At 45.4% G+C, this 288,358-nt stretch overlaps 1 protein-coding gene and 1 pseudogene across 1 annotated transcript; both read right to left on the bottom strand.

Annotated features, from left to right (window-relative positions):
• Positions 1 to 88,782: 88,782 nt before the first annotated feature.
• Positions 88,783 to 219,628, bottom strand: NR5A2 (nuclear receptor subfamily 5 group A member 2). Its single transcript, XM_004610012.2, has 6 exons — positions 219,510 to 219,628; positions 217,850 to 217,991; positions 214,677 to 215,323; positions 150,472 to 150,591; positions 137,994 to 138,141; positions 88,783 to 89,030 (listed from the first exon to the last, which is right to left on the bottom strand). Exons 1-6 carry the CDS (start codon positions 219,612 to 219,614, stop codon positions 88,783 to 88,785), a joined length of 1,410 nt encoding a protein of 469 aa, XP_004610069.2. The 5' UTR covers positions 219,615 to 219,628.
• Positions 219,629 to 270,518: 50,890 nt separating this feature from the next.
• LOC101541259 (serpin B6-like) lies at positions 270,519 to 271,555 on the bottom strand (annotated as a pseudogene).
• Positions 271,556 to 288,358: the final 16,803 nt, after the last annotated feature.

Raw genomic sequence — 288,358 nt, 5'->3', positions numbered from 1 at the left:
CAGAGAGACAGAGGCAGAGACAGACAGAGGCAGAGACAGAGAGACAGAGACAGAGAGACAGAGGCAGAGACAGACAGAGGCAGAGACAGAGAGACAGAGACAGAGAGACAGAAACAGAGAGACAGAGAGAGACAGAGAGAGACAGAGGCAGAGACAGAGAGAGACAGAGGCAGAGGCAGAGACAGAGAGAGACAGAGGCAGAGACAAAGGCAGAGATAGAGACAGAGAGACTGATCGTGGACTCCTCTTCCCTCTGTGCCCATCTCCACCCCTGCCAGGCAGGCTGTGCCCCGCCTGCATCTTCCTGCCCCCCACCCCTTTCTTTTCCCTCCTCTACCGCCCCCTAGTGGCCGCGGCTGGAAGCCCAGGAACCTTTTTGCTTTTTAAAAGCCATTTTCTGGGAGCCGGTCTCCCTTCATCACAGCGCCTTGTCTCCTGTATTATCTCACCTGCCCAGTTCTATTAGTTTTAAAAATTTGGGCCACACTCAGCGGTGCTGAGAGGAGGTTGTTGCTGGGAAGGTCAGTCCTGGTGATGCACCACAAGCCTGCAGTGCCAGAGACTAAACAGGGGTCATAGCACAATGGGAAGGGCACTTGCCTTGCACAAGGCCCACCTGGGTTCAGTCCTCAGCCCCCGGTGTGGCCCCCCGAGCCCCGCCATCAGTGATCCCTGAGTGCGGAGTCAGGAGTCAGCCCTGAGCACCATTAGGTGTTGCTCCCGAACCAGTTCCCACACAGTGGGACTGCAGGGAGCAGAGGGAGTGATGGGCAGGGAGGGGGTGTGAGGTCAGAGGTGATGTGGGCGGGAGTACCCCCTGACCTCCTAGACCCCATCACCATGGCACCTGAGCTGACCTGGCACTCGACGGGCTCTTGCTGGACCAAGTTGAAATTGGTGGAGGGGGAGGGGTGGAAGGGAGTGACTTACTCTTAACAGAGGCTGGTGGTGTGGATCAGGCTTGGCCTAGGTGGTCTGAGAAGGGAAGGGGCCCAGGCCCAAGTCCTAACTGGGAAACACTCTTTCTTTCTCTGCAGTGATGCAGCGGTTCTGTCAGTGCCCTAAGAAGAAAAGGCATTTTGAAATCGTTGATTGATTCATCAGTGGCTCGTGGTCAGATTCCAGGCGAGCTAAAACCTTGGTGTCAAGGGCCCCCTTGCTCTGGATTTGCAGGCGCTCCGTGGCACCCCCTCTCATGTCCTTTCCAATGGGGCCTCTGGAGAGTGGAGTTACTTGTGGATGCAGCTGGGGCACCAGCGAGAGGAGCAGAGATGGGGGAGTCTGGGCGTGCTGACCATAACTCATTGGCTTTCTAATTAAACTTTCCTGCGATTAAAGCAGAAATTTTACAGACTCCAGCCTGTGTGGGGCTGGGAGTTATTTATCGCAGAAATCCCACCTGCGGCCCTGTTGCTGTGCTGTGAACTCAGGGGACTGATTTGAAAACATTGGACATCACCTACTTTCTCACTCATGTTCAGCTTGTTGTGACTCATGTGTGCCGAAATCTGATAATCTGGACTTTCCATTCTGGAGGCACCAAGGAGAAACCATAGCCTCACAATCACTTGTATCATGTGCTATCCCGTTGATCTTTGGTTTGCTTGAGCGGGCGCCAGTAACGTCTCCACCTGTCCCTGTCGCGTGCTAGTATAGCCCAATGATATCTGTTCTCTCCAAGGAACAGGAAGAGCCTCAAATCGTTTATAGACTCACAAAAGCAATTCATATCGGGGAACAAGGGGATCCCAGTTCAGCACGCCTCTTTGCTGCAGCTGATGCACTTGTTTCTCTGCACCCCAGGAAGGAACAGAGAAAACTTAAATGCTAAAAGTGAGGAGGTGGGTAGCAGCCTCACCTCAGCCTGGTACCCTCCACCAAGGGACTATGCAGATGAAGCCAGATTCTAGAACTAAAAGCCAATTGAAAGGGAAAACCCAGTGACTTTTCGTTTTCATGTGGAGCCAATGTCCACATTACACATATGAATCTGAGACAAATGAACGGTGACATAAATTAACAACAATCTCTTTGTATTTTGTTTTGTTTTGGGTCACACCCAGTGAAGCTCAGGGTTGATTTCTGGCTCTGCACTTAGGAATCACTCCTGGTGGTGCTCAGGGGACCATATGGGATGCTGGGGATTGAACCCAGGTTGACTGATGCAAGGCAAGTGTAGTATCTCTGCAGTTCCTCAAAGATCTTTTTGGAATGAAAGATACAGCAGACACAGGTATTGTTATTTAAAGCTGTCTTGCACATTTTCCACCTTCAGCAAGAAAATTTAATACGGTTGGATTCCACTTTATCATTTTCATTTTATATATACCCAACTACTTTTTCTTCCATTTACCTACCTCCTTTCCTGCCTTATTTTAGCAAACTTAGTTTTTGTTTCTTTAAGTTTCATTTGATTTCTTCTATTGACTTCCAGCTACATCTCACAGTCTGTGTGTGTGTTGGGGGCAGGGGTGCGTTGCTCCAGAGATTATAACATACATCTTTAACTTTTCACAACCAACCTCCAAATAATATTACCTTACTTCTTTACCATCACTTTAGTTAATTTTTCATGTGATCACAAGGGGGGAAAAATCAATTCCGTACCTATTATATTTATGTGAAGATTAGCTGGGCTCAGATTTGCATTTTAAAATCAATGTGGACGCAGGGCTCTCCTGCCTAATCACAGAATTGATTATGCAGTTCACAGACATTTGTAAAGTTGTGCTTCTGTGAGTTGTTTATTTCTTTGGAGAAAAATCACTCTGCTGTTTTTCTCTTTTTGAAATAATTAGTGGAAATTAAGAAAACAAAGGGAAATGTGGGTTGCTGGGGTCCCAAATAATCCATTTTTCACAATCATGATCAGAGTGTCAATTTCCAGACCTGGGTACCATTTACTGAGGTACGAACAGACTCTGTCTGAGTCCAAGAACTGGAATGAATTTGATTCGATTTCATTTGTTTGTTTGCTTGGGGCCACACCTGGTGGTGCTCAGGGCTCACTCCTGGCTCTGCTCTCTGGGATCACTTTTTTTTTTCCTTTTGGGTCACACCTGGTGATGCTCAGGGGTTACACCTGACTCTGCACTCAGGAATTACTCCTGGCAGTGCTCAGGGGACCCTATGGGATGCTGGGAATCAAACCCAGGCCGGCCGCGTGCAAGGCAAATGTCCTACCTGCTGTGCTATTGCTCCAGCCCCTCTGGGATCACTTTTGGCGGGCCTTAGAGAACCATATGGGGAACCAGCACTTGAACCCGGGTGCAAGGCAAGCACCCTGCCTCTTGTAGTATTTCTCCAGCCCCTTTGTTTTGTTTGGGATAGGCAGTGGTGTTGAGAGACTTGATTTAGGAGGATGGGCCCCAGCTGAGGACAAAGTCCACCAGCATTGGTCTCCGCATCATTTTTGCAAAAAGACCTCCCCTGGCCTTCTTGTAGGACAAAAGGAACATTTCCTTTAGCACCTCTGCACTTAGTATCTTTTGGACCTACAGCAAGAGGGCAGCTTCTGACTCAGGACATTTATGTGCCCACCATGTAGTACATAATAGGACCAAACATTGATTTTTTTTTTTTTTTTTGCTTTTTAGGTCACACCCAGCGATGCTCAGGGTTACTCCTGGCTCTGCACTCAGGAATTACTCCTGGCGGTGCTCGGGGGACCATATGGGACGCTGGGAATCAAACCTGGGTCGGCTGCGTGCAAGGCAAATGCCCTACCCGCTGTGCTATTGCTCCAGCCCCTCAAACATTGATCTTAATGCATCCATGAAACAACTCAGAGTGGTGAAATACTACGCAGACTATCCCTGGAAACTAATTTTCTTTTTTTTTAATTTAATTTTTTTGTTTTGTTTTGTTTTTTTGTTTTTTTGCTTTTTGGGTCACACCCGGCGATGCACAGGGGTCACTCCTGGCTCTGCACTCAGGAACCACTCCTGGCGGTGCTCAGGGGACCATATGGGATGCTGGGAATCGAACCCGGGTCGGCCACATGCAAGGCAAACGCCCTACCCACTGTGCTATCACTCCAGCCCCTGGAAACTAATTTTCTTTATTCTTTCCTTCTTTCTCTTACTCCTTAAAAAAATTTTTTTTACATTTGTTTTGGGGATACAACAGGCAGTGCTCAGGGGCTACTCCAGCTCATTGCTGGGGCGGGGGGTGCAAAGGGGGGGTGGGGGTTGCTCCAGCTGGAGCTCTGGGGACCATGTGGTGTCACATTGCAGCTGCCCCCCACATGCAGAGTATGTGCTCAGCTGTTGTGTTACCTCTCTGCTCCCTTGCATTCATTTTAAAAGTTTATTTATTAAGTATTTTGGGTCACACCCAGCATTGCACAGGGGTTACTCCTGGCTCATGCACTGGGGAATTACTCCTGGCAGTGCTCGGGGGACCATATGGGATGCTGGGAATCAAACCCGGGTAGGCCACGTGCAAGGCAAGCACCCTACCCGCTGTGCTATTGCTCCAACTCCATTATTTATTAATTTTTTAAAAACTTATTTGGCAGGGCGACCTTCAGTGGTGCTCAGGCTTATTGCTGGCTTTGTGCACAGGGCGCTTGGAAGATCATATGTGGTGCCCGGCGTTAAGCCCAGGTCTGCCCCATGCAAGGCAAGGGCCCTCCCTTTTGTATATTGTCTAACACTCCACTTAAAGTTGTTCTTCCCTTTCCCTTTGTTGTTGTGCTGGCCAGGATCACACGCTTGGTTGCAGGGCATTAGAGTCTGCACATTTAGCTGTGACCTGGGGGCCCAGGGCTGGGTAACGGTGTGTGGGGCTGGGCTGAGGGTTGAGCTCACAGCCTCACACTAGCGAGGGAGATGCTGTATCATCGAGCCACATCCCAGGGAGAAAGAGCTTTCTCGATTACCGAAGGTCCAGTGTGAAGAAGCACTGTGTGCACACACAGGTAGTATGCTGGCACACTGTCCCGGCCTGTCAAATGATGGCTCTGAACCTCACCTGCTGAAAAACCTCACCACCACTTGCTATTTGACAATGTTGTGAGCTCACATTACTATCGCGGTGGGAACTTCGACCTTTCAGAGTGGAGTTTCAGTGGCTGGTCGCAGCTTTTATTTATCTAGTTTTTAATTGAGGGGGCTGGGTGGGTCAAACTTGGCAGTGCTCAAGGCTTATTACTCCTGGTTCCGTGCTCAGGGGTCACGCCTGGCAGTGTCCAGAGGACCATATGCAGCATCATGGATCAAACTGGGGTCAGCCATGCGCAGAGTATGTGCCCAAGCTCTCTTCCTGTCTCTCGTTCCCTACAGCAGGTTACAATTGGGTGATTATTTTAGCTGGTAGAAAATTCACAGAAAGAGGGGTCACGGTGGTGCTTTGGAAGGGAAGGAGGGTCTGCTTTACTGCTCAGATAATTCCCCAAATACTCTCACCTTAGGAGCTGGAGCGATAGCACGGTGGTAGGGCGTTTGCCTTGCACGTAGCCGACCCGGTTCGATTCCTCCACCCCTCTCGGAGAGCCCGGCAAGCTACCAAGCGCCTGGCAAGCTCCCTGTGGTGTATCTGATATGCCAAACACAGTAATTCAAAATAATAATAATTAAAAAAAACAAATACTCTCACCCGTTCAGCACACAGCTCCACCTTCAGAAAAAACCCTCTTCTGAAAACAATTTGCTTCTCGTTGGCGACCTGGAACCGTGACTCTCTCTGGGTTCTTATCAGGAGTAACGTGGCCGACTCGCCGCCGTGAACACCTTCTGCCCGCTCCGCAGAGAGCAGCGATATGTGTGATATTTATGGGGGATTGTCTGAAGCGTTTGCTGTCCATCCATTTCCTAGATAAGTCATCACCAACCTGTTGTCTTACAGGGCCGGGGGCGGGGGCGGGGGCGGGGGAGGGCGTGCTGCCTGCAAATCATCGGAGGAAGGTATCGTTATTTTTGTCATTGTTGTCCGTAAGGACACCACAGTGACATTGAGGAGTTTGTTGAAGGAAGCAGAACCTTCCCCTGCATCCAGCTCTTTAGAGGAAGGACACCTCATGCCAGATGAGCCGGCCACGGGGAAGCCCTGGGCTGGGGTCTCCAGACTTTAAGGGCATTGGTTTCTCTCTAGCAGCAGCTGTCGTGCTGGAAACACAGGAGGGTCAGGCCATCGCCCCCAGGAGCACTGAGAACAGGGACTCAGTGAACTGAGGGCGGGGTGGCCTCTCGCAGGGGGCTGTGTTGGGGGAGCGTTGTCCTAGGTATGCCAAGTCTTTCCTGCGAGCTGACAGCCTGTGGTAACTCTCCCTGCCAGTACACCTCTTTTTGGTTTTGGTGCTCAATGCTTTCTCCTAGCTCTGCTTACTCCTGGCAGGGCTGGGGGGGGGGGGGGCACCATATTAGGTGTCATGGATCGAACCCAAGTCAGAAGGGTGTTGTAACCTGATATGACTGAAATCCAATCATAAACAACTTTGTAACTGTGTTTAACTCACTGTGATTCAATTAAAAAATAATTAAAGACAACAAGATATTAAAACAAGCAGGGGCTGAAGCGATAGCACAGTGGGTAGGGCATTTGCCTTGCATGCGGCCAACCCAGGTTCGATTCCCAGCATCCCATATGGTCCCCCAAGCACTGCCAGGAGTAGTTTCTGAGTACATGAGCCAGGAGTAACCCCTGTGCATGGCCGGGTGTGACCCAAAAAGAAAAAAAAAACATTAAACAAACCAAACCTCCTGGGTCAGCCCGGTGCCCTACCCACTGTGCTATTCCTCTGGATGTATGAACTCTTTTAAAAATATTGGTAAACACAATTATTTTTCTATAAGAACAAGGGTGAGCATCGCAGTTTCAACTTCCTTACTCTGTGAGGGGCTGCAGATGAGCGGCTGCTAACTCGTGCTCCCCTATGGAGCCACTATGCTGGGCTACACAAGTGGCCCCTGTGGCAGGGGGACCTGGGGGACACACACTACCCAACGCATGCCACGTGGAGTGGCCAGTGAGAGGAGGAGCGGGAGGAGCACTGAGTTTGAGAAACAGAAGCTAGCCAGGGGCAGAGAAGTGTGAGTGCAATTCTACCTGATTCACCCCAGATCCTCCCCCTCGCACACGTCAGTGTGTGGGGCCGAGCCTGGATCTTGCCACACACAGAGGCTTCTGGCTCTCAAAAGTCAGTGGTGGAAGAGGGGACAGACGCGGATGGTCTCCAGTTGTTTTGTTTTGGGGCCACACCCGGCAGTGCGCAGGGAACACTCCTGGTGGGGCTTGGGGGACCATGTAAGGTGCTGGCGATTGAAAGCAGGTCCCTCGCATGCAAAGCAAGTGCCAGTCTGCGGTGTGTTGCTCTAGCACCCCCCCCCCATGACCCCCAGCTTACCTCTTCTCTGACGGGGAATTAAAACCACTCAGCCAGGCATCGTGGAAATCTTTGCAAATAGTAATATGGATCTTTCTCGCTTCTCCTTCCTTTAGGAAGAGGATTGATGAGAATGGTAATTGAGTGGAAAAACACAGGGATTTTGGGCCAATGAGATTGTGAAGAGACTCAGCATTTGCCTAGCACGTGGTTCAAATCCAGACACTGCATATGGTTCCCCAGCACAGAGCCAGAGGTGGTCCCTGAACGCCACTGGAACATAGTCCCCAAACCAGAATTCCAAGCCTTTGGAATGGTGGACAGGGTTTTTTTTTTTTTTTTTAAATCAGATGGAATTAAATTGGTTATCTGTATCAAATGTACATTTTGTCCTAAATATAAATTTATAAACTAAATTTATAATGGTAGCTTTAAGCTTCAAACAGTCCATCCAGATGTTCATTTCTAACAATGTATACGTGGAGCAGCGCACTCGATAGTGCAATGTGGCTTCAATGAAAGATCTTTAATGATACAAGAAAAGAGGGGTCCCAGCAATAGCACAGCAGGCAGGGCACTTGCCTTGCATGCGGCGGACCTAGGTTTGATATCTGGCATCCCATCTGGTCCCCTGAGCCCTGCCAGGAGGGATGCCTGAGTGCAGAGCTAGGAGAAAGCCCCGAGCATCACTGGGTGTAGCCCCCAAACAAAATCAAACAAATAATAAAATAAAGAAATATTAGAGTAGTAACAGACAACAAAATAAAAGTTGTTGGGGCTGGAGCGATAGCACAGCGGGTAGGGCATTTGCCTTGCACACGGCCAACCCGGGTTTGATTCCCAGCATCCCATATGGTCCCCCGAGCACTGCCAGGAGTAATTCCTGAGTGCATGGGCCAGGAGTAACCCCTGTGCATCGCCAGGTGTGACCCAAAAAGAAAAAAATGTTGTCATGTGCCAGGAGGAGAACAAAAAGGGCTCAGCGTGTAGGAGGCGTGGGGCTGACCCCTGGCACTGCATGGTCTCCTGAGCACTGCATGGGGACAGCATGAGTACCCCACTGCAAATAGCCCCCTGAGGCCTCAGGGTGTGACCCCAAAACAAAAGTATAAAACAAGTCTCAAAACAAATTTCTCATCAACTTTTTTTTTTCTTTTTGGGTCACACTCGGCGATGCTCAGGGGTTACTCCTGGCTTTACACTCAGGAATTACTTCCAGCGGTGCTTGGGGGACCATATGGGATGCTGGGAATCGAACCCGGGTTGGCCGCATGCAAGGCAAACACCCTACCCGCTGTGCTATCTCTCCAGCCCCATAATCAACTTTTTTTGATATGAATACTTTAAAGTTAATTAAACATGTTACTGAATGGGAAAATGCCATGTGCCAAAGTTATGGGATATGTCACTTTACATATCATCTTTAAATACTTGAATTTTCAACTAAAATAAAAAAATATTTTTTTTCTGACCTCTCAACCATTCCTTAACGATATGCTTCATGGAGTGACCCTGTTAGAAAATTCCAGATGGGTTGGGTCACCAGCGAATGGGCTTGAAAGTCAAGAAAGGTTGGGAAATACTAATATAGATCGTACTTAAGGAAAACAAGAAAAGTGGTTACCCGAGGTGGTGTGTGTGGTGGGTGAGTGAAATCAATGAAGGGGGTCAAAGGTACAAACTTCCAGTTAAAATAAATAAATAAGTCCCGGGGAGTGAGTTCGGCCTGGGCACGATAGCTAATGGCACTCGAATGTGTATTTGAAAGTGGCTCAGAGAGTAGATTTGAAAAGGTTTTAAAATGTTTTAATTGAATTACCTAAATTACAAAGTTATTTATGACTGAGTCTCAGGTATGCAAGGTTCCAACATCGTAGGTTTTAAAAGTTTAATTTATTTTATTGATTTTTTTTTATTTGGGGGCCGAGACTGGCGATGCTCAGGGGTTACTTCTGACTCTGCATTCAGGAATCACTCCTGATGGGCTTGGCGGACCTTATGGGATACCTGGGATTGAGCCCTGGTTGGCCACGTGCAAGGCATACACCCTGCCCACTGCACGATGGCTCCCGCCCAGATCTAAAGGTTTTATCACCAGAAAAAAAGTCGTGGCTCTACGTGGCGTTAGACTTACACAAGTATAGGTTTTGGTTTAGGGGCCAATCCTGGGTGCATGCTGGAGGGGGCACGAGCGGGAACTACGTCCAGCAGTGCTTTGGGGGCACTGAGAATTGAATCTTGTAAGGGAAATGCTATATGCGATGATGGATATTGACCAGACTTATTGTGACTGTCATTTTGCAAGATACACAAGTATTGACTCTTTACATTGCATGTGTGAAACAAATGTATTTTTGTTTGTTTGGGGGCTTCTGGTATTCGGGGCTGCTACTGGCTTGGCATTTGGGGGTTGCTCCTAGGAACACCGTGCTGGAGGAGCCCTAAAGCGGCTGTTGAGGACCCTGAGAGAGCACCAACATGGAGCACTCACGCAGTAGGGATTTCATTGATAGCATGTTATTTAGGTCCCTGGCATGGGTTTATTGACAGTCAATTAATGAAAATTTTCAGAGGCATCTAATATCCAGTTTGTGATACAAACCAAATTCTCAAAGGTCTGGGGGTGGCTCAGAGCCTGCCTTGCAAGCTTAAGGCTGCAGGTTTGACCCTCAGGGCCGTTCACGTTGTCTAGCACAGTTAGGGTGGACTTGCTGTTTGGGGCCTCAAATATGCAATCTTGGATGCACCACAGCTAGGGGCGTGCGAGCATCACAACTAAAGCAAGCGAGCACTGCAATGAGGAGCAGGGCATTTCCTGAGAGTGCAGAGCCAAGCACATAAGGACGGGGACCAACGCCTGTAAGCATGCAGCAGCAACGGAGGCAAAGGAAGGGGAGCACATCAAGGAACAAAATCTCAACCCTAAAAGTGCACGTCAGCAGCCTGAAAAGGGAGTGGTCACAAAGAATGACACACGGGGTGATTTCGTAAAGAGTAAGATATGAAGGAGCTCGAAAACCTTAAGAAGATGGAGTGCTTGAATTTGAATACTTGCTTAGAATTCGGGATTGAGTAGCAAGAGAAAAGAAACCTGGTTGTTTCTCTCCAGAGTACACCACATTCTGCATGTAGAAAAGCTAATGTTCCGTGTCCACATGGATGGCGGGCAGAGAAACAAAAGCCCCTTGCTCTCAGTAAGAGGCTCTGAAGGGGACTTTGGGGGAGAGGGGAGCAGGGAAAGGATGTCAAATATATTTACACCTGTTTAAAGTCAAATTTAACCAAACTAATGCTGTGTGGTCTACAGATAACAGCATCGATAGTCTTTATTGTCGATTTTATGTCACAGTTGATTGTCACTGTGTCCCATTCATTTTTGCCAAATGCTCGTGTCTCTTGCCAGCCTATTGCTGGAAAGAGTGAAATCCATTCCCTCTTTCCCCGACAAATTTCTTTGTCATTTAATTTGATTTGTGAGCCACTGCAAAATGACATCTCACCTTACAAAAGTCATCCTCCGTAGACAGAAACTCCTTTCAGAGGCATCATGATCCTTTTCCTTTTTCTTTCTTTCTTTTTTTTTTTTTGGTGGTTGGGGGGGTGGAGGTGGGGGGATGGGGGTGGAGGTCATACCCTAGCATGCTCAGGGTCTACTCCCCCATAGTATATGTTAGGGTGTGGGGGTGATGGAAGCTTGTTCTGGTTACTCTGTAAATCCACACAGTTTCATTTTGAATACTAGCTGCCTTGAACCTCAAGCTTGCAAAAGTTTTAACTATATGTCATAATTCTCATAAGCTGGACGAGGTCCCCCCCCACCCCGCATGTTACCGAGGCAGGGAGATAGAGGAGGCGGTTTCTTTTGTTTGCTTTTGGTCCACACCTATTGGTGCTCTGGACTTACTCCTGGCTCTGCACTCACGGATAACTCAGGGCTGGCTTGGGGGACTCCATGTGGTGCCAGGAAGCCAGTCTGCGGTGCGCAATGCAAGGCAGCTACCTTACCTGCTCCACCATCTCTCCAGCCCTTTTGCAGTTCCTTCCTTCCTTCCTTCCTTCCTTCCTTCCTTCCTTCCTTCCTTCCTTCCTTCCTTCCTTCCTTCCTTCCTTCCTTCCTTCCTTCCTTCCTTCCTTCCTTCCTTCCTTCCTTCCTTCCTTCCTTCCTTCCTTCCTTCCCCTTTCTCTCTCTATCTCTTTCTCTCTCTCTCCCTTCCTTCCTTCCTTCCTTCCTTCCTTCCTTCCTTCCTTCCTTCCTTCCTTCCTTCCTTCCTTCCTTCCTTCCTTCCTTCCTTCTTTCCTCTCTTTTCTCTCTTTCTTTCTTTCGTTCTTTGCTTCTTTCTTTCTTTCTTTCTTTCTTTCTTTCTTTCTTTCTTTCTTTCTTTCTTTCTTTCTTTCTTTCTTTCTTTCTTTCTTTCTTCTTCTTTCTTTCTTTCTTTCTTTCTTTCTTTCTTTCTTTCTTTTTCTTTCCTTCCTTCCTTCCTCTTTCTCTCTTTCTCTCTCTTTCTCTCTTCCTTCCTTCCTTCCTTCCTTCCTTCCTTCCTTCCTTCCTTCCTTCCTTCCTTCCTTCCTTCCTTCCTTCCTTCCTTCCTCTTTTCTCTCTTTCTCTCTTCTTTCTTTCTTTCTCTCTCTTCTTCTCTCTTTCTTTCTTCTTTCTTTCTCTTTCTTTCTTTCTTTCTTTCTTTCTTTCTTTCTTTCTTTCTTTCTTTCTTCTCTCTCTCTCTCTCTCTCTCTCTTTCTTTCTTTCTTTCTTTCTTTCTTTCTTTCTTTCTTTCTTTCTTTCTTTCTTTCTTTCTTTCTTTCTTTCTTTCTTTCTTTCTTCTCTCTCTCTTTCTCTCTTTCTTTCTCTCTCTCTCTTTCTCTCTCTCTCTTCTTTCTTTCTTTCTTTCTTTCTTTCTTTCTTTCTTTCTTTCTCTCTCTTTCTTTCTTTCTCTCTCTTTCTTTCTTTCTTTCTTTCTTTCTTTCTTTCTTTCTTTCTTTCTTTCTTTCTTTCTTTCTTTCTTTCTTTCTTTCTTTCTTTCTTTCTTTCTTTCTTTCTTTCTTTCTTTCTTTCTTTCTGTCTTTCTTTCTCTTTCTTTTTGCAATGAGCCCAAGTTCCAGGATTTTATTTTGTCAACCGTGGGTATCTGGAGGACAAGTGGGGTCAAAGTAGAGCGGCAGATACCAGAATTCAGGAGGCAGCGTTTCAGGGTCTCTTCCTCTGCTCACTGTTGCTCAGTTTGGTTCTTAATCATTGTTGCTCCCAGCCCAGATCTGAAGTAAGACTTTAGCTCCTTGTTTTTTGTTTGTTTGTTTGTTTTTTGGTTTGTTTTATTTTGTTTTGGGACACCCTTAGTGATGCTCAGTGATTACTCCTGGGTCTGTACTCAGAAATCACTCCTGGCGTGCTCAGAGGTATATATGGGGTGCCGGGGATCGAAACCCGCTCAGCTGTATGCAAGGTGAATGCCCTCCCGGCTGTCTTCTATAGGTTGGGCCCTGAGTTTAGCTCCTCTGCGTGCATTTGCAAGCTTTCCTGTCTCTGCCAGCTTTCCCATCACTGCTGCCTTCTGTAAGAATCCTAAAGGATCAATTTTCATCTAAAAAAAAAACCAGTGTTGCAATATTTCAAAAAAAATCTCCCATGTGGTTTTATTCCCTCTTACCCCTGGGTATCCCGCACTCCACCCACACGCACCCTAGTTTTGAAGATCAGCCTGTTAATCTCTTGGTTGATGAAGAAGCCAGTTACATGCACGCTTCTGAGCCTTAGTGCCCCCCATTGCCTGTGTAAATCTTTTACTCCACAGAACTATGCATTTGCAATGCACTTTTCCTACCTGAATCACAGTAAACCTTAAATACAGCCGTCCCTCCTCACCCATGGGAAATATGTTCCAAAACTTCCAGTAGATGCCAGGACTCGTGGAAAGGACCAAACCCTGTGTGTACGTTTTTGTTCATGCGTATTTTGGTTTTAAGGGGCCTCCCTACCAAGCGGTACTCATGGGGCCTGGGGTCCCTCCCGACAGCACTCTGCCAACCAGGGTGGTTTAATGTGAGGGTCTGAAGAAATGGCGTTGCTGGGCCCCTATGGGCCATCCTAGTGGGGTCTCCCGGGCCGTATCCTGCAATGCGCCAGGCACCCATGCGCTGCAGGGTTTGAAGCCGGTCAGGCACATATAAGGCAACAGTCATGGCCAACCACACCATCCCATATGCCCCCCTGAGCCCGCCAGGAGGGAGCCCTGAGTGCAGGGCCAGGAGTGAGCTCTGAGGCCCACTCATGGCCACCACCCCCTGCCCCCAAGGAGTTGTTTTCAGATCCTGGTGACTAAGGGGGCTCCGGCCAGACTGCTGGGGGCCAGCCCAACAGCCCTGTGGTGGCACATGGCCTGCTGCCTGACCCCGTCTGCTTCAGTTCTCACTGTGCCGCTTGGGAGTGAGTCACGGGAGCGGGCCATGGTGCAGGGGCAGGGCTGGGAAGCAATGCAGATAAAACACGCCACACGCTGTTTGTTTGCCTTGGAGACCTAGAAAGGCCTCAACATGGCATCTTCCAGTTCCTACCAGGTTGTAGTAAGGGGCCTGATCCCATTGTTCCTTGCAGCGGTGTAGTGTTCCATGGTGTCTATAGGCCCCGTGTTCAGATCTGTCGTTGGACACCCTGGCTGACCCACACCTTCGCCATTGTTCTGAGTGCAGCGATGAGTACTGGTGTGCGTGTGTTTTTTGGAGAGAGTCTCCTTCTGTCCTGGGCGCAGGTGCCCAGGAGAGGGATTGCTGGGTCACATGGCAGTTCAATTCTAAGTTGACTGAGCTTATATGAGTACATGGGTGTGTCGAGAGCACTCAGGCAGGCAGGTCACGGCAGGGCATGTGACCGCGTGCCCTCTTATTCCCATCTGGGCGGCCATGTTGCTTCCAAAACTCAGTAGAAGGCCAGGGTCTGGCAGGGTCACACATGTTCACTTACCTTGTAGGTTCAGCTCCTGAGTTTATTGAGAACCAGACAAGCGAGCTCACAGGGAATGTGTGCAGTTAACACTGAGAGCACAAATAAGGGTTCAGAGGCTGACAGGAAGGGTTTGAGGGCAACATGGAAGACTTCCTGGAAGTGGTGATCTCTGAGCTGGCTTTTGAAGACTGAATGAAAGTTGGAGAAAAAGTCCCTGTTGTCAATAGTGTGCTGCGTTACGCTGTTTTCAAAAACAACAACGGGTTGGCAGCATTTCCTTAGCTGTGAAAATTCCGTCACACGAATGAGCAGCTGTTGAGAAGAAGAAGGCTGAGGACTCTCACCAAGTGAGTGGAAACTGCGAGTTTGAGAGTTGGGTGGGAAATGGGTCACAACTGGGGTCCTTCCTTCAGAAGTTTTTGGGGCTAGAGAGGGAGTACAAGTGTTAAGGTGCTTGCCTTGCCTGGGGACAGACCTGTTTTGTCCCCCGCACTGCACACGGTCCGCTGATCACCACCAGGGGTCACTCCTGAGCACAGCCTGGAATAGCTCCTGAGCACTGACACCTGCAAACTAAACAAATGCAGAAGCATCAAGCTTGGGGGGAGCAGGGGGAGGGTCACCAGCAAACAGGGGGTGATAGCCAGATGAAGGGGCCGTGTCAGGGGGCACACAGCAGGAGCAAGTGTGGACGTCCCTGATGATGCATTAACCTTCCCCATAGAAGGGGGTGGGGGAGGGGTTCTAAGGAACAGGGAACAGCAGACAGAACAGCCTCAGGACTAGACTGTGTCATTTCATTGTATTGAAATTAAAAAGCCTGTGGTGGCTACAGTGGAGCTAAGAAGGCGATTGGAAGATGGAGAAGTAATCCTGGAATAAATTTCTGGAAACCTTTCAAAAAAGAAAGATTTTTATCCTGTGGGCTATTGGGAGCCTTTGAACATAGAATGGGCATAGGACCAGATTTATAGGCTCCAAAGGTCATGTGACTGCCAGTGGGTGACTTGATTGTATAGTTGTGTAGTTTAGGAAAACTTCAAAATGAATAGCAATCAACCTTTTCCATTCGGCTTGAGAGACTGTAACACCATTGTAAAGGTTGTCAAAACATGATGAAAATAAGTACCCTCAGTTGTACGGCCTTAACGATAACATTTCTTCTCTGCTTTTTGCCTTCCTTCTCTTGTCACTTACCTCTCGGTGGTCCCCTTGGTGGCAGTAGACTTTTTGGATATTCTGGAACGTGGGGGACATGACATGACTCCTAGCTGTCACTCACCCCACATCAGGCAAAGGCTGGCTGGAGTAAGAATAGATCCTCCTTTGTGAGTCCCTGATCAGTGAGGACGGACTTGTGCTTTGACACAGGGAGGCTGAGTTTGAGACATTCTCTCCTCACAGAAGCTTCTTAGAAGCAGCATTTCCTCAAGGCGGATCCTTCAAGCATTTGGAAACCAGGACCATCTGAGATTAACGATTGTTCAATAATTATTCCCCTTCTCTACTTCTCCTCTCTGTCTTATTTTGATCTGGGCCACATGAGTGGGAGCTAAAATTTGCCCGTGAGTTCTATGTTCATTACAGCACTATTCACAATAGTCAGAATCTGGAAACAACCCAAGTGCCCAAGAGCAAATAACTGGATAAAGAAACTGTGGTGTACACAAACCATAAGGTACATTGAAGACAAGGTCGGCGAAAACCTCCACGATATTGAAGATAAAGGTATCTTCAAAGGTGACACGGAACTAAGCAATCTAGTAAAAACAGAGATCAACAAATGGGACTACATTAAACTAAAAAGCTTCTGCACCGCAAGAGATACAGTGACCAGAATACAAAGACTATCCACAGAATGGGAAAGGATATTTACACAATACCCATCAGATAAGGGGTTGATATCAATGTTATATAAAGCACTGGTTGAACTCTACAAGAAGAAAACATCCAACCCCATCAAAAAATGGGGCGAAGAAATGAACAGAAACTTTACCAAGGAAGAAATACGAATGGCCAAAAGGCACATGAAAAAGTGCTCTGCATCACTAATCATCAGAGAGATGCAGATCAAAACAACTTTGAGATACCACCTCACACCACAGAGACTAGCACACATCCAAAAGAACAAAAGCAACCGCTGTTGGAGAGGATGTGGGGAGAAAGGGACCCTTCTTCACTGCTGGTGGGAATGCCGACTGGTTCAGCCCTTCTGGAAAACAATTTGGACGACTCTCAAAAAATTAGATATTGAATTCCCATTTGACCCAGCAATACCACTGCTGGGAATATATCCCAGAGAGGCAAAAAAGTACAATCGAAACAACATCTGCACATGTATGTTCATCGCAGCACTGTTTACAATAGCCAGAATCTGGAAAAAACCCGAATGCCCCAGAACGGATGACTGGTTGAGGAAACTTTGGTACATCTATACAATGGAATACTATGCAGCTGTTAGAAAAAAGGAGGTCAAGAATTTTGTAGTCAAGTGGATGGGCATGAAAAGTTTCATGCTGAGTGAAATGAGTCAGAAAGAGAGAGACAGACATAGAAAGATTGCACTCATCTATGGTATATAGAATAACAGAGTGGGAGACTAACACCCAAGAACTGTAGAAATAAGTACCAGGAGGTTGACTCCATGGCTTCGAGGCTGGCCTCACGTTCCGGGGAAAGGCCAACTCAGAGAAGGGATCACCAACTACATTGTAGTCGAAGGCCATGTGGGGGAAGGGAGTTGCGGGCTGAATGAGGGCTAGAGACTGAGCACAGCGGCCACTCAACACCTTTATTGCAAACCACAACAGCTAATTAGAGAGAGAAAACAGAAGGGAATGCCTTGCCACAGTGGCAGGGTGGGGTGGGGGGGAGATGGGATTGGGGAGGGTGGGAGGGACACTGGGTTTACGGGTGGTGGAGAATGGGCACTGGTGAAGGGATGGGTTCCAAACTTTGTATGAGGGAAGTATAAGCACAAAAGTGTATAAATCTGTAACTGTACCCTCACGGTGATTCTCTAATTAAAAATAAATAAATTAAAAAAAAAATAAATAAAAAAAAAAAGAAAGAAACTGTGGTGTAGCTACACAGTGAAATACTACACAGCCAGCAGGGAAAATGGAGAGAATCGTACTGAGTGCAGTGACTCTGGAGAGGGGCAGGCATAGAATGGCTGCACTCCTTTGTGGTATATAAAAAGACATAGTATGAGACTAATACCTAAGGACAGTAGAAATAAGGGCCAGGAGGATTGGTTCACAGTTGGAAGCCTGCCACAAGAGATGAGTGAGGGTGGTTAGAATAGAGAAGGGACCACTATAACAATAATAGCTGGAAATGATCACTCTGGACAAGAACTGAGTGCTGAAAGGAGGTGAAGGGACAAATATGATAAACTTTCAGTACCTGTACTGCAAACCAGAATGCCCAAAAGGAGAGAAAGGGGGGGATAAAGAGAGTGAAAGAAAGAAAGAAAGAAAGAAAGAAAAAAAAGAAAGAAAGAAAGAAAGAGAGAGAAAGAGAGAGAGAAAGAAAGAAAGAGAGAGAAAGGAAGAAAGAAAGAAAGAAAGAAAAAAGAGAGGAAAGAAAGAAAGGAAGAAAGAAAGAAAGAAAGAAAGAGAGAGAGAGAAAGAAAGAAGAGAAAGAATAAAAAGTACCTGTTTAGAGGCAGGCTAGGGGAATAGAAGAAATATACACCGGTGAAGGGATGGGTGTTGGAACACTGTATGACAAAACCCTAACATGAGCAACTTTCTAACTATGACAGTGATCAATAAAAATAAAATAGCACTGTAGCACTGTCATCCCGTTGTTCATCGATTTGCTTAAGCAGGCACCAGTAATGTCTCCATTGTGAGACTTCTTGTTACTGTTTTTGGCATATTGAACACGCCACGGGTAGCTTGCCAGGCTCTGCTGTGCTGGCGAGATACTCTTGGTAGCTGGCCGGCCTCTCTGAGAGGGGCGGAGGAATCGAACATGGGTCGGTCATGTGCAAGGCAAATGCCCTACCCGCTGTGCTATTGCTCCATATATATATATATGTATATATATGTAAAATAAAATTAAAAGATATATATATCTATCTTTTAATTTGCTACAGGAATTCTAAAATTTTAAATAGGGTGATAGAAAAAAATAAAATAAAACAAAACATGTCTGTATCCTAAGCTTGGGTGTTGTGGTGGGGGGGGCTGCGAGTGGAGGATGATTTTCACAGTAATCAGTGAAGGGACCCTGCAGTGGGGCGGAGGGAAGCAACTAAACCAGACAGAGCCGATGGAGGTGGACAGGCACAGAGGAAGCAAATTTGAGTGGAGCTGCAATTTGCAGCTTAATTGTTTAATAGCGGCCCTTGGTATTATAGATTAGCTTTTCCACTGGATACCACTTCACGTGTCAGTGTACGTCCCTGTTCACAGCTGGTCTGTGGCTGCTCCAAGCCCCAAAGAGTGGGGTTGCACACAAGGCTGGCACTTTACTCCTGTGCTCTGTCTCCGGACCCCCACACTAAATTGGTAGTCTTTTGCGGGGGCACACCCAGCAGTGCGCAGGCCTTGCTCTCTCAGAAAAAAAATTAATTTTAGATATCATGGCTTACAATACTGTGAATGATAAGGTTTCACGCATTACACAATCCAGCGCCACACCCTTCCCCTGGGTGTCCACTTCCACCCATCATTGTCCCAGTGGCCTCCCCATCCTGACCCCCAGAAACCCCCATGATAAAGTCCTACTGATGACCAGCTTTCAATCTGTTTCCCTTGGCAATTCGCTGTACCCCTACTTTCTCTCTTTATAGCCCACATATGAGGGAGATGATTCTGCTTTAAGCATCAAGCATCTGCATCAAGTCCCTCCCTCTGCTTCTTTGTCATTTCCCCCCAAATTATTTATTATCTATTTTTGATTTGTGGCCACAACCAACTATGCTCATTGCTTACTCTTGGCTCTGGGTTCAGGAATCACACCTGGCAGTACTTAGGGGAAGATTATGGGATGCCAAGAAGGGACCCAGGTCAGCTGTGTGCAAGGCAAACACCCTCCTCGTCATACCCTCACTCTGCCCCTCTCCATGTCTCTCTGACTCCACTCAACGGGCTACTCTCTCTGGGGCAAGCAAATTGTGTAATTTCATTGTTTCCTATAAGGGCGTACTCTTTTTTTCTTTTTTGGGTCACACCCAGTGATGCACAGGGGTTACTCCTAGCTCTGCACTCAGGAATTACTCCTGGCGGTGCTCAGGGGACCATATGGGATGCTGGGAATGGAACCTGGGTCGGCCGCGTGCAAGGCAAACGCCCTACCTGCTGTGCTCCAGCCCCAAGGCTTACTCTTATCCCTGGAAAACATCGAAGGATCTTTTGGAACTACTTGACTAGCTGAATCTACACTTCCAGCCTTTAAGTTTGGTCAAACGAAGCAACAGCGGCACCCAGGGCTGCCGTGGTGCAGGGCTGCGAGCTGAGCAGATGCCTCCCTGGAGGACGGTTGGAGAAGAGTCACAAACGCTTCATCACGCTTCCTGCACCATCCAGGCGGACACCAGGATATTCTGGCTTCAATAGAAATGTGGGAGCGAGCTTCTTCCATTTAGTTTGACCCTTTAAAAATTGGCCAGAAGAAAATCCCACATTACAAATCTGGCTGCTGCGTTTCTATGGGACGGCGCGCTCTGGAAGAGAGAGGAGAGGGGCCGTTTGGTGTTGGTGCAAGTTTGTCTCCGCAGCATCGGGATTGCCTCAGGGAAGGGTGACTGGAGTTGGTCTGATGCGGTGAAGAAGACGATCTCCTGGACAGTCCAGTTCCTGTAAGAATTTACACCAGGAGGACTATATGGGGCGTGGGGGATGTGCTCCTCACTCGGGAGTGCTCAGGGATCACTCCTGATGGTGCTCAGGGGACCATATATGGTGCCTGGGACCAAACCAGGTTCTGTTGCATTCAAGGCAGGGGCCTTACCCCTTGTCCTATTTTCCAGTCCCAGGAAGATCTTTTTTTTTTTTTTTTTAAGTGAGTAGGGCATTTGCCTTGCACGCAGCCAACCTGGATTCCTTCATCCCTCTTGGAGAGCCCAGCAAGCTACCGAGAGTATCCCACCCGCACAGCAGAGCCTGGCAAGCTCCCCCTGGCATATTCAATATGCCAAAAACAGTAACAACAAGTCTCACAATGGAGATGTTACTGGTGCCCGATCGAGCAAATCGATGAACAATGGGACGACAGTGCTACAGACAGTGCCAAATCTATGACATGAGCAGGAGCTAAAAATAAAATCACTGGGGCTAAAGGGATAGTACAGTGGGTAGGGTGGTTGCTTTGCACACAGCAGACCAGGCTTTGATCCCTGGCACCCCATATGATCCCCTGAGCACCACCAGGGGTAATTTCTGAGTGCAGAGCCAGGATTTGGTCCCCAAATGAAACAACAACAACAACAGCAACAACAACAGAATCATCTAGGATATACTTCCACATTGGAGGCCAAAACACAACCCCCAAGGGCTTTGCTTTCCACATTTTCTTTGCTAGGGAAAAAGTTTTGGGAAAATTTAAATCTCTCTTGTCACGGCTGTTGAGGCCAGAGTTTATATTTAGGGCAGTTTTTTTGGACATGGACCCGAGAGTGATCCAGCCTCTTTGGGGAAATCTCAAAATTCTGGGTGTAAAAAGTCTCCTTGTTGCCAAGAAAATGAGGCCCAGGACATTTTTATAAACGCTGACATTAAACAAGCACAATTACATGCAAATGGAATTCCTCAGGGCATGTACTATTGACTCTAGAGTTAAAACAACTCTAGTAATGTGGCTTCTTTAATTGGTACTTGGGAGGCCAAACAGATACTTGTGACTAAGAGCACCGCTTGTGTGAACTTCTACAACTTTCGGCCAACTTTCTGCCACCGTCAACAAAGATTCTTATTGTTCCATCGGGCCCAGGGCCCTGCCTGGGTGTGGGCCGGGCAGCATCTATTTGGCCTCTTTCTTACTGGTGCATAGCCCTAGTGGTTTAAGCTGAAGCAGAATAAATACACGCTGGAGGAAAATTGAGAGGAAGGGGAATTAAAAAAAAAAAAGTGGGGCGGGGCAACTGCAGAGGGGCTCAGGGGTCACTCCTAGCTCGATGCTCAGGGATTACCCCTGACAGGCTAGGGGGACAATATGGGATACGCGTCAGCCACGAACCAACCAAGCATCTTATCCTCTGTGTAATTTCCCCAGCCTCAAAGCTCTTTTATTTTTTTGTGTGTGTGGTTTTGTTTTGGGGGCCATGCACAGTGGTGCTCAGGGCTTACTCCTGGCTCTGTGCTCAGGGCTCAGTCCTGGCTATGCTCAGTGAACATAGGAGTCTCAGAGGGCGAAGCTGGGTTAGCTGTGTACAAGGCAAACGCTTTACGCACTGTACTATCGCTCCGGCCAAAGAGAGGAAAACTTTCATCCAAGAGTCTCTGAGCTGTGGGGCTCAGGGATGTGGCTCAGGGATCCATCACCTGCCTTGCGTCTGCGAGGCTGTGAGTTGAATCCCTGCACCACCCCACATGAGCAGGTGTGGTCCCCATGGCTCTTCGAGCAAGTGTGTGAGAAGCCCGTGGCCAAGTCTGCCTCCGCCCCCCAGAGCACGTCCCACCACGTATGTGACCCCCAGAGACACGAAAGGCACAATAGACGCAGAGGAAGAGGGAAAAGAATTGTTGAAAAAAGAGAGTGGCGGAGGCACTTCCCGACCTCACTAATCATTCACCCGTCTCCTCTGGTCTCATTAGAGGAAGAGGCGAAGAGCGGATGGGACTCGGCCCTCTGGCCCGTGGGGGAACCATCCATGATGAATGGGCACTGTTTGTGGAAAGTGCTTGGTTTTACAGATTTTAAACTTCACGGAGGCTTTCAAGCAAAAATCCGCACACTTTGCCCTCGTGCTCCAGCCCATTTTTGCTTCTCCACTCACCTGGCCGTTCAGAGGGCAACAGAGGTCATGCTGGGAAATAGATTATTGACTCGGTCTAAAATATTTCTACCAGAAACGGCTAGGCAGGGTCTATTTGAGAGACATAGAGGTGAATGTTCATTGTCATCCCCTAGAAGCATTTTCGGGAGCAAATTTCAACAAAGTGTGTGTTCTTCTGGCCATTACAAATGCTTCTTGGGGCCTGGGAGATAGCATGGGGATTAAAGGGTTCGCCTGGCATCTGACAGGCCCTGGGTAAATCTGGGGCACTACAGGGACCCTGAGCACTGATGGGGGTGACCCCTGAGCAGAGAGTCAGGAAAAGCTCCTGAGCATCAAAGTGTGGACCAACTCCCACCCCAAAAAGTTTTCATGGGATGGGAGAGGGGCTCTAAGATGCTGCCCAGACCATGCACATGAGGAGACTCTGAGGGTGGACCCTCACGGGAGGGCCAGGGGGGCGATTAGTTACAGGCAATTTGAAGTCTCTCATCTTCAGCGAGGGAGTAAGGGAGGGAGAACTGCAGAAATGGGTCTTTGATCCTGTGTCCCATATATCCACTCATTCAGTCTGGGATGGATTTCAATGGCCCTTGCACCTCTGTGGTCTTACACTAGGCGGGGGTGGGGTGGGGGTTTCTAGCGTTGGTGGTACCCAGTGTATGGGCACATGGACAAACACAAGGAACAATCTGGATTTTTCCTTTTGTGTTTGATCTTATCTCTTTTGATCTTTTTATAAAAAATATTTTTTTAGGCTATACATCGTAGAGCAATATGGTTTCCAATCCGTTATCCTCAATCCTGGTGCCCAGAAAGTTCTGAAAGCCAAAAGTTACTTTGAAGTTGACTGGGTCATTCAGCCTCAAGTGACCTGACTCAGTGTGAGGTGACTTGTAGCTTTTACTTGGCTTGATTAGAGTGAGGCATCAGAACGTCTAGTCGTGCCTGAGGCTGGAGAGAGAGTGAGTAGGGCATTTGCCTTGCATGCAGCAAACCTTGATCTGACCCCTGTCACCCCACATGGTTCCCAGAGTTTCCCCTGGAGTGTGAGCTTTGAAAGCAGAGCTGGGAGTAGACCCCGAGCACCACTGGATGTGGCCTCAAAACCAAAAATAAATAAGTATTCGTTCTTCTGCTGATGTCTTTCTGGTGTGGCTCAGTAAAGGGGGTGACGCTGTACCCCTCCCTTGAGCACGCCAGGTAAGTGTTTATAGTAGGCACCTTGATGCCCTGCTAAAATCAGAAAAATTCTGAGGCACATTTGGTTCTGGGGATTTGGTTGATTTTGTTTTTTCCCTCTGTTTGTTTTTGTTCTTTTGTTTTTGGGTCACAGCTAGCAATGCTCCGGGGTTACTCCTGGCTCTACACTCAGGAATTACTCCTGGCAGTGCTTGGGGGACCATACGGGATGCCAGGGATTGAACCTGGTTGGCCATGTGCAAGGCAAACACCCTACCCGCTGTACTATTGCTCCAGCCTGGTTCTGAGGATCTGGCATAAAGACTTCCAGACCTAGAGTTGTTATATTATTTACAAATGAATAACTAGACTCAGGTCAATGGTGCAGCCTGAAAAGTTTTGTGATGAGGGAACCTTGGAAGAATCTTGTACAATACCCAGAACCAGGTCATAATCACCCTGACATTAATCTTGTCTGGACACGGGTCTCGTGTTAGGAGTCGGGACAGGAGCACTCTCCTCCTTTCACAGAAGCCATGAATGGCCTACTTTGAATTGGAAGGTAGGAGAAGAAGGACAGAAGTCAGGTGCAGAACAATGACAAAAAGGGTATAAAGGTTCAGGCTGGAGAGATAGTCCAGTGGATAGTGGCTGCCTTGTATGCTGCTGACTCAGGTTTGATCCTTGGTGCCTCGTATGGTCTCACTGAGTCCCACCAGGAACAATCCCAGAGCACAAAGCCTGGATAAGTCCTGAACATTACCAGATGTGGCCCAACCCCTCCCGGTCCCCCCTCACCCCCACCAAGAAAATTAATATAGGTTCACATATCATTCTAAGAAAACTTCTCGCCCAGAGCTTACCCAGACACTTATTTTTAGGATAGCAAATTCAGGATTGAATTCCAGAAATTACTTTTTCTTTTCTAGCCAAGTAAAATATTAGTTTCTGATAATATTTTTAATCATTTAATAAAATATGATAATTAAGGGAAGTCATTCATATTATTGAATATGAGGGAGAAAGAGGGGGGAGAGAGAGAGGTGAGAGAGAGAGAATGAGACCTGAAAATTATGAATCAAGGACAAATTTTCAGCCTCTTACTATATTGGTATAATGATGAAATCAGTCACAAGAAGAATCACATGAGCTAAAACATTGGGAACCAGGGGCAGAGAATCCTCAAACATTTAAAACTAGCTTTCTGTGCCTTTTCCTCAGGTGTTCCAATGTTTAATATGCAGGACCTTGAAAATATAACTGGGGCTGGAGCGGTAGCACAGTGGGTAAGGCGTTTGTCTTGCAGGTGGCTGACCCGGGTTTGATTCCCAGCATCCCACATGGTCCCCAGAGCACCATCAGGAGTAATTCCTGAGTGCAGAGCTCAGGAGTAACCCCTGTGCATCACTGGGTGTGACCCAAAAATGCCAAAAAATAAAAAAAGAAAGAAAATATAACTGAGGGGCTAGGCAGACAGCCCACGGGATGGAATGCTCAGTTGGCATGAGGGAATCCTAGGTTTGCTCTCCAGCACCGCATGGCCCTGACCCCCATCAAGAGCCCCAAGTTCCACTAGATGTGCCTCCAAACCAACCAACCCCAAACAAACCATTGCCACCACCATGAGCAAAGATAAAATTCTTTGCTCAAAATGTTTACACTTGCCATGAGATCAAAGGTGCAACGTTCACACAGCATCCTTCCTGGCTAACAGACTTCTTGAGGCATTTACCCTCTGGGGGCACAATCCCCCGAGCCATGTTGGCTCCTGGAGTTTTCTGGGGGACTCTGGGGTGCCAGTGTCCCTCTGGTTTCAGTAAGTAATGCCAGGGGCGCAGGTAGATGGATCTGCCAGCGCCGAGGACTAACAGCACTGCAGCTGCCTCTCTCCAATGAAAGCTATCCATCAGTGCTCAGGATCTGCTGAAACCAGAGAGGGTGACAAGGGAATAACATCCCTTTCTCTTCCATCGACAGGGGTAATAACTCCTCACTCCCTAGGGACAGATTGTAAAAGCCAATAGCCAGGAGCTGTGAAGCAGGGAGGGTAGAAGAATGGAAAATTAAAGAGGGAGTGGAAATTCTGCGCAAGGCTTTATTTTAGTGAGATGGAAGAAACCGTCCAACATGAGCCGTTTAATTGCCTCCTTGTTGACATGGGGGTTTGCCAGTGTTGGTTTTGATGGCTTAATTATTTCAAGCAGATTATTAAAATCCTGTCAATGACATAAATGTGGGTGTGTGTTTTATGTGTGTTTGACTAGTGAATGTCATCGTGTGCTGATACTTAATATCTGGGCAGTTTTGCTGTCGTTGTTGAAAAGTCCTTCTTGAGTGTCGATTATGGAGAAGGACGTGTCCGGTGCGTTAGAGTATTTAAAATATATGATGTCCTTGTTTCTGCTGGCACACTTAGCATTTTTACCGATGGGACACAACTGTGTCATTTCAGACATACCATGCGCAGCACTTTTCAAGTGAGTATAAATTTCTATTTTCCAGTAACCTTCAGCATAACTTAATTGACATGGGAAAAAATGACAGACAGTTCTTGGGGTCCTTTTTAACACAAGTGTCTCCCTTCATTGCCTCTCCCCTCCAATAAAGGCGTTTTGGAGGCTTTCAGTCCCATGTCGCACCCAGAAAGATCTGTTTTTAGAGAATCAGCATCAGTTGGAACCATGTCCCCGATGCCGTGTGTGGTTTCGCTTCGGCCACGCGCTCATTCTGGTTTTTAAACCCGGACTGGTGTTTAGTTAAATCTCCTGCCAGACTCAGTTCACTGAAGGTGGCAGAAGTACTCACCGGAGCTCAATGAGAAGTAGACATGACAGTAAATTTTCCAGGCGGCGACAGGAGATCTTGTTATAGGAGTCAGAACGGGGGTCAGGGCAGAGCCTGTTGATGATTGAGGAAAAGAGAAGTAAATTCATTCAGCTCCAGGCACTTTGTCAAGTGCAGTAGCTTACCATTGAGAACTAGTCACCCGTTCGAGTCTTACGGCCCTAGAGGTCACTCGCTGGAGATAAATCACAGCAGCGCAGAGGCGCAGCAACCTACTGCCACTCGGGATGAAATAAAAAAGAGAAATGCTGCTTGCGGAATGGAAATGACTCCGGCCGGCCCACCACATGTTGCTGTTTCATGCAATATGGGTTAGATATTGATCTCGCGAATCAAGTCATTAAAATGTGCAGTTTTTGTTTATTGGAATGAAGCAATTAAATGGTCCAGTTATGCCAGGCCTTACCTTTTCTGATGAAAACTATTGATTTCTTGCCACAGCTTTATAAGCGACAATGTTTTTGATTACTCTTGACAAACCTCCTTGGAGTGTTAATTAAAATCGTACCAGATGAGCAGGTGTGGGAGATCATTAGATCGCGGGATCACACGTCTACGCTTCATATTCTGCAGCCTTGCATAATGAATAGGGCACGAGAGGGAGAAACAATATCTTCATCAGCAGAATTAGCATCTTCGCTGCTTGGAAAAAAAACTAGGTGACATTACATTTTATGGCCCAGATGCTTTTGAATCCTGGGCTTCCCTCCTATCACTCCGTTTGATCCAAATCTGCTTTTATGTTTTGTCACTTTCCTTTTTTCAGTATCTAATGAGTGGCTCTTTTTTTTTTTTTTTTGCTTTCGAGGTAGCAAATATTGAAACGCATATTTACTTGCACAGAAAATCCTGGAGTCCAATAAGGTTCTTCGGTGCTCATGCAGATGAAATCATGAATATTCAGACAATTCCATTTAACACTTTAAAACCCCCCTCAGTGCAGGCAAAAGAAACATTTTACTACTTGTTTTCAGACCCTGTAGGAAGTGTTCTCACTTAGGAATCCACTCTCTTATGGATGACCTGGGATTAGATTGAAATCATTCCTTCTCTTGCAGCTATTATTAAAGTGCTATAGTTTTAAAAAGTTTAAATGCTATATGTCTAAAACAGGCCAGTAGTATTTTTTTTTGGGGGGGGGGGAGCAGGGAATCAGGGATTATTCCTAGTTCTGCACTCAGAAATTACTCCTGGTGATGCTCAGGGGGACCATATGGGATGCTGGGGACCAAACTTGGTTAGCTAAGTGCAAGGCAAGCTCCTTACCCACTGGACTATTGCTTCAGCCCAATAATATTCATGCTTTTGAGAAATGAATCATCTGTACATTAATGTTGTTATGAAAATTGATTCATGAAATAAACAGTGAGACAAACTTTTAAAATTTTTTGTCAAAAGCATAGACTTTAAGTAAGTGGATTCCATGTCAGGTCCTCTGTGCCTGGGCCCTTATAGACTGCAAAGCAGCCTGAATTTCTCAGACTCGGAGGCCCTGGAAAGAACTTTAAGAGGTCATCTGGTGCTGTCCCCTGCTGCCAAAGAAACTGCTTAAAAATGCATTTTTTCATTTGCCTGGAATTTTAAACAGGATTAATGAATTTACAAATGTATATTTACAATGTTCTGATCTTGTATATCTAGCTGCAGCTATGAGACTTTGAAATGATAAGTTTTTTCCCCTTAAATCTCAACTTACTATAATGTGCAATGGTTTTCTCTCTCTTCCTTCCTTCCTTCCTTCCTTCCTTCCTTCCTTCCTTCCTTCCTTCCTTCCTTCCTTCCTTCCTTCCTTCCTTCTTCTTTCTTTCTTTTCTCTTTCTTTCCTTCTTTCTTTCTTTCTTTCTTTCTTTCTTTCTTTCTTTCTTTCTTTCTTTCTTTCTTTCTTCCTTCCTTCCTTCCTTCCTTCCTTCCTTCCTTTCTTTCTTTCTTTCTTTCTTTCTTCCTTCCTTCCTTCCTTCCTTCCTTCCTTCCTTCCTTTTCTTTCTTTCTTTCTTTCTTTCTTTCTTTCTTTCTTTCTTTCTTTCTTTCTTCCTTTCTTTCTTTCTTTCTTTCTTTCTTTCTTCCTTTCTTTCTTTCTTTCTTTCTTTCTTTCTTTCTTTCTTTCTTTCTTTCTTTCTTTCTTTCTTTCTTTCTTTCTTTCTTTGTTTCTTCCTTCCTTCCTTCCTTTCTTTCTTTCTTTCTTTCTTTCTTTCTTTCTTTCTTTCTTTCTTTCTTTCTTTCTTTCTTTCTTTCTTTCTTTCTTTCCTTTCTTCCTACAGTAGCTGGAGTGTACCCCCAAATATTGCATGAAAACACTATGTTACTTTAAATTTTCTGAAATATGACTTTATATATTTATTTAGGTTTTATGGTGCTCAGGGGTTGCTCCTAGTTCTGCACTCAGGAATCTCTCCTGGTGGTGCTTGGGGGACCATATGGGTTGCTGGAGATTGAACCCAGGTCAGCTGCATGCAAGGCAAATGCCCTACTGGCTGCACTATCGCTCCTGCCCCAATGTGCAATGGTTTTCAAAGTTGTTTTCTATTTGTATTATGTCACTTTTCCAACAGTCAACTTTTAGATCTCAATGTTTTATAATTTTTAAAAGCAAATTTCTGCCTTATTGTACCCAGTGACTTCATAGTATGTGAGTGGTCTCATTATTTGTTGTATTTGATGTTCTGTAGAATCACAGCCACTGTTCTGGGTAACTTCTAAAAAGTATAAGTAAACCCTAAGCTACTATATTGGGAAGTGAATAAAATTACAACATTCCATTAGAACTTCTATACAGTTTATAACCGAGTAAAATTTAGCTATTTCTAACAAGTCCTACAAATGGTAATTGTTTGTACCACCCTCTGAAGCAAAATACAAATGCTAAGTATAGACTACTAGCTTTTCAGGATCTTAAAGATCCAATTACAGGGGCCGGAGCGATAGCACAGCGGTTAGGGCGTTTGCCTTGCACGCAGCCGACCTGGGTTCAATCCCCGGCATCCCATATGGTCCCCCAAGCACCGTCAGGAGTAATTCCTGAGTGCAAAGCCAGGAGTAACCCCTGAGCATCGCTGGGTGTGACCCAAAAAGCAAAAAAAAAAAAAGATCCAATTACAGAAACATAATCTGCATTTTTCAGTATATCAAACCACCCCAACAAGTAGCTGCATCAAACAAAAAAAAAAATCACCTGTGCTGTTCTTTAGTTTGTTTGGGTTCATGGCTGGGGACGGAAGCATCTGATTTCAGGACAACTCACCTGTCTGTTGGCCAGGTACAAAGGAGCTGTCAGCTGAGTTCAGCTAACAGCTCTGGACCAGGACTCTCCATGGGGCCCCTTAGACATACTGGAGATACCTTCCAGCACCGTGACTGTGTTCCAAGAGCAAGTGTTTCCGGAGCAGAGGGCAGAAAGAAATACTGTTTTACAATTCAACTGGAGGAATCAGAGGGAGTCACTTCTGCTGTGCTCAGGGAAGGCTGTCCGCAGGTGAGGCTGTCAACAGGCTTAAGGAGGCATAGATCCTAATCCACGAAGGGAGGGGCACTGAGGTCTGAAGGTCAGAAGAGCTTGTACAATGGGAGATTCTGTGACTATCTTGGTCAATATAGTTTTCCAGAGAAGCCTTAAATTCAGTTCCTTTAGCATTTTAGGGTAGGAGATGAACAGAATTCCGGAGCATTTTAGGGTGAAAGACAAAATCAAAAGGGGAGTCTAATAATTCAACCCTAGTTATTCTTCCAAACCATGTATTTAAAATTTGTTTTTTACTTCAAAGACGTTTTAAAAATAGTCATATTTTATATGATCATGATTGTGAAACTACTTTGAAATTCATTATCTATAATATTGAATACAGTGTGAAATTAAAACCACAGATAAAATAAAACCCTAAAAACTGTTCAACTAACATTACCTCAGCCTTCTTTGAAAATCAATTAAATTTTATCATAAAGGAGTCACACAGCTTCTCTCTGGTCAATTTTTGTTGTTGTTGTTATGTACTGTGGCACTAGAAATTCTTAGTCATATGTTGAGACAATTATGTTTGATGGTTCTGTATAATTAGAATTGGTGTATTGGCAGAATTATATAGCTGGGATCTTTAAGAGTTCTTTTATTTGTTCAATAAATATTATACTTTTATAATATGACTGCCACTGTTCTAGACCCTTTAAAAATTATTCTTTGGGACAAGAGAGATAGTGCAGGAGTTAAGGCACTTACCTTGCATCCCTCGAAACTGAGTTCAATCCTTAGCATTGCATATTGGCACTAAGCATTGCCAGGGATCACTCCCAGGCACAGAGCCAGGAGTAAACCCTGAGCACTGCAGGATATGGTGTTAAAGGGAATAGTCTGAATTATTCAAGGGGCCGAGAGTGCAAAGGGCTGGAGCACGTGCTTTGCAGGCTCATGCCTTGAGTTCAACCTTGGGCACCCCAAGACGCCCTGAGCAGACTACATCTCTAGGGCATAGTATCGAACCAGCTTGTCCTTGGCAGAGCCCAGTGCTAGGGACCATCCCCACCATCAACACACAAAAATCATGATTTGAAAAGTGATGCTTTCTGTGTAAATTAAAGTGTGCATGTAAATTTTATTTGACAGATACAATACAGTTCTCTGTACATGGCCTACAATGCATGGCTCTTTTAGAATACATTGTGCTTTTATTGTCAACAAATAGACTTTTGTGGTTAAATTTTATAATAATGGCAAAAATCAGGAGAGTAGGGAGATTTTAAAAGGCTTTTGGGAAGTCAGTTCCTTTTTTTTTTTTTTTTGGCATTTACCCAGCGATGCTCATGGGTTACTCTTGATTTTGCACTCAGGAATTACTCCTGGCTGTTCTTGGGGGACTATATGGGATGCTGGGGATTGAAGCCAGGTTGATTGTGTGCAAAGCAAATGCCCTACCTGCTGTACTATCACTCTGGCCCTGATACTGGAAGATTTATGTGGTTTGGGGTACATAATTCATCCGTATATGTCAGGGAAAATTTGTTCAATAGGACTTGGATCCCTCTTTGAAGAGACTTATTTAGTCTCTTTGGAGGATGGTGGGTAGGTTACACCTGACTGAGCTCAGGGTGTACTCCTAGCTCAGTGCTCAAGGATCACTCCTAGTGGTGCTCAGGGAAACATATGCAGTGCCTGGGACTGAACCATAGTGTGCAAGACAACTCCTTAACCCTTGCACTATCTCTCAGGCCTTATTAATGTATATTTTTAAGTTGGGGTCCTTCTATTTGCCATATAATGCCTTCATCATCATCATTATCATCATCATCATCATCCCGTTGATCGTCGAATTTCTCGAGTGGTCTCAGTAACGTCTCCATTTGTTCTAGCCCTGAGATTTTAGAAGGCTCTCTTTACTCGTCCTTCCCAACAATGCCACATTGGAGGTTCTTTCAGGGGCAGGGGGATGAGATCCAGCATTGTTACATCGTAATGCCTTCACATAATCAAATTTTCAGTATCTATTTTCTAGTGATACTTTCCCCACTGATGTCTGTTGAAATACAGTAAGCTGTGTGTGGGGATCTGTTTGATCGACAACAGGTATTATACCCCCATTTCACAGATTAGGCATCTTCTCCTTTCTCCTTCTGCACACTGCTCCTTACCTCTTTCACACTCTCCCTTCCCCCACCCGATAAAGAAGGGAAGCACAGTTGTGCTACTTATTAGAACCACATGTTATCTAAATCAGGTAGCCAGGGGGACATAAATCATAGATTTCATTTAGGCATAAACTTTCTGCTTCTAGTTTCTGCAGCTCCTGGATATTTGGCAGTTCTCCAAACAAAAATCCTTCTGCCTCTGGTCGAAGATCAAGTCATTCACGAGACCTATTCTAGTTCCTATGTCTTCTGTAGTAGATGAAATCCCACTTACAAAATCATTTTAAAGTGGACATAGTGAAAAATAACCCAAACCAAGGCAGAGCTATATATTTTTGTTTGTTTGTTTGTTGGGGACTCACATCCAGCAATGCTCAGGGGTTACTCCTGGCTCTGCACTCAGGAATTACTCCTGGCGATACTAAGTGAGGACCATGTGGGATGCCAGGGATTGAATCTGCATCAGCCTTGTGCAAGGCAAACGCCCTACCTGCTGTTCTTCTAGCCAGCAGGACAGAATTTTCATCTCGTGTCTATATTCAGGTTTTTGTTACTGTCGATTTCTCTGGTCCTGACAGACCTGAAAACAAATAAATAAGCAAATGATAAAACAGACTATGCATTCATCGGCCCTGAAATGGAATGAAGACGCCCCTCCCCCCATTTCCTGCAGCCATGGTGCATGCAGGAACCCTCTGTAAAGGGAGGGCTTCCTTGGCGCTTGTCTGTGAGCTAGCCTGCAAGGCGGGCCCTCGCTTTGAGCCCTGCCTTTCGCTGTCAGCTGTGCTTGTGGACAGGTCCTACCTAGTCATGTGATCTCTCCTTCCCTCTGTCCCTATCCCTGTCCCTTCCGCGCCCGCTCTTCCTCCCTCTCACTTTTCAGCAATCGTGCTTCTAGAACGCTACTTGCATTTGGCCTGGGCTCTGCTTTGCACGGGAGGGTAAACAGAGGCACGCACCTGTGTACAGGGCTCTGTGGTTTGTGTGCGTGGAGGAGAAAAATGTACTCGCAGGGAAGGACAGTCTCTCCTTTCAAGTCCGAGCCACTTTGACCAGAGAGGAGTTCTTTGGGCGTGTTTGGCAGGTCACGCGTCAGGCAGGCTGCAGAAGCAACAAGCAAAGGGGCGTTCTCTTAGTCTGTGCGTGCCCTGCCTTCATTGCTCTGTGTGGAGAAGCAGCCCTGCCGGACCGTCCTCTCCGAATGGCCTGGAAGAACTTTGACATAGTTTTCCTAACCTTTCCGACAGTAAAAGCAAACCTCTGCTTTGATTTGATAAAAAAGCCCGAGGCCTTTGGCACGTCGCCATTGAGGATGCAGGCGACTTGGCTGCGAGCTGACAGAGCAGCCCCCAGGCCCGGGGAAGTTCTCTCGCAGGTCCCCAGCGTGGGCCGAGGCACTTTGCTTGCACTTCACATATATCAACTGTCACCCGGCGGCAGCTCGTGTTGAGCCGAACACAATGGAACATCCAGATGGTCTAAACAAAGCGGACACATGTTCACTGCTATTAAAAGCTGTTTACATCAACTTCCAGGATTTCATGTCGTGGAGTTTACATTGTGTCACTGCCGAGGTGCCCGGCGCAGTCGGCCGCGAGGACCCGCCTTTCCCAAGTGCCTGTTGCTCTGCTCTTGGGGCCCCCCGTGTGGAAAGTGAGGTTGCCTGGGCAGTTAGGAGACGAACGTGTCAAGCGATGTGCAGTCGCCAGCCTTTTCAGGGACTTGTCCCCAGCTTCTACATTATTGATTGTCCCAGGCAGCCTCGGCCGGGACCCGGCGAGAGCACAAAGCAGAACCTCTCTTCCTGGGACAAGTGTCAGGGGTGGATAGATGGGTCCCTGCTATCTGCTGCTGCAGGCAGGCCTCGGCCCCCCACTGTGGATGTTTACGCAGCAAATTGTCTTGTTTTCTTCCTCGGAGACTCTGTGATATCAGGTCCTGTCTCACTGGGGATTAATATGCATGAGTGATAAACCTGTGCATTTGGGCCTCTTCCGCTGCCCTCTTTACCGCGGCTCTGCGAATTCCAGCCCACTGTTTCTCAAGTTGCCCTGGCAGATAACAATGCTAATAGGAAGGGTGGCCCGCTTGTTAAAGTTGAATTTAGAAAAAAATCTTTGTACTTGCATTGGTTCACTGTTGGCAGTTTCTCCTGCCTTTACACACCTGAAAACAAATGCTTAAACATACTATTTTTTCATTGTTACTAAAGTGCAAAGTATAACAAGAACAGAAAATACCCTCAAATGTATGTATAGTGGGATTATTATTTTCTTAGATAGAGATTATTTTCACCATTGCATAGTGTCTCTCGGTTCAATTTTATCCATTTTTAGCTACCATACATTCAGTTTTCTAAGTGATCTTGAAGTTGGAAGCTCATAAATGATTAAATTCAAATATTTAAGAAATTGTGGGGGCTGGAGTGATAGCACAGCGGGTAGGACATTTACCTTGCACGCCGCCGACCCGGGTTCTACTCCCAGCATCTCATATGGTCCCCCGAGAACTGCCAGAAGTAATTCCTGAGTGCAGAGCCAGGAGTAACCCCTGTGCATGGTCGGGTGTGATCCAATAAAAGCAAAAAAAAAGAAAGAAAGAAAGAAAGAAAGAAATTGTGATTTGCTGGCCTTATTTCCACCAACAATAATTTTTGATGTAAGAGCAAGATGGGTTTGATCTCTATCATAAAGGCATAGAACTGAATTTTACTGATGGTTCATAACGTCATCATATGGGGGTCTGGTATAGACAGAGTAAAACTGGGTTCCCTCTCTGGCAGGGGGACACTTTCATCTTTGCAATTGTCATTTTAACATGTTTGATAAGGGACATGCTTACAAAAACTTGTATTTTTTTCCCCCTGATTTTGGTGCCACACCCGACTATGCTCAGAGCTTACTCCTGGCCCAGTGCTCAGATCACTTGGTGGAACTCAGGGAACCGTATGAGGTGCCGGGGATGGAACTCTGGTCAGCTGTGTGTGCAAGGCAAGTATCCTACCCAGTGTATATTTATCTCTGCAGGCCCCTCAAAACCTCTATTTTTTTTTTTCTTTTTGGGTCACACCCAGCAATGCACAGGGGTTACTCCTGGCTTTTCACTCAGGAATCACTCCTGGCGGTGCTTAGGGGACCATATGGGATGCCGGGGATCGAACCCGGGTCGGCCGCGTGCAAGGCAAACGCCCTACCCGCTGTGCTATCGCTCCGGCCCCCAAAAAAACCTCTATTTTTAAGAAAGTTCTGGGTGTTTTCTTCCTTGGGTCGTGGGGGAGGGCGTGGGGGCGGGTAGTGGGGAGGGGTGGTGGTGTTGGGCCACAGCTAGTTGTGGCTTACTCCCAACTTTGTGCTCAGGAATCACTTCTGGTTGGGCTCCAAGGGACTGTATGAGGTGCCAGGAATGGGATCTGGGTCAGCCAGGTACATGGATAACCCCTAATCCAGTGTTCTATCTCTGCAGCCTCTATACAACTCCTTTTAAAAATAAGATTGTAGGCCTTCATTTTATCACAGAGAACTTCAAGTTTTAGCTCTCAGGTTTAGGTTGGAAGGAGAATCGTTTGTCATACAAGCTCATCTGGGACGGTATAGTTCGTGTAGTGTGGATATTAATACGCTAGGAACACCCAGGCCCTGCCTTCCAGGGCTTCGAAGAAGGTAAAACTTTTCACTGATAATAGTGTGTTCAATGCTCTGGCAAGAGGGCTGCATGAAAGCAGGGGAAATGTGATAGGCACCTCTATAATTTGGATTAAGAAGATAATTCGATTGGTTTTTGGTATGTGCGGTATTTTTTTATAGACGGCCTTGGGGGAGTAGAGAGGATTCTGAAAAATAAGGCCAGTATAAATGTACCAGTGAAATGGGGCAAAACAAGCGCCTTGGCTTTTGCCAAAGGTCAAGCTCTGTGCCCACGTTCGGGGAGCCGGTCCACGTCCTCCGGCCAGGCCGAAGGCAAGCGCCGCGTTTCCTGTTTATGCCTGAGCAGAGCGCTCCATCCGGGGGCTCGCCTCAGCCAGCAGGCCCTTCCGCACAGCCCAGGCGCGCGCCTCCTTAGGATGGCTCGTTATTTATCATTTAAGTAAGCCATTGGAATTTCGTTAATTCCTGTTTGACTTAGCACATGCAAAATGCTATCATTATCTAGGAGAAGATAATGGTAACTTATAACCGTTACCCAGAGTACTCATTAAGTGACCTTTACAAAACAAACCTGGCCAGGGAGGTTCTGAAGCAGATAAGAGGGAGGCCAAGGCGCTAGGTCTTGAACCGGTGAGGTCAAGAACCCGAGGGGCAGAGCCTCACACCTGCCCTGTCATTTGAAGACTTCCTCCGGCCTTGATTTTCACCAGCTGGACCAAAATTCAGAAATCTCTAATTGCTGGCAAATACCCAGCTAGCTTGACCTTAGCTTCTGCCATGAGAAACTCCTTCTCCTTGCTTCCTTCTTCCTCCAGAATTCTGTCCCTCTTCACTTCCATTCCTCCCTGGCCCTACCCAGCTCTTCAAGAGAATCCATGTATGAAGGTCGTGCTCTGGTAGCAATGGCAGTTTACTTAATAGTCACCCTTCCCTGGGACTTTTTTTTTTTAAATTTCACAATACGGTAGAATTCCATAAAAGATAAACTTTCTTAAAAGATAAGGAAATGAATTCTGGAACTTTAGGTCTCAGGGAACTTAGAAGAGATGTTTCTGGACATATGTAGAAAATCCTCTGCATCCCCATGTATATTTTCCTTCAATCCAGATCTATGTTGTATTTTCCTGTATTTATTAGATGGTATAGCCTGGACTCCCTGCCAGGCTGTTTTCACTTGGGGCCCCCAAGAGTGGGGCGGGTGAGAACCCTCCCTGCCCCAAGGGACCCAGCCCCAGCAACGGACCTCCACTACCCAACCGCCCCCACTCCTCAGGCCGCTTTCCGGACACATTATAAGACACTTCCTACCCATTTTCCATAATTACCACAGCATATTTGATGGAGTTTAGACAGTAAGCAACAAATCATAGAGATTTGTATATATATATGTACATGCCTCTTGGAGAGCCCGGCAATCTACCAAGAGTATCCTGCCCACCGCCCACATGGGCAGAGCCTGGCAAGCTACCCGTGGCGTATTCGATATGCCAAAAACAGTAACAATAGGTCTAATTCCTCTGAGCCTGAAAGAGCGTCTAATCATTGGGAAAGACGTGTAAGGAGAGGCTGCTAAAATCTCAGGGCTGGGAGGAATAGAGATGTTACTGGTGCCCGCTTGAGTAAATCGACGAACAATGGGATGACAGTGATATAAGTGATTAGATGGTAAGGTAAATTTTTTAAAAAACTTTTTTTTCTACAGATTTACAAACCTTTGAGATCACATTTCTGTTACACAATGATCAAGTACCCATCCCTCCACCAGTGCCCATTCTCCACCACCAATGTTCCCAGTATCCCTCCTGCCCCCTCATCCCCACCTGCCTCTGTGACAGGCACATTCCCTTTTATTTTCTCTCTCCTTTTGGGTGTTATGGTTTGCAATACTAAGTGGACATCATGTTAAGTCCATAGTCTACTTTCAGCACACATCTCCCATCCTGAGCGAGCCCTCCAATCATCATTTACTTGATGGTCCCTTCTCTATCTCAGCTGCCTTTTCCCCCAGCATGTGAGGCCGGCTTCCAAGCCATAGAGCGATCCTTCTGGCCCTCATTGCTACTATCCTTAAGTTTTAGTCTCCCATTATGTTACTTTATATTCCACAAATGAGTGCAGTTATTTTATGTCTGTCCCCCTTTCTCTGACTCATTTCACTTAGCATGTTACTCTCCTTGTTGATCCACTTATATGCAAATTTCATGACTTCATCTTTTCGAACAGTTGCATAGTATTCCATTGTGTAGATGAACCAGAGTTTCTTTAACCAGTCATCTATTCTTGGGCACTTGGTTTTTTTTTTTCCAGATTCTGGATATTGTAAATAGTGCTATAATAAATGTACAAGTGCAGATATCATTTCTTTTCTTTTTTTTCTTTTATTTGGGGAGTCACACCCGGTGATGCTCAGGGGTTACTTCTGGCTCCGCACTCAGGAATTACTCCTGGCGATGCTAGGGGGACCATATGGGATGCTGGGAATCGAACCCCGGTTGGCCACGTGCAAGGCAAACGCCCTACTCACTGTGCTATTACTCCAGCCCCACAGCAGATATCATTTCTACTATGATTTTTTGCATCTACAGGATATATTCCCAGAAGTGGTATTGCTGGGTCAAATGGGAGCTCAATTTCTAATTTTTAAAGAAACGTCCATATTTTTTTCCAAAAGGGCTGAACATGTCGGCACTCCCACCAGCAGTGGAGAGTCCCTTTCTCCCTTTTAAAATACTTAAAGATAGATGCAGACTAAATTTTGATTTATATGATGAAAAGTTGAACCCGAGATGCCTATGTTCCCCCCAAATCTCCTGATGACTTTTTTTGGTTTTTCTTTTTGAGTCACACCCAGCAATGATCAGGGGTTACTCCTGTCTCTGCATTCAGGAATTACTTCTGGCAGTGCTTGGGGGACCATATGGCATGCTAGGGACCAAGCACAGATTGGCAGCATGCAAGGAAAATGCCCTACCCACTGTACTATCACTCCAACCCCTTCCTGATGACAATAATTCTATTTTATTTTCACTTTTCTCTTTCTCATCCTAAAACATGTCATTATTTCAAACATTTAAAAAATTGATTTAACAGAATTTATATTCTCTTTTATTGCCTTCAAAAATTCTTATCTTAAAAATGAGTACTTATTTATTACTCAAAGGTAACCCCAGTTTATGATTTTTACCCTTGTTTTATTCTTAAAAACAGGCCTTGGATTTCAAAATATTTGGGGAAAGAAGGTAAAAATGTGTAAAGTCAATGCTGACCGGCCATTATTAAAGAGCTGAATGCTCTGGCTGACGATTATTCTTTATTGATGTCTTGATTGTATCATGTTTGCAACATTTACTTGTAGCTTCTGTTGTAATTATTATACTGAGGGAATATTTTTGCCTTGTTTTAATTGATAGAGAACTCTCTCAACATTGCATTCTGATTTATAAAAGAGCACAAGACTAAGGCTTGGAAGATTGCATTCATCTGGCATAAGAATCCCCTTTAACATCCCTGACATATGGATGAAAAACAGCAAATCCATGATAAAAAGTCCAAGATTGTATTTCAATATAATATAAAATAAGGAAAAGAACAAACACATGAAAGACTTAGCAACTTTGCACAGAATTAAAACTAGAACTTATTTATGTGATTAGGTTTGAAACACATCCAGCCAAAGTATGTTTCTACGGGATTACAAGGCTCGTGGCTGGAAGATGATTGCACGTTGCTGTTGATTTTACTGGGCATTGGGAACATAAGGAATCAAAATCTTGTGATCTGTAGGGGGCCTTCCAGTTCTCATATCGTATAATATGGCTCCTTCCTCAAGTTGTTTCCCCCTCTGTTTTAAATATATACATAAACTTGCCGACTGTCCGATTGTACCCCATTATCAACAGCTTGGATCAATTTATATTTAACACTGGATGGTATTTTATTGCCTACTCTTGCCCACTCCTCTTTTCTTTTTTTTTCCTCTTTTTTTTTTTAAAAAAAAAATTTCCTTCAAGAAAAAATTCATGAATTAGGGTAGTTCTATGTCAGATGACTAATGGATTAAAAGGCAATAAAGATTTGGTCTCTAAGCCAGGGCACCCCAATCAGCCGTGTTTGTAAACACATCTTCACAAGAGCAGGCCCTGAGGGTCTGCAGGCCATAGGCTGGCTAAACACTGAATTCCCTGGAGAATCGTGCTCATGTTTTATCTCTCACCCGCAGAGCATCCCACATAAGGCTTTTCCCTATGGTAATCAAGGTTCAAGTCACAACAATTATATTCCCTTCCGAGGGTTGCTCAGGATGAGCTGACAGGCTTTCGAAGGCTGGTCTACCAGCTCGACTCCTTTCGAGGAGAAGATCATTTTAACTAAATTTGACTTTCCTGATTCACTGCCAGGAATGCTGTTGACTTTTTTTCTTGGGAAAAAATCTTGACTTCTCATAATGTCTTCATGGAGAAAGGAGTATGTGATTTTTTTCAGTGTTACACCTGATCTTCTTTTTTTTTTTCTCTTTCACTTGCTCATTATAAAGATTTGAAGCAGAGTTCTTGTGTTCTTTGCTCAGCATTTCAACAGACTTAGTTATTTAATTGTGTTAGAAGCTGTGAAGAATTATTAGGATTCATGGGTCAATTCTTTTTTGTTGGTGAAAGTGGGGGTCCCAAGTGATGCCAGGAAATTCAGGGACCCCTCCTGCTATTTGAGAATATCCAACGAGGATAGAGATTCGAGGCTTACAGAGCCGTGGATTACCAGGCAACCCCAATGGCACAGAGAACCACACCTAGTGGTCCTTGGAGCTCAGGAATCTACAGAACAATGCTTGGGTTATCTCACGAGGTCAGATATAGGCAAGACATGCACCCTTTCCTCTTAACTATCTCTCTAGCCCTCAGAGATTAATTTTTGTTTATTTTGGTTTTGGGTCCCATATCCAGCTTCACAGAATCTGGGCTTGCTCCTGATTCTGTGCTCAGGGATCACTCCTGGTGGGGCCTAGGGGGCCATCTATGGCGCCAGAGGATTGGAATCAGGTCGGTCGTATGCAAGGCAAGCACCCTAGCTGTTAACTATTGCTCCATTTCCTCAGGTCAACTTCTTTTTTTTTTAAATTTTTATTTTATTTTATTTTTATTTTATTTTTTTATTTTTATTATATCACCATGTGGAAAGTTACAAAGTTTTCAGGTTTATGTCTCAGTTACACAATATTCAAACACCATCCCTTCACCAGTGCCCATATTCCACCACCAAAATCCCCAGTATACCCCCCGCCACAGCCCCCCCAACTGTATAACTGATGAATTTCACTTCATTTTCTCTCTACCTTGCTTACATTCCATATTGCAAAACAAAACTCACTATTGTTGTTGGAGTTTCCCCCCAATGAAGACAGCCCTACTAAGGAAGCATTTGATAATTGGTTTGTCATTAAAAGATTGTATGTTTTCAGTTTTTAGAAAAGGTCGCGCGGCCGCGTTAGCGGCCGCACGGCTCGGATGTGTTCCAGTCCCGCAACCCGGAGCCGTGTTAGTTGCTTCTCAGTGTCGCCAGGGCTCCATCTGGAGAAGGTGTGCCCTGTACCTCCTCCGTCTGGATCCCTGGTGTTGTTGGCCCGGATTCGGGTCCGGAGCATTTCTCCGGCCGCATTGCTCACCAGACTGCCTGGCCTCTTCTCTGTTGAAGGTGGGAAGATGGCCTCAGGTCAACTTCTTAAGGGCAGTCAACTTTCGTAATCTTGCTTCTAACATAGACTCTTCCTGTCCATTGAATAGCCACGAGCATTCTCCATGTGTTCAGTATGTCCATGCATATACATACCTACTAAGTGCCCGTCACCAGGGGCACAGTGGTGGGCCTAGTGCTTAGTCGGGGAGGCAACACTCACCTTGTAGTGTGAGGCATCAACAGAGCAGGTAAGGACTATTACTACCTGAAAGAGTTCAGGGAGAAAATAAAACTTTGTGGAGTCTGATGAATCAGTCACCTGAATGAGCACAATAAGAAATAAAATTTCCTGGCTGTGGGAACATTTGGTAGAAAACCCATGAAGGGGGTGATACAAGGAGTGAACTGGGGAGGAGAGAGATGGGTATGGATGATGAGACTGTTGAGGCAGAGTGGGGCGGAAGCCGGTGAAGGGTCTCGGGCAGCCAGTGATGTGATGAGAAAAAGGTAGGCTCAAACTCCCTTCTTTGCCCTTGAGGACTGTGCTTGTCTGTCACTCTGTGTCTGTTTTTTGGGGGTTGAGCAATGGCTCAAAGGGCTAGTGTGCATGTGTTGCATGCAGGAGGCCTGGATTCAATATCTGACTCTACCTGAGCACCCAGTACTGCTGGGAGCAAGTCTGAGCAATGCACTGGGAGTAGCCCCGAGTACTGCTGCTTGTGGTTCCCACACATTAACACAGAAGAAAACACCAAAAAGGTGGCTGCTTTCTACTTAGGAGCAACCTGATTCAAAAGGTAGTTGTGAAGATTAAATGAGCTGATACGCTGGACCATTACTCCTGTGCACACAGGGTCTACCTCATAGGTAATATCAATGCTCATTATTTATGTTTATATAATTTTTTGAGAGGTTACACCTGGAAATACTCAGGGCTTACTCCTAGCTCTGTTCTAAGGAACCACTCCTGGTTAATTTGGGGGACTATATGAAGGGGATCAAACCCAGTTGGCCGTGTGCAAGACAAGAGCCCTACCTGCTAGGCTATTGCTTCAACCCTGTGCTTTTATAATTACAAACTGAATGGTGAGAACCCAGTGCCAAGAAGCAAACTATCCTTGCATATTAGTCCAGGGGATGAAGGATAAAAGGATGAATTAAGGCAGTGGCCACAAGGAAGGAAGAGGTATAAAGTATGTGCAATAGAACCAGGTGTCCTGGCACCCATATGGGATATGGCAAGCATCTTCTAGAAGGGAAGGGAGCTTCAGGAGGGGCTCAGGCACATATGTTTGTGTGGGTAGTGGTATTAAGTAAGAAAGAGAATGGTAAAGGGGGAACAGGTGTTTTACGGAGGGTATTAAGTTCCATCACTATATCACCGTATCACTGTGATCCCATTGTTCATCGATTTGCTGGAGCGGGCACCAGTAACGTCTCCATTTGTCCTAGCCCTGAGATTTTAGCAGCCTCTCTTTACTCATCCTTCCCAACGGTGTCGCATTGGAGGCTCATTCAGGGTCAGGGGAATGAGACCCATCATTGTTACTGGTTTTGGCATAACGAATATGCCGAGGGGAGCTTGACAGGCTCTGCCATGCAGGCAGGATACTCTCGGTAGCTAGTAACTTCCATATTTTTTTTGAAATACTGGTCATAGACCACTTAGTATTCAGATACAAGGCTTTGGAGTTTGGGACTAAGGTTCATGCTGGACATGTGAATATGAGCTTGTCAGGTAATAGGTAGAAACTTGAGTCACATGCACCAGATGGAATACCTTGGGCTACAAGTAATTGCCAAAATGAAACTCAAAAGTACTCAAAAATCAAGAGATTTATTCTCTATGAGAAAGCTGAGAAGTAGAATGAGCTGGAATTTCAACCTTATTTCTCCGATGTTATTGTGATTGCCTACTTCCTCCTCGTCTTCTCTGGTACAGGGCCAATGGCTCCAACAGTCCCTGGCCTTGTCCATGGGCCAACCAAATCCCAAAGAAGAGCGATTGTATGTGAAATGCCTTTCTGAGAAAAACAAGACACAGAACTTTCCAAAATTCTTTCTTCCACAGACCTGAGGAGTCTGGACTACTGCTGAGGCACTGGGAAAAGTCACTTGCTGCTGAAGCACGTGAGGGAAAGATGGTCACTTGAATGGGAATTGACTTTCTTCCAGGAGAAGGAAGATGGCAGATCATGAGCAAGACTCACTGTTCTGTAGAAGTGGACGAGCGCCCCAGAGAAACTGTGAAGAAAGCTGAGACATCCAGACTTCAGGAGAGTTTGGAGGAAGAAAGATCTCAGATTCTTTAAAATGTCTCTTGCCTTTTGTTAGACTCGATGGTTGGATGGCACAGGGTTATCCTGCAGTCAGCGGAGTGGGTGGAGAAAATTAATTAAGGAAATAAGGTCTTTGCCTTGTCCAACTCTCAAGTTGATAATGATTTGTTGGTCGGCTTTCTCAGCTTTCTTTCCACGACAACTGTTTCTCCTTCAGAAAGATCATGGCGGCCCCCACAGTTAAAGGTGAGAGAGAAACTATTGGTGAAAGAAAGGAGTGTGGTTTCCAAATCTTGCTATTCATTACCACAGTTTCCTCTCATAGAAACTAAGATTGAGTCGCTGAATCCCAGGGGTCAAGAGGAAGGCTACCCCCACCCCCGCCCCCATAAGAAGTCATATATTTGCTAAGCATCTTTGTATGGGGAAAAATAAAAAGCAAAACACATGGTTTATATACTGAGCACTCTGGAAGAAGCTCTCATCCTAGGACTGAAGAGGAAGTTTGAGTTCTGTCTTAGAGTAGCTGATTTTCATGTTGAAAGTGATTGATAGGATCAGAAGAGATTGATGGGACCCAAGAGGATTTTAGTTCGTGCAAAAAAATGGTAGTCATATTTTTTGAAGGGCTCTGTCATTATGATGTTAGAGTTTAACATGAATTCATATGACCCAGACTCTAACAATCTAACAACTAACCAATGCAGAAGAGAGATTTTGCTTGTTTGGTGTGAATGGGGGTTGAACTTACACCTTTTGTTGCTCCAGAGTTAACCCATATTAGCCACATGCCTTAACCCCTGAACTCTCTCCAGACTCAGAACAGGGGCTCGGAAAGTGGTGGTGACAGCTATGAAGATGGAGTTGGAGTTTGAGCAGTTAGGTGAGGGCGAGGGTGTAGACAGAGACATTGGAGGGAAGACAAGTCTAGGCTGGTTTCTGGTCCAAGTGATTGGAGATGGTGACACATGTTACCAAAATATCTTAGGGGCAATAGCATGTTGTTTTAATCAAATTGATCTGGATTAACCCAAGGGCAAAAGTCTAGGTCCAGGGTGAGGATGGGGCAAAGTCCTGTGTCCGGAGCTGTGGGTTGGAGTCACAAGAAGCCTTGAGCTGGGCTTGCCTTGAATTTTCTTTTCTTGCTCTTTTTGGAGGAGTGTGTGTGTGTGGGGTCTCTGCTTGGTCATGCTCAGGAGGGCTCCTGCCACGATTCTCAGCCAGCCAGGGCACTGTTCAATGCATGGGCCTGGAGATGTGGCACTGTTCAGACCCTGAGGCTCAGGACATTATTGGGGTCATCGGGGTGACACTCAATGGTGCTTAGGGACTTTTAGGGCTATAAGTGGCAACATTGGGAGGGAGGACTCCGCATTACAGGACTTCAAACCATGGTCAAGTGCATATAAGGAAAGTAACCTCTATACTATCTTTCTGGCCCTGGGCTTGAGTTCTTCATGAAAACATTTCTAAAATCTCATCGAGTGTCACCTGAGGAGAAAACAGAAAGACAAGGGGTTGCAAGACTGGAGGCAGAGTGATGAGAGGCAAACCAGGTCTTTGAAAGCCTTGACTCAGTACAAAAGACCCATGTGGGGAGGGAAGAATGAGAAGGTCAAGAATGTCAGGAGGATTGGTCCACGGTTGGAAGCCTGCCTCAGTTGCTGGGGAGAAGGCGGTTTGGATAGAGGAGGGACCACTATGACAGTGGTAGTTGGAAATGATCATTCTGAATAAGAACTGTGACTATAAAACCAAGCTCCTGGAAGCGACATCTTATAGCCTAGTTCTCCCTTTGGGAGAACCTGACAAGCTACCGAGAGTTTCCTGCCCATACAGGAGAGCCTCGCAAGCTCCCTGTGGCGTATTCGATATGCCAAAACCAGTAACAATAATGGGTCTAATTCCCCTGATCCTGAGAGAGCTTCTAATGCGGCACAGCTGGGAAGAATGAGTAAAGAGAGGCTACTAAAATCTCAGGGCTAGGAAGAATGGAGATGTTACTGAGACCTCTCGAGAAATTCGATGATCAACGGGATGATGATGATGATGATGATGATGATGATGATGATGATGATGATGATGAATAAGAACTACATGCTGAAAGGAGGTAAAGGAACAAATATGATAAGCTCCCAGTACCTGTACTGCAAATTATAATGCCAAAAAGAAAAGGAAAGAGAGAGAGAGAGAGAGAGAGAGAGAGAGAGAGAGAGAGAGAGAGAGAGAGAGAGAGGAGAGAGAGAGATGGGGGGGAAGTGCCTGCTATAGAGATAGTCTGGGGGTCTGGGGGAGGAGAGGGGTGGCCAGAGGGAAACTGGGAACATCGTGGTGGGAAGTAGACCCTGGTGGTGGAAGATGGTGTTGGAACATTGTATGACTGAAACTGATTGTGAACAGTTTTATAACTGTGTATGTCATGGTGATTCAATTTTTTTAAAAAATAGGAGAAAGAATGTGTGGTAGGAGATCCTGGTCTGTGCTTCTAGTTCCCCAGACCTCAGGACTGTTCTTGTCTAAGAACTGATGCTTCAACTTTCTCCTGACAGCTCAGCTGCCGTGGCCTGTCAGCCACCTGGGTTCCGGAAGGTCCAGCACCCTGAGCATTGTCTGGGAAAGAGCCGTCAAGACCACTACTAACGCCTCCAAAAGACAGATGATCACAGACGTCCCCTTTTGTTTTCCCTTCAAGGCTCATTTTTCACAAGGGAGTGATTCTTGCAGGGACCCATTTTTCCCCAATATAAGAATTTCCTATTGATTTCCCTGGCTTGTAAAATGAAAACTTGATGCGGTTCTGCCATCGCTCATGCCGTTTGCACAACTCGCCACCCTGGACACCTGAAGCGCAGCCCCGGGATAGGCTGAAATCCCATTGATTTGTCATAAAAGTTTAATAAGACGCTACAGCTCAAAAGCTTCGCAAAGTTTGCTATAAATTGTCGTGAGGAACTGAGCAAGGTGTAATTGGATCCAAAAATGGAAATGAAATTTGTGTCAGTGCTGCGGAGTTGGGAGAATAATGAGCGTGAGGCCTTTCTTTGCTGGCAAGGCTCTTGTCCTAATTAAACAGCAACCCCTTACCTGCATGGAACCTTTGCTCCAGCCAGTCACTTAGCCCTGCTGAGTGAGAACACCCCATTATCCATCTGTTGGGGGACAAGTCATTTACATTAACCATACATTGTGTGAGTGTGTGGGTGTGGGTGTTACCAGGGATCAAACTCCAGGGCCTCACATATGCAAGGCAAATGTTCTACAGATGAGCCATAGATTAATCTATAAGGAGAGTAGATGTGATAAGGCAATCAGCCCGCTTCACATTCGACTCCATTTCCAGGCTGGGCTTTTGGTGATCTTGTTTAATATCGTAACAAAGAATAGTATAGGGTCAGAGAGACAGTGGGTCAGATGCTTGCCTTGCATGCAGCTGACTCCAGTTTGATCCCTGGCATCCCGTATGGTCCCCTGACCTTTTCCAGGAGTGATCTCTGAGGAGTCATCCCCAAGCACCACCAGATGTGCCCCTTTTCCACAAAGAGAATAGTGTTCATTGCTTGTTTTTCAAAGCAAGTCACTTAATTTCCAGTACCTGTAATTTTTGCTGTATTGATTTCCTTTAAAATTTTCAAATGAAAGTAGATTCATTTTATTTTTATAAAAAGGGTCATTTCTTTCTTATATAATGACTTTAGATTTTTTTAAACATCTCTTTCCTAAAAGATCTTAAGGCTTTTAAATTTTTATATTCTTAGAGTGAATTAAAAATGATACTAACTTTTTCACTGTAATATTTTTATTATTAACTTTTTAATGATACAACCTGGTATAACAGTCTTTAAAGACTGTTGGATGGGCTGGAGAGATGACTGAGTGTCACAATCCACTGGTGCTCAGGGTTTACTCCTGGCTCTGCACTCAGGAATCACTCCTGGTGGGCTGTGGGGGGGGGGCATGTGGGATGCTGGGGATCGAACGAGGGTGGCTGAGTGCAAGACGAGCACCATATTCACAGTACTATCACTCCAGCCCCATCACTAGGTAGTTTCTGCCATTGATCTAACTGTTCTTGAGCGACAGTGCTACTCTGCCAACTCAATGCAACATCATTCCATAGGACACATATACTGATGATATCTTTTACAACTGTGTTTCGGGAACAAGACAAAAAAGACAGGATTTGTCAGAGTTCATTCTATGTGACTTTAGTCTTAGTACTTTCTCAACTGCATTGTCGTCCTATTGCTCATCAATTTGCTCGATCGGACACCAGTAACGTCTCCACTGCGAGACTTGTTACTGTTTTGGCATATCAAATACGCCACGGGTAGCTTGCCAGGCTCTGCCCTGTGGGCAGGATACTTTCAGTAGCTTGCTGGGCTCTCAAAGAGGGATGGAAGAATTGAACCCGGGTCGGCCGCGTGCAAGGCAAACGCCCTACCTACTGTGCTATTGCTCCAGCCCAACTGCCTGGTAAACTTTCTTATTAGTGCAACTTGGATTGTAGTTCCACGAATGGTTTTTAAATTTGTCCTCTTATAGGCAAAAAAAAAAAAAAAAAAAAAAAGGAACAAGTTTCATTCTGCTACGAGAGACCCAGACCCTAAATGAGATTGAGAGGGGAAAAATGACGCAGGCAAAAACATTTTCCAAAAGCAGCCTTATAATTTAAGATACCAGTAAATTACTAGGAAGTTGTGCAACCTCTATTTAATGGCCATGAACTAATTATAACCTGAGAGTGGTGGGAGTCATCCTGCGGATATACAGTGTAATTCCTTTTCAGGAGCAATAACATGTTGTTAGCACCATGCCATATTAGCTGAGATACCCCAAACTTTCAAAGGGATTTCTTTAAGAGGAGCATGGCATGGCAACCAGCCAGCAGGCAGGAAGCTTGGACTTTGAACTGTTCTTTGGTAACTTTTATAAAAATAGCCACCGAACTAAAACATCTGAGCTATGGCTCTTTCCTCTGCAACGTTTTTACTTTTATAACAACCACTTTTATTTATTGATGCAATGATTCCAACGGCCACCAACTGTGAAAACTTTTAAGTGCATTCCTGACGTAAGGTGTGCTCATTTATCTCTGCCAGTCACCCTGAGAGTGTATGAACTTGAGATTTGCGAGTAGATGGGAAGGTGGTAGTTTGGAGAGAATCGTGCCCAAGGACACACAATGAAGAAGAGGAGGGTCCTGTCCTGAATTCTGTGCAGATTGGCTTGTGATGGAGAAGGGGGCCCTTTAGTCTGGAACTGTGACTTGTACGAGTCTCATTCTGCAGACAACTGTGACACCACCCCCACCTCCACCGGCTGCCAGGGTTTCCAGCTCTCAGTGGCATTAGATGCCCTTGGAAGGAGTGAAGTAGGTTGTCTCTTAGACTCTCCCAAACTCTGTCTTTTTCAAAGATTGTCCTTGGCACAGAGGTTTCATCCCAATGAATCTGTAGGATCCTGGCGTCAGCAGTTGTTTCTAAGGGGCCTGTGCGGGTTGCATATTTATCCAGAGGTTAAATTTTTACCTCAGAAGATCGAGAATAGTCAAAGGTATAAATATCTGAGCCTTCGATTTGAGACATCCTGTTGAAAGTCAAACCTCATTGGGTCTGTTAAGACAAGCTTAAACTTTTTCCCTCATCGCTCTTTTCCTTTAATTTATCATTTATTTACCTTGCTCTTGGGGACCATGCCCAGTGCTGCTCAGGGGTTACTCCTGGCTCTGCATTCATGGATCACTCCTGGCTGTGCTCAGGGACCATATGGAACTCTGGGCATCAAACTGGGATTGACCACATACAAGGCAAGAGCATTAACCACTGTAATTGATCTCTTTGGCCCTCATCAGCCGTTTTCACCCAAGAAATTCAGCCTGGGTTTGGAATCAGGATGCACCTGCGGTTGAATGACACTTTGGTACATTCTGAAATTTTTTTTCTCTTGCCCAAATCTATGAGACCCTCATATTCTGTTCCATGATCTCAAGTGGGGTCACAACCCACCCTTAAAAAGCTAGACTCTCCAAACTTTAAGCCAGGTCAACTTCACTATTTTCCCTCCACCTTCCCCCTACCCCCACCCCCAAGAACCCTGGGGGCCGCTAGCTCCCAGAACCCAGAGAGAACTGCAGGTATGCGGCTTCAGTGATGGCAAACTCCAGGCCTCAAGGGATAGGGGATGAACTGGTCCTTTTCCTTCCTCCCCCCCCATGAGGTCATGCCCACAATCTGCCTCTGGCTGCTATTTAAGCTCCTTAACAGCCATGATCCAGAGACACACAAAAGAATCTCTGAACCGAGCAGCTCACTGCAGAGATTTTCCCAGACCCTAATTGTCTAAAATTTTATGATTTCAGGAGCATGTGGCCTCAAGAGCAAGAGACATCTTATGCTATTCATAACAAACAACACAAAAGAGTCTGGGGTAGACTGTCTGCCATAGAGGCAGGGGGAAGGGTGGGATCGGGGGATACCAGGACATTGGTGGTGGAAGATGTGCACTGGTGGAGGGTTGGGTGGTCGATCCTCGTATGACTGAAACTCAAACATGAAAGCTTTGTAACTGTATCTCACAGTGATTCAATAAAAAAAATAATAAAAAACTAGACTCAAAGAACTTTGTTTTTCTGATGCTTTCCAAGAAACTTGTCCACATTAGACGTTGATTTTCTTCAGCATTGACATTTCTTCTGGTGAAGCTTGGGCGACTCTCAGATGTTTATATGCTTGGGGACCGGCCAGGGGCCTTGCCCCAGGCTAGCCCCTCCACTCTCCCAGACACAGGTGTCACTTGAGTTTATTCCCTCCTGTCACTGTGTCAAGTTCTTCTAGAATCCTGGGTGGCCTGGCTGTACACAGAATACAAAGTGGAGAATGTGATAACCATTAAGTCATATACAAGCCCAGTGGACTTGCCAGCTCCTTTGGAAACATTCCATAAATATTTTTATGATAATGTTTGAGTTGGAGCGATAGCACAGCGGGTAGGGCATTTGCTTTGCACATGGCCACTCTGGGTTCGATTCCTCCGCCCCTCTCGGAGAGCCTGGCAAGCTACCGAGAGTACTTTGCCTGCACGGCAGAGCCTGGCAAGCTGCTGTGGTGTATTAGATATGCTAAAAACAGGAACAATAAGTCTCACAATGGAGATGTTACTGGTGTCCGCTCGAGCAAATCGATGAGCATCGGGATGACAGTGATGACAGTGATACAGTGAATGTTTGAGTTAGATTGGAGAGCATTTAGATCTTCCCACCATTCCTTCGTTCACTTGCTTTTGCTATATGCCAGTGGAGACACAGCAATGACCAAGCCAGACAAGAGCTTTTAGTCCACTGTGGGGGTAGAGACAGAATAAACTGACAGAGACATTGAATTCCAGGTCTCTCATGCGAGCCGTGGAGGGAACCAGTTCTGGTGAAGGGGTTTGCATTCAGGGCAGTGCATTGAGATTCAAGGGCCAGGAAGAAAATCCTGTGAGGAAGTGGCTTCCGGGCTCAGCTGTGCATGAGAAACACCCTCCAGGCAATGGTAGACCTGGAGGGTAGAACTTTTGGTTGCAAAGAGGCACATCTGCTTAAGCAATAGAGAGAGGGCAGAGGGCTGAAGTGTGGTGGTTAGCAGGGAACAGGGCTTAATGGAAGCATCTTTGGGTAAAGGGTAGAGAGAGTCCTAGGCATTCTGCTTACTGAACATGCTTCCTCTCTCTCTCTCTCTCTCTCTCTCTATTTTGGTGCTCAGGGATCAAAGTGATCTCAGCTGCATGCCATGCATGCATATTAACCACCATATCCCTTGGGCCCACTGAGTATGTTTGGATGTTCAAAGGTCACAGCCACTTACTCATCCCATGAAGATGGGGTGGGCATATTCACTGGCACTGGCCATTGCTCAGGATCAGAAGCATGTTGGTGGGGATGATGGGTGCCCTAGGAATGCTTCTTGGGGGTCTTGAGCTTGAGAAGGAAGTGGGCACCTCCGAGACAGCAGGACGACTCTTCTGGAAAGGGGCAGTTGCAGTGAGCCTCGGGAACACTGCGAAAGGACTTGTCACCTCCCAAAAGGTGAGACTGTCAGTATTCCTGACTATGAAGTCTAATCGAGACCTGAATTTCAAGTATGCATCGATCGGATCAAGGACTGTTCCCGGCAGAAGAAGTAGCCTGAGCAGGACGGAGGCAAATAGACCTTCACTGGGTCCTTGTGTAGAAGCATGGATGGAGCAGCTAGTCGGGAGAGGAGATATACCCATTGCTCTGAATAAAGCAAGGCCCAAATCCCTCTTTTCATTTTAGGAAGAATACAATAGGAACAATGAAAGGACTTGTAGAAGAATGCCATTTGAAGGATCTGTGGTTTTCAGAAAGAACCTTAGACTTCAGGTCGTGGAGGCAAGGGCAATTTTATTATTATTATTATTATTATTATTATTATTATTATTATTATTATTATTATTATTTTGCGTTTTGGGTCACACCCGGTGATGCACAGTGGTTACTTCTGGCTCTGCATTCAGGAATTACTCCTAGCGGTGCTCGGGGGACCATATAAAATGCTGGGAATAGAACCTGGGTCGGCTGCGTGCAAAGCAAACGCCCTACCCCACTGTGCTGTCGCTCCTGCCCCCAAGGGCAGTTTCATAAGATGAGATTTTTTGCATAATAGAATACAAGAAAGGCTGTCTTTTCTGGCCAGATCCAGTGTTGTTGGCTTTTTCAACAGCCCCAGGTAGTGTGTGTGGCTTGTTTTCAGTAACTGATACAAGCGCTTTTATAAACAAGTTATCTTGGTAACAAAGGATACAGCACAGCAGGAAGGAAGGTCAAGAAGAGACTTGCGTTGAGGGGGAAGCATATGATGCCTGACCACATTTTTTTTTTTTCCTGGGGAGAAGTGTTTTGCCACCAAAGCATGTCATGTGGCTGGGCGGTCCCTTTGTCCCATTCAATGGATGCAGAGATTTCGGAAGTAAAGTTCTATTGTTTGCATCTGCCCACCACACACCATCATTGGAAAGTGAAAAAGGAATCTGCTCATTGTATGTGAAGCAAAAAATGTTATATCCTGTCTCTGACGGGAAACTGGGTTTTGTGTTGTTCTGGGGAGGCATTTGAGAGCATCTGTGGACCCCCAAGGAAGCAGACACATGTCCCGTGTGGTGATAGGAAATTTGGTGGGACCAAGTCCTTTCTTGGTCTTGCTAGGCTGATAAACCTCGGAGCTTTGTTTCCTATTACTATGGGAAACATTTTAATTATGCAGCTGGCAGATCCTTTCCAAAAGGTTACTTCATAATGGACAAGTCTCATAAATTTGGAATGTTTTGTCACAATTGTACCTTTTAAAAACCTCTTGAGGGGGCTGGAGCGATAGCACAGTGGGTAGGGCGTTTGCCTTGCACGCGGCTGACTCGAGCTCAATTCCCAGCATCTCATGCGGTCCCCTGAGCACCGCCAGGAGTAATTCCTGAGTGCAGAGCCAGGAGTAACCCCTGGGCATCACCGGGTGTGACCCAAAAAGAAAAAAGAAAATAAAAACCTCTTGAACGTTCAAATGATTCCTGAGAACTTTAGCGGTTTTGAGTGGAAGAATTATTATTGTCTGAGGGGGGCTGTTGGGCCACACCTGGCATTGGTCAGGGCATACTCCTAGTTCTGTGCCAGGGGACTATGTGGGGAGCCAGTAATCAAATGGGCCAATCACATGAAAGGCTAGTGCCTTAATCTCTGAACTACCTCTCTGGCTCCTATAGTAGAAAAAGTTAGGAAGAATTTTCTATGATTGGGGCTGGAGCGATAGCACAGCGGGTAGGGGGTTTGCCTTGCACGTGGCCTACCCAGGTTCGATTCCCAGCATCCCATATGGTCCCCTAGCACTGCCAGGAGTAATTCCTGAGTACAGAGCCAGGAGTAACCACTGTGCACTGCTGGGTGTGACCCAAAAAGCAAAAAATAAATAAGTAAGTAAATAAATAAATAAAGACTTATGCTAAAAAATTTTCTTTTTCTTTGAATAAGTGTGGATATCCTTTACATCCAACCGCCACCATGCGCCAGGCCACTTTCCGAACGCTCCAGCTGAGCCTCAGGCCTGAATGAAGTCCCACGGAACCCAGGTAATGCAGAACTTTGTGACCTTGGACTCTGGACTCAAGGGGACCTGGAAGCAGAGATCCTCTGCCTGCTATCCCCCAATCTCCCGTGACCCAGGGATCACACCCGTAAACCACACCCTGCCACACCCTGCAGGCACCAGATAATCTCCTCATCGGCCACCCTCCAGACCTCAACGCTGCTCCTCCCAGAAGGGAGTATAAAATGAGGCCCCATAGCCATGCCACTGGACTCCAAGCCAAGCTGTTTTCACTCGGGGCACCCCGAGGGGGGCAGGTGAGAATCCTTGCCCCAAGGGACCCAGCCCTGTATCTATCTATCTATCTATCTATCTATCTATCTATCTATCTATCTATCTATCTATCTATCTATCTATCTATCTATCTATATACACACATATCTCGGAGAGCCTGGCAAGGCAAGCTACCGAGAGTATCCTGTCCGCACAGACAGAGCCTAGCAAGCTACACGTGGTGTATTCGATATGCCAAAAACAGAAACAATAGGTCTCATTCCCCTGACCCTGAAAGAGCTTCAATCATTGGGAAATACGATTAAGGAGAGGCTGCTAAAAACTCAGGGCTGGGAGGTATAGAGACGTTACTGGTGCCCGTTTGAGTAAATCGATGAATAACGGGATGACAGTGATACAGTGATACCATGATCCTTTATTTACTGGAAATGATGATAATTTATTTAAGTATGAAAAGACAGAATTTTTAATAGCCTATTTTAATAGCCTATTTTTTAATAACCCTATCTGTTTGATAAAGTCATCCATTTCTAATTTTCCTTGAAAAATCCAGACAGGATGATTCAATTCTTACATCTTATGTTGTCAAACTATTCTTTATGGTAGTGAAGCTACAGATAATTTCTATATAACTGTAGACAGATGTTAATAACTATTTTTATATAGCCATCTATTTATAGAAATGATTTGTACCAACTCAAGACTTTAAAAATGATTATTGAATAGGGGCTGGAGCGATAGCACAGCGGGTAAAGCGTTTGCCTTGCACATGGCCGACCCGAGTTCGATTCCCAGCATCCCACATGGTCCCCCAAGCACCACCAGGAGTGATTCCTGAGTGCGGAGCCAGGAGTAATCCCTGAGCATCTCTGGGTGTGACCCAAAAAAAGAAAATAAATGAATAAATAAATTTAAAAAAATGATTATTGAATAATAAGAAAAAGAGTACATGAACATTTTATTTCCCACCTTACTTTGCCTAGCTTCTTAAACTCTAGGTATAAGCCCCTATGATGTCATGTAACCTAAAATACTTTAAAAAGAATTTGTGATTTATTTTCAGTAAGTGTTTGATTTGCGCATCTCTTTCAGATGCCTACACACTCAGCATCACATAAAAAATTCTTGGTGAGTCGGGAAAGTTTCAGAAGTCGTGATTGAAGGGACTTATGGCAGAACTTCCTTCCTCTGAAAACAACCAATAGAGTCAGGCATCTGTAAGGTGAGGGAGGAACAAATACTCAAAATGACAGTATGGGTAGCTCTATGCTTCATAAAGGACCACATAACACTGTGACTGCCTTGATGAGTTCCCTGTACCAAAAAATGCTTTGAAAAAGGCGCTTTCGCAAGAAAAGCACAGACCATGTGACAGACCCTTTTCTGCTTCTCTGTCACTTCCCCCCACCCATCCCCATCATTCTCTATTCTGACAAGAACAGATCCCCACCGGACATATTTTTCGAATTTCCTGAAGTTGAAGTAAGTGATTGGGCATATCTTAGAAAGCACAAGAGATTCTGAATAGCAAGTGATAAAAGCTAAGGGATAGTCACAGGGAGATTACCGCCAGCTGGGGGACATCAGGAAGACGTTCTGAAGAAGGTGAGACTTAGGTCTGATTTTCAAAGGAGCAGAAGTTTGGTACCAAGTGCAGAAAATAAGACAGAAGGGGGCCATTCTGGGCAGATAAAAGCATACAATTTTTTTATTTCTGGCCACACTCGGCTGTGCTCAGGGCTAACTCCTGGCTCTGCATTCAAGGTTCACTCCTGGGTGGGCTCAGGGGACCACATGGGGTGCCAGGGTTTAAACTTGATGCACGCAAAGCAAGCACCCTGCTTGCTCCAGTCCCGTGCACAGTATTCTTACTGAGGTTCATGGCATGGAGTAATGAACCCCTCCCAAAGTGCTCTGGGTGCCCCACCAGTGCTTCCTGGCCTTGCTTTGTGAAACCAAGGATGGAGTTGCCTTCCCGAGGTCCCGGTAGCCCCCTGGTTAATTGTGGTTTGTGCACAACCCAACTCCCTTTTCTCTCCTTATCCTCGAGAACAAGAGACAGATGCATTTGGCCTCTTTTCTATTTTTTTTTCTATCCCTTTTCCCCCCTGAAGCCCAACCTTATCACAAATCTCACATTTCTAATTTGAGGGTCCCTGTCATCCTCCCCTTTTCCGGTGTGAATCTTCTTGTCTCTCCTGCAGGCTTTTTCTTTCTCTGCTGATTGAGACTAAACTGATCCTTCAGCACATGGCAGGAAGCAGGGAGGGGTGGGGGGGTGCTGACTCATCATTTCTCGACTAATCTATTCCCCCACAGCTGGCTCCTTCGCAGTCCTTCAGCCTAGATGAAGAGAGAAAGAGGGCGAGAGAATTCAATTCCCAAGTCAGGCACTCAAAATGAGAAAAGGCTTTCCTGTCCCTGAGAGGTGTTTTGGGGGTGTTTGAGCATGATAGATCAGAGCTGGAGCTGTAAGGAGAGAGACATCCATCCCTCAAAATCGAAACGTTGCTGTGCAATTGACTAGATGCTTCTGAACTTCACAACATTGGGGGCCAGCAATATAATACAGCAGTCGGGGTGGTTGTCTTGCACACAGCCGACCCAGACTCCATCCCAGTGTCCCATACAATCCTTCAAATCTTGCCAGGAGTGCTGCTATCAAGAGTACTAGATCCCCAGACAGCAATAAAGGGAAAGGGTGGGGGCGGGGGGGAGGGAGGTAAAATCAAATGAGAGAAAGCTGACGTTGGGGTCAATTCCTTGACAACGATGTCGTGTTCTCTTGCTCTTTATATGTGGGAATATGTGTGTATGTGCACATGTTTTAAGTACACGCTAGTTTTTCACACATTTCCTAGTGAGAGTGAAACTCTTATTGGTTGAGGTTTGCCATGAAGATTCGGACTCACAGATTTTTCTATAATTATTGGTAGTTATTTATCACTGCAATTCATGCAAACATGTTACTTCTTTGCTTACTGTTATGATGTTTAAAATAGGGCTAGCGACTTAGATTTAAATCCTTCTGACATATTGGAAACCTCTTAGGGAGAAGTTACCCTTCACACACACACACACACACACACACACACACACACACACACACCATATTATAGTAAACAAGTTTGCTCATAAGTTTATTGAATTTGCCAGTCTTTGGAAATCCTTTGGAAAAATCCTTTGTTAAGTTTGGTAGGAAATGCCTGAACTACTCAAGAAAAGCAACTGCTCTAAAAAAAATATATGATCGTAACATTTCCTGAAGACCCCAAGACAACGTCCAGAGTCATACATTCAGCAGTAATATTATGCTGTGAGATTAGAAAAAGCAGGCTTTTTTTTTTAATGAAATTCAGAGCGGGGAATATAGTAAACAGAGGAAGAGGGACGACCAAGGAACCATCTTGATGCTTATCAAGAGAACTTGTGTCTTTGTATTTTCTTTGAAGACATAATTTATTATGGAAACTTTAAAAATTACGTTTACTGAGAATAAGTTTTAAAAACTACAAAACTTATCTTGATCTTTCTAGCTGTTGCCATGGTTTTGAGCAATAGATCATTAAAGGCATGGCACTCCAATGATGTATTAAAGTCATATATCATAACAATGCCATGGCTTTGATGATATATTAATGTAATACATCGTTAAGGCGCCATTGGCCCCATGATGTATTACTCAAAACACTACCAATTGGTTAGATCAACACACAAGGACCTGTGTGTTAGGGGCAGGGAAATGGCAAATGGTTTTGGTCCAAAACACAATTGAACTTCTCAGAGATGTCTCACCCACAAAAGCAGTTCTGTATGATTGGATGGGCTTCAAAGGCTGACTCCAGACTGGTGGGGTTGAACAGCCAGTGAAGGGCAGGAAAAAAATCTGCTCGGATGACATGGAAGCGTGTCGGGCCAGGTCTGCACACAGCGAGAGGAGCACGGCCATATGTCGGCCGTACCTATTCCACGTAAACTCCAAAGAATTACTTTAAAAATGTTATTAATGACAGGTGAGACATGATCATTACCATAACGAGATCTAAGTACAAAATAAAATTTAATGTAATATACTTTAGATTCCAGAGTTGAAAAATGTATATATGTAAATGGGAATAGATTCAAATGGTTTTAACTTTCTTATTTACATAGCTCAAAAATCACACAGCAATCACTAATTGGCCCTTACTGCTTCATTTTCTGATCATTCTATTAGCCAATTCTTATCGGGGGATATTGGAGGAGGGAAGGTCATACAGGTGGTGTTGGAACACTAAACACTTGAAACAACCGTGTAATGGACAACTTCGTAAATCACGGCAGCTTTAAATAAAATAATTGAATAAAATAAATTCCCCTTAATTAATCCACAGCAGCAGCAGCAAGTCCAGACAGCACCCCCCTCCCCACCCCCACCCCTGTTGCTCTGTCCTCTCTCCTCTTTCTAGACAATGTTTCTTGTTTTAAGGATGTTTGAAAAAGAAAAAAAAGATGACAAATGTAAATGCTTACAATGTAAATGTAAATTATTTTACCATTTACATTTGTAAAATGAAAAAAATACATTTCAACTATGAGTAATAGGAAATGGAAAGAAAGTTCCCCTCTCATCCCCTCACTGCCGATCCCTGGTTCCCCAGAGTTCTAGAAAAACTGCCGAGCTCTGGAATACACACACACACACACACACACACACACACACACACACACACACACACACTCCCCCTCCACATCTCTCTCATCTTTTCCTTTTAATCTATTTTTAACAAGTTGGATCTCTTTATGCACATTGCCTTCCACCTGCTCCCCTCTGCCTGCCCCGTCCCAGTGATATTCTTAGCAATTTACCCTCTTGGCGCACAAATATTTTCCTAACCTTTGCACAATCCCTATAAACTGACTGCACTGTGATGAACTATTTTGCAGTTTATGAGTTTTTTTGATGGTCTCTCTGACAGATTTGTCACAAATATCACTGTGCACAGGGTTTCGTGTGCTTTCTCAGCGTACTATGAGGGAATTTGCTGAAAAACCCAGGTATGTAAGACTTGTGACCAAAATCCCCAGACTTGCACTGCGTTGGAAATGCGTGGCCTCCCCCATCTCCCTGGGCTTCTGGTAACCTGGCAGTCACACCCACGAACTGCCTCTGCCACCATATAAGCTCAGTAACAGCCTCGATTCAGAGACTCACAAATAAACATCAGAAGGGGAAGAGAGCAACAAACTACAGAGATGCTTCCAGAACCCACAGTCACTATCCAGTTAGAAATTTAATTCTAGTTGTATCATCCTATTTAAAAGCTTAAAATTCCTGGAGCTTAAACTCTACACAAGGGCTGAATGGTTCCAGGGTGATACAGTAATCTTCACTCACTGTCTTCTAAGGAAAATTTTGGATCATCTTTAGTGGATTATTCATAACAAGCAATACAAAAGAAATTATTTAGGTCCTGTTTAGGGGCAGGCACTGGAATTGGGGTGGAACAATTTGAAATATGGTGGTGGGAAGGTGTAATGGTGGTGAGATTGGTGTTGGAATATTGAATAATCAATTATTGTGGACAACTTTATAAAAAATTTTTTAAAAAGTGACACAAAATGGCTCAATTTTACTCATTTTAACTCTGGATAGGTATTGACAAATTGGCCTCACAAGAAAGCCCTGCCTGTTCCCATTCACACCAACAGTAACAAGAATGAGACTGTGTATCTCCAGCTTGCTAACCTGTTAGGTGAAAGTCATATCTCCTTTTTTCCCTTGTGGGGCGTGCTCTGGAGATACTACTGACCCATGCTTCAGAGTGGGTGGGGGTACTATGTGATGCCAGGGATTGAACTGGGGTAAACTGCACACAAGGCCAGCTCTGTGATCTGTGTACTATCCCAGTCCTGTTAAATCATTGCTTTTATTTGCATTTCAAAATTAGAAGTGAACTGGTGCATCTTTTTAAAGGCATTTCACAATTTTAATTTAATATTAAATTTAAAAACAAATAGAAGTTTTTTTGTTTTTTATTAAAGCACAGTGATTTACAGAATTATCCATGGTTGAGTTTTAGAGCATACAATATTGTAGCACCAATTCCACCACGAGTGTCAACTTCCCGACACCAATGTTCCCAGGATTCCCCCCAAATCCCACACCCCTCAACCTGCCCTCTTGAGAGGCACCTCTCTAAGTTCAGTTGTTACTGTTTGGGTCTCTTGATTTCAGTTGTGTTGACTCTGTGGTTTGGACATTTAGCTCTCTCATTTTTAACAACACCTTTGTACCTGAATCCCCTGAGCTGGTCCAGACTGCTTGTCATCTGTTCCTTCTTTCCCTCCCCTCTATTCTTTCCTTTCTTCTCCCTATACCCTAGGGCCAAGTTTGGTCTGGGAATTCCCCCCCTTTAAAACACTGCATTCTCTTATCTAGATTCAATTTAATTTCTATGAGATTAAGATCTTTTCTTCATGTCTGCAATAAAATGTTTGTGGTTGATGCCTTCATGCTGTACTTTCTTCCCTTCTGAAGTTCATGTAACTCTGATCACGTTGTATAATAATAGGTGTAGATTTACCACTTTCTGGCTTCTGCGATGTTAGAGCGGGAGAAATCCTGATCTCATGCCATCTTTTGTCATTTATAGATGAAGAAATGGAAATCAGAATAACAAGTTTTTTTTTTTTTCTTTTTGGGTCACACCCTGCGATACACAGGGGCTACTCCTGGCTCTGTGCTCAGGAATTACTCCTGACAGTGCTGGGGGACCATATGAGATGCAGGGAATTGAACCCAGGTTGGCCGCACGCAAGGCTAACACCCCACCCACTGTGCTGTCACTCCAGCCCCAACACCTGGCTCAAATTCAGAACATATGCTGCCTGGAGTATTACTCAGGTTTTTCACTACTTATTGGGAAATGTGAGGTCTAAGAAAAGTGAACTCCTTTTTTTTTTTTTTTTTTGCTTTTTGGGTCACACCCAACGATGCTCAGGGGTTACTCCTGGCTTTGCACTCAGGAATTACTCCTGGCAGTGCTTGGGGGACCATATGGGATGCCCGGGATCGAACCCGGGTCGGCGGCGTGCAAGGCAAACGCCCTACCTGCTGTGCTATCGCTCCGGTCCCGAAAAGTGAACTTAATGAAAACTATTAGCACCCTCAGAAGTTTCCTAGGATTGGAACCACTCACCCAGGGAGCCAACTTCTACCTCCACTGCATCACTTCATGGGTGTTTTCTCTTGACCCAGTGATCCTGGAGCCCAGCTGGCTTCTCAGTGTAGGGAAACTCTCATGGTTGCAGCAAACTCTCTGCGTGTTGGTGGGTGCTGAGAATGAGGGAACACGACATGCAGTCAGCGCCAACTCCAAGTCAAAAGCTGGGCCAGAGTACAGCGGGTAGGGAGTTTGTCTGCCCAGATGGGCTGGTGAGTTCCATCTCTACCAGCACTCTGGTCCCCTGCACCTCACCAGAAGTGACTCCTGAGAGCAGAGCTGGGAGTAAGCCCTGAGCACTGCCAGGTGGGACCCAAAACAAACAACAGACAAGTCAAGGAAGAAAGATCTGTAGCCTGACCTCTGCCATGACTCACCATTTTCATGATAATTCAATGTAACGAAATAGGGAATGATTAGAAAAATCTCCTTTGTAGTCTCATGTTTGTGAGTTATCCTTTATTCCTCATGAAATAACACCCATTTAATTTCTAAACCTTGAGTTTATCATCAGGTTAAGTTAGAGATGAGAATTTTATAGACCCTCCGTATATGTTTTGTCTGCTGCCTACCATCTTGATTCTCCCCCTTTCAGTCAAAGAAGTTGACTTTTTATCATTTTTAATAAATTGAAATGTTAGATATATGTAACTTCTTTCTAAGCTTAGGAATTGTCTTTAAGGAACTTATTGCCTATCAAATATGGAATTATCAACAAAATTTTCAGTCGGTGGAAAAAAACGTAAGACCTTAAAGAAAATAACTGAATGAAACAAACAAGAAAGACTGTCATTATAGGGGAGGAATAGCAGTACTTTGGGGGGTGGTGTGTGTGACCTCGTAACACATGTTTTTTTTTTAATTGAATCACCATTAGCTATAGTTACAAAGCTTTCCTGTTCGAGTTTCAGTTATACAATGACCAAACACCCATCCCTCCATCAATGTACATTTTCACCAATGTCCCCAGTATCTCTCTCTCCCCAAACACATATCCTTAAGAAGTTTGAAATTATGGACCTAAGACCTATGTAGTCTTATAAGTCAATGTTATCTCAATTAAAGAAAGAATAGCTCAGGGCTGGGAAAGAGCATGCCTTGCATGCATGAGACTTTGGTTTGATCCCTAGCACAGCAAAGCATCAATTTGCTCTAGCGGGCACCAGTAACGGCTCCATTGTGAGACTTGTTGTTACTGTTTTTGGCATATCAAATATGCCATGGATAGCTTGCCAAGCAGGGCAGAATGCTCCAGTAGCTTGCCAGATTCTCCAAGAGGGATGGAGGAATGGAACCCAGGTTGGCTGCTTGCAACCCTACCTGCTGTGCTATCGATCCAGTCCTGCTATCACTCCAGTCAAAGCAAACAAACAAAACGTGATCAGCCAATGGGCAATTTAATATTAAGCTCCATGTTTTAAAATCATCCACATTAGGAACTGACCACTCAAGCAACGACAACAAAAAGAGTGAGGCTCAAATATAGAAAAAAGGAATCAGGTATATGTCTACTTCAAGATGGTAATTAATAGAAAATGTTTTGGTGTGTGGTCTCCAATTTTTTTTTCCTGACAAGCTAATTGTGCACAGCTTTATGGAAGATCAGCTAAAAATCTGTACTGAGGAACCTAATGCACTATTTCTGTTTTCTGAGAGTTGTTTTATTTTTTTCCTCCTTTCTTTATGTACAGATTATGTTTAGTTAATTATTGTCATACTGAACATTCTGTCCTAATACTTGAAAGTTCTTTGCTTCAGTGTAGGCAAGGGAAGCATAATGGTTCCAAGGGAAATTCTCCTGGCTCTGTCTGATTGGCTTTCTTTCCCAAGTACATTTGTAAGAAATTGTGCTTAAATAAATTGAATTGTACCTATGGTTGCAGCTAAATGCCTTTTGAAGCTAGCTTATTAAATGCTAATAAAAATGCTTTTGCTTTCAGAAGTTAACTTTTTATGAAAAGAGTGGCAAATAGGGGCTATTTTAAATACATGTTCCTAAGAACTGAAGTCTAATGAAAATGCTGGGGCTAAGAGTAGGTGCAGCACGGCCTAGTACGTTACTACTCTGGGTTCTGAAGAGAGAGCAACAAGCACCACGATTCGAACTGGGCAGGGTGGGAGTGAAGGCTCCTACCTAAGGAAATGCCTACGAAATGCAGAACTGCTCCTCTTAGTGGATTCCCCTGCAAACCATTCAAGAGCAGCAGCAGCCAATCCAGCTCAGCGGCTATATTTATGGACACAGAGAACTACCATGGAATGGAGACCATGGCAGCTGCAGACAACAGTAGCTCTGAACACCAAGCAGTGAGAGAATTTTTTTTTTAAAGGGTATATTTTATTTATTTATTTATTTATTTATTTATTTATTTATTTTTTCTTTTTGGGTCACACCCAGCGATGCTCAGGGGTTACTCCTGGCTTTGCACTCAAGAATTACTCCTAGCGGTGCTTGGGGGACCATATGGGATGCCGGGGATCGAACCCAGGTCGAACCCAGGTCGGCCGCGTGCAAGGCAAACGCCCTACCCGCTGTGCTATCGCTCCAGCCCAGTGAGAGAATTTTAATGTCGGGTCTCAAGAACCTGTGGGTAGGACGCTCAGACAATCTCACTTAAGAGAAACTGCAAGCCCTTCTCGTTTTTTTTTTTTTTTCAAGCTTTGTTCTTTTCCTTTTTAACATTAATGGTACTGAGGCCAGAGAGAAAGAGCAGTGGGTGACGTGATGTCCTTGTACACACTGACTCTGGTTGGATTCCTGGCATGAGAGCACTGCCCCGAGTGATCCCTGAGCACAGAGCCTGGAGTAGCCTCAGAGCACCACCAAATAAGAGATAAAAATAGGTGTAAATGAAGTTAAAGGTATAGTTGGATTGTTGTGATTTCTCTGGAAGCACTCATAAGCATTTGTTGTAAAGTGCTTTGGGCTCGGGAATCCTGCATTAAATAGGACATGGTAGTAAAGCGAAAGTACAGGGCCAGAGTGACAGTGCAATAAGGAGGACATTTGCTTTGCACCTGACTGACCTGGGTTCGATCCCTGGCATCCCATATGGTCCTTTGAGTCTGCTAGGAGTGATCCCTGAGTGCAGAGCCAGAAGGAAGCCCTGAGCCATACTGAGTGTGGGCCCACAACAAAATAAAAAAGAAAGGGTGGGTGGGCACTCTGTTGCCTAAGGTGAGGGTGTTTCACCTAGGCCAAGACTGACCAATGCTTGGCGTTCTGGTGGTCCCAGTTTGCATGATGGGCTGGTAAGGACATTGAGGAACAAATTAAAAAAAAAAACAATAGTTAAAGGAAGTGGCTTAACAAAAACTTGCCTGGCACACATGAGACCTGGATTCTATCCTCAGAACCACATCACACACCAATATTTAAAGGACAGTCAAAGGTGCCAGAGAGATAGTACAGCAGGGAGAGTTGAACCTAGATTCAATCCCCAGTACCTCATATGGTCCTCTGAGTCCCACCAGGAGTGATTCCTGAATGTAGAATTAGAAATATGCCCAGACAACTCAGAGAAGGGAACACCAAGTAAAATGTGGTTGGAGGTCATGTGAGGGAGGGGTGACGCGTGCCGAATGTAGACTAGAGACTGAACGCAATGGCCGCTCAACACCTTTATTGCAAACCACAACACCTAATCAGAGAGAGAGAATGAAAGGGAATACCCTGCCATAGTGGCAGTGTGGGGTGGGGGGAGACGGGACTGGGGAGGGTGGGAGGGACGCTGGGTTTACTGGTGGTGGAAAATGGGCACTGGTGAAGGGTTGGGTTCTCGAACTTTGTATGGGAGAAACATGAGCACAAAAATGTATAAATCTGTAACTGTACCCTCACGGTGATTCACTAATTAAAAAATAATAAATAAATTAAAAAAAAAAGAAATATTCCCAGAAAGCCATCAGGATTGCCCTCTCAACCAAAAATAAATAAGTAAATAAAATAAAATAAAAAGGAAAAGAAAAGAACAGGAAAAAAGCAAATTTCCTTTTTCTAATTAGAATATCAGTATTACCCATCCATGCAATCTGCTGGTCTAGCCCAGAAACCTATGGTCATGGGCTTTGGGCTGATATTCCTAGGTAAGAATTTTATTATAAGATCTGTTTCTTGCAATAAATTGATTGATTTTGTTCTTCTTCAGATATAATAGTGCTTATGTCCAAGCTGTATATCTAAATGAGAAGGAGATGACTTTTTTTTTTCCTAACAAAGAGGCAAATGAAGAGCAACTTTGGCTTAAGAGTCAGGTGGTTGACATTCTCAACGATCCCATCCATTCCTTGCTCCTCCTGTTATAATGTGCCCATGCTAACTTTCTGTTTATGAAAAATGAATCAGTCTTATTCCAAGTCATTAAAAAGATTTCAGACAATGAGCTCAAAGAACAATGAATCATCGTGAGATTTGAGAATGCACTGGTTTCCACCCGGGAGATCACAGAAACTCTTTCGAAGCACTGGGACGGAACTGGCAGGTGAGTGAAGGTCTGAGGGTGGGGGCAGCCAGCAGGAGGGTGGCGATCCCGACAACACAGACACAAAATAAGTGTGGGAAATGCCAAACCACATGGAAACACTCACACAGCCACACACACGTCCATGTGCATATAGACTCACATTACACACACACACACACAATCATACTCCCCTCCCCGCCCCCCATACCATGCACAAAGAAATATATTTGGTTTAGGAAATTGCCTGTAAAGTTGTGGTGCCTAGCAAGCCAGACATTGGTATGGCAGGCTGGCAGGCTGGCTGGTCACTCAGCACTGGTCTGAGCACGTTTTCTTCTTTTTCTGGGAAAACTTGTGTTTTCCTCTGAAGGTTTTTCCACAGAATGAAGTCCCTCAGGTAAGTTAAGATCATCTTTTGTCCTGAAGCCCATCCAGATGCTGTCCACAGCTGTCAGAGTCCTGTATGGCAACACGGGGACAGTATTTGATTAGGTGAGAGGGTTCTCAGGCTGAGCAGAGCTGGCATATGAAAACGACCAGCCCAGACACCGGAAATCATGGCAGGAGAGGAGGCCTGGGAAGAATGGGAGGCCTCGGGGGCAGGGGGAGATACACAGGCTTATTTGCAGACGTGGTATGAGTTGAGCAGAAAACACAAAGAGGCTGCTGCAGAGACTCCCCCGGGCCTGTGGAGACACGCATAAGCCATGCTCTGCACATCATCTCTTCATACCTGAGGATGAGCCCTAGTCCTTCCCGGCTTCTCTGCAATCCCAGATCCTTCTTGCTTTGGGGACCCTCTGGTAGATGTCAGATAGTAGAGATGTTCAGAGATGGGGTGACACACTGCGCTGTGCCCTCCCAGCTCCCACCATCCTTGTCACTTCCAATGATGATACTCTTCTATAAAACAGTTCAGTGACACTTGTTTTCCAAGAGCACATATGGATGGTTTGTTTTCCCCTTGGGGGCCACTCATGGCAGTGCTAGGGGGGACCCTCAGATGCTGGGGGCCCTGGTGGTACAGGCCTGAGAGTTTGATGCTTGGACCAGTATCATGGTGCTCAGCAGGGCCCACTGGGCATACCCAGTGGTGCTGGGGGAGAGGTGGCATGTTGTACTTGGGATCAAATGTGGGTTTAGTCTCTGTGTCACCCAACCTCACCTCCTGAGCCATACTTCTGGCCCCAGATGGGTGTTTTACATTTTCTGCTTTTTAAAATTTTTTAAATTTTGGGCCACATCCAGAAGTGATTAGGCCTCACACCTGGCCCTGGGCTCGGGGGACATTCCTGGTAGTGTTGCAGGAACAACATGTGGTACTGGGTATTGAACCAGAATTGGCCGCATTCAAGGCATGTGACTTAAGCCTTGTGCTATCTCTCTGGCCCCAGGTGGCTATTTTACCTGTATCTTTAAAAAACTATTTCTTGGGACTGAAGAGATAATACAATGGGTAAGGTATTTGCCTTGCATGTGGCTGACCCGGGTTTAATCCCTGGCACTCCATATGTCCAACAGGAGTGATCTCTGAGTGAGGGAATAGTCACAGGCTTATTTGAGAATGTGGTATGACAAAGACAATCTACAGAATGGGAAATGGTATTCACCCAGTACCCTTTTGATAAGGGGTTGATATCTAGGGTATATAAGGCACTGGTTGAACTCTACAAGAAGAAAACATCCAACCCCATCAGAAAATGGGGCAAAGAAATGAACCCAAACTTTCTCAAGGAAGAAATATGAATGGCCAAAAGGCACATGAACAAATGCTCTTCATCACTAATCATCAGAGAGATGCAGATGAAAACAACCACGAGATACCACCTCACACCATAGAGACTGGCTCACATCCAAAAGAACAAAAGCAACCGCTGTTGGTGTGGATGTGGGGAGAAAGGGACCCTCTTACACTGCTGGTGGGAATGCCAACTGGTCCAACCCTTTTGGAAAACAGTGTGGACGCTTCTCAAAAAATTAGAAATTGAGCTCCCATTTGACCCAGCAATACCACTTCTGGGAATATATTCTGGAGAGGCAAAAAAGTATAGTCAAAATGACATCTGCACTTGTATGGTCATCACAGCACTGTTTACAATAGCCAGAATTTGGAAAAAACCCGAGTGCCAGAGAACAGATGACTGGTTAAAGAAACTTTGGTACATCTACACAATGGAATACTATGCAGCTGTTAGAAAAGATGAAGTCATGAACTTTGCATATAAATGGATCAACATGGAAAGTATCATGCTAAGTGAAATAAGTCAAAAAGAGAGAGACAGACATAGAAAGATTGCACTCATCTGTGCAATATAAAACAACAAAATGGGAGACTAACACCCAAGAATCATAGAAATATGTACGAGGAGGTTTGCTTCACAGCTTGGAAGCCGGCCTCACATGCTGGGGGAAAAGGCAGCTCAGAAAGAGAAGGGAACACCAAGTAAAGTGTGGTTGGAGGACTCCCTCGGGGTGGGAGATGTGTGCTGAAAGTAGACTATTGATTGAACACGATGGCCACCCAATACCTCTATTGCAAACCACAACAACCAAAAGGAGAGAGACAACAAAAGGGAATGCCCTGCCACAGAGGCGGGGTGGGGTGGGGGGGATGGGATGGGGGGGTGGGAGCGATACTGGAATCATCTGTGGTAGAGAATGGGCACTGGTGGAGGGATGGGTACTCGAGCATTGTAAGACTGAAACACAAGCATGAAAATATGTAAATCTGTAACTGTACCCTCAATGGTGATTCACTAATAAAAAAATAAATTAAAAAATACCAACATGTGGTATGAATTGGGCAGAAAACAAAAAGAGGCTGCTACCGAGACTCTGGGTCTGGGGAGATACGGATAAGCCATACTATGAGCAAGCCCCGAGCTCTGCTGGGTATGTCGTACCCCATGCAGATCGCCATTCTCTGGCTGTGTGATGTTTGCCCTTTGAAGGTACACACCTGCTTCCAAGGAGTGGATACTTACCCTGGGATTCCTCCGAACCAAATCACACCTGGAGGCACAGGTAGGGAATCGGAGAACTCTTCCACTCTGATTTGGTAAATGTTGTGTTCCTGGGCCTCCGTTTTCTTTTTTTTTTTTTTTGACTTTTTTTTTTTTAATTTATTTATTTTTAATTAGAGAATCACCGTGAGGGTACAGTTACAGATTTATACACTTTTGTGCTTATACTTCCCTCATACAAAGTTTGGAACCCATCCCTTCACCAGTGCCCGTTCTCCACCACCCGTAAACCCAGTGTCCCTCCCACCCTCCCCAATCCCATCTCCCCCCCACCCCACCCTGCCACTGTGGCAAGGCATTCCCTTCTGTTTTCTCTCTCTAATTAGCTGTTGTGGTTTGCAATAAAGGTGTTGAGTGGCCGCTGTGCTCAGTCTCTAGCCCTCATTCAGCCCGCAACTCCCTTCCCCCACATGGCCTTCGACTACAATGTAGTTGGTGATCGCTTCTCTGAGTTGACCTTTCCCCGGAACGTGAGGCCAGCCTCGAAGCCATGGAGTGAACCTCCTGGTACTTATTTCTACAGTTCTTGGGTGTTAGTCTCCCACTCTGTTATTCTATATACCATAGATGAGTGCAATCTTTCTATGTCTGTCTCTCTCCTTCTGACTCATTTCACTCAGCATGAAACTTTTCATGCCCATCCACTTGACTACAAAATTCTTGACCTCCTTTTTTCTAACAGCTGCATAGTATTCCATTGTATAGATGTACCAAAGTTTCCTCAACCAGTCATCCGTTCTGGGGCATTCGGGTTTTTTCCAGATTCTGGCTATTGTAAACAGTGCTGCGATGAACATACATGTGCAGATGCCATTTCGATTGTACTTTTTTGCCTCTCTGGGATATATTCCCAGCAGTGGTATTGCTGGGTCAAATGGGAATTCAATATCTAATTTTTTGAGAGTCGTCCATATTGTTTTCCAGAAGGGCTGAACCAGTCGGCATTCCCACCAGCAGTGAAGAAGGGTCCCTTTCTCCCCACATCCTCTCCAACAGCGGTTGCTTTTGTTCTTTTGGATGTGTGCTAGTCTCTGTGGTGTGAGGTGGTATCTCAAAGTTGTTTTGATCTGCATCTCTCTGATGATTAGTGATGCAGAGCACTTTTTCATGTGCCTTTTGGCCATTCGTATTTCTTCCTTGGTAAAGTTTCTGTTCATTTCTTCGCCCCATTTTTTGATGGGGTTGGATGTTTTCTTCTTGTAGAGTTCAACCAGTGCTTTATATACCATTGATATCAACCCCTTATCTGATGGGTATTGTGTAAATATCCTTTCCCATTCTGTGGATAGTCTTTGTATTCTGGTCACTGTATCTCTTGCGGTGCAGAAGCTTTTAAGTTTAATGTAGTCCCATTTGTTGATCTCTGTTTTTACTAGATTGCTTAGTTCCGTGTCACGTTTGAAGATACCTTTATCTTCAATATCGTGGAGGGTTTCGCCGACCTTGTCTTCAATGTACCTTATGGTTTGTGGTCTAATGTTGAGGTCTTTAATCCATTTTGATCTGACTTTTGTGCATGGTGTCAGGTCAAGGTCTAAACCCATTTTTTTGCATGTGGTTGTCCAGTTGTGCCAGCACCATTTGTTAAAGAGGCTTTCCTTGCTCCACTTCACATCTCTTGCTCCCTTATCAAAGATTAGATGGTCATACATTTGGGGTTGTGTGTAGGGATATTCCACCCTGTTCCATTGGTCTACGGCTCTGCCTTTGTTCCAGTACCATGCTGTTTTAATTGTTACTGCTTTGTAGTAAAGTTTGAGGTTGGGGATGGTGATGCCTCCCATCATCTTTTTCCCAAGAATTGTTTTAGCTATCCTTGGACGTTTGTTATTCCATATGAATTTTAGGATTGCTTGATCCATTTCTTTGAAGAATGTCATGGGTATACTTATAGGGATCGCATTGAATCTGTATAATGCTTTAGGGAGTATTGCCATTTTGACAACATTGATTCTCCCTATCCACGAGCAGGGTATATGTTTCCATTTCCTCATGTCCTCTTTGATTTCATGGAGTAGCGTTATGTAGTTTTCTTTGTAAAGGTCTTTTACTTCCTTGGTTAAGCTGATTCCGAGGTACCTGATTTTCTGGGGCACGATTGTGAATGGGATTGCTTTTTTCATGTCCCTTTCCTCTGCCTCATTGTTTGCATATATGAAGGCCATGGATTTTTGGGTATTGATTTTGTAGCCTGCAACTTTACTGTATAAGTCTATTGTTTCTAAGAGTTTCTTAGTAGAGGTTTTAGGCTTCTCTAGATATAGTATCATGTCGTCTGCAAATAGTGAGAGTTTGATTTCTTCCCTTCCTATCTGGATGCCCTTAATCTCTTTTTCTTGTCTAATAGCTATCGCAAGTACTTCCAGTACTATATTGAAGAGCAGTGGTGAGAGTGGGCATCCTTGTCTTGTGCCTGATCTCAGAGGAAAGGCCCTTAGTTTTTCCCCGTTGAGGATAATGCTTGCCGTAGGCTTGTGATAGATGTGGGCCTCCGTTTTCTTCTCTGTGAAGCAGTGAGATAATCACACATGGTTGTTATGAGAAACATGTCAAGTTAAGAGATAAAACCACTTTGTTGGGAAAATTGGGCAGCTACATGCAAAAGAAAAAAAAAGAGAACTCTGATGCTGGTTACAAACGTCAGATTAAAATTGATTAAAGACCTCGATATCAGACCTGAGTTTATAAGGTACATGGGGAAAAATGTAGGCAGAACCTTCCATGACACTGGAGCCAAAGACGTCTTTAAAGATGAAACACCACTGACCAAGCAAGTGCAAGCAAAGATAAACAACTGTGACTCCGTTAAGTTAAGAAGCTTCTTCATTGAAGAGGCAATAGTGACCAAGATACAGAGATGGTCCATGGAATGGGGAAAATTTATTTACCTAATACCCATCAGATAAGGAGTTAATATCTAAGATCTATAAAGCACTGGTAGAACTTTACAAGAAAAAAACACCCAACCCTTCAAAAAATAGGGTGAAGAAATGGATAGAAACTTCCTCAAAGAAGAAATACAAATGATCAGAGGTTCATGGAAAAACACACAGCAGAAATGCCGTCTGCACTTCTATGTTTATTGCAGCACTATTTGCAGTAGCCAGAATCTGGGAACAATCAGAGTACCTGAGAACAGATGACTAGGTAAAGAAACTAGGGTACATCTACATAATGAAGGACTATGTGCATTTAGGAAAAATGAAGTCATGAAATTCACTTATAAATGGATGAACACGGAGAGTATCATGCTGAGTGAAATGAGTCAGGGAGACGGACAGACATAGAATGATTGGACTCATTTGGGGAATATGAAAAAAACGTAGCATGGAATAAATTCCAAAGACAGTAGAAACAAGGGCCAGGAGGACTGGTCCATGGTTAGAAGCCTGCCTCAGAGCTGGGTGAGAGGGCAGCTGAGATAGAGAAGCAACCACTATGACAATGATAGTTGGTGATAGTTGGGAATGATAGCTTTGGATAAGAACTGCATGCTGAAAGTTGGTAAAAGACCAAACATGAAAAGCTCTCGGTACCTATATTGAAAAACAGAATGCCCAAAAGAAAAGTAGAAAGAGAGAGAGAGGGAGAGAGAGAGAGAGAGAGAGAGAGAGAGAGAGAGAGAGAGAGGGAGAGAGAGAGAGAGAGAGGAGAGAAAAGTGCCACAGAGGCAGGCTAGAGGAGGGGGATGTCAGGAGGGATACTGGAGGCATTGGTGGTAGGAAATATACACTGGTATAAGGTTGGGTGTTGGAACATTATATCATTGAAACCTGATCATGAACAGCTTTGTAACTGTGTTTCTCATGGTAATTCCATAAACAGTAAAAAGGGAAAGAAGAAAATGAGAAGAAAAATTAAGAAGGAAAATGTTAGCAATGTGATAACCTGTATAACATTATAATAATGAATTTGTGATTTTAAAAAAGAGGAAAAACCACTCACTCAGAGAGGCTAGGGTACCAGGCAAAGGCAAATGCAAACTGCGTCTGCTGCTGTTACCATATGTTGCTAATTCATCATTTTCCTTTTTTCCATCAAAACACAATGAGAGATTCTCATGACCTCAAATCACGAGGAAGACAGGACATGTGGGCTGCCCTTGCGTCTTCCCATAGTAAGAGTAGCTCACGGTTGAGTTGCTGAGGTCTGATCCCCTTATCTCTGTACTGTCTGCAGACTTTCCCTCCGCAGTTTGATCTCACCCCGTTGGATGGAAGCACAGGGGCTGGCCAGGTAGCTTTGACTGAGGACCACACAGCAGGTCCTGATTGAACCTCTGGGCCCACCTTCCCAGAGCTGCTCCCTCCTGGCTGTTGCTACAGACAAATTTCAGTGTCTCAGGTGACTGACCTGCCTGCTTTTACTACCTCTGCCTTAAAACTTTTATTTTTTTTAAATTATTTTTTAAATGAATCACTGTGGGGTACAGTTACAGACATACAAACTTCTGTGCTTACGTTTCAGCCATACAATGATCGAGTACCCATCGCTTCACCAGTGCCCATTCTCCACCACCAATGGTCCCAGTATCCCTCCCACCACTCCCACCCCACCCCCTCCCCCCACCCCGCCTCTGTGGCAGGGCATTCCCTTCTTATGTGTGCTGTGGTTTGCAATAGAAGTATTGAATTGCCCTCATTCGGTCTGTAGTGTACTTTCAGCACGCATCTCCCATCCCAAGCGGGCCCTCCAAGCACCCCATACTTGGTGTTCCCTTCTCTATCTGAGCTGCCTTTCCCCCAGCATGTGAGGCCGGCTTCCAAGCAATGGAGCAATCCTCCTGGCATTTATCTCTACTATTCTTGGGTGTAAGTCTCCCATTCTGTTTCTTTATATTCCACAAATGAGTGCAATCTTTCTATTTCTGTCCCTCTCTTTCTGACTCACTTCACTTAACATGATGCTCTCCATGTAGATCCATTTATATGAAAATCCCATGACTTCATCCTTTCTAACAGCTGCATAATATTCCATTGTGTAAATGTACCAAAGTTTCTTTAACCAGTCATCTGTTCTTAGGCACTCGTTCCCCACCCCCCCACAAATTCTGGCTATTGTAAACAGTGCTGCAATGAACATACATACACAGATGTCATTTCTACAATTATTTTTTATATCTACAGGATATATTCCCAGAAGTGGTATTGCTGGATCAAATGGGAGCTCAATTTCTACTTTTTTGAGGATCATCCATACTGTTTTCCAAAAGGGTTGGACCAGTCGGCATTCCCACCAGCAGTGAAGGAGAGTCTCTTTATCACCACATCCTCGTCAACACCAGTTGCTTTTGTTCTTTTGGATGTGGGCCAGTCTCTGTGGTGTGAGATGATATGCTCTTCATCATTAATCATCAGGGAGATGCAGATTACCTCTGCTTTTTATGAGGCTGACTTGCCCTCTCTTTCATTTCCAAATTGGGAGGAAGACTTTATAGTCTTGGAAATGGGAAGCTATTCCCACTCATCAAATCACCCACTAAAAATTCATAGGAATTTAAATTGTAGACAATTTGATTCCTTTGGAGCATAGCTGAGTTGCTGGATTTGTGGGAGATCTTTGTCAGGCACAGCACCCCGTACCACATTATCATACTTGTGAACACAGTAGCTACACATCCCAGGAAAGAGGCAAAAGCCACTGAGCTACCTCACCCCACAGTTTCTTTGCTGCTGTGTGGTTTCATGTTTTAGAACCACACCTGGCAGTGCTCAGGTCTGGCTCCTGGTTCTGTGCTCAGGGATCACACCTGATGGGACTCGGGGGACCACATGGGGTGCCTGGATTGTCTTACACCTGGCTCTGCACTCAAAGATCATTCCTGAATGAACTCGGGGGACCATATGGGGTGCCTGAGATGGAACCCGGGTCAGCCGTGTACCAAGCGAGTACCCTACCCACTGTACTATCACTCCAGCTCACCAACAGCCTTTCCAAAGGGGCAACCTCTGGAAACTGTGACCTTTCAGGCAGGTATTATTTTGGATATCTTAAAGTTTTGCAAGTGAATTGTTAAGATAGGGAGATTTGAAACCCTTTCAAGTGTTAGGTAGATACTGTTTTGTGAACACTGGTGAGCCTACACTGTGTTTATTCTTCATGCTGTCAGCTTTGTGTCATGGGTTTGTTTGGCAGTGTGCCCACTTCCTTCTTTCTTTTGCTCAAATCCATGCTTTTATTTAGGCACCATGATTGACAATTGTGTGTGTATGTGTGTATATATTAGAGTTTAATAGTTTAATATTATATACCCTAATATTTTATATATATATATTAGAGTTTCAGGCTCCCAATGTCCCAACATTATTGCCATCACCAGTGTCAATTTCCCTTCACTAATGTCCCCAAGTCCCTTCCCACCTCCAGTTTGCCTCTTAACCAGCACATTCTTAAGATTAATGGTTACAGTTTGGTCTCCTGCTGATGGTAATAATGACTCTGGTTTAGGTACATATATAAAATCACTTCTACCCCACTGATATGTCCAAGGCCCTGTTCCTGCCCCTGCGTCCTCCTCTCTGCCTCTTTTTCTCCAGCCCTCTGATGTTTCTCTCCTTCTCTCGCCACTCCACGTCCATAAGCTAGTGCAAAGGGTTTACCCATCACTGGTACCTTCCATTCCCCTATACTGTTATTCACAGATTAGTGGGACCACCTGGTATTTGATCTTCTTCCTCATCTCCTGCACCTGTCACTGGTGTCAGGAGCAACTCTCCTGGTCCCTCCACCTGCATCCTGGGCTTTAGGCTAGGTAGTCTCTCCAATATACAAACCCGATCCTCCTCTAGAAAACCCTTCTTCCCCTCTGAGCTCCTCTGGCTTCCTTGTCACCAACTCTCTTCCAAGGCTCTTGCAACACAAGGAGCAGTGTGGGGTTACCGAGGTATATACCAGCTACTGCCCATGCCTACTCTCTTGGGCAGGAGTGCCTTCTCTGTCCTTTCCTTTCTGTGTGTCTGAAGTCACAACTCACAGGTCTTGTTACCTGGGATTCTTCTGGGCCCCCAGAGAGGCTATTGGCCCTACAGCCACTCAGATATGTTCATTAATTCATCCCTCCCTTCTAACTCTGGAAGATCCCACACCTCTGGGCTGGCTTCCATCTCATACCCCAGCACTGAATATGCTTAGGGCTTCTTTGAGGACACTTGAAAACATCTTACTTGAATAAGTGCTTCTCTATTTCTTTAAAAGGTGATGGTCAGAGTCTCAAGAGCCATGCAGTGCCAGGGATCAACTCAAAAAGCCTCACATAGGCAAGTCATGTGCTCTACCATGCAGTCACACCCACAGCTCTGAATCTGCATTTTAATAAGCTCGGATGGTGATGGTGTGTACTTCCTGGTTTGAAAAGAAGTGCTAGAGAGAGCTGAAGTAATGCAATTTAAAAAAATCTGCAGTTCAGGGGTTGGAATGCTAGTACAGTGGGTAGGGTGTCTGCCTTGTTCGAGGCTGAGTGGGGTTCGATATAGGCATCCCATTTAGTTCCTGAGCTGAGTACATAGCAAGGATTGCTAGGTGTAGTCCCAAAACAATCAATTTTGGAATTCATATTTTAAGTTTTGTTCTGAAATAACATTTTATCCTAAATAATTTTAAGAAAGATTTTAGAGGGTGGGGAGTTTGGGTCACAACTGGCTATGCCCAGGGCTTACCCCTGGCTCTGTGCTCAGGGATCACTCTAGGGGGTGAAGAAGGAGGGAGAAATAAATAAGGGGAAAAAGAAGGAAGGAAAGAAGGAGGTAGAGAAGGGAGGAAGAAAGAAAGAAAGAAAGAAAGAAAGAAAGAAAGAAAGAAAGAAAGAAAGAAAGAAAGAAAGAAAGAAAGAAAGAAAGAAAGAAAGAAAGAAAGAAAGGAGGGAGGGAGGGAAGGAATGAAGGAGGGCTCAGTAGTTGGTGATTGATCAGGTGATCTGAGTTAAATTAATGATATCACAAAAGGTCAGCACTGAGGGAATGTTACCGACTCATATTGTGAGGCAAAGACTGAATCATTGCCATTACATCTTATGTTATGATCCGCATTTGGGTCTTCGTAAACTTACCTGCCACCATTGTTAATAAGCTGCAGTATGGTCAGCTGCTGGGTCTTCCTTTGCTCATAGGTGCGGGTGTAATGCCACAAAACCATGTCAGAGATGAGGAGAGGAAGTAGCCTCTCAAATATCACTGCTGTGTTTTCTCCAAGATAAGGGTATCCTCTCTGCTTACCTTCTTTCCTCCCAGCTCTTCATCTCAGACACTTTGTGCTACTGTGACCTGGTGGTGTTAGCTTCAAACTGGAACTCTTTATTATTCATTTATTTATTTATTCATTTATTTTGGTTTTGGTTGTTGTGTTCAGGCTGACTTCTGACTCTGTGCCAGGAATCAAATAGGGGTTGTTGGTATGCAAGACAAGCACCCTGCCTGCTGTGCTATCTCTTTGGCTCTTCAAATAGAAGATTTTCAAAGTAATTTAGCTCCAGTCGCCTATTCCAAGGATCGGTAAGACATTTTTCTATAAAAGACCAAATAGTCAAGACTGTGTAGGTTTTGCCAACAACAGGAGGTACTAATTGCATCTACTCTGCCATGGAGGTGTGAAGCAGACAGAGATGACACTGAAATTTTGTGTTTCTGTTCAACCTTTTGAGCCATCTTTCTGGACCTTTAGGTTTTACATTGCTAGAGGGCTGGAGCGATAACACTGCTTTTAGGCATTCGCTTTTCATGCGACTGACCTGTGTTCGATTCCTCCGCCCCTCTTGGAGAGCCCGGCAAGCTACCGAGAGTATGGAGCCCACACGGCAGAGCCTGGCAAGCTACCTGTGCATATTGGATATGCCAAAAATAGTAACAATAAGTCTCACAATGAGAGACGTTACTGGTGCCCGCTTGAACAAATTGATGAGCAATGGGATGACAGTGACAGTGACAGAGTTTGATAGCAGATATATAATCTAGACAAGGTACCTAATACATGTACTAAGTATAAGGAATGTCCCTTGAATAAAGAAATAATTATATGGCTCTAAGACAAATCCATTGGCAGTTTTATGTTGGACTCTACAACTGGAATGGCTGGTGCTTGATCCTCCCGACCCAAGGATTTGGGGTTCTGAGTTTGACAATGAGGAAGCTGTAACCAGGGAAATAACACTCCATATCATCACTTCTAAGACATATTTCCTCACAATCAAATGTCTTTCAAGTGAGGATATGTCTGACAGTGATATCAGAAGCAAGTTTCCTTTTCAGTGGTACATAAAATATTGTGCCTGACAATTGTGCTGAAAATATTTGATCTTTGACTTGAAGAAGCAAGGAATTTCTTACTTATATTTTTATACTTTCAGATCAAAGAATGACCAAATGAAGCAAGAATTTGAGTATTGCTTTTGAGGTTAGGGTTGTTGTAGCTAATAATGTCTATATCTTTAGTACAAAGGTTATTGCTTATTACAACTTTCAAATAATATGTGCATTGACAATGAATTAGTAGGCAATGAAAAAATCAATAAAAGACAAACTTTCATGTTTCAGATCAAAAGTCTTTTAAAATTTGTTTTTTAAGGGACTGGAGAGATAACACAGTGAGTAGGACATTTACCTTGTACACGGCTGACCCGGGTTTGATTCTCAGCATCCCATATGGTCCCCCAAGCACTGCCAAAAGTAATCCCTCTGTGCATCACCGGGTGTGACACCCCTCCAAAAAAAAAAGCAAAAAAAATTGTTTTTTAAGTCATATTTTGTTGTCTCTCATAACCATGAATTTATTAACCTATAAATTATCAAAGTAAATGTTTAGGAGTATTTGGTAGAATTTAATTCCTTTTCCATTACTTGAATGCGTGTTTATTTTGGAAAAACTTGGAACTGATACTTTGTCAGCTTTGTTCTATCTCTGAAAACTCAGGAATTCACTAAAAAAGAAAGCAGGAGGGAAGAAGGGAAGAAAAGGTCGATGGGCATTGGGGCCAGAGTCACTACTGTGTGCAGCTCCTGGCCAAAATGGACAAATGCTCTGTTGAGTCTCTTCTGACCATGCACATGTCTGCAACTGTCCAGTCAATGGTGCAGAACATGACTCAGCAACATGGCAGCCAAGATGAGACTGGTGGTTTTTTTGGGGGGGCAAGTAACCCCGGGTAAACTAGCTGAGCACTGAAGACACAGTGCAGGGGTTAAGACAGTTGTCTCGGGGCTGGAGTGATAGCACAGCTGGTAGGGCGTTTGCCTTGCACGCGGCCGACCCGGGTTCAATTCCCAGCATCCCATATGGTCCCCTGAGCCCAGCCAGGAGTGATTCCTGAGTGTAGAGCCAGGAGTAACCCCTGTGCATCGCCAGGTGTGACCCAAAAAAGCAAACAAACAAACAAAAAGACACTTGTCTTGAGCATGCTCCTGACCCTGGCTTGATCCCTGGCATCGCATAGGGTTCCCTTAGCACTTCTGAGCACTTAGCCAGGAGCGACTCCTGAACTACACTGGGTGTGGCTGTCTCCTGCCCCCCTTCCCTCAAGACACACAGTTGACAACAGAGTGGGAACATGAGGGTACATAGGGGAAGAGGTACGAACTTCCTGTGACCCTTCCTCCCTTTCTTCCCAGGGAACCCCTGGTTTCTCTGGGTTTTCTCTGGGATGGTTCAAATATACAGCAGGAGGTGGATGTGTTGTCACTGCCACATTTGCAAAGTCACTGTGACTCCAAAGGGTCCCCATCCAAGAAGGCAAACCCACACGCTTCTCTGTGTCATCTTCAACCCCAGGGAAGTGGTGGGGAGACAAGTTTCCTGCAGCCAAAGTTTCTTACGAGATGATCTCATTTAAAAGCATGATGCTTCTTTGCCATCCGCTCAACATTCAAACTTGAGCGTGATGCTCTCTGATCATTCTGTCAAGGATGCTTGCTTGCCTGCATCCCCTTCCCAAAGAAACTCTTGCATCATATTTTCACCTTGCTCTCATGGCAGACAGTCCCTCTTGGATCCATACTATCACACACTGGTGCTTCTCCAATCTTCAGAGATGATGACTCCTTCTAGTGCTTTCTTTTTAGCTTCCTGCAGGACTAGGTGAACTAGCAAGTCCCTCCATCATCCGAGCCAAGGGCTGACAGAAGACTTGCTGGGCTTGTGGCCCTGCTCTCCTGGGCACTCCAGCCCTTGTGCTCCCATGTCAGTTCTGATGAGATGGATGTGGACTATTTTCCACTCCCGACTTCATGAGACAGGCCTTCTGGAAAGGCAGCAAGGAAGTCACACTCCTTGGTTTTGTTTGGAGAGAGCAGAAGCAGACATGGATGATAGACATGGAGGTAGCATTTGGTTCATGGATGACAAAACCTGCAGGTTGCAAGTCACCCTATTCCTGAACCAACTAGATGTAGAGGAATGAAAGTTGGTGGTCCCGGGTTCCTTATGCTCCCACTTTAGACAGAAACCGAGCAGAGTGCCCCCAAACAGGCTGGAAGCTGGTATTGTCTCTTTACATCTGTTTAGGCTGCTTTGTTGCTCATCAGATTCTATTTGGGAAATTATTCTGCAGGGCCTGAAAAACAGGAAATTTTCATCTTTGTGGATCGTCAATCAAAGCTGGGTGGAACAGAGGTGGGGGTCTCCCCAACCCCCCTCCCCACCTTTTTGACTCGCCTTAGCAGAGGAGCTTCTGCAGTTGCACCTGGTGAAAATGACTGCAGGGCGTCCTGAGGAGGCTTCTGTGGAGTTCTGAGAAATTAGGCATAAAGAAACTCACTGCATTTTATTTCTAAGTCAACACACCAGTGTTGGCTCTCTTGTCCACACCATTTTCCAACAGAATAAATGAGAAATGACAGTTTTGAGATTGGGGGGGGGGGGAGTGCATTTAGTTTGACCTTGGCTGGTCCAAAATCATGTGATTTTTCTTTCAAGGTGACAGCCTCATGGCACCTCCTTCTGCTTGTTTAAATTCCCCCTGTCTTTAAGCTCACCCTTATCCCTTTGGACCATGCCTCCTATTCCCCCCCCCACAGGAATCCCCCTTCCCCCTCCCCCTGCCACCCACCCCTAGGGTCCTTCCCACCCTTCACTGCTCAGTTCACTTCTGGGACAGCCTCTTAAGTGACTTCTGCATTCAATACTGCAGAAAAGGCTCTTTTAGTCACTTGGGCACCAATAAAGTGCCCGTATTTCAGTGTTGACAATCAATCAGACCCTTGTCTGAGTTTACTTTACATTCAAATGAAGCAAGTCAAGGGCTGAGAGATGATTCCCCAAGGGTAAGGAACGAAGGCACGCGTGCTGTATGCAGTGCACTCCAGTTCCAGCCCCAGCACCCCGGGCACAGAGCCCTGGAGATCCCCAGTACTGGAGGCTCCAAGCATCTATGACACATCCCTGGAGGTCTCACATTGAAACACTGGTAAATTGGCCAAAAATTTCCAGGAGGGGCCCCTCAGGCCTCCTGAGCACAGTCTGGGAGCATCTCCCCTTCCCCCACGCCAATTTTCTTTTTTATTTATTTTTTGGCTTTTGGGGTCACACCCAACGATGCTCAGGGGTTAGTTACTCCTGGCTCCGCACTTAATAATCAGTCCTGGTGGTGCTTGGGGGACCATATGGGATGCTGGGGGATCGAACCTGGGTCGGCTGCATGCAAGGCAAATGCCCTACCCCGCTGTGAGATCACACCAGCAACCTCCATCCCCATTTGAGTAGTTCCCCCCAGTAGAGGGAAAACAGCATTAAAAAAAGCAGAAAACAGAGCTTGGCTCTTTTTACGCCTGTGTTTGGGTCTGCCAGTCCCATTACAGATGTGAGCTGATCTCATCATCAGGCTGCGTTTTGTTGTGTTTTATTTGTGTCTGTTTATCTATCTCTGTATATTCAACTGATGATGAGAAAAGGGAGATTTGTCCCCTGCAGTGGTGAATAAAATAAATACTTGTGGGTTTCACAGCACACTCATTGTTTCCCAGGTTCCATAGGAATCCAAAGGTGGCAGGTGGCCCAGCGGCTAAAGCCTGAGGCCAGGTGGCCCTGGGGAGTCATCCTGGTCTGGCTACCACCCCACTGTGTGTCTTCAGGAAACAGACACTCAGGGGCTCGGCCCTCATGAGTTGCCCTCATCCCTTTTTGTCACAAGAGACCCTGGGTGTGGGATCTGTGATGGTGGTCCATGCGGGGCTGGGGGCATGTGTCTGGCAGCCTGTGATAGAAGGGAGCTATGGAGTAATCCTCCTGGTACTTATCTCTACTATTCTGCTCGGGATGGGAGATACGGGCTGAAAGCAGACTATAGACCAAACATGATGGCCACTCAATACCTCTATTGCAAACCACAACACCCAAAAGGAGAGAGAGCAAAAGGGAATGCCCTGCCACAGAGGCGGGATGGGGTGGAGGGGACAGGGTGGGGGTGGCAGGAGGGATGCTGGGACCATTGGTGGTGGAGAATGGGCACTGGTGGAGGGATGGGTACTCGATTGTTGTATGACTGAAACGCAAGCACGAAAGTTTGTAAGTCTGTAACTGTACCCTACGGTGATTCACTAATAGCACAGCGGTCATGCGTTCATCTTTCATGCGGCAGATCCGAGTTCGATTCCTTCGCCCCTCTCGGAGAGTCTGGCAAGCTACGGAGAGTATCGAGCCCGCGAGGCAGAGCCTGGCAAGGTACCTGTGCGTATTGGATATGCCAAAAACAGTAACAATAAGTTTCTCAATGAGAGACCATTACTGGTGCCCGCTCGAACAAATCAAAAGAATTAATAAAAATTAATAAAAAATAAAAAAAGAAGGGAGCCCTCCTTATCCCTCTTTTGGCCCCGTCAGTGGGACAGCAAGGCAAGGCTGAGTGTGCCCTGGTCAGGCAGTACCCAGGGACCTTGGCAGGCATCCAGGTCACAGAATGGTCACAGGAACAGTTGACACACAAAGCAAAAAGGTCACCAGGCAGGAGCAGAGGGGAAATAAAGCTTCTCAGAGCAGTGGCTGGGCAGTGAAACGTGTCTCCACCCTTATTTATAGAAGCTTATTCCACTTGGAGAGCAGAGAGTTTTCCACATTCCTCATTGATTTCTGGGGGAAACCATGAAAGCAAGAGTTTGTTGTTGCTGTGAATCGTGAGCATGTCAGCCAGGGCCCCTCTGTCGTGGACTGTGAGCAGAGGTGGCTGCCCACCACGCTTTCTCCTCGCTGATGTGACAGCCTTGGAATTGCATCATCCTCACTGGGGACTGCGCCTGGGACTTCTCTGCACGATTTTGTGGAAAAATATATAGGGAAACCAAGAGTGAAACGAGTTCAAGAGCATCAAGAGCGAGCGATGCTCAGTGTGGGTGCTTGTGGGTGAGGCTGGGAAGAAGGCAGGGACGGAGGTGGGCAGGGAAAAGTCTGGGAGGCCATCATAGGCAAGGGGACATTTCCCCCTAAAGAATTCTGAGCATCAGAGGACCAGGAGCAAAGAAGAGTTCTGGTAACTCTGGGGTGAAGAGCACACTTGGGGGGAGGCCTGGAGTGGGCGGGAATGGATGGTGATTGTCATTCCAGGTGAGAAACGCCAAGAGGCAGACCCCAGCTTGCAGGGGGAGAGAGGGGAGCAGACCAATATGGGGGGGGGATTAGGGGTTCAGAGACAGGGTGTGCAAGAGGAGGGAGAGGTGCCTGAAGGAAAGCTGGGGAGGACCCTGCACAGTGCATGGGATCCAGGGGCTGGAGCCCTTATAAAGTGGAAAGGCCTGTCTGCAGGGTCCCCCTGAGAGTGTGCACGTGTCAAGGAGGCTGCTACTGGGTCAGGTGAGACCAAGGGTTTGGGACTCTAGATCTGGGAGTCCCCAGGAGGGACATGTCAGCACTCCTGGGAGATATGCACGTTTATGATAAATGTCAGCACAGTTCTTGCAAGTTCTGCTTCCACCCCTTCTCCCAGGCTTGTTCTGGCTGACTTAGTCTCACATCCAGTTTCCTCGGGACCCGGCGTGTCTCTTGAGGCATCCTGGGGTCTCTGCCACACTAGGACCAACTCAGGAGTGGGGCGGGAGTGCCCAGTCTGTTGGGGTTTACTGTGTTCTTGATCATGCAGCGTCAAACTCACTTCGGGAATACTCAGCAGTGTGTCCAGTTCTTCTCTTTCCTAGCAACAAACACTCAGACACTTTCTTCATAGATGGATTCTGAGCTTTCCTCGGACCGAACCACAATCACAAGCTGATATTAGTCGCTGAATTATTAATTCCGAACTTAACATAAAACAAATGCCCATGTGAAACAGTGAGAGTAGCGCAGGACTATTTATTTTGAGTGACTAAACTATACACTTCCTGTGCAGTGTTAAGGAAAATTGGTCTTCATTATTCCAGGGAAATGTCAAGATCACTAAAGCATCGCAGCATTTTGACCTGTGTTATGTTGAACAAACTCCCCACATGTTTCTCATAAAAATATACATCAGAGATGGCTTCAAAATGAACGTCAAACTTAGTTAAAGATACAGACCTCTTCAAAGTTATTGTGAATATCAAACCTAACAATCAAATGCACATCAGCGTGAGTTATTTTTCCTTATTGGGCTGCCTCATGCTGATGGATTTAGCAAGTCTGTGAGTGTTATTCTAAGTGATGGAAGTTAGGTCTCTGCTCTTGTCAAAATGACCTCAGCTGGCTGCTTGCTGGGGCTCTGGAGAAACTCCATCTCCACCAATTTGGTGAAAATGTGCATAATCACTTCTAAAAACATTTAAAAAATGTGCTATATCTTGCTTGACCTATTTTGTACCAGGTTGTAGACATACGCAAAAGTTTATCAAATGAAATGCTTCTCTGTTATGTATCAATTAAATGTGAATATATAAATATATATATTTATGATCAATCCCTTTTTGTTTGTTGCTGCTGCTGCTAGTGATCTTAACACAGTAACACAATGGCACCAAGAATAGTTTTTTCTGTAGCCCACACCCAGCAGTGAAGCAGTGATCTGGGTATATTTCTGGCTCTGCTCAGTGATGACTCGTGGGGCTCGGGGGATCATATATGACACCGAGGGATCAAATCCAGGCCCATCCTCTTGCAAGGCAAGTGCTCTACCAAGAATAGCCTTTTTAAAGAATTTCTTTTTTTTTTTCCTTTTTGGGTCACACCCAGTGATGCACAGGGGTTACTCGTGGCTCATGCACTCAGGAATTACTCCTGACAGTGCTCGGGAGACCTTATGAGATGCTGGGAATCGAACCTGGGTCAGCCACGTGCAAGGCAAATGCCCTACTCGCTGTGCTATTGTTCCAGCCCCAAAGTGTCATTTTAGGGTAATGAAAGGTGGGGCAGTCAGGGGAGGGAGAGGGTTGCACTGGTGGTACTGGAATTACGTACATGTGAAATCATCATTAACAGTATTGTAAATCACAGGATGCAAATGAAGGGGAAAAATGTAAGTTCTTTCATTAAGAGACTGACAAAATTTATATCATTTTTAGTGGTTTAAAAATCTTATTCTCAAGGGTAGAGATGGTACAATGGGCAAGGTCTTATTTTTATGAATATTAAAGTCTTTAAATTTATATTGTTATTTGTATACTTAGTGGCAACCAGATGTCTGATTTGTCTATTAACTTTTTCCTTTGAACAATTCCTAAAGGGCAACTGGCTGAAGACAGTGGGGCAAAGGTGAGGGGGAGGTTATTTAAAACCTAAACTGGAACTAAATTGGAACTAAACAACTGGGGTTCAAGTCTTTGTCCACTCTGCAGGGTAGGGCTGTGAACAAGCACCGATAATAATAATAATACTTGAAGCTGTTCTAAAGATCAATTAACTTTAAAAAGCATTTGAGAAAGTTACAGAGTAAACTCTCTCTACAAAAACGTTAGGCATTTTCAAATTTTTTTGGTGCGGGGGCATCAAAGAGTGATAGCAATAAACAATATAGAACTCTTAATTTCATATGATGCAGGTTGAGTTTCATGCTACAATTAAGGAGAGGGTGTTACTCCAGAAAATATGAAGAGGATAAGGTATTCTTATGGATTTCATGTGCAACGGACTCCATCCCTAGCCAAGTAGCTTCATTAGTTGAAAGCTTTAGTATCCAACAGAATGACAGCATAAAAACCTTTAAAAATCATCAGGCTGGGCATATCAATATTTATTGAAATACTGAAAAAAAATCCATTTTGTTGAGAAATTCCTGGCAAGAACTGACATAACAATATGTAATTCACTGATACAGTAAGAAAACGCCAACGCCAACTGGACTGCACACTCTACACATTGCCTGGACTCAGACCCCAGGTAACGGCAAGAGATTTGGAACACAAACATTCAGACGTGACTGGCTGTGAGCTGACAAACGCAGCCCAAACCCATCCCTTATCTATTCTGGTTTGCCTCGACTAACGAATCCTGTCATTGATAAGGCTGTTTCTGAGCACGGTCACACACAGGTTAACAATGAACACTCAGGCCACCTGCCTTGCAGACTAGCTGTGGCATTCTTGCCTGCTGGCTTGTCCTTGATGTCCCCTGCAGTGTCCATTTTTTTTTTTTTTTTGCTTTTTGGGTCACACCCAGCGATGCTGAGGTGGTTATTCCTGGCTTTGCACTCAGGAATTACTCCTGGCAGTGCTTGGGGGACCATATGGGATGCCGGGGATCGAACCCGGGTCAGCCGCGTGCAAGGCAAACGCCCTACCCGCTGTGCTATCGCTCCGGCCCCAGCAGTGCCCATCTCTCTACCTGTCCTCATGGTGCAACTTTTTCAGGGGAGCTCGGTCTATTTCAAACATGGACTTCCACCATCCACGTTCTTGGAGTTCTTTGCCGAATGTGAAAAACCCTCCAAATAACTCTCCTCCCACCTCCTCATCGCCTCTACCTGTGTTCTCACCTCCTCTCACGATGGACCGATTTCACTGACTGTTGTCAACACCATCCTTTTCACCTGTTGCTAAGCTCTCAGCCTTCAGCTAGAGACGGCAAGGCTACTGCCAATCTAGTTCATGCTTTAGATGATGTGAACTCGAATGGGTGATTTCCTCCCCCCCCACCCCCCGCCCCGTCCTTTGAGCCATGAGGATAACTGAGTGGCTGAGTCTAGGTCAGGTATTGTCAACGACCAGCTGAGCTAATGGGTCCCCTTCATGTGGACAAGTATTCGAAGTGATTAAGAAAAATATTAAAATTATCCTCTTTGTACACACAGCAGTAATAACTAAGATCTTTGGTATACAATTTACAATGTTTGGAAAGGAAAACCAGGTAAGATTCCATCCTTGAAAATTTTACTTGAAAACAGGAAGCTACACGTCACATAATTTACAATAGATATTAAATAAACTACAGTCAGAATTATGAAGATTTACAGACATTGAATCAAGTGGATGTTTTTCCATTTATTAAGACCCTTCTATGATATCCCTGAACTATGTTTGCTAACTTGAAGACATGCTACAGTAAACACATATATTTGGTTTCTTCAGTCTTGGTTATATCTTATACAAAGGTGAAACCGAGGAACAATAAATTAGCATCATAATTGTCTACAGTTGAAACTATGATATACAATATAAATAAACTATTCAAAAGCCAGAAACATTTCTGAAAAAAAAATTTAAGGGACTAGGAGATACTTTATTTTTTACAGTTTCTACAAGTGATTGTGCCGCCGGATCATCTCCAAACAATTAAAGTCTAGATGAGATTCCCGTTTTTGATTTTAGTGTCTCACGACATACGATACTTAAGTACTGTTAAAAATAATTACCAATCCGAAAAATAACATTAGGGAAATTACTGCTTCCACTATTTGTGAAATCACAGCTTCCCCCCTCCCCTCCTTAGGATCGAAACAATGTAAACACTATATTGCATTTGACTTTTAAAGGTTTTAATACTTTAAACAAACGTTGATCCACATCTATCTTTTAGAATTGTGAAATAAGGCAAGATTTCCGTCCTCGTGGCTTGCATGCTCATAATACTGATAGTGCCGTTTGGAGAGTTGGTTTTGCAATGATTTGTCCTCTAATATTTGTTCTATAGCAGACTTTGGTCTTTGACTTAGAAAGGTCAGTATAACTCTCTTTCTGTTCCCTTTGGGAGAAGATTTGAGCTACTTTGGTGTCTTTCCAGGCCATCTATATAAAAAAAAAATCACAATTTCTCTTCAAGTGATTTTTTTTTTTTCAAAATCATGATCTTTAAGGGATGTTCAATTGCCACAAGGACCAAACTGTGGGTCAATTTATCAGCTCATCCTTTCTTTTCTTTTTGCATGGCTTAACATGCTTTGGTTGCCTTTCAAACTACTGTGACTATTTGATATCCCTGCAGCCTAAGAAGTCAGGTTTTAATTTTAAATGAACAACACGCGTGGATGGCTGAAAAGACTGGTGTATCCCACCAAGCCTTGGGGCTAGAAATTGTTAGGAAGGCCAGCAACACCGAAGCCCCATTCAGTAACAAGAGCTGAAAGAACTTGCATTAGCTATGGAACATTTGCTTTAAGTTTGCAGTCATTTCACTAAACAGGAATGGATGCTTCTAGAGGATCAGAAAAGGGATTTACTGCCTGTTTTTTTTTTTCTTTTCAACGTTATGAACACACGACAGAACAAACCAGAACATATTTAAAATGGCAAGCTAACATGAATAGACTGTTTTTCTGAGCTGTTTGTAGGTCTAAGACACAGACGTTCCAAAGGAGTCTGCTTATGATTCGTTTGGTGGAGCAGCTCTGGGCTCCGGCCGAGCATGATCCTTGGTACAGATTCTGTGATCCTAGGACAGAAGGTGCTGGGTCCTGGAAAAGGACAGGGCAGGGCTATTTTAGGCTTAGCTGATGGATTCTTGAGAAACGTTGTTTCAGTTCCGCTTAACCGGGGAGGAATTCAGGGAGCACAAATCCCCTCTGGGTAAGCCTAATTAACAACACAGATCAGTCCTGAAATTTCTTCACAACAGAGATCAGTTAAATATACAAGGACTCATTTATCCGTTTTTTGTTCTGACAGGTGTTGCTATCCATCAGTGAGTTTATTCGGCTCCATCACTGCGTCCTACGGAATCCTTTGGAGGTGGCGGGTGTGTGTGGGGGGGTATGGTGTGAAGCCTTTGATTCACAGTTTGCCATACAAATACCCTGATCCATCATTTATTTGCTATTAAGTATTTGATTATTATGCCTTTTAAAATGCAATCTCTTTAAACCAAGTTTGTAATTAGCATTGCTCGGAGCAGTTCAGAGTATTTTTTTTCCCCTTTTACGACTTCTTCTTTCCCTCCCCTTCCAAGCTTCTTGTTTTGAAAGCAGAGCTCCAGGTCCTGGACTTAGGCTCTTTTGGCATGCAACATCTCAATGAGGAGGTTATTATAGGGCACATCCCCATTCAGGTGCTTGTAGTAGAGGTACTCCTCAGCCTGCATGCTGATGGCCCGGATTTCTGGTAGCCGGAGAAGCAGCTGCCCAAATTTCTCTGTCTGCTGTGGGTAGTTGCACATTGTATAGTCCAGCAGGGCGGCGTTGACTTGTTCCTGGACACCTTCAACCAGCTGGAAGTTTTCAAGGTTTTTGACATCTGCATTAAAACAAAACAAACAAGCGCTACATTTCAATGTCATGTTAATTCCAGTGTGCCACGGTGGTGTGGTCCACTACAATATGTCTTTCCACTCTCGCCCCCCAGTATAAAATGTGCTGCTGAATATTCAGTAATCCCCACTCTGCAAGCTTCCGGGGAAAATGACCACAAAAGCACTTTGGAAGAGTGTCTTGTTGAAATTCTGCATATACCTCCAATCAATTAGACACCAATGGATTCTGAGCAAGGTCAACTTTTTTCATATCTTATAAAAGGAAAGGTTTGAGGATTCCTAAAGTGCAGGGATCGTAATATATTGCCAGCAAATGAGTCCCTGGAGAAAGACTGATCTTAACCCAGTATATTACACAATTCATATAATTCTGTATTAATTTTTCTGACCCAAGGTGAAATCTGTGTCCAGGGTATGATGTAGTTAATTCTAATAAAAAGTGACAGGGTTCTTGTTTCTGTTTGACATTTTCTAAATGATTCTGAAAGCCACTGACTTGTCTAGTCTATGCTAATGAACCATCTGGTACACCCCAGTGACTGCCAACGGAATATTCGCTACTGGGAACTCGCTAAAATATATATCTCAGTGACTAATGATCTTTATCAAATGAAAGTCTCGTCCTTTAGGCAGAATACAAGCCTGGATGGTCGGTGCCCTTTAACCTGATGTGGTTTCTGAAAGCCTGATTCTTCACTGTTTTTTCTCTGTTGTTGGTCCTGATTCACTCACATGGAGAAGATGGACAGGGCAATGTGTCCAGTCCTACTCCTGGTGACCATCCAGTTGTTTTAAAGCCTCTGCCTTAGGGCTCTTGTAAATATTGAATGAGACCAACACAGAGTCCAAATAAGACCGACTGACATACAAATACACACAGAAACAATGAGCAAGGGAAAAATGGTGATAACTGAATTTCTCTTCTGGAGTTTATTTATTAATTGTATAACTTCTAACAATGAAGTCTCTGGGAAAAATATGCTGGTATGTGTGTGCATTCACATGCACCCATGCTAAGAAAGTGAACAGATGCAGCTCTTCTCCTTCATTTTATAGTTAAACAAAAATTAAAATTCTGAAGTAAGGCACATACTAGTACAGGCCTAGTATAAAACTAATAAACTAGGATAAAACTAGTAAACAATCAATAGTTATCACAGTGACGCATGTCCAATATTTGGGGCACTTTCTGCTGTGAAACCACAGCTGTACGCATGCGTATATTCATGCTAACATCTCTAAATGCTTCGATGACGGAGTTGCCTCCCACTGCTATTGAAATGTGTCCAGGGTGGTTTCGGTGTTGACATTTTCAACCCTAACTTTGCATTAGACATGCTTTCCCCCTTCCCATTCCCCAGTCTCTTCTACAAATTAAAAACAGTGAGAAATTAGGACCGAGAGTGTGCATATCAGATTGCGCATCTATTTCAAAGTCAGATGGGAGAATAAAGAGTTGTTGATTATTTATTAATGAGATGAACACTCAGACCAGCACTGTGCTATGAGGAGTTCTGCTTCTGTGTGTGGCATTCGAACCTACACCCCTATTGTTCTATGCATGCCATCTTCACACTTTATAGTTAATAAAGTACCTTAAAAGCAAGCTCCCGGAAGAGCGCCATGCAGAGAGTCTCTTGCCCGCGCACCTGGCTGTCTTTCCCGGGGCCCTTCAGAGGGGATGGGCTCCAGCTTCCCTCCCCGCCCCGGACAGAGCTCCCAGCAGCTGAAGACCTCCGGAACTTAGCTACAGCCGTGCTCGGGTCCCCTCTCCATGTGTTTGGACAAGCCTCACGCATGAAGGTACCAGCAGAGGAACCCAGGTGTGTGTGGTCCCATCAACGGCCAGCATCCGGAGACTTAAAAGCAAGCTCCCAGAAGCACGGGTATCTTATAACCTACTTATAAGCTCTGGATATCTTATAACCTACTTCTCCCTCTGGGAGAAACTGGCAGGCTACTGAGAGTTTCCTGCCCACATGGGACAGCCTCGCAAGCTTCCCGTGGTGTATTCGTATGCCAAAGCCAGTAACAAGCTGGGTCTCATTCTCCTGACCCTGAAAGAGCCTCCAATGCGGCATTGTTGGGAGGGCCGAGTAGAGAGAGGCGTCTAAGATCTCAGGGATAGGATGAATGGAGAGATTACTGGGACAGCTCGAGAAATTCGATGATCAATGGGATGATGAAAGTACCTTCAGTTTATTTTTCTTATTTTTTGGCTGCTTAGGGATTAACACTTGGCAGTTGGGGGACCGTATGGGGCGCCAGGGATAAAACTGGGGTCAGCTACATGCAAGGCAAGTAAATGCCTTACCCCCTATCCTAGTTCTCTGCTCCTCACCTAAATTATTTTAAAAATGGCAGAGGAGATGGCTCCGAGGGGTAAAGTGCATGCTCAGTCACTGAGAGAGCTGGATTTGATAACTGACACCCCCAGAGTCCCCTGAACACCACTGGTATGGCCCCCCAAAATATTTTATTTTAATATTTAGAAGTATAATCAATATGGCTATGGATCAAACTTTTTTGTGGTTCAAAATGACAAAATGCACACTGGATATACCTTTAACATACACCTGGATAAGGGGAGGAAAACGTACGTTCAGGCCAACTTTGCTCTTCCACGCATGGTCCTCTCGTAAGTGCACAAAAAGCAACTATGATGCACCACAAGCTTTTTTTCTTTCTTGGCAGCACCAAAAATTGACCCCAGAGACACACACACACACACATAAGCAAGTGTTTTACTGCTGAATTACATGCCGGATCAGAAAGCAAATGTGATCTTCTAGCAGTTTCCCTGCATTCTGGCACATCTTGAGCAGCTTTACTTTATTCTCTCCAATTTAGAGAACGCTTAGCTCTCCCTTTTAGATGTGATTAGGAGGTGAAAAAGAAAGAAAGTTCCTTCCAGTTTTACTGTGATTTAAACCCAATTACAGAAAAAAAAAAAAGGAAGCATTACTTGACACTACAGTGAAAGATATTCTCACTTGGTGGTTTACTTGTTTAAAGGTACTGTGAGCTACTTGTTTACGTTGGTCAAAAAGATCAATGGGGAGGAGATAGAAACTTGCTCAGAATAAAATATAAGACAAATGAACAATATCCTTTATGTAAAATTGTCCAATGAGGGGCCAGAGTGATAGTATGGCGGATAGGACACTTGCCTTGCACACAACGACCTGGGTTTGATCCCCAGCATCCCATAAGGTCCCCTGAGCATTGCCAGGAGTAATTTCTAAGTGTAGAGCTAGGAGTAACCCCTGGGCATCACCGAGTATGACCCCCAAAACAAAAAAATAATTAAAAAAATAAGTTGGGGGCTGGAGCAATAGCACAGCAGATAGGGCGTTTGCCTTGCATGTGGCTGATCCGGGTTCGATTCCAAGCATCACCAGGAGTACTTCCTGAGTGCAGAGCCAGGAGTAGCCCCTGTGAGTCGCTGGGTGTGACTCAAAAAGCAAAAAAAAAAAAAGTTGTCTCTGAAACTAACTCTCTCTCTCTCTCTCTCTCTCTCTCTCTCTCTCTCTCTCTCTCTCTCTCAATTTTTGAGAGCATCATCAAACCCAGTGATGCTCAGGGCTTACTCCTGGCTCTGAGTTTAGGCATCAATCCTGGTGAAGCTCAGGGGACCATCTTCCTTCCTTCCTTCCTTCCTTCCTTCCTTCCTTCCTTCCTTCCTTCCTTCCTTCCTTCCTTCCTTCCTTCCTTCCTTCCTTCCTTCCTTCCTTCCTTCCTTCCTTCCTTCCTTCCTTCCTTCCTTCCTTCCTTCTTTCCTTCCTTCCTTCCTTCCTTCCTTTTTTCCTTCTTTCCTTCCTTCCCTCCCTCTCGTCCTCCCTCCCTCTTTCTCTCTTTCTTTTCTTTCCTTCTTTCCTATTTTTTTTTTCTTTCTCCCTTTCTTCTTCCTTCCTTCCTTCCTTCCTTTCTTTCTTCCTTTCTTTCTTTCTTTCTTTCTTTCTTTCTTTCTTTCTTTCTTTCTTTCTTTCTTTCTTTCTTTCTTTCTTTCTTTCTCTGATAAACATTTGAGAACTAGGATTTACATTCTGTAATAAATTATGTTACTGTGTTAAGAACATCATCAGCAGCAGCAACAAACAAAAAAGAACTGACCATAAATTCTGACTTATTTGGTTCCTACTATTACAGACGGACTATGTGAAGACTGAAGTAGCATTTGCCAGGCCATTTCTCTGAATACAGGTCTAAATTGACACCTTTCTTCTAAAAGTTTAAAGGCATGTTCAGTTTTCTGTAGTTTAGGAAAACAGTTGGTGTTCCCATGCTTTGCCATCTAGATCATGTTCCTCTAAAGTTCCTCAGAACTGAATTCACATGACTGAATTTATTATCCCATTAAGAGATTTCTATGAATCAGTCATTAAACACAACAAAACCCATGCTGCACATTTGCCCTAAAAAATGCTTACTGGCTCAATGTCTATTTTGATTCTAACACTACACAGGCAATTTGTAATTTTGTGGCCATGATGCTGACAGCCAAGCTCTAAGGTTAAAACAGAAAGGACAGACAAAGATTCCGATTGAATTACTCTCCTTTGCTGAGCAGGTCATTCCTGCATCCTTGTTCCGACGCCTCTGTGTGTGTGCAGCCAACAGGCCCTCTCTGCATTCTGCCCTGGCTGGCTTTCCCTTACCCACAGACGATAAACCCCCATGGTGATGAGGACGAGGTCTAGTCAAGGAAGCTTGCAACAATATGCCAAGTAATGATTGTTTTCTATTATTGCTGCACTGCCCAAGATTGGTTCAACTGTACAACGATTCATTACAGAAGCCATTAAGAATCTTAGAAGCCAATCTTCTTTCTTTTTCTAGTTAGAAATTGGCTTAAAATTTTATTTATTTATTTATTTATTTGTCTATACTTCTCAGTTCTCAGGACTTATTCCTTGCTCAACATTCCAGGATCACTCCTCAGACTCAGGGGACCATCTGGATTGCTAGGGATCGAATCTGGGTCCTCCATATACAAGGCAAGCACTCTACCCCCTGTACAACTGGTCTGGTCCCTGTTTGCAAATTTTTAATGGAATAATTTCACAATGGGCTGGAGCGATAGCACAGCGGTTGGGCGTTCGCCTTTTATGAGGCCGACCGGAGTTCGATTACTCCGCCCCTCTCGGAGAGTCCGGCAAGCTACCCAGAGTAACAAGCCCTCGAGGCAGAGCCTGGCAAGCTACCCGTGCGTATTGGATATGCCAAAAACAGTAACAAGTCTCTCAATGAGAGACGTTACTGGTGCCACTCGAACAAACTGATGAGCAACGGGATGACAGTGACAGTGAATTTCACAATATATGTACATAGAGCCAGCATGCTGAATTCCTTAAGCTTATATAACAACACATGTCAATTACATTTTTAATACCTCTGGAGGAGGAAAGAAGACAGAGTTATACAAAGACTTTCTTCAGAAATAAAAATTTTCTGTGTAATCATGTTTTCTATTCCAGAATCCTGTGGTGAGTCCTTTTTTGAACTGAAGGATTAAGCTTGAATGGATGTGTTTTGTGCCTGAGGATTCTCACTGGTCAGTTTTGCTCTAAGGGAAACATCCATATTCTTATTTGGATTTGGAATCAGATTCGCGGTTCTTGAGTCTTTTACATATCTGACCCAACAGGAAGAACTCTTTTTATTCCACTAGGCTTTCCACAAAGCGCTATCTTGTAGCCTACTTCTCCCTCTGGGAGAAACTGGCAAGCTTCTGAGAGTTTCCTGCCCACATGGGACAGCCTTGCAAGCTTCCCATGGTGTATTTATATGCTAAATCCAGTAACAAGCTGGATCTCATTCCCCTGACCCTGAAAGAGCCTCCAGTGCGACATTGTTGGAAGGGCTGAGTCAAGAGAGACTTCTAAGGTCTCAGGGAAAGGACGAATGGAGAGGTTACTGAGCTAGCTTGAGAAATCGACGATTAACAGAATTTCGTGATCATGATCGTGATCGTGAGGATTTCCATAATGAAATGAACTGAAGAGATAGCACAGGGGTGAAATTGTTTTCTTTGCATGCCACCGACCCCAGTTCAATCCCCAGCACCCCATATGGTCGCCTGAGCACCACCAAGGGTGATATCTGAGTACAGAGCAAGGAGTAAGCCCTGAGCACTGCTGGGTGTGGCCCTCAACCCCCCACCCTCACTTCCCGTTGCTCATCGATTTGTTCGAGTGGGCACCAGTAACGTCTCTCATTGAGAGACTTACTGTTACTGTTTTTGGCATATCCAATATGCACGGGTAGCTTGCCAGGCTCTTCCGCTCGGGCTTGATACTCTCGGTAGCTTGCTGGGCTCTCCAAGAGGGGCGGAGGAATCGAACTTGGGTTGGCCGAGTGAAAGGCGAAAGCCCAACCGCTGTGCTATTGCTCCAGCCCCACCCTCACTTATATACATAAATATGACAAAGAAGTACCAAAACGGGAATCCCGCCTCTCCAGAGACTTAAGAATTTTTCTTTCATATAATTTACTTGTGTTACTTTTCCTGAGTCCAGCAATTTGAATCATGTTCTTAAAATCTCCGGGGAATTAGAGTGTGTGCCATCTCATGAAAATATAACCATAAAATTCATTCAAAATCATAAATCAATTTCTTTGCTAGACCCCACCCTGTCCCCTAGTCTGTAATGAGAGGAGGTGGATATCTCGCACATCTTCATTTGAAATAGGGGGCTGTGCAATGTGAGGGAGTGAGCCCAGGGTCTTGCACAGGTGGTCCTGGCCTCACACTTGAGTTAACCCACCCATTTCGCCCCATCCTTTGGGAGTCTTAACTCTTCTGTAAGAGGAGATGGTAAGAAACACCAGAAATTCACCAACAAACTGAGCCCCTAAGAGACCACAAAATCTGGAGAGACCGTGTCCTTCTAACTCAACTCCACCGTACTGCAGCTGGATTTGGGAAGAAACCCAGCTGGCGGAGCGGAGATTCACGGGATATCCAACTCCTTCTCAGTTCCTCTGAGGCCTTTCAGGCAGCACCTCCTGCATTTTGCGCAGGGTGTGTTCTTGGAAATGACATCTTAAAATGGTTTAAAGACACAAGTCAGTAAACCCTCCCTGACACACTCCGGGTCGGGATAGGTTTAAAAACCAGAGACATCCCACCCCTTTCTCTGTGGCCTTTAATTCCAACGACTGGCAGAAGCCTTGCATGTTTCTCCTTTAAGAATTTCCCTCTTAGCCTCCACTCGGTCACTCAGGGACTAATTACCAAGTTTGGGTAGAAAGCAGTTATCCACTCAGCTCACAGCGGGGTGCTCAGACTCTGTCTGGGCTGGACAGCAAACCCCGAGGTCTTCTCGACTCCATGACAGAGCTCTGTGCCTCTCCCACACAGCACCCGCTGCTCTGCTGGTGCAGATGCCGAGAAGGCCTCCCTGGGTCCTGCCTCAAGCCCTGCAGGAGACCTGGGTACTGAACCCACTCTATTCAGAGAGGGGTCCTTTGCTGAGCAAGCGGTGGGAGCCTGGGAGATCCAAAAGGGGGACACTGTCTTCTGCTGAGACTGTAGCCTTCTTGGTTAATTTTTCACATAGGAGGGGGAAAAATAATGTCCCCTGTCTGGAGAGCTAATAGAGGGGGTAAGGTGCTTTATTTTTATTTTTAGTTTTTTGCTTTTTGGTTCACACCCAGCAATGCACAGGGGTTACTCCTGGCTCATGCACTCAGGGATTACTCCTGTCAGTGCTCAGGGGACCATATGGGATGCTGGGAATTGAACCCGGGTCAGCCACATACAAAGCAAATGCCCTACCTGCTGTGCTATTGCTCCAGCCCCCGTTAAGGTGTTTTCCTATGTGACACAAACCCTGATTCAATCCCTAACACCACACAGGGTCCCCTGAGCACTGTCGAGTGGTTCCTGAGCACAGAGCCAGCATCATCCCTGAGTGTGACCCTAAACGAAAAAAAGAGAGAAAGTGGGAAAAGGGATGGCGGGGGTGGGGAGGGGCTGTTAGTGGCTATTTTATACTTGGAGAATACTTTTCCTTGAGGAAAATGTTCCTCAAGGATGACACTTTGAAAGGGTGACACTTTGTGATCGGGGCACAAGTAGCCCCCCGACGGTGTTTTTTGAAGGTAAGCCAGGAAAGGAGATAGGAAGTTTCCTATACAAAATCAAGATTGCTTATCAAACTAATTTATGTGAATAATTTGGTAGGGTCTTCTGAACAGCAATCTGCTAGCTCTTTCTATCTGCACCAAGTTTAGTTCATTGAGAGGGAGAGTGGTTAGGGTTAGAATGGGCATACAGGGTTTCCTTAATGCTGGGTCTAAGGCTTAGATGCTGTGTCATTTCTGGCAAAAGGTCAAAGCCAAGATTCAATATTCCTCACTGATTAACTTCCTTACACAAAGGTGCATGCTGGGCCAGAGAGATCGTACAATGGGTTGAGCAGTTGCCTTGGAAGGGGCCAACCCAGATTTGATCCCTGACATCTCATATGGTCCCCGGAGCCCATCAGGAGTAATTCCTGGAGTAAATCAGGAGTAAGTCCTGAGCACTGCCAGGTATGCCCCTCCCCCGCCCCCTAAAAAGCAAAAGACAAGCAAACAAAAGTGTGCGCATGCCTTGGACCTGTAGAGACTGGCACCTACAATCCAGTGCTTTCGTATGAGAAATCACTAATAAGAGACTCCAGCTCACTGGCAGGAGTGGTACGTAAACACAGGCACACAGCATTTGTATGATTTATGTCTAGTCCTTACACTTTACTGCCACCTTGGAATTGAGGAAGCACTCGAACATTCACTATTTCTTTTTTCATACCTTCAAGCTTATGACATACATGCTTCATTCATTCAGCCGCACACTCGGGCTACCAGGAGTCAAAGACACTGGCTTCAGATTTAAGCCCTGGCACTGCATAGGGTCTCCTGAGCACTATCAGGAGTGATTCTGAGCCCAGAGCCAGGAATAAATCCTGAGATCGGTGGATACAGCCCCCTCACTGGGCTTGGGATGCTGGGGATGACCTGGGCCACCCTGGAGGTGCCTTGGGGGTGTCCAGGGTCACATTCAGCTGTGCTTAGAGAACGATGTGCAGTGTTGGGAACTAAACTTGGGTCAGGGGTGTGCAAAGCCGACTCCTTAGCCCTGTACTCACTCTCCAGTCCCTATTTGCTTTACAATTGACCACTGCCTCATAAGAATGAAGACAATTGGGGCTGGAGCAATAGCACAGCGGGTAGGGCGTTTGCCTTGCACGCGGCCGACCCGGGTTCTATTCCCAGCATCCCATATGGTCCCCTGAGCACCGCCAGGGGTAATTCCTGAGTGCAGAGCCAGGAGCAACCCCTGTGCATCGCCGGGTGTGACCCAAAAAGCAAAAAACAAAACAAAACAAAACAAAACAAAATGAAGACAATCTACGAGAATGGGACTTTGGTCTAATTTGTGAGCTGGACCAATGCCCAGCACGGACAAGATTCTAAGTGAGGAATGAAGCAATGGATTGTTGACTGAATATTGCTCTGTTTGAACCCCAGATCTTCATTTTACTTTTGTTTTTCACCTTGAACATACTGAGCTCCTTTCCTGTCAAGTCTATAGTTGTCTTTATTTTTGTTTCACCGAGAATGGTTTTGTAACAGCAAGTCAAAAGTGCAAGTCCCTTTATGCATTGTGCTTTCTCTGGAAACAGGTTCAAGGGTGTTCTAACTATTGTGCCAAGCCTGGCTGTCGCCCTTGACTCCTCCAGACTTCTGTCTCCATAGAATGTCTGGCTTTACTGTGTCTTACCTCCTCACCAGCTCATTCAGCTTCACACCAAAGATGCCAAGTAAGACCTGGTTTGGTTCTGGAGAGAAAAACCACTTACTGGACAGTGCTAGCCAATGGCAATGGGGCCCAGTAGATGAAACTGAGTTCAGCCCATTAGTTCTTTTTTTTTTTTTTTTAACTTTTTGGGTGGGCTGGAGTGATAGCACAGTGGGTAGGGCATTTGCCTTGTACACAGCCGACCTGGGTTCGATTCCTCTGCCCCTCTCTGAGAGCCAGGCAAGCTACTGAGAGTATCCTGCCTGCATGGCAGAGCCTGACAAGCTACCCATGGCGTATTCAATATGCCAAAAAACAGTAACAACTAGTCTCATAATGGAGACGTTACTGGTGGCCACTTGAGCAAATTGATGAACAACGAGATGACAGTGATGACAGTGATACAGTGAACTTTTTGGGTCACACCCGGCGATGCACAGGGGTTACTCCTGGCTCTGCACTCAGGAATTACCCCTGGCCGTGCTCAGATGACCATACGGGATGCTGGGAATCAAATCCGGGTAGGCCACATTCAAGGTAAATGCCTTACCTGCTGTACTATTGCTCCAGTCCCCACTAGTTCTTTAACCTGTTTCTTCTCCTGCTTTTCTTATACCAATAACTAGACTGACATACCCCAAGATTCCACAGGCCTCTAAGAAGCCTTTCCTAAGGCCCTGTGCACACTCCATGTGCCCATAACATTGGGAGCTGGACATTAGCTGCTTGGCTGTCACTGACAAGGTCAGGGGTCATCTGCTGAGGAGTAGCATCTCCAGGACTGACACTGGGCACAGACACAGGAGTAGAGACCCTGAGTACCATCAGATATGGTCCCCAAAATAAAAACAGAGCGGGAGAAGAATTATAAGCTGGTAATGTGCTTTCTTGCACACAACTACCCTATCCTGAGCTTAGAGCCAGGAGTGAGCCCTGGGTACCACTGGGTGTGGTCCCCAACAAATAAACAAAACCAAACCAGAAAGGCATGCTCATTTTAATCCAATTCCTATGCATAAATCATATGCAAATGACTCCTTAAGACTCCATTGGCTCCTTGTATATTTGCAGTTCCAGCTATGAGACTCAAGCAGTCTTTAAGCCCTCGCTTTGCTGTGCTCATAATCATTTTCAAAGATGACAGCAAAAGCACATTTCTTATAATTTATCCTCAAGAAAGGTATAATTTGATTCACAATTGGAAACCGTGAGGTTAATGACTAGGAAAGGGAAAAACATTTTGGTTCATTTGGTGCTATAAATCAGCCACCTGACTGATGGTGGAGAAAAACCTATTTGGAATTGGTGCTATCTCTGTTCAGAACCACATCAGCTGACTCAGAACGTTCCGTGTTTTCCTTGTATACACTCACAGTGTGTTTCCCAGGACTCATGGGGATCGGATGAGGAAGGAAGATGCTACAGAAGTGATTTTAAGATTATCAATGTTACAGAAACCTCTGTAACATTTATATGGTCGTGAAAACTACCCTCAAATGCATGGAGAATGAAGGGCCAAAAAATGAGGTATCTGGTTGGAAATCCACTGAGTATTTTGAGCCAGAAGCCAGAAGGTAAAGGACTATAGTCTACGTACCTTCTTGCTTTTCTTTTCACCCTCAAATAGCACATGGAGCTGGGGGAGATAACCCCAAGGACTCACTAAATGTACATGCTTTAAAGCAGGATTTGATAGTGGGTACCACAAAGTTCCCAAATCACTGCTGGCAGCAACCCCTAACAGAGCTGAAAGTAGTCCCTGAGCATTACTGGATATAGCCACCAAATAAAAATCAAGCAAGCAAACAAAATAGAATTCCGTGTTAAGCAGGTGAGCAGCTAAGAGTAAATGCAGTGTTTGCTAAGACTCTCTTTCAAGTGAGATCCATCACTGACACTGCCTCTGTCAGTTGAAGCATCGCATCATGGTTTATAACCCATTAGGAAAACCAGCCATCCCCCTGCCCCTCACCACCACCGCCAAATGTAAAACAGAAAAAGTCTTTCACCCATTCTTAGCGTCATGCTCTGAGACAACTTTCTGTCTTGTTTTTGTTTGGGACTCATTCCTGGCAGTGCTCAGGGGTTACTCCTGGTTCTGCACTCAGAAATTACTCCTAGCAGACTTGGGGGACCCTTTGGGGAGCTCAGGATCAAACTCCGATCAACTTGCAAGGCAAGCGCCCTATCAGCTGTACTCTCTCTCAGGCCCTGAAACAGTCTTTTTAATTCTAAGTTTGTGTTTGCTTCTCATTCAGAAACGAACAACTTTTGCTGTTCTTGGAAAGTTTTCTCCTTGCAGAATAAGATATGAGATTCAGTGTGTGCAGGTGGCAGCCAAGACTGTGAATAAACCGATGCCATCCCATGAAAGAGAATTAAACAGGCAGATCCAAGTGGGGATATATTAAACCAAATTTAAGCTCCAGTTGTTGAGTTTAGTACTAGAAGTCTGCTTTGCCTCGGGATACGTTCAGCTTTCCAGCTAATCGAATGAGGAAAAGTGCCTCAGGTGTGATAAAATTTACAAGAGTGTTCTGTCCAATCGTTCTTGTTAAAAATATTAGCTTAAAGGCATTCTTACCCATCTTTGGGATGAAGACTGTATTTGCATTTAATTATTTGATTTCAAAACTTTTATGAACTTGGATCAAATATTAGCTTAGCCAATTAAAATATTACTTTGTGGGAGTGTGGCAAAGAGCCCGACTTGGCTCTACTGACTCAGCTTTGGAAGAGCTCAACAAGCTTCTGATGGATTCCGTCGAGATGGTTTCTGAGGGAAAACAAGGTGCCCTTTGAGAATTAAAATGTACATTTAGTCTACTAGTGTGATACACAAGGTGTGATATTCAAAATAAAACATTGACTTCAAGCATTTCACCATAGTATAACAGTCTGGAAGATGAAAGACAAAGTCTTCTAGATAGTTCTATGCAGATGATCAATTTTCCTTCCTGAGGTAGTGTTTGAAAGAAATCCGTTTCTTTGAAACTCCCACCGGTCCATGGGCACAGCACAGTTGTATGCCAGTAGCAGCTTCCTGTTCGCTTGGGCCACCCACAGAATGCAGGTTCCAGCCCAGCTTCTCACTCCGGGGCTTTCTATTGGCTAGCCAGGAACACAATTTAGGAAGGAATGAGACACAAGAAGGGAGAAGGTGCCGGGGCTCAGGGACACTGACAAGAAACTAAGGAGCAGAAAAACACTGTGGTTAAAAATTGGTTCCTGGGACTGGAGTGATAGCACAGTGGGGAGGGCATTTGCCTTGCATGCGGCCGACCCGGGTTCGATCCCACATAGTCCCCTGAGCACCACCAGGAGTAATTCCTGAGTGCAGAGCCAGGAGTAACCCCCTGTGTATCACCGATGTGACTCAAAAAGAAAAAAAAAAAATTGTTCCAGACGGAAGTGCTAAATAAAGGCATTCAAGGAGCTCCACCAAGTAATTCTCTGGACTCACAGTATGTGTGTTTGCTCATACCTCAGTGCTCAGAGTTAACCAGACAGGAAACATCACAAAACATCTGGAGGTATCTTTCTTCTAGCACCACAATCACAAAATGAGAGGCATCTCTGAAACCGAAAGAGTGGTCTTCACCATTCTGCTATGTTACACTTTCCCCCAACACTTTGGGGAGGTGGCCAGAGGGGACAGCTTGGCAAAAAAGTTCCCTTCATAGGGACTGGAGTGGGTGGGCATGGAACCATGTTCATGCAATTCACCAGCTGCAGGAACACCAATTCCCCACTCCCTGGGACTCCTTTCCTGAAGCAGAAGGTGAGGCCAAGGCAGGGGCCAGGAGGCAGTACAGCTGCACTGAACAGCGCTTCCATTCCTGGCACCACATGGTCCCCTGAGCACTGCTGGAGACAGCCCTAGAGACCCCCAGCCCCAGTAGGGTGATCTGAGTCTTCCCAGAACCACAGGGCCTGAGCAGCATCGCATCCCTGGGCCCTCTGCATGGAACCAACTCTACCTGGTTGGCCAAGAATTACTGGTGGGGCCCTGGGTCTTGAGAGGGCTCCCCTCCCCCAAGAGACTTAAACATAATTATCATTTGGAAAAATAAATATTGGGGGGCCTTAGAGATCGTACAGCAGGCAGGGCATTGTCTTGCACATGGCTGACCTGGGCTTGATTCCTGATACTTCATACGGGCCCCAGAAATGAGTTCTGAGTGTAGAGTCAGGAGTAAACCCTCAGCACAGGTGGTTGTGGCTCCAAAACAAAAACCAGAAAATAAACATAAACCAATGCAGACACAGTGCCCAGATTTTATCTCAGATAGGGAGTTTAAAAAACAAGCTTCATGGGGCTGGAGCGATAGCACAGAGGGTAGGGCATTTGCCTTGCACACGGCCGACCTTGGTTCGATTTCCAGCATCCCATATGGTCCCCTGAGCACCACCAGGGGTAATTCTTGAGTGCAGAGCCAGGAGTAACCCCTGTGCTTCGCCAGGTGTGACCCAAAAGCAAAAAAAAAAAAAAAAAAAAAAAAAAAGAGCTTCATCCTATGAGTGTTTAACTCATGAGAAAGAAATTTGATCTAAAACAGAACAGTGAAAGCAGCAATTTGGTGAATTAGGAGCAAATCTCATGTGTTATACATTGTTAAACGCAATTTTTTCATAAAAGACACTGTGGGGTATCTTATGAAAGGGAGGCTTTAATGGTATTACACTTTCTTTGTTGTTTTAACTTTTGGACTGGAGCGATAGCACAGCGGGTAGGGCATTTGTCTTGCACATGGCCGACCCAGGTTCGATTTTTCCGCCCCTCTCGAAGAGCCTGGCAAGCTATTGAGAGTATCCCGCCCACACAGCAGAGCCTGGCAAGCAAGCTACGTGTGGCATATTCAATATGCCAAAAACAGTAACAACAAATCTCACAATGGAGACATTACTGGTGCCTGCTCGAGCAAATCGATGGACAACCAGACAACAGTGCTACGACAGGGCTAGTGTGCTTTTTTTTGGTTTTGTTTTGTTTTGTTAGGGCTGGAGCGATAGCACAGCAGTTGGGCGTTCGCCTTTCATGCGGCTGACCCGTGTTCGATTTCTCCGCCCCTCTTGGGGAGCCTGGCAAGCTACCGAGAGTATCGAGACCGAGTGGCAGAGCCTGGCAAGCTCCCCGTGCATATTGGATATGCCAAAAACAGTAACAGTAAGTCTCTCAATGAGAGATGTTACTGGTGCCCTCTCGAAAAAATCGATGAGCAACGGGATGACAGTTTTGTTCTGAATTTTACTGAATCACCGTGAGATACTTACAAGCTTTCATTTTTGGGTTACACAATGATCAAACACCCATCCCTACACAAGTGCACATTCCCCACCACCAATATCCCCGGTATGCCCCCCTTTCCCACCCTCCCCCTGCCTCTATGGCAGACAATATTCCCTATACTCTCTCTCTAGTTTTGGGCATCATGGCTTGCAACACAGACACTGAGATGTCATCATGTTTGGTCCATTATCTACTTTCGGCACACATCTCCCATTCGACTGATTCTTCCAGCCATCATTTTCTTAGTGATCCCTTTTCTATTCCATCTGCCTTTTCTGCTCTGCTCATGAAGCAGGCTCCCAGCTGTGGGGCAATCCTCCTGGTCCTTGTCTCTACTGTCCCTGGGTGTCAGCCTCATGTTAAATCATTCTATACTCCACAAATGAGTGCAGTCCATAACACTGAAACTAAAAGCATCTTTTTTTTCTTTTTTTCTTTTTGGGTCACACCTGTTGATGCACAGGGGTTACTCCTGGCTCTGCACTCAGGAATTACTCCTGGTGGTGCTCAGGGGACCATATGGGATGCTGGGATTTGAACCTGCGTCGGCCGTGTGCAAGGCAAATGCCCTACCTGCTGTGCTATCGCTCCAGCGTATTTAAGGATGAAACAGCACTGACCATGCAAGTGGAAGCAAACATAAACAAATGGAACTACACCAAACTAAGAAGCTTCTGCACTTCAAAAGAAACAGTGACGAAAATACAGAAAGAGCCCACAGAATGAGAAAGAATATCTACCCAATACCCATCTGATAAGGGACTAATATCTAGGATATACAAGACACTAGTAGAATTGTACAAGAAAAAAACCTCCAACTCCATCAAAAAATGGAGCGAGGAAATGAACAGAAGCTTCCTCAAAAAAGAAAATACAAATGGCCAAGAGGCACATGAAAAAATGTTTCACATCGCTAGTCATCAAGGAGATGCAAATAAAAACAACAATGAGATATCATCTCACACCACAGAGACTGGCACACATTCAAAAGAACAAAAGCAACAACCAGTGCTGGCGTGGATGTGGGGAAAAAAGGGACGCTCTTTCACTGTTGGTGGGAATGCCAACTGGTCCAGCCTTTCTGGAAAACAATATGGACAGTCCTTCAAAAACTAGAAATTGAGCTTCCATATGACCCCGCAATACCACTTCTGGGAATACATCCTGAGGATGCAAAAAAGCACAGTAGAAATGACATCTGTACCTATATGTTCATCGCAGCACTGTCCACAATAATGCTACAGTGTTTTAACTTTTATCAAAGCCCCTTTCATCGATTTTTTTCTCACTTCATCAACCCTGCTGAAAGGTCTGACCATATCCTTTCTTACTCCTGGCTCTGTGCTCAGAGGTCACTCCTGGTGGGACTCAGGGGCCCATATGCAGTGCTAGGGATAGAACCAGGGTCAGCTACATGCAAGGCAAGTGCCCTTCCTGCTGTGCTATGTCGCAGCTTCTGACCACATCCTTCTTGAGTCACAGAGAAACTCTTTGAGTTCACAAGAGAACTGGGAAGAAAACCAGGTAACAATGTTGTGACTGTTACCCCTCACCTCCTCTTAATGTACCCCACTTTTTAACTACAATGCTTTGGAAAAAGCAGAAGGTTGAGGCCACGAAAATCGCAAGTGTTTTAAACAAATGCAAATGCAAATTCAGCCTTTTCTTGGCAAGTGGAATGGTTCTGAATTAGTGAGGTTTATTTTGTTCTGTTTCCACTCCTACTAAAAAGTAATACTGTAATCACTAAAACTCTTGCAGCTTTATGCTCCTCTGAGAATTGTTATTCATATAGTATAAATTTATCCTAAATATCCATGGTTGATTGAGTTGATAGAGTTAAAATAAAACCCCTCTCTGGAAGAGTTAGATATACCTGTTACATCATTTCCCTTAGCTTGTTAAAATTCTGCTCAGTGAGATCAGAGGCTGAATTGAAGGGCAGGGGAAGAGGGTGGACACCATTCAGATGACCAACATTTATTCTGAACCATTTGGAGTATAAAAAGAAGATAGAGGTATTTGGGGGAGAGGAACTAAGGGGGAAGAGAAACTGATTACCTAACAAGATCATTAAAGCCAAACACTTATCAATTTTTTTGGACATAACCGAAATTAATAATTCATCCTATTGCTCAGGGATATGTATGCTTATGTGAAAGACAGAAAATCCATACTATCAATTTGTTTTGTACTTGTTTAACCATGTGGCAGAGAAAATAACAGGAGATGTTAGTCTAAGAACTTTTAAGTGCTTGGAATAACATGTAAGGGAAGTCATCCCTCCTTTTTTTTTTTATAAGCATGGCAAGGATTTTGCTAAAAGAGTAACAGTTGTAATACTAAAATATCTTATAACTAATGACATTTGTCTCAATAAATGTTTCTTTCAATTCTATACCCTACATGAGAGGAGAACTGACTCCTTATTCTTTTTACACCCCAAATTATAAATTTAAACATTTAGACATGATTATGTCCTGACAATTTTATTATAGCCAATGTTTATTTCTGAGAATTCTTGTTCTCTGGAAGAAACATAAAATATACATATATGTACATACATATGTGTGTGTATACATATATATTTTGTTTGTTTGTTTGTTTGTTCTGGACCATGCCGGGTAATGCTCAGGACTTACTTCTGACTCTCACTTAGGGATCACCACTGACTGGCAAGGCTCAGGAAATCATATAGGGTGCTGGGAATTGAACCCCAGCTTGGCTGCATGCAAGACAAACATCCTACTCATTGTACTATCGCCCCATATCCTTGATATCTGAGTGTAGGAGCTGAGGACAATGAAAGGGGGTGCTTTTCAATTCTTTTGTTTTATTATTTTGTTGTGGGGAGGCACATAGCCCCATGAAGCTCAGCCGCCACTCCTAGCTCTGTGCTCGGGGACCAGTTGAGGTCCTGGTGGTGCCAGGAGTTACTCCTGAGTAGAGATCCAGGAGTAGAGCCTGAGCATTGCCATATATGGGTTTCTCCCAATCAATCAATCAATCAGTCAATCAATGAACCCTGTAAGTGACCTTAGAATGGAGAAATGAAGGGATGGGTATTCGAGCATTGTATAACTGAGATTTAAACCTGAAAACTTTGTAACTTTGTAACTTTCCACAATAAAAAATTAAAAAAAAAAAAGAATGGACCTCATTTCTGAATTGTGGTTCATGCCCTTGTGTGGGGACAATAATCTCGATTGCAGCCCCGGAGTGATTTCACCCTCGTTCAGGTGACTCTGATTGCAGATTCTCCCCACCCTCTGGTTCCCCATCACTCATCTGACAGTGGGGCTCAGATCTTGGGAAACTTGTCAGACTTGAAAGACAGTTGCTTTCACCTTGTCACCAACTCCCCTGGGAGACTGCAGCTCAGAGTGCCCTCCGGACCCCAGGAGAAACTCTGCAGAGTTTGCCCTGTTTCACTGGTACATTCAAAATTAGGTAGCTAGGATGTACAACAAAACACTCCATACTCGTCCCTGGAGCCTCAGGGTGGCGTGGAAATGGACCCGCCAAGTTGAAGAACAGCCCTGGACCACACCCACACCCAGTTCTCCGCCGCAGTTCGAGCTTTTTAACCCCTCCTACTGTGCAGCCGCGGGTTTAATCAACTCTTGAAGTTGTAGTTTTGGACAATTTGTGGGGCCCGATGCTGCTCATAAACCTTTATGAAGGCTGGAGCGATAGCACAGCAGATTGGGTGTTTGCCATGCACGCGGCTGAATCGGGTTCAATTCCCAGCATCCCACACGGTTCCCCGAGCACCACTCAGTACTTCCTGAGTGCAAACCCAGGAGTAACCCCTGAGCATCGCCGGGTGTGACCCCAAAAATAAAAAACAAAACAAACAAACAAATGCTTTATGAACAGAGAAAAATCAAGCGTAACCTTCAAAGTTCCCATATACAGAACCGGGAGGTAATCTGAAAGCGACCAGTCAGAAATGACTTCAGAATGGTTCCCTAGAGGTTCTAGAATTTTCTCCCTAGCAAACTATGCACTGCTCACTTTTTTTTTCTGCTTTTTGGGTCACACCCAGCGATGCACAGGGGTCACTCCTGGCTCTGCACTCAGGAATTACCCCTGGCAGTGCTCAGGAGATCATATAGGATGCTGGGAATCGAACCCAGGTTGGCCGAGTGCAAGGCAAACGCCCTAGTTGCTGTGCTATCACTCCAGCCCCTGCATCGCTCACTCTTGCTGGATAGAAACCCAGCCCCCCCACCCTCCCCACCTCCGAGATTTTAAGAGAAATGCTTCAAAGCATTAAACACATCTTTGAAAAATGATTCTGGAGATGCTTGACTGACGTGGACCGAGAAACTGCTTCTCTTTCCCAACAGTGTTTCAGAGCCAGCATGCTCCTCATCCAAGCACTAGGAAATCAAGAACATTACTTACTTCTCGGATGACAGCCAAAGTCTTAGCAGAGGAAGTCTCCCTTGATGCACACAAGTACGTTACTTGGCAACAGCAATCTAAGCATTTTCAGTTTGTAAACTACGGCACTCTTAACAATTTTGCATTATTAATGGCTTATTAACTAATAATGTCAGCAGTGAGTATTTGAAAGTCTACTTGTATTGGTGCTGCCTTCTTTAATGCAGGTCGATACTATATTCTTATTGTTTCTACTGCTACTGCTGCTGCTACTACTAATGCTACTGATACTATTACTAGTACTACTGATGCTGTTGCTACCACTGTTGCTGCTACTACGACTATGACTGCTTACTATTGCTACTATTACTAGTACTACTGCTGCTGTTGCATGCTACTGTTACAGCTGCTGTTAGTATTACTCCTGCTGCTGCTGCTTCTGTAACTATGACTGCTTGCTCCTGCTCCAACTGCTATTACTACTGCTGCTGCTCAGTGCTATTAGTACAACTACTGCTACTACTTTGTGCTGGTTGGTGGTAGGGCTGGGACATGGATAAGATACCTGGTCCATTGGCTTCTAGTATTTTGTTTCCTCCTCCTCCTCCTCCTCATCTTCCTTGTCCTCTCCCTCCTTCTCTTCCTCTCCCCTTCCTCCTCCTCCTCCACCTTTTTTATTCGTTTTGGGGCCTTACCTGGTGATGCTCAGGGCTTGCTTGCTCCACTGTACTCAGGGATCACTACTGGTGAGTAATTATCACTACTACTGGTGAGTAGTGATCCCTGAGTACAGTAGGGGACCATCAGGATGCCAGGGCTCCAACCTAGGTGAGCCTATGTATAAGGCCTATGTATAAGGCAGGCACCCTCCTCTCTATACTAATTCTCCCAGCCTATTTTGCCTTCTACCACTGGAACTGCATCGTGCATTGTGCATCGTGCTGAGGAAGACTGTGTTTTGGTGGGAATGCAAGTGAGGGAGAAAGTTCACGAGAGCGTTTTCTCCCACCTGGCAGAAGCTTTGCTGAGTCCTGGTCTGAGTGGTGTAAACACGGATCCCACAGCTCTAGCTGCAGGTGGAGCCTCAGGAGGCTGGGCTGTGCTAATTTTCCGAAAAACTCGACACTTTTCACATGTCGAGTTTCAGACAGAGGTCACAGGTTGTCCCTGTGCTGTGGTTAAACCCGACGTGAGCAGCCTCCACATGCAGGCGCCTGCACTCCTTTGCAGCTCCTGACTGCCCATCTGTCCCATCTATGAGCCTGTTCCTAAGTGCCTCTGTGGCACCCCATGATGCCTTCAGTAGTGGACTCATCTCGTTCCAGGGAGGGCAGTTACAGGCCATGTCGGAGAGGGACCCTATTACTTTGCTGGTGCTATAGGGGGGTACAAGACTCCCAGTGGCTGGGCACAGTGGCGGGTCGGCTCCTCTCACACTGCAAGCGTTCCTTCCCCTGATGCTGCAGCAGAGGCAGTAGGGAGAGGGTGCGGGCCAGGGCCTCACCACTCAGAGACCCCGGCCACTCTGAGTCCCCTTACAAGTGTCACATGGAAGTGGAGCCACAGCACATGGAGGTCCAGCACAGAGAGGCCACTCTTACCTCCAGCAGTGCACGCAAACACACACACACACACACACACACACACACACAGCAGGCCTGCTGGCACAATGTTGGGACAAACTGATGGGGTCATGGATGGAGAAACAGGAAAAAAACAAGCTGAGATGTGGAACCGCTATGGCTGGGCAGACACATCTAGAAACACTGGGTGTAAGTTAAAGGCAGGCTTGTAAAAGAGCCCACATTTTTTTCCCATTCGCTTTATTTTTTTCGGTGGGGGGGAGGTTAGGGGTTCTCAGATTCCCAGGGATCCCTCCCAATTGTGTAGCTGGTTCAATGCAGGTGTCCGAGGTGCTAGGATTCCCAGGCTGCCCAGACAGTTCCAGGGGCCTGCAGAGCCACACCCAGTGATGGTGGGCAATGATACGGTGCCAGCATTGGCCACATGGGACGATGCACCTATCTGTCTATTGCCCCCCGCAAATAACTTTTTCTTCACTAATGTCTGTATATGCTCCAGTTTCATAAATAAACTGGATCACAGAATCAAACTGATGCAAGCACAATTCCAGGACCGTCAGACATACAACCTTCTTTTCTTTTTCCTTAAATAGAAGTCAAATCTATCATTTATAGCTATACAGCTGCCTTTGCTTCAATAATACTTTTCACTCCTAATCTTCCTTCCTTCCTTCCTCCCTCCCTCCCTCCCTCCCTCCCTCCCTCCCTCCCTTCCTTCCTTCCTTCCTTCCTTCCTTCCTTCCTTCCTTCCTTCCTTCCTCCCTCCCTTCCTCCCTCCCTCCCTCCCTCCCTCCCTCCCTCCCTCCCTCCCTCCCTCCCTCCCTCCCTTCCTTCCTTCCTTCCTTCCTTCCTTCCTTCCTTCCTCTCTTCCCCTTGTATTCCTGCAGTATTTTATTCCTGCAGTATTTTATTAATTCTTCTACTAGACTCTCCATTCTTTTATTTTGGTTTCTGGGCCACACCCAGCAGTGCTCAGGAGTTACTCCTGGCTCTGTATTCAGGAATCACTACTGGTAGGCTCTGGAAGGCATATGGGATGCTGCGATCAAACCTGGGTCAGCCTCATACGAGTCAAACACTTTATCTCTCCAGCTCCTGGACTCTCCGTTCTTGTTTAAAATGTGTGTTTTCACCCCACACATTTTGAACCTACTGAATACCTGCCACTTGTATGGGTGCAGATGTCTTTCTGGCAGGAAGCCACAGGAGCTGATGGCAAATCTACTGTCATTCTGGATTTCCCCCATTAATTTGACCCCACCGGGCTCAGGACGGCGGGGTTGGAAAGCCCCCTGCCTTGCACAATATCCTGCTCCGGTTTTCCTGCCAGAGTTCCGCCCTGTCCCCCTCTGTCCACCCCGCGCCAGGGCAGTGCGCACACACTGCACACATCCCACAGCCCAGCGTCCCTCCCCTTGGCAGCAGAGGGGAAGCACCAGCGTGTTTGTGCTCGGGACTCAGCACGTCACGGAAGGACTTCCTTCTTCACTCAGCAAGAAAAAGTATGTGGAAAGAATGCGCTTTTGCTGCCAGATGACAGAATTATGCAGAAGAGCAGGAGTGCTGCAGATGAAGAGTGAGCAAAGTCCCTGAGACTCTGGACAACATGTAAATCACATGGACCACCAGGAAAGCAGCAGAGAGATGGTGGGTTGCAAGAACAGAACTAGGATTGGCATGATAGGAATTCGGGTTTCCGTTTGTCAGGGTTATTGGCAAATAAAAAGTCCGACCCTGTAAAAGACCCAGCTATCTGGAAGTGGGGATGGGGGGTGGGGGTGGGGGGAGTGTCCTTTCTCCCAGGCAGCATGCAGGAAAGTGCCCCTGTCAGGAGTTCCTCAGTGTCCTCTCATGTCACCCGCATGGACTGATAACCCTTAACCTTTCCATTTCCTGGTAGGATGAACCTTCTGGAACATAAACAATTGGGTAGTGCCCATAGCTGAATGACGGCTGATCCTGGGCCAGGGTGTCCAAGGGAGATTTTTAATTCTCATAGAGCTATGGATTGCATAAGAATGTGAAAGGGAAGAGAAGAAAACAGACATTGGGAAAAAATAGTTAAAAAAACTGGACACTTGAAAAGTTGCTACAACAGGGTCAGAGAAATAGAACAGCAGGTAGGACATTTGCCTTGCGCGTGGCCAACCCAGGTTTGATTCCCAGCATCCCATATGGTCCCCCGAGCACCACCAGCAGTAATTTCTGAGTGCAGAGCCTGAGAAACTAATGGAAATCGCTGGGTGTGACCCAAAAAGAAAGAAAGAAAGAAAGAAAGAAAGAAAGAAAGAAAGAAAGAAAGAAAGAAAGAAAGAAAGAAAGAAAGAAAGAAAGAAAGAAAGAAAGAAAGAAAGGAAGAAAAGCTCGCCACTGAAATCTTCCTTTCACTTCTTTCCCTCAATACTCTCCCCTCCATATTTCACCCAAAGAAATCAAACCACTGGTCCAGATTTGCTATTTTCAAAAGTATCTTTGGAGTTTCTTTCTCCTTTTGGAGGGATAAGGGGGTTGTTGGGCTATACCTGGTGGGGTTTAGGGGGTCACTCTCTGTGACACTTAAGAGCTCTTGTGGTACAGGGGGTTGAACCAGCTTCTTAGTGTAAAGAACATGCTTCAGCCCTTTGAGCCATCTCTCTGGTTCTCTGTAGTTTCTTAAGACTCTTACATGAATGCCAAAGATGATTTCTGTATCTCCTCCTAACTATTATTTCTGTTTCCAAAGACAGTTTTATCACTGGGTTTGAAACACAGTAGTGAAATTTGAAAAAACTTTAGATCATTACTATCAGAAAAGTCAGTATACGCACGTGTTTTTGTATATAGATGTAACCATATATTGATATATTCATGGCCCAATTTTGAAACTGAGAATTCAAAGGGATTTGTGATTTGTTTGGTTCAGATTCAGGACTTGATTTTTAAAAAGTGCCCTGGAAATCTCTGTTTTCAAACTGATGTGTCAATGCTAAAGATGTTTTGAGGCCTTGACCTATATTACGTTCTTCAGTGATCATCATCTCAATTTCCATGTGCTAAATTATGACTCACATGCTCCAAAAGCAAATCAAAGTACTTGATGCTCCACGATCCTAAGTCTTGGAGACAGAGAGATAGCACAAGGGTTAAGGCATTTGCCATGCATGCAGTCAGCCCTGGTTTTATACCTGGTGTCCCAATTACAACCGGGAGTGATCCCTGAACATAGAATGAGGAGTAAGCCTGAGCATTACTGGGTGTGCCCTCCAAATTTATAAATAAATACATATCACTGTGTCACTGTCATCCTGTTGCTCATCGATATCCCCGAGCAGGCACCAGTAACGTCTCCATTGTAACACTTGTTACTGTTTTTGGCATATCCAGTAAGCCACGGGTAGCTTGTCAGGCTCTGTTGTGCGGGCAAGGTACTCTTGGTAGCTTGCCAGGCTCTCCGAGAGGGGCAGAAGAATTGAACCCAGGGCAACCGTGTGCAAGACAAACGTCCTTACCCACTGTGCTATCACTCCAGCCCAATAAATACATATGATAAGGCAAAATAAAATCAAACTCTGTCCCCTCTTTTTCAACATGGGCTTGGAAAGACAACTAAACTGTGCATACATCTGCTGAAGATGCCTGCCTTTATTGAAGATGTTAGCAATATTACATATGTGAACATGGATTCAAGGTCCCCAGCATCACCTGGGCATGGACAGAACGGCTTTCCCTCACTTCAGCCAGTGGTCACTCGGCTAACAGAATCACCCTAGCAAATGTTAGCTACTCTCACTGTCCAGATGACCTTAGGAAGAAAACTGCAAAAGAAAACACAGGAGAATTGTGTCTTCACGTCCATGCTGGCAATGTTGCTTTTATTTGGAAAACAATTCCAGTGTGCTAACCCATACCCTCTGACTTCCTCCTGTGCACCAGTCTCCCTGACAGACAGAAGTTCTCCACGCTCCATCCCTGATATCCGGAGTCCCACAATTTCTTGGTTTAGCCTGGAAAAAAACAGCTGTGAGTTCTGTACTCCCCACCGGGGAGCATCTAACAAGGCAGGTCTGCAGCCAGGCTTCTGCACTTGATGTACACAGTAATGAAAGCTCGCTATTGATTTTTCTGTAGCTGCTTGTAACTATTATAGTTGATACATCAATAGAAAAGGAAAGCACAATGTTTCACGGGAGGCAGAAAATCAGAGAATACATGATGCTCTGACAGTAAATCATGGCATAATCTCAGCAATTGATAGATGGTCCCTGCTAACGTGAAACCCACGGCTTTCCTTAAAGAGATTCGCCTATAATCTCCCCATATGTCCGACCACACTGACTGCCCAGGACGATGCTAAGGGACACAAGACAATGTTTCATCTTCTGAAGAGCTTCTTTCCCCCTCCCCTGTGTGTGTGTGTGTGTGTGTGTGTGTGTGTGTGTGTGTGAGAAGGGGGAGCGGGGACACATTTCAGCAAGGTGGCTTGTGATTATGAGACCATTCCTCCTTTTTACCTCCTTTTTCAGGAGTTGAAATGACACAGATTCAGTCTATGAAAGCTTAAGCCATAGATCACTTCTGAGAACAGAAAACAAGGGGCTAAGGGGAGGGGGGGAAGGGGAGCAGGAAGAATGCGCTCCCATTAATTCTCAGCTCCCGGGGGTCTGGAATTGAATGCGGAGAACCGGGGTGTTGTTTGTAAGAGCATTTCAGACATCTGTTCAGAGAAGGGAACAATGTTCAAAGTTTCAGCTTCTAAAAAGTCAGGCAGAGTCTGGTACTCAAGGGTGATGTTCTTTCGGTTGGAAAAGATGTTGGGGTACCATATGCATCTGCATATATTTTTTGAAAGAATTAATCATTAAGTAAGGCCTCTGAATGGCTGTGGTACCTTGTGACACAAACTTCTGCCATCTTCACTGGACAAGTGGCACCTCTCTTTTAGAGTTGACTCTAAAACAATTGTGCCTCTGCCATTCTTTTACTGTTTAAGCCATTTTACAAGCATCTTGTAATTAGCCCATTAATTACTGGAGCTCTGAGTGTTGTCTGAAGCTCACCCCCATCAAATGTATTAATTATTTAGCAAGGAGCCATATTTTTAAGTGGTGCTGATAATCAGCCAGAGTTTTACTGCTACAACCATGGAGGCATTAAATATAAATGATATTTACGAATGTCCAATACTGTTTTTATCTTTGCAACTGACTGATGCTAGAAAAACAAACTTGTGGTGAGTAAACTGGTTTGTCTATTAACTCTTTATATGACAGCAAAATCTCACACTTCTTGTACCAAGTATCTATCAAGGATGGCAAAATATGGACTCAGAGGTTCATTTTTTTTTCTTTTTGGGTCACACCCGGTGGCGCACAGGGGTTACTCCTAGCTCTGTACTCAGGAATTACTCCTGGTGACGCACAGGGGTTACTCCTAGCTCTGCACTCAGGAATTACTCCTGGTGGTACCCATATGGGATGCTGGGAATTGAACCCGGGTTGGCCACATGCAAAGCAAACATCCTACCCGCTGTGCTATCGCCCCAACCCCTCATTTTAGCTCCTTTATATGTATCATACTGGGTCTCCAATAAATTGGGATCTCAACAGAGAATCAGGAGAGAGAATGTTGCTTCCAATGATTTAATATGGCTTTGATTCTGTGATTTATTCACCCATGGCCTCAATTTTGGGGTTAAAGAACACAGCGCTGAAATCCTGGTGCAGGCTGATGACGACCATTGTACTTTTGGGAGGTAAGTGTGAAAATGTCAGCAGGCACAGGGGAAAGGAAACACTTTGAGAGGCCATGAAAAATCACCAGGGGTCAGGGACTGTTGTCACTAGAGGCGGAGGTGACCACAGTATGGTCCGTGCGTGTTGAGCTAGGCACAGCTGGCATGTATTGGAAAGCAGGCAGGCTGGGCTCCCTGTTGATGAGGCTCTAAGGACTGGGCGCATATCTGAAGCCAACTCACACGTTGGCACAGCTGCCTTTCCCGCTCTGTACCAGGCCCCTCTGCCTGGCCTGACAGTCTGCACCAGGACCCTCTGCCCGGGAGCTTCTCCCTAGAAAAAAGTTCCCTCTACTCTGATCTTACTGCCTTGACAGTACTTGTTCTTAAGTGAAGAACACAGCACTGGGGTGCTCAGACTGAACTAAACAACGACCATCAAGAAGGAGGAGGCTCCTGGATGAGTCAGGGTCATAGAATCCCGAGAGCAGGGGTGGGGGCCCTGACTGACTATTCCAGCACCGAGACCACAGTTCAGACGGAGCCCTCGGATTCAGGTGGGGGGCAGCATCTTGGAGCCCCAGACCGTCCTTACAGAGTCCTCTCTGGGATCAGGTCCCTCCTAGCTACGGGATGCAGGCACAGGAGCCAAGAGCAGGGAATAAAGGCTTTGTCTGTGAGCACATGGTGTTCAAGGATGGGGCCAGGAGCTCGATATGGATGAAGAAGGAATCAGGGCGCCGGATAGGCTGGAGGGCAGGAGTCTGGGTGTGAACCCCACTTCTACATGGTCCCCAGGCAAAGCACCGAGAACAGACCAAATCAAGCAAACAATGATAATAAGAGGTCAAATAGAGTTTTTGCTCAGATTTATAGCTAATGTGCCTTTTCTTTTGAAGAGTCAGATCTTTCCATATATATAAACAACTTATAGGGCAATTTATGATCTTCTCTCCTCCTTTTTGAAAAATTTTAATTATATGTGAAATTAATGAATCATTAACCCAGCTTGAGTTTCTAGTAAATTAATAGCCAGTCAAAACCCATAGATGTCTGCCAATCAGACATCATTTACTCAGCCTGGACTTAGTACTGGCAAACTAATACTAACTCATAGCTGTAGAGATCAAGCTAAAGACCTTTTTTGTTATGAACTTTTGCCTCACTCGAGCGAGACAGATGTGTTCTCTCCAGACAAAGTGTTCCAAGTACTTTAACCAATCTCAACTAACAGAAAATTGACCCAGTAGGCTTAATGTGCAATAACAGCTTATTAAACTCTCAGACAGGAACTTACTGTTCCCATGGTGAGATACAACGATCTTCACAAATTTTCTTCTATGGAAATATTTTTTATATAATTCTGTTGGCCATTTATTGGTAACAAGTAATATAAATTACTGTGGGCCCGCTACAGGGACATGCTTGAAGGATGGTGGGAAAGTGAAGACAGCTGTGAAGGGAAGGAGACGGTGATGGTGGGACTGGACTGGAATATTGAATGCCTGGTAACAAATCGTCATGAACAACTTTGTAAACCAGTGTTTAAATAAAGTGGGAAAATTTTTATTTAAAAACTGTTCCAAGGGGCTGGAGCTATAGCACAGCGGGTAGGGCATTTGCCTTGCACGCGGCCGACCCGGGTTCAATTCCCAGCATTCCATATGGTCCCCCGAGCACGGCCAGGGATAATTCCTGAGTGCAGAGCCAGGAGTGACCCCTGAGCATCGCTGGGTGTGACCCAAAAAGAAAAATAAATAAATAAAAACTGTTCCAAGTGCTGAATATCTGGGGTATCATTCCCTGCTTTGGGGCTGCACCCCAACTTGTGAACATGGGCTAAGAGCTCTGCTTCTTAGACATGTTCAGGTTGAGCAACACCCTAGACATGAGAGCTTCCTAATAAATACCTGGTTCAAATTGGTTTAAAATTTGGAAACCAGAGAGATCTTTTTTAATCAGTAGAAAACTGCATGTACCAGAAGATGCCTTAATAAAGTTCTAGTTCACTGAAACAAAAACAATAGTGACTAAGGAGTTTGCCTTGTGTATGGCTGACCCGGATTTTCTCTCCCTGGCACCCCTACAGTCTCCCAAGCACCACCAGCAGTGATCCCTAAGCACAATGAAAAGAATAAGCACTGCTGGGTATTGTCCAAAAATAAAACACAAAAAAATAGGGGCTGAAGCGATAGTACAAGGACAGGATATTTGCCTTGCACGCAACCGACCCGGGTTCAATCCCTGGCACCCCATATGGTCCCCCAAGCACTGCCAGGAGTAATTCCTGAGTGCGGAGCCAGAAGTAACCCCTGAGCATCTCTGGGTGTGACCCAAAAAGCAAAAAACAAACAAGCAAACAAACAAAAAATTAAAGTCTAGTGCTAAGGAAGAAGGAGAGAATGATTGAGGGGAGGGGTGGTTTGGGAGTTTACACACACAGTGGCAACTATAATGCTAGTATAGGCCATAGAGATCATAGCTGGATTCTGTTTAAAGAAGAACAGACCTGTCTGGGCCTCATTCCACACGACAGTTTCTACAGCAATCCCAGATAAGCAACCCAGTACCACAGGATCTGTTGATGGGTACAAAAAGTATAATCATTGCTTCTTTCTTTCTTTTTTTTGGAGGGATGGGGGGGTCGTAGGGTGGGTTATCATTCATGTTTGGCGGGCGGAGGTCCGAGTTGGCTGTGCTCAGGCTTACTCCTGGCTCTGCACTCAGGGATCACTATGAGGGGGCCATTATGGGGTGCTGCGAATCAAACTTGGGCAAACACACAAGGCCAATGCCCTACCTGCTATACTATCCCTCCAGCCTCTGATTGCTTTTACTTATTTGTGTTTGGAACACTACAGCCAGCTCACATTGACCTGAAGAAGTCTCCAAATACCACTGAAAAGTCTGCAAGTAAATTGGGTACTCGAGAAACACTTTTCTTTAGCATCCTTGTTTTATTTATTTGGAGGAGGGTCTTTTGGGTCACATCCTGTGGTACATAAAGCTTACCCCCAGCTCTGTGCTCAAGGGTCACTCTTGGTGGTGTTTGGGGGGACCCTGTGCAGAGCCAGGAACTGAATCCATGTCTGCTACGTGCAAAGCACACACCTAAATTAAATCTCTGCACTATCTCGCTGACCCTAGTTTGACTTAGGTTAGTTTGGGGGCTGTACCTGGTGGTGCTCAGGGTTTATCCCCAACTCTGTGATTGGGAGTTGCTCCTGGCAGTGTGCTCTGGGGACCATAAGATGACAGGAAATAAAACCAATTTCTGCTGCCAGGAAAGCAAGCACCTAACTCCTTGTTTACCCATCCCTCTGACCCCAGCAACCTCATTGTCACAGTCACTGCCATCCCATTGTTCATCGATTTGCTCGAGCAGGCACCAGTAACATCTCCATTGTGAGACTTGTTGTTACTGTTTTTGGCATATGGATTACGCCATGGGGAGCTTGCCAGGCTCTGCCGTGTGCGCGAGATACTCTTGGCAGCTTGCCGGGCTCTCAGAGAGGGGTGGAGGAATCAAACCCAGGCTGGCCACATGCAAGGCAAATGCCCTCCCCGCTGTGCTATCGCTTCAGCCTAGCAACCTCATTAATAATCCATAATCTTATAGCTTACAAATTTAGTAGTCTTCACATCTGTGGAATATAAAGTAACAGAGTGGGAGACTAACACCCAAGAGTTGTAGAGATAAGGACCAGAAGGTCTACCCCACAGCTTGGAAACTGGCCTCACATGTTAGGGGAAAAGGCAGCTGAGATAGAGAAGGGAACACCAAGTAGAGGATGTTGGGAGGAGCCATTTGGGTTGAAAGATGTGAGCTGAAAGTTGACTATAGACCGAACATGAAGGCCACTCAATACCTCTATCGCAAACTATAACACCCCAAAAGAGAGAGAACAAAAGGGAATGCCCTGCCACAGAAGCAGGGTGGGGTGGTGGGGGAGTGGGTGGGGACGGTGAGAGGGATACTGGGATCATTGGTGGGGGAGAATGGGCACTGGTGGAGGGATGAGTAGACGATCACTGTGTGACTGAAATGCAAACACGAAAGTTCATAAGTTTGTAAGTGTACCTCACAGTGATTCACTAATAAAAATTTTAAAAAAAACTTAGTAATCTTTAGTGGTTCATCATGTTATAGTTCTTTTTCATTTATAAGTTTTGATTTTGCTGTCTATTAAAACCTTTTTCTATGTGTTTATCATCATATTCATATGCATAGCCAACACAACTTTAAAGGGTGAAATTCTGTTGGGAATGAATCTTTGGCAAAACTTGTAATCATTTGCATCTAGTATATTTATTTCCTGGTTTTATTTCTTTTGACAGTTGGAAGCCAGGGCCCACACCGGCATCTGTGTGGTAAGCTGCATTCTCTGGAGCACCAATTGCTCTTTCATGCTCAGTTCCTTCTTGTATTCATTTCCATCATCTGGGCATAGATAAAAGTACCCTGAGAAGTGCCATATAAGTGTTGCGAGTGGTCAGACCTTGTCATTTGTCACAAGGAACCAGAAGTTCACATTTTATGTTAGTGCTCTGAGAGAAGTCCCCGAATTTCCCCCACAGACCTCCAACTTTACACATTTCCCTACATCCATCCTTTTCCAACAGATGTGACTGGGCTGACGCTGGCTTTGGGCTCCTCAGAGAAGTGGTTGCCAGCTGGCACTACTCTGAAAACTGATCCTGGGCATCCCTGACGGACTCTCGTGCCTAGCTAGGGCTCTTGTGCCTAGCAGGCTCTAAGACCTATGGTTCAGGACTGGAGTGTGAAAGGGCCCGAGTCCGGCGCCTTCTGAAGGGCAAAGGCGGGTCAAGAGGCGACTGGAGCTGTGCCTGGCTTGCAGTCAGGGCCCCGTGCCAGGCTGCAGCAGGCCTCCATGTCTCCATCCCCACCGGTAGAAGGAGGCTTAGAAGAAGAAGGGAAACAAAACTAGCCCAAAATTACTCTTGCTGGGGAAGCTGTGGGACGAAGGTGGGCACAGAGTGAACCCCTGCCTGGGCCAGGGCCAACGAGCCCGTCACTGTCTCTTCCACCAGACTTGAACCTTCACTCGTGCCACAGCATCTCGGGGCCTTGACAAATGGTGCCTCTGATCTCCAACCCCATCACAACAATGGGGAGAAGAAATAGACAGAAGCCTCCTCAAAGAAGAAATACAAGTGGCCAAAGGGCACATGAAAAAACAAAAAAGCTCGACAGAGTCTGGAAGCCACCCAGAATGTCACAGAACAGCATCCCACACCAAACTGCAGCTCCCGGTCCAGTGACGGGAGGGGGCGGGGCACTCAGCAGACGACAATCTCATTCGCAGTGTGTTCCCATGAGCAAATTACCTAGTGGTGAAGGCTGGAGATGGATCTTTAAAATGTTCCACTGAAGAAGCTAGAACGAGAGCAACTAAATAATTGTAAAGAGCAAGGCTCACTGAAAAAGAATTAAAATGAAAGGATAACCAAACCCAACAGATTTTTAACATATGTATTTTAAACTTTCCATAGTATGTTGTAAAACATTAGGAACATTCTACTAGACTGAAATAAGGCAAGCATGCTTGTTGCCATAGCTTCAAGTCAACACTATCTAGTCAATAAAATAAGATAAAAAAATCAGGAACCAGAGAGGGAGGAGGAGGGGAGGGAGGAGGGGGGAGAGAGAGAGAGAGAGAGAGAGAGAGAGAGAGAGAGAGAGAGAGAGAGAGAGAGAGAGAGAGAGAGAGAGAACAGTGAGCAGGCTGCTTGCTTTGCACATAGCAAACCCAGGTACAATCTCTGAAACCACGTATGGTCCCCCAAGCTCTGCCCAGAGTGACTCCTAAGCACTAAGATCCAGGAGTAAGTCCTGAGCCCACCTGGTGTGACCCCCCACTGGAAAGAAAGAAAGAAAGAAAGAAAGAAAGAAAGAAAGAAAGAAAGAAAGAAAGAAAGAAAGAAAGGAAGGAAGGAAGGAAGGAAGGAAGGAAGGAAGGAAGGAAGGAAGGAAGGAAGGAAGGAAGGAAGGAAGGAAGACAGACTAGTAGAAAGCTGTTCATGCTGTTGATACAGAAAAACCAAGACAAACAGAAAAGTCATTTCAAATAAGAAAATTCAGTGTGTTTGTTAATACAAGTTCAACATAAAAATGGTTACCTGCATACTGATCAATTAGAAAAAATATACTTTACAGTTTACTTTATAATTTTATAGTTTATAGGCGGGAGCGATAGCACAGAGGGTAGGGTGTTTGCCTTACTCATCGCTAACCCGGGTTTGATTCCTCCATCCCTCTCAGAGAGCCCAGCAAGCTACTGAGAGTATCCCGCCCGCACGGCAGAGCCTGGCAAGCTACCTGTGGTGTATTCAATATGCCAAAAACAGTAAAAACAAGTCTCACAAGGGAGACACTACCGGTGCCTGCTCGAGCAAATCGATGAACAACAGGACGACAGTGCTACAGTGCTACAGTTTATGTTCACAATAACAACAAACTCTATAAAGTACTTAAATTATTAACAAACAGTACCCTTGGGGAGAAAATGATAAAGCATTCCTGAATTACACTGAAGGGAAAAAACAGGTAAACTATGTTCATGAATTTCATGGATAAATAGGGCTCAATTTTGTAAAGGAAATAATCATCTCCTATTAATGAGTACACACAAATTGTAATCAGAACCTTAGCCAGGTTCTTTGTGGTATGATAGAAAGCCAATCCCTAATTTTGCACTAAAAAGTACAAGAAGAATTCAGTTTATTTTGTTAAGTCCAGAAAGGCGCCGATATATACACAGATCTTTCTTTATCTAGTGGAGGGTTTGGCGACACTCAGCCTGTGGGGCACGAGCCGCCCCCCGCCCCCCGCAGTCCTTGGGGAAGCAGGCAGTGTCAGAGACCAAGCTCCCGCTCTCCAAACGCAAAGCAGGCAGCTGGGCTGTCTCTGGGGGCCTGCACACCTTAAGTAAATGAAGAAGGCATTGCTGGCAGTCTGGAGATACAGCAAAGCGGGCAAGGCGCTGGCCTTGCCACCCCAGTTCCGACTCCCGCAATGCACACAGTCCCCTGAGCACTGCTCGTTACGCGCCACCCCAGTAGACAGAAAGGTTAAAGAAAATGAAAAGGGAGGCAAGAAGGCAGGCTTGTAAGGGTGCGTACCTGACGTGCATCCAACCAAGGGCGCAATCCCTGGCGCCACAAGGGCACCTGAGTCCTGAACCCCTCCTCCCCCGTTCCCTCCAACCAAGCACCGCCAGAATGGCCCGAGTGATCCCCACACCGCCTCCAGCTGCACCACATCCTCAGGCCTGAGCGTTCAAGTGCCACCACCACCAGTTGGCTGAATATTGCCCAGAGTAGTCCCCAAGCTTCCTGGGTATTACTTGGGGTTAGAAAAAGAAAATCAAGAAAGAGAAGCTGTTCAGTTAGTACTGTTTTTTTTTTGGGGGGGGGGGTAGGGTGGGGTAGGGATATGCCAACCCTGTGGTGCTCGGGGGTTATTCCTGGCTTTAGGCTCAGGAGTGACCCCTGGCAGTGCCATAATTCGAACCAGGGTTATGATGTGCAAGGCAAGTGCCCCCACCCTTGCACTATCTCCCTGACTGCTGAATGCTAGTTCCCAGTACTCCGAGCAGGAATGTAACATGGGACAGCCATTTCTGGAGAGCAATTTGACAATTTCAATAATCAAAAAGTAACACAGGGACCAATAACACAGGACAAATGCTCCCCTGGCATTGCTTGTAACAAATATCCATCAGCTGTAGAGTGGACCATTGATGTGGGCTACATTAAATAATGAAATACTATGGATCAATGAAAATAATGATATGGCTCTGAACTTCAGGATTCCAGAGCTACATGAATCAAAATAGAAATCTGGATAACATGGAGCCAAAAGGGTAAGTTAAGATGTTTTGAATCTTAGCAGTCTTGTTCTTTTGTAAGATGTTTCTGCAGTTACCCCTTTGAGAAAGGAAGTTCCTTGAAGTTATAATTAGTAATGATACTGTTACAGTATTCATGAACCCCAATCCCTTTTGATATGGGTTAGCTTGGAAAAACGCCAGCACATGTGGTTTTCCAATTTGTCCTGTAATTTTGTGTGGCAAGCAATAACAATACCTTTTTTTTTTTTTCATTTTTTGGAACCACACCCAGTGGTGCTGGGAGCCACTCCCAGCAGTGCTCAGGGGGCTATGGAGGTGCCAGGTTAGAACCTGGGGCGTCAACACACAAAGCAAACACTCCCGGCACCTTTGCTTACTTTTTAAAAGAAATTACTAATTACTGAAATGCGATCAAAAGCATGCTCAGTGTTATGAGAGCGAGTGCAGAGGTTAGACGCTTGCCTTGTATGTGGTGACTCTGGTTGATTCTTAGCACCACATACAGTTCCCCGAGCACTGCCAGGAGTATCGGGACAGCAGAGCCAGAAGTCAGCCCGCAGTATTACCAGCTGTGCCCAAGTCCCACCCAAGACTATGATAAACTTTGGTTTGGGTACTCTTAAAATAATTTAGAAACTGCACAAATTCATCTTTCAATTTCTATTTCCTATTCTGCCAAAATAAGTCCAATCCCTTGAGCTGGAAGTTTGCAATCTTAGGAAGGGGAGTATTTCTAAATAATTCAAGCTAAGAATGTCCAGTAAAAATGATCAGATTCTCTTCACTGTAAAGATCTGTGAGCCAGAGAGATGGTACAGGAATGAGGGCACTTACCTTGCCCACAACAAAACCCGGTTTTATCTCTGGTGCCCTAGATGACCTCCTGAGCCCTGCCAAGAGTGATTCCTGAGCACAGAGCCTGCAGTCAGCCCTGAGCAGCGCCAGGTGTGGCCCAATCCTATGTCGTCCCCCTCTCACCATCACAAGAAAAAATAAGCCGAAGCTCCTGATGGACTCACAGCATCATCACTGAGAAAACCCTGGCCGACATCCCCGAGCCTTCCCCACACCCCTGCCACTCTGCTTCTGACTGGTAGAGTCCAGAAGTTGGGGCTTACAACATGCCTCATTTTGTGGGCTATGAAAATATTTTTATTGGTTTCTTTGCTTGGGGTTGGGGGCGGATAAGAACTGGGTCCCACACCCTGCAGTGTTCAGGGACTACTCCTGGCTCTGTGCTCAGGAGCGATTCTTGGTAGTGTTCAGAGGAGTCTCTGCAGTGCTGGGGACTGAACCAGCATTAGATGCTTGCAAGAGGAATGACTTAACTATACTATCTCTCCAGTTCTGGAAATATGTTTAAACATGCACAAATTCATGATTTTATCTCCATTCATTCTTTCACTTCTCTTAGTCCTTCGAATTTGAAAGCTATTAGCAATCTAAGGAGGGAAACTGCTAATATAAGGACATAATTTCCATAATAATAGGGGCCAGATAAGTCGTACAGCAGGCCTTACATGCAGCCAACCTGGGTTTGATCCCCAGCATTCCATATGGTTCCCCAAGTCTGCCAGGAGTGATCCCTAAGTGCAGAGATAGGAGTAAGCCCTGAGCACCATAAGGTGTGGCCTCACCCCCCACCCTGCTCCCAGTTTGCTCATAATAATTGTCACTGACAGAGCAACATGACACTTTGCTCAGAATTCATTACTAACCATTTCCTCTAATGGTTTCAGTTCTCAAACTCCAATTCCCTTGAAAGGAGTAAACTGTCCGGATTTAGTTTCAAACGAAAACTGTTTTCCTAAGCTAATGTTTCCATGTTGTTTGTCTGAAGCCTTCACTTCCGTCTAATTGATTTGCTAGAATCTCATTTGATTGAGGCTAAGTCAATAAGTTTGAAAGAAGGATTTACAACCTTTTAAGCAGAGCATATTTGGGATTCCAGAGAACTGGAGAAAAGTTGGTTTTCCCGGCATAGGCAGCTGCCAGGAAGCGGGCAGGACCCTGGCACCCCACCTGATCATCTGGAAAGACCAAACATTTATTATTTGACTTTGGTCTGATTTGGTAATTTGTGGTAGAGGCAAAAAAGAAGTGGCTTGGGGCAGTATTTCTATAAAGGCTGAATTAATGAATCCATATCTGTACTCTCTTCCTGGGGGTGGAGTCCAAATCCTGACTCTTCCCCAGCTGTGTAACAAGGGACCTCGCCTCTGTTCACCTCAAGTTTCTTCTCTGGGAAGGAAAAAAATGTTGGACAGGGCCATGTGAAAAAGTCTGAGATTGGGTATCCAGATCAAAATGCAGGTAACCTAGGAGGTCCCAGGATAACACTTTGTCTGCATCTGAGATCCTGCAGAGCCAGCTCTGGCCACGCTCTGACCCTGCCTCCGACTCTGGCAGACTGAGGTTCCGCGAGGGCTGAAAAGGTCTTTTTATGGTGCAAAGAAGACTGAGGAGCATGCGTGTGCCTGGGGCTCCATGCCTGAGCATGCGCTTCCCGTGCATAAGAGCGGTGAGTTTGATCCGAGGTGCTGCTTCACATATGAACTGTGACCTGGGCAGTACTGCCCTCTGTGAACTGTACTCTCTCCTCCAGGGCCTGGAGCCCACAACCATGATCTCCGGGTACCACAACCAAGTGGGAGTTTGTCATCCAAGTGCTCGAGCCCGGGTCTGGGCCAAACAACAACAAAACAAAGAGAAGGAATGGGATGTGGTGGGGGATGGGGAGGCGTGGGCAGGAGAACAGGAAGAGAGAGGGCAAGCATGTCGGAGAAACTGAGAAGGGCCCTTGCTGAGAGAGTGGGTCGAGTTCTTCACTCTTTCTGGCTGTCCTGTGGCTTCCTGGGGCAAGTGCAGCTCTGTAGCCTATGATGGGATCTTCTTCCCTTTGGCTAGAGTCCGTGGTGCCAGTACATACAAGGGTTTCACAGCAGTTGGTACTCAGGACATTTGTGAAACTGAACGGTTCAAAATTACAAGGGAGAGGTATTAGAGAGATAATTCAGTGGGTAGGGGCACTTGCCTTGCAAACAACTCACCCAGGTTTGATCCCTAGCACCACTGATGGTGGTCCCCCAAGTCCTGCCAGGAATGATCACTGGGCATAGAGCCAGGAGAAAGCCCGGATCACAGCTGAGTGTGACCCAAACATAAAACACAAAACAAAGAAATAAAGTGATCAAAGGTCTTTAACTTTTAAACTTATTTTTTATTTCTGGTTTGATATTAGTCTGCTTAAAAGTTAACCTTCGTTTAAAACTTGTCTTGGGGCTGGGGTGATAGTTCAGCGGGTAGGGCATTCGCCTTGCATGCAGCCAACCCTAGTTTGATTCCCAGCATCCCATATGGTCCCCTGAGCACCGCCAGGAGTGATTCCTGAATGCTGAGCCAGGAATAACCTGTGAGCATCGCCAGGTGTGACCCAAAAAGAAAAAAAAAACTTTTCTTTTGCTTTGGGGTTTTGGGCTCACACCTGGGGACTACACTATAGCTCAGGGGATGATAAGTGATGGGAGCTCAAACCCAAAACTCCTAAATGCAGAGCTCATGCTCTAGCCTTGAGCTACCTATCCAGTGCTGGAATTGACCCTCTTAGCCAAATACAGCCAGAACCCAAGAGTCCAGAGCTCAAGACAGGATTTCATCCATAAACTAGAAAGCAGGTTTGATGCTTGATCAGGATGGAGAGATAGTGCAAAAGGCTAGGTCACAGAAGTCTGGGTTCTAAGTCTGCATGGTCCCCTGCCGAATCCCTGAGCCCTGCTGGCTGTGGTGCAGCCTACCCCCACCCCAAAGCAAAAAACAATGATCAGTGGAGTTAGGTGCAGGTTCCATTCTTGAAGGGGCACAAGCCCTGGAGGTCCCAGAGTTCAGCCACCAGCATGTCTGGGGCAACCCCACCCCCGATGATACTTCTCTGCACCAGGATGGAGGCAGCCTGGATTCAGGACCATGGGCACAACATGTAGCTTCACTTCCTGTTTCTTGGGGGTGGTCCCATTTGCCAGACCAATATGCCGCTGAAAAATGGTCTCACTAAATAGCACTAGTTAGCAAAAATGACAATATAAGTATTAACAACTTAAAAAAGAAATGATGAATATTTCTACCCATAGGCTCTGCAGAAATATGCCGAAATAAATACTATTTAGGCAATTATATTCTTGTGCCCACAGATAACAAATGATAATCACTTCTTTCCAGGCTGTAAATACATATTGATTAAGTTCAAACTGAGAACTCCAAAATGAATTATATCTGGCCATTGCAAAACTGCTTTGCTCACTAAAAGAAAAAAAAATCTACCCAACACCCATTATACTGCATTTAATTAAGACAAGCATCAACTTTATGTGCCATTATTTGCTTCTGCCAAATCTCTATGGTGTAAATATTGAACTGTGGCATCTCTTGAATGCTAATCAATCCTTTCTGAATTTCAAATGATTCCATAAATTTGAGAAGATGCTTCCTTGCCAGCAGTCCCCTCAGCTGCTCTGGTACCAGCGAGGGGTTAGTATGAAGATATGCAGTTATTTGACAGTCTTTTTCTAAATTAGAATGTCATATAAGAAAAGGCAGAAGCTGAGACAGAATGCTAATGGGGAGAAGAGTGCCGGGACAGAGCTCTGGCTTCTCTGACTTCCTGAAGAAGATTTAGCAAAGGCACTGGGGTTACATGGGAGGGGAAAACATCAGACAGAACTTGGGAAGCAGGTCAGCAATAGGATGAGCGTGAGGGTGTGTGTGTACACATGTGTGCACACTAAGATTTTGAGGAAGACAACCATAAAGCAAATACTGCCACCAGCCTAAGAAAGGACAAGCAATCTTCTACTGGGAGGACTGGGTTTCCCCGTTTTAAACACCCCCCTCCCTTTTTTGATGCAGGCACTATGCAAGCCAACTCTGATGATGCCACGCTGACCTGTGCACGCACGGATTCTCTGTTTGGAATTCTTACAGCAGTCCACTTCGCTCTCTAGGTTGGCTGGAGATTTGCTATAGAGCAAGGGACACACTCGCTGTCATTCGCTGATTTATAAAGTAAAGATTTTGCTTTAGGCACTGCAAACACAATTGAATCGCACTGATCAAATTTCCCTGAGGGATTTGGAAACCTCTTTTGTTAACTGGATTATATGTTGACAAAAAAAAAAAAAAAAAAAAAGCAAAAGGGGAAACCATTTTCCTTTCTGTTTCTGTTGCTTTGCTTTCTATTCTTCCCCACTCCCCACATACACAGAAGCTGTAGCCTGGTAGAAAAATAACCCCCTTCAAACCCAGTAAGTGGCTGATTTCTGTGGGCCATCTGGGCAGAGACCTCCCTCCTTTTCCCTTAGAACCCCTTCCCTCTCTATGTATCACCAGGTGGCTCCAGGAGAGGGGAGAGGAGTGGAGGGAACAATGGGATGCCACCGTGCCACTAAGCACATCCCTCCTGGGGGTGCCAAGCTTGAGCAGGGCAGGGTGCAAGCATGCTAAGCAGCTTGGCCCTGAAGCAGGCAAACCTACAGTCCTTATTCTGCCTCTTCATGCCTCGCTCTGCAACACCCACTGATAATTCAAGCCACAGAGAGATGGAGCTGCAGTGTGGACAGCCCACAGATGGACAGCCTGGCCTCTGGCATACAGGCAGGAGTGCACGGGGACCAGGAGCTGCTTCCCAACAAGTCTGTCCTATTGAGTAGAAGAGCAAAGAGACCATTGGCTGCCGTACATGGTGTCCCAGCTTGGGTCACACTTAAAGAGTGTTTTCATTTGTGGAATATAAAATAACATAATATGAGACTGACATCCAAGGATAGTAGACATAAGGGCCAGGAATATTGCTTCATAGTTGGAAGCCTGTTTCGTGAGCCTGGGGAGAAGGCAGCTGGATAGAGAAGGGATCACTAATGATGGTTGGGGGGATCGCTCAGGATGGGAGATGTGTGCTGAAAGTAGATAAAGGACCAAACATAATAGCTTCTCAATATCTATATTGCAAACCATAATGCCCCAAAGTAGAGAGAGTATGGGGAAACTGTCTGCCATGGAGGCAGGGGGAGGGTTGGGAAGGGGGGCATTGGAGAATATGCACTGGTCGAGGGATGGGTGTTCGATCACTGTATGACTGAACTCAAACATGAAAGCTCTGCAACTATCTCATGGTGATTTAATTCACTGTATCACTGTCATTCCGTTGCTCATCAATTTGTTCAAGCGGGCACCAGTAACGTCTCCATTGTGAGACTTGTTGTTACTGTTTTTGGCATATTGAATATGCCACGGGTAGCTTGCCAGGCTTTTCGAGAGGGGCAGAGGAATCAAACCCAGGTTGGCCGTGTGCAAGGCAAACGCCCTACCGCTGTGCTATCTCTCCAGTCCGGTGACTCAATTAAAAAAATAAAAAAGAAAGAGTGTTTGTTGCTTCTGCCCGTCCTGGTGGGCTCTTGTGCAGGAGGGAGAGAAGGTCACCAGTAACACTGCACATCTCAGGCCATCTAGAAAGATTTCATTTTTAACATGCGTGCACGTATGTATGTGTGTGTGTTTCCACACCATGAGAGCCAGGTCCCTGTAGTATAAGAACTCCAGTCCTGCAAAGCCCATCTTCCTTCCTGCTTTTCTGTTTTGCCAACTGCTGGGGGGAGGGGAGGGCGCATGGAGGGTGCACCCAGATCAATTCTCCAGGTGGAAGCAGGAGAAATGACATGCTCAGGGGAAGACAAGATCACAGCCACTCCCCTTTCACAAAAGCCAGAGACAAGCACGTGTAGACATGGTAGGATGAGCTGAGGCTAGAGGCTCCGAAGGGCACTGCCTGCTCAGCGTTGGGGACTCCGCTGCTTCCCCCTATGCTCCCGGCCACTGCCCAGCATCAAGAAGCAGCCTTCATCCCTTCCAGGAAAGATCAGAATTCAAAGGAAGACTTCCAGGCCAAGAGTGATAGTACAGCAGGTTAGATTTAGATGTCAGCCTTGCATGTGGCCAACCCAGGTTTGATCCCCTGCACTCATATAGTCCCCTGAGCACCACCAGGAGTGATTCCTGAGCACAGAGTCAGGAATAAGCCCTGACCACAGTCAGGTGGAAATGCCCCCCCATCTCCACGCCCCCCCCCAAAAAAAAACCTTAAAAAATAGCATAGCGGATAGGGCATTTGCCTTGCACTCAGCTGACCCAGGTTTGATTCCTCTGCCCCTCTCGGGAGAGCCCAGCAAGCTGCTGAGAGTATCTTTCCCATATGGCAGAGCCTGGCAAGCTACCCTACTGATGGAGAGATGCCTCCTTGAGTATTTCCACCCGTGGAAAGGAAGGGGAGGATCTCTCAGAACCCTTCTCTCTGCAGGGCAAAACAAGCCATTTCCTCCTTGAAGATCTCCGAGGTTTCACCGCCAAAAGGAAAACATTCCTGCCACTTCTTTCTGTGGCTCATGGGATTATATGACACAGGCAGGGCAAAGTTTCAAATACAGGCACTCCTCACCTTATCGCACTTCACCTTCACGTGCCTTGCAAATACAGTATTTTGTAAAAATTTTTAACAAGTGGAAGGTTGGTAGCAAAATGTAAGTCACTGAAACCTCAGCTGTTTACTAGCATTTTAGCAAAAAATGATTTTTTTTTCTTCTTGGGTCACACCCGGCAATGCACAGGGGTTTCTCCTGGCTCATGCACTCAGGAATTACTCCCGGTGGTGCTCGGGGAACCACATGGGATGCTGGGAATCAAACCTGGGTCAGCTTCGTGCAAGGCAAACGCCCTACCCGCTGTGCTATCTCTCCAGCTCTCCAAAATGATTTTTTTTAAAGACATAGCCTATTGTTGACAGTGATGGTACCTCTGAAAAACTACATATAACACAAACATCATGGGGAAACCAAAATAGCATGAGTCCCGTGATGGCGGTGCTCTAGAACCAAACCCACATTGATGCCGACATGTGTCCGTGGGACTGGAATACGGACCATCACCCATCCATTCCACATGATTTTATTCGTATTTTGTTTGAGGATTTACTCCTAGCTCTGTGCTGAGGATTCATTCACAGAGGGGCCAGGGATCAAACCCGGATCAGCTGTATGCAACGCAAATGCCATTGCTCTGGCCCTGATTTTATTTGTAAAGGACAGTTTTTAGGTTCTATCTATCTCCCTTATGAGAATTCTCTTCATAATGGGAAAACTTATTATATAAAGTGGGAACGATGCCAACTTTCCTAAACACATCCCATTTTCAAGCCCCTCTTCAAATTTTGCATTTGTAAGTTTTGTGTTTTAGGAGGCAGTCACTTCTGGAGATGCCGGCAGTGGAGGAGGGAGGGACGTGTTGCTTGGAATCAAACCCAGTACCTTGCGTGTGCAAGGCCTGCTATCTACTACTTGAACCACATCCTCAGTCCCTGCATTGTTTTCTTAAACTAATTTTCCCAGTTTACGTGACTTCTGTCAAATCTGAAGTTGGAAGGAAGAGCCTTCTTTTGTTCATGAATACAATAAACCTTTATTAAAGACCTTAATGTCTGTAATATCAGAAAGCAAGCCGGACCTGCCTGCTGGCGTGTTCATGGACATCATGGGTTATTAGTCTGACAGACAAATGAATACATTCTACAACAACTTCAGTGCCCCTCTTTGTTTGGTGTTATTCTTGGATAGTTTCAAGTAACCACACAAATAAGAGGAAAACAATACTTTACTTGGCCCCCCAAATAGCTAATTTTTCTCCTTCCAAATGAGGAATGAGAGGTCTCTGGAGACCTCACAGTGTTCTCATGCATTTTCAGAACTCTTTCCAAATCGTGGTTCAAGTCCTATCGGTGATGTTTCATTCTGGGACATTTTTGCAGTGGTCTGGATAATCACATGTCAAAGACGCTATGTGGAATTCCTGGAAGGCAAAGGATTTGGCGGCTCAAACTACACCAAGTCTGACCCTAACCCAGGATAGAGCAAACCATCTTCAGCATGAATCACATCCTTTGCACTCTGGGTACCACGCCACAGAGGGTAAGGGTTTGCGTGGCACCTGAGGGCAGCTTATGCAGTTAATGGCTTTGCTAGTTCAGGTACCTATTCCCTGGAGCATTTCATGCTGTCTTCCCAAGGATGCTGGTTTCCACGCTGATGCATCATACCCAGGATGCACCATGGTGTGAACAGAAGCCGTTCTGAATCGGAAACCTGGGCTTGAGAGACAGGAGGGGAGGGTGGAAGGCACTGCACTTGTGTGTGGCTGCCCAGCAGGTCATGACCACCCCCCCCCCCCCACCCTTTGAATCCCCAGCACCATCTATGGTCCCCTGAGCACCACCAGGGGTCACTCGTGAGCACACACCCAGGTAAGGCCCCTGAGCACCTGGTTATGGCCCCTAAACCCAAACCAAACAAACAAAATTTGGAAATTTGGCGTGAAGCACAAAGCACTCCAGTGATGAATAAAGATCTGTTTTCTCTATTCTTGACACCGTTTGCAGAATTCAAGCAATGTCAGTGTCACTCCTCAGCTACTCTTGGTCAGCGTGAGCTGTAGACAGCTTTCCCCATAATCTGGGGCAACACAAACGAGAAAGAGAAATATCTGAATGCTGAGGCAGCCCCTATCTGTTGAGAGTTCTTAAGGAAAACTAGTCTCAGGAAATAAACGGCACTAGGTGAGCAGCATTCTATTTCATTTACCATATGCTACTCTGTGGTCAAGGTTCTGCTTTAATTTTAAAAGCAAGTAGGTTTATTTATGCGTTTTTTTTATTAATAGCATTTCCTAAGTCCATATCATGTACCAAGCGCTGCTAGAAAAAAATCTGGGAGACAGAGAAAAGAAAAAGTTCACCCCTCCCCAATTTCTAACACCAATTGTGACTTGGCATGAACTACAGAAATCTACTGCCAAAAGCACTTGAAGAACAGTAACAATTACCTATGCATTTCAGGGAATTTAACCTAAACTTAGACTTAAGGTAAATATTAAGTTACTTTTTAATACCATTGAAGAAAATAACCAAGGCCAGAGAGATAATCCAGGGGTTAAGGCACTTGTCTTGCCTGCATCCGGACCCAGGGACCACGCTTCCTGGTACCATGCCCCAAGCACCACCAGAATTAATCCCAGAACCAAAAGCCAGGAGTAAGACCTGAGCAGGATGTGGCCCAAAATGGAGAGAGGGGAGGGGAGGGGAGAGGATTTTCAATACAACTGAGAAGTACCTTCAAAAATTCAAGCTTGCCAAAGAAGAAAATAATTTGCCACCCACCAGGGCACTCATTACACGAAATGTGATGCTTTACTTGTGCTGGGATTAAGTTAGAGCCAGTCCTGGAGTCTCCATGAGAAGAAAATCCCAAGGCTACAGCAACATCTTAGTTGGCATCTCCTGGTTACTTGTTGCTTTGAGCACTTAAGCCACACTGATATTTCTGATGGGCTTGAACACGCGACAGCTCTATTCAGAGGCTGCATTTAAAGATCAGGACCGGCTGCCAATTCTGTATTTGTTTCCAGGAGACAGTGCGTGGGAGCGCTACCTATCCTTGGCTCAGATGCCACAGTGAGACAGTGTGAGGAGGACGACCTGTAGCTTCCCCTGTGGAGTTTGTTCCTGCATCGGTTGGTGGCAGACAACAAAGCTACTCTCACCGGTCACCAGTTCCTTTAGGGGAGGTGGCAATGCAAACTAATAAAGAAGCATTCAAATTTCATTCTGGCTGTGCATGGGCCATTAATTTTAACTGGTCACGTTAGGATATCTGTCTCCTCTTGGTTATCAATGGGCTCCGATTATGCTATTTCATAGAAAACAAGGCCATTTAATTTACAGGCATCTCAAAACACTCTACAACTACAAGATTCTGGTTCTATGGAAATATTTTGGGAAAGGAGGATTTTTTTTGTTTTATGTTTTATTTGGGGGCTATACCCAGTAGTACTCATGGATTACTCCTGTGCTCTGTGCTCAGAGTAGAAGAGATAGCACCAGGGATTGAACTGGGGTCAGCTACAGACAAGGCAACTACCTTAACCCCTAAACTATCTATCCAGCTTCAAAGGGGGAGTTTTTCCTCCCTCTTTTCATCCTTCCTTCCTCCCTTTCTTCCTTCTTTCTTTCCCAGCTCACTCCAACCAGTTTAACCAAGTCAAGGTGACATTTTTTTTCTTTTTGGGTCACACCCAGCGATGTTCAGGGGTTACTCCTGGCTCTGCACTCAGGAATTACTCCTGGAAGTGCTTGGGGGACCATATGGGTTGTCAGGAATTGAACTCGGGTCGGCCACGTGCAAGGCAAATGCCCTACCCGCTGTGCTATCGCTCTGGCCCCTCAAGGTGACAATTTGAGGCAAAAAAGAGAAGCAGACAGCAGGTTGGGAAATTTTCAGTCAAGTGCACATTTCACTTAAATGCCATCATTAGTTTTCCAAGGAATCGGGTCTCTGCCTGACAGTGACTTTTGGGACAGTCTGGTTGCTACCAGAAGTTCTTTGATTCAACCACTAGCCACAGCTTCTGCAGATTTGTCTCCTTCTGCAGATGCCTCCAGAAACCTGCAATTCACAGAAAATTTCTTCCTTTCAATGGCATCACACATGGTTTGCAGCCCATGCAAACACTTTTCTAGCCCCTTATCCCTTTTTTCAGTCCTGGACAGGTGGGGGGGGAGAGTAAGGGATACAATCATGGGGCGCAGTGGTAAGACATGTGCTTTGTGCTTTGCGGGACCTGGACTGGCAACCAGCATTGTATTTTAAAAAGAATCTTCCTCTGAGCAGACTTCCCAGCCTCTTCCCTTCGTCCCTTTCATATCTCTACCCCAAAGGCAAATAAATTCAATGCACTATTTTTTTTTTTAAAGACCTGGCTCCTCATTCTAATTCTTTCAGAATGAAGACATGTGACCCACCCGGGCTGACCATTTTTTTTGCCCACTGCCTACCTCACTACCTGGCACAGCCCAATTCTCTTGGTGTAAGGTCTTCCACAACGAACTGACTCCTTCTCCCGCCTCCTTGACCATTTCCCAGGATCATTCTGACCCACTCACTGCCAGGGCCCGACCTCTTTGCACGAGCTCATGCTTTCACACTCCAGTACCTTCTTTCCAGCTGAGAATGCCACCTTTGCCTGAGCTCATACTTGCTTTCTCTCCCCAAATCTATCTGGAAAACAACATGATCTCAGGATTCCCGTGGCAGGGAGAAAGGCTGTGGGTGAAGGAAGGATTCCAAAGGGTTAATCACCCAAGGACCCAATAAATTTTGCCTCTCCCTCCCAAGGATTACTTATCATTTCTATATGTGAAAAAGTTCCCCTTCCTAAGTTAAAGGTGACCCAAGCTTTACTTCTTATATTTGTTTCTTTCTTTCCTTAAAATCAACTCTTGGCTAAAAAAGAAATTAAAGCTGGGCTTTCTGTCAGTCTTTGTTTAACAAATGCATAATTTTTAAGAGACTTTCAAGGCAGGTTATTCGCTGGTGCTGAGACTCCTGAAATAGCCAAGAGAAAAAGAGGGCGAGGTTCTCATACATATATGGCTCATAATTCAGGATGGCAATCAATGAAGTTCAAAGGGCAAAAGCATATTAGAAAATTCTCCTCCCCTTCCTAGAGCACAGAATACAGCACTTCTGAAAAATGATTGAGGAAAGTGATGAAAAGTAAAAAAGCCGCTGAACAGACACTAACGCCCTCCAATGTAAGAGCTATTCAGCTCATTTAAAGGTCCACTTAAGTGAGATGATGCTCTTTAAATCTTTTATCACTAAGATGCCACAAATTTCTTACACATTTATTTCCACACTTTTCAGATAATTGCTGATCAAATTTACTAGCCAAGAAGTCTATGATCTTACTAGAAACCAGAATTATGCGCGAGATGACAGAAGCTGCTCAATGCTATCTTGCTCTTGGTTTTCTAAAAGCCATTCTTGGGTCAAAGACTTACAGGAATAAAACGTTCCTATTTCTTGTGGCTAATACACAAACCACACAAGATTCAATCCTGGCATTGTAAACCTTTGAACATTACATCTATGAAATTCTGTTGTCTTTTTACATTTTCAGTAACATTTCTTCTTGCTTTATTTATCACATTTTCCAAATTAGGAAAAGGTTCTTTCTATTTTCAATGTTGACTACATGTGAAAAATTAACTCTGGTTCTATTATTTCAAACTATTCTTTTATTAGCAACAGTTGTACAGCCCTGTCAAGAGGAATTTTAAAAGGAAAGCACCAAATTAGGAAAGCAGACACATCTGGTTCACTTTGCAGTTTGTTTTATTGTTTTATTTCTTAGGCTATGAATTCACAACTATCTTGTAACGCAAGTCTAAAGAAAAAACATATGTTGGTAAATCTGATTTCTGTCCTTTTTTCATTCAAGGAAAGTTGCCTTCCTCAGCTGTCTGCGAGTAAGTAATAAATGGACTTGGCAAAAAGTTTATTGAAGTTGGCTTTATTAAGCCAGCAAAATACAGAAATCAAGTATGGGGACAGGCAGAAAAATCTGTTCCTTTGAAGTCAATAAAAATCCATCTCCCTAATCCTTTTCTTATTCCAAGCAGTGGTGATTTTTCTCGACTGACTCACTGAGAACCTTGATTTAGCTAATCTGTCTTGCTTAGTTATCTTTCTTCTCCCAAGCTTTGTGAAGGATGCATCCCTTCCCTGTGACAACCATCATTTTTTATACTTGCATAGCAGTGCACGTGGTTTTAAGGATTTTCTTAGTTATTCTTCACGGAAAGTTGATAAGGAGGGTTTTAATTGTTAGTCATATTTTACAACCATAAAAGCGGTAGGAAAGCAGGCTCAAGCAAAAGGCACATAGAGACAACCCACAGCAGAGGATGGCATAAATTTGGTCCTGTATATCTTCCCAAAGCCATCTCCTTTAAACCCTCTGTCTCAGCTTTTTTGGAGTGTCTTCTTCCCCGCATTATGTTCAGTGTGGAAGGCAATTTAGGACTGCAAGCAAATACTCCCTTTTGCACATCCCACCCTCTTCACTGAGGGACTATGAATCATGCAGAAACACATTCAGGAACATGTATTCATGGTGGAAGACTTCTCTTCCTTTCCCTTTTCTTTGGGAGGTGGGTTAGGTATGATGGGACTCAAACCCAAGACATCCTTTATATGTGAGTATGCTTGTTACCATTTATCCACATGCTTAGCCTAGAAGGTCTCATGAATGGATAAAAGGACAATATCATGATCAAATAAATTAAAATTAAAAAAAATGCCTAGCTTCAAGACACTAGTAAGTAGTTCCACATTATTTAGCACCTTGCAGTTGGGTGTAGTAAGAAAAAAGGATTCCTTACCTAAACTAAAGAGCACCAAGAATTTCAGACACACAAACTCTCGCTGATCAAACTGCAGGGAACGAAGCTTCGCCACTAACTCCTGTGCGTGACTCACAAGGTTGTTGAGGGTGGCCCCAGCTTGAGATGCGATGATGGCGTAGTCCACCTGCAAGACAGAATTGCCATTTCAAGGATGCGCAGAGTCGGAAGAATCAGAGCTGCGGGTCCTACTTGAGAGGCTTGAGGTTTCATGATTAAAATGGGGCAGCGATGGAAGAGATTGAGATTTCCTTGGGGGGAGGGTTTGAGGCACAGTCTGTGCTAAACTGCACCACAATTATTCAGATAAATGAATACATTGTATACATTTATGGGGAAATATTTTTTATTACTTTTTAAAAAATTGAATCACCATGAGATAGAGCATTACAAAGCTGATCATGATTGGGTTTCAGTCATACAATGTTCCAACACCCATCCCTCCACAAGTGTACATTTCCCAGCACCAATATCCCCAGTTCCTCTCTCACCATCCCCCAACTGCCCGCTCAGCTAAGCTGCTTCTTCTCTTCTCTCTTCTCTCTCTCTCTCTCTCTCTCTCTCTTTCTCTCTCTCTCTCTCTCATTTTGGGCATTATGGTTTGCAATACAGATATTGAAAGTTTGTCATGTATATCCCTTACCTACTTTCAACATTCAATTCTTGTCCAGAGTAATCATTTCCAACTATTGTTGTCATACTGGACCCTCCCATATATTAATTACACTCTATATAGGGAAATAATTTTGACTATCTAAAGTTTGTAGAAATTTTGATGGGAATATCCGGATGGAGGTGACAATTTTTTTTATCAGGAAATTAGATCATTTCCTGATAAAATCATAGGTTTAAATTTTTTCCTTTTTTTTTTAGGTTTAAAATTTTTAACGCTGGGGTCCGAGCGATAGTACAGTGGGTAGGGCACATGGCTGATTTGAGTCTGATCCTCAGCATCCCATATGGTCCTCTGAGGATCACTAGGAGTGAATTATGATTGCAGAGCCAGGAGTAACCCCTGAGCATCACAGAGTATGATCCCAAAACAAAACAAAACAAATTTAACTCTCACAAATACTTTTTAAGAGAAAACATTATCTATCATCTACAAGAAGGGCAATCCAGAGAGAATGTTCTACGTGGATGCCCTATTAACTAGGATGTGATGAAAATAAGGGTGTGTTTCTATTTTGGGGCTGGAGAGATAGTACAGAAGGTACACAACCAACCTGGGTTCCATCCCTGACACCCCATATGTTCTCCCAAACCCCACCAGGAGAGATTGCTGAGCACAGCCAGGAGTAAGCCCTGAACACCCCTGGGTGACCCTCCAAACAAAACAATGTAAGATATATTTTTATTTTTAGTAAGAAACTACATTGTTTGATTTTGTCTGTTTGCTTTTGAGGGGTGGACTTTGAGATCTGGTGGTACTGGCGGCTATGGCTAGCTCAGTGCTCTCTCCCCGTGGTGGTGGAGGCAGGACACAATGCAGGGCTGGGGATCGAACCCACGCCTCCAGCATGCCAAGCACATGTTCCCACCCTTGCCCTCTGAACCATCTCTCAGGCCCCAAGGGATTCTACTTTATTTTTATTTGTTTGTTTGGTGGGACACAGGAGTGGTGCTCAGGGCTTACTCCTGGATCTGCACTCAGGGATGGCTCCTGGTGCTCTTCAGGGGATTGAACCCAGGTCGGCTGCATGCAAAGCCAGTCTTCCCACTAGACTCTCACTCCAGCCCAGAGGCTTCTCTTTTTAAAAATTTTTTAAAATTTCATTTTATTTTTAATTTTATTGAATCACCGTGAGATAGTTATAAGCTTTCATGTTTGGGTTACAATCTCACAGTGATCAAACGCCCATCCCTCCACCAGTGCACATTCCCCACCACCAATATCCTGGGTATATCCCCCTCTTTTCCACCCTCCCGCTGCCTCCATGGCAGACTATTTTCCCCATATGCTCTCTTTACTTTTGGGCATTATGGCTTGCAACACAGACACTGAGAGGTCATCATGTTTGTTCCATTATCTATTTTTGGCATGCATCTCCCATCCTATCTGATTCCTCCAGCCATCATTTTCTTAGTGACCCCTTCTCTATTCCATCTGCCATCTCCCCTTCACTTATGAAGCAGTCTTTCAGCTATGGGGCAATCCCCCTGGCCCTTGTATCTACTGCAGAGACTTCTCTTTCAAAGTCATCCCTGTTGAAGATAGTATGCTTATGGATGATGAGAAGAATCACATTTACGTTCATCTTCAACTTGCTACTTTCCCCCAAAGGCTGTGACATACAAACTCCTTATTCTCAATTCCTAATTTTCCCAGGACCATGGATTGATTTCTCTCTAAAGAATACAATAACCTGGCTTTGAAGAATAATTCAGAAAATGAAATTTTCCAAAGAGCATTATCATCTTCACTCGGAAAAAGAAAAACGTCACAACACACTGGGTTTAGATTATTCATGGGCACCGAAGCTCGATGTATAACAAGTTAAGATGTTGGGCAGCTGTCAACCACAGTCCTGGCTTTCCTGCAGCGATTACAACGTAATGGGAAAGCCCAGTTGGTACCTGGCGCTCCCATCCTCTCCTTACTGGCACGTGCTCAGGCAACCTGATCCTCTTTTAGGTGCATTTAATATTTGCAGCAGCAGCAAATCTGTCTGGGAGGCAAGTTCTCATCTGCCACTCACCCGAAGCAGACTGTATTAAATTTTTATATTTATTGACATTTCATTACCATAATTGACTGCACTTGCTACTCTAGGACAAGGCACGGGGCTGCCTCCTAAGCAGGAGAACTAGTCCCTGGAGTGGAATTTGCAATTAAAAACAAGGCAGAATGGATTTTTTTTTATTGTGTAAATATGATGAGTTGAATTTTCAGCTTTAACTAGAGAATACTGGGGTATACAGAAACCTTTTTCAAGAGTGAGAAAAATTATGAGTCAGTGGAAAGATGACCCCAAAGGTGTCAATCAGTTTCTACAGAGTCAACTATGCATGAAAAAGCCCCCGCTAATGTGTACCAGGGAAGCTCGGGCAACAGGCAAGCCAGGTAGGTACAAGCTGTTCTGCCCAGCAGTTGGTACCTGCTATCTATGTAAACAGTGAACATCCTAAAAAATACCTGTAGTTTTGGAACGTGCAAGATAAAAGGCCAGTCTCAGGCCTCCTGACTCTGACATGGGAAGCAGAGTGTAAGAGCGAGAGCACTCGGGGCTGATCTAGCCAGAAAAGGAAGACACCGCACCCGCCCTTACCCAACTTTCTACCCAAGAAACTTCTTACTTACAAGTAATTCTAGAGTCATTAAGCTCTTTTTTTAAAAAAAAAAATTTCATTTTGTGGGGCTGGAGTGATAGCACAGCGGGTAGGGCGTTTGCCTTGCACGCGGCCGACCCGCGTTCAAATCCCAGCATCCCATATGGTCCCCTGAGCACTGCCAGGAGTAATTCCTGAGCGCAGAGCCAGGAGTAACCCCTGAGCATCGCTGGGTGTGACCCAAAAAGAAAAAAAAAATTTCATTTTGAGATAATAAGAGGGAGAGAGAGAACAAGAAACTTTTTCTATTTTTTGTTTTTTTGGGGGGAGGGGTAGGTGGGGTCACACCCAGCGATGCTCAGGGGTTACTCCCGGCTCTGCACTCAGGAACTGCCCCTAGCAATGTCAGGGAACCTGATAGGGTGCCGGCAATCAAACCCGGGTTGGGCAAACACTCTATGTGCTGTATGAGCGCTCTGACCCAAGAGTCATTATGTTCTTGAAAAACAACTGCATCCAACTCTTACTCCATCTCTGCTGCCAAATGTGGTCCCCTGAATGCCACCAGGAGTGCACCCTGAGCACAAACTCAGGCTTTAGTCTCTGAGCACTCAGGTATGCCTCTCCTCCTCCCCCTACCAAATTAAACTATCAAAAACAGCCTCCTGAAATCTTGTGCCTACCCTTACTCCAAGGGTAATCAGAGGCAAATGGAACAGATGAGAGAATGACAGTGGGAAGGGCTGTGGTGGAGACCACATGGGATAAGGCCTCTAAAGTCCCCACCCCAGGGCTGGAGAGAGAGGACAGCAGGCAGGCACTTACATGCGGCTGATCCAAGTTCCATCCCCAGCACCGCATATGGTCCCATGAGCCCTGCCAGGAGCGATCCCTGAGCACTGAGCCAGGAATGAATTCTGAGCACTGCTAGATTCGGCTCAAAAACAAACAAATTTAAAAAAAAACAGAATAAAAGAGCTGGAGGGATAGTTCAGTGAGTAAGGCGCTTGCCTTGAACAAGGTCAACTTGGATTTGATTCCCTGACGTCCCACACGGTTCCCTGAGCAAGGGCAGGAGTGATTCCTGAGTGCAGTCAGAAGTAACCACTGAGCACCACTGAGTGTGGCCCAAAACGTCAAAACAAAGAAAAAATTAAGTCTCTATCACTTACAGCCCATATCTTAGAGCCCAAACTTGAAAAACCAAGCACCGGAGGCTCTGCAGCTAGTTTGGGAAGTTCACAGCAGCACTCTGACTTAAACATACATGAACATTCTGGGTGTTGGGCATGGAGTTCAATGGTACGACACACGGATTCTGTCTATGAGAGAAATCTGCATTCAACCCACAGCATTGGGAAAATTTTTCTTACATGTGTGTAGTTCTAAGAGGTGCATAATAAGTACTGCTCAAGAGTGGGGAACCTGGGCTCACTGGTGGAAGGACGAGATCACGAGGGGATGGGATTGGAGGTAGGAGTCTTGTGTGCCTGTCGCCCTATTGTAAATGACTATAAATTATGGTGCCTAAATGGAAACAGATTGGGGCTGGAGCCATAGCACAGTGGGTAGGGTGTTTGCCTTGCACGCAGCCGACCCGGGTTCCATTCCCAGTATCCCATATGGTTCCCTGAGCACAGCCAGGGGTAATTCCTGAGTGCAGAGCCAGGAGTAATTCCTGTGCATCGCCGGGTGTGGCCCAAAAAGCCAAAAAAAAAAAAAAAAGGAAACAGATTAAAACAAAAAGGAACGAAGAAGCGCTGGAGGTGGCCTCCATGCCCAAGTTAGTAAGATGGACTTTGGGAAACCTGAAAGCTGTACATTTACTTACACGCTAATTTGAATGCTCAAACATGCTTATTAAATGGAGGCTTCATACCGTTTCTCTCAAGCATAATTTGTCAAATTGCATAGCTCTGAAGGAAGAAAGGTGATTTATTCCTAAAACAACAGCACCCAGATCTGCAACTTCCTTACATTTTATGGCAAACATAATTATATTTTCATTGTTCGAGGCAGGGTTGTGCTCATTTCAGAGCAGCTGGCCTTGTCTTTTATGTACTTAGTAAAATTAATTTATTGCTCTTTTACATGTAATCTTGGTGCCATTAAATTCAAGGGAGATATTGAAGAAATACTATATAAGCTGAGTCCCCTTTGGATAAATTTCACTCATCATGAAGGTGGAAAACAGTTTTAGCTAAATTGCTTTTAGTTCTGATCGCGGAAATTTTTGATGACTTGTATATTGTGAGATGCCTGTCATTTTAATATGATACACAATAATAGAAGATAATGAATAAGTTGCCAGTAGACCTTTCCCTCAGGATGATGTTACAGTGGTTGTTAATTAGCTACAATATGCAAATACTAAAAGCTATCCTACTTCAAAGTACCCCATTGTTATGTCACATATGCACAGAAAGACAGATTTTGTGTGTAAGTCTTTTTAAAATACTGAAACAACAACTTTACCATTATAAGATGCTAAGAATATACACTTGATATAATAGTGCTTATATCACTGATAACCATAGTTTCTTTTCACCAGGCAAGATCACTTATGGTAGACTTTTATGGATGCCTGATTAAAAGATGCCATTAAAATCCAATAGCTAAAATGTACAGGTTTGGCAGAAATTTGGTGGGAAGGACCGATCCTCACAACAGCGGTGAGTGCTGGGGTCCGGGCTGCTCCTGGTCAGGGACTAATTCACTGCCTGTGATGCTGAAAGTACTCGGAGGGAACTCTGTTCTGCAACCTTTTCCTGAGCCGACCATATGCTGTGCTCCAAGCTAGCAGCTGTGCTTGACAGTATTTCATTAACGGATCTCTCCCTTCAAGCTCCAACTTGCAGTTTCCTGGGAACCCCCAGTTTGTTTACTTATTTTTATTATCTTTCAAAAATTAAGTCTAATCTCTTCTTCATCCGCCCCTGTAATAAATCGACTAGTTATTTACCCTGAGGATCCATCCAAGAGGGAGAAGCCAGAACCGCAAGCCCAGGTTACTCGGGTCTTGCATTCCTCAGCTGGTTCTGCAGAATTGGTAGAAAAAGCTGTTAATGGGCTCCACAAATATGCTTCCAGGGGATATTGCTTCTGGGGTCCCCTTTGTGTCATTTGGGACTCCAGAGCCGACATTGTTCTCTCTGGGTTTGATTATTTGTGGAGGGGTTGGGGATGGAACCCTGGTCTCATGCAGGCATAGGCATGCATTTTATCACCAAGTCACATGCCTGGCCCCAGGCCTCAGAGTATGGACTGAGGACCATTTGATACTGCTCTGGAGTTCATTTTAATAATTTCGGAATGAGCATTTTGTTTGTTTTAGAAGGAAGCGTCAGGGGCAGCGGCGAAAATTCCCTAACCCTGTGAGAATTTTATAAACCAGTGATTTAGGAAGGTGGCGTTTCCTCGCACTAGGCCATTCATTTCCAGTTCTACCCTGCAAGGCCCATCCTGGCACTTCAAACCCTGGGCGGGCAGAGGCAGCCCTGCTCTGACTCAGCCTGCAGAGTTTGGCCAAACACACTGGCTTCTTCGGGGAGAAGGTGCTTCCCTCTGAGGCTGCGTCACCTGGCCAGCTTCCAAAGCTCACCTGGTTTCCCTTCCACTCCCTCTGCAGAACCTTCCTCACCTCTTATCTGCACTGTGTGGTCCAGGGTGCACCAGTGAGCATGCGCAACGCAAAGACAGTGTGAAGGTTGTAATCAGTCAGGTGAGTGACACCTGGGAGCCCGGTGTGAGCAGGGCTGCGGCTCATTTTTCCCTCTTCCGTCTCTGATTTCCCTTCATTTGTCATACCTTCGAAAATATTTTTACACTAAAGGCATCAAGTATCTCTCTCTCCGAGAGGTGAATCATCCCTCAGGGTATTTGGCACGCTTTAAAAAAAAATGCTACTCATCATTTTTTCACCCCCAAGAATATCAGCATCATGACTTGATACAACATATCATGAAAACAGGCTTTTATCACTGTTTCAAAGGTCACACTAAGCACAAATCTATGGCAGTAGGTCAGTACATCTCCTAGACAAGGGGTTATTTTATTTAGGAAAAAAAAATTCACTATCTTAGGATATATCCTCTTCAAGGACTAGAAGAAAATGCAACAAAAATAGCTGATATAAGGGAATTAAAAAAAATTCCCACTAACTTTTACTTAACACTGAAATTTAAACTGAGGATTTGATTGCTGGCTTTGCAAATATAAAACCTGGTTTCCATCCCCAACTCCACCAAAAACAAACAAACAAAAAATCATATGCACTGAAAGGACTTTTACTGTAGTAAAAATTGCATTAAAATTATGTTTGGATAATTTAAATTTATTTGTGCAATGCCATACCCGAATCTCATCAAATCACTTACTTATGCAGACACTATTTAAAAAAATAGACAAAGAGAATAAAATCTGTTCTTCTTATGAGTTTCCTAGGGCCATGGTGCAGTCACATTCGATGCAAAGAGCAAATGAAGAAGCACCATGGAGGTGAGCTCACAAGACTCCTGGATTACTGGAAAGAAGGCTGGAAGGTTGAGGGACCCTCAAACCTTCATGTCTTGCTGGCCCCGGGCCTCCATCTCTTTAGTGTCACTGTCACTGTCACTGTCATCCCGTTCCTCATTGATTTGTTCAAGCAGGCACCAGTAACAACTCTCATTGAGAGACTTACTGTTACTGTTTTTGGCATATCCAATACTCTTGGTAGCTTGCCGGGCTCTCCGAGAGGGGGCGGAGGAACTGAACACAGGTCGGCCACGTGAAAGGCGAACGCCCAACCGCTGTGCTATTGCTCCAGTCCCTGTTTAGTGTATGATGTGATGTGACTTGGAACCAACTACAACTCTCCTCGTCTCTTCATCTCAAAATGAGGATAACGGTCAGGATTCTGCTGCTGAAAGTGATTCCTTCACTGGGCTGTGGATGCTACCAAATGTCAGTTTAGATACGTCATAGCTCTTCCTGCAGAATGATTTCCTGTAATTACTGCAATTCTCTGGGGACGATGCCATGGAAGTCCCCACAGACACATAAGGGGACTTAAAGGACTTGCCCAGAGGCTGGAGTGATAGTACAGCAGCTAGTGCACTCGCCTTGCAATGGCTGGCCTGGGTTTGACCCCTGGCCTTCCGTATGGGGCCCTAAGCCCGACCAAGAATGATCCCTGAGCACAGAGCCAAGAGTAAGCCTGACACAGCTGGGGTATTGCCCCAAAACCAAAGGGCTTGCTCAGAATGACAGACCTAGTAAGTTTCAGAATGGGGCTTTGAACATAGGGGACCCTGGCTCTAACCTAGAGCGAGTCTCACATACAGACACACCCCACTTCATAGCAGAGAACAAATAGCTGCGGTAGTAATGAAAACATACTTTACTCGTAGTTCGACATTCATAATCAAGAGAGTTCTGTTCTTTGCTTTCATCTACTTTTATCTCTCCTTTTTTAAATAATATTTTTTACCTCCAGAATATTGCTTTCCTCTTCAACTTAATATAGCACATTCCTTCCTTTCACCACTCTTTTAACTATCTTCTTTATTTATTTATTTATTCATTTAATAAGTTTTATTGCATCACCCTTTTAACTATCTTCTTTATTTATTTATTTATTTATTCATTTAATAAGTTTTATTGCATCACCCTGTTAACTATCTTCTTAAAATCTGAAATATGCCAATTTATTATTGTGGTTGTTAATGCATTAATAAAGACCTGAGTTGCCCATGCTCATCACAAAGAAAGTACTGACCATTCTTTTAGTTTGTTTTTTGTTTGTATCACAACTGATGATGCTCAGGAATTACTTCTAGTGGTGCTCCGGAGACCATACAGGATGCTGGGGATTCAACTCTGATGGCCCAAGTGCAAGGCTAATGCCCTACCCATTGTGCTAACACTCTGGCCCCCAGCACTGACCATACTCAGGGAAGTGAACTTCACATTCCCACTGTCTCTATGAGCCACAGGGCAGTGAGCAGTGCACGCATCCTGTAGTCAAGAGACAAAGTATTATATAGAACATGGTATCCCAGGCCCGTATTAGTTAGCTGGAAGTTATGAGTCAACAAAGACGAGACATAGGAACATGTTAAAGAAAGATTATTCTGAGTCTTGAGTTCAAATGTTTTAATTAGGCATTTTGGTTCCAGATTAGAAATACTAGTTTCCGTGAAACACAGTCGTCGAATGTTTATCACGTGCTTAGCATTTTGAGCTCTGCGGATGGAAAGGTGGCATGCCCGGGACCATGAATTAAAACTCACTAGGTTTTAGTTTTGTTTAGTTTTAAAACCAGAAAGGTTATAGGCTCTGGAACAGGCTTTCTTTGTAGCATTTTTTTTTCTATTTCATCTCTCTCTCAAAGAGCCTGGCATGCTACCGAGAGCATCCCACCCACATGGCAGGGCTGGCAAGCTCCCCGTGGCGTATTCGATATGCCCAAAACAGTAACAACAAGTCTCACAATGGAGACGTTACTGGTGCCCGCTCGAGCAAATCAATGAACAAAGGGATGACAGCGCGACAGTGATACAAATTTCATCTGAAGAAATTCCAGGAAACCCAGAGGTAGTTTCAAAATGCTTTATCTAGCCTATTTACAGGAGAAAATGAAAGATTTGTTCCCTAGTTTCTATAAATGGAAACACCTATTTCTAATCAGTCATGATTAGGCTCCTTACTTGCCTTGGATGGAAAGGGGTAGGAAAGGGTTGGTAGACATGCAGGAGGAGAATCGATAAGAATCAAGGCAGACAGGTGTAAAACAAAATCTACTTCATTCTCCTCTGGAAAGTCTTCGTTTTGTTGAGACGGCAAAGCACAGAGCAGCAATAATGGGCCCTAAAGACAGTACATGGAGTCTATTCCTTGACTGTTCTTGGTTTGGAAAATAAAAGAAGCAAAGAAACGCTGGGTCTTTATTCTTTAAATGGCTATTACTTTTACCCAGGGGCGGCACTTAAGCAAAATGAAATGTGAAATGGGGAGCATTTCAGAAGAGCAGAAACGAAAGTGCTTTGAGAAAAAGAACGGCACAAACCCATTTCATTTCTGAAACTCAGAAGGAAATGAAATCAAATTAATTTGTGGACAGAGTCCTGTTCTTCTAATGCAGCTCCTAGTCGGGCAGAGGTGGGGGGAGGTTGTTGGTTCCCTGGTGAAATGCTTCTAAAAATGGGTATGTTTCCCGCCCCCGCCCAAGATTTGGGTGGCAAGATGAAGAATGCGCAATAAAAAAATATGGGAAAGCGAGGAAATCTTTTGGGGAATTTATTTTCTCATCTTGGAAGCTTTGCTCAAGAAAAGCAGAAAGCAAGGACCACACTAAGCTAGGGATGGCCGAACTGAACCCACTTGCAAAAACTCTGAAATGGTGCTTGCCTTTAATTTGATGGGGGAAATGCGATTTATTAATAATACAGCAAATGGTGTGGAGACAAGCCTTTCATTTTCAAGTGTGTATCATTTGGGGTTTCACAGCACATAAACATTTATGGGCAAATATAAAAGATCACGGTGCCAAAGGACTGAAGCATCGCTAAGTACCACCACAGGGATGCTTAGACGGGAAGGACTCAGTGGATTCAAGGAATTGCTCCATGCTGAGCAATGCACAGTTCAAGAAAAGAGGCTAAGAAAAGAAGAAGGTACGTAAAGGGAATACCTAACAACCTTTCAGTATCTACACAGCAAACCACATGCCCAAAAAGGGAGAGAGAAAGAGAGAGAGAGAGAGAGAGAGAGAGAGAAAGGAGGAGGAGGAGGAGGAGGAGGAGGAGGAGGAGGAAGAAGAAAAACACCTGCCATAGAGGGGAAACTGGAGACACTGAGGCTGGGAAATGTACACTCATAGAGGGATGGGTGTTGGAACACTGTACAACTAGAACCTAAACATGAATAGCTTTATAAGGGTCTATCTCACAGTGATCTAATTAAAAAAAAAAAAGGTAAAGGAAGGACCCCAAGCCCAGAAAGTGAAAATGAGGTTGATGAAGTCCACCCAGACTTCCCCAAGGCCACTCTCTCGGCCTGCCAGGTTCACACAATACTATAGCATCTTTAGCCAGCCACAGGCCCCCTGCAAATCACATCCCACCACATGAGCTCACGCCCCCTGACCCAGCACTATCCTTTACTCTTTTCTTTTGTTCCAGACCATTCTGATATATTTATTTACCTCCAGTATACTGTTGGCTTGGTTATTAGGATTATTCTCTTTATTGTCAACTTCTTTCTGCTCCAGTGTAAAGCTTGAAGAGGACAGGATGCTTGCTTGCTTTCGCACGCTAGTTTAATTCCGGGAATAGTGACTACTTTTAAAAACTATCTGGGGACCCAACAAATATGCTGAAAGGAGTAAAATCAAACAGTAGATTTGGGTGGCGGGATGAAGAATGCTCAGTAAAAAAATGTAGGAAATTGAGCAGATCTTTTTGTGTGTGTGTGGGCTTTTTGGGTCACACAGGCAATGCACAGGGGTTACTCCTGGATCATGCACTCAAGAATTACTCCTGGCAGTGCTCAGAGGACCATATGGGATGCTGAGAATCAAACCTGGGTCGGCAGCGTGCAAGGTGAAAGGTTTACCCGCTGTGCTATCTCTTCGGCCCCAAGTGAGGAAATCTTTTGGGGAGTCTATTTTCTCATCTTAGAAGCTTTGCTCAAGAAAAGCAGAAAACAAGGACCGGCTTCCTTTTCAAATGATGCCTGGTTATGGAAAACAAAACCTCCTGACCCTTCTCTCTCACTTTTATTTATTTTTTTTTACAAATCTTGTGATGATTCAGAAAGACTGAATTCATTCTACGAATAAAGGATTCCACAATTTATACCTCTTTTGTAATAAGAGCCCAAGACCACTTGGTGTGGCAGACTGATACCCAAACACGAGGGGAGCCAAGCCAAATCCTAAAGATTTCTCTTGAATCAAGCACTGGTTGTGAGCCTTCGAAGCTCGACTTTTCATCACAGCAGAAAGCCTGTGATTATGTTGCTTTTACAAGTTTAACTTGTAATCACTGCAGTAGGAACACAGCGCACCGAAGTCATCATTTCTAAATTATTGGCAGCCAGCCTCTCCCTCTCGCAGAACAAGAGTGCTTTGGCCCCAGGGAAATCTCTCCCATTCTCAACATGCTTAATGAAAAGACACTTTTTTTTTTCTGGTCTCTCCACTCACTTGTTGCCCAGTAACCAGGAAGATGGAGCCTTCTTTCCCGTGGACCACTTGTCGGTAAATGTGGTCTAGAATTAAGAGCTCACTCCAGCAGTTCTGAAGCAGTTTCATTTGGTCATCAACCTGTAAAAAATAAAATACAAAATAAATTAGTAACAAGGCTCTTCACGCTCCTTGCTTTGTTTTGGCATCATCACCGCCTAGGGGAACTTATGACAAGCAAGGAAAGGGCACTAACAGATGCTCAGAATTGACCTCATGCTCCTGAAAAAATCATTATTTTCATTTGAAATACTTTTTAGGCCACAGAAAAATACTTAAGCTGAGTATTTATAATCAATCGACTGCAAAGAAAGGGCTTTCCATTAGGGGGGTCAAGCTACCATTAATAGAGCTATTAGAGTTTGCTGACGAAACTACAGATGCCTCACACTGTCCTCTCCAGACCCCGTTACAATGACCCCAAATGGCCCAGGCTTGTACACCTCCAGCTAATCCACTGGCCTAGAGCAGAAACGGTGAGTAGTGAGTAGCCAGTTGCCAAAATGGAGGGGATTTCCATCAAAGACAACTCATACCACAGCCAGATGGCTCCTGGAGAGAGCAGCAACTGGCCACTATTGCCATCAGAAGCAATGGAGGTCCAGGCTGTGCAGGACAAGCCACCAAATGTAGAAAACTGCCCCCAAACTCTCAATATTTCAGGTTCCTGAGCTGGAAAATGGCTAAGGCATAGAGGACCTCACCGAGAGCACTTCTGGGAGGGTGAGGTGGAAACTTCAGGCCTGGACAAATGGTGCCCGCCATACAAACCTGTGGACATGAGTTCCACACCCTGGTGTCCCACATGAGTCAGGCATGGTCTGGGCAGCTCTGCAGTTTGCCCCTGGAGCCACGGTGCTGCAAGCTATTTCTAGCAACATCACTGCCACCCACCATGAGTACCATAACCACAACTTGTGTGTGCCTTCATGAAAGCAGGGAGTACCTGTATGAACAACCATAGTCAGTGAGCCTCTTGGTTGAGTGTGTCACCCCAGTCTGATGTGCCACCTCTGGACAGCACCACACAGGCATATGGGCAGCTCCTCGGGACCACAGTGGGAAGGAAAGGAGATGGAAAAAGCAAAGAAAGTGCAAGTGCTGAGTCCTGTCAGGTCTCCTGGCCATACTCCACCCCGTGGTCTGGGGGACAGCATTCTGCCATCCTTCAGGCCAGACACCACGCACTGCCCATGGGTTCACGGTCAGAGAATGGAGGGAGCACCCAGCCAGTTCTATGCCTGTTCTGACAGTTCAGTTTTTGCTTTGTATTGTTGACCCATCCCAATCGTTTTGCAGTGATCATATTTGTGCATACACGATGCATTTATAAAAGTCATGTTTGAGGGCTGGAGCAATAGCACAGCAGGTAGGGCGTCTGCCTTGCACGTGGCCGACCCGGGTACAATTCCCAGCATCCCATATGGTCCCCTGAGCACCGTCAGGAGTAATTCCTGAGTGCAGAGCCAGGAGTAACCCCTGTTCATCGCTGGTGTGACCCAAAATAAGCAAAAAATAATAATAATAATGTTTGAGGACAGGGTTGGAGAGATAGTACAGGGGTTAAGGACCTTTCCACGCACGAGGTAGACCCTAGTTCATCTTAGCCCCACAGATGGTCCCGTGAGAATCGCTGGGAGTAACTCTGAAACACAGAGCTAGGACTAAGCCTTGAGCATCACTGCACGTGGCACCCCAAGCCCAAATAGTAACAACAACAATAATAATGCTGACATGGTGTTTAATATTTTAAAATTCCTTGTGCTTATTGTTTTACATTTGATTCATAAAAATGCCTGTGAAGTCAGCAGAACGTATGTCATATTTAATTTACAAATGAGAAAGTAGGTCTTAGAGAGGTGAAGTGGTCTGTCTTAGAACAAGAGGTACTAGAATTTTCTAAAACAAATTCACTCATTCTTTAAAAAAATGTTTCTTGTTGTCTGAACTAAAGAAGATGGTCCTCAGGGGCTACTCCTAGCTCAGGAATGGGGCTTTGGGGGACCATATGGTGCTGGGGATCAAAGTCAGGGCTTCACACAGGCAAGGTAAGCACTCTTACTGAGTCACATCCCCAGCCCAACATCACTGTCACTGTCACTGTCATCCCGTTGCTCATCAATTTGTTCGAGCGGGCACCCAGTAGCGTCTCTCAGTGTGAGACTTATTGTTACTGTTTTTGGCATATCCAATATGCCTCGAGGAGCTTGTCAGGCTCTGCTGTGCAGGCGAGATACTCTCAGTAGCTTGCTGGGCTCTCCAAGAGGGGCAGAGGAATCAAACCCGGGTCAGCAGCGTGAAAGGCAAACGCCCTACCGCTGTGCTATCGCTCCAGCCTGGAGCAACATTAAAAAAAAAAGTTTGCTTAGGGACCAGAGACAGCGATACTGATTCAGGGCTTACTCTTGGCTCTGCACTCAGAGATCACTCCTGGTGGACTCAGGGGAACATAAGGATACCTGGGATTGAATCTGGGTTGGCCAGATGCAAGGCAAGTGCCCTACCCGTTATGCTATCACTCTGACCCAGCCCCAAACACTCATTTTAAAGTGGTGAGGACTTTGAAGAATTGGGTGATTCTTAGGAAATCTCCACAGATATATTAGAAGTGTTTCTAAGCAAGGGTCTGATTTTATTTCTCATGTCAAGGCCACAGTGAACAGGATGCAGAAAAGGCTGAACTCTGAGTGAAAACAGGACCTAAGGTACAATTCTACACTTCTTAACCACAGAAGCTAGCGGCTCTCTATGCCTTGTTTTTCTCCTCTTAAAAAATAAAGAGGTGTTGCCTGGAGGATGAAATGAGAGGATAGAGGAGAAATCCCCTTGTTGACTGGAAATCAGCGCCTGAGGGAAGAGACCACCACAGAGAGAGAACAACTGGGAGACAGCATTAAGTGTGTAGAAAGAGGGGAAAAAGTAACAGGAGAATTTGAATCAGGCCCTGGGAGCAGGAAAATGCATTTCCATCCATCTCCATCAGAAAGATTTCCGACCAGTAAGTCTGTTCTGCCCTAAAGGCCTTCAGGTAAACAGATTTCTTTGAGGTCCAAATGTCTGAGGCTGAGAGATGAGCCGGGACACAGCAGACCTGGCCACATAGAGAAACACTCCCCTGGGACCCTGTGTCCAGACAAACAAAAGTGGTTTTGTGACAGTGGAAGCTCATTTTCTTCCATGGGAGTCTCCAGAATGTGCAATGATGCCACAATCACGCTGTGGGCAGAAGCCACGGAGATTTACCATCCCACCCCCCATCCCCGCCAACAGCTGTGCCCCCTGCCCCTCGCCTAACCCTCAGCACCCAATCCAGACTGCTGGTCAGTGCGGCTCAGCCAGGGGGGACAGCAGAGCAAGGGATACTTTGCTCTACAGGGAACTTTCCAATTGATTAGTTTACGGAGCAATGGCACGACAGGTAGGGCGTTTGCCTTGTATGCGGCCAAGCCGGGTTCGATTCTTCTGTCCCTCTCGGAGAGCCCGGCAAGCTACTGAGAGTATTCTGCCTGCACGGCAGAGCCTGGCAAGCTCCCCGTGGCGTATTCAATATGCCAAAAACAGTAACAACAAGTCTCACAATGGAGATGTTACTGGTGCCCGCTCGAGCCAATCAATGAGCAACGGGATGACAGTGCTACAGTGCAGTGCTATGGTGGTCATTTTGTTCCCTGGTATTTTGCGGGGTCTATGTCAAGCTTTAGATATATTGTTAGCACTTTTTTTCTAGGCAAACCATATTTTGTTTTTTGAGATTAGCCCTCCAGAAAAAATAATCAGACACCTTCATGTTGCAAATAATCTCAAGATGGGTGAGGAAAGGCAGACTCTACCACGTGCATTTACGAACACGGGGAGGGAATGTCAACTCAAGAACCTGTCTGTGGGGCTGGAGCGATAGAGGGGTTAAGGTACATGCCTTGGAAGTGACAAACCTAGGCTTTATCCCCAGAGTCACAGGGTCTCCTGAATATCACCAGATGCAGCCCTGGAAGTCCCCCCAGTACCCCTGAAGTGACCCACATCATCTCAGCACTGCAGAGCCTGACAGCACTGAACCCCCAGACCCTCGAATTGAACCCCAGGCTTGGTTGGCTGAGAATCAGTGGGAGAGATCCACAGCTTCCTGGGCACCACTTGGAAGATTCAAAATAAGAAAAAAAGAAAAGAAAAGAAAGACTATGAGACAGAGAACAGAACTCAAAAGGCTGGTGTGGAGACTTTGACATAGGAAGTCTGGGCTTTGTCCCCAGTACCACAGACTAAGCAAACAGGCCAGATGCAGCTCCCCAAACACGCAAACCAACAAAATCACCTAGGTAGATAGCAAGGAAAAGTATTGTTCCCATTTTGCAGGTGGATAAATAAAGGAACTAAGAGGTTGTCTGTTGGCCACTAGAAAAGGACAAAAGGTGAGTGACCATTACAAGCACCACATTTTTCTGGAGTCATTTCATTCAGGGCTTCTTCCTCTTTGAGGAATGCTCTTCTACCCTTCATGTACTACATGAAAGAAATACTAGTGGCGCTAGAGCTGGCCAGCATGAAGGGGTGCGTTGTAAGGTAAGAATCTGCATGGAGCTTCAGCAGCCTCAAAAGAGAAGTCTTACTTTAAAAGAGAACTGCAAGGAACTGCAAGAAGTCCTCCAAGGACACGCTATTTTTTGTCTGACATTAAGAAAAAAAGGCACATAGTTTTGTTTGTTTTATTGGGGGAAAGGTGCACATCTAGCAGTGCTCAGGGATTACTCCTGGGTCTGTGCTCAGGGATCACTCCTGGCGGACTTGGGAGTCATACATTCCTCCTGGGCTTGAGCCATCTGGGTCATCTGCAGGCAGGGTAAGTGCCATCACCTCTGTCTTGCTTGAGGCGAACCAGGGTTCAATCCCGAGCATCACACACTCCCTCAAGTTGTTCTAGGCGTCATCCCTGAGAGAAAAGCCAGGAGGAAGCCCCAGCCACACTCCCTTCACCCAACCCCTAAAACAACCATAAAAAGGAGAGGTTCTTAAGAGCAGATGTTGCCCTACAGGGAAGGTTTAAGAGGGGCGTCTGCTTGACTCCCCCACAAGACTATCAATGCAGAGTAAACTGCGCTGGGGGTCTTGCTTTCTCTGAGTCTTCAGATGATTGGGCTTGACCATGAAGGATCACTTAATTTCAAACTGTACTTTATAAAAAGCCCAGCATACACATTCTCCGTGAGATGTTTCATGGAGACGTGACGGCAGAAACATGGACCAATGCACTAGTAACCCCCACTGCATGGATTCAAGGTAGAACTAACATAGGACCCGCACTCTGCACATTGCCACTTTCTCAGTTGCAGAAACGGGTTGCCACTTTCTAGCTCTGCAAGCCCTTCCCAACCTCTCCCTGCAGATCAGTCCTCCCACTCCCCGCCCTTTCTGTGCACCTCCCACACACCTCCTACACAAATAAAGGAATCAGTGAACCAAAGAAAGGGGAGGGGCACTCAAACATCTTTCCCTGAATGGAAGAGTAAACTCTACCACTTTTCCTTCGAGACATTTTTGCAGTTCACTTACTTGTCTTGGGTCCCCACCTGCAGTGCAGGCGTGTCTCTTAGCCACAGGGAAGTAATCAACGGATTCCCGAGGACCTGGTAACCCATTACCTAGACCCCACACAGCTGGGGTGAGGAGCAGATGCTACCATCTACCTTAGTGTCTAAAAGTCTAAAACAGGTCTTGATGGTTGAGACCCAAGGACACGTTTCTCAGATGGGGGCCACCGCCAGGATGCAGTGTCCCTTCCTGTGCATCTCCGACCTCCCAGGTCTGCAAAGAATGAGTGTCTGCATTGCGGGAACTCGTCCCTGACCTTTCTCACATGAGCCTGCAGCCTTGGGCCCTGGGCATGTTAACAGCCCTCCTCCTCAGCCGCTGAGCCCTTGTTTGAACCCTCCCAGGGGAGCTTGGCCAGGCCAACCTTTCCATTTCCTCCTCATCCATAATGGAGCAGGCGAGCGTTGAGCTCCTCTGAAGGCATGCAGCTTCTTGTGCACGGGGTGAGTCTGGAGGCAGCTCTATGCATCAAAGGACAGGGCAGCGTTTATGACGGACTTGCTCTTATCTCTAGATAAGCAACGCTGCCAATTCTGAAGATACCTTCCTTTAGAAAATTGAGTGATCGGAGATCCTGGGCCAGGTGAGGGGCGAGGAGAAAAATAAGCTACTACTTGTGAGTAAATTTCCCAGGCATTCAAGTTGTCAGGAAACAAATCTGGGGAGCCTTTGGAGAGCGCAGGAGGAACACTGATGGAGTGGAACTTCCATTGGCTCGGAGAACCTCTCACGAGCAATGGCCCCTCATACAATCCTGGGCTATCAGCGGCAATAAAAGGGCTTATCTCGGAAGCCTGGTGACTCCAAAGAGAAACTATTCACACAGATATTAGAGCTGATGTTCGGGAGCAAAGCGCACTTCCCACTTCCCCGCTCTGAGGCGGAGAGCCATTAGCAGGGTGTGCTTTCTTACAGGACCCGGATTACACGGCAGAAAGACGTGCCAATGATCTCTCACAGCCTCAGCAATCTTCTTAAAACCCCTGTTGGCCCTGTCCTCTTCACTTCACAACAGGACAGCCACCAAAGAGTTGTTTCCCGGCTGAGCATTATGGATCACTGGACTGGAGCTACAGCACAGCAGGTAGGGTGTTTGCCTTGCATGAGGCAGACCCAGGTTTGATTCCTCCGTCTCCTCTCAAGAGCCCAGCAAGCTACCCAGAGTACACCGCCCACACGGCAGAGCCTGGCAAGTACCCATGGTGTATTCGATATGCCAAAAACAGTAACATCAAGTCTCACAATGGAGACATTACTGGTGCCCGCCCGAGCAAACTGATGAACAATGGGACGACAGTGCTACAGTGCTACTCCTGATATGTCAGGCCCTGTGTGAAAAACCGTGGGGTGGCACGTGACTGAGATACTGTGTCTGCCATCAGGGAGCCACATTGTCGGCAGAGGGGCCAGAAGGGAAATTCTTATTATGATTCCATGTCTGTGAGAAGCTGGGGACCCCCTGGAGGCATCCAGAAGCATCAAAGGGGGGTGTACTGGAGCAGCTCTTAATATCGCAGATCACCTAAAAGGCTCTCACGAACTCTTGGAATAAAAGTTTCTCAAGATAAGCGCCTGCCATAGGGGCAGGTTGAGGGGTGGGAGGTGAAGGGTGGTGGTGATGGGAGGGAAACGGGAAACACTGGTATTGGGAGACGTGCACTGGTGGAGGGATGGGTGATGGAACACAGTACCACTGAAGCCTAATCAGGAACAGTTCTGTAAGGGTCTATCTCACAGTGATTCAATAAAAATTTTTTTAGGAAAACAATTCTCTTGTCCCCTTAGAATAGAAGTGTCAGTATCATAGATGGTCCCCAAGAACTGCCAGGAATGTTCCCTGAGCACAGAGCCAGGAATAAGCCCTGAGCAGGCCAGGTGTGGTCCACAAACCCGAATAAATAATTTTTTAAAAAAGTTTCTTCACAAAAGGGAAAATGATGTGAGATCTTTTGAAGCTTCTGTTTTCTTCCTAAAGAGAAAAGAGGGTCCCCACAGGAGGGTCTCTCTTCCCTCCAGGTGCCTTTGGCACTGTGACAAAGCTCATGTTTATACGGGTCAACTGAGCCGAGGAGAGAAGAACCAAAACCAAAACCAACCCACCTCCACGAATTAAGGGCACGGGAGCCCTCTCGGGCCAGCTGCTGTAGTCCTTTGACTATATAAAGAACCCGACGGTTATCTGCGCCCTCTCTAATAAATAGCTACAAAGTCCAAGAAAAAGTGATTTCACATTAGCAATGATTAAACAAGCGCTCACAACAACACTGTACAAGAGAAGTTAACGACAACCCTGCCAATTGTGGCACTACCCATAGGTTTATGAGTGGGTCTTCCCTGCGGAGATAAGGGAGGCAAGTGCTGCCTCTTTTCCCAGTGGGCGGCCCTTGCCCTGTGGCACAAACACTCCTCTGTACACACCCTGTCAGGGGACTGAGCTATTCTGGCCTCTTTCTATGGATTCCCTCCCCCCCACCCCCGCCCTCAAAGGAATCACAAAAAACCTTTCCCTTTCTGGGATCTAAACTGTCTTTGGGGTGAAGGAAACGGGGATGACCTACGGGTCTCTGCCCTTCTATTCCATTCCCACCCACAGCCCTTCTGACCTACCTCATCTCACCTCCCGCCGAGGTCAAGACCAAAGTAAGTCCGTATGGTTCTCCCTCTTGCTTCAGCGCATCAGACGGTTACTAAGGCTGAGCTGTGTCAGCAGGTCATTGGTCTAGCCAGGGATGTCTTCCCACTTCCTAGGATGCACTTGGTAGTTCTCTACCCACTTGGCACGAGGACAAGGCACTGAGCAGGGTGCTTGCCCATGACCCTTCAGTCCAGCTGGCCCAGGGAAGCCAGACACCAGGGAAGTGAAGGAAGGTAAGTGGCTGCCATGAACTGATAGCCCTAATCTCCAGGGATAAGGCCACTCCAATGCTGGCCCAGCACGATGAGGTGTAAAGTGAAGGAGGGGAGCGGTGGCTGGGAAATGAACCTATCTACCAGCAGAGGGAGGAGACAGAAAACAAAACAGACTGGCCCTCGACTTCCTCAATCCAGAGAACTGTGTGTGAGACAGGTGAAGAGAGGGAAAAAAGAGAGACAGAGAGACACAGAGAGACAGAATGTCTCAACCCCAGGGACCCCCCTCAAGAAACCACTGTACACTCCAGTGTCCCGGGAGTGGGCACTCAACTACAATGGGTAGACAGGAACGAGTTTAGCACCTCCTGTGAAATATATCTGATTTGTTCTAGATCATCTTCTGTCAATAAACAAGAACGCTTAGATTCTGACCACACAAAATGTTGATTATCAGAGGGGCATAGAAAGGGAGGCAAGAACTCAATACCTTTATTGCGAACCACAACACCTAATTAGAGAGAGAGAACAAAAGGGAATACCCTGCCACAGTGGCGGGGTGGGGTGGGGGGAGATGGGACTGGGGAGGGTAGGAGGGATGCTGGGTTTACTGGTGGTGGAGAATGGGCACTGGTGAAGGGATGGGTTCTCGAACTTTGTATGAGGGAAACAAGAGCACAAAGATGAGTAAATCTGTAACTGTACCCTCACGGTGATTCACTAATTAAAAATAAATAAAGGAAAAAAAAAAGAAAGGGAGGCAAGAAGAACAGGTAAAGGGAGCAGGTTTGATAGTGGTTCTACAAACCACTAGAGCTTTGGTGGTGGGGGAGGGTCATGGTGTGGTGTATACACATATTCAAGTGGGAATCTAGACTCCCGAAACTTGTAATATAGTGGGTTATAAATCAATTTAAAACACAATAAATTTCTTTCAGAGTTCAACGCTTTCAAAGATAAGTTTCATTTACCCAGAATATTCATATGTATATTGTATTCATCACCTTATTACTAAGATGATGAATACAATATTACTTCAAATAAAGATGCCCTAATGTCAGGCATTTAATGTTAGAACATTTTTTCATTTCTCTAAATGTGAGATGGCATAAGTGAAAGATATGTTTGAGGCTTGGAGACAAGACTGCTTTGATAATGGGAATGTTAAGTATCATCCCCAGACACCAGAATATTCATTAACATACTTATTTCCAACAGAAATATAGCAACATTCTTAGAATTTTTCAAAGCAAAATGCAAATTTTGGGTAGCTTTTTATTCCTGTTACCTAATTTTCAAAAGGATGCCGGAGCAATAGTACAGTGGGTAGGGCATTTGCCTTGCATGCAGAGGGTCTGGGTTTCCCCAGAACTTCAGATGGTTCCCTGAGACTTCCAGGAATTATCCCTGAGTACAAAGTCAGGAGTAAGTTCTAAGCACTACTGGATGTAAACCAAAGACAAACAAAAGAACGTGTCTTGCTGAAATATCAACTAATTAATAAGCTAATCACATTTAGGGTTCAAAAAGAATGTATACACAGCAGTTCCAATAGTCTTTTCTGTTTAATTTTTGTATACAGTCATGTATAATTCATGAGATATGATCAAGGTAGACACAAAGAACTAATGAGACTATTTTCCTTATGACATAGAATTCATCACATTGCATGGCTTTAAAGTTAAAAATGTACAGAGGTGGGGAAGGGGAGTTTATGCCACTCACAGGAAGCTGGTTATGTCATACTTCCCTGGTGAGTTACTTTGGTATGATGATTCAACAACCATCAGGAAAAAGGATTCTTCCATGAGATCAAGATCTTTTGCAAAGTAAAGAAGTTAGGAATCAGCACAGGATAAACTTAATGGCTGCCTGAGTCCCAGATTTTGCAAGGTTGGTATTAAAGAGGATAGTTTGTATGGTAAGCCTGGAGATCTTGCCATACTATTGACATACCCCAGGCAACAACAAATCTTATATATACCGTGGCTGGATGCCATTAAGATCTATTCTTATTCTCGGGGAACTCACAAGCAAATTAACAAGAATGACCCATTGTAAAACAACTCAAACATGTTAGCATGAGTGTTGAACATTGAGAAACCAACCATTAAAAAATAAGTGTACATATAGATCCATAATGAAATAACTGGAGAAAGGGTGATAAAAATTACTCATAACTGAGTTCCTTGTAGCCAGAGCACCATTCCCCACAGGATGCACACTAAGATGAGATGAAAATCAAAGCAGCGGGCTGGAGATGTGGCTCAACGGGCTGAGAGCACACATTGCATGCAGGAGGTCTAGGTTCAATTTGGGTACCAGGGAGTCCACCGAGCACCACTCGCCAGGAGCAGCCCTTGAAAACATCCAGCTGTGTCCCCTGCACCTTGACAACAGTAACAACCAAGACACCAAAAGTCAAAACAGTGATTCTCATCTGGGGCACCCTGGAGGGAAGCGGGTGAGCTCACCACCCACCCAAACAGAGCCCTGTCAGCCTCAAGCCTCCACACTCCACAGTCACTCCCATGCTCAAGGTCGGACTCCACTGCTGCTCAGGAAGGCGCCTCATCCAGAAATTGATCAGTTGGGGCCGGAGCCATAGCACAGCAGGTAGGGCCTTTGCCTTGTATGTGGCCGACCCAGGGTTCGATCCCCAGCATCCCATATGGTCTCCCAAGCAGTAATTCCTGAGTGCAGAGCCAGGAGTAACCCTTAAGCATTGCTGAGTGTGACCCAAAAAAAAAAATGATCTATTGAAAAACTCAGGTACGTGAATTTTGTGACCAGAATCTCCAGGCTCTCAGGAAGTTGGGGATGAGCTACCTCCTTCCATCTCCCTGTTTTTCGGAGAGCCTGGAGTCATGCCCATAAGTTGCCTCAGGCTGGCACCAAATAAGCTCATTAACTGACCATGATCCAGAAACTCATAAATATATCTTGAAAGAGATCAACAAGCTGCGGAGATGCTTCCAGATCCTAAAATCACCCCATGCAAAATTTTAGAATTCTCAAACACTACACCACTAATATACTAGGAGTAGCACACCACATTGTATGGGATGTAAAGTAGAAGGCAATCAATCTTGATTTAGAAAATACTAACACACAGCCTTAACCTGTAACAAGATGTTAATAATCTCTTATACAAGGGCTTACTAGCTCTATGGTGAGACACAATAATATTCAGATACTTTCCTCTAAGGGAAAAATTTTTTTATCATTTTTAGCTAATTATTCATAAAAAGCAATGTAAAATAAATTATTTAGGGCCTGCTATTGGAGCAGGCATGAGTGGTGGTTGGGAAAATGGGAAATACTGGTGGTGAGGAGGTTCAGGGGTGGTGGGATTGGTGTTGGAATATTGAATGTAACAAATCATAAAAAACTTTATAAAATAAATAATTAAAAAACCAAAGCAGTTATTTGGAAAAACACCCTCCCCTAGTATTCAACTCCTAAAAAAAAGTTCTCTGAGGGTTTTTTCCCCAAGGATTGTAGATGGTGAAGTCTATCACCAACTGCAAAAAAAGACACAATATTTAATTGTCGGGTGTTCCTTTTAGAATTGGTGGCAGTGCCGAGAGAGGAGCCTAGGAATCTGGGTCCTTGAACTCAATTTTCTCATGAACTATTTCATTCTAAAGATAAACAGACATAAATCAGAAACAGAATTTCTATTTACATACATGGGGTTCTTTCATTAATTGTCCAGTTCAGAAGCATTCAACACTGTGAAGGCAATAGATGAGCTTTGAGGTTGAAAACCTGAGTTCCCGCCTTGCATTTTTACCATGTGAGTTTGGGCAAAGAACTCAGACTCATTCTATCTCACTATTGTGGTTTCTGTTCAATGAGCTCAAGTAAATTTGCCTGGCTCAAAGACCTACCTCAGCCCCTTCATCCCACATGAACCTAAATAAATCAAAGATGGTAAAATATAAGAAATGCTAACCAATGTACAAAGGAAAACAGTTGGGGTGATGGAAAAGTTTGATGAAGTAAAAAAAAAAATTCTTTAAGGACAATTGCCCTTTTCCAGGGCTTTCCCTGGTTGGTTATTGTTTATTTATGATTACTACCTGTTTCCTGTTTCTCTACTTTAGAAAATCTCCTATGTGTAATTAAAGCAATGTTCTCCATGTCTGACCAGGAAGATAATACTCAAACAATAAGGACAGATTCCTTTAAGCATGTTGTATTTTCTTTGGGTTGGTTGGAAAGTCCAGAATAAGAATGTCATTTTCAGAGCAGGGCAATGGGTATTTTCCGAACACTCAAACATTCGATGGAAGACCTTGAGGGGTGAGAGTGGAGAAGGATCGGGTAGGGCCACTCCACTGGGCGTGCTCTGTGACTCCCTTTAGTTCAGCAAGAAAATTCCTCCTTTGCAAACTGCATTTCACAGCTGGGGTGGGGGGCCGGGGGGTAGAGTTCTTAGAACTTAATATGTCCTTGGGTTCTTTTTGGCTGGCTAAATTAATCAGGCACTTAGCCAAAGAAAGGAGGAAAGAACCCAATGGCTTAAGTATCACTTACCAAAAATACAGCCTAAATTAGGGCAGAGGCAGGAGTCCCCAGGGACCATTCAATGATGGGAATTCTCTGGGCACAAAAGGCTCCTGGGAGAATTCTTCTACCCGGTTCCCCATTGACACACGAAGGACCTACTCCCTTTACACAATTTAAGTTTTCCCTGAAGGACACGGTGCTAAGTGCTTTCAGGAACGGATTCCTACAATCAGGCAGGGCAATTGAGGAGCACGCTTAGGTCCCCAAAGCCTCAACCTTCAATTGTGGGGTTGCTCTAAGTACACCATTAATTTTGGCTTTGTGTAAACACAATCAGTGGATTGTAGGAAATATTCGTTCCAGTGTGAAAAGCACAGTATTACCTACACTAACAGCTCCTGACCAATGTCCTGTCTCAGTACTAGGGTGGTGCTCCACTTTCTGCCTAAGTTAAAAAACAAAAGACATCTCACAGACACATGACATTATTCTATTCTGTATCATACCCGTTCTTGCACTGATGTAGGTGCTCAATTAACATTTGCTGAACCAAGTCTCCAGTTCATCAACAATGGGGGAGAGTGGTGGTACAGCTCTATATCCAAATCACAGAGTCAACAACAATGGAAACATAAAACCCAAGTGCAACCACCAAACTTTAAATTGTGCCTGTTGGGGTTGGAGAGAAAGCACAGCATGGAGAACGCATGCCTTGCACATGGCTGTGTCCGACCGATACAGGTTCAATCTCCGTCACCCTATATTCCCCTCAAGCCTTCCAAGAGTGATCCCTAAGCACAGAGCCAGGAGTAAGCCCTGAGTACTGCCAGATGTAGACCCCCCCCCAAAAAAAATAACCCCAAACACCCAATCAATACATAAATTGTGCCATCTGAGGTAGCAGGCTGGGGGTGTGGAATGACCTGCCAGTGCTGGTGGAGGGAAGCTGGCACTGGTGGTGGTGTTGGTGCTAGAACTCTGTAGCACTGTAGCACTGCTGTCCTGTTGTTCATTGATTTGCTCGAGTGGGCATCAGTAACATCTCCATTGTGAGACTTGTTGTTACTGTCTTTGGCATATAGAATACGCCACGGGGAGCTTGCCAGGCTCTGCTGTGCGGGCGGGATACTCTTGGTAGTTTGCCAGGCTCTCCGAGAGGGACGAAGGAATCGAACCTGGGTCAGCCGCATGTAAGGCACATGCCCTACCCTATGTGCTATCTACCCGCTGTGCTATCGCTCCAGTCCTAGAACACTAGATGTCTAAAACAAACAATAACTTTGTGAATCACAGTTCTTTAATAAAATACAAATAAATGTTGCCCAGTTAGTACTGACTAAGTCTGCTGAGGACCTTTAAGGCCACAACTTCATTTCATAAGCCAGGTTGGGGCTTGAGGGGTCATTTCTGTACTCAGGCGCCCATCTACTGTGAGTCAGGGGTTCTGAGTCCCCCACCAGCACCCTCTCTCCCAGCCTTGTTCCTACAGGGGGGAAGAGCAACATCATCTGTGCTCTACACGTTTGTTTTTGAATCTCGCTTTGTCCCGATTTTTTTTTCCCACAAGGAAAGACATGAAAGATAACTAACTGTTCTATTTCCAAGGTCAAGAAGTTTGTGATTTGAGAAACAAAGTCCTCTGGAATTACAAAACAAAAACCAAGCGACCAAACAAGAGAGCCTTGGGCATCCCAGGACAAAAAATCTAGAGGAAAGATGGTGAGAGTGACTTGGATGAGAAATGATTGAAGATGAAGCCTGAATTTGATCCCACAGGGGCCCACTGTGTGTCAGGAAACTGGCCAGGGGTGAAGCAGAATCCAGAATGGCAGAGTTGCGAGGAAGCAGCCAAGCCGTCTTCACAGCGTGAGTTTTCATTCTGCCTTTTGTTCTCCAAGGGGCCACACCTGGAGGTGCTCAGAGCTTACTTCTGGCTTTGTGCTCAGGGACCATTCTTGGTGGTGCTCAGGGAATCCTATGGGGTTCCAGGGATAGGACCTGGGTCCGGGGCGTTAAAGACCAGCTCTACCTGCTGTACTATCTCTCCAGCCTTGTCTCTGCAGTTTGCAGAACCTGGATGTTACAACACAGCTGCCTAGACTCTCTCGCAAGCGGGGAAGTCAGATCACAAAGCAGCACCAGCCCCGGGTGTGGAAAGGCTAGAAGCCACTGTCCACAGCGGTGGCTCTAATTGCCTTCTGGGCCTTGCCATGCAGGACAGGTGTCGGTCCGTTGGTACAGAGAGATTGGAAAATATTTTTTTTTTGAAAAACCAATCCTACCTGCATGTGATCTGGGGAGTCTTTTTTTCCCAGGAGCCCACATGTCCCTTACCAGGAGGTGCCACCTGGCCTCCTGAAAAAGGAAAGGTACCGTGCCGAACAGTATTGGGAGAGCCCTGCCCTTAGGTGGCCCCTGGAACCGCCTCTCCTGACCTCTTACCCTCCCCTGGTTCCCTCTGACCTTCCCTGAACTCCCTTGACCTCCTCTGACCTTTTGTGACCTTCCCTGATTATCCCTGATCTCCCCTGACCTCATCTGACCTTCCTTGACCTCTCCTGACATCCTCGGACCTTCCCTGATTCCCCTGACCTCCTGTGACCTTCATGGCACTGCCCTGCCTCACGGTGCCCTGCTGTGTTGTCACTCTGGAGGCAGGATAGCCCCTTCCTGTTTGTCCCCAATCCAAAGGTAAACCAAGTCATCCATAATCCCTGGGTGCCGGCCCCTTCCTACAACAGCCAGCAGAAAGCATGGGAAGCCACAGATTCCACCAACCCTGCTTAGAGGCCCAGACTTAAAAGTGAGGAGTGGAAACACGATCTATAATGTTGCTCACCATTGGTTTTGGACACTGTTTTAGTGGTCTGCTGTGGACAGTGAAGAGAAGAAAGCACTGTGACACCAGCTGCAGGACGTGTAGGTGGGAATCAAAAGTCACACAAGGCAGATTTCTAGCTTCTACCAGCTACCCCATGTGCAAAGAGGGTGTACCTGACCATCAGCTCCCATCACCTGCCTTCTATTATTCTTTCTCAGACAAAGGGAGGGGAGGAAAGGTGGGCTACGATGCCACCCCCCCAAACACACACACATACACATACACATACACACACACACACACACACACACACACACACACACACAAAGACTTTCATTCATCCCCATTTCAAAGATAGAGGCAGGGCCGGAGAGACAGTGCTGGCAGGTGAAGACACTTGCCTTGCATCCAGCCAATCTTGGTTCTATTCTAGCACCTTATATGAAGCCTCCAGCACAACCAGGAGTGACCCCCAAAGTGAGTCAACAAAAAGCAAAGACAGAAGCATTATCGTGCTCCAGCTGTGCCCAAGGGACAGCTGGCAACAGTCTCCCCAAACCAAACCTTGTTTATGCTCCATATTTTCTATATTCCCTCAAATTATATGAATAAGAGGCGGCAGCTGAATAGGATGATGAAAGATGCCTGACAGTGTAGCACAGCCCAGTGCCCAGGGGTTCAGAGAGAAGGGCCTGAAAAGTCAGCTGAGAAGAGAAATTCACGGTACTGACTCCCTCATCCCTTTCCCAGTGGAATAGGGGAAATAGCCTTCGGATGAAGGAGTGCCTCTCTGCTGGGGGAGAAGACAGATTCCTTAACAATGAGGAGAGAATAAAAGAAACCATTCACTTCCCAGCCTCCCACACATGACACTGTACTCAAATGAAGCGATCTGATATATTTGTATTTTATCTAAGTATGAACTGGAGCGATAGCACAGCGGGTAAGGCATTTGCCTTGCATGCAGCCGGCCTGGATTTGATTTTTCCATCCCTCTTGGAGAGCCCAGCAAGCTACCGAGAGTATCCCACCTGCACGGCAGAGCCTGGCAAGCTCCCCGTGGTGTATTTGATATGCCAAAAAACAGTAACAACAAGTCTCACAATGGAGACGTTACTGGTGCCCACTCGAGCAAATCGATGACCAATGGGATGACAGCGCTACAGTGCTACAGTGCATGGGTCACATATAGATGGAGGTGGTGGGCTGTTATGTTGGAGCTGGCTGGTGGATTCAAGTTAAAAAAGAAAGAGATTCAGCCAACTCATAAAGTTGATTCATTTGTTAAATGAAAGTGACTATCAGCTTGGAGAAGACACAGCTGAGAGCTGGGTTATTGTAAGATCTGTCCCCGCAACAGTGTATATCACAGAGTCGACCAGACAATTAAGATCCTCTTGTGTTGGCATGCTAAGAAGGCAGAAAGATGGGGTGGATTAAAATAGTAGCAACATGGGCCTAAGTTCTTTTAAAAAAAAAAAATAGTCTGTCACATCTTGTGTATTTTTTAAATAAGGGAAAAATTTATTTATTTGTTCAATTATCTTTTTTTTCACAGTTTCAAAGTTGTTCACGATTGGATTTCAGTCATACGATATTCCAACAAACATCTCTTCACCAGTGTACATTTCCCACCAACAGAGTTCCCAGGCCCCCTCTTCCCACCCCGCACGCCCAAGGGTTTCCAAGTCCAACACGCACTTCTTTGTTCACATGGTTCCTTATGACCAATTAGAATGTTTTCCTGCCAAAAATATTTTTAAAATTTATTTAATTAAAAAAAATGTGGAAGGGTGTAGGAGGATAGACAACACTAAGCAACACTCAGGAATCACTCCTGGTGTACTCAGGGGACCGAATGCAGTGCTAGGGGTTAGCTGCATGCCAGGCCAGCACCTTGCTCACTGTACTATCTCTCCAGCTCCCCAAACCTTCTTTGATTAGGATACAGAACAGAGACAGGGATGATGAAGCAATCAAGAGGATTTGATTGGAAAACTGCAAGTTTCCCTCAAAGCCCCTCTGTGCAGAGCTAGATGCCAGAGTTTCAGCAGAACTGTGCTACCTACCCCACTGGACCCCTTTCTTTGTTCAAGCCCCCCGACACACACACACACACACACACACACACACACACACAACTCCTTCTGCACTGCCCATTCCTTTATTCCTTTCTCACTAGCAGCCTGAACCCTACTAACCAGGCTGAAAGCAAGGGATGGGAGGTTTGTTTCCAGAGCTCCAGAGGAGCTCAAAACCTGAACAAAGAGTGCATCTCATGCCCACATACGCTAGGCCAGAGACAGGCTCTGCCATCTGGAATTTTACAAAGACATCAAAAGGTGGTATTTCACAGAAAAATAATTTCATTTTACAAAGACATCAAAAGGCGATATTTCACAGAAAAATCATTTCATTTCAGTGTGCAAAGAGGTGCTTCATAGGTGGAAATTTTTGAAATACCCATTCAGGGCTGGAGAGAGAGAGAGAAATCAGAGGTCGGGGCACATGTTTCTCATGCAGTTCCAGGCCTGGGTTCGAGCCTGGAACCGCATAGTCCTCCCTCCAACCATGGAGGCTGGACTAGTCCCTGAGTACCACCAGATCTGCTCTCCTCATCTTCTGCCCCACAGAATGAAAAAAAAAGAAAGAAAAAAGGAAAGAAATATCTACCCAAAGATTGGTTGCAATTCCATGTTTAATTCCATTTCAAGGTCGGCCTAAGTTACAAGCCTCAGAATCAAGTTTCATTTCCTTTCTCGAGACAAGATTTGGGGGGTGGGCTAGAGAAATAGTACAGAGAATTGGGTGCTTGCCTTGCACACGACCTACTGGGTTAAATCTCCTGCACCTCATATGGTCCCCAAGCCCCACCAGAGTGATCTCTGACTGCAGAGCCAGGAGTGAGCCCCAAGCGCCACTGGGTGTGGCCCCAAAACCAGAGGAAGGAAGAAAGAAAAAAAGAAAAAGAAAGAAAGAAAGAAAGAAAGAAAGAAAGAAAGAAAGAAAGAAAGAAAGAAAGAAAGAAAGAAAGAAGGAAAGAAGGAAAGAAAGGATGCGAGAGAGAGAGAGAGACAAAGAGAGAGAGACAGAAAGAAAGAAAGGAAGGAAGAAAGGAAATCTGAATAAACCAACTAGAAAAATGAAGCCTGAGAGAAGTTTCTACAAGTTTCTTGCTTTTCCAGACCCGACAGGGATTCCAGATGAGAATGGGCTCGTCACCACTAAGTGCGATGAGAATCCTGCGGGTGGGAACTGAGCATGCCGTCGGTTTCCAGGCCACAGCTCCTCTGGGAAACCACAGCGAAGAATCAGCAGGGGTGCGGGTACTGGTGCCCGGTTTGAATCTAGAAACTTTGCTTATTTTCCAGCAGCAAAGCCTTTGCTTGCTGGCGTGTTTCTGCCTCACTTCCAGGACTCCCACAGTCCATTATGAAGACAGACACAAAGGTCACATGAATGTTTTACGACCTGGGTTCAGCATGCCACTCCTTCCTCTGCTTCTGCAATTAAGCAATCACACTGGCACAGGAATAGTGGAGGGGGTGGGGCTGATAAAAGGGACTGGGGCGGGGGGTGGGGGACGGGTGCTGTATAGGTATAGTGTACGCACACTATATGGGTACGGCAGGTAGGGCACTTGCCTTGCACATGGCCAACTGGGTTCAATCCCCGGTATCCCATATGATCTGCAGTAATGCCAAAAGTAATGTCTGAGTGCAGAGCAGGAGAAACCCCCAAGCAGTGATGGATATGCGGTCCCTCCCCCATAAATAAATAGATCACTGTATCACTGTATCACTGTCATCCCATTGCTCATGGATTTGCTCGAGTGGGCACCAGTAACGTCTCCACTGTGAGACTTCTTGTTACTGTTTTTGGCATATCAAATACACCACGGGGAGCTTGCCAGGCTCTGCCGTGCGGGTGGGATACTCTCGGTAGCTTGCCGGGGTCTCTGAGAGGGACGGAGGAATCAAACCTGGGTCGGACACATGCAAGGCAAACGCCCTACCCACTGTGCTATCACTCCAGCTGTTAGATAGATGGATAGGTAGATAGATAGATAGATAGATAGATAGATAGATAGATAGATAGATAGATAGATAGATGGAACACTGGCAGGAGTCTTGGGTTTTAGGGCACACATGAGCAGGAATCTCTTGATTAAGAAATAAATTTGGTGTGGTCACTCGACCTCATACTTCTTCATCCTCAGCAATGGAAAACAAATTATCTAATGCTTCCTTTTCAGCAGGTCTGACTTTAGGGGAGAGACTCTCCAAACAATAATAGTGAGTTTTGTTGAAATATTGTATGCAATCAAAGTGAAAGTAAAGTGAAATTTGTTAGTTACACAGGCGGGGGGGCTTAGGGTGGGGGGCTAGGGGCGTGGGGGGGGGTTGGGGTGTGAGGGGGCGGGGTGGAGCTATAATGGGATTCTTGGTGGTGGAATATGAGCACTGGTGAAGGGATGGGTATTTGAGCATTGTATAACTGAGATTTAAACCTGAAAACTTTGTAACTTTGTAACTTTCCACAATAAATTAAAAAAAAAAAAGAAATAAATTTGAACTGCGAAGCATCAAGATAGTTTCTAGTGTGCTCAAATACACATAATCCTCTCGTTGCCACAAAAGAACCGCATGCAAGACATAGATCATGCAAGACATAGGTCACAGATCTGTAGATTGTTCCACGGGTGAAAGGGAAGGGGTTGGAACATTGTATGTCTGAAAGCCAATCCGGAATAGCTCTGTAACTGTGTATCTCACAATGATTCAATTAAAAACAACAATAAAAAGTAGCAGATACTTCGGGAGCCAACAACACCTGGCATATGCTAGGTGCTACAGTCAAACCCAGAGCCACGTGATCGCCCAAGCGCCACCAGGTATAGTGTCTCTAGCCCTCAAGCACCACCAGAGTGACCCAGGTGCTCTCCAGCCCCACTGGGACTAAACAGGACCAGGCCCAAGGATTGAACAGTCAGACCTACACCAGGCATAGGCCTTGGGTTCCAGTAAAAGAAAAAAGAAACCACTAAGGAAAAGCAACCACCCTTGCCATAGGAAGTAACTTGTTTTAAAACCTTTTATTTATTTATTTTTAATTGAATCACCACGAGATACACAGTTACAAAGCTGTTCATGGTTGGGTTTCAGTCATGCAATGTTCCAACACCCATCCTTTTACCAGTGTACCTTTCCCTCCGCCAATGTCCCCAGTTACCTTCCCCTCCCACTGCCACCCCGCACCCCTGCCTGCCTGTATGGCAAACACCTCTCTCTCTCTCTCTCTCTGTCTCTCTGTCTCTCTCTGTCTGTCTCTCTGTCTGTCTCTGTCTCTCTCTCTCTCCCCCTCCCTCCCTCTCTCTCTCCTTTTAGTCATTACGGTTCACAGTACGGATACTGAAGGGTTATCAGGTATATCCCTTTACCTACTTTCAGCACTCAATTTTTGTCCAGAGTGATCACTTGCAACTATTATTGTCATAGTTGTCCCTTCTCTGTCCTAACTGCCCTCCTCCCTCCCCCCCACACACATACTTGTAGCAAGCTTCCAACCCTGGGCCAGTCCTCCTGACCCCTCTTTTTCCTGGCCTTGGATATTAGTCTCTTACGATCTTGTTTTAAAACCTTTTATCCCGAGTAGCTGATAACAAGTAGAAGATCTTAATGCTTGGAACCAAGAGGACTGCCTAAATGATATGAAAGCATCTGCCTTTGGCTGGGGGTGCCAGCCTGCTCGAATCCTCGGGCTCAGCTATCCATCTCCATTCACACGTAAGCTAATCAGTTCAAGGAGGGGAGCGCCAATGAGCTCTGAGATCAATATGGTGAAGTATGGAGATTGATCTTGTCCCAGAGTGAGTGCATTAACGAGCTCTTCTGTCTGACCTTTGCCCGGAGGTACAAATTAGACTCCACCACAAACCACACTCCTGAATGGGGAACTTCAGTCTTTTCTTGCTTTTAATAAAGTACCTTGCAGGCAGACCTCAAAGATGACTAGCAAGCATCAGAGTGCATCTTTTGTACCATCTAGAAGATCTTGCCGAATAATGAACAAGTCAAAAATTGCGAATAAGATGGTGTTAAATGCATGCTGTTATTTTTATTTGGGGTTTCTTTTTCTTTTCTTCCTCTGTTTTTGTTTTGGGGCCACATCTGGCAATGCTCAGAGGTTACTTCTGGCTCTGCACTCAGGAACCACTCCTGGCAGCGCTGGGTGATGGGGGCATATGAGGTAATGGGGATCGAATCCAGGTGGGCCACGTGCAAGACAAGTACTTTACCCACTGTACTATGTCTCTGGCCCTTGGGGGGAAGGTCAGGAGGGTGATATACCTGGCAGTGCTCAGGATTTATTCCTAGCTCTGTGCTCAGGGATCACTTCTAGTGGTGCTCAGGGGACCATACGTGGTGCTGGAGATTGAACTCAGGTCAGCCACATGAGAAGCAAGCGCCTTAACCTCTGTACTACCTGGCCCAAGGGAATACTTTTTAATATGAAGCATATTCTGGGTACTGGGACAGGGTTTAGTGGTAGCATGTGTGAGGTTTGAGGTTTGATTCCAGTAATCTCCCAAAACAAACAAAATAAAACATGTCCTTATAAACACCACACTTGCTCTTTCACAAAAAGCGCTGGATAGATGACTAAGTCGGCAGCCCAGGGAGATGACGACTGTGTTTGGGACTCACATGGGAATCTTGTAAAAACGCAGGTTCTGGTCCAGCAGGTCTGAAATCCTGCACCAAGCCAATCATTCTTTGAACAAAAAGCTGGTTTGATAGACCATTTCTTTAGAAGTAAGCAGCTCTAGACATTTCCAGCAAACCTGGAACATGGTATGAGTCTAATACAACAGGAGAGCAAAGAGTAAGCGCCTGGGACCAGCGTGGGACACCACCAGGGCCCCGAGATGAATATGACCTTGGGCCAATGACCTAACCCCAGGCTTAATCCCAATTCCAATCAAATTCTAATGAACATGGATACAAATGGTTCTCCGCTTTTATTCTACAGATTACAGGACTAGTGCATGCCTTGCCTACGGACAAAGCTCAATGAATGGCTCATCTTAGAATGTTACTGTATGTAAAGCCAAAGGAAGAGGGTCAGCAGGCTTGCTCAGTGCTAAACCCTTAATCTAATACGTGCAGTGACCTGAGCTCAATCCCCGGCACCACGAGCCCCGAGCACTGGCGGGTCTAACACCTATAAAAACATCATCGATGAACACCCCAGACTCCTGCAGGGCTCTGCTCACCCTTATCTTCCTGCCTCTCTCAGGGGCTGAACAGGCAGAAACAGTCTCTCAGATTGCCATGGTCCCCTAGTGGCAACTAGGTGGTCAAGCCTGGTGGAGTGAGTGTGACTGTGTGTGCACACACATGTGTGTGGGGTGAGGTGTGTGTGTGGGGGGGTATAATGCTTACATGTAGGGAGAGCCTGTTTGTGTTTGTCAGGGATGCACCTTCACCCCTGGCTTTCTCCCCTTCTGTGCTGTCTGCTGACCTTGCTGATTCTGCCAGCCCTGCGCAAGAGAGCAAGAAGAAAGTTTTCTGCTCCTCTGGCCATCTCGGGCAACACACATTTACTTGCTGACTTGAAAACTGCAGTTTGCAATTTGCCTTCAGATGCAATGAAGCTATTCCTATTCCTATGAAAGAGTAAATTCCTATGAAAGAGTAAATATCCACAAAATTGAGTGCATTTAAATCTGTGTGTGTGTGTGTGTGTGTGTGTGTGTGTGTGTGTGTGTGTGTGTGTGTGTGTAGTCAGAATGTCCCAGAGGATCAAACTATTTTCTCAATTGCACTGAGAGGTTAGTTGCCCTTCCTCTTCCTCCCAAGAGCACACACAGGATATAATGATGTCATCACTGAGACGGGCAAGTGGAACATGTGTGCTCGTGGGTCAAGTTTGTTCACCAGCTCTGAGTTTGATCACAATGCATCTACCGTGAATGGTTAAAATGCCTCTACACTCCAGGCCTGTCAAATCCTCCATCATTATCATAGGTCCAAAGGGGTCCCAAGTTTCTTGCTTTAAAACAGCATCAATCATTTGCCTATTAGCAAATAGTTTTCTGTCTAAGTGAAAAATTTACGGCATCAATAATTGAGTTCAAAACTCTGTTCCTGGGCCTAAGGAAGGGGGCAAGGCTGGGTTAGGCAGACAGCCATGCAATCAACGATGGAGAAGTGGAGTCTTGTGAGCACCTCGAAGTCAGTACCAATTGTAAATCTTTCCATAACATTTAGGCTTGTCGGATGGATAACATTGGGGATAAAAGCTAGATAACAGCTAACATGGAACAACAAGCAAAATACAATGGTAAGAGAAGGAAGAGGGTCATTCATTTCAACTCAAGCAACTGAAGAAAGTTCTGGGGATTGGTGATAGGCTCTACCATATCTGATAAATATTGGGCAGGGGTAGCTAAGAGAAGATTGTGAGCCAAAACCCAGAGGCCTAGGATGGTAAAAGAGGGGTGGCGGGGGACAAAGAAGGCGCTGGGGTCCCGTTGAGGCTCTGGGATGTTGGGACATAGGAGCATAATGAAACCGAGAAACCATTTCTGAACATGCACTGCAAAGTTAAGGTGACCCAATCAAATCAACAAACTTGGGAAGGAGCTGGAAGGAAAGTGTTCTAAGAGAGAATTTTAAAAATTCTGGAAAAACTCAAGGAAGCCTCTTAGAGGTAATGCTGGTGATGGGCATTAACATTCAGCAAACAATCCTAAATATTCCTGTGCACTTGGAGAACATGTAGCACAAGAATGAAAGAGAACCAACTATAGAAACTTGCACTGTAGCACTGTCATCCCATTGTTCATCAATTTGCTCAAGCAGGCACCTGTAACGTCTCCATTGTGAGATTTACTGTTTTTGGCATATCGAATATGCCACGAGGTGCTTGCCAGGCTCTGCCGTGTGGGCAGAATACTCTTGGTAGCTTGACGGGATCTCCAAGAGGGACCGAGGAATCGAATCACAAATGTCCTGCCCGCTGTGTTATCGCTCCAGTCCACAGAAACTTAGAGGAAGAAAAATATGTAAGGGCTGGGAACAGGTGGGCAGTGGGTTAAGAAGAAAAGCCAAGGTCACTGATAAAACTTCAGGTTCACGGGCACCCTCTGTCTCCCACTGAGATGGGGTAGTGCAGGCCCCCTACACACACACACACACACACACACACACACACACACACACACACACACACACAGAGTGTGGCAGCAGTGAGACCAAGCCAAGCCGAGGGCCTGGTGGTTCTCTGGGCACAAAGAGCAGGCTGGTGGCAGGAGGGGAGGCCTGGTCTTTTTTGTCTTTTTGCAGCACTGGGGATAAACCTTCTTAAGGAGGTAGTGGCTAGTCCTTTTTTTTTTTTTAGATGGGAGTCTGGCATAAAGTGTGGATTGGTGGGACCCTCCGCAGTGGAAAGATGAAAATGCTAACAGGATATGGACAAAATATAGAAAAAGGAGAAAATGGGGTGGAGAGTAGAGGTGAGAAACGTGGGCAGGAAGAGACAGCCCTATGCCATGGGGATGAAATGAAGCACTGAACTAGAAGCAGGTTCAGAACCATTCTCTAGACAGGGCTTGGGGAGGGTGTGTGTGGGGGGGGGCAAGCATGTGAGCATGCCTGTGTACATGAATGTGTGTTGGGGGGTGTATGTGTACGTGCGCATGACCGTGTGTTGGGAACTTTTCTTGAGTGTGGACTGGTGTGTAGAAAGGGTCAGCATGCAGCTAACACAGAGCAGCCAAAATTCATTAGGAGGCAGGAATCACCTGAACACAGCAGATCAGCTACTTTGGAAAAAAGAACATTTGCTTCCCCTTTGTCCCCACGATAACCCCAGTCAGGGTTACGGAGAAAGAGACTCTCGTGTTAGGATGTGGCTCTCACTGGTGGGGTGCGGGGGTGGGGTGGGAATGGGGGTGTTATTATTACCCTCAGCACGTTGTAATGTCATTATCTGAGCTTTTTCTCTTTCTAAAACAGTTTCCGGAACTCATTGTCTCCCCACCCTCATACCTTTCCATTAATAATAGGCGCATAATTGTTCAGCATAAATAAGACTTATTTGGCATACTAATAAAAGAAGGGCAGGGAGCCACAGGACAGTGAATGGGTCCCACTTGACTCTTTGGCTTCTTTTCCTTCTCTCCACCCAGACACCAATCCTGGGTCAGTCTCCTTACCACACGGAGAAGCTAACAGGCTCTCCAAGCCCTCTCCCCTCCCTCATCACTCCACAGAGACGGGTGAAAGCAGCCCTTCTATCAGTACAAGAAAAACAGGAGAGGCCACAGCAAAGGCTCAGTATGCTGAAGTGAGAGGTTAGCATGCATGTACAAGTGCTGGGTTAGACTCCTGGCACCAATAAATGCCTGGCCCCAACTCGAAAGCAAAATTTAAGGTGGTGGGGAAAGGAGAAAGAAATAAGAATCACACATGGCTGGAGGAACCAGTTGGGATGGGAGATGCATGCCGAAAGTAGATAATGGAACAAACACGATGGCCTCTCAGTGTCTGTGTTGCAAGCCATAATGCCCCAAAGTAGAGAGTATGGGGAATATTGTCTGACATGGAGGCAGGGGGAGGGTGGGGAAAGGGGGTATACCCGGGATATTGGTGGTGGGGAATGTGCACTGGTGGAGGGATGGGTGTTTGATCATTGTGAGAATGTAACTCAAACATGAAAGCTTGTAACTATCTCACAGTGATTCAATAAAATTTTTTTTTAAAAAAAGGAAGAAAGAAGAATCACACAGACTTAAGAAGACTGTGCTATAAGACAGGATTGAATTCATCACATCTCAATAAGCATGTGTGTCAGTTTCAACACATATTACTTTGGACATTAGAATTTCTGAAATGTCATTCTGCTTTGGCAGTGCTGAGCTACAAATTCAGGAACTGAACTTTGGTATTTTGCTTTTAAGAAAAGAAACACTTGATCTCCAGCTTTAAGCACAGGTACCCTTCTTTGAGTTTTTCTAAATCATCTCTTGGTCTTTCTAAAACACTCAACCAATGTTTTCTTGAATTTTTTTCTCTCCTTTTTTCTTTTTTTGAGTACCCCACTTTACAACAGTACTTTCTAACTCCAAATTATGGTGTAGTTTTAAATTTAAATTTTAAACTGCATGTAAGTTGTATTTTATTTGGTTGTATTTATTATTTCAGAGATTTGGGCCACACCTAACTATGCTCAGGGTTCACTTTTTATTCTGTATTCAGGGATGGCGGGACATCTTATAGCCTACTTCTCCCTCTGGGAGTACCTGGCAAGTTACCAAGAGTTTCCTGCCCATATGGTAGAGCCTCACAAACTCCCCAGAGTGTATTCATATGCCAAAACCAGTAACAATGCTGGGTCTCATTCCCCTGACCCTGAAAGAGTTTCCAATGCAGCATAGTTGGGAAGGACGAGTAAAGAAAGGCTTCTAAAATCTCAGGGCTAGGACAAAAGGAGATGTTACTGAGACCGCTCGAGAAATTCAACAATCAACGGGATGATGATGATGATGATGATGATGATGATGATGATGATTCAGGGATGACTCCTGGAAGTGTTCAGGGGACCATAGGCGGTGCTGGGGATTAAACTAGGGCCGGTCACTTGAAAGGCAAGTGCCAAGATCCCTGTACTATCTCCCTGCCCCCATAAATTCCAGTTTCTAGACAAGGTCACATAAGTTACCTTCCAAGAGGAAATGGTTGCAAGTAAGCTTAGAAGTGGAGATCAGGAACCGTAATACAGCAGATAGGGCACATGCCTTGCACATGGCCAGACAACCTGGTTCGATCGCCAACAACCCATATGGTCCCCAAGCCCTGTCAGGAGTGATCCTTGAGCACTGAGTCAGGAATAAGCTCTGAGCACAGATGGGTATGACACCTCCCCCCACCCCCCGCAAAAAAAAAAGAGCAGAAATAAAAGAAAACTGTATTCTGGGACCAGAGAGACAGTACAAAGGTGCTTGTCTAGCATCCGGCTGTAGCATGATGCTGATTCAAGTCCTGCCCTACATATGGTCCTGAGCATGACTAGGTGTAGCCCCTGAGTACAGAGCCGGGGTGATCTCTACGTGCAGCTGGGTGTGGGTCCAGCAACTCCAGTAAAAAAGGAAATAAGATCCTCTGGAGAATGAGAATGTGATTCAGCAGCAGAGCAATTAACCTGAGTGTGTGAGGCCCTGGGTTCTATTTCAGACAAGGAGAGAGGATAAGAGAACAGAGAGGAAAGAAGGGGAGGGGAGGGGAGATGTGGGGAGGGGAGGGGAGGGGAGGGGAGCTTGCCTTACATGCAGGTAACCTTTGTGCAGTGCCACTTATAACCCTGGCAGGATCCATCCTGGGCATGGCCGGAATGAGTCTCCCTCCAAGCACTGCCAGGCATGATCCCAAATCCCTCCAACCTCATACCTCCCCCCTACAAAGAAAAAAAAAATACCTGTTCATCTTTAAGTGTGTTTATTTTTCTGATAGGCTTTGTATTTTAGGCACTCTGAAACTGCAGTTTTGCTATATCAAAATACTACTGCACTTGGATAGTTATTGGATCCAATAAATTCAAGAAGATACTACAAAGTAATTCATGCGTTTTAAATGGGAGAAGCACTCATTATTCTCTAAGGACTGCAAATCTATGAAGTTTACACAGGTGAGTTTATCAGAAATTCTGTAAATGGGATCATTTGTCTGTAACATGAAAAAAATATCTGTAGCCTTCAATATTCACTACTTAAAAGATTGCCACTCTGTGTGATTAAGTTTACCTCTATAGTTTATACTGAAAATTTACTAAAATTTTCTCGTTTACTATTATTATTCTTTGTAAAAAATTTTTTTATATGTGGTATTTTTTTAGTGGCTGGGGGTTGGGGATCTTAGATCACACCCAGCTGTGCTCAGGGCTTACTGTGCTCAGGGATCACTCCTGACAGGGCTTCGGGGACTATATATGGGGCCAGAGACTGAACCCAGTTCAGACTCATGCAAGGCAAGGGTCCTACCCACTGTGTTATCTCTCTGGCCCCTATTTTTTTTCCTTGATCTTACTTTTATATAATCCTTGAGCCACTGTTATCCCAATAGAAAAGGAAAATACAAGTCAGTATCCTAATAAACATAGGTGAATTTTAAGTCTTGATTATTTGCAAAATTGTTGGTGATTTGACATGAATGAAAGACATGATGAGTCTCTAAAAAGACTCATAATCATAAAAATATACATAATAAAACATGTTCCCCAGGAATTTTTTATTTGTATTCTTCATGTTGAATCAAAGTCCTAACATAACACAGATAACACAACTGACACTTGGCAACTATTTACAGAATAAAAGATGGAATCATAAAAATATCTGGCCATCCTTCTCATAATAAAACTATACATTGTCAACTCCTTAGGTGTAAAGAAACTTGGAGTTGATAATGTTTTAGTAGGTTCTCTGAGTTGAGTGTTTTAGTAGGTTCTCTCTGTTATACACATGGCTCAGGCTTTCACTCATCAATTAAAAGGTTGTAGAGAAATCCATAACATGCATAAAAATTCTTATCATTTTAAACAAAAAGGTATGCTCATATATTTAATTTTTTGGTTTAAAAACGATGAGAACTAGGGCTGGAGTGATAGCATAGTGAGAAGGGCATTTGCCTTACATGTGGCCGACCTGGGTTCGATTCCCAGCATCTCATATGGTCCCCCTGAGCACTGCCAGGAGTAATTCCTGAGTGCAGAGCCAGGAGTAACCCCTGTGCATCACCAGGTGTGACCCAAAAAGCAAAAAAAACCAAACACACAAAAAATGATGAGAAATTAGAGGAAACATCAAATGAGAGCTGCACCAACAAATGCCTTGATATCAGATGAGAACATTTGCTCCTTCAGAACATGCTGAGTGCATGCTTTACACAGAGGACCTGAGGTTCAAGTACCAGCACTGCATGGATCCTGGAGCACAGTCAAGAGTGATTCCTGACCACCCACTCGTGTGTAGGTCTATGCACCTGCAGCTCCAACATGCAAACACTAAATAGGGCTCTTTGGAATAAGTGTTCTGGAATGAAATGAATTGGTAGGAAAAATATAGTTAAGTTAAATTACTACATATATTTCTTTCAAGATTCCATTTCACTCTCTCTTACCCATGTTAACTATTTGGTTCACATTAGTCATTTCAAAATTATAAGCAAGGGGCCAGGGAGACGCACAAGGACTGGAGCACATGTTTTGCATATGGGAGGGTGGGGTTGAGCCCGCTACATGATATATTAGTATCATGTAGTTCTCCAATCACCACTGAGGGTGACCCTTGAGCACAGACTCAGGAGTAGCCCTGAACATCACTGGATGTTGTTCCCAAACCAAACATCTCTCTCTCTCTCTCTCTCTCTCTCTCTCTCTCTCTCTCTCTCTCTCTCTCTCTCTCTCCATGTATGTATATATCTTTAAAACTATAAAAAATATGCAAACCCGAAATAAAAATCTGCTTACATAAATGACAAAACAAATAGCAATAAGGTCCTGATATTGGGGTTTTGTTCTAGTTTTTGTTTTGAGATGCCAGGATCAAACCCAGATCCACACACATCCAAAGAAAGCACTTGTTCACTGGGCCCCCACAATACTGTTTTACAATATTGAAATGATATCTGTAACCAAGTTACCATGACATATGAGTTCTGAAAAACATCTTGCCATCTCAACAAGAAACTGTGACTTTTTTTTTTTTTTTTTTTTTTTTTTTTTGCTTTTTGGGTCACACCCATCAGATGCTCAGGGATTACTCCTGGCTCTGCACTCAGGAATTACTCCTGGCGTCCTGGCAGTGCTTTGTCAGGACCTTATGGGATGCTGGGAATCGAACCTGGGTCAACTGCATGCAAGGCAAAGACCCTACCCGCTGTGCTATTGCTCCAGTCCTGGAAACTGTGACTTTTGAACTTAAAATAAAAACAAATATCCTATAAATAATAAAGTTTCACAGCATCAAACTTTTTAGGCTGAAAACCTCAAGAGACATAGTTTGAATGTGGTTTCTTAGAGCTTATGTTATAAGGGATCATCCTAATTCTAGAAAACACACACACACATACACACACACCCCAGACTACACACACACACACACACACACACACTCCAGACTACACACACACACCCCAGACTACACCCCCCCCCAGACTACACATACACACACACACACACACACACACACACACACACCCCGGACTCGAGAGATGGCTCAATGGGTTGAACATTTACTTTGCATGCTAAAGACCCAAGTTCCATCCCTGGCACTACCTGGTCCTCTAGAGTGATCCCTGAACACTAAGCCAGAAGTTGCCCCTGAGCACCACCAGATTTAGCCCAAATCCCCCCATCAATACTCCAAAAGATCCCCTCACACACACCAAAAGCATCTATTATATGCTTTCAGGTAGCCTGCATATGCTTACAGATTTTCTTTTTTAAAGCTGACAACTAATTATAACAGCCTGCCTGAACTAATCAATTTACTCAGATCAACATTAGGTGCCTGTTATAGACATAAGCAGGGCAATTTTATTTTCCTTAATTAATGTACTAAAATCATGAGAGGAAACCACTGCAATGTGAAAACTGAAGGCAGCACCATCTGAATAAATTGTTCATACTCATTCTAAATAATAAATAGAGTTTTTATTTGTATTTAAGATTCATTCAGGACACGGTCTGTTCAATTCCTATTTTATCAAGCTTAATATTTTCAAAATGACAATGCCAATCCAATAGTAAACTAAATCTATCTACATTTAGTGTGATGATCTCTCCAATAAAACCAAAAAATCATTTTAATGCTTTAAAGAACTTTTAGAATTGTCTCCATAAATATGATCCTAATTTCTAGAATGCAAATATATGTTTTTAAATGCCTCTGGGTACACAAGACCATTTTCAGCATCTTTTCACTAATCCAAGAGATTTTTTTTTTCTACACTTGTGATTGCAAAAATTTCCTCTTGCAAGCAAAGCTTTTGGGGAGCATTTGCCCATAAAGTATATGCTGTTTCTTTCCTTCAATGAGAACACACTCTTTGGGCATTTAAGGGAAAAAAAGTAAAGACTTAAATAGATTCCAATCCTAGGAAACACAGAAATAGACGCTTTCCAGACACCTGCTGACGAACAGTGACAAATCCCACTGACACCGCAGTGACCCCCAGCTAGTCAAGATTTAATTAAGGGCATAATTAAGTCAGTGGAACAGAACACTAATGAGTGAGTGAGTGAGTGTGTGTGAGTGTGTGTGTTTTCATATGGATAATTACACGTAAAAACATAAAGTGTGATGAGAACTAAATATATCATTAAAATGTACAGAATAACAGTACTGAGCCTGCCTCTGCTATCGCTGTTATTCTTCGTCTTTTTTTTTTTTAAGCCCAATATATCTCAGGTTGAATAATACTCTGGCAAGTTTATGTTGGCTTCATGCTGGGAACATTTGTTATTCTAATTTTGCAACAATAAGCGACTGTGTGTATTGAGATCCTGTTTTCAATGCAGATTCCTTTGGCTTTGAAGTCTCTCTGCATTTAGCATTTTGTCCCACTGCAAATGAGCAATTAAGGGACTGTTTGCAAGTATTTGGCTTCCTATGGATCAGCTTATGGAGGTGCCCATCTGAGCGCAAAGACCTGGACAGATGTGTGAGACAGGCATTCTTTACCAGTTGGAAATGAATTTCCATTCCCTGGGTTCCTCCGGATTTTATTTATGCTTTAGGTGATTATCCTAAAAGGCAGGACTGGGGTTTACTGCCCAGGAAATACCACAGCAGAAGAAGTAGGACTGAAATAAAGTTGGTGACTTTTCAAATCTGAAAACGAGGCATTTAGGCCACAAAGTGGGGGAAAAGACAAAAACAATCATTTATACGTTCTGGGGGGCTGAAAAGACCTGCATGATTTGAAACTGCAATTATTCAGCTGACATTATTCTACCTCTGGTACTCACAGGGGCCCTTCACCTACGAGGCTGTTTCATCCACTGACTCAAACAAGTTTGGGTTGTTGGAAAAGCAGTTTCTCTTGATTGCTGACACACATCTTTCAACTCTCTATCTGATTAGTGATTTATTTAGAAAGTGTTGGGGAAAGAAGGTGGTGGTAGTGGTGGTGCAGCACTAGAGAGATAGTACAGGGGTTAACAGGTGCTTTCTTGTGTAAGGTCAACCTTCGTTCCATCCCCAACACCAACTAATAAGGTCCCTGAGCATTGCCAGGTGTAAGCAAGCATGGTGCCAGGAGTAAGTCCTGGGCATAGTACAAAAATCAAAAGAAATGTTCAAAATAAGGAAAAGTGATGGCATTTTCTTCCTGCAGGGACTACTACACATATGTCTCTTGTCTTGCATCTTCTGAGTTTAGCAATATTTCAGAGGAAAAACACATCTCTATCCCCCCGTTCTTCACAGGACCCAGGCCCATCAATCCACTAAAAACTGGACTCTGTTTTGTTCGCAGCAGGCCTTGGAAAGTACATGCTAAGGTATTGACAACTTTGACATGGAGGCATCACTCACGAAGAAATTCAATTCCTGTTGGTGCTCATTATCAGATTGGGTGTCTGATCTTAATTTTGGAAACGCCCAATGCCTTCATGAAGGCGATGGAAATTTCCTCCATGTGAAAAATTAACTTTCAACAAAGTCAAGATAAAAACGTTCACGGATCAAATCCTGACACTGCATACACTGTGTGAGAAGTGCCCAAATACCCGTGGGATGGGACACAAAAGAACTGGCAAGAAAATCCACTTTTTGTTTAGATTGTAAGTTCATGGGGTTCAGTTTTCCTTAATGCTTACCATAAAAAGAAGCACTATCTCCAAACCAGGCTAGGAAAACACTTATCAGGAATTATAGTCAAAGATTTCACAGACACACCCCCAAATCAGAGCTAATCATTAACTGCAGAATATTTAGCAATTAAGACATATTAGAATCCCAAACTTTTTGTTTTGTTTTATTTTTCCTTTTGTTTGGGGGCCACACCCAGCAGTGCTCAGTGGACAATGTGGCTCCCTCCTCACGCTAAGGATCCAAGCCAGCCCTTTGAGCTAACTCCCCAGCCCCTAGCACTGCAAACGTTTTCATGAAAATCAAATCTGTGAGCAGACAGACTTGTGTGAGCTTGAGGACTCACATTCTGTAGCACAAACTCTTAGAGGTCGTGCCAGGCTCATTCCAGTGACGAGATCCATTACTCCAATGACCAGTACGTTGGCAGTACTGGGCCTTGGCAGATATTTGGCCAGGCTGCCCGTGCTTCAACTTAGTAAGCACATCAAGCACCGTTCTCCATGCAAAGCGTCTTTCTTTTACTCTCTTCTTCCTTCCCTCCCCAAAGCACCTCATGTTTTCCAAACAAAATAATCAAATCGAGTAAGTCATGGATGAAAAGTGTGGGTAATTACCAAGTCAAACTCTGTTCTAGGGGGCTGGAGAGACAGGAGAGCAAGTAGGGCATTTGCCTTGCTTATCATCAACTCAAATTAGATCTCCTGTACTGCAGAGGGTCCCAGAGCAGAGAGTCAGGAGTAAGGCTGGGTGTGGCCTAAGAACTAAAAGAAGCAAACAGGACTTGGAGCGATAGCACAGTGGTAGGGGGTTTGCCTTGCATGTGGCCGGTCCGGGTTTGATCCCCTGCAACCCCCTCCTTCCCAGCCCCAAGCCCCACCACAGTAATTCCTGAGTGCAGAGCCAAGACTTACTCTTGCGTATCACTGAGTGTGGCCCCCAAGTCTAAAATGAATAGAAAGGAAACAAACAAAATACCCTGCTACGTGGGACCCATCAATTAGATGGCGCCTTCCAGACCCAGCAACTGACCGGACAACAGAACCGCACAGTTGACTCTACCCCCCACACCCCCTCCCCCAACTCTGCTGGGGGCAAGGCCACCCTGAGCAAGCTGTGTGTGAATGAACAGAAGTGTCTTTCATCCCCCACTCGCCTCCTGCCTCCAAAGGAACTACAAAAATAGCAGCAACAAAAACCCCACCGCCTGCCAACGGGTCGCCACCCGCCCCATTCTTAAAGGCCTGTGAAGGGTTGGAGAACTCAGCAAAATTTTTATGTACGGGAGCAGGCCCAAGGAAAACTCACCCGCCATAACCAATTGCGGACGGAGGGTCATCTATCAGCAGACAAATGCAGGAACTCCAGAATGTCTCTCCTCAAATGAAATAATATATCTTTGAAAGCCAATGCCCGTTTTAGGCCCGAGGCCCATATATCAAGCCTGAGAGGCTGGTGGAATCGCTCCAGGGCCATTAACCTTCCACCTGTTTCCCCTTGTCCTTCAGGATGAGACCCTGCCCTTGATTTTACTCCCTTCCCCTGTTCATCTTCCGACAGAGTGTAAATGTAAAGCAGCGGGCCTGTGAAATAATTCAAAGGCAATGGACCAGGGGCAGGGTTACAAATCTCTGCCACTGGCACTGTGACTTATGCAGGCAGTTTGTCACACATGAGCCAGGTGACCTCTGTGACATATCAGAGAAAAATATCGCCAGAGACCCAAGATGGGATGTGGAGTGCCCGGAGAACTCTGCTCCCCAGAGGCAATGAACGGGCGAGCTGGTACCTGAGATCTTCCCCTGTCGCCACCCACATTTGTTCTGGACAAATAGAAAAGTGGGGCCAGAGATTCCCTAATTGGAGTCACTGCTCCCCAGGAGAGTGGAGGGACTTTCCTGTACTAGTTAGTCTGTGTCAGCCTTTTTTTTTTTTTTTGATGCGCCATGGGCTGGCTAAAAGGGCCAGATAGGCACATCTCATTTAATCCAAATGCAAAGAAAGGAACAGAACGGGAAAGCTGGGAAAATGATCCTGGAAGAATTCTGTCGGTTTGAGAACTTGAAAGTTAAGGGTATGGCAGGAAAAAAAGAAAGTTTTCCTCAAGCTTATACATTTTCTAGATGAAAGAAGTGATTTGGTAGATTGTTATTATTATTTTATTTTTGGAGACTGACATTATTCATTAAAATGAGTCGCACATGGTTAATGTTATCTAGGAGGGAAATGGTTATAACCGAAAGGATCAAATGAGATCGTGTGTAGGAAAGCACTTTAAAATGTCCAACGCTTTCCACAAATAATAGAAGAATTTAGGAAAATGCCGAATTACCCATGACAGGTTTAAGGGGGGGAAAATAAGAGATGTTGGTGTACTGGAAGGAAATTAGTAGTTTAAATATTCTTTATTCTGTACTGAATTCTGAGTTTGCATTCCTTTTTTAAATAATGACTTTCTCCAGTCATTTTGAACATTCCTGAGTTCTGTCTATGTCGGGTCTGGAAACTGAACAAGGTTTGAAACAGTCTCCTGTAAGTCCGCTTCTTGGGTGAAAACATTTCATTTTGATTTTTTTTCATAAATGAAAAACAACAGCAGGCTTGGCTCAGAGACCAAGTGAGTCCAGCACTGCATACTCGTTTCCTGCTCCAAAGAAGGGACTGGAGGGGGGTGCTGCGGGCACCCCGTCATCTAAGCTCTAGCGGAGCACCGTTTTTCTCTTTCAAGCACCCTCCCGGTCTCGCTTGGCTAGTCAACAAGTGTGTTTATCATTCAGGAAGTCTGAGACCCACATTACATTCGAATGTGTGGAAATATCAGAAAATACAAACAATCAACTTCCAAATTCATTACAAAATGCGGCAGATCAAGCGTGAAAGCACCCCTGAAAATGTCTGCTGGGATCTGACCAAAATGTATCAGTTTTCCACACAAAGTCATGGAGGTCCTTACCCCAGAGCCACTCCTAGGCTTTCATATCTGTGTGTGTGTGCGCGTGCATGCATGCGTGTGTGCGTGTGTGTGTGTGCGCGTGCATGCATGCGTGTGTGTGTGTGTGTGTGTGTGTGTGTGTGTGTGGTGCGCTCTCCTGGGAAGATTCAGACGAGCTCCCAGACTGCAGAGAGCTCAAAGGATGAGCGTGGCAACATTACCGGGCTCTATCCCCAGCACCAGATGGCCCCTGAGCACTGCTAGAAGTAACCCCCAAACACACAGAACTGAGAGGAGACCCTGAGCCACCACCAGGTGTGACCCCAAGCCTCTCTTCCCTTTGCCAAAAAACAAAACACAACAGCTTTCATCAGCTACTTACTGGTGGGTAGGACCCAAAATAAAGTTAACAGGGACTTGCAAAAAATGGAAACTAAAGTTCCAAAAGGTTGCCTAAGCAAGCTAGAAGCAAACGTCTGGGAAGGCCAAAACATCCCGGGTTCCCAGCTGGAACCGTCACCCAGCAGATGAGTTCAAGGGAACTGAATTAGAGGAGACGGGACAATTCATTAAAGCAGCAAAGATTAGAACTGGAGTCTTGGGGTCTGGCTCCAGCTAAGACTGGGACTTGCTCCTTCTCCTGCCACAAAGGACACCCATCTTTCCTTTGGCAGTTGCTTCAAAGTCAGATTACTTTTGGGTCCCTTAAAATAACTTATCTGTACTATAGAAACCTAATTAGGAGTGATACCTGTGTATTTTTTTTAACTCACAAATCCATTTACTGATTATGATCTTAGACATCTATTGTTATGGAAAAGCATTAAAAGACTTTCATTTGTGGATTAAAATTTTGTCTTTATATATAAAAAATAAACGACAGTAGAGAGATTCTGCCTCAAATTTCTGCTAGGCTTTTCTCCTGAAAAATGTGGTTTCTGTATGTGCCATGTTATATTGTGGATTTAATTTTTAAGTAGTTTTCTATGCCTATTTGCTGTAGGCATATTTTAAGCTTCTCTGTAAATTAGTATTTAATCTGCACAATTCAATCTTGTGCCTTTTACAAGAATGATTCTTCTTTGTAAGAATCATGGAACTCACAAAACAACTCCATGCCATCCCACCTAAAAATAAGGGTTTCTACATAATGCTTAAATATTTTGAGTTCTCTTCATTTTCAAATTATGAACAATTTTAAGCAAGGCATGTTGCTCTGAATCCTCAGGTGACAGTAAGGCAGTAAGACTTCTAGCAAACCATTTAAAAGTCACTCCTTTGGGAAACAAATGCTGGCTAAAAACAAAATGGAAAAGCAACTTTCCTAGTAAAGATCTTAAAATTCTTAATCTGCTAATGTCCTATGATTTAAACCAAATAAAATATGGTGAGCCTGCAGCCAAAAAAGAAAAAAAAAATTCCTGGGCATGAATCACAGCTTACATTCTTTTCCATCCACAAACAATTTCGTTTGGGAAAGTTGCCACATAGTATCGACAGTGACAACAAATGGCATTGTCCCGTGAACATCTGTTTCCGACTCCCACACTGATACTGCGCTGGAGGATTTCGGAGTTACTTGGTCTTCACAGGTTGCTGAGACACAAAGGAACTGGAAATCACTGGTACGTTGAGGTTTTATTATTGGAACACAGGAAAACTTTATCATCATGCTGGGAAGTTCTGTATCTTTTGAAATATTGGAACTGGGGTTATGTTAGCACATTAGACCATGCGGAAGACTACTTCTGAAGAAAAGGAAGGGGAAAAAAATGCTTCTTGTCTCTTATGTGCTTGGGTTGAAGTTCCCACTCAATCTTCATACAACTTACCTACCAGCCATCTCCACCTGGAAACTATTCTGTTTGTTAAAAAAATTGTTACTTGTTAAAAAATGGCCAGACCCGGAATACCAAAGACATTCTAAGCCAAACAGGATAAATAAACACTATTGTTTCTTAACAATAAATCAAAAAATCAAATGGAACTAGGAGAACGTTTATACACTTTTTTTTTTCTTTCTGAATTCAAAAGAATGCTTTCGTTTTGAGAAAACCTGGTAAGAGGATTGATAAAGACTCTGGATTATAACTGTTCAAAGCAGGGAGGCAAATGCCATGGGAGAGAAGTCAGCTCCAGAGAGCTAACTGCAGAGGTACAGTGCGGTGGAACTCGGATTTTAAGTGCCATCCAGAACAGCACGGGACAGATTTCTGTGCTTTACGCCTTTCCCCTGTGTCGTGTTTAACTTTCGAGAAAAGCGATATCATTATGGAAAGTGAAATGCCTTGCAGGCTGGTGATTCTCAGTCAACGCCTGCTCAAATAATTATCATATTAGTCTCCATTGCTGATGCAGAAACTTGCCTCTTTTTTGTATTAAAAATAGATTCATTTATATTAGTGGAAGGGAATTTCAATCAATGTCTGACTTTTACACATCTTTTAATTTTATCTTCCTCTTTTAAAAAAAATCAAGGGGCCACACCCAGCATGATTTAATGTATTTTCTCAATATTTCATTCATAAACAGACATTGGAATATGTGCTATAAGATACTGCTTACCTTGTCTGACTTCACACTTAGCACTGTGACCTATTCACTCAAATATATCTGCTGAATACATTGCTAATGAAAATCATCACAGAACTAGAAGCCTACCTGGATATAGGAAGGTAATAAATGTTTACTGAAAAGAGGTTATTTTAAATGCTGGTTTTGTCTAAAAAATGATTGTTCTCACCAGAAAAATCCATCTTTTGTAAACAAGTGATTAATGTTTGAAAATATAATCTTATAGTACTATATTTTCATCATTTCATTTCCTAAAAATTACTATAAGCATTGTCTTAAAAAGAAATTCCTATTATTTCTATGTATGGGGAAAATATTCAGATTTGGGATTATTCTTTATTTGATTCTTATTCATGTTGCTAAAGAAAAAAATTCTTGAGATTTGTGTTATTCTAGTTCTCAAATAACTGCACTAATCACTATTAATTTTTTTTCATAAGCAGGTCATCAGAAATTAGAAGTGGCTGTGTATTAATCATGCATAGAAATCCTCTGGTTCCAGAAATAAGAGATCTGTCAACAGTAGCCTGTGTTAATATTGCCTCTTAGACCCTGTCGCTCCCTTTTAACCCCGTCCCTGGGCTCTTCAGAAAGTCCGTGTAAGATAAGCGAGCACAGACTGCTTCATCCCTTGCCAGGGTGTTTTGCAGAGCGGATTCAAACGGTACCATCTCTGCCAAACTTGGCACTGCCCTTTCTATAGACCGAAGAGCCGGCTCCATTCCACTTATACCTTCCGAATCTGTGTCCCCAGTCACGCAAGGCTTGTGAACAGAGACCAAGTACTCCTATTTACCTGAATCCCCCCCTCTTAGCACTGTTCTGGGAACTTTGGGGAGCTCCAAATATTTGCTGCAGTCACCCACTAGGAAACCGTGGTGAGGGAGTTAAAATATAAACACTTCCAGGCAAGTCAGAACTTGGTTCAGGTATCAGGAGGTGAACTCTTGATTCTCCATCTACTCACCTCTCTTCCCTTCCACTTTCCACCCATATATGGGTCCTCCCTCCAGGCGACCTGATCCGCACCAAATAAGTTAACAAAACGGCCAGCAATCAGTGCTGATTTTAGCAAGGAAGTTAAGATCATCACACCTTGTGTCACCCAGAGGAAGCCCTGACCTGCCAATTCCACAAACATGCCAGCGAAAGAATTTCCTTGGCAAACACACAGCATGGAAATGTCCTTTTTAAAAATCAATTAACCCCTAAATTCATGAGCTTGCTAGAAACATTTCCTATGCCATAGAATACAAGGCTCACCAAGATGCTCTTCCCCTTTCTATTTCTGGAACCTTCTTTTGTTCCTAGATGCTAAGAATAGTGGCCGAGGGGGGGAGGGTTATTTATAGTTTAGAAAGCAACATGAATCTGTGAACACTTTATTCACTTATATTTCCTGTGTTTATTGTTACCTAACCTTTTTGATAATTAAAAGTGTTCCTCCAAGATTTTATTTAGTAACAAATTACCTGTAAATAACTTTTCTTTTTATATATGAAAGCCTATAATTAGACTTAATGAAATATTTCACTCCCATTTCCTTATTAACTGAAAACAGATTTCAGTGGAGGGGGAGGGGCATACAACTGTTTTCTTCTCAAATTTTATATGAAATCACACTGACTTGACCTCTAGGTAAACTGATAAAAAGAATTACAGTGAGTAGGGTGCTTGCTTTCTTTGCAGTGACCTGGGTTTAGTCGCCAGCACCCCGTATGATCTCCCGAGCCCCACCAGGAGTGATGCCTGAGTACAGAGTCAGGAATAAGCCCTGAGCACCTCTGGGTGTGGCCCCCAAAACAGGAAAAACAAAAGAAAAAGAGAATTTCATCAGGTTGGCATTTCAGTGGGAATAATATACTTGGCATATGAGGTCCTGGGTTCTACCTATAAAAATCCCACATGTTCCCCTCCCTAAACTAATTTCACTTGACATAATAGACCATACATCCAAATCAAACTTTATCTCTGATAATGAGACAAAATTTCTATTATATAGCTAATCCATTTTCACGTTTATTAATCAACAAATTAGAAGACATAATATTAAAACCACTGCCCAAATCAATTGCTGAGATACAGCCGCCCCAGACTGGTCACATCAAAGAGTCAGGAAAAGTGGAAGCAATCACATAAACGTTAATTCAGCAATACTCCCTATGGGAGAAGTTAACAACGGGATTTGCCCTCCACTCAAACGGTAGGCAACAGCAGATTTTGCACACCGTTGTTTTAAGTACTGCTTCAGTATATTTTTACCTTATGTTTTGTTTTGATAAAGTTAAAGCTAAACAAATCCTCTTTCCCTCAGAGACCTTTAAAATATTATTTCTAAATAAATAAAAATATTAAAAATATTACATTTGTGCAACACTGGGCTCTCTCAGATCTATACTAACTATTGATAGATAAAAACCAGCGATTGTAGGGTTTTTTTTTACCTCTTGAAGACAGAGCTCAAAGCTGCAGGTAGGCACAGCAAATACATGAAAAATAATATTCTGTAGCTATTAGCTCCTTTCCTTGAACATGTTTTGTACAGAACATTTAATGTCAGAATTATAGTACTTTTATCAGAATGTTCTACTAATGACAGATCTGATCACAAGTACTCACGAGAGAAAACCATCAGGGCAAATAATTTCTCCAAAGGAAGAAATGGTTCCAAAGAATGATCTCATAAAATGACTTACAGCAGAAAAAGGTGGTAGTTTCATTCTCATTTCAAAAGATAAACTCAGTTTTATTCCTCTCTCTCGCCAGTTGCCAGCCAATTTCTACTCTTCCCTACAAACGCATCTAGAATGTTCCTGGTTACTGTTGAGACGGCACAGGTAGACTCACACAGTGACAAACAGTGACAATCGGCCGAACACCGTCACTACGCAGATGTGGCACATTTCAGAACTAAAGACAACAACTCAGATCAGAACAATCTAGACTCGAGTACACGAAGCAGATTTTCTCTGAAATGTTAGAGTGAAGAAAGCGTAGATATGGGGCTGGAGTGAGAGCACAGCGGGTAAGGCATTTGCCTTGCATGCGGCCAACCCGGGTTTGAATCCCAGCATCCCATATGGTCCCCTGAGCACCGCCAAGGGTGATTCCTCAGCTCAGAGCCAGGAGTAACCCCTGTGCATCTGTGCATAGCTGGGTGTGACCCAAAAATGAAAAAAAAAGAAAAAAAAAGTGTAGATGAAATCTCTCTCCTGCTTAGTTGTGATTTAAAGGACATTCGTCACTTGCAGCGGGTTTCAAAATAACTATCACTCAAAAAATAGGACTTGGCTCAGAGCTCACTAGGCTGTCTTCTCTCTCTACCTCAACTGCTTCTCAAACTAAGAAGAATTAATAAAGCTGAGCTGAACCTGGGGAAGCAGCTCAAAGCTCTGGTGCCTCTGAGTTACCTGCAGAAGGCCTGGCTTCCTTCCCCGGCACAGCAGGCCCCCTGAGCACATCCCCCCAGCACCAGAGGAAACCACCTGAAACTCAATGGGCGTGCTGCCTAGTGGGACCCTCCCCCAAAACAGAAATCCCAAGCCCATCCATTCAGCCAATAATATAGACAGGAAGTAGATGCACAAAACCATTACCTAAAATGGCATTGAAAATTATTATTATTGGGGTATTATTATTGGGACAGACAGAATAGCAGACATACAGACAGAATAGTTCAATGGGCTGAGCATATGCTCTGCATGCAGAAGGCTTGGGTTTCATCCCTGTCACCAAATATTATCCTTGAGTTCCACCAGAAGGAACTCTGGAAGACAGAGCTAAAAGAAGACCCCCATTCCCCAGCACCACCATGTTTGACCCCCAGCTCTAAAAGCGACAGCTTTGCTCTCCTGTGCTGTTTAATTATTTTTACAGTTTCACCAGGAAATAAGTAACTTTTCATATGGCACAGAGGATAGAACTGGATTCAGCTGAATGCAAGGCAAGTGCCGTAACCCCTGAAACTCTTTCTCTGGTTCAAAGCTCTCTTTAATAAATAAACAAACAAGCAAACAAATAAATAAATAAATTCCTTGGGGCCAGAGAAATAGTATAGCAGATAAGGCACTTGCCTTCTGTGATGGTTATCTGGGTTCGGTTCCCAGCACCATATAAAGTACTCTAAACTCTGCCAGGAGTGATCCCTGAGCACAGAGCCAGGAAAAAGTCCTGAGCACAGCACGGTGTGTCTCCAAAAGCAAAACCAGAACAAAACAAAAACATTCTTGGGCTAATGAACTAGTCTAGGGAGAAGGGAAGGTGTCTGCCTTGCCTGTGGTGGATCCTGACTGCCTCCCTGCACCACATATGGTCTCCTGAGCACTGACAGGAGTGAGCCCTTGGCACCACTGGATATGGGACCAAAACAGTAAACAAGTAAAAAATACAGATAAAACTATTTCAAAGACTTAAAATGTAGTGTAAGCACTTAGTTCTCCAGGGTGAGTTCTTTACTAAAATGTTCTACAGCATGGCCGGAATAATAGTACAGTGGGCAGGGCACTTGCCTTGCACATGGCTAACCCAGGCTCCATCCTCCACACGACATATGGTCCCCGGGGTTCACCAGGTGTGATCCCTAAGCCCAGAGCCGGGAGTAAATCCCAAGCACTACTGACTGAGTATGGAAAAAAAACTACAGCCTTCTAATTTCAACAAGCCCAGCATAGAGAATATAAGAATGCATATGCACATTAATATGTACATTAACACAGACAACATATTCCAAAGTTCCTTTCCATCAGTCATTTAATAATTCTACATGTTTACTTAGATGTACAATAGCAGCAAGTCTGGGCAAATTAAATAGAAAATGTGAGATTATTTGTTTAAGTGAGTTTTCTTGTGAATGAAAATTTTTCATTTCTACAGTCTGAGGGGCCCCTGAATCCTTCTGAATACTCAGTATAATCTTCCATGAGGAAGCACCCCCCTTCAAATGAGATTATTAAAAAGACTACTTGTTACAGCAGATTGTGAACTTTTTTATGAATTATTTGTTAGAGCTGAGAGAACTTTCTGTTTACAGGGGTTGATAGTTATATTAGAATTTTACTAGGGTGAGATACTCAGAACTAATGGCCCTGTGTGTTATCAGCGTAGGTGAGAAGAGAAAGATCAGGCTGAGCTGACTGGAATGGGTAATGATAATTGAATACTGCATTTCGTTTACGGGAAAAATCACTTTTGTCTATAGCCACGACTGTCGTGATAGTCCCATGGTCAATGAGAGATTTTATTATAGGAAAGGGATAGTTCAGTGGGTAAGGAGTTTGCCTAACACATGACTGACCCAGGTGTGATCCCAGTCTCCCAATGGTCCCCTGAGCACCTCCGGGAGTCATTCCTGAGTGCTGAGCCAGGAGTAAGCCCTGAGCACCTTCAAGTGTGGTCCCCAAACTAAAAACAAAACAAAACAAAATATAATTTTAGGAGCTGGAGTAATAGCACAGCGGGTAGGGCGCTTGCCTTGCACGTGGCTGACCTGGGTTCGAATCCCAGCATCCCATATGGTCCCTGAGCACCACCAGGGGTAATTCCTGAGTGCACAGCCAGGAGTAATCCCTGTGCATCGCCGGGTGTGACCCAAAAAGAAATAATAATAATAATAATAATAAAATTAGTAGATAGGCAATTTATCTAATTTTAGGGACCCCAAATTTTAGTTCAAGGTCACCAAAATTATTTTCCCTATCCCCAATTCCTTTTCAGGAAAAAAAAATTCTCAGTGCCCCCTTGCAAATCTAGGGTGCAAAAAAAAAAGGATTCTCCCCCATTTCACAACTGCGGCTACCCACACACTTTTACCCTTCTACACCCTGTCCTGGCTGGAAGGAAGTATAACCTTGAGTTTCAAACAATACTATGGAGATTTTAAAGCTTTATTTCTCCACCCCCCTCCATAAGACATCACTGTATCACTGTCACTGTCATCCCATTGTTCATCGATTTGCTCAAGCAGGCACCAGTGATGTCTCCCTTCGTCCCTGTTGCATGCTAGTGCAGCCCAATGGCATATTGGGGGCAGTTTCAGTATTAAGGGAATGAGGACCGTCATTGTTACTGTTTTTGGCATATTGAGTACACCACGGGTAGCTTGCCAGGATCTGCTGTGCGGGCAGGATACTCTCAGTAGCTTGCTGGGCTCTCCGAGAGGGACGAAGGCTTTTGGGGTGGCCTCTAATCGCCTTTACAGGTGTTGCCAGTCTACCGAATGTAAGCTTTTGGTCGACTGGCATGTTGTAACTATCTGCACACTGATAAATACACACCTGCCTGCGTCTCTGGGCAGCACCTGGTACATCTGCGGCCTCAGGTTGATAAGACATACTTTTGTAGAAATACAATTAGGAGGCACTTGAACTTGAACCTCAGGATTTAAAGCCTGAGAAATCTTCTCACATCTTGACTATTCCTAAACTTTGCAGATCCGGATAATGTGCATTACAAGGTTTAATGATTTTCTAAAATGTGGGAAAAAGATTTTGCTTCTTCTTTACTTAGAGCTTCGTACATTGTGTTAACTTTCAAGATTTACAAAGCTGGGAGCCATTGGCTTAAAGGAATCACTTACTGGTCTCATCCATTCACAAGCTTTAGCTGCAAAGGTATTAGGCAAAATTTTATCCAGGACTGTATTTTCAGATGCCTCGAAATGAAAATAATAGGTCCTAAGTTGAGAGAAACTCAGTCCCACCAGACAATTAGGAGATTTCAGAACTATAATAGAGAAAACGCACACTACTTTTGGTGGCCTTATTGATTCTTCTGTATATATTCATCAATCATTTTTGTAAATTCCTGGATTTGTTTTATAATCCAAACACTGACCACTGCTTTAAATTGGGATGAAATGAGCATTGGAAAAACAAAAGCTTGAGCAACTCATGTTACTGGAGGGAAAAGTTCGGAGAATTCTTTAAGAAATTTGAGATAGGAACTAGAGTGCACAGTGGGTAAGGTGCTTGCTTTACATGCAACTGGTCTGGGTTCAATCACCAGCACCCCATATGCCCCCACACCCAAGCACCAGGAGTGATCCTTGAATGCAGAGTCAGGGGTAACCCGAGTGCAGCTGGGGAAAGGGAAGGAATGGGGGGATGGAGGGAGGGAGGAAAGAAAGAAGGAGACAAAGAAAGAAGGAGAGAAGGGAGGGAGGGAAAGAGGGAGGGAGGGAGGCAGGAAGGAAAGAAGGAGAGAAGGAAAGAAGGAGAGAAGGGAGGGAGGGAAAGAGGGAGGGAGGGAGGGAAGGAGGGAGGGAGGGAGGGAAAAAAGAAAGGTAGGAAAGAAGGAAGGTATGAAGGAAGGAAAGAGGAAAGGAAGGAAGGAAGGAAGGAAGGAAGGAAGGAAGGAAGGAAGGAAGGAAGGAAGGAAGGAAGGAAGGAAGGAAGGAAGGAAGGAAGGAAGGAAGGAAGGAGAAAGGGAGGGAAGGAAGGAGGGAAGGGAGGGAGGGAGGGAGGGAGGAAGGAAGGAAGGAAGGAAGGAAGGAAGGAAGGAAGGAAGGAAGGAAGGAAGGAAGGAAGGAAGGAAGGAAGGAAGGAAGGAAGGAGGGAAGGAAGGAGGGAAGGAGGGAAGGAGGGAAGGAGGGAAGGAGGGAAGGAAGGACTTTAGAATATTTACAGTAACTAGCAATTTTATTCTCATCAAAAGAACTGTGAGGAAAACAAACTGGGCCTATGTCAAGACAGACACAAACTTTGCATTAAATTCTGTACAGAATCCATATCCAGGTAAGAAAACTATTTCCGAAAGTACTGTTTGGTACAGGGTAGGGAGGGGCTCCCAACTGGTGCTCCGGAGGCCTGGGGGCCCTGCCCAATGAGTCACTCTGAAGCAGACCAACTGCGTCAAGCAAAGGCCTGAGGACATGTAGCTCCTCTGCTCCACAGTGCCTGGGATTGCCTGTCACCCGTCTGCAGTGCTCAGAGCCTCCCAGGCAGCCCCGGTAGTACTCAGAGGACAATATGATGCAGGATTTGCTGCAGGCACCGAAAGTCCTGGATCCTATGTCCCATTCTACTCTGCAACACGTTGAAAACAAGCTGGCTGGTGTCAGTTCAAAGCCATTTCTCTTTCCTTCCTCCCCCCGACATTTTTTAGAATTGGTTTTTGGGCCACATCCGGCGATGCTCAGGGGTGACCCCCCGGCTCTGCACTAAGGAATTACTCGGAGCTGACTGGAGGGACCATATGGGATGCTGGCAATCAAACCCAGAATGGCTTCAATTCTCGGGCCCCTCAAAGCCATTTTTAGAACCAAAAAGTCGTGTGGGACAAACACGAAATGTTCTCTGCCACTGCTACCCCTGAGTGCTCTCCCACTGACTTTGAAACAGGCCAGTTTGTGTCACCTGAGGGTCCAATGTTAATGGGACTCTATCTCAATGATTGAAATAAGCTCGAAATAATGACAGATTGTTTACAGATGTCTCTGCAGCTACACCTCAACAAGGCATCCTATAGAAAAAGTCGGAACCCAGGCAGATAGCTCAGTGGCAGAAAGAAGCACTGGCCTCAACAAGCGTGAGGCTGTGAGTTCGATCCCCAGGAGCGCCGCACACGCCTGAGGATGATTCCAGCAGCACTTCTCGTGGGTTCCTGACACTTCACAACCAGGAGTGCAATCTCCAGTGTGTCACTAGAAAAAGCGTGCAACTCCCAGTGAGTCCCGTTTACCACAACAGGAACGCTAACAAGGGGAATGAGTTAAGGTTGAAATCAAAGGGAAACTATTTCCCCTCTTCCGATGCCCGCCCACCCCCCAGGGGAACATCGGTGCTCACAAAAGGATTTAAGTTGCCTATAAAAAAAAGAAAGATGTCCTGCTGGCTGTGGATCTCAGAAAGACTGTACTGTGAGCGACTTGTGAGGAATCTTGGCCTTCGAATTCTTACCTGCATAGCATGGTCTCATCGTGCTCTCTGGACTAAAACTAGGATCAGAATAAATCAGTAGTTCCAAAAGAAGGATTGAGAGACAAATTCTGACATCTGGACCTATTTAGGGATCTTTAGAGGAATTTTGCAGACCTTGATCCTAGGGATTCTGATCCCCCTAAAGGCTTAACTAAAGGCTCCTAATAGGTCAAGGCAAAAACCTTTATCTTGCTTGTCTCATCTTTTTCTGCCTAAGATCCTTGTAGCAAATTCTTCAGGTATTTTATTTGGTTTTTGGTTTTTTTTTATATACATCTTGAATCCACGGGCTTCTTCCATCTCTACTGATAACTACTAGCATAACTCTGCTGACGGGCTGGACTCCCCCTTTTCCTTCTTGCTGACCTTCAACCCATTTCTCACCTACAGCCAGAAGAGCACTGCTAGTGAGAATCTGATGCAGTCTCTCTGTTGCTTAGAATCTTACCATGATTTTCTGTTGCAAACTGAATAAAATCCAAGCTCCACATGAATTGGACTTGTCAAACTCTCTGACTATCCCAAGAAATACGTTCCCCTCCAGGAGTGATCCGAGGCACATTTTTTACCCCTGTACTGCTTGCAGGGAATCAAACCATGTGAGGCAAATTCAAGGCAAGCATGGCCATCCTTGTCCCAGCTTTCAGCAAAATCCTTCACTTTTGTTTTATTTTTAACTTTTTTGTGGGTTTTGATGGAGTTTGGGGGGACGGTGCACACCCAGCCATGCTTAGGGTTTACTCCTGGATCTGTGCTCAGGGGACCATATGGGGTGTTGGGAATCGGCCAACATTGCACATCAGCCACATACAAGACAAGAGCACTACCTGCTGTACTATCGCTCTGGCCTTGTAGTAGAATCCTCCAGCTTTGCATTGAGCTCTGAGACCTAGTTGGCCCAGTGCCACCAGGAGTGTGCCCCAGGCCCCCTGAGGACCACTGGGGCTTCTCGGCATCCCCCATCCCCTCCAAAATAGATAACCCAAACTGATATTTGAGTACTTTCAGTACACTGGGTTAGATAGTGACCTCAATGTGCATATAAACTAGAAGGCTGATTTGGTGCCAATAAATCAATAACTTGTGACCAGTTTGAGGTTAAAAGGGGGGGAAAATCTTTCCTGGTCAAAAGTTAAAGGGAAGAAATGTAAAAACATGATGCTTGTTTAAATTTAAAATGAAATAAGGTCTAAGAATTCAAGTATGTGCATGGTCTCATCGTGCTCTCTGGACTAAAACTAATACTACTTTTTGTTGTTTTTTTGTTTCAAGGCCACACCTGGCAATGCCAGGGTTTAGAGTTAGGAGTTAGTCCTGGCTCTATGCTTAGGAATCACTCCTGGCAATGCTTGGGGGGGACCATTTGGGATGCCAGGGATCAAATCCGGGTCGGTTGCATGCAAGGTAAGCATCCTCCCCGCTGTACTATGGCTCTGGTCCCTCCAGTCACCAATAACTGGAATTTACCCAGAAAGATAAGGCAGTATTAGAAAGACTAGCAATAAATATCAAGCATATAAAAGATATCAACTATACATTTTTTGCAACAGCAACAAGGTGGAAACTGTACGTGAAAGAAAAACACTGGAACTTTCACGTACACGCCAGGAGAACTTCCCTTAGTCTAGGCCTGTGCTCACAATGACGGTGCTCATTTCCAACCCCTGAGTGGGCTGTGCTCACGCCCAGCCTCTGGCAGTCTTCCTCTGCAGGGATCTAGGCTGACTGCTCATCTGTCCAGCTTCTCTCTTGCCGATCTGCTTCGGATCCATGCTCTAGTAGTCCAAAGCCAACATCTCCACATCTCTGTGCCAGTGGTTCTCTGCCAGTAACACCTGCTTCGCCCCTGCTCCTCCGGCTCTCGCTCCCTACTCGTGCTTTTAGGCCCCGTAAAGATAAACTGCCCCTTCACTGACCACTGTCCCCTGCCCCATGCTGGGCTGGGTGGCCTTCAAGAGCTTGCTCTCGGTCCTTTGCCAGCCTCCCTCTGTTTTCATCATTTTTGACCAGAGCCGTGTTTCTCGGCGGTCAGGCTGTGGCATTCAGCTTTCAGTTCAGATATACCTTATGGAACAGCGAGGCCATAGGCTTGCCGACCACAAGTGCCTGCACAGGATTCCAGGGTCAGGGGTTGCCATGGCATTTCACGTGACAACGATGCCCGGGGAAGAGGCCTGGAGCACAGATGAGTGCACTCAGAGAGGAGGACTCTGCAGATACAGAGGGAGTCTCCGAATATGCCACAGTTGAGTGCAGGGATTGGCACACAGCAGGAGCTCATGAGCAAGCTAGTGAACAGTGTAGAAAAACGGAATCTGGCCAACTCCTGTGTCAGAAGAGTTCTAGGGCATTTTGGGTTTTTGTTTTGTTTTAAATTTTTTTTTTTTGGAGGGAGTTTGTTATTTTTCTGATTTATGCTTTTTTTGGGGGGGGGGGCGGTTCAATCATACAATGTTCCAACACTCATCCCTGCACCGTGCACATTTCCCACCACCAACACCAATGTCTCCAGTTTCCTCCCCACTACCTCACCCCCAGCTTGTTTCTATGGCAAGAACTCCCCCCGCCCACTTACGCATATACGCTTTAGGCATTATGGTTTGCAACATAAATACTGAGAGTTATTGTGTTCCTTTGCCTATTTTCAGCACCCAGTTCTCATTCAGAGTGATTACTTCCAACTGTCATAATGGTCCCTTCTCTATCCAAACTGCCTTCTTCCCGCCCAGCACTTGGCCGGCTCCTACCGGTGGACCATTACTCTTGGCCCTTGTCTACTGTTCTAGGGCACTTTAAGAAAAAGATTCTACACTCCAGGAAAATGCTCTACCCTGGTGAATGCAGGCATAACACGTCCTGGTCCTTTTTAAAAACAAACACCTCCACTGGCCCTTCGAAATATACGACTGGGATGAAGTTATAGTCTTGCGACATTATATTGGAAAAGCCATAAAATCATTCTCAATGGTCAAAATCAGTCAGAACCAGGACTCCCAATTCCAGTGCAAATTCTCACTGCCATTAAAGCAAGAGATCCCCCTCCAACAGGAAGTAGGGTTCTTAATCTCACCGCCAATATCCAAAATAATTTAAACTTCATGGGATCAGCGATATTATTGTGAATGCTCCCCACCTTAATTTACTTGCTAAACAGATGTGAGTTTTTTTTTCCTTTGGTGCTGGAGCAAGAGTCAATTAAAATATTTAACAATGTGTTAACTAGCTAATACAGCAGGGCCATTTCAAGTCTCTGTGTTTTCAGCAACAGAACTCTTCTTTTATTCAGTCTGTAAGATCTATAATTGAAAGACCATGAGAGGCACTTTTCATCAGCTCCGCAACTTACATTTCCTGCTTTGATAATTGTACAAGGAAAATCTAAGGCCCTTCAAGCTACCTGATGACAATGGATTAGCTCATCAAAATAATACATCGGCTTTTCATCACCAAAAGGGAAACTTCTGAAGAACTCTGTTGTCACCACTGCTGCACAAACACTAGTGTATATCATTACTTTAATATTCAACACTTAGTATTGTTTAAATTAGGTACTGCGCAAAGTCTTTTATTTATTACAAGTTTGCATCAACAGGTCTCCAGAGATCGTACAGGAGGTAGGGCACTTGCCTTGCATGTGGTCAATACTGGTTAGATCCCTGGTACCACCAAAAATAAGCCCTGAGCACAGAGGCAGGAGTAACTCCTGCGCACTGTTTGATGTGTACCTCTCCTCCCCAAAAAGCACAATCGTGGTGATACAAAGTACAAGGGAAACAGTGGGTAGTGCTTTCAAAGAAGGCAGGATTTACTTGCATTGGAGCTGAAGAGAGAGTACAAGTGCAGCGCGCTTGCCTTGCATGCAGCCAACGCAGGTTCAGTCCCTGGCATCCCATTTGGTCTCCCCGACGCTCTCCAGGAGTGATACCTGTGCACAGAGCCAGGTATGCCTCCCCCACACAAACATTCAAGAAGACTTTAAAAAGTAGGCAGGATATAGTGGGCAAAACTAAACAGGGGTCGGGTCCAGAGACATAGAACAATGAATAGGACATTTGCACATTTCAACTGGGTACCCATGTGCCCCCCCCCCCCGCCCCGAGCCCCGCTAGGAGTGATCCTTGAGTGCAAAGCCAGGAGTAAGCCCTGAGCACTGCCCAGTGTGGCCCCAAACAAACTAACTAAACATTAACAGGAAGGTCCGGGACGTGACTGGGTAACAGATCAAATGCCTTACATGTGGGGGACTCGGGATTTAACCTGGAACCACACGTAAACTAATCAATTAACTTAAAACAGGCCTTTAAATGATCCAGCATTTTGGAGACCGTGACCTAAACCCAGATGTTTACTGAAACCCTAGAGTACAGGCACACAAGACCGTGAGAGATAACTATAGGAACATGTCCCACCCCTGTCACCAATGTGTGCAAGTAACTGTTTTCTAGGAAAAGGTGCATATCTAGCTACCCCTGGCAGTGCAAAAAAAGGTAATAAAATAAAAAGCTTTAAACAGTGAGGAGTCAGAGAGGTATTATAGTGGGTAGGGTGCTTGCCTTGCATGCGACCTACTTGGGTTAAATCCCTGGCATCCATTATGGTCCTTAGAGCTTCACCATGAGTGATTCCTGAGTACAGAGCCAGAGCATTGCCATGTGTGGCCTGAACATTGCCATGTGTGGCCCCAAACCAAACCGCATCAAATAAAAACTTTAAAGTGGAATTAGAACCAAAGCAATGGTACAGCCATTAGGGAGTTTGCCTTGCATGCAGCAAACCTGGGTTTGATCACTGATATACCATATGATCCACTAAGCACAGCCAGGAGTAACACCTGAGTGCAAATCCAGGAGTAACTTCTGAGCATTGCTGAGTGTGGCCCAACACAAAATAAACAAACAGACAAACAGGAAAGCATAGTAGGGGAATGACTAACATCCAAAGGCAACAGAAGCTAAGGGCAGGAAAACCCATCTTTAGTAGGGAGATTGGCACTAAGGGAGTATATGTGGAGAGAGTAGATGGGTCAGGGGAAGGGACCACCTTGACAAAGGACCACTCTGACAAAGTGGTCACTATGAGCCAGGGACTAGGTGCTGAAAGATAAAGTGACATGAGTGATACCCAATCAGTGACAGTATGTGAACTACAGTGCCAAAGTGGGCTGGGTGAAGAGGACAAAAAGAAAAAGAAAATGGAATAGTGTCTGTCACAGAAGCAGGCTGGGGGCGAGGAGGGAAACTGGGGACATCAGTGAAGGGAAGTGGACACTGGTAAAAGGATTAACGTTGGAACATTGTATGCCTGAAACTGAATCATGAACAACTTTGTAATGCACAATGATCCATTAAAAAATTATTTAAAAAAAGAGAGGAAGGAAGGAAGGAAGGAAGGAAGGAAGGAAGGAGGGAGGGAGGGAGGGAGGGAGGGAGGGAGGGAGGGAGGGAGGGAGGGAGGGAGGGAGGGAGGGAGGGAGGGAAGGAGACTGAGAGAGAGAGAGAGAGAGAGAGAGAGAGGGAGAGAGGAGAGAGGAGAAAGAGAAAGAAGTATTTTCCCCAAATTAAAAGTCAGATAAACTTTGGTTGTAATGTGAATCCTGAGCATTGAGTAATATTAGGAACATTGTAAACAGTCAAGAAAATGTCATTTCTTCCTGGAGAATGAGTGCCCAGTGTGTTCTAGAGCTCTGTGTACTTTGGGTTTCTCTCGTCCATGTTCTGCTATTCCTTCGGAACACACTGTACCTGAAGACATCAAAGAATCAATCCTGTTAAGCTAGAAAAAAAAAAAAAGCCCAACCCAAGAGCCTGTCACGGGGACATGGTTTCCAATGAGAAAGGAGCCCGAGATAATATCCCAGGTAAGGGAAGTGCCCTACACATAGACAACCCCAGTTGGATTCCAAGCACTGCATACAGTCCCCTGCACCCCGCCAGGAGAGATCCTTGGGTGCAGAGTCAGGACTGAGCCCTGGGCACCACCAGGTGTGGCCCCAAAGCAAAGAGAAAACACAGTAAAACAAGACAAAGAGCAAGTGAAGAGTGAGGAGAGCAAAGGTGGCCCAGTCTGGGCTCTGCGGGGGTGTGGGATGTGGCAGAATCGTCTGCCTTCTGGGGTCTCCTTCACACACCCCAACACTGCAGTCAAGAATCTATAGGGAATTGCTCGGACCCTCAGAACCCGAGCCTCGGTCCTCCCTCTTGCTCAGCCCATGGAAGCTGCACCCTGCCCCTAAGAGAAAAGGCCACACAAGGATTCTCCTTGCGGCAGTTACGGCATCCAGCCCATGTCTGCAGCCAAACACCTCCCAGCCCCCACCCGTGCCACCTGCCTCACCTAGCCAGGTGCCACCACACTCCCCTTCGAGCAAAGCTACTTCCAGGGACCCTGTAGCACAGGCCAGGGGTCAGCTACCACCACAGGGTTGCCCAAAGCACCATGGTGCCGAGCATGGCATGTTTTGCAACTGTCATTTCGTTCTAGCGCTGATGAGAAGAGACAGAGGGAGGGAAGGGGTCTGAGGAGATAGATGCTCTCATTACTGGGGGGTGCTTGGAGTCCAGCTTCCAAGAACCTATAGAATCCAGTGAGGACTTGGTGCGATGCCCTCTGGCTTCAGGGGAGAAAGAGGAAAAGCAATTGGAGGAGGGTGAAGAGAGAAAGGGACTCCGGCGGAAGGACAGGAGAGCAGGGGGAGGAGGAGAGGAAGAGATCAATGCCTGAATAATGGCTGTGTTGGAAGGTCCCCTGAGAAGCCAGCTGTGGGGCACGGAGGACCTCTGGGTGTAAGTTTTTGTCACTGAGGCAGACCCAGCAGGAACAGGTGAGGCTGCACACGGCATGCTGGGGGCACGGAGGGTCACAGATCAATGTCTTTAACGAATGAGGGGCTTAAGGGCCCGATTTCCCTGCAGCCATTCTACAAATGGATGTTGAGCCCTCTGAGATTTGTACCGTCTCCTGCCCAGGCTGTAAACGAGTGAAGGCAGAGCGAAGCCATTCTTTACTCAGCCCAGGGAAATAAAAAGACCAATTCCACTTCTCAGGTTCACAGGGCAAAGTCCTTCCAAAGTGTTTTAAGGAGAGTTGAGTGTGCGTCATGTCTGCGGGGCTCTTTATTCCACCTGGTACCTGGCCCTGGAGGAAAGAGGAAGCCATGCGCCGACAGGGACCCTGAGAGCTCAGGGTTCTGACTCCCCAGGGAGGAGGAACATCCAAGCTGATCTGTGACCCCCTTCTCTGGGCAAGGATAAGTGTGAGTGTGTGTGTGGGGGAGCAGATACCCCCTCTTGGCAGACAGGAACATTACTGCAGCTAAACAGTCAGATGATGGTAAAACAGAGGTGGGCGGGGGCGGGGAGTGGGGGGTGGGGGGCTGGGAAACCTGCCCAGGAATTGAAAGCTTGAGGACCACAATGGCTCTGCACACCTGCACACCTCATTTGATGCACCCCCTGGGACAGCAAGCATATGGAGTGATAGCACAGCAGGTAGGGCGTTTGCCTTGCATGCGGCCGTCCCGGGTTCGATTTCTCTGTCCTTCTCAGAGACCCCAGCAAGCTACCGAGAGTATCCTGCCTGCATGGCAGAGCCTGGCAAGCTACCTGTGGTGTATTCAATATGCCAAAACCAGTAGCAACAAGCAAATGGAGATGTTACTGGTGCCTGCTCGAGCAAATCGATGAACAACGGGACGATAGTGCTACAGTAGTAAAGTCCAATGTCCAGCAGCCTCTATGGTCCCCTGATCAATGCCTGGAGTGATTCCTGAGGAATGCAAAGCCAGGAATAATTCCTGTGCTACCTGCATCCACCCCCCCCCCACCCCGCACACACACATATACCCCAATGGAGAAAAGAAAAAGAAGGGAGGAGAAGGGAGATGCGGAGAGGAAAAGGGAGGAAAGGAGAAAGAGTGATAACTCGGAGGCGAGAGGTAGAGTACAGGATCTTGCATGCCAGCAACCCCGGCTGAAATCCACTCCCCTATATCGTACAGAGTTACTCCAGCACCACCAGTGGCTCATTCCTGAACACAGAGGCAGGAACATCTCCTGAGCACTGTCGGGTTTGACCCCAAATCAAGAATACCCAAATACAAATATATAAATAATGATGTAGTGTCTCTAATGGGCACTGCAGCTGAGAGGAGAAGGGATGGGTAGGCATGGAGGGACACGGGCTGTGAGGGTCCATGATTCACTTGAACCCAAAGGCCTGACCCTGTGCACACTTCACAGGGCTGTCCTCAGGGTCAGCCCCCAGAAAAGGGTCTGCAGGCACCCAGCACTACAGCAGGGAGCACCCGATCAAAGCTGCTTCTCATCCTCTTCAGCACGGGACCTGCACCAGAGTGAAGAACAGTGCTCATTTTCTTCTGAGTCCCATTGCTCATGATCCAACACCTGGTAATGGCCCAGCCCGTCACACAGGGATTGCAGGGGTGTGGCCGCTAGTCTGCTCTCCCAGAGATCCTAGCAGATAACAAGGAGATGAACAGGAACAGGAAGCTTATTGGGCGTGTGAACAAGCAAACCCAGTATGAGGTTGTGAGCACAGCGCCTAACACTGACCAGGCTGACATGGCACATGTGTTGGCAAGGAAACCCCCAGGAAACCTGGCACCCTGGGCTAGACCTAAGCTTCAGTCTACACCGACTCTGCAACCCCCGAAGGTCCTGGGAAGAAATTCAGAACTTCCTAAAAGGAATTTAAAATTCTAAGGACAGGGCTGCCGGGAGAATGTACACTGTGTATGCAAGAGTCCTGTACCATAGGGTCCCCTGCACATAGCGGGGAGTGTCCCGCCCCTCCCTCCCCCCAACCCTTCAAGAAGTATGCTGAGAGAGCACCCCTGGCAGTGCTATGAGCTGGGTGTGACACAAAACAAATCCACAAAGATCTCAGGATGAAAATATAGGGAGCCCCGTGACAAGAGCAAGCAAGCACCAAACACTGGATCAAAGCTTGGAGATGAAAGTGTTCTGAGGGCCAGAGTGATGGTACAGTGGGCAGGGCATTTGCTGTGCACGCGGCTGACCCTGGTTTGATCTCCAGCACTGCATATGGTCCCGTGAACACTGCCAGGAGTAATTCCTAAGTGCAGAGCCAAGAGTAAGCCCTGAGCATTGCCAGTGTGACCGACCAAACAAACAAACAAACAAACAAACAAAAGGGAAGTGTTCTGAGATCATATGGAAAGGAGTAAAATTCAGGGGATATAAATTTCACCTGAGTTAAAAGTAGATGGGGGACCAGAGCGATAGTACGGTAGGTAGGGTGCTTACCTTGCACACAGCTGACCTGGATTTGACCTCTAGCACCTCATATGGTCCAGAGCCCTATCAGAAGCGATCTGTGAGCACAGAACTAAGAGTACACCCTGAACACTGCTAGTATGGCTCCAAACAAAACAAAACAACCAAGAATAAGTACACTCCGTGGTCAGGCGGCATGGACCGGGTGAGTATGCACAGCACTGCCTGAGAAGGCTGACGCCAATGGTGAACAAAGGATGAAAAGTCTCTGAGAATGGGTTTGGGGGACTGGAGACATAGTATAGCGGGGAGGGGGGGCGCTAGGGGGGAGAGGTGCCTGCACAGGGCCATTCTGGGTTCCATCCTCGGCATCCCTTATGGTCCCCCGAGCACCACCAGGACTGATTCCTGAGTGCGGAGCTAGGAGTATCCCCTGAGCATCCCCAGGTATGGTGCAAAAAAAAACTCAAACAAAAAAAAAATTTGTGAGAGGGATACTGAGGATTTTAAAATGACCATAAAAGCGAGAGAAGAAGAGGAACTCCACGCCCCCAGCCCCCACCAAGTTCCTCACTTGAGATAAAAACTGCAGCCCCCCAAACGGGCTCCGGCATGGCTGAATCCCTGTGGCACCAACTCCCAGAGCCTCTGAGATCTCTCTTCCACAGAAACGCTAGTTCCGTGTTTCAGCCAGGATTAATTTGGATTTTTTTATTATTATTATTCCTACATGTATCAGCATCATTCATCGAGGGGAAGTGCTTATATATCCATTCCCAGAATTCTCTTAAGACCTCTGGTCTCATTAGAAGCTCAAATAGATTCTCTAGATTCATTAGTTGTGCAACAAAGTGGGAATTACTTTCTCACCGCGCTTGTATTTAGTTATCCAAAGCAAAGATAACAGGGGAGGAAAAAATATAGCCTTTTTTGACTCACAAGGACAGCTCTTAAAGGAGTCTTGAATTGGCTCTTCACTTCTTAAAAACACAAGGAAAGGATCAGGGTTGGGCCATTGTGACACAGATTTTAGGTTTAAAGATTAGAAGGGTGCGGCTGAAGGTAAGAAACGTTCCATTCTCAGGCCACATTCCTGAGGCTTCTCCTCACCTGCTGATAATCCTGCAGTCTCTTCCCACCTATTCTCACAGGCAAATGCCCAAAGTGGCCCAATTCAGTGGAGGACCTGACGGCACTCCGCCATTGTCACCAGCCGAGCCACTCAAAGGAGGCATTGGTACTCCGGCGTGCTCACCGCTGCGCCCGGAATGCTGACTGAACCCCAGTGGCTTGAGAGAATTCACTCTCAGAGAATTTACTCTTTGGACACTGTTTGGGCTCAGAGACAACCTGTCTCTGGGGACACTTAGTCATTCAGTTGAATGGTAGCAAGTGATGTAGTAATTGGATGACACCGATATCTTCTGGACATCTGCTTGAGCTTCACAGACAAGAAGGCCTGCCACAGGCCCATTAAAAGAGAATCATGCTTCTGGGAACCTTTGACCTTAGTCCCAACTCTGCCACTTGGTATCCTCTGAAACTGGTCACAGTCCTTCACCTGCTTCAGTTTCCTCATTAGTAAAGAGAGCAGGTCTAAGGGCTGGAGCAATAATACGGTGGGTAGGAGACTTGCCTTGCATGTGGCAACCCAGGTTTGGTCCTAGGCATCCCATAGGGTCCCCTGAGCACTGCCAAGAGGAATTCCTGAGTGCAGAGCCCAAAGGAGTAACCCATGAGCACTGCTGGGTGTGGCCCCCAAATCAAAACAAACAACCAAAAAAAGAGCAGGTCGAGTCCAGAGTTCAGAGGTCTCCACCATCTCTTCCAGCTCTGGAAAATCTGTGGTTTCTTGCAAAATTCTCTTTTGATGTCTGTGTGCTGTTTCCAGAACTACTTGTTTCACGGTGTTTCTGTTATTGCTGCTTATTTTTTTAAATTTTGGGGTCACATTTAGCTGTGCTCGGGGCTTACTCCTGGCTCTGTGCTCAGGAACCACCTCTGGGGGGCTCCAGGGACCACATGGGGTGCTGGTGATCAAATGCAGCCTCCTGTACTCTCTCTCTCTCTCACCCCTTTGTGTCAGTTTAAATGCGCTCTTTCCCACATCATTATTTTGGATAAACGTCCCATCAGCAGATAGAAAACCCAAATAACTCACATCTGTGTCCTCTGTTCCTTTTTCCCTGATTACTTTAAACTCTTGAGATTTCTACATGTGTACTACCGACTTGCTTTTTATGTGCTTTCCTACAAGAAACATGTTTGGAGGTTGTAATTTCCATTTAAAATATTTTCTTATTTGGGGGGCCACAACTGGTACTGCTCGGGGCTTCCTCCTGGCCTTATGCTCAGGCATCACTCATGCTGGTGGTTGGGAAACCATTTGGGATGTTAAGAACTGAACCCAGATGGGCTGTGTGCAACGCAAGCACCCCGCTCTGTTGTTATCTCTCTGTCCCCGGCATTTCCTTTTTATTCCTATATTTTAAGTGACAACCACTTGCACCTGCCATATTTGCTGATCTTTCTTTAAAATAGTAGACAAATGAAATGTGCCTTCCCTTTTGTCTGTGGAGCATGAGAAAGCCTAATCTGCAAAACTGCCTTATTATCCTGTTGAGAGCCAAAATGTGACTTTTCACCGTAGGGTTATGGAGGCAAAGCTCTCTCCCCTTCAAATACATCACCCGTAGAGTAATCTGCTGCGGAGTTAACAAGAAAAAAACATGTTTAAAGTGGAACATTCGGGGCTGGAGTGATAGCACAGCGAGTAGGGCATTTGCCTTGCACTCGGCTGACCAGGGTTCAGTTCCCAGCATCCCATATGGTCTCCCGAGCACTGCCAGGAATAATTCCTGAGTGCAGAGCCAGGAGTGACCCCTGTGCATTGCCAGGTGTGACCCAAAAAGCCAAATAAATAAATAAGTAAATAAAGTGGAATGTTCACCTTCTCAAATGAAATTTGAAAGTTGTAATGCCGGCAGGAAGACAGGGCAAGGCCTGGGCTTTCTGAACTCTGGGTTTTGGGGATGACTTGGAGGTCCAGCTAGGATGAAGAAATCTTTGGGGGAGAATCTTGGTGGTGGATAGACTACCTCCACTGGAGGTAGTCTATCCTGTTGAGTGAAACCTTTACAGAGGTGTGTTTCTTGAATTGTGGGTCATGCCTTAATAATAGCTCATGAAATCAACAGAGTGGATCATGGCTAGAATTGCTTCAGAAAAATAAATAAATAAACATGGACTAAATTAGAAGCAGAATTGAACCCCAAAAAAGTATCAATGCATGATATGGGGAAGGTCATAGCACTGTGTCACTGTCATCCCATTATTCATCGATTTGCTTGAGGGGGCACCAGTAATGTCTCCATTGTAAGACTTGTTACTGTTTTTGGCATATCGAATATGCCGTGGGTTGCTTGCCAGGGTGTGCCGTGATGGGGAAGGTCATATACTCTATAATGAAACTGGGGCGGGGTTGTTTGTTTGTTTTGTTTAGGGGTTATTTTTGATCTAGTACTCAGAAATTATTCCTGCCGGTGCTCGTGGGAGTAGTCATGGGATTCTGGGAATTGAACCCAGGTTGGCCATGTGTAAAGCAAGCACCTTACCCACTATATTATCACTCTGACCTCTATAGTGAAATCTTGATTTAGAGAAAGAACGAGCGAGTGAGCGATGTTTGATACACAGAGGAACATAATAGGTCATAGTCACAACATTTCAAAGGCACTGTCCTGGGGCAAGGCCATGACTCTGAGCTGAGTGTATCCATTGACTATGTGGTGTCCTGGGTTCAATTCCTGACACAATGCACACACTCAAAAATAAATAATAAATTATTTCGGCAATGCAAATGTCTCAACCCTGGCTTGAAAGGACTGGTTGGCTTCTGACAAAGTCAACTTAGAAACAAAAAGAAAAAAGAGCTCTTCCCCAGGTGAATATTCACCTCCCAAATATATATTTAAACTATTCCTAGGGCCTGAGAGAAACGCGGGCAGGGCACTTGCCTTGCATGGGCTCAGTTCCTGGCACTATGTATGGCCCCCTGAGCACCACTAGGAGTGATCCCCGAGTTCAGAGCCAGCAGTAATCCCTGAGCACTGCGGGGTGTGACCCCATGCCCCTGAAAAACTACTATTCCTAGGTCTTGTCTTTCACTCTCCTCTCTAAGAAACACTTCTCTTAAATTCACCCCCATGCTTCGTAAGCCCAAAGCAAACCATCAAATACGTCAGGTTTGTCTTTCTTTCCTGGGGCCAACCCCCACCCCTGTAGGTGCCCTAGGGTTTTACTTCCTTTTCCTTTTCAAAGCATATTCTCATGAAAGACTGATAAATGCTCTAAGCCACAACAGAAATGATTTATAATGCTCAATTACGTTCCTTTCCCAAGGGCAGCTGTATTTAGCCAAATATTAAACCTCATGTCCCATAAAACACTCTCAGAATTCAGCCAAAGTGGGGCATAATGGGGATGGGGTGATGAGGGGGAAAGAGATTGGGAGAATCGTCCTACCTGTGCTACCTACGTTCACTTCACAACCTTTCTTTTTTTAAAAAGGATGTAATGTGCAGGCCTCCTTCTCCTGTTGGTTTGTGAAATACTACTTCAGCAGTCTTCACGTATTTTTAGTAGTTGTGAAAGTGTCTTATACAAATCGTCAAGAAGAAATCTGTCTCACTCAACTTTGTGTTCATCTTACACCAACTTACTACTGGTAAACGTTAAGTTAGTTAGTAGTAGTTAACCACGATTTGGTTTTCTATTTACATACACATGTGTAATACTGTCAAGCTAGTGAGAGGGTATAAATATGAAACTACATCAAGTTGCAAGTATTTCACTCATTTTTCCCTGAAGATATTATGGAAAATCTCCCTCCCCTTTTTTTTAAAAAAATAAAATAGTGCCTCTTAAACATCATCACTATGTTGAATATATGTCAGGCTTTTAGGCTAGGATTCATTGTTCCTGGCAAAAACTCCTCCATACAAGGAGGCCTATTTTTTTCTTGTCTACCCCACTCCAACGGCCGATAGTACAGTGGAGGGGGCATTTGCCTTGCACACCATTGACCCAGGTTCAATCCTCGGTATCCCATATGGTTCCCCATGCACTGCCAGGAGTAATTCCTGAGTGCAGAGCCAGGAGTAACCCCTGAGCATCCCTGGGTGTGACCCCAAAACAAAACAAAACAAAACAAAACAAAACAAAACAAAACAAAGAACAACAGACTACCCTACCCCAGAGAGACTAAGAGACTGACTACTTGTCCAGGAAGACTCAACATGACGTGATGAGATTATAATTCCACCCCCAGAGAATCCACCAAAGGCTGACTTTTCTTCATTTTTACATTTCCAAGCCCATTCAGTTGTGTCTAAGAATGATCATTTTCCTTTTCAAATACTTTTAAGGATAAAGTTGTGACTGTAAGAACATTATTTTTTAATGAAAAAAAATGCTCTGATTCTCACAAAGTGGTTACATATTCAGACTCTATCTAGCCTGATGTGATGACTCAATACAATCTGCTTGCCCTCCACAACCTGTTTACCCTGCAGCCCTTTTCCAAGGTAGCAGACAAAGGAACCCAGAGTAAAGAGCTGTCCACAGTCTTTTCAGGTGCCCATGGTATTCTACTCACTTCTTTGAATCCCTTAGATAACTTTTTGTTTCCATGTATAAATCATAGTCCCTAATGGAAACTGCTAGTAAAGAACTTCAGCTCCCACATGCAAATGGTTTCCATACTCCCGTGTCCTTCCACATGCACAGTTTTTTTTTTCAGCAGATCCCTTTAAATTTAAAGTCCGTGTGGTATTTTCCTTTACCAGAAGATTTTAAAGTTTCTTTAGCTGTCACAGGTGATCAGAAGCCAAGGTGAGGGAGAGGGGGGTAGGGAGAAATATTTAGCAGCCACACTGCCCCCATCAGCAAAAAGAAATAACTGATCCAGTAATAGCTAGACTTAGAGAACCAGTCCAGGATTTACTTTTGCTTTTAAAACGGACACTCAAACCACCACTGAAGACCAAAACGTGAGAGCCACTCTTAAATTCTAGACATCTATGTAACTTTCCCATATTAATTCAGTCTTAAGTTTCAGGAAATAAAATAATTACGTAGTTAAACAGAGATCCTTATACAAACAAGCACTGTGTTTACAGTGTACCAATCTATTAAAATCAACGACAGGCATAGATGATGAGAACTCAACGCTAGCCAGGCAGACTAACACTCACCATTTTCTCATCTCCCAGCCAATGACACTGAACATCCTTCTGGAATCTGCTCCCCAAACAAAGGTTGTACCAACCTAATGTCCAGGCAAACAGGTAGTAAATAACCACTGATATTCACTGAACGTGGGATCACTAGCATTCTTTAGCATCTAAGCACAACAGTGTTCTAGCATTTTCTCTTTTGAAATGGCTCCATTATAAATCGAGCAATTTATTGAGTCATTTTTAGTAAGTTGACTCTGGTGCTATTTCACATTAACTTAAATTTTCTAGCCATAAATCATTCCAGTTAAAGGAAGTAAGGGCAGCCGACGATGAGAGGGGGTGGCGTTGGGGAGGGATAACAACCCACTAAATTTCCTACATTTCACATTAAATACCAACCCCCCATATGAAAAGCTACAGAGAAGAAATGTTTCAGAAAGTTAAAACGCTACAGCCCTGAAACCAAGGTCATAAAATCCTACTCTTTCAATCCTACAAAGACGAAAAGTAAGGAAATCTGACTTCCAGCATCCAGAATAAATTAGTTAGGAACATCGTTAAGTGCCTCTCAAAAGCTAAGTAACAAACTGTAATCGCTGGGGACATACCTTAAGTTCCCGGAAGAAGATACTACTCCTGGCCCACTCAACGATGGAGAAGAGGGTTTGGTCGGCCATTTTGCACATAAGCCCAAACGTGCTCAGCTTTTCATGTTTGCCCCGGTTTGCTTGTTCCTGTTGCAGGTAAGCCATGATTTTGGCCTGGACTTGAGGCTCATCTGGTTCACACTTCAAAAGTTCCAGGATCAGGTGTGGGATGCTGGCCGGGGAGTTTGTCTGGTAACTATCCATGTAGGAGTAGCCCATGACGGACTCTGGAGAGCTGGTGTAGGGGTCTGGGTATTCAGACTTGATGGCCCGGCTAGGAAAGTGACCATAGGTTTGGTAACCTTGCAGACTGCCATGGGGCGGCATTGTCATGCTAATCGGGGACGTGACAAAGGGACTTCGGTCATAGTCTGTAGGGGGCAAGGCAGCGTGGTTGAGAGGTAGGCCCTTGGAGGCAGAATGGATGTTCTGAATGGCAGAGGAGATGGTCAGCTCAGAGGGCATTGCTTGGATCACCTGAGACATGGCTTCCAGCTTAAGTCCATTGGCTCGGATGAGCGCCTTTTTCTGTTGCTTCAGGGCCCTGTCTCTCTTGTACATGGGCCCAAACTTATTCCTTCCTCCACGCATTCGGTCAGCTCTCACCGCTGTTGGAGGGGTGGGAGGTGGAGAAAAGGAAGTAGGGGTATAAATAGGTTGCAGATTATTGTATATTTTTGGTTTTTTGTTGTTCATTTGCTTGTTTGTTTTGCAGGGGGTGTCACACTCAGTGACAAGTGTTATTCCTGGCTCTGCACTCAGAAATTACTCCAGGTGGTTCCTGGGGATGCCAGGGATAGAAACTGGGTAGGGCACATGCAAGGCAAGTGCCTTACCTACTGTAAGATCTCTCCAGCCCCCAAATAAGTTGCAAATTATTAGCATCCTCCAGCTCTCTAGGTACTTAGAAATGCTGAAAATGGAGTACAAATGGTATGTGTGGGGTTATTTTCATGACTACAGCTCACAAAGAATGCTAAAAAAAGAAAACCTTGTCTGTTATCTGTTTCTTAAAGAGTTTATTACCCCAAAACCAAAGTCCCCGACCTCCCCTTGCCCCCCCCATCCCCCTGTAACACCAACCAACCAAACAAACAAAAACCCAGGAATTCAGAGGGACATATATTAACTTGGGTGGACTGAGAAAGATTTAATAATTTTTGCTATGACCACTCCAGCTTCCTAAGAAAGAGTATCAGTTTGTCTACTACCATTCTATTACCCACTTGTATGGTGCAATTCACTTTATGGAAACTCAAACTATGGGAGATCAAATAACCGGTTTCTGGATTAAACTGTCTATTTTCTCAACATCTTCCTCAAAGACATTTTTGGCCACTTTACTCTAACAGTGGGGTACAGGCCCTTCCTGGCAAATCACTTTCACCTGGGCCTGGGGAATATGCATCAGAGCCACCAGTTTTGAACTGAAGCAGAATTGGACATAATTAAAGCCAATTCATTTCAGAAGCTGTCACCCTCACAGTGCCGTGTGCAAAGGGGGCTGCCCTCAAAAGTCCATAGGTTTCTCCAAGCTCCTGGTGGCCACTGGCAATTAGAGACTGAGGACCTCTGACAACTTGTGTCACACTGAAATTGCTGGGGGTTAAGTTTTTGAGCTTTTTATCTTTGGATTATCTTTGTCATTAAAAATTTATTGCGAATGTTATATATCTGGATTACTAGGAAAGATAATAATGAGTTTTCAGCTGGATAATAATTTATTGAAGTTAAGGAAGTACATGCACCACAAGTGAACTCTAGTCACCAAAACATATTTGTCAAGGGAATAAAATGAAACCCTTTCCTTTTGTAAAAAAAAAAAAAGATACAAAGAAAGAATGAAGGGAAGAAAGAAAGAAAGAAAGAAAGAAAGAAAGAAAGAAAGAAAGAAAGAAAGAAAGAAGGAAAAAAGAGAGAAAGAAAACAAATCAAATGACATTCTATGAAATCACAATGTTTGATTCTGCATCTCATAGTAAGTATTTACCCCCATATTTTCTATTTGGAAAACAATAAAATGGTGGATAATAAAGAAAGTAATAAGCATCAATTACATTCTTTTGATCTCTTCTAATAAGTAATGCTTACTTCACAGCTCTCAAGATAACCGAAGTGGTTACTTCTGCTAGGAAGGAATCTATTAGCAATTGAGCAGATTTATATGAAATCTTTTGAGTATTTCTATCAAGTCCAAGTTTCATAGAACAGAAAAGTTTGAAACAAAACTAGCTTGTGCTCCATTAATCAAATGAAAGGCACTCGGACCTGGCACATCTCAGTGATATGTATCTCTTATTATTACTTTATTTGCAGTATATTTAATCTGTGGAAACTCTGTAGGTCAGAGGCTGAAAAATAGCGACACACCATAATAGTCCATGAATGACAAATTATTTACAGCAGTCACATATTAACTTTACTGCCTGACAATCTGTATGTTGTAAGTACACGCTTTACTCAAGTTTAATGTGGTTTTTGAGGACCCATTCTCTTATTCTTGTCAAACCATTATTACTAATTTAACAGTTCATTATTTTTCATGTTTCCTGCTTCCCAACTTTTATATTTCACATTGTATTTTCCAGATTCAAGTCATTACTGGAGAGAGAGAGAGAAAAAAAAATCCTTTCCCAGCTATCAAGCTATCAAAAATGAAACTGTACAGGAGAAGCAAGGTTTTCACTTGCTGAGAAATTATTAAATTAATAATAACAATTATGAGCAGCACACTTTCTAAAAACACTAAATTTGAGCTTTTATGTGAGCATGCTGATTTAAAACTTGAAGGTTTTGTTATACTTTTGCAAATTACTGGTATTTCTCTTCATCTTTATCACTGCTTATTTTAATCAGATCTAGCTTTTTGGTGTCTAGCACATCTGTTCCCCAAACTAAAAGGTGGGGAGGTACAATGCTGATATTAAAATCATTTTCCTAGTAGATTTAACTAGTGTTTAAATGAGACCCAGACTATTCCCCAAGAAAACTACACAAAGATTTTACTTTACTATTGTCGATCATGTTAAAAGACTGGGGTAATAATTCTACCATGTTACAACTACAATGTTGTTTTAAATCCTACGTCCTTGGAGAGTTTGAACAGGCAGTAGTAGGCTTTAGAAGAGTCTTACCTTCTAGCTTCATTCCAACACTCAGACATTTTTGAAATCGACAGTAAGGACAACGCTTTCTCTGGGTTTTGTCAATTTGGCAGCTCTGGTTTTCTATACACGTGTACCTTTTATTATTTTGGACTGTTCGCTTAAAGAATCCCTATAAGACAGAAGAAACAGTGAGCCATCTTACACTGAATCGAGCTAACACCCGATTCTTGTATTGTTTCATTTTAAGGAATGCACCCGTAAATCTTTTTATGGCACCACTTGTGCCCTTATGTGGCTCTGTGGTTTGTTTTGCATTTTAACAAGATCCACCCTCAAAACAGAGGCCAGGCCATAGCGGGAATATTTCTGGCATCAGTGTTCTGATTCCCAGAGATTTATATTTACAATGACATCAAATCTTCAAATTTGGCTCCATACCATTTCATCTCAACAGTCAGAGAACAAAGTGCCTTCAGTATTGACAAGCATTTTCTTAAAAACTGTCTTTGCTGTTTCCTTCATGTTCATATAGATACTTATGGAATATAAGACGTCTGATACAATTTCAACAAATGCCAGTGGAAAAGTTGAATGGCAAAACACCTGAGATCGTTTGCAAATGTCCATACAAGATAGTTGAAAGCAAAAGGATTTAAAGAGCAAAATGGAAAAATGCTTATCATTCCATTGGAATACAGACAGTCAAGAAATGAAACTCTTTTTTAAAAAAATTTAAAATAATGGAAAAGTGAAGTATGGATAGCAGAGCTGAATATCAGGCTGGTGTGTCCTTCCTTGTGTTTTAATCAAAAGAATTAACTGAAAAGAAACTTTGTGGCTTCATAATATAATAAGAACTTTACCAGGAGAGCATATTGTTATGTTTACCCTACTCCCCATAAAGTGAAACAATCTTATTTTATTTTTGAGAATGAAGGGATTTTCCTGGTAGTGGTTTAAGTAATTATACTGTTTTCTACTTTTAAAAAATGCTGACAATGTGTACCAAGCTAGCTTATTGGGAACGTATATAAAAAATGAAATAAATCCTTAAACTATAATTGATACTATGGATAACAATATGGTATACAGTAGACATTATAATTTTCTACGTTTAAATAGGTCTTAAGTAGATTTTACATATTTAAAAAATCACTGTATTGTAAACTAGATTTCATTGTTCTTTCTAAAAAATTGCCAAAAGTCTTCAAAATTATTTTTGGAATAAATCAGAATGAACTCATGTAGTGAAAAGAATAGACATTTATGTCCGTGAATAAAAAATGCTGAGACCTGTAGCACAGAATATTCTGAAGTTAAAATGTATTGGGAAATACTTTGTCCTTTTCCTACTCCAGAGCCACGATGCTTTAAATACATATAAGTCACGCAAAAATCAATATTTAGGACGGTTAGAAATGGAAGTCTTTCGAGAGCTACATCCCTTTACTACTATAAAATATTTTAAAGCCACAAGCGTGGCAAAGTTTTCTAAACAGCAGACATTTCTTTGCCTCTTGAACTAAATCAGACACATATTTCTAGAGTGTCATACTTCTCCCTAAGACTTTCTCTCATTTTCAGATGAGTCTAAAAAAAATAAAAATAAATAAACCCTTCTTTTGGTTTAAAAGGGGAATCCAATGGTTTGAACTTGATGTTCCCAGGTAGCAACATAGAAGCCAACCTTGCAACTTTCACAGGTCAGAAGGCCGTAATGGTACCCAGATACTTTATCTCCGCACACCGGACAGAGCTCTTCAAGATCTTCATCGTAGGAGTAATTCACCATTTTAAACTGAGACACTGAAACAAGAAGAGAAACACATACACACATCCAGTTAATTGACCAGGAAGGTGTCCATCCTGCAACAAAAAGTCTTTTTCTTTAACTTGGGGGGCTGGGGTTGGGAATGAGTGGACAAATATCCCCCAGGCAAAATAGAAAATAAAATTAATATTTTAGCCAGGAGTATACCTAAGGAGAACTAGTTTTTAATACACTGAAAGTAAAACATCTTTTGGTATCCAGTAGAATGTCCTTCGTAGTTCTTGTTGTTGTTGTTGTTTCAATATAAAACAATTCTAACTTCTTTCGTTCCTTTTTTTGGTTTGTTTTTCAAACTGATGGGCGGCAGAACCCAAGTCCCCTCACTTGAGTGAGGAGAAAACGTGCCTCAGAGGAGAAGCAGGAATTGCTCAATTGCAACAACTTGAAATTTCTTTGAAATCTCAGCTGTGTCCCTTGGCCTAGGACAGGGGCCGAGCAAGCACACACAGTTCCTCCCTCTCTCGATCAAGTGGGCTGCAGCACAGCTGCCCAGGACAGCAACTCCAAGTTGCAAACCCTTGACCGAGAGAGAAAACGAAGCCCCAGGAACCCGCCTCTCGGCAGTCGCCGCCCTGGAACAACCGCGTGCGGCTCGCCCCGTGCCCGAACATCCAAGTCCCCTATTGACCAGACTCCTGTTCTGGAGACTTCCCCGGGCCCCTCCCCACCGCCCGGTGGAAAAAAAAAAAGTCTCCTATAAAAAACCGAAAAGGGAACGGGGAGGACGCCCGGAGCGGAGGAGGCGGCAAAGATCCACAGGAGGTTTTGGTTTGGTCGCCAAGGGCTGAAGCGCCCCCCACCCCACCCCCAGGGGGCTCGTAGGTTGCCGCTCATCCCTGCAAACCGTAAACACCTTGACACCGCCCCAGAAATCAGGCCGCGGCCGGCGAGGGCAGATTCCCGACGGTGCGCAGGGAGGGCGGGGGCGCCGGGCTCCGAGAAAGAACCAGCTCCCGGGGGCCTCCCCGAACCGGACCGTGCGCACCGGCCGAACCCCCGGCTCGCGGGCGTTTGGAGACGCGCTGGCGAGGCCACCGCGCGCCCCGGCCGCCGCCCGCACCTCTGGGCGCGTCCCCGGGACACCCCAGGGCGCGCTGGCCTCGCGTCCCTTGCTCAACCACCTTTCGGCGACACACCGGCCGGCAAACACCGCGTGGCGTTTGTTTTACGTTAATCAGTGGCGTTGGCTGGGGGGCAGGGCGGGCGAGGGGGGATGGGGCGCCCGCTGCGGGGCAGAAGTTTTTTTTCCAGATCTGTTTACCAGAAAGGAGAGAGCCCCCAGTGCGGCCGCGCTGCTCCATCCCCGGCGTGGCCTCCTTACCCTAGTCGAGTTAGTTGGGCTCTTAAAAAAAAAAAAAAAATTAAGTTCTTTTCCCTTCCCCTACCCTCATCCCCACCCGACTTTCTGCGCCGCGGTTCTTGGCTCTTGGATTGATCCAGAAAAAGCCCCGCGGGGAGGAGTGGCACTTGTAGCGCTCAGCGGCTGGGAGCTCAGAGGAGTCGTTGGTGCAGAGATCGAGCGCCGCGGGGCTGGGTGTCAGCCCCAGTTGGGGCCTTGGGGGTGGGCGTGGAAGATCCCTGGGGTAAGAAAAGGCTCCCCGACGCCCGAGCTCCAGGAAATGGAAATGCCGTTGCGGAGTGCAGTCACCGTCGGTGCCGGACTGAACCCGGGCGCCAAGCAGATCGCGCCCGGGTTTGGGGTAACCTCAATGCTTGCAAAACTCGGCCCCCGATGTCTTGAGGCATGTTTTAAGGATTTGAGGAGAGGGGAGGAGGGGAAATGATGCTCCACCACGAGTATCTTCTATCCCCGTTTCCCTCCACAAAGTAAACTCGAACTTCGGGGCACAGAAAAGGAAGCGTTGACAGCGAGGGGGAGAGTTGGTGCCCACCTCCAGGATCCAACCCCGAAACTCCTGGGGGGCTGAATGTTCCAACCTGGCGGAAAATGCGAAGGCCGACACTGCGGACATGGGTCGGTTTCCCGGGCGCCGCGGTCCAAACGGGCATTGAAAAAACAAAACCAAGGCGGTCGGGACAGAGAAGTCCCCGCCTAGCTACAGGAGGGGGTCCGGAACGGTGCTACGGCAGAGGGGACGGAGGGGGACTGGATCCCCGAGTCTGACGCCCTGCGCGCGCCGGGGCCCCAGCAGCGGCTCCTCAGGCAGGAATGTGGCTCGTCTCTGGCTGAAATCCGAGCAAGCTCAAGAGTGGGGGGTTTCGTCCCCAGGGGCACCTCTGGGGCAGCAGCCGCGTGGAGAAAGAGGTGACTGGCGCTTCCCACGCTGCTCTCGAACCCCGTATCCCCAACCCCGGACTAGTCAAACAGCCGCAGGCTTCTTTGGAGCCCTCGGGCAGAACCGAGAGTTAACTTTCAGCTTTGGGGAGTCCTATGGAGAACGCCTCTCTGGAAGTTTACAAAGGAACTATTACAAAGGCGTTTCCCTTCCGCTCCCACCCCAAAAAATCCCTTATTCTTGTCTCCCCGACTTCTTCTTCAGCGTCCCCAGGTTCTTCCTCCCCACACTCCCAACCTCCAAATTGCGCGCCGGTGTGAGCTAAAACTTTCCTTTGCGGACTTAAGAATCTTATCGACCCCACAGACTTCCCAGAGAATAATTCGGCTGGGAAGCTGGCGGTGGAGGGTCCGGGGATCCCGCATCCCCGCTCCAGTCTTCCCCCGCGTCCCCAAGTAGCGGGACACCCAGTTGCGCGCTGTACCGATATCTCTTGGGGTCAGTTGAGACCCCCTCGCCCCATTTTAGCCTTGAAGACCTTGGTCCCGGGGGACTAACACAGCCCTTCCTAGTAGCTTGGAGAGACCCGGGGATGAAGGAAGAGCAACCAATCGCACAAACACCACGCAAACCTTCTCGCCACCCCTTGCACAGCGGGCGGGAGCGCCGATGGCGCCCCGCCTGCCCCGCACCTCCCGGTGCACCAACCCTGAACTCTGCTCTCAACACCTCCCCGGCCCTTTCAAGTTCGCTCAAGGGGATGGCAGGAAGCGTTCTGGGATCACAAGTCCGCCAAGCCCGCACATCCTGCGCGCTGGAAGGGGCGAGGATGGAAGAGCGCCGGTGACTTTTCCTAGCATTGTTCCCTCCCCGGCGCAGAGCAACTGCGATAAACTTCTGAAGGCTTGCGTACAGCCAGATCCAGAGTCGCTATTTTGGAATACGCGGAAAACATAGCCAGCGGGGTTTGCTTTGCCTTTTTTTTTTTTTTTCAGTTAAGCGGTCAAGAGCCTAGAAAACATATAGGCCCTTCATATATTCAGCGCCCGAGACTCCGGAGGCACAGAGGTCTGGGCCTCCACGCACTCGCTCGTCCCCGCAGAGGGTGAGGCCGGAGAAACTTTGCTTGACTTAGGCCTGGCCAGCCATTCTGCGGTGGTCCGGGTCCGAGATGTCTGGGGCGGGGGAGGAGGTCTGCCTGGGCTTTGGGGGCTGGCCACATCCACACAGCCGCGCTAAGACCAGCCTCTCCCGGGCCACCTCTGCTTTCGGCCGATGACTTTCCTAGGCTAAGCGACCTTCCTTCTCGCACGACTAGTGGCTAAAGTTCCCACCGGCTCAGGCGGCGGCAGGGAACGTGCCCGGATGCCCAGTGAGCCATTGCATTTCTGTGAATGAGCTTAGGATTCTGAAAAGCACCTTTACCCTGAAGTCGCCCGACTCGGGTTGCCCCAAAGCTCGGAGCTCCTCGTTTCTTAATTAGAAGCGGCCGATTAGCCATTCCTAGAAAAACCTCCGCCCCTCATTAACCGAGAGCCACAAACTTTTACGCCCGCCCCGGAGGGACCCGGGCAGACGCCCGCGCGCGGCCGCACCACCCCGGGAGCGCGGGCGCCCGGCGGCCAGAAGCGTGGGCGCGAGCTCGGGGCGGGGGCGGCGGGGCCGGCTGGCCACGCGGCGCCTTCTTACCTTGCATGTTTTCCGGCATCTGCCCCTGTTCCCCATGCGATCGAGCCAGTCCCAGGGCTTCCGTCTCCACTTTGGGCAGCATGACAAGGCGGCCGCGGGCGGGGGTGGGGGGTCGGCGTGCGTCCGGAAGCCCAGCACCTGGACACGGGCAGCACAGATTCAACTCCGGCCGCGAGAAGCCAGGGGCGGCCCGGCAGGGGAGCTGCTCACCCACCCGCGCGCCGGAACGAGCCACCCGCGGGGCTGCGGGTCAGGACCCCTGAACCCCGTCCAGTCTCGCAGCTCTGGAGTCGTCCTGCCCCCCACGTCCCTCCAGCTACTGGGAGGAGACTGGGGGTGCAAGGAGCGCCGAAGATGGGGCTGGGCTGGGCGAAGGCGGCGGCGGCGAAGGTGCAGCTGCCCGGAGCGCGCGGCTGGGTCTGGGCGAGCTCCGGGCGGGCAGCGCAGGCGGCTGCGGAGCTGCTGCTGCTGCCGCCGCCGCCGCCGCCGCTGCTACCGCTGCTGCCGCTGCCGCTGCTGCTGCTGCTGCCGCCGCCGCTGCTTCTGCCGCCGCTGCTGCTGCTGCTGGCGATGCCGCAGCCGCTACTCCCGGACGGCTCCCGGGGCTCCTTCCCCGCCCTCCGGCTCGGGCTCCGGCTCGGCGGGGGTCTCTCTCTCTCTCTCTCTCTCTCTCTCTCTCTCTCTCTCTCTCTCTCTCTCTCTCTCTCTCTCTCTCTCTCTCTCTCTCTCTCTCTCTCTCTCTCTGTCTCTCTGCTCTCTCTCTCTCGTCTCTCTCTCTCTCTCTCTCTCTCTCTCTCTCTCTCTCTCTCTCTCTCTCTCTCTCTCTCTCTCTCACTTCTCCCAGCTCCGCGCCTTTCCGCCCCTTCCTCGGCGCCGCCGCGCGCGACTCGGCTGTCACAAGTGCGGAGTTGGGAAGTTGCAGCCTCGCTTCCTCCCGCCGCGTCCCGAGCGCTGCGCTCTCCAGCCCCGAGGGGGCCGGCTCGGGCCGGGCACTGGGGACGGCGCGGAGGACCGGGGAGCAGAGTCGGGCCCGGGGTCGGCCGGGATGAGGGGTGATGACAGCGCTGGGGGACGCGGGTTTCGGACTCGAGTCGGACCCCCGCCGCCAGCCAATGAGGAGGACGCACAGGCTGCAGGCTCCCCGCCAGCCCCAACCTCTTCACCCCGCCTCGCCCCCTCCCATCCCCACCCCCCCACCCTCAGACCCGGGGCGGGGGAGGCGCGCGCCGCCGGGTCTTACAGCGGGTGAGAAGCGACCTCTGTCTGAGCGCCGCCGGGATGGACGCGTCGGTGGAGCCGCGGGGCGGGAGCCCCGGGAAGCAGCAGGCACCGGTGTGTGTGTGCGCGCGCGCGCGCGTGTGTGTGTGAGTGTGTGTGTGTGTGTGTATGCGCGCGCACGGGAAGGGGGGTGCGGGGTGCCCTCGCCTGTATATTGGTCCAGAGAGAGGCGCGAGGGGGAGTTAACCATCCACTTAGGCCCCGTAAAGGAGAAAGGGGACCTGGAAATCAGTGGACCGCTCCTCGCCAAAGCAGAGCTGGCTAGATCCCAGGGTCTCTTCCTCCATACACGCCCTCTAGACGCTGGGCTCGGGGAGGGGTCAATGGCCTGTAGTCCTGGCTCACCAAGGGACACCTCTGTCCCGGAGGTCACTCTCTTGCCGGGAATTTGAGGGACCCAGCTTCTTCACTCACTAAAAAACATGCTTTGTCTCCCTATGGCACACACACACACACACACACACACACACACACACACACACACACACACACACACACACACACACACACACACACACACACACACACACACACCCTCTCCAGCCCAAGCCCGTTTCCACAGTTGCCTTCTTAAATTTGAGTGAATTTGGATTTCCACACAGAAGGCAAAACTCGGTCTGTGCCTTTCTATTCCGGCATCTCTTCGCTCTCCATCCACACAGAGGCTCAGAGGCCCAGCACTTTAATATCAAGTTTTAAAGAAACATCTGTTAGGCAAACTCTTGGGCCACCAACCCAGCCACATCTTGGGGGCTTTCAGATCTCATCCCAGCAAGATGAAAATCTTTCCTTTCTGAATACCCCCTCCCCCAAGCCTTTAAGGTATGCTCAAAGTCTCACATCTATGTGACTGGGCGCAGAGTAATTATCAGAGTGTACCCACCAGAGGGTGAATTTGAATCTCAAAAGATCTGAATGTATTCTATTCGAATGGATTAGAGATCACATAGTGTTTCATAAATTGATAAGTAGTCCATTCATTGGCATGCAACATCTATACTACACTGAGCAATTCCTCTTCCTTCCTCCCCCAGGCCTGGCACCTTAAACAGCTCCATCTTTGCATTCTTCCTTATGTGAAAAACTCAACTTTTAGTACTATCTTCAGGCTTCTTAAGAACCTTTAAATAGGAAGCAGGGTTCACTGGCTTGTAAGGCGGAGTGGGCTAGTTAGTGATCCTTACTTAGGATGCTCAAATTCTCACCATCAAGTAAGACTGCCAATTCATTTTCATCTTTATTAGTTGTCTTTGAAATCGTCGTGAATTAAGAACATATGCATGAGCTTATAGAAATGGAGTAAGGCTCCACTCAGTGATCCTAATCCTTGGCATTTGATCATTGAAAATGGCTCTGAAATGAACTGAGAGCCATTCTGCAGCTGCCCTGCCCCAGTGCTTTTGGGGCACTTACTCTGGGGCCTTCCCAAGCTTCAGGTTGGCTACGGAGTTCCATCCACATTCTCCAATCTCAGAGGGGCCTTCCAGCTCTTGGTGTGGGAAGGAGGGCCTTGGTTCCCTTGGTTCGTAGAACAGGAGGCGGGGTAGGAAAATTCAAAGGCAAAAGAGAATTTTGCAAGATCATGTAATAGAAGACTGAGGCTGACACAGGCTCTCATTCAGGGCAAGCTCCAGAGGGCCAGGAGAGAGCATCTCTTTCTTCAGTGCAGCTCTCAAAGAAGCCTGGAATGCTGGTGACAAGGGATCAGTTGACATTCCTGGGTCACACCAAAAAAAGAGAGGTGAGGGTAGGAAAAGAGGGGTGGGGCCAAGGTTTTTAAAATCTGGGGCCAGAAAGCCAGTACAGGGGTGAAGGAGTTTGCCTTGCACTCAGCCAACCAGGTTCAATTCCAAGAACTCTGTTAGTATCCCCTGAGTCCTATGAGTGATCCTTGAGCAGAGGCAGGAGTCAGCCCTGAGCATCACTGAGTGTCCTCTCCCCCTCCCCCACCAATCTGTCCTTTAAAACTTCACAGTTGCATCAGGAAAGATCTGAGGCACTTAGACTGGCTTTGAAGCACTAGACCTAGCTTATCACTAGACAAGAGCCAAAGGGGCCACCCAATGCATGAGGAAATGAAGGTGGTAACTTCCTTTCCTAGGAATCAAAGGCACCTCAAGCCCCTTGTATCTCAAGCTGTTGGCTCCAGCAAGGGACAGCTCCCTGCTACACCAGCGCTATCCCGACCTTTCCAGTAACTCCGAAATTCTCTCTTGTGCAGACTAGGCTGGAACCTTCCACATGGAGAAGGTTCTGGTCAAAGACCAGAGGCAGGCTTACCTTTTCCCTGGTTGCTCTCCTCAAGGGGTTTGTTTACAGAGAGAACCAAAGACCATCCCCAAGCCTGGTGTAAATGCTGTCCAGGAATCACCATACCAAGCTTCCGTCTCGATGCACCATCACACACTCACTCTGAGTACTCATTCAGCTCTCAGGACCCTCAGTTCCCTGGCAACAGGGTCCCCTTGAAGCCAGGGGGCTCTCTAGGCCCATTCCCGATGTCTTTCAGAACGCCGTCCCCAGAAGACAGCTGGGCATGGACCATGAACCATTGGAGCCTGCCTGCAGTGCCCTGGCTAGGCCACCCGAGGTGATCCTGGTTGCAGTGGCCCTGGAGGAAGGAGAGGTCAGTGGGTCTGGGAAAGGGATACAGCCATGACTCAACATCAGGACCTGTGTGGTCTTTGCCAGGGCAGGTATATTCAGGCACCTGGATACTTGCAGGTGTCCCATCACCCACTACTCTCGGTCACTCAGCCCTTTGCCAAAACCTGCCTTCCGGCGCAATCCACACCACCTGTGGTAGCGGAAACCTGTGTGGCAGCATCCAAAGCCGGGGCATCAACTCTGACTTTGGCACCCGCCCCTTCTCCAGTCCTCCTCTGCAGTTCCGCCAACTTCAGGCAAACTTCTTTCCTTTTCCCCCCTCTTCCCCCAAGTCTCCACCTTTTTCTAAAGAGACAGGTCTCCGGGGCTCGTCCTTCCCGGTTCTGACTTTGTCTTAAAGCGTTGATTGACGTTTGCAATTACCAAGGCTGATGGCTCGGGGAGGCTCCCGCAGCCTTGACGAGCGCGAGAAGCGCAGTCCTGGCATATTTTATCCCGGCTCAGCGTTACGGGGCCGCCGCGCCCCCATTCACCCGGAGGGCGGGTTGCAGCCGGGGTGGTCTCGGCCCCCACCAGCTGGGAGGGGGCTAAATGCCTCGCGCCCTCGCCCTCTTCGGCCTCCTGCGGCTGCCGGTCCCATCGCCTAGTCACCGGGGACAACCTGCCCTTGACCTGACGCTGAATGAGGGTCGTCCCGGTGTGCGAAACCGCGTGCAGGCGCTTTAGGGAAAAAACACCAAGGATTTCCAGAGTGGATCCATCTGTCCGGCAGGCCCGATGGGAAGCGCCTCGCCCGACCCACCCTACCTCCCGGGAAAATTGCAAAGCTGCCTTGCCCTTCAAAACCATTTCTTCACGTTCATTGCCTTTTGGGGAAAAGTGTGTCTAAGAAACTGAAAATTTCCAGCACCAAGTGTACATGTTTCATCTCCAGAAGAAATCTAGATTCCCCGCTGCAGGAGATCTCCAGTCAAGACTTGCACTGCCCATCAGTCGGGACTGGAGAAGCCAAGTTTGCCGGCCTCCAGCTCAGCCTGAATTTTCTGCCCTTCCCACCACCCAAAGAGTCCAGCATCAGCTCCTTATAGCCCTTCCCTGAAGTTTCTAAGAAATCACGAGTTCAGCAGGGGCTGCCTATTTATTTGTTCTCTGCCCCCTAGTGCATCAAAGCACTAGGTCTTAACAAGGAGGGGGGGGGTGGGTATTAAGTTTTACTATGACATAAATTTCCCAGAAACAGCACACTAGACCGAAGTTATTTTTTGCGGGGGGGGGGGGTTGGTGGTGGATTGAAAGGTAAGAAGTCGGGCATGGTGAAAGAAATAGAAAATAAGAAAGCTCCCTTCTCTTCTAACACGTGAATCCGTGTAAATAACCACTTTAGACAGCACCAATATGTCATTGCTGCAAGAAAAACTGCTACCAATTTAGACATCCTGCCCCTGGAAAGACTGCCCGTTTAGGGAAGCGGCAAACGCATTGGGAGGGGGTGTTTTCCTATATCCCCAAGGGGTGTTTGCTGGGGAAGAAAATGCGCACCAGCTCCCAGGGACACCTCCCATCCTGGCGCTGAAGGAAGGTGAGATTTGGGTAGAGGTTGACCTGGGTTACCGCAATCTGCAGTTTTCCGCTAAAAAAACGCTGCCCGGCAGAGCTCTGAGGACGCAACATTCCACCCCAGAGGGTTCAGGCTCCTGGGCGCGGCGCCTGCGGAAGGTAGCGGCGGGATGATCCGTTTCCAAGGAGCTCGAAGGAGAAATAATCTTGGGGAGGTGGTCCAAAGGAACGTCCCTCCTCGGTCATGGAATGGAGGTGGGAAGCAGCCGGCGTCTAAACCGAGCTCCTCCACTCCCCTCGGGACCAAACGCGAGGGGCATCCTGGCCCCAGGACGCCGCAGCTCTCCGTGCCCTGCCAGGCCACCGCGCCTTCCCCGCGCCTCTCTAACCTGGACCGTCAGCAGTAGCCCGCGGGACTGGAAGTTTCTAGAGGAGAGCCAAGTGCAGCCCAGGGTCGGGATCCGCCCTTCTGGCTTGCTCACCGTGCACGCCTCCGAGTCGCCTGCCCCGGGGAGCCCCCGAGCAAGGGGGATTTGCTTCTGCGGTGTGAAGAGCCACGCACGTTGGAGGGCGGGTGTGCGGGGGACGGGGTGGGGGCGCCGAGCGCCAGGGCTCTCTCTCGTTCCGTTGGCAAAGAAAGTGGATTTTGAGGGGTGATGTCATTTGGGCTCTCCTCGAGGACAGGGGGAGCGGGGGTCTCGGATCCCAGAGGCTAAACTGATGGCTCTGCTCCCCGGGGTGGAAGACTCAGGAGGCGTGCGGGGAGCGGGAGGAGGAGGACACCGAGGTCTCCTAGTCCAGCAACCGGACTAAGGAAGGAGGCCCCAGCGACTGGTTCCGACCGGTTTTCTTTTTCAACCCTGGAGACTGCTGGAGGTGGACTTGGGGCTGGGGGTTCCGAGGCTGCGGATGTCCCACAATCTGCATTTACTGAGAACAAACGTGAGCCCCGGGCGCTGGACCAGCACCTCGGCAAGCGCGACACATTCTGGTCCGCGGAATGTGCTTTAAACTCCCTGTCTCCTCCCCAGGGAGGGGAGCAGGTGGGTCCTTAGGGAACACTAACCGTCTTCTTTAAACTGCTTCTTGCCGACGGCTGGCCCGCCCTTGACAGTCTTGAGCAGGTAAATACATGCTCTGAGTTTTCTCTCCATCCCCTTCTCACCTGCTCAGAAGCCTCGCGTGGCCACGAACACCACTTGGCAGCAGTCTACCGCGAAGCCCCAGGCAAACCCGGGAGATTGTTTCCAGGCCTGCAAAACCTAACTCAGCTCCGCCCTCAGACTCCCCACCGAGGCCTCCTCCCGCCTCCACCCCACCGTCTCCCGCCCCTCCCTGTCTCCCTGTGCCACTCTAGGAATCGGCTGGGATGGAAATCTGATTCCCACGAAGGAGTGGAAAAGAAGAAATCTCAATCTCTCTCTCTCTCTCTCTCTCTCTCTCTCTCTCTCTCTCTCTCTCTCTCTCTCTCTCCACTCCCCCCCCCCTCTCTGTGTAGCTATCCAGAAACGCTTTTTAGGAAAAAAAAAAAGTAATCCAGGGGTTTTTGTTCCATCTGAATTCCATTCTAGCAACAAGGGCAAACAAGCAGTTACTCTCTGGAGAAAAGAGCATGGTTTTCAGAGCCACCCACAGGGTCTCATGGAGAGCTCACTCTAGACAAACTGAGTTTGGGCAAGTCATCTGATCGCCACCCCACTCCACCCCCATCGCTCATTAAAATGGAGTTTATGAAGTAAAGCTTCTAGTCACATAAAAATAGAGCCCCACATACAAAAATACTGCACTCTCTTTGTTTAGAAGTATCTGTTCTTCACCTTTCCTCTCTTTTCCCTTTACTTCATCGAAATTCTTTCTGGGAGGACAGTAAGAGGGGAGAGGTGCCACTGACCTTACCAGTCCTTGTAGGGCTATTAAGAGCAGTCCAGTGGCAGACTGACTAACTTGATTTGTTTTGCAATGCCTGGCAAGTCCTCAGACACTCCATGTGGTTCCCTCAAGCCCTGCCAGAAAGTGATCCCTGAGCACAGACCCAGGAGTCAGCCCTGAGCACCGCCAGGCACGGCCCACAAACAAACAAACAAGCAAACAAAAAGCCTTGTTCTCCTCTGTGTTCAGGTTATGAAGAGTTTAAAAGTTAGGCACTGGGAGTTGGAGAGATTGTACAGCAGGTAAGACGTGTCTGAAAATGCTCGCTTTTTTTTTTTTTTTTAAGGTGAAGCATGCCATACTATCAGTTGCACAAAATCTCATTATAATGAAACTTCCTCCAGATCTAAGACTGAGTTGGCCATTACTAACTTGGTCCACTTTGCTCCCTCTGGTTATCTCAGGCTCAGTCTCTCAAATTCTCAAATTCACACTAGTCATGTTTCAACACTTTCTCAGCGCCTGCAGAGACATAACATGGCCTCAAAATCTTCAAGCTTCTGGGGCTGGAGCGATAGCACAGCGGGTAGGGCATTTGCCTTGCATGCGGCCAACCTGGGTTCGAATCCCAACATCCCACATGGTCCCCTGAGCACTGCCAGGAGTAATTCCTGAGTGAAGAGCCAGGAGTAACCCCTGTGCATTGCCGGGTATGATCCAAAAAGAAAAAAAAAATCTTCAAGCTTCTGGGCTGGAGCCATATTCCAGCAGAGAGGGTGCTAGCCTTGTACATGATTGGCCTGGATTTGATCTCCAGCATCCCATATGGTCCCCCAAACAATGCCAGGAGTGATTGCTGATATAGAGTGAGGAGTAATCCCCAAGGATTGCTGGGTGTGCCCCCACAAAATCTTTAAGTTCTTTAAAGTCTACTGGATTTCTCAGAGTTTTTACTCCAATAAGGTAAAGACATGCAGAGAAGTAACTATCTGGAGGAAGGCTGGACTTGGGGAACAGGAAAGGTGTCTGACTCTTGGCCTGCTTAGAAAGGGCTGGAAGGGACCAGAGTGATAATCCAGCAGGTAGGATGTTTGCCTGGTTCCATCCCCAGCATTCTACATGGTCCCCAGAACACCGGCAGGAATAATTCCTGAGTGCAGAGCCAGGAGCAACCCCTGAGCATTGCCAGGTGTGACCCAAAGAGGAAAAAAAAAAGGAAAGAAAGATCCGGAGGCTGCTGAAATGATAGTACAGCAGGCAGGCCACTTGCCTTGCATGCAGTGGACATAGGTTTGATCCCCAGCACTCCACATAGATCACAGTGCCTGCCAGGACACTGGCACAGAACCAGGAGTAAGGCCTGAATACACCTAGGTGTGGCCCAAAGACCAAATAAATAAATAAATAAGAAAGTGCTAGAGATATTTGGGAGAGCTTTAGCCTCCGAGTAGGAAGTCTGCCCCTCTCAGTTCTCTATTTTAGTTCAAGTCCAAGGCTAAACCTGGAATAATCCTAGACATTGCATTCAGGAAATGGAGTCAGATAAAGGGGAAAAAGAACTATAGTGTCTCTGTTCTCCCTTCCTCCATTTATCTCTTCTGCTTTGTTCAAAGATGCTAGAGATAAATTAACTCCGCTGTAAGTTGAGGGCCAGGCTAGGAAAGCACATTTGGGACACACCAGTTCAGCTACAGGATGGGAGAGGAGGCAGATTTCATTTTTCTGGAGGGTTCTGCTGCTGCATGCATCCTCACCTGCATTGCAAATGATGCTGGTTAGCCAGGTGACTTGGGTCATCTCACTGTCCATTGGATGACATCTACTTTCCAAGACTCTATGGGAACAGAGCTTGGGGATAAAGTCAGACTTCAGAATGTTAAGGAGAGACCAGATTACAAGCTAATCAGTCTCAAACGGGTGCCCTGTGGTGTATCCCTGGCTATATGCAAACACAGCTTCCCTGGAGAACATACACTTTCATATTGAATGTTCTTAAAATAATCTGTGGAGGGACTTAGTTTGAGAAATTATGGATAAATCAAGGCAACATATTGGCAACAGGCAGGAGGATCAATTAAGACTTGTTATAGGACCTGTTTTCTACCACCCAGGCTTGGGTTTTTGTTGATACAGATGAGCATTTTATTCTCTCTCTGAAATTTGCATGTTATCTTGTCAGTAAAATCACCCCATTTGAGAGAAGGAAATAAAGATAGTGGCAGATACCAGAATCTGGACAGAGTCTCAGAAGCTAGTAAACACTTAGTTCAGAGTTCACAAATCTGGTTGTGGTGGGAATCTCAATAGTCCACGAAATCATTATTTTACAGGCAGGCAGAAGGAACTACTTGCTCTTCATTCCTCTGTATGAGCAGAGATATTTGTCCACAATTTTCACATAAATCACCAATGTCCCAGAAGAAAACTGTTGGCTCACCTAGGCCCAGTAGACATTTATATATATATATATATATATATATCCATATACATGTGTGTAAACAGACACGTTTTCTAGTATCACACAACTTATTACTTTACATGAAGTCTCATTGATCTCTACCTGCATTGAACCCAGAGCTGTGAACCCAACATCCTCCAACCCCCCAGACTCACAGGTAATTTATCATCCCCAAGTCTCCCCCTGGGAATCTGGCGACTCTTCACAGCTGCTACTTTTCATGGTCCTACCCTGGGCAAAAGACACCCACCCCCACCCCAATCTCAAAGGCTTTCTGAATGGGCCAGCCCCTTCAGCCCAAACCTCTGGTCCTGGGTCGGGTCGCCGTACTATGCCCTCTTTAACCTCTGCCTCTGGGGGACAGTTTCAGCCCTGGGACACAGGCATGGTCCTCAGGCCTCTTGGAGTCACACTGCAAATAGGTGCCAGCAGCCACCTGGAGGTGACCGGCAGGTTGCAAATGGGAACATCTCCCAGCCACCTGTGGGGCAAACAGTTCCAGAGGAGGGGGAGGGGGGCGCTGGGATGGGGGTGGGGTGGGGAGGTGCGGCTAGATCCGGTAAAAGAAACTTTTACCGGAAAATGCACTGGAATGCTGTCATGCCGGCATCTGCTCCCGGAAGTGCCTGGACAGCTGGGGGTGGGGTGGGGGGGCCGGGACTTGCTCCATCTGCCCCTCCTTCGACACTTCTATGACTCGTCTCTAACAATCGTTCCTGATCTAGACTGATGTCCCTCTGATCCCCAGTGCTAAGAACCCGGCAGACGAGACGCTTTTGGGGTTCTTTCTTGGAGCCGGGCCGGGGGAGAGGGGTTGGGGGCACCTCGGGATTGGCGTGAGGCCGGGCGCGATCAAGAAAATACGGTAGCAGACAGCAAAATACGGTAGCAGAAGCGCCCTCCCCCTCTGGCTTCCCTCGAATTCACCCGCGGGGCTGCAAGAACTCCGGGCTGGGTTAGAGAAAGGTCGGCGTGTGTGGTTTCTCGGACCCACTCGGGCCTGAGACCGAGTCACGAATCCCGCCCGCGGCGGGGAACCCTGCACGGCCCGGTGCGGGCGCGAGCGTCGGAGCGTTCTGGACCCCGTGCGCGCGCCGCCCGCGTGCCCGGCTGCAGAGGGCGCGCGCGGCGAGACCCCGAAGCTCAGCGGCTGCGGAGAGGCTTGGCCAGAGAAAACCACAATTTGTGTTCCAGTTCTGCCTCTCTCTCTCTCTCTCTGGGCACTTTTTATCTCCAGAGCTGTAGATTTTCAATGGAATTTTGTCTCTCTGTTGTTTTCCCCCCACCCCCCCGAAAGTACAGAACTTTTTTTTTGGTAACCGTTTCCTCAATTGATATACTTTAGGGTGTAGTTGGCCCATAAAAAACGCAATCACTGCATTCACTGGAATCAGCTGGCTATGAAGGAGGGAAGTCGAAAATGCCCAGCCTTCATTTTCCTTCTTTTACAGCAGGCCTGGCACTCAGTGCTTCTGCCAGCCCTCTCTGCAAACTGGCAGAGGCATTTCAGTCCAAAAGCCTGAGAAAGTGCTCCGGAGAAAGCATAGGTTCTTCAGTTAACTAGGGGAAAGCAAGAAAGGTATGCTTTGTAACAGACTACCAGTGACAGACTTCTGGGAATTCCTTCCCTTCTGTTTTCACTCGAAGGTTAATTGAATGTATTCTTGCTGTAAAACTAAAAAGTTGTGGCTTCCCATTTATTTAAAAGAAATATTAGCTCTACTTACTTATATGCATAAAAAACAAGACACCCTCATTAGTTTTGGAAAACAAATTATCATAGTTCCTTTTCCTAACTAATCATCTCCTCTCCCTCTCTGTTTTGTTTTGTGCTTTGCATTTGCTAAAAAAAAACCCGAAGATTTTCTATAGTATCTTGTACTGTACCATGTATCTTGTATTCTTGTACAGTACTTGTACAGTGTGGTGTGGCTTGAAACTCTGCAGTAGTTTAGGAAGCTCTGAAAAAGTGTTCTCAATGAACTCGATATAGTTCCATATGGTTAACTTGTTTCAAGTTGCTCAATTTTGGCACATTATTTCTGGTAGAAGGTATTCCAAAGATAGTAGGAATGAAATGATGTGTGTATTCTATTTTCTGCCTGCTTTTGATTACTATAATGATATCCACAAATGGGATGTAATGATTGTTTGACATCCTTTTATTTTTTTAAAACTCCATGAAAGATAAATGTGTGATACATACATGGGCTTATTTGCTTTTAATAAACACCACAGGAAAAAAAAACAGTGGTTTACAATATGAAAGACACCAGAGCAGTAAAACAGTGTGTAATCACTGCAGTAACAGAATAATACATAGATAGATAAATAGAATAACTCCTACTTACCAATAGGTGGAAATCCGAGCTTCAGAGAGTCTTGTAAATCCCCAGTACCCGCATTAGAAGACATTCTTTGTGAAATTATAGGCAGTCCTTTGGCTTAAAGCAGAAATCATTGAGCAGAAGAAAAAAGTGCAGCTTGTCAATTTTTGTGGCCTGGGAGAGGACACATCAGACTATAGTAACCCTTAGTGAAAGTAAGAAAAAGCGGAAAAAAAAATCCAAGAATTCAGAAAGTTCCAAGCAAGTCTTTCCCTGGACTCTGTACTTTTTCCAGCACTAGTGGCCTGCTGTAAACCATGAATCCAGTTTCACGATGGGTTCTAATCAGAAGAATGGAAACTTTCGATAGGCCTGCACTGATCACGTGGCTCCAGGCAGGTTGATAAGAGGACCCTGTTATAAAGTGACAGCAAAAGAGATAAGAACTCTTGGCAGATAATGGCAAAGCAATGATTAACTCCCCAGTGGAGAGGTGCGATGCGGCACAGAGAGTGGAAACTTGTAAACCAGAGGGGTCAGGAGATCACACTGGGTTGGATAAAATGCCAAACCAGCTGAAATCCACTAACTAAACTTAGGCTTGTGACATATCCCCCGAGATGTCATCACCACTGCCGGGAGAGGACAGACGCAGCTCTTCTGACCTCTGTAAATATATTTAGATGATAACATTGGCAGACAGCGATTCTTTAAGGGATGGCTAGAGATATGATTGACACTTTGGAACATGACTGGTAGCCTCTCGAAGCTTAGGGGCATCTGTTTATTCATGTCTTGCTCAGACAACTTTTGTAGCAAAGCTCTTCCTGCGCTGAGGAGTTAACCTGAGCTTATTTCTACATTTGGTCCTTGGTTTTCCAGGGGAGTTGATTTCTTGACTTCCCAATAAAGTCAAACTTACTGCTTTGAGAGGAATCTGGCAAAATGATAAAGCTACAGTACATTTGCCTTTAATGTAAAGTTTTTTTCTTACAATGACCCTTCACCATGAAAGAATTATTAGTCAAAATATCCAGGGTAGTTTTAGGCTCAAAGTAGGATTGCCCCGCACCCCAGTATGCCTATGGATTCTCTGGCAATGCATGTCTTTGCCATCATAAGAACAGTCGTCTAATTATTTGGGTTTGATTTGTTGGTTTGAGGGACACACCCAGCTTACTCCTGGGCCTGGGCTCAGGGATCACTCCTGGCGGTGCCAGAGACCCTCACTTACCTGCCCTTTAAGCCATTTACTCAGCCTGTTTTAAGTACCTTTTTTCTTTAGGTGGTGGTTGAGGGGACTTTGCCACACCCGGTAGTGCTCTGGGGACAGTATTCTGTGTTGCAGGTAGAACGAGGGTCAGCTGTATGCAAGGCAACCACCTTAATTGCTGTACTATCTCTCCAACCCCTATGGTTCTTTTTTGTCATTGTTGTTTGTTTGTTTAAGCAACCATACCTGGTTGGTGCTCAGCTATTACTCAGGGCTCTGTGCTCAGAGATCACTCCTGGCGGGTCTCTGGGGACCATATGGGAGGTTGGGGAATTTAACCCAAGTTTGCCGTGTGTAAGGCAAGACCTTATGCACAGTACTATTGCTCTGGACCTCCTATTTAATATTTTTTAATAAAGTAAACTTTCCCCTCTACTTGGTATTCTTTTTGGAAACTTCAAATATTTATGTACAGCATTTTGCCCATAAAAAAAAGAGTAATTTTTAACATTAGATGTTACTGCATACACATGAAAGATTGGAACAACAATGATTAAATAAAACCTGTTAGGGACTGGCAGAGTTGCTCAAAGGACTGAAGCACATGATTTGTATACAGATAACCCAAGTTGGATCCCCAATAGTGCACGGTCTCCTGAGCACTGTTGAGAGGAACTCCTGAGTACTGAGTCTTGAGTAGACGTGGAACAGTGCCAAGTGTGGTCCCAAAACAAAAAAATGAAAAACAAACAAACGGATAAGATCTTTATTTCTGGGGCTGGAGACATGACTCAGTGATAAAGCCTTGCCAATTTGAGGCCCTAGTAGTCTCCCCCAAGAAAAGAATCATGACCCGCGTTTTCTTATAAAACAAGCTCAGAGGTAGAAAGTGCCGGAGAGGTATAATGATTCAACAGAGATGCTGAGAATCTGGCTGGTTTTCTTTTACCATTCTCCATCTTCCACTATGTGCTCCAGAGTAGCTGCTAGTGTTCTTGCATCATAACCAGGAACCTGATGGAAGAATGGGAGCGAATAAAGATCCTTTATAAAGACCATTTCTTGAAAGTATCATAAAGGGGTCAGAAAGAGAGCACGGTGGGTAGGGTGCTTGCATTGCATGCGGTAAACCCAGGTTTAACTTCCAGCATCACACAAGGAACACTGAGTATCTCCAGGCGTGATCCCTAAGTGCAGAGCCAGGAATAAGCCCTGAGCATGGCTAGGTGTGACCCCCCGCCAAAATCCAAAACAGAACAAAACAAAAAAGGGAAAGTATATAATATATAAACACATTGCTGACATCTAACTGGCAGACATTTATTTATTTATTTACTTATTTATTTTAGAGTTTTAGGGCCACACCTGGAAGTAAGTGCTCAGAAGCTATCACTATCTCTGCACAATTGTCACTCCTGGTGCTTCTGACGATATGGGTGTCAGGGAGTGAATGGGGATTGGCCACATGAAAGGGAGTAAGTGCTTTACCCCAGGCACTTAATTATCTCGATAGCCCCGGGTAGAAGTTTAATCACCTACATATATTCACAAAAGAAGGTGAGTGAAATTTTATCTGTATCACTGTCACTGTCATCACTGTCACCACGCTGTTCATCAACTTTCTCAAGTGGACACCAGTAACATCTCTGTTCCTCCCAGCCCTGAGATTTTAGCAGCCTGTCCTTACTCATATTTCCCAATGATTGGAGGCTCTTTCAGGGTTAGGGGAATGAGACCTATTGTTACTGTTTTTGGCATATTGAACACGCCATGGGTAGCTTGCCAGGCTCTGTCCGTGCGGGCAGGATACTCTGCGTAGCTTGCCGGGCTCTCCAAGAGGTATGTAATGTAAGGTATAACATATAAGATGCAGGAATTTTTTGAGTAGTATGACGCGTTATTGTTTGAATGTTTAAAGAATGAACAGCAAACAACTAATATGGACATTGATAATCACCCAATGCCTTTTTAGTTTAAAATATATGTTTCAAATATATATTTCAAAAATTTCCAAATTTTTCCTGGAAATTTTATCTGGGCAAGTAAACATGTATTTCAAACTCAAAAGGCATTGAGTGATTATTAATGTCCATATTAGTTGTTTGCTGTTCATTCTTTAAACAATCAAACAATAACATCTTACACAACTTAAAAAATTCCTGTATCTTATATGTTATGCCTTACATTACAACTTGGAAAGTTTACATTAACACATTTGGCCAAGTTTGTAAATGCTGGTACATCACATTATATACATTTTTAGAGCCGGCTCAGCACCCCACCCAGACCAGGCTGGGTGGCATGTGGGCATTTGGGTGATCCCTGGAAGCCAGGGTGTCCAGTGGCCACGATCCGACTGTGGTCTGGGGTATGGTGGAAATATCTCAAGCTGTCTATGATTTGATCGAGTCTTGCTCCGAAAGGCGCTTGGTCATCCTTGAAACAGGTGATGCTTCTTGCAAAGCAAAGAGCTGGTAATCCCCCCTACCAGAGAAAACAGAATTTTCTGGATGTGCTCTTTTTCTTTTCGTTTTTTGATTATTTTTTTGGGTCACATCCGGGGGTACTCCTGGCAAATGCTTGGGTGGTGCTCTGGGGACCATGTGTTGCCCATCTTGGCATGAAATCTAGGTTTACTGCTTGCAAAGTCTGGGCTCTGGTCCTTTGAGTTTTTTCCCTGGCCCTGAGATTTAAGGGGTGTGTGTGCGTGTGTGTGTGTGTGTGTGTGTGTGTGTGTGTGTGTGTGTGTGTGAGTGACGGGGGCCGCGTTGCTGGGAATGGAACCTAGGGCCTCATATTCGAGGCATACTCTCTACCATTGATCCAGGCCCTATGACTTGAAGTTTCTAGTGGACACATAACTAATCCTGTCTACTTTGCACTAACAACATGTTGAATATTATTTTCTTGTGGTATTTTCTTTCACATACATAGTATATTTCAAAGTATCCTTTCAAAAGAGGAACCAGTTTTTCCTCTACCTTTCTTGAGTTTTTAAGTGGAAACTCAAAAGGAGTATGCTACTTTTGGGGGGCATATTTTACAGTGCAGCTTCTTTAGAATGTGTACGGTTTCTTCATGCATGCCTAAGTGTTGGATATGAGTTTCTTAAGACTGACATTTTCTTCAGTCCCTATAACAGCATAATCTTTCAAATATGTTCGACACACTGCTTATAGAGCTGGGAAAGTGTAGCTTCTTTGGAGCATTGGAGCATATTAGAAGCGTATTCATATTAGAGCATATTCATTGGAGCATATTAGAAGCTTGTGGTAGGAATAAAGGTAGTGGGTGAAAGCCCGGAATTTAGAATCAGAGAGCTCAGCACTTCTGTGTCCTCTTTGCTTCCTATTTTGGTGCAAAACAATGTGTGACCTATTTATTTATTTTTGCCATACAGGGATCAAGTCCAGGGCCTCACACCATACAAAATAAATGCTCTACTGGGCCCAGAGCAGTAACACAGCAGGTAAGGCATTTGTCTCACATGTGGCTGACCTCGGTTTGATCTCTGGCACCCCATAGGGTTCCCCAAGCATTGCCAGGTGTGATTTCTGACCACAGAACTAGGAGTAGCCCTACTTGGGGGGTAGTGGAGGTTTGGGCCACATCTGGTGGTGCTTAGAGGCTGTTCCTGACTTGGTGTTCAGGAATCATTCCTGGCAGTGCTTGAGGGACCATATACAATGTCAGGATGGAATAAGGGTGGGTGGTATGCAAGGCAAGCACCTTACCCTCTGGGCTATCTCTCTAGCCCATGAACTCTTTAGTTCTTAAAATTTTCATACTTAAAAGCAACCGAAATATTCAATCATTTTTGTTGTGGGAAGTGAGGTATAGAAAGGCTTATCACAGAGTGCTTGATACAAATTTGGATATTATTAAGAAATGAACATGACTCGTATGATTGTGAGTCTTAGCTCTAAGCATGCCTGGATAAATGGAATCTTGGTAGTTTGTGCAAGTTTTACTTTGGGGCTCCAAAGCAAATGTGCGCATTTTGTTTTGGGTTTCACTTTGCCTGTTTGGGCCACACCCAGTAGTGCTCAGGGTTTACTTTCAGTTCTGTGCTCACTGATCACTTCTGGTGAGGCATAGGGGGACCATGTCAGGTTCTGGGAATCCGACCTGGTTTGCCATGTGCAAGGCAAGTGCCATCTCCACTGTACTAACTCCCTAGCCACTGCATTTTGTTTTGGATGCATTTAGTTACAGAAGCTATTTGATCCTAATGAAGTCCATGTTTTCTTTTGTGCTTTGGATTAAATAGCATTACTTTAGCCTGTCTTTGAAGAAGATTCAAAGTTTTTGTCTTTTCAGTACCTGTATTGCAAACCATAATGCCCAAAAGGAGAGGGAGAGGGAGAGGGAGAGAGAGACAGAGAGAGAGAGACAAAGAGAGAGAGACAGAGAAAGACAGAGAGAGACAGAGAGAGACAGAGAGAGACAGAGAGAGAGACAGAGAGAGAGAGAGAAGTGCCTGCCATACAAGCAGGCAAACTGACTGAGGGTGGGTGGTGGCGGGAGGGAAACTGGGGACATTGGTAGTGGGAAATGTACACTGGTGAAGGAAGGGGTGTTGGAACGTTGTATGACTGAAACCTAACCATTAACAACTTTATAAAGGTGTATCACCTAGTCATTCAATAAAATAAAATAAAATAAAATAAAAGTAGGAAAATAAGATTTAGAACTCTAGTAACTCCTAGTAGCTCCTATCAGAATATTAAAAATACTATTTTCTGGAGTCACCCTCTTACTCACTTTCCTGTCAAACTTACTGGCACGATGAGGAAACATTACATTAATGAGTTACTTTGGTCTTTTGAAGCTTATCTACCAGGCAAATTTAGTAAAAATAGTTGCTCAGGACTTTGTGAGAAGTGAACATATTTTTATGAAAGAAAGAAAGAGATCACGTTCTCGTGTGATGTAAATAACAGGTGTGTAGAACTCAGCCTGGTGACAGTGAACAGTGTGCGTTCCAGCTTTCCTGGGAGAAAAGCAAAACAAACCCTGGCCTCCTCAATATTTAGTTATTATTCTTCTCCATCCCGTGAGTCTAGACACCAAGGTGGCATTTTCCAGCACTTTCACTAGCCCACAGGGCTCACCAGATACCAGCACATAGCATATTCACCATGATTGAGGATGCATGTTTATCATGATAAAATATTATTTGCTAACTGATTTCAGAAAGGATTTGTAAATGATTGACAGATAACTAATGGCTCCTAGGCATCTTTGTCCAAACCCAAAAGGCATCCAACAATGTCATCCGAGCCCCAAATGCATGATGATGGGAAGGTTTAGTTAATGAGTTACAGTCTCTGCAAACTTCCTGAATGCGCTCTTCCAAGACATTTGGACATATCCATTAGGAACTGGTATTCTTATAAAATTGGATTTCAGGTGGTCACTGTATATGAATCAGAAAGATATTTTAAGTAGGCTTAGAATTAGAAAATTTGTTGAAAACAGGTACTCTAAATTACTTATTCAAACAGAATGATGAATAGGTATAGGAGTTTACAAAAGCCATAAATACCAAACCAGTTCATTCCTGGCAAACCACTGCTTACTGCTGTGCCTTTGCTTGAATATCTCACTAACAAAGGTATTTGTCAGTAGTTAATTTAGGACCTATCTGGGCAAAGACTGGGCTTTAACAAAATTAGTTTTATTTTGAACAACTTTCAAACCACCCAATTACATCAGATGGTCAGATGGCAGATTTGAGAAAGGAGTGACTAAGTAAAGATTTCTTCTCATTTTTTTTTAAATAACTGTGAGAAATGTGGCACCTGTAGGAAAGATAAGTAACTTTTACACAGTGCTAGTATGGCCAGGTAAATATGACTTGCTTTTTTATAGCACTAATAATTAAACAGAGCCTCAGTCAATATGATGTCAATTGAAATGTTTAAGACTTCTCTGCAGTCTTTCCTTGATATCTCTATGTTGTTATACTCTACAATCAATGACTTATGATTCAAATATTTGTAGAAAAGAAGAACTAAACATAGTATCAGTTTGTTTCCTTTTAAGATGAATCAAAACAATGACTCAAAAGATGAATCAAAAGCAGAGATAGAGAAGGGAACACTAAGTAGAGGATGTTGGGAGGACCCATTCGGGTTGAAAGAGTCGAGCTGAAAGTAGACTATAGACTAAATATGAAGGCCACTCAATACCTCTATTGCAAACTAGAACACCCAAAAGGAGAGAGAACAAAAGGGAATGCCCTGCTGCAGAGGCAGGGTAAGGTGCTGGGGGATGGGATGGGGGTGGTGGGAGGGATACCGGGATCATTGGTGGAGGAGAATGGGCACTGGTGGAGGGATGGGGAAATGATCACTGTATGACTGAAATGCAAACAAAAAAGTTCATAAGACTGCAAGTGTACCTCACAGTGATTCACTAATAAAAATTTTAAAAAAACCAAAAAAATCACAAGTAAGCAAATGATTGAATTAATGTAAACTGTTTTTGCAGATTTTTTTTGGGGGGGGCGCGCAGAGTGGGTTATGTGGTTACACTTGGTTGTGTTCAGGGCTTCTGGCTCCTGCGCTCAGGGATCACTCCTGGTGATGCTCAGGGAATCAAATGTGGTACCATGATCAAACTCTGGTCTGTCATGTGCAAGGCAAGCATCTTACCTGCTATACTATCTCTCCAGCCTGTATATCAACTGGTTTAAAAGAAGGATCTCCAGGGTGTATGCACAGAACCTGGACTAAGCCCTGATCACTGCTTCTGCTGCTAGGAGTGGCCCCCAAATTATAAATAAATAAATAAATAAATAAATGAGGGATCTGTAGATGATGACTGAATTCTATACACATATAGAGGTATACACAAATGAGAGGTCTGGGGAAAACTCAGTGGTGAGCATCTCTGCCTTGCAGGCATGAGATTGAGAGTTTGATCCCTAGCACCACCTCTCATGCCAAATGGGAGACCAGTGGCACTGCGGTTCAGCTGTTCAGATCTTCAATAGCACAACTGAGGGTACACTCCCCATGAAGCACTGCAACCACACACAGACACTACAGCTAAAATGTGAGGCCCCGGAAAGAACCACAATAAATGCATAAGAGCATAGTAAAAAGTGTTTATGACTACCACCACCACCACCACTGCAGGACTCAACAAGAAGGAAAGGCAAGTGGGCAATCAATAAATGACAGACTGAATAAAAAAAATAAATTGAAACAAGAGCAAAGGCCACTAGAGCATCCAAAGTGATTTCCTTTGGAGTTACTTAGTAATTATGTTCCGTCATGTCATGTCATGTTATTTATTTCTGTGGTGCCTGTAATTGAACCCAGGGCCTCATACATGTGAAACATGCGTTAAACAAATGAGGTCTATTTGTAATTATTTTAAAAATATGAAGCAGCATTTCACTGTGAAGTTTCCCACATCTAAACTTGGGGTGTTTATTTTCTTGCACTTTATGGGATTCCCTGTTTTCCTTTCTTATCTCTTTTTTATTTTGGTGTTCAGCTTTTGGTTGTGCTCGGGGCTTACTCCTGGCTATGTTCTCAGGGGACCTACATGAGCACAGCCTACATACAAGGCAAGCAAACTTGCCTGCTGTAATATCTCTCTTATATCTCTTCTCTTTCTCATATTTTCTAAAAATAGTTCAACATCACTAATAATTAAATAAAATATGAAGCTATGGAGATTGAAGAGATAGTGCAGTGGGTAAGGTGCTTGCCTTGCATCTAATTGACAGGGGTTCAGTTTCCAGTGCCATATATAGTTCCCAAACCTACCAAGAATAGTTCTTGAGCACAGAACCCATGGGTGTGACCTCAAAATATATATATATATATATTACTTTTTGGGTCATACCTTGGCAATGCTAAGGGATTACTCCTGGCTCTGCACTCAGGAATCAAACTCCTGGTGGTGCTCAGGGGGCACTGTGGGATGCTGGGAACTGAACCCGGGTTGACTGCTTGCAAGGCAAATGCCCTACCCACTGTGCTATCGCTCCAGCCCCTCAAACAATATATATATTTTATAACTTCATGTTATAAAGTGAAGTTATAACCTATGAAGTTATAAAATAGAAGTTATGAAAGAGAATATATATGAAGCTATAAAATAGATCTTAAACAATCTTATTTTATGAAACCCAATGTTATGTATTTCCAAACTTTTCTTGAACACACAAATTAATATTTTAACCATAATTTCTGCTGATTAGACTATTATTTTAGAGATATATTTTTTGTGGTTTTGTGGCTACACATGGCAGTGCTCAGTGGTCTAGACAGTGCTTGGGGGACCATATCTGATGCTAGGATCAAACCTGGGGTGGTCACGTACAAGGAAATTGCCTTACCTGCTGTACGATCTCTCTAGCCCCTGGAATGAAATGTTTTATAGAGCTGTATTTTATATGAGCCAATGTATCTCAGTCTTGATTTGTGTTCTCATTGTTCTAGGAGATATGCTATCTGCGCTCTCAATCCTTTGGGAAAAAAAAAGTGCCCAATAAACAAATAAATAAAGTTGAATTTTCTCTTTTCCTGCTTTTGTGGTGACAGGAGTTGCACACTTGCTTGTGGTGTACCAAGAGCCCACAATTCACTGGGGTACTATAGAGTGCAGTGAGTCATGCCATGGGGATGATGCTTGAGGAAGGATTAAATTCTCAGTCTCATGTCTGCAAGAAGCTACTCCTGGGCTTGCATTTTAGATATTTATTTGGTGGGGAGGATTGGGTCGCATCCTGTAATGCTCAAGAGCTATTCTTGGCTCTTTGCTTACCCTTGACCATGCTCAAGATCTTGATATAGTGCTACTAACTGGGGTCAGCAGGATACAAGGCAAGTGCTGGAACACCTGGACTGTCTCTTTGGCCCCGGAATGTACAAATATCTAGTCCTTAAATGTTTCTCAACACTTGGCAATCGCTGGTTAATCAGAATGTCAGTCTATTGACCACGAAGATAAGGGCGCGCATGGACTCCATGAGCATGCGCAGAAGCTCAGATATTTGAGCCTGAAGGCCCGCAGTCCACAGCGTGGGCAGTTTCTGGTTGCCGTGCCCCCAGGCGTGTGCAAACACCACAGAAAGGGGTGCACACCTCACGACAAAGAGGTGTGGTCCTCGGTGAGCACCACAGCTGTGGGCGCCATTGCCAGGCTTGTGTGCAACTCCCGAGCCCACAACAGTGATGAGAAGCAGTAGAGAAGGGGCATGAGGGAAAAACTAAAGCACATCCAGGAACAAATGGTGATGAATAGCAGCCGGTTGTAAAGGCAGATCTGGCCCATGGTCTCCATGATGGGATTCAAATCATTATGTTTTATTTTTCATGGCCCTTTAAAAAGATAAATGCCCCCACAAATGTGCAAAATCAGAAAATTTGGGCTCATTCTAAAAAATCTGCTGGAGCTGGAGCAATAGCACAGCGGGTAGGGCGTTTGCCTTGCACGGGGCCGACCCGGGTTCGATTCCCAACATCCCATATGGTCCCCTGAGCATCGCCAGGGGTAATTCCTGAGTGCAGAGCCAGGAGTAACCCCTGTGCATCGCCGGGTGTGACCCAAAAAGAAAAAAAAATCTTCTGCTTCCCTTGTATGTTTGTTAAGTTGCCACCTTGAGCTTGTCTTCTTCTGTAGATTATTTGGTTTGTTTTGTGGAGATTAGAGGCCATGCCCAGCTGTGCTCAGGGCAGGTAGCATTGCACTGTCAACCCGTTGTTCATCGATTTGCTGGAGCGGGCACCAGTAAAGTCTCCACTGTGAGACTTGTTACTGTTTTTGGGACATCTAATAGGCCCCTGGTAGCTCAGGGCATATTCCTGCCTTTTTGCTCAGAGATATCTTCTGATAGTGCCCAGGGACCTTATTGGGTGCCAAGAGTTGAACCTGGGTTAGTTGTGTGCAAGGCACACTTACCTGCTGTACTATCTTTCTGGCTTTCATTGTCTTGCCCTAGCTTCTCATTCCAAAAGTCCATACTGAAAACTCAGTGGCTTTGAGCCTGAAGAGACAGGGGAGTCTTATTAAGTCTGATTCCTTTGGCTTCGTTTCTTCAAGTGGGTACTGCCTGGACTATGACTTTCTGGTGTGGTGGGCAGATGAAGTGAAAACTTACAGGACATTGTGAGTCCAGAGACTGGCATGGAGATGCTCCTTGTCCTTTGTTTGTTTTGGAGACATAGCCAACTGTGTTCAGGAATCACTCCCAGTGGGATTCAGGGCATCACATGCAGTGGCGGGGGATTGAACCCATGTCAGCGGCATGCAAGGCCAACATCTGATCCACTGTAGCTCTGGCCCTGCTCTGGTCCTTTTTCACCTTTATGACTTTTGAAGTCTCCTACTGGTTCCTAGTTTTAACTCCAGTTTCCTCTAACTCTTACATACTTCTACCTAAAGGGGAAAATAAATCTAGGACCAGGGATACCAAGTACATGCCTTGTGTGCATGGGACATGGGTTTGATCCTTAACCCGTGTTAAAAATTAAAAAATGAATCAGAGATAGTATAAAACTTAAGGCAATTGCCTAGCATGTTGCCTCATGTCACTGCATCCTTGGCACCTTACAGGGTTACCCAAGCACTGCCAAGCCCTGATTCCTGAGCACAGGTTGAGTGTGAGGATGGAGCTCATCTGTAGGATGAGAACTGGGACTGCTCATGTGGTGGAGAATGAGGACACCTAACCTTGGATCGTGGGATATTTCTAGATATTTGCCAAGAGTCTTTGAGTCCCTGCATTGGGGCTCACACTGGGGTAAGCAGATGTCTCAATTGTTGATGTAGATGGTCTCAATTGCTTCAAGCACCCCATATGTTAAGTAATGGGGATTAAGGCCTCCCGGCAAAGCTCTGGCCCAGAACTCTTAAGAATAGGAAAAGTAGAGATGGAGGAAGTGAAATGCTTTGCCTGGGGTCAGTGAGCTAGGTAGGACAGGAGTTGGTGTCCGTGTGTCTGCGTGATTTTGGTGTCTGGGCTCCCTTCCCTCCATTTTGTATGAAGCTTGGCTCTGACTTGCCTGAGTGATCTTCAAAATAAAAGCCGAGAATGTTTCATTTGTCACCCCAATTCTGAGTCATCTCCCCCTCAAATCTGCAGATGCTTATGTTCTTAGGGTGCTGTCCAGTGATCTGTGAAGAGATGAAGTCCTATATCCAGAAACCAAATCAAAATGACCACAATGTCTCCTGAGACATGGTTGTAGGAGCCTGGGTTGAGCGGTCAAGCTAAAGGTAAGCAGTGGTCGTGCCCTTTTCCGCAGGGTTTGGGCTGAAGCTGGATCCCATCTGCCAACTCTAAGCTCTGAATGAGTCATCTGCAAAAAGGAAATTGGGAACAAGTGGACCCAAGGGCAGAAGAGGTCTCTTGCCTGAGTCATGGAGAAAAGGCATCACGCGATTGGCTGAACAGGCAGAGGGAAATGGCAAAACCCAAATCTATTGTGTTTTAAAACTGGGATCTGACTGCTAAAACCTTCAACAGTTGAGAAGTCAAACACTGAAACATTTGAGCTGACATTTAAAAAAAATCCTCGGTATGTGGGTTTCCAGAAAACCCCAGTGAACAGTACCAGGAAAGAAAGCACCGTTTCAAATCAAGACTCGAGCTTTTGCATTGAGCATTTGAGCGTGTACAAATTTTCCAACTAGTTCTAGAGGAATGTCTAAGAACTATCCATTTTGATAAGGTAATTCGCTGAAGCAGAACCACGTGCAACTGCATATTCTTTTTGTTTTGTTTTGTTTTGTTTTGGTCACATCCAGTGACCCAAAGGGCTTACTCCTGGCTTTGCACTCAGGAATTACTCCTGGTGGTGCTGGGGGGACCACATGAGATGCTGGGAATCGAACCCTGCTTGGTGTTTGCAAGGCAAACTCCTACCCATTGTACTATCGCTCCGACCCTGCAGATTCTTTTTAAAGAATAATTTGTTTTATTTCAGAGTCATATCTAGTGGTGCTATCCTGCTCCCCTCACCCCCCGCCCTCCACCCAAATGTAATTATACCCAGTGGTTGCTCCTGTCACTCCTGGAGAGGTTCTGGATACAGTATGGGATGTTGAGAACCGAACCTGGGTTGGTCACACGTTAAGCAAGTGTCCTACCCACTGTACTATTGCTTCAGTCTCTCAATTAAAATTTCTTGCAGGCCCTGATTTTGCATCTCTTTGTTCTCAGTTCTATGTCGAAACACAATCTTTAGGGCCTTGTAACTGAAGCTCTTTCATTTCTAATACATAGCAAGTGCAGGTTCTTACACAGAGGTTGCTTAACTAGAGGAAGGTTTGAGAGATAGTTTCCCCTTGGTTTATTTTACCGAAAGCGAAAATGGAGAGAGAGCTTGGTGGCTGCAGTGTTTGCTTCTTGGACAGGCTTGCACGAGGTTCGGGTTTGATCCTGGTGCCATGGTCCCTGAGTACCAGCCCGAGTAATCCCTCACAGAAGCTGGGCCGTGAACCCTGAGCACACTTGGGTGTGGACCCCAAAAGAAAACAAATCGTGAAAACTCTTGCATCTTCTCCCAAAGTCTCTTTCAGTAGGAAATTATCGTGGTGAATGAGGGTTGTCTGCAACTCGCCCTCTTGTCATATTCAGAGGGTCTGTCAATGGCAATGGATAGTTTTAACTAAAGCGTTAATTTCTTTTCTTTTGTTCTTTTGGCTTTTGGTTTTGGGACCACACCTGGCTGTGCTCATGACTGTTTTCTGATTCTGTGCTCAGGGATCACTTTTGGAAGGGCTAAAGGACCCTATGCGGTACCCAGGATTGAAGCCAAACTGGCTGAGTGCAAGGTAAACAGCCTACCAGCTCTACTATCTCTCCAACTTCTTAAATTTTATTTTTATTAAACTGCACTATGTAGGGAACACGCTGATGTGCTCGAGGGTCCCTCCTGGTGGTATTGAGGGCACGATGCTGTACTAGGGATCAAACCTAAGTTTTCTGCAAAGCATGAAGTCCAGTCTATTGGGGTTTCTCTCTGGCCCCCAAAGGTTAAATTACAATTTACAATTTTCCCATTTTCATTTTGGTGGTGTCAAGGATCAAACCCAGGTCTCACACGCATCAGGATGTTGCTCACCCCCTGAGCTACCTCCTCAGCCACTGTAGGAAAGTTCAAGAGACACAGTGCAGGGGCCATACACTTGTCTTGCACATAGCTGACCTTGGTTTGGTCCCAGCACTCCTCGAGCCCCCTCAGAAGTGATCCCTGAGCACAGAGTCAAGAGTAAATGCCAAGCACAGCTGAGTGTAGCCTCCAAAATCCCCAAACAAAAAAGGAAAGTGAAACAAATAAAACAATTTAAGCCATTATGAAAGCAATGCTACTTGCTGCCTTGTCCCCAGGCTGCCATGTGCACAGGGCAGCCTTTGCTACTATCTGGCTGGTCTCCTGGCAGCCACAGAAAGTTCTCAGAAGCCATGCATGCTTGCTTTTTAAGTTTCAGCATCCAAACTTCAATACTACTAAGTCAAATTAATAGGCACTGGTGGAGTTGGGAGTTAGCTCCAAAGGCTCCTGCTTTGCATGCAGGACCCCAGGTTTGATCCCTGGCACTGTATGGTTCACTGAGCACCACTGGGGGTAGCCCCCATGCTCTGCCAGATATGGTCCCAAACACACAAACATACACACGAGGCCATTACTGAGAACTTACACAATCCTTCAGAACCTCCTCAGCCTTCATGGTTTGTGTGAGGGTCAGAGTAATCCAGAGGTCTTTGGATTGAGGATAATCATAATTTTATTTCATTTTTTTATTGAAAAAATTATTGTGTGTTGTTTTTTTGCCATGTATAATGGTTCTTAGGGCTTGCTCCTGGCTCTATGCCTAGGAATGACCCCTGGCAGTGCTTGGGGGACTATATTTGTTGTCACGGATTCAAACTGGGGTTAGTAGAATGCAAGGCAAGTACCTAAACCCTTGTGGTATCTCTCTAGCCCAATATATATATATATATATATATATATTTGGTAGAGGAGAAGTCATTGAGTCATGTCCAGGGCTTACCTCTGGTTGTATGCTCAGAGATGACTCTAGGCAATGTTCTCTCTTAACCCTTATACCGTCTTTCTAGTCCCTTCATTATCATTTAGTTCCTGACTTAATAGATCATGGTCCCCTGCATATTGACTGAGAAGGGATGTTCCTGGAGTTGGAAGTAGCTGAAAGGGCTGGAGACCCAGACTTGATCTCTGGCTCCACGTGGTGCCCAGCAACGCCAGGACCAACCACCTCCAAGGTGTTTTTGTAGCCCCACAAAACAACTGAAAAAAAAAAGATAAAAGATAGAAGACACATTCCTAATACGGAATGGTAAACTGGATGCTAATCTGAAGGTAAAGAGGTGTGTGTGTGTGTGTGTGTGTGTGTGTGTGTAGAAACTGTAGGTTTGGGTGTGCAGGTTCTAAAATACTGACTATTCATTTAATGATAGCTGTGGTAGGTGACCTCAGGCATGTTTTATAACCCTTCTGGGCCTCAGTTTTTTCCATCTATGAACTAAGGACAGTAACTGTACCCATGTCTTGGGGTTCTTTTTGGTGCAGATGAAATGAATTGAGTTATAAAGAAGGTCTGGCACATGCTAATGTTAGTGTTAGTTATTAACTTCTCTTGCATTGTTGCCTGCACACTGCTCAGGTTGGGTTTTTCTTTGTAGAGTTAGAATATATTGATTAGAATTGATTCTAACAATCATTTATTCATCTGAAGCCTATGTAGGTGTGTATACACACACAGTGTCATATAACAAGTCCCACTTGGGGACAATACTGGGAATCTCCATTTTGATAAAAGCTATGCAGTCCATTAGATATTAAAGTGGATATGACCTAAACTGAAATATGGAGTTTGGCGCAGTGTGGCAGTGTATATCTGGTTTTGAGGACTGAGGTAGGATCATGAACATCACTTATTTGGCTCCAACTTGTTGGAACGAGGTGAGACTGACAAAGTATGGAGGGTAACTCAACTGTCCTGCTCTGTCACTTTCCCAACAACAAATGCTAGTGCTTTGTCTACTGTAGTAGCTACCAATCCATTTATTATCTGATTAGGGAAGTATATGAATTGACCCAATAATAGAAGTTGAAGGAAAAAAGTCAGATGTTTAAAAGAGAGGCCAGGTTGGAGCAATATTATAGTGGGTGAGGTGCTTGCCTTGCATGTGTGCCACCTGGGTTCAAGCCTTGACATTATATATGGTTTCCTGCTGAGCCCTACCAGGAGTGATCCCTGAACACAGGATTAAGAGTAACCCCTCAGTCTGTGGACCACAAAACAAAGCAAAACAAGATAAATGCTTGTGTAACCATAATGGCCAAAAGGAGACAGAGAGAGAGAGAGAGAGAGAGAGAGAGAGAGAGAGAGAGAGAGAGAGAGAGAGAGAGAGAGAGAGAGAGAGAGAGAGAGGAGAGAGAAGCGGGGAGGGAGAGAGAGAAGAAAAGTACCTGCCATAGAGGCAGACTGGGGTGGGGGGTGGAGAGAGAAACTGGAGACGTTGGTGGTGAGTATTGTACACTGGTGAAGAAACAGGTGTTGGAACATTGTGTAACCAAAATCCAATCATGAGCAACTTTGTAACTGTGTATCTCATGGTGATTTAATTAAAAAAATATAAAAATTTTAAAATGTGAAAATTATGCATAGAAAGGAAAAAAATAATATGAATGATTTTGTGTGTCTGGCACGATTCGGGGGATTAAAATATTTCCTTGAAGAATGGGTTTCAAAGCAGTTGGATAACAAATCAAGTACTCCTGATTTGACTTGTTCAATCAATATTTTTGCTTATGAATGGGGAGTTGAGTCAAAAGGCTGAACAGTGATTGTGTGCAGGAGACATGGATTTGATCCCCTAGATCAAACTGGCAAGCTACTGAGAGTACCTCGCCTGAATGGCAGAGCCTGGCAAGCTACCTGTGGCATATTCTATATGCCAGAAACAGTAACAACAAGTCTCACAATGGAGATGTTATTGGTGCCTGCTGGAGCAAATCGATGAGCAATTGGATGACAGTGATACAGTGAAACGGATACATAATTAGACATAATTAAATCTGCTCCAAAAATGAGAATTTCTTTCTTATTTTGGATGTGGAGGAAAATAAAATATTTAAAAATCACTAAAAAATATAACAGCAAAAATAAATAAATAATTAAAAATATAACAGCATAGAAGTGGAAACTATTATTTACAGTACTTACGGTGTCCCAACGAGGTTGACACCAGAGTTGTCCCCAGATGTTTTCAAATTCTATATGTCCCCTTGTAAATTCCATGGCAAAGTTGTAAATTAATTCATATAATACATAATGATGCATTTAATAATACTTTATGGAATATGTACACACACACACACATATATATATATATATATTTTGCTTTTTGGGTCACACCCAGCGATGCTCAGGGGTTACTCCTGGCTTTGCACTCAGGAATCACTCCTGGCGGTGCTTGGGGGACCATATGGGATGCCGGGGATCGAACCCGGGTCGGCCGCGTGCAAGGCAAACGCCCTACCCGCTGTGCTATCGATCCGGCCCCATACACACATATATTTGTATTCTAGCATTCGCAGCACTTACCATGAACCAGGTCCTCAAGACTTGAATGACATAAAATTAGCCAAGACCAGCATGTTTTCTCTGGTGGACTTCACAGAACAACCATTGGCTTTTGTCTGGACTTGCCAGAGATGCTATGCAGCACACAACTTTCTGCTTTGCATTTTCAGCAATGGAGTCTTATGAGACTCCACTTTTTTTCTTCCTCCTCCTCCTCCTCCTCCTCCTCCTCCTCCTCCTCCTCCTCCTCCTCCTCCTCCTCCTCCTCCTCCTCCTCCTTCTTCTTCTTCTTCTTCTTCTTCTTCTTCTTCTTCTTCTTCTTCTTCTTCTTCTTCTTCTTCTTCTTTCTTCTTTTTCCTCCTCCTCCTTCTCCTCCTCTTCTTTCTATTCCTCTTCTTCTGTCACTGCTGTTATACTGCTGGAACTCAGGACCTTTTGATATATATATGCATATATAATATATATTTGTGTGTGAGGGATATTTTTTTATTGTCAGAATTTGGTAGATTTGAGATTTATTTATTTATTTGTTTATTTGATTTTTGGACCACACCCAGTGATGCTCAGGGCTTACTCCTGGCTTTGTGCTCAGGGATCATATGGAGTGCTCAGTGCTCAGGACCATATGGAGTGCCAAGGATTTAATCTGGGTCAGCCATGTGCAAGGCTAGTGCTCTACCTGCTATTCTATCACTCTGGTCCCAACCTTGAGATATTTTAGTTCCAAAAGTGAGCAAAAGAGAAAGGGTGAAGCCCTATAAAGCAAATTTCCTGTCTAGAAGGTCTAATGATCAGGCTGCTTGCCATTCTGGCTGTTGCTCTTTGGCATTAATTCCCATTTTGTGAGCCCCCTCTTTGTGCAAGTACTCTGGGGATGTCTGATAGAGCAGTCACCCCCCACCATGAGTCACCCCATAGCTCATCCCCTCCCCAGAGTATTGCAAAGTATGTGTTTTGAAAGAGAGCAAATCCTCTTTGGTTTTCTTAGTTTATTAATATTTAAAGACCTTTCCAATATTTGGAGAGTGGTATGTGGCTATAGAAGTGGATATGACTTATATTTGCATATACAGTAAATTGAGTGAGCTGCCAAAGTGTTAAACATCCTATTAAATATTAGGAAATTCTAGGGAGAAAGCAGTCTCTCTCAGCTTTGTCCTCAGGGACTTACAACTTAAAGAGAATTTTTTGGGGTGAGGTGGGAGTGGAAATAGAGAGTATCAAGATTGATTTGGGATTTTTCTGTGCTGGATAATTATTTTCTATTGGGTCAGGAATAAATCAGCGTGAGAATAGAATTTAAGTATACCCAGATATAACATCTACTTACTTTTATTTATTTACTTCTTGATTCTTTTGGGCCACACCCAGTGGTGCTCAGAGCTTACTCCTGGCTCTGCACTCAGAGCTCACTACTGGTGCGAAAGAAGTCCCTGTGGGGTGCTGGGGTTTGAACCTGGGCTGTCATCATGCAAGGCAAGAGCCTTGCCTCCTGTACTATCTCTCCAGCCCTGTACATTTATTTACTTTCAGATTTCTGATTTATAATTCCTTTGTTGGAGGGAGAAGGGTTTGGGTCACACCTAGTTTGCTCAAGGGTTATTCCTGGCTCTGTGCTTTGAGACAACACGTAGTGTCAGCAATCGAACCAGAACTGGCAGCGTACAAAGCAAGTGCCCTAATGATCTCTCAGACCAAATTTTATGATTCTTTGGCTTTGAAATATAGAAAAATGTAGAAAAATAATTCATCATACAAAAAAAAACCCATTGTAGGGGCTGGAGTGATAGCACAACAGGTATGGCGTTTGCCTGGCACACGGCTGACTCAGGTTCGATTTCCAGGATCCCACATGGCCCCCCAAGCACTGCCAGGAGTAATTCCTAAATGCAGGGCCAGGAGTAAACCCTGTGCATCGCCAGGTGTGATCCAAAAAGAAAAAAAAAATTGTAGACTTCTTTGATAAGATACAGACATTTGAAATATTTATAGAAGTCTAGACAACCTATTTTGAAGCATTCAGTTGTCTGGGCTCTATACATCTGAAATGTGATTGTTTGAATTCCCCATAGCCCGCCCCCTCACCCCCTGTTTTTTGGTGCTAGGATTCCAACACAGGGCCTCACACATGCGAGACATGTATGTTGCCACTGAACTCTATCTCTGTCTAACTCTATCTCCAGTCCCAGTCGCCTCTTAAACAATAGCTCACAGTTTTTAATTAGTTCTCTATCTCTTTGGATCTCAAGTAATCTTTTACAACCTGACACATTGCTCCCGGTTAATCAGAACTCTCTGAGTAGATATGTTGGAACCAGTCTGGCCGGCACAGCACCAAACATCTTGTATGACCAATACGACAATTGTGAAGAGGAAGAGCAAGATCCTGGGTCCGGTGGAAGAGAACAGCACACAAGAGAAGTCAGCATCACCCCACCCGGGAGCTTCTCATCACTGCTGCTCAGTGACTTCATTGTTTAAATGTTTTCTCATGCTTCTCTGGAGGCTTTTGTTTTGTTTTGTTTTGCTTTTAAGGGCCAAATCTGGCAATGCTCAGGAGTTACTCCTGGTTCTGCACTCAGGAATCACTCCTGGCGGTGCTCAGGGGATCATGTGGGATGCCCAGGATTGAACGCTCCTTGGCCGAGTGCCAGGCAAATGCCTCACCCATTGTCCTCTCTCTCCAGCTCCACTGTCCTCTCTCCTCTCTGCTGGGTGACGTTAGAGGTGACACTCATTTGAGAACTAACAACAGCAGGTTAGAAAGGCTACTTCTCTCCCGAAACCTAATCCTGGGTGGCGCTCACCCGCGAGGTTACTGTTTGCTCTTTCCTGGAACAAGAGCTCTGGCCGACTGCAGCAGTGGCCTCGAAAGTGAAAGCGAAGTTTTGTCCTACTTCACTGGGGGCAGAGTTGCGGGTCTTGCTTCCTTCTCCCTAGGTCTCTGCATGCCGGGCACAACTGCACACAGATGTGTCTGGGCCCCCAGCAGCTGAGCTGATGCGAGGAAAGATGAAAACCTGGAAGAGAGATTTTTGCAAAAAAAAAAAAAAAAAAAAAAAAGAAGCTGGCCCAGGAAATTGGGTGGAGAAAAGTTTTGCTCCTACCTATAGTTTTAATTTGTGTGAAGTTTGGAGCTTATGGCAGAAAGAAAGCTGTTTGCCAGACCCCTTTTACCCGTGTGTGTGTGTGTGTGTGTGTGTGTGTGTGTGTGTGTGTGTTTCAATCAATCAGACACATTGTTTGTTCCCCTGGGTTTGATGGACGTGTTGTAATAAGGTCCTGAACTGCTCACTGCCTCTTTATGTACCTTCTGTCTAAAGGCTCGTTACTATTGTGACCTATATTCATGGAACCACAAACAATGGGCTTAACCATTAACTCCCAAAGCACCTTTAAATGAATTCTTTTATAAGATGAGAATTATAGAGGCTTCTCCTGGTTGCTTAGAGGGAACAAGAAAAGAATTCAGGTTGAACTAGGTTATTAAGAAACTAGGAGTTGATGGTCAGGATGTCCCTGGACTGGGCAGATAATGTCTTGACCTAACCATGTCAGATAACCCTGTTTGGTTGACATTCCAGTGTCCCTGAACAACGTAAAACTTTTGGTTTGGGGAAGAATAAAAAGGAAGTTGTGGCAATTCTTAGATTCATTAAGAGCCCTCTGCCCGCCCCCCGCCTCACCCCCCAATCTTTGCCAGTACAGACTGTCTATGAAGGCAGAAATTGGTACTAGTGAGGTATCTATTTCCTTATTGGGCTTTGAGAAACTTATAAGCTGCAAAGGAGATATTCTTTCTGACAGTGATAAAGGTCTACTGAAGCGAGTGAGAGAAATCCTGCTCCCCTTTAATTCACAATTTTCTCTATGACTTTTTTGGGGGGTGGGGGGTGGAAGGCACCTCTGGCAGTGCTAAGGGCTTACTCCTGGCTCTGTATTTAGGAGTCAATCCTGATGGTGCTCAGGGAACCCATATTGGATACCAAACGAACCTGGGTTGGCTGCATGCAAGGCAAATGCCCTACCTGCTTCTAGTAGCAAGAGTGGGGAAAGGCGCATTAGGTTAGGGACATAGTTTAAAGGAACAAGAGCATGTTCGCCTTATAGGAATCCCGAGTTTGGCACCTCAAGCTGCCCTGAGCCAGGAGCACTCCTGGGGACCACTGGGTGTGACACCCAAACCCAACAATAGCAACAAGAGAAGGCATCTTTCCAGGAAATTGTACAATCTGGTAATGTCTGGGTCCCTGATGGATTTTAATGATATTTTATGCAAAATAGATTGCTCCACTGAAGTGGTATAATGGTGAAACTGACTTAATTTTTATTTTTGTAGGGGGCGAGGGGATCATGCCCGGTGGTGTTCAGGGGCTGTTCCTGGCTCTATGCTCAGGAGTGAGGCCTTGCTGTGCTTGGGAGACCGAGTATGGTACTGGGGGCTGATCCCAGATCTGTGGCGTGTAAGGCAAGCAGCTGACCTGCTGTACTATCTTTCTGTTCTGGCCTTAAAACGGATGAATTGCTCATAAAATAGTAACAGTGAATGGGGACCCACTGGGGCTCTTCCACTTTTTATTTTTTGCCCTTTATGTTTTGTTTTTGGGCCACCCCTGGCAGTGCTCATGTATTCAGGTGCTCACAGTACTCTGGGGTCCTGGAGTCAAATGTGGGGTCTCTACATGCCTGGCATGTACGCTAGCCCTTTGAGCTATCTCCCCTGTTCTGGTGTATTTTGGGGGATCCCAGGGATCCTCAGCCTCAGGGACTACTCATGACTCAGTGCTCAGGGGTCACTCCATGCAGTGCTCAGAGAAGCCTGTGGTGCTGGCTACTGGACCCTGCTCATTCATGCATATGCAAAGCACGTGCTTGCCTTTGAGTTATTTCCCTTTCCCCCCTTTGTTTGAATCACACCCAGTGATGTTCAGGGGTTACTCCTGGCTCTGTGCTCAGGAATTACTCCTGGGGGAGCTAAGGGGACCGTATGGGATGCCAGGACGAAACTGGGTCTGCCTTGTGCAAGGCAAACACCCTATACATTGCTCCAGCCCCCTGAGCTATTTCCTTTTAAGTTTTTAAATGGGATTTAATTTATAAATATATATATTCAAAGTGGGCTATAGTGATAGCACAGCAGCTAGGGCGTTTGCCTTGCACATGGCTGACTGGAGTTTGATTCCTTCGCCCCTCTCGGAGAGCCCGGCAAGCTACTGAGAGTGTCTTGCCCACACGGCAGAGCCTGGCAAGTTCCCCGTGGTATATTCAATATGCCAAAAACAGTAACAACAAGCCTCAAAATGGAGACGTTACCAGTGCCCGCTCGAGCAAATCGATGAACAATGGGATGACAGTGATGCAGTGATACGGTGATATATTTAGAATAACAACAGATTTTATTTAGATAATCTGAGGAAGGGAAGGAGGGGGAGACACACACATACACGGGGGGGGGAGGAGAGAGAGAGAGAGAGAGAGAGAGAGAGAGAGAGAGAGAGAGAGAGAGAGAGAGAGAGAAAGCAGGACTATGGGCATCTTGTAAATAATTTGAATTTATGCCACAGTGTAAAGTCTTTAAAAATAACGTTAAAAAAACTCTTCTTCTTGTCCATCTGGTAGAATAATTATTATTTGGGGGTGTGGCCAAAAAATTAACAAAAAAAAAGGATCGCCAGCCAGGGGTGCGAGTCCAGTGGCTGCATATGCGGTAGGGGGTTCTGCGTTCGCCCGGGCTGGCCCCAATCCCAATCACCAAGCCAGCCCTGCCCCTGGAGCTACATCAACACCCAGTGGCAGGAGCAGGCGCTGGCCTGGGAGCCCTCGGGGTCGGGACGGAGCTGCTGAGAGTGACGCTGAGGTGGGGGGGGGGGGCTTCGTGGCTCCCCAGGCACTTGCTCAGGGCAGCAGGCGTCCAGCTGGGGCGCCGCAGCCGTCTTTGGAACCTGGGCCCAGCGCAAGCCGGTCTGCTGCGGCTTTCGCCCAAGTCCTTGCAAACCCACCCACTGAACTTTCTAGGACCTGGGACCGCTGGTCAGAGCTTCCCAGCAGCCAGTGCCTGGTATCTCCCTGGCATCCTAGGAACTGCGAGTCCAGTCCAGGGATCCAGGAACTTCAGGTTCTGGACACGAATAGAGGCCCTCTTTCAGCCCTGCCATTATAGGCAGCCCCCGTTCTACAGAGGGGCGGGGACCCTGCAGGTGATCACTGGAACACGAGTCCGGAGGGAGCTCCAGCTCACCCCAGAGACACCCCATCCCCCCCCAGCCCGGCACCCGGCCCTAGTCCCCTGTGCCCTCAATGATTGTTTCGCACCTGGGGGGTGGGGGCGATGGGGATGGCTGGGGAGCCACACCCGGCAGTGCTCAGGGCTGACTCTGGGCTCTGTGCCTGAGGGTCACTCCTGGCAGTGTTTGGAGAACCACTTGGGGTGCAGGTTTCCAACTAGGGTGAATGCATGCAAGGTAAGGTAAGTGGAGGCACATGCCCTAAGCCCAAAGCCCTGCCCTGTTTTGCACCCCAGGGTAACCCAGTGCAGAGTAGATCTTCTGACCTAAAGTTCCAGTCACCGGCGTGATGAGACTTTAACCTCTGAGGCTCAAAGTCAGGGACCAGAGCTCAGCGCTGAAAGTCCTGAGCTCAGAAACTGCTTGGACAGGGGCTGGAGAGATAGTACAGCAGGTCAGACACCCGTCTTGCAAGCCGCTGACCGGGGCTCCATCCCTGGCACCAACCATGGTCCCTCCAGCACCCCCAGGATAATCCTCGAGGGCAGAGCCCGGAGTCAGCCCTGAGCATTGCTGGGTGTCACCCCAACATTAAACCAAATCAGATGAAAGAACAACCAACCTTGGAGACAGATGTGTTTGGAGAGAGAGGTGGGTCTAAGCCCCTGTCTTGACCCTTGTCTTGGTTCTGAAACCAAGTGGTGCTTAACATCATTGATAACAACAGAAACAAGCAAACAGAGGGGCCGGAGGGGTAGTGCAGTGGGCCTGCCATGTGCCATGGCTGCGGCCAGCCCTGCTTCAATGCCTCGGACTCCATATGAGTCAGGTCCCCTTACCAGGGTCATGTGTGGCCCAAAATAAAAACAACAACAGCAAAAAACCAAACAGGGGCTGGAGCAATAACACAGTGGTAGGGCGTTTGCCTTGCACGCGGCTGACCGGGTTCGATTCCCAGCATCCCATATGGTCCCCTGAACACCGCCAGGAGTAATTCCCGAGTGCATGAGCCAGGGGTAACCTCTGGGCATTGCCGGGTGTGACCCAAAGAGCAAAACGCAAAAAACCAAACAAAAACCCCAAAACACTGAGAGTACAATTTATTAGCAACATTTCTTCACCACATATATTTTACAGAAATGAAGTGTTCCTCCCACTCTCACATCACAACATGCCAGTAGGGCAGGGACTGGCCCTTTTTGACCTTGAGAAAAACTGACGTTCAGATGTCAAACAACTTGGCTAAGGTCACACTTTGGCCAGTGGCAAAACTGGTCAGCAGAAGGTCAGGGTGGCCTCCCTGCCCTTCTGTTGATAGAATCTTATTTGGGAAGGTGGGGGGTAGAGGGGGCTGAAGATGGAATGAGACTTGGTTTACCCTGCCAGCCTTGTATGTGTGAGGCCCTGGGTTTGATCCCAGTGGGAAGTAAAGGACATGACCCCGACAAGGAGATTCTGGCTCACTGCTATTTGCACAACCCCAGCCCCACTAGCAGAAATGGCAATCAAGAAAAAAGAAAATCATAGTTACATGACTGAAGGGGCAACCAGGAGACCAGATCGATTGGACTTGAAAATTTCAGGTCTGGAAATTCACGTTGCTAGTGGGAAAGTTAGGAAATTGTTTAGAGATCTTGTTTATCACTAAAGTACCTGCTAAACCTCATCTCATAATCAGAGAGCTTGCCAGTGGTTTCTGGACATGTGTACCCCTTCGTACATTTCTTCTCTTTAGAGTATTTTTGGTTGTTTAATATTATTATTATTATTATTATTATTGGTTTTGGGGCCACATCCAGCCATGTCAGGACTAACTCCTGGTTCTGTGCTCAAAGATCACTCCTGGCAATATTTGGGGGACCATATGGGGTATTAGAGATCGAACCCGGGTCAGCTGCATGCAAGGCAAATACCCTACCTGATGTACTATCTGGTCCCTGGATGCTTAATCTTATAAATGAAAGTTCATCCTTACGTGTCTAGGGCAGTGAAAGGTGAATTTGTTCATTACCTCTAGATATTTGCTCAAGATCTGTTTGGTCTGAACAAAACCTTGCAGATGGGCTTTATATATTCTTTCCTCTTTATGTGTGAGGTATGAAAGCCCAGAACACTAAATGAATCCACAGCACATGTAGGAACCCCCCTGCCCCCATTTGGTTACTATGTTGGCTCTACCTGGTTTTATTTGTTTTGGGGCCATACCCAGTGATGCTCAGGGTTACTCCTGGTTCTGCACTCAGGAATCGCTCCTGGTGTTGCTCAGGTGACCATATTGAATGCTGAGGACTGAACCTGGGTCAGCCACATGAAAGACAGGTGCCTCTATCCCCTTTACTATCTCTCTGGCCCAGGTTGGTCCTTTTTTGACAGAAGCTTTATCTTTTTATTTTCTTATTTAATTTTGGTTGGGGTGCCCATACCCAGCAGTGCTCAGGGGTGCACCTGGGTCTGTGCTCAGGGACCAAAACCTGTTGGTGCTTGGGAGATATTTGTTGAACCAGGGTGTGGCAGCAGCTGCATGCTAAGACAAGTACCTGAACCTCCAGCCCAGAAAGTTTTATTTAACTGTCCCCTTGAATTCAGTACGTGTTGAGTGTTGTGTTGTAGCTGCTTGCCCTTGTTTCCCTGCATCCTTGAAAATTGGGCATGGTCAGGTGAATTTTTGTTTTTAATCAATGAAATACATTAGGAATAATAATTATGTGATACTTTGGGGACAGGACTTTGGGTTATCTATGTGTGCTTTCAGAACTCCTTTCCCTTCTTCTACATTAATTACAGAAGGTATGCCTCCCAGGTGATAAAAGATTGAGCTTGCTTCAGTGTGGACAACTGCATAACTCTGTAGAAGACACTTGTCCATGGAGAATTACCCACAGCCTGGACTTTGGGTGAGTGAGAAATAAATCAGCCCATGTGTGAACTCACCAAGATTATTTCCATGTTTGATATGTCAATATAACAGCCTATTCAGATGATTACAAATGGACTTTAGGTGTCTCTATTAGCTCTGCCAAAGAGTACCTGATTGCTATGTAAGATAATTTCCTCACTTAATCCTTAAATAACCCAAATGAGGCTTGTGTTTATATCATTTGCAAGTAAAGACACATAATCCTGAGAAGACCAGCAGATCTCAAGTTTCTTGACTAGTAAGAATCAGTCCCTCCTGTGTATGTGCCCCTAAAGCATTTTTGCTGTTTTCTTTTCTACTTATTAAAGCAAGGGAGGGCTGAAATGAGTAATGGGAGATGTGAATTTGGGGCTAAACATTTCCAAACCTCAAACTGAGGTTCATGGTCAGCTAGAATGTCGACAGACACGAGGAATGGGAAGGTTGGGAACTGTGTGTGCGGTGTCCCAGACGCAACACTCTGGGTGCTGGGACTTGAGTGTCATCCGTGCCATGGGAGCTGCCCTGGGCCCTGAGTCTGTTTTGGTGGAATGGGATCATGGATTGCTGTGAGCATTGTAGGAGTCAACAAACAGGAAAGACTTTTAGGAAAGAGGGAGGGAGCTCAGCCTGCAAGCTCTGGACACCTGGCATTGGTGCAGGCACCAGTCTGTGGGGTCATGCCGGCTGCCGAGTGACCTGTCCGGGGACAGAAGGTTCCACTTTTCTCTGGTTCTTCGAGATATGTAACCCCCCTTGGACTTAGCTCTGTGCCAAGTACTAAGGAGATGCATAGGTGAGCTTGCTATGAGTGCTTCTGAGCTATGAGCTTGACATTTCTTTTTTTTTTTTTTTTTGCTTTTTGGGTCTCACCCAGCGATGCTCAGGGGTTACTCCTGGCTCTGCACTCAGGAATTACTCCTGGCGGTGCTTGGGGGACCATATGGGATGCCGCGGATCGAACCCGGGTCGGCCGCGTGCAAGGCAAATGCCCTACCCGCTGTGCTATCACTCCGGCCCCTGAGCTTGACATTTCTAAGGGAGAATGGCCAAGGGAATCACTAGTGAAGACAGAGGAGAGGAGGAAGTGGCACCAATTGACTGTGGTTACCCACCAGGCCCTGGGCTACAGCAGACAGGACTCGGGTTTTATGTAAAGATGTGAATGCTGAGCGTGGCTGGCTGGTTTCTTGCTCTTACTCACAGACCTGCTCCAGCACGTGCATGGACATGGTAACCACCCATGCATGACAACTTTAGGAGTCGGCCTGGGGAAAAGCTGTGCTTTCTCTGTTGCCTTTTTCACCCTATATCAAGTCATTTGTTGCCTAAATAATAGCATTTATTATTTAATAACAAATGTCCAGGACAATACAGGATTCTGATATATATATATATATAACTGATATATATGTGTATATATATATATATATATATATATATATACTCTGTATGTATATTTACTTTTATTTGCTATTTCAGGGAGTGGTTTGTACCACACCCAGCTGTGCTCCAGGATGACTCCTTATGTTTTAGGGACCATATGTGGTGCGAGGGATGCAACCTGCAAGGCTAGTGTATTTTTTTTTCTTTTTGGGTCACACCTGGTGATGCACAGGGGTTACTCCTGGCTCTGCACTCAGGAATTACTCCTGACAGTGCTCAAGGCTCCATATGGGATGCTGGGAATTGCACCTGGGTGGGCCGTGTGCAAGGCAAATGCCCTACCCACTGTGCTATCACTCCAGCCCCAAGGCTAGTGTCTTAACTCTGTATTGTCTCATCAATTGAGTTATATTCTAGGCATCTTGTCTTATGATTTAGAAGCCAAAGAATATGATCTGGAAATTTGGGGTTGGAGAGGAACCTCAAAGGCAGGAGCATATGCTCTGCATTTGGGAACCCCGGCATTGCATGCTTTAGTTCCTGGCATTGCTTGGTCTCCCAAGCACAAAAGCAAGAAAAAATATTCCAGAAGTTTGTAATAGTACCACACACAGCACCAACCTCTGTTGGAAATAAATACTATAAATAAATAATGATACTCACATTCACTTTTAGTTTGGAAGAGGTTGCATAGCCGGCAGTGCTTACGCCTAGCTCTGCATTCAGGAATCACTCCTGGAAGTGCAAAGATCATATGGGGTGCCAGGGATTGAAACCAGATTGAATGCATGTAAGGCAAGCACCCTACCTGCTGTCTGGTTGCTCCGACCCCCTCACATTCATTTAAATTGGCCAAACATCATATCATGCTTTCTCCTCAAGGTGACTATCTCCAGATGCTCAGAATCCCCTTGACTGGATGCGTTACTAATTCCCCTGGTCCCTTTACTGTTGTGGTCTTGTGATGGCCAGGGGTTGCATGTTGGTTGGGGTGCTCCCGCACAATTTACATTTCTCACTGGAGTTTGCACACTTTAGTAGGGGAATGAGGGAGCCCCAGGGGCAGTGCTATTGGGATCATACTTGTCATGTGGGTTGCTGCTGGGGATCCAACTTAAGGCCTTACTCCTGCAAGGCCTTTTCCACTGAGCCCATTTGGGGGCTTCATTTAGTTACTGTGTGAGCTGATTCTTTTGACTACTTTTATTTATTGATTGATTGCTTTGTTTTCAGTCACAATTAGCCATGGTCAAGGTTTACTCCTGGCTTTGCACTCAGGAAATCTTACGGGTGTGGAGGATTTAACCTGAGTAGAAGATGTGCCAGGCAGTGGCCTTACCTGCTGTACTATCTCTCAGACCCCTCTTTTAACTTCTTTTCCCCCTTACTTTTGGGGTTAGGGCCAAACCTGGCAGTGCTCAGGGATCACTCCTAGCAGGCTCAGTGGGCCATATGGGATGACAGGGACCGAATCTGGGTCTGCGGTACATAAGGCAGGTGCCCTACCTGCTGTACTCTCACTCCAGTCCCTCTTTTCACTTATTTAAAAAATTTTCCCTTACCAGACCTGGAGAAATAGTACAGTGGATGAGGTGCTTGCCTTGCACAGGGCTGATCCGGGTTTGATCCCTGGCACCACAGTGGTCCCTGGCCCCCCATCAGGAGTGATCTCTGAACATGGTGACAGGAGTAAGCCCCGTGCACTGCTGGGTGTTGCCCTAACCTTTCCACCCGCAGTACACCCTCAAAATAAATATGTCCAATGAGATCAAATGGTGTAACCCCAGCACTTTTCTTCACACAGTTAAATCGTATCTGTAGGAGGAACAGCATGGATGGGTTACAGTTTTGCTGTGATACGAACTTCAAGTGGAAGTTTTGGGTGGGCTGACTGTCACAGAGGGGGAGCTCACTTTAACTTGCTGTCAAAAGCCTTCTGAGATAGCCTTTCCCCAAACGGCCTTTTGGCATTGTTTTTTCTTATCAAGCTGGAGTTTTGTGTTGATTCTGGGATTTTCCAACTTGAACTGGCGTGAATGGTCCTGTTTGTCCACTATGCTGGGGAATAAATAACCAGCACTATACATAGATGGGGACGGGAGGGCTTGGTGAGGAAAGATTTTTGGACTTTGCATTTCATGGGTTGGTTTATTTACCAAACATTCATTGAGTTGTGTGTTTTAATTCAGGACCTTGGTTTACCAGTGGCAGAGAAACAAGAGCCTTCACTTTCTAGGAATTTCTCCAGTTCAGTAAGTGAACACTTAATCAGAAAGGAGAAGTCACTGGGATGGAATATCCATAGAGGACTTGAGATGCTTTAGCCAGGAGACAATCATGGTTTTATTATTATTATTATTAATAATTATTATTATTATTATTTTGCTTTTGCTTTTTTGTTTTTGGGCCACACCTGGTAGTGTCTAGGGCTGACTCCTGGCTCTGTTCTCAGGGATCACTCCTGGTGGTGCTTGAAGAGCCATATGCTGGGGAAGGATCCTTGGAGACAATGAGATGTTTCTGACATCCTGGGCCACTGTGAGGACTCCTGACACCACTGGATAAGATATAATTAATTGCCCTATCAAGATGAAATGATAGTTGGTCATAGTGCTTTGGATTTCTTAGGATTATAGTGCCCTGCCTATTTCTATCATTAAGACTAAGCCAACTGCCATGCCCAAATGGGGATCTCATTTTGGATATGGCATCTGACCCATTATGGCTTTTGATGGCAAAGGAAAATAGGGGTACATTGGCAGTGCTAAATTAACACTGATGTTTGTGCCCTATGTTGCAATTGATCATAGCAAAGTATCCCGTGAGAGTTGTAAATGGTACATCTGACTTGAATTAGAAGGCTTCTGGAATGAACAAATCAACTAAACTGTGATGAATCTGGTTATTTAGCATGTGTGTGGCATATCTCTAATTCTCTTACACCTTATTTCAAGCAATTGTTGCCGACACAAAATGGGACAGAGATTGTTTAACATGTATTTGATTATGAAGATGATTTTTCTGGTGTTGGTGATGAGAAATTCAAATATGAAAACAAATAATCAGTCTTTCAAAGGATAAGGTTTCTTTAAATTCTACTGTTTAACACAATAACTATGATTTAAATGTAAATTATTCAAAATCTGGAGGCCAGAGCAATAGTATAGCAGGTAGGGTATTGGCTTCCATGTGACTAATCTAGATTTGATCTATCCATAGCAACCCCATATGGTCCCCTTGAGCCTGCCAGAACTGACCCCAGAGTGAAGAGCCAGGAGTAAGCATTGAGCACCACCAGGTGTGGCTCCCAAACAAAAAAAACTAATAATGAGATTTACTTACTGAGTTGCATTGGGCCACATTTCAAGTGCTGTTCTATAATGGATAATGCAGATATAGAACATTTCTACCAGGGCAGAAAGTTCTGCTGGATGTTGTCATTCTTGAGAGAGAGAAGAGAGCTTAAGAGTCAGATAATGTATATTTTCCTTCACCTTCATGTTTAGTATTATCGTCAAGATTAAATTAAGAAGACTGGATAAATCCTGATGACAAAGATGAATCAAGATGCCAGAATAAGGGATTCCTGAATCAAGATGCCAGCCTGGAAGCCAGGGAGCACATGGAGGATTGATACACTGGATGCACTCAGCAGACCATGCTCAAGGTAAATATCCTCACTGGATTCACATCTGATGAGAACTGTCCTTCTGTTTAAGGAAATCTAACACATCCCGGCCTTGATCGGCTTGTGGAGTGTGTCCTTATAGAAATTCATTAACTTTCAATCTTTGAAAATGTTGGTGCTTAGGTGGTTGCTGCTATTTTCCCTTTTGGTGGGTTCTAGTGCTCAGTTGACTATTGTGTGATGCTAGACACAGCCTGTCAATGCCCAGATCCCTGCAGCGGAAGAACATGCGCCAGCTCTCTGCAAGGATCACGTCCTCTAGAGGGTGGGCAGCCATGTCCGCAGCAACCTGCACTTCATCTGGCCCTAGTGTCAGTCCCAATAAGTTTTTTTTAGAATTAGGATATGTTGTATGGCCACTTAAACTAGTTTAGTTGTTTCTTTCCTGACGCATCTGGCTTGCTTGTGTCTCTGTTTCCCCACTTGCTCTGGAGAAGTCTGTGAGTCTGTGTGCATGCTCTCTCTCCCCCGCCCCTCACTGTTTCTCTCTGTCTCTGTCTTTCTCTGTCTCTGTGTCTCCCCCCGGCCCCCAAATCCCTCTCCCACAGCCGCCACAGTGGCGTGGTTCAAGGCTTGCTCCTGATTCTGATCTCAGGGATCACTCCAAGGAGTGTGCAGGGAACCATATGGGATACCAGATGCCAGGGATTGAACACAAGTCTGCCTCACGCAAGGCCAGCGCCCTACCCACTGTACTATCTCTCAAACCCATAATTATTTCTTAGGTTGGAATAACATTAGTTCCCACAACTGTGTTTCAGGGGTATCACTTCACTCCTTTTCAAAGTGTATGTTACCACCCTACCACCAAAGCATTTCCGTCATCCACCACAATCTTGTAAACCCCACCCACTCTCTATCTAGCAACCACTGTTCTTTTCTCGAGTTTTTTTTTTTCATTTTCATTTGTGTCTGTATTTACTTTGTAGCACTGAAGCACTATCATGCCATTGTTCATAGATTTGCTCAAGAGGGCACCAGTAACATCTCCATTGTGAGTCTCGTTGTTACTGTTTTTGGCATATCGAATACACCACGGGTAGCTTGCCAGGCTCTGCTGTGGGGGCGGGATACTCTCGGTAGCTTGCCATTCTCTCCAAGAGGGACAGAGGGATCGAACCCAGGTTGGCTGGGTGCAAGGCAAATACCCTACCTACTGTGCTATCGCTCCAGTTCATTTACTTTGTATATACACATATATTATATATGTATACATATTTAGTTTGTGTATACATATATACATATATATGTGTATAAATTTTGTGTTGGGGTCACACCCAACTGTGCCCAGGGATTATTCCTGGTTTTGTGCTCGGGAATTACTCCTGAAAGGCTCAGGGGACCATATTGGATGACAGGGATTGAATCCAGAATGGTTACTTGCAAGGCAAATAATGTCCTACCTACTGTACTGTAGCTCCCCCACACCCTGTGTATATATTTTCAAATACCTCCATCCCCTCCTTTTAGCTGCTGCTGTTGTTGCAATGACTGAGCTGCACTCACACCCAGCTCTGGTGCCCACATATTTTCAGTTATGGTGCTTGCTGGAGATTACACAACAGGTTGTGGTGCTTGAACATTGTCCACAGCACTCACTAAAGTTTGCATCCCCTTAATCCTGTTGTTTGCACATATGTTTACTGTGTGTGTGTGTGTTTGTGTATCATACTCTTACTTGAGGCTTACATTATGGTTAGGTGTTTGCCAGGGACTCCACCCTTAGTGGTCTTATACACATCTGGCTGTAGTATGGCAGGAAACTGCTTGCAGAATGGGAGAATGAAGACAAAAGAGCTGCAAAGCTTGTTCTCAGTGCACATGAGGCTCCAGGAATTTGAACTCTTGACCAGATGCTTGTATGGCTGACTCTCAAAGTTGCTGCACTATTCCTGTTGGCCCTGGCAACCACTGTTGTGGAGCATGGTCAGTTATGGGGTCTGAGATAATGGGTTGGTTTTTATTGGTTTTGTCTATGCTTTGTGTCTCTAGATCTTGGTGTGTGAGTAAGTTCATCTGATATTTGCCCTATAACCCACTCCAGTTCTATACATGTTATTGCGAAAGGCACAATTTCCATTTTTTCTGATTGATTGAGTAATATCTCATTGTATGCACATATCATCCTTTCTTAAAAAATCTACTCATTTGTTTGTTTTGGGGCCACAACTAGCTGTGCTTAGGACTTACTCCTGGCTCTGGGTTCAGGGATCACTCCTGGCAGGCTCAGATGCTGGGGATCAGACCAGTGCAGCAGGGAAGCATGCACCCTTACCTGATGTACTGTTGCTCTGGTCCCAGCTATAAGCTTCATCTCTAAACTTCAGTTTCTATACCTGTAAAATGGGAATGATAATTATACCCATTTATTGTAAAGATCAAATTAAGTGATTAGTCCTGTGCCTCATCTATGTCACTGTCACTGTCAGTTATCCTGTTGTTCATCGATTGCTCAAGCAGGCACTAGTAACGTCTTCATTCATACCTGTCATGTGCTAGTGTAGCCCAATGGCGTCTGCTCGCTCCAGGAACACAAAAAGCACGTTGTTGTTACTGTTACCATTTTTGGCATTTCTAATATGCCCCGGGTAGCTTGCCAGGCTCTGCCATGTGGGCGGGATATCCTCAGTAGCTTGCAGGGCTCTCTGAGAGGGACAGTGGCTTTTGAGGCGGCCTCTAATCATCTTTAGAGGTGTTCCCAGTCTACCAAGTGTAGGCTTTTGGTCGACTGGCATGTTGTAACAATCTGCACACTGACAAACATGCACCTGCCTGTGTCTCTGGGCAGCACCTGGGACATCTGCAACCTCAGGTTGACCTTGAGATTGATGGAATGCGCCCAGAGGTTGTTGAGATTATATCACAAGCAGCTGGCAGAGGAGAACCTCCGCCGTGGCCGCTATCACCTCGGTGTCCTCCTCGTTCACTTCCACGAAGGCCTTGTGCACCGCCTTGGACAGGCACAGGCCCTGCCGGGACGACATGCCTGAGAAGTCTGCTGTGGCCGGCTCCAAAGTGTCCGCATGCCCAGCATGCCCAGGACCCCCTTCAGGTCGTAGTTATCGTCCAGCTCGCAGTGGGGCAGCAGCCTCTGCACCTCATCCGCATCCAGCATGTCGGTCCACGTCCACTCGGCGAATTTCTCGGATGTGAGTGCCTCCTGCACCCGTCTTAGGTTGGCCTTCTCTTCCGTAAGCACGATGATCATCTTCAGCTTGTTGCCGGCATAGGGAAGCACCAGGATTTGGGTGACGATTTCTCCGATGTATGGGTGGATTTCTGATGCATCATCTGCATAGTTTTTGTCTCGGTCATGCAGACTTTGAAGGGCTTCTCCTGGGTGTTCTCCTTCTGAAACTCCTCCCAGTTTCCTTTGAAGTAAATGGCATTGACCAGAATCAGTGCCATGAGTGAGTTCACGACACCTGGAGCCAGCAGATTCTTAATTTTATCTTCAGTCTTCTCGGCCACGCAGGAGTTAATGTGCTCTTGGGACTCCTTGGAGGCGCCCGGGAAGTCGAGCTGCTCCATCTCGGCAGGGTAGAATTTGAGGCAGGACTCCTTGAAGGACGAGGGCATCTCAAAGCCGCTGGTGCCAAAGAGCCAGTTGGCAGTCCACAGCAAGTCCTGGGTCTCCGTCTTGTTCATGTCTCGAGGACAGGCTGGAAGCCTGGCTGGATGTCGCCTTTGCTCCGGCTGAAGCACAGGGCCTGGGGCATCTGCTTGGCGGTGCTGCCCTTGGCCCCCAGAAGACAATGGCCAGAGCGGAGGAGATGCTCATGGGTGAGAAGGACACGTTCTTGGAGTGTCCTTGCACAGCTTCTTCAGAAGGTCCACTGGCTCCCGCTCCTTCCCAACCAAGTTCCTGCTGCCGCTGCCTCCTTGACTCCATTCAATTCTTTTCAACGTAGTACTCTGCGTGGTGCCTCATCTATAATAAATTTAATTGTTATTATCATTGGTATTTATTTTTATTTCTTTAACTAAAATATTTTATGTTCCTCTTATTATTTATAATTTTATTATTTTTCTAAGGACTTAGCTGTTTCTTCCTTAGTCTCTTTCATGTTTGTTATTTTATAAACCTTTAGATGAAACGTTTATAATGCTCCTTGTTTAACTTTTATGCTGATCCTTCTCCAACTTTGACATTAGTGTATAGAAATGTAAATATTTATAAATACATAGATTTTTTTTCTGTGCTTTTTGGATCACACGCAGTAATGCACAGGGGTTACTCCTGGCTCATGCACTCAGTAATCACCCCTGGTGGTGCCCAGAAGACCATATGGGATGCTGGGAATCAAAGTCGGGTCGGCAGCGTGCAAGGCAAATGCCCTCCCTGCTGTGTAAATACATAAATTTTTAAGATAAATATTTTCTCTTATAGTTTCTTTTAGTGTGTCAAATCTGAGGAACATATTATCACCCTTCTGAAGACCTAGTTTTTTATGCTAATTTAACTTAAAAACTAATGTACTTAAATTTTTTTTTTAAATTGAATCACCATGAGAACAGTTACAAAGCTTTCCAATCTAAGTCTCGGTCATACAATAATCAAGCATCCATCCTCTCACCAGTGCACACCCTCCACACCAAGAACCCCAGTATACCTCCCTCCCACCCCTCCCCCCACCCATGTGGCAGATGATTTCCACCTTACCCTCTCTCCGCTTTGATCACATTCAATATTTTGACAAAAGATCCACCATTATTATTTGGAGTTTTCCCCAACATTCAGACCTGCCGAAAAGACATCAGATAATTTGTTTTCTATTGCTGATATGAAGAGCATTTTGAATTTCTGATATTTTAGTAATAAGTCTAGAGGGATTTCTGCCAAAAGCTTCTGGATTCCAAGATTGTTTTGTGTGCCTCTGGGATCATGGCAGTTCAGGAGCCAGGAGCCATTTGTGGGTTCCACCCCCATCTTGTGAGGCCCCACGTGTCACGTCACTGCAGTCTCATACCTGGCAGTCCGGTAGGCTCTGAATAGGTGGCAGCCACTATGTCACCGGGGAGAAAAGGCGGAAGGGACAAACAACTTTCCCCACCTGGGGTGGCACGGCTCCATAGTTTAGTGCTCATTCCAGATGCATTTCTGCCAGAAGCCGCTGAATTCCAAGGTTGGTCTGTGTGCCTCTGGGATGATGGCCATTCAGGAGCCAGGAGCCATTTGTGGGCAGCAACGTGGGGCTTCATTGGGGCCAGGAGAGGTTTTACCCCCATCCCATGAGGCCCCATGTGTCACTGCTCTCTCTCTCTCTCTCTCTCTCTCTCTCTCTCTCTCTCGTTTTGGGCAGGGGCAGACGCTAGATCATTTATTTTCCATTGCTCACTTTGTTTATCAGGAATAGTCCTGTAGCCACATACTGGAGCCATGCTTGTAGAAGCTCATGGTCACTGGGATTGCATCTGGAGAAGGCGGGGAGACTACACCTGCTCCATATGGGGGTCCGGGAGATATGGGCTCAGTATGGAGCCCAGAGAATTCTCTGGTGTTGTGGTGCCCGCCGGGTTTCTTCACTGCTGAGTGTGGCAAGATGGTGCTGGGGGCCAGTCCTTTGTTTTTTATTTAACGTATTTTATTGATCTTATGAATTAATACAATTATTTTCTTGCTTCCTTTAGCCTTAAAAATAATCTTTCTTGTTTAAGTTATTTTTCTTTTCCTTAAGAATTATCTATCACTTCCTACCCTATTGAGAGAACCTATTTTTCATCCATTACCTTTGTTGAGGAGACTGTTTTAATCAGTACTGGACTGTGATTTGACCAATTTTTTGAGGTCACTGGGGCTCTCAGTGTCCAGGAATTTTCCCTGTTTTGGGTACCTTCAGCATCTACAAAGACATTTGATCACCGTATTCTATCCCAGGGTAATTGTGGGCCATGCACAAGAGTTTGCACTCACTTGAAAGCTATAAATCTTATCTTAGTAAATAAAATAAAGCTGGCTAATGATCACCAACCATATTTTCTTTCTTCTGAGGGACAGGTTTGAAAAAGAAAGGGAGAAAAGAAAACGTTTCTTACACTGGCACTCAGAAGCAGAAGATAAGAGAATAGCCTTCTTGTCAACCATGCTGGTCATCCCCTGTCCCTGGCAAATGCTTTCTCAAGTCAGTTCTTTTATGCTATGACCCTTTCCACCTCTGTAGTACTCCACGGGGGACGGTGCTGAAAGATATTTGTACACAAATATTTTTAAAGTCCTTTGGGTTCCAGAGGACCCAGGAACTGGCTTTCATGAAGACATGTCAGGGAGGGTTGGTGTCAGAAGGAGTCTCCAGTGCTGGTGGCTTGCTTGTACATCCAATCCCAGTTCTCTGTGGAGGCCCTTGGTGAACCAGAGAGAAGAGCCTTTGGGGGAAGACTGGCCCAATTATTGGGCGAGGTGAATTCGTATGTTTGGTTCATTTTGGGGAGTGAGGTTTGTAGATGAACCTGGTTCTGCTCTAGTTTAGTTGAAGCAAAAAGAGATGGTCTGAATGGTCTTCTGGCCATCCCAGAATTTTCTTTATGGTTGAAACACAACAGATATGCATGATGCCACTTAGCCTACAATGCAACAAATTGAGTGAGTTGTATCTCTTCACCTTGGAATAATGATGTCTTTTAAGGGGAGAAGAGAGCCCTTGGGTTTTAGTTTTCCATAGTTCAGTTGGAAAGATAAGAATTGAGCTGGTGGTATGAGCCAGTATGAACATTGGAACCAAGTGATCGAAAGTGACGAGGGGCTGGAGTATAGTATAGCGGATAAGGTGCTTGCCTTAGATGTGACTGACCTAGGTTCAATCCCCAGAACCCCAGGTGGACCCCTGAGCACTGTCAGGAGTGATCCCTGAGCACAGAGCCAGGAGTAAGCTCTGAGCACCACCAGATGTGGTCCCCAAAACAAAACCCAAAGACCAGTAACTAGATGAGAGTTCTGGGGGTGGGTGGATGGAGATCAGCTGTGGATGGAGGGACTAGTGGCAGTTTCTGAGAGAGGTAGGATGCTGAGAGAGGTAAGATGCAAAGGCATCTCCAAAGGTGGATGGCGGAGATGAGGGAAGAATGGAGACCCAACAGGTGGGCAGTAACCAAAAGTAGGGTACTTTAGGTACAAGCAATCATTGAACAAGGCAGGTGGGTGTACAGGAGACGAAAGCAGTGTTTCTCATCTGGGGCTTAGAAGCATAAGGATACCCAGAATATTCCAAGGGACTCATGGGTGAAAATTGCATAAATCGCAGGCTGAAACTGGTAGGGCACTTGCCTTGAGCGTGCAGACCTGGGTTCGCTCCCTGGCATCTCCTTTGTTCCCCGAGCAGCACCAGGAGTAATTCCTGAGTGCAGAGCCATGAGTCAACCCTGAGCACTGCCAAGTGTGACCCCAGAACCTAAATAAGTGATTTTAAAAACCACTGGGGGGTCAGGGGTGGTAGGCCAAGGTTTGTCTTTTAAAATAAGAATAGCGACATCAGCAACAACAAAAAGCAAGAGTGGGAATACTAATGAAACACAAGAGGAGTAATTCTTCTTGTAGTCATCTGTCAAAACATTCAAACACTTATCAAGATTTTCACTCTAAGGAATATTTTCCTTTATTCATAATTACCTTTCATACTGCAAGTCTTTAAAAAAAATTCTAAGGAAGGTTGTACCAATTTGTATTCCTATGATTTGCCTAAGTGGAAATCTTAGTGTTCAGAAACACACAATTCATAGACAAAATAATTATTTTGTTGTTTCACTTGCATTCATTTGATCACCCAAGAATTTGAAGAGAATTTACATTTCCTTCTCCTTTCCTATTTAATTCTTCTGTGATGGACATTTAAGTCCTTTGTTTCATTTACTTTCCTGGCATTGTTTTTTTTTTAACTTTTTGTCATAGTGTTTATCCAGATTTAATTTCCTTTTCTAAATGCTGTTTCTGACATAGAGCAGTTTTCTTTTTTTTTTGGCCACACCCAGCGATGCTCAGGGCTTACTCCTGGCTCTGCACTCAGGAATCACCATACCTAGTGAGACACAGGGGACCATATGGCATGATGGGGATCAAACATGGGTCAGCCATGCAAGGCAAACACCCTACCCACCATACTGTTGATTTGACCCTGAGCACGTTCACACATCAGACCTTTTCTCCCTTTTCCTTTAAGTTTTAGCAAAGCACTATGTACTGCTAAGGAGGGAGCTTCAGGCATGTTCCAACATTGCACTCCTGAGTACCAGTGTCCGTCCAGCCATGTCCAAAGTTCCCCTCCCACCCCCTCCTCCCCCCAGCTCTCTTCTTTTTAAGGATTATGTTATCTTTCCCACTTCCAGGTTTGGGAAAGCCCTGGGTTAAGGTGGTGTTATTGGTGATCAAGCATTTAAGATCTGGTGCAGAGTTCAGATCCTCACGTGGCGTTTCCATGCTGTGTGACTTGAAGGAAGATTGTTAACCCCTCTGTGTCTCGGCTGCTTTATCTTGAAACAGAAATGGTGATATGATTGCCTGTTTCTTGAGGTTTCTTGAGTCTATGTGGAATACTAAGAAATGCACGGTAAGGGTGATGCAAAAAATATTGCCATTGTCAGTGTACACTTAACTCTTTAATCCAATTGAAGTATTTGGGTGTGTAAATGATTCTATAATTCTTGCAATTAAGTTTTTGCTTACTTGGGTCAGAGTGAGTATAGCAAGAGTACAGTGGGTAGGGCACTTGTTCTGCATGTGGCTGACCCAGGTTTGATCCCTGCAGCCCATAGAGTCTTCGAGCCCTGCCAGGAGTGATCCCTGAGCACAGAGCCAGGAGTAAGTCCTGAGCATGGCCAGGTGTGCCACCCCTCCAAAAATAAATCGATTAATAAAACAGCTATTGTAAACAGTGCTGTAACGAACATAGGTGCATATCTAGCATTTCTGATTAGTGTCTTTGTGTACTTTGGGTAGATAGTAGGCGCGGGTTGGTTGGAAACCAAAGAAAGACCGGAGCGATGGTTCAGAGGTGGGGTGCTTGTCTTGCATGTGGCCAACCTATGTTTGATCCCCAGTACCCCGTATGTGTCCTGGAGCCTGCCAGGAGGAAACCCTGAGTACCACCAGGTGTGAACCCCTCCCCCAAAAAACACTGAAGTAAAATGAAAATGTTACTTAAATAAATAGAGCTGTGTCCCCCTCTCCCCATTAAAATAAAAAACACAGACTCTTGCTCATCAGTTATCGTGGAAGTATAACAGCGATAGGAATCTCATTCCTTTTACGTGAAGGGGCCAGGGCTGAGGTACAGACAGGAGACGTTGCCCTGGGCACATGCCCCTGGTGGGGGGCAGGAACCAGGGAGTCTCATTTGGAAAATAACAGAGGAGAGAAGAAACCTCCACGCCCCACCCCATCCATCCAGCTTCCTTCTCCCCTAGACAGCGAGAGGAGGCTGGACCGCAGCTGGGGTGGTGAAAAGAAGCTGCTCCAGATTAGCACAGAGTCTAGCCCTAGGCTTGAAATGGGTATTTGAGGCCCACAATCCTTGCTTTTGACTTGCTTAGGAGGGATTTGGCCTGTCGCTGGGGGGACCCTTGCAGCCTGATCTTCTGAGTGCTCACCAGCCCTCAGGTACTTTGTATTTGTTCCCTGGGTAATAAATATCTACTGGGTTATTATTTTGGTGAAGGGAGGAGCTGAACTGATGCCTGCCCTTAGGGAGGGGGGTATGCACTTAGAGGGGATGGGGAGTGGAATGAATAACCCACATCATTTCAGAGGGACAGCTGCCCTGGCAGAGGGCCCTGGTATACCAGAAAGGGGGAAACACTGTGTGTTTGGGAGGGAATGAATGTGTAGAGCGTTGAGCCAGGAAGTCCTTGGGAAAAGGAAGAACTGGAGTTTAGGTTGAGAAGCATTCAGCCCTGGAAATGTTTCTGGGAATGGGCTTTCAGGACAAGGGAATGCCCAGGTTTAGGGGCCCCAGCGCCAGAGAGGTTGGGTGTGCAGGTGAGTGCCTTTCTGCTTCTGCTCCCTCTCCTGTTTCATAACCTAGGGAGATGTGATTTGCGAGTTACCTGGGGCACAGATTCGGAAAACCTTTCCAGCCATAGTCCTTGTGGAAGAAAAGGGCTTTTGACTTTCTTCCCATTACTCTGGGGACATGTCAGTATCATCTCCAACTGGCCGGGGTGGGGCGGGTGAGTGCTTTAGGAGGGGGGCAACCTTCCACACCTTTTTTTGGTTTTCCTTGGGTTTGCTAATCCTAGCAAAGCTCTCCCAGAGACATGGCCACAGGGATGATGGAGATGTTTATTGATTTATGCAGTTGCAACTCTTTCCTCCCTACCCACCCCCGCCTTCAACTAGCAAACTTATGTTCTGGCAGTTTCTTCTGGGGAGCTCCCAAGAGGGAAGCTCCCTAGAAGAAATGTTTTGTGAGAGTGATGTTGTACATAAATGCTCCAGCAGTGCTCAGGGCTTGCTTCTGGCTCTGCACTCGGGAGAGATCAGTCCTGGCAGTGCTCAGAGGACCATAGGGGATGGTGGGGATGGAACCAGGGTCAGCCGCATGCAAGGCAAGTGCCCAACCCCCTGTACCATTGCTTTGGTCCCAGAAAAACCTTTTTGATAGGCAACTTGACTATTTACTTAGGTGTTGGAGCCACACCTGGTGGTGCTCAGGGCTTACTCCTGGCTCTGAAGTCAATGATCACTCCTGGTGGGCTTAGGGGACCATATGGGATGAAAGGGATCAATTCTGGGTCGGTTGCATGTGAAACAAATGTCATAATTACTATACTCACTAACTCTCCATCATTGTCAACTTGACATTTTTAACTTGAGGACTCCCCCTGTGGAATGTGCAGATCCTCTGCCCTGCATTTTCGACCCTGTCATGGTGTAGTGTCTTAGGGGTAGAGAGGCACTGAGTAGGGTCAGGTCTGTGCTCTGTGTGTGTGTGTTTGTGTGTCTGTGTCTGTCTTTGTCTCTGTCTCTCTCTTTCTCTCTGCTTCGTGTTTCTATCCGTACCCTCCCTGACATCCAGTGCATGCAGGGTCTGCCATAAGATAAGTGTTGGCTGAACAAATGAATACAGAAGAATATCAAGTGATTTCCATTATCCCGGATTTTCTCTTTCAGGGAAGACCTTCCTGAAAGCTTTTGGGTAAGCCTGTTGCAGGTAGGAGTGGTGACCCTCACCAGAGGAGTAGGGTCTTCTCTGGGGGCTTATGTGAAGTGGGAAGGAGAGAGGCGGCAGCCATGAGAAGGACATATACTGCTTCCCTCTCTACCCACCTCCAGCACCTGGGGAGAGCCTGGGAAGTCTAGGAGAACCTGAAATGAGCCCCTGCAAGGTCCAGAGCCCCCGTCTCACCAGCCCACAAGTCAGTTGTCACACCGTGCCTGATCCCGCTTGTTGTGCCTGGAATGGGAGATGATCTCTGCCACCTGATTCCTTGAAGAACCATAGACTCAGGCTGGAGTGAGGAATGGCTCTTCGAGGGGAAGGAAAAGTCTCTCCTAAATATAACCCAGGCTCTCCAGGTCTGTCTCCTCCCCTCACAGAAAAGAATTTCAGAAGGAGATGATGGGGATAGGGAGGAGGAGGGAGAGCGAGACAGAGAGACAGAGACACAGAGAGAGAGTTTTCTCTGTTTAGGTTTATTTATGGACAGTATTCCCAAAGTATTTAACAAAATCCATTGTAGGATGGTAGCCAAGAGAGAGGGGGAGCTTGGGCTGTTAATGGTCTCTGACGTTCTTTTCTTTTGGCCACACCCAGGAGTAGAAAGCATGTCTACATGCCAGGGATCGAACTCAAGTTGGTCACATGCAAGGCAAATGCCCTACCTGCTGTACTATCACTCCTGCCCCCATAATAAATCTATTAATGTACTCATCATTGTGTACTTAGAAATGTTCTAGGTGCTAGAAATAATAGTGGATACAAGTCATACAGCTCTGTTCAAAGACAGGAGACAGCACGTTAAATGTATGAATGTCTATATGTCAAGTTGGTGGCTACTACAGAGAATACAGCAGGGGAGACCAGGGCCCTGGGGGGCACCAGGGAGGGCCCCTGAAAGGAGATGAGAAAGGATGGGCTGACCTCATTTTGAAGCCAAAATCTTCATACTTGGAGCCCCATGACTTACAGTAGTGTTCCTGGTTGGGTTTCATGGTGACAACAGTGTTCCAGCCCTTTACCAGTGTCCACTTTCCCCGCCAGTCCCCTCCCGCCAGCCCTCGCCTGCCCTTTGGTAGCTCACTTCTCCAAACCAGTTCTCAGGGTCTGTTGTCTTTGAGAGTTTGTTATTCCCATACCAAGTTCTTTATATCCCCCACACAGAGAGATCATTCTTGCCTCCCGGCTGACTTGCTCAGCGTGAAACCCACCCCCTGCCCGCACAGCAGCACACTGACTGCTTTTGTCGTTTCTTCTCATCACTGAGATGCTTTCCATTGTGTTTAGGTACCAGTTTCCCTACCTGCTTATCAGTTCTTGGAGACTCAAGTTGTTTCCAGATCTCGGCTCTTATGAAAAATGCTACAACGACCGTAGGAGTAACAAAGATCTTTTCAAAATAGTGTTTTGGGGCCTTCAGGATAAATGCCAAGAAGTAAACTTGCTAGGACATTTGGAAACTTGACGCTTAATTTGTGGAGACATGTCCATATTGGGTCAACAGAGGTTGACCCAGTGAACATTCCTACCAACGGTGGAAGAGGTTTCCTCTTCAAAGCAAACGCTTTTATTTGGTATCTTACACGTGCAGTCTACTCCTACGTATTTGAAAGACTCAATGACAAATAACAAGGTTGGCAAAAACAAACAAACAAACAAACAAAGCTGAATTTTTTAAAAAAAGTAACTTTAAAAGCTTTTGTGCTTGATTTGAATTCGTCAAGGAGATAAGCTGAATATCAAATCCAAAATCAAATACGCCACGCTTGCCAGGCTCTGCCATGGGGGCGAGATACTCTCAGTAGCTTGCCGGGCTCTCCGAGAGGGGGTGGAGGAATCAAACCCGGGTCAGCCGCGTGCAAGGCAAATGCCCTACCTGCTGAGCGTATTTGATATGCCAAAAACAGTAATGACAAGTCTCACAGTGCCTGCTCAAGCAAATGCAAGAGTAACAGGATGACAGTGATACAGTGAAGGAGATAAGCCAGCTTGGTCCTGTTGAATGAAGAATTTTACCGAGTGAGAAACTCTGATCTTCAATAAAGATTCTCACCTGAAATGAGAGTCTGCTGCTTCTAAGAATACTGACTCTGTAGGGAAGCCAGCCTGATGGTAGCATGAGTGGACGAGCTGGTCTAGACAGTTGTCTTGTCCAGCCAGATGGTGCTAAAGTGGGGGGAGTAGTGGACTAAGATAGTTAAGTCCACTCCCTACCTTTTTACAGCAGAAAGGGAAGGATTGACTTGGGTAGCACTGTCTGTAGCTCTGTTATCCTGTTGGTCATCGATTTGCTCAAGCGGGTACCAGTAACGTCTCCACTGTAAGAATTGTTGTTACTGTTTTGGCATATTGAATACGCCACGGGTAGCTTGCCAGGCTCTGCCGTGTGGGCAGGATGCTCTTGGTAGCTTGCCTGGCTCTCCGAGAGGGACAGAGGAATCGAACCTGGATCAGCCGCATGCATGGCAAACTCTCTATCCACTGTGCTATCACTCCAGTCCATTGACTTGGGTGGGAACTATTAATAAATGGTCATTTTTTTTGGGGGGGGGTCACACCTGTTGATGCTCAGGGCTTACTCCTGGTGCACTTGGAGGCCATATGTAGTGCTGTGGATTGAACCTGGGTTAGCCGCATGTAAGGCAAATAAGGTCAATGTACCATCTTCTGTACTATTGCTCCAGTCCCAGGGACTACTAATAACTAGATGCAGAGTAGACCTTGCATGTTCCTGCTTTGACTTCACCGTCTCTCTTAGACAGCCTGGTCTCTCTCGAGTAATGTTTTCTTTTTTTTTTTTTTTTTTTTTTTTTTGGTTTTTGGGTCACACCCGGCGATGCACAGGGGTTACTCCTGGCTCTTCACTCAGGAATTACCCCTGGCGGTGCTCAGGGGACCATATGGGATGCTGGGATTAGAACCTGGGTCGGCCGTGTGCAAGGCAAACGCCCTACCCGCTGTGCTATCGCTCCAGCCCCTCGAGTAATGTTTTCATTGTGGATCTTCATGTGCCCACCATTAAGGCACAGTTCACTGGGGTCGCAGAGGAAGAGGCACTGGGAATGGAGCAGCAGGGAATTAGGACTCCCCCATTCTCTAAAAGTTCTAGCTTCTTCAAACAAGCCAAGGATTAGCAAAGTCCAGTTCATGTGATTCTCTGGGCGTGGCCTTTCCTGGGTTATCACATTCAAGGCTTCCAAAGGCCACAAAAAGAAAACAAACCCAGTGAGTGACAGATGAGCAGGGATTTCATTTTTTCAGGTTGCATTCAGGGCGGCTGGCATGGGACATGGGAAGATTCTCTTGGCTGCTGTGGATGTATTTCTCTTTCAGTGAAAGATTTTCAGGCACTGTAAATCTTTAGTGTCTGCAGAGGCCAGTTTTGGCTGGCAAAATAATTAAGAATGAAAATAATTAAATCCAACTTGCATGGATTACTCAACACCTAGATAGAGAGGAAGGTCTTTGGCAAGCTGGGGTCACTCTCATGAATGAATCATTAAAAATGATGAGATGCTGGTAGAGACCAGAAGATGCCTGATACACAGTTACTAGCTCAGTGCTAATGCACCGTCTTGCCAAGAACACAAGTTTGATATGGTCCCTTGAGCCCTGCCAGAAGTGATTCCTGGGTGCAGAGCTACAAGTAACCCCTGGGCACTTCCCTACTGAGTCTGGCCCCAAAATTAAAAAAAAAAAAAGGAACAGAGAGATAGAGTGATAGTACAGCTGGTAAGGCACTTGTCTTGCATGTGGTCAAGTTGACTCCAGGTACCACATATATGGTCCCCTGAGCATTGACTTGTATGATCCTTGAGCACAGAGCCAGAAGCACCTTAATCTCTGTGCTATCTCTCTATCCCTCTCAGTAGCATTCTGGAATCATCATGATTCTCTGTATGCTGTTGGTTTCTTTTCTTTTCTTTTCTTTTCTTTTCTTTTCTTTTCTTTTCTTTTCTTTTCTTTTCTTTTCTTTTGCTTCTTATATATTTTTTATTTTCATAACATTGTTCACAATAATGAATTACATTTAATATTTTGATACCAGTCCCACCACCGTTATACCTTCCACCACCACTCAAACCTGCAGAACAGGCAGATGCTAGATAATTTATTTTGTATTGTTTGTTATGAATAACATAAGATGTCACTCAGTCGTGCACTCCTGGAATTCTAAAATTTTAGATAATTAGGGTCCAGAGAAATCTCTGCAGCAGCCTGCTCAGTTCTGAGATTCTTCTGCGTGTCTCTGGATCATGGCACTACTGGTTTCTTTAATACACTTGTGACCACACTGAACTCATGTCCCACTAAGTATGGTGAAGGAGATGCAAGGAAAACCTTTTGTTCTGTAGCTCATAATCCAAGAGGAGGAAGTATGAGGAGGAGACAGAACTGTTGGTAGCCCATTATCTTTGAATTTAAATTTCAGTTCCTCATTGACAATTCCTTCTTCCAGTTCCTCTTGTCATTTTGGAGTTTCTTCTGTTTTTTGTTTGTTTGTTTGTTTTTTCAATCTGAGAAAGAGTACCAAACCCAGTTGGGTATATTCATTTCAAGAGTATCTTCAGATCAGGGCTGGAGCAATAGTACAGCAAGTAGGGTGTTTGCCTTGCATATGGCCAACCCAGGTTTGATACCCAGTACCTGATATGGCCCTCCAAGCTCCACCAGGAGTAATCCCTGAGCACAGAGCCAGAAGTAAGCACTGAGCACCACCATAATTTTGGGTGTGGCCCCAAAATGAAATAAAACAAAACAATAACAAAAATGAATATCTTCAGATCACTGATTGAAGTTGGAATTCCAAGTGCCACCAAGTACTGACAAAAGGGAAGCAAGTCTTGGTCCTGGTTTTCTACCATTGATAAATTTGGAAACACTAAATTCCCCTCATTCTAAATTTTATTTGTATGGAAGTTTGTTAAAATGTGAAAATAACAGTTTTTGTTCATGATTAAGTGTAGCCCCTCACCATTAAAATGTAGGTTTATTTCATGAACTTTATTAAACAATTCTGTCGTTCTTGGAATCCATCACATTGGCTCATAAAGCACAGCATTGTTTATGAGGAACTCTAGTGCCAAGTCAAAGAGCTTATCAAACCAATCAGACCAATCCACACAGGCTTCTTGTTGATCAACACCCTTGTGTATAAAGTCACAGAGATGAAATTCTTCATCGTCTTCAGTATTCCTTTGATGGGTCCAATAATGAATTGTTTCTGATTTTCTTGATTGCTTTACTGACCTCTGGCATTCACTCAGTCTTGGCAACTAATGTTGATGACAAATGATACGGTGTACAAAAAATGCATTTGGAACATTTTATTGTTGATGTGCAAGAAAACCCCTCTATCAACCTATCATCTCTGGAGCACAATTAGCAGCAACTGACAAAATATTACTCAGGGGTTTTCACTTTTTTTAAAAAAACTATTCCAGACTGGAGAGATAATATAAGAGTAAGACACTTGCCTTGTACACAGCTGAACTGGGTTCTGTTCCTGGTACCACATATAGTTACCTGAGCCCCACCACGAGTGATTCCTGAGCACAGAGCCAGGAGTAAGCCCTGAGCACTGCTGGGTGTGGCTTCAATCCTCATCACCTCTCCCCACCACCCTTGCCAAAAAAACCCCCACAAAAACCAAAAAACCAAAAACAAGAGCCCTAAGTCTTCCAATGCACGAACTACCATTTTTTTTAAGTATCAGCTTGCAAATTCCTAGCAAATAATAATTCTTAGTATTTTCCTTTTTCTTTTATGAATTGTATATTTGCTAAAAGTGTGGCTTCATTTTCTAACTAAGTTGACTCATCTGGCAGTACAGAGAATTGGGATGTGTTTAAGCACTCACCATAATAAGCCTTCAACATCACAAACATTTCAATTCTGCTCTGCATTGCATTTTCACTCAAAGGAAGTTTCTTGAGGGTATCTTCTACTGGCTGTATAGTGTATTGTGTATTGCTTTACCCATTGCCAGTATAATTTGTCCTTCACCAAGAGTTATGTGGCCTTTATTTCCCTTTTTGATAGTTTGGGGAGTTGTGAGTGAGGGGAACTTTGGGGCCACACACAGCAATGGTTTGGGGCTATTCTTGCTCTGTGCTCAGGAGTGACCCCTGGTGGTGCTTGGGGACCACAGCTAGTACTGGGGATTGAACCTAGGTCATGCAAAGCAACCGCCTTTCACCGAGGTGCTATTTCTCCTGCCTAGTCTGTGGCTTTCCTGATGTGACAACCAGCAACAAAATGTTTTAAGAAGCTTCCGACCCATTCTCATCTTGTTTAGATGCTGTTGGAAAGAGTTTTGCCAATGTCAGTTATCTCAAAAGTTTTTCCACAGTGCTTAAAAATAAGATAAATTCTTTTTGGGGGGACAGGACAGGGGCACACCTGGCAGGTTTTGCTCCTGACTCTGTGCTCCGGGATCACTCCTGACAGGCTCAAAGGACCATGTGTGGTGCCAGGGATTAAACCCAGGTCAGACGCCTACAAGGTAAATTCTCTACCTGCTATATTACTATTCTGTTCCCTGGCCCAGATAAATTCTTATGTTTCTCATTAGCATAAACTTTGTCAAATGTTGTTATCATCTTGAAGGCTTCATAGCTTAATTTTATTCTTTTATTCATTATTATTAATTTTCTTTTTGGTCATACCACAGTGGTGCTCAGGAGTGACCCCTGGTGGTGCTTGAGGGACCTTTTGTGCTTGGGACTTGGTGCTTGGGGGAAGCTGCAAGCGAGGCAAGTGCCTTAGGTCTTGCAGTTCATACTGTCTCTCCAGTGCTCATAGTTTCATTTGGCAAAGATTCCTGGCATATCGGCGTTGTTTGTAGGTGACTGAATAAGGCCAATGGTCAAATATTCAAGACTGTATTATCTAATTTTTACCTTCAACAAACAGTAACAACAAGTCTCACAATGGAGACGTTACTGGCGCCTGCTCGAGCAAAATCGAACAACGGGGACGACAGTGCTATAGTACTACAGGTTTATCATAATAAGGGTGTCACATTATCAAAAGGTTTAACAATTTACATAATTGACAAAGTGCCGTTTCTTTTGCCAGAACCAAAAGTTTTGCTCTGCCTATTCTGTTAGAACACTGGTTAGGACATCAGCTGCCAAGTGTGTTTTGCATAAGATGGTAAAAGACAAACTAAAATACTAATGAAACTAACAGACTGAGTTTTGTTCTTTACTCAGCGTTAGATGTATGTATTTGATATTGAATTGTGAAATACAAAACTAAATTTTCTAAGAAGTAGTTAATTAAAATACATCAATACAGAACTTAAAATTAATTAACAGTTTTTATTTGGTTTGCCCATACTTAAATAATCCTTCATTAACTTATGCCTTTGCCAATTAATACAGATGACTCAATAGATTTAAATAAATGTTAGCCGTTAACAATTCTTTCATGATTTCATTCCCATGTTTTCATTAATATTGTAATAAAAATGTGTCAAATATATTGACTGTATACTTCCTTTGAGTGTATACTTCAAATTGCATTTTGTGCCAATATGCTTGCAATCATTTTATTACTAGTACGCACTAAAAAACACAGAAATGTATGGTAGGCATATAGGAAAACGCATAAAAATACACGTAAAGTGCTGTTTTATTGAAACAAGAGTAAATTAATTTGCTTTGTGTGATCTATACAGATAGAAGGTGTCAGAGATGAATTAAAAAATGTAAATATTGCACCTGCACTACTGTTAACACTTGTCACACAGCTCAGAAGCCATCAGAGTCCGTTTCCATGTGAGCTGCTTGCCTGTAATTTGTATTGTGAACAGGCATCACAAACACATCCCCCAGGACCCTTCAAGAGCATTATAGTGCGTGGCAAGTGCTCCCACAAGCTCTGCAGGACACTGATTATTGTAACATACGTTTTGTGTGTTTAGTTTGAGGGTAATAATTACACTGTTATCACTATGTTACAGAACACATAAAACATGTGTGAATGATTTTTTAATAATTTCTTCTTTGTGAGTCAGAGAGATAGTACAGCATGTAGGGTATTTGCCTTGCACTAAGTTGACCTGGGTTTCATCCCCAGCACCCCATATGGTTCCCCAAGCACTTCCAAGAGTCCTAAGGGTAGAGCTTGGAGTGACCCCTGAGCATTGCTGAGTGTGGTCCCCAATCTAAACAAGACAAAAATAGAAACTAATTCTTTGTGTCTCCAACACTTGCTTATTTTTATTCTATATCTGTCCCCCATAGCACCTGAGGCTATTTCCACTTCCCCCACCATTTTTTCCAGTGCTCCCCCAGGAGGTGGTATTGTCCACGTTGGACAGTAAGGCTTGGGGACCGCAAACCCAATGCTTTGTGGTCAGAGAGTCTCTGTTGTTGCAACCACTCAACTCTGACACTGTAGTGCAACAGCAGTAGTTAGAGACAATCTATAACTGGAAGGCCTGTCTGTGTCCCAATAAAGTTTTATTTATAAGACAGACTGTTGTTTGCTGACAGGAGCATGCCAAGAGGGCTCTTACCCCTGCTTTTTTTTTTTGTAATGAATTTAGGATTGTAGATGTCATTTGCAAAATTTTAACCAATAGTCTGTGGTTTACAACACTATTAATAATGATTTCTCATGCACATAATTTCAACACCACACTCATCACCAGTGCACCCACCTCCCTCTCCCTCTGGGTTGAGAGGACCCCAACACCCTCCCTTTCAACCTCCCCTGACTCAGTTGTGTCATCAACCCCATTTTCATTTCTCAGATACATGATGCTGTGCTGGTTTCTCTTTTTTTGGTTCTCTACATGTTCTTGGAAAGCTCACCTTCTGTTTTCCTACAGGCAACCCCCTTTTACACAAACTCCTCTTACGTGCTCCAAAGCTTGAACCAAACACAGCAACCCTGAACAAAACGAAATGGATCTTAACATTTGAAGCCCTCTGAGCGGTCCTTCCAGGAAGAATGAGATGCTTTTTCTTATTTTCCTATAGAGCCTTTAGATAACTCCATTTGGTACTTTCTACTTGGTTCACAGGTTTTTTTTTTTTTAGCTTTTTGGGTCACACCTGTTGGTGCTCAGGGGTTACTCTTGGCTCTGCACTCAGGAATTACTCCTGGAGGTGCTTGGGGGACCGCTGGGGATCATCAAACTCAGGTTGGCTGTGTGCAAGGCAAAGTCTCTCCCTGCTATACTATGGCTCCCGCCCCCATTCACAGTTCTCTCTGTTGGGGGTGAAGATGAGGGTGGAATAGTCTAGAGGTGTTGGTTTTGAGGGGGACTGTCTGGTACTGGGGATTGGAACCAAGTCCCCTGCCTTCGAAGAATGTGCTATAATCCCTGGAGCTATCTCTCTGGGCCAGTGATTGTTCAATATTTTCTACTCCTCATTCATCCCCTGCTAGGAGACAGTAAATCCCGTCAATCAGAACAATTGTCTCGGGCATCTTTAGGTTATCAGGTGATCTAGCCCACTGCCTGCCTCTCGGGTGGAGTTTCGTGCCACAGATGCCTGCTGAGATGAAGCGGGAAGCCTGACCTCGAGCAAGGC

Source organism: Sorex araneus, chromosome 7 (assembly GCF_027595985.1).
Source record: "Sorex araneus isolate mSorAra2 chromosome 7, mSorAra2.pri, whole genome shotgun sequence".
NCBI classification, from domain to species: domain Eukaryota; kingdom Metazoa; phylum Chordata; class Mammalia; order Eulipotyphla; family Soricidae; genus Sorex; species Sorex araneus.
The sequence above is the reverse complement of the archived record's forward strand: the minus strand, read 5'-3'. Positions and strand labels throughout refer to the sequence as shown.

Excerpts from the sequence above, each read along its gene's own strand:
- NR5A2 (XM_004610012.2), bottom strand. The coding sequence starts at position 219,614 with ATGGTGAATTACTCCTACGATGAAGATCTTGAAGAGCTCTGTCCGGTG. Across the intron at positions 215,324-217,849 it reads TGTTGGAATGAAGCTAGAAG|CGGTGAGAGCTGACCGAATG; the intron begins GTAAGACTCTTC and ends CCCCTCCAACAG. Across the intron at positions 150,592-214,676 it reads TCTTCTTCCGGGAACTTAAG|GTTGATGACCAAATGAAACT; the intron begins GTATGTCCCCAG and ends TATTTTTTACAG.